Source organism: Pogoniulus pusillus, chromosome 5 (assembly GCF_015220805.1).
Source record: "Pogoniulus pusillus isolate bPogPus1 chromosome 5, bPogPus1.pri, whole genome shotgun sequence".
Lineage (NCBI taxonomy): Eukaryota > Metazoa > Chordata > Aves > Piciformes > Lybiidae > Pogoniulus > Pogoniulus pusillus.
In genome coordinates, this window is record NC_087268.1 from 9,783,035 (window position 1) to 10,071,392 (window position 288,358).

Sequence of the window (288,358 nt, forward strand, 5' to 3'; positions counted from 1 at the left end):
CTGCAAAATAAGGGGGCATTTAGGCTTTGCCTTTGATTGTGCACCAATAACAACAAACAGTAGCCTCTCCCATCCCTCTTGACTAGGTTGCTTAGAAACACAGGGCTGGAGCAGACTTTGAGAAATCAGTCAGGCAGCCGTACCACAAACACAGACAGTCACCCTCTACTCAGCACTGGTGAGACCACACCTCACCAGTGTGCTCAGTTTTGGCCCATGCACTGCAAGAAGTACATTGAGGTGCTGGAGCATGTCCAGAGAAGAGCAACCAAGCTGGTGAAGCTTGAACGAAAGTCTTATGAGGGGTGACTGAAGGAACTGAGTTTAAGTCTTCAGGAGAAGTGAGACCTCATTACTCACTATAACTACCTCAAAGGAGCTTAGAGTAAGGCAAGGGTCATTCCCTTCTCACATGCAACAAGTGACATGGAAAGAGAAATTGGCCTCAAGTTGTGCCAGGAGAGGTTCAGCTTGGATATTGGGAAAAAATTCTTCACAGAAAGGGTTGTCAGGCATTGGAACAGGTTGCCCAGGCAGGTGGTGGTGCCACCATGCCTGGAGGTATTTCAAAGACATGTGGATATGATGCTTAAGCACATGATTTAGTGGTAGTGGCTTAGTAATAATGGTGGAATTATGTGCTCTGGGCAGGCAGTTGGACTTCATTATCTCAAAGGTCTTTTCCAACCTCAACAGCTCTATGGTTCTATAAATGTACTAAGATCAATTTAAGAATCCAGTAGATGTCTTGACTTTACTGTTTCTTTTGGAAGGCTTGCTCCATGGTCCCCATTACTACATCATGTTAGTGCATTACATAGAATCATAGAATCAACCAGGTTGGAAGAGACCTCCAAGATCATCCAGTCCAACCTAGCACCCTGCCCTATCCAGTCAACTAGACCATGGCACTAAGTGCCTCATCCAGGCTTTTCTTGAAGACCCCCAGGGACGGTGCCTCCACCACCTCCCTGGGCAGCCCATACCAATGTTTTCCTGCCACCACGGTGATGGCCTTTCTTCAAATGTGCTCCAGCCAGAGCTACTTTTTCAAACATTAACCAATAGTTCAAGTGTCTCTAAGTGCTATCAGAGCTTCATACAGTGGCATCAAAATGTATGATCTTCTATGGAAATCCTCCATCTCTGTTCTGGCAGACTTCAGGACTGCATTACTTTTCCATACCACATTATGAGTCACAGACATCCTCTACCCATTTTCAATCTTTGTGGCTTCTACCCAATAAGCTCCCAGTTTATAGCCAAAAATCTTTTTACTTACTCTCCAGTGCTAAGTGTCTTAAAGGCTCTGCTACTAAATTTCACTCCACTTCCCTCCCCCCCCAACTGCCAAGATCATAGAATCATAGAATCAACCAGGTTGGAAGAGACCTCCAAGATCATCCAGTCCAACCTAGCACACAGCCCTGTCCAATCAACTAGACCATGGCACTAAGTGCCTCAGCCAGGCTTTGCTTGAACACCTCCAGGGACAGCAACTCCACCACCTCCCTGGGTAGCACATTCCAATGGCAAATCATTCTCTCCATGAAGAACATAGAATCGTAGATCATTCTATGTCTTCCATATCCAAACTTCATTGACTTTAATGGCCTGCCCCAATATGTTTTAATCAGGAACCTAGACAAATACATTCAAATTTATCTATTTCAAGACAGATGATTCATTGAAAGGGAAATGCTTAACCTAGAGCAACCTTTAATCCTAAGCACCATGCATTTCCTTTTCATTAGTTTCTTACCATGCCATATGGTTCTTGGGGTAATCCACAGCTCTCCAAACACAGGTTTTTTTCCCAGAAATCAGGCAGTAGAAAATGCTTTTTTTCTTAATGTCCAAGAGACCAGATCTACTTCATTCTTCCTACTTATTTTCCAGACAGAAATTCACAAAATGGTTCAATTTACTAGTGAGTGAATGCAGGTTGACTTCCAACCTCTTTCCCTTACCTCCCTTCTCCCATTGAATTTTCATCCAAACACAATCTAAAAGTTTTCCAGACTGTTCTGCCCGTATTTGAGGTCACACCACAGGATGAATAGTTGCTCAGATTCCTTTTAAGCCTCTTTTTTCCCCCTGCAAAGCTATAACCTTACTCTTGTGCTGTTCTTTCAAGGTCACAGGAAAAAGTTTACCTGTGACCACCAATTGTAGGCTTTTGCCCTTTTACCCTAACATTACCCTCTTAAAAAAAAAAATGCAGCAGTGTACTTGGGGAGGAAAGGAGGAGAAAGATGTTTCAGATATTTTCTTTAAAGTCTGTTTCATCCCAATATTTTGTGCAGGATATCTGATACACCATGGGTTGTTTCTTTCTCTCATGCTTCTTTCATTTTGAAGTGCTTCCTGGTTTTCGCTGTGTGAGCTCTGCTTGAGCTCATCAATTCTCAAGGCAGTCTTGCACATCTCATTGAACAACAAGTTTTTCCATTCTTTATGGGCTTTCCACCTATCACAGATATCTCTACTGAAATGAGGATTGATTCAGCTAGAACTGGAGCTCTTCACTAATAATGGTTTACATTTCATGTATTTTTTTTAATCTTTGATTTCAAATTGCCAGCCCTTACACACTCATTTAAAGCCTTTCTATTTCAAGGGGAAATGCTGATTAGCTTTAACCACGGCCTTGGTAGTTTTTTTCATTGATTTCAAACTGCAGCAACTTGGGCTAAATCTCTTCTCCACATGCAGCTTGACCTATAGGCTGCTGCACATCTGAGCTTTTTTTTTTTTTCCCTTCAATTTATTGTACATAAGGAGAGGTAGCATCCATAGAAAAGCTCTTAGAGCATCCATAGAAAAGCTCTTGGAATTTCTATTCCAGCACATCAAGGACAACTGTTTGTTTGGTTTTTTTTTTTTGGTTTTTTTTTTTGGTATAGTTTCTTGGGCCTAACCACCAACATGACATCAAAATTGCCTTTAAAAAGAAAAAATATCTTTCTAAGATCTGACAGAAAACCGTTTATCTTCAGGAAGACTGGAAGAAAGACTGACTAGAGAAATGTGTAAGAATAATGTCATAGCTGCAGAGTTAAGCTGAGCCACAGAACAGAATCATAGGCATGTTTTGGATGTAATAAACCTTTCAGATCATCGAGCCCAACCACTATTCAGCTCTGCTAAATCTGATACCAAACCATGGCCCTCAGGAACACATCTTTGCAACTTTTAAATACCTCCAGGGATGGGGATACAACCATCTCCCATGGAAGTTTATTCCAGGGTTTGAGAACCCTTTCACAGAACAAGTTTCTTCTAATGTCAAGTCTAATTCTCTTGTAGTGCAACTTGAAGCCATTTCCTCTCATCCTATGACTTATTGCTAGGAAAGAGACTGGGGTGTTCAAGAAAAGCCTGGATGAGGCACTTAATTCCATAGTCTAGTTGACTGGATAGGACTGGGTGCCAGGTTGGACTGGATGATCTTGGAGGTCTCTTCCAACCTGGTTGAATCAATGATATTCTATTCCGTGATGCCCACCTCTCTACAAGCTCCTTTCAGGAGTGATGTCTCCTCTCAGCCTCTTCCCCTCCAGACTAAACAATCCTGGTTCTTTCAGCTACTTCTCATAAGACTTACTCTCTAGACCCTTTACCAGCTTTGTTGCCATTCTTGTTATGAAAGAACTAAAAATGTGCTCCTTGGCTGACAGAACCCAACAAATTCTCTCAGCTTTTGTTGTGTCCCTTTGCCTATTCTTAATGATCATTACTAATGCTCTTGACAAGAACAGCTTTTATGAGCCCTTTGTTGAGTTTTTCAACTCAAGAAATTTGAAGACCTGCATAACTGCCTGTACCTTTACATTTTGCATCCATTTAGTTTTTACATCATGTTTTCATTGATGTTTTCATGTGCTTTAGAAAACAAACAAACAAGACCTCAAACTTCTTCCCCTGTACTCAGCACTGGTCAGGCCACACCTTGAGTACTGTGTCCAGTTCTGGGCCCCTCAATTCAAGAAAGATGTTGAGGTGCTGGAACATGTCCAGAGAAGGGCAACGAAGCTGGTGAGGGGCCTGGAGCACAAATCCTATGAGGAGAGGTTGAGGGAGCTGGGCCTGTTTAGCCTGGAGAAGAGGAGGCTCAGGGGTGATCTTATTACTGTCTACAACTACCTGAAAGGGCATTGTAGCCAGGTGGGGGATGGCCTCTTCTCCCAGGTAACCAGCAACAGAACAAGGGGACACAGTCTCAAGTTGTGCCAGGGTAGGTATAGGCTGGATATTAGGAAGAAGTTCTTCACAGAGAGAGTGACTGGCATTGGAATGGGCTGCCCAGGGAGGTGGTGGAGGCACCGTCCCTGGGGGTCTTCAAGAAAAGCCTGGCTGAGGCACTTAGTGCCATGGTCTAGTTGATTGGATAGGGCTGAGTGCTAGGTTGGACTGGATAATCTTGGAGGTCTCTTCCAACCTGGATGATTCTATGATTCTATGATTCTAAAAAGCTATAGTAAGTTATAATAAGAAACAACACTATTCACATTTTTTTAAGATACACAATAAATTTCTGCCATTTTCATGTCTTGAGAAGTATACTCTAAAGTACGAAGACTATCCTTTGATATCTAAGAGAATGGATAAAAGAAACAGCAATGAGAACAGAATTTCCCAAATCTCAATTTTTTTAAGCAATAGGAAATTTTAAAATCTATAAAATAAAATTATACCAATCACCACAGAATCATAGAATGGCTTCAGTTGGAAGGGACTTTAAAGACCACCTAGTTCAAATAATCCATATAAATAGGTCAACAAGTAGCATCTGAACAAAGTACAAAGTGGCTGCTTCTGCTGACTTCTGGCATCTATTGACAACTGAGCCAAAAGTATTCCCACCACCAAATAACCCCATTGCTGGTTTGAGGTTTGATTTAAAGCATTCAACAGGGACTGACACAAACTTTTGAGGGAAGTCTAATCGCTTTCTTAACTCTCCATTATAGCTGGGAGATATAATAAGCTTTCTAATACATTATAAAGTTGAAAAGTGCAAGCAAAACCAAATTATAGGTGTTTGGCTCCAAACACTGAATTAATTAGCTCTGCAATAAATCAAAATGTACCATGGTCATGCAATCTCTGTCATTGTCTTAACATCTTTCAGCAAATACTTTTCAAACACAGACATTTCACATACTTCAGGTAAATAGTACAGGCATTTAAACATATTGCTGAACTCCAAAAGGATGGATAATGGGTGAAGCAAATAGTAGAGACATGTAAAAACATTACCAAACTCCCAAAAGTTCAAAGATAGGAGATAAAGCCACGTGCATATTGTGTTATACACATCAGAAACTGATAGACACACATGTTCAGTTAACAAAAAGAAATGCAAATTCACCTCTGAAATATGCCTCCATCATATTACCTTTCAAAAAGAGGAGGACTGGAAATAAGCATCTAAGATGTTCCTTTCGGTCTTGCTACCTACAATTTTATGGCCTGATTCTTTGGCTATTGGATAAACATTGCATGTTAACACCAGAAAATGTGGAAGTCTGGAAAGGATATAAAACCCTCAGGTGTCACAGCATAAACAACTTCTTAACTAGTGCAGGAGGGAACTCTTCTTACCAGCAAGCAATTTCATAAACACCTAGATCTTGCCTCTCATAGGGAAACATCTGGTACTAAGGAAAAGGATAATTCCATTTTCCTCTAGTTAAAGCTCACTCACCTGGGGGGATAAGCAAGCACTTAACACAGATGGTACCTGACTTGTCTCAATTGGAAAGTGTGAAGTTGTGAGAATTCAACAATTAACACCACACAATCATAAAATCACAGCATGCTTAGGGTTGGAAGGCACTCTGAAAGGTCATCTTATCCAATCACCATGCAGTGAGCAGGATCACCTCTAACTACACCACGCTGCTAAGGGCCCCATCAAGTTTAATCTTCAATGTTTCCTGGAAAAGGACCTCCACCACATCTTTGGGCAATCTGTAAAGAACTTCCTCCTGGTGTTGAGACAATCTTGACTTGAAATTGTAAATCACCTGGTAATGTGATGATTATATTAACAACTGAGAAGTGTCTCAACAAAGATAAGCTCATTTTGAGCTACCTGCCCACTGAGACAGTAACCGCCCAGGGGGTGGCTGCACAGTGGATGGCAAGGAGGAGCAGAGGCTATTCAGTGCCAACCCTTGCAGACATACAGAAGACACCCCTGGAAATCCACTTAAGCATTGTTGATGTGAGCCGGATGGAGCTACGGTGAATGAATCAGGAACATAATAAAAGCCCTAGGCTATACCAGCATATGAGAGAGAACATCACTGGGGACACCTCAGGCTGGAAGAAGCAACTCTGGGATGTCTCTCCTTCCCTCACACCAAATAAGGCAGTGACTACCTCTCCTACTCTCTCTTTCTCCACTCCCTCCTTCCCTTCCTTCCTTTCCTTCTTTCTTCCTCTACTCTCTACCTTTCTTCCTTCCTCCTCTACTCCCTTCCTTCCTTCCTTTCTTTCTTCCTTCCTTCCTTTCTTCCTTCCTTTCTTTCTCCACTCTCTCCCTTTCTTTCCTTCTTCTCTGTTTTGTTTTCTTCATTCTCTCTCTCTTTAATAAATAGTCTCATCTTCTTTGTGTCTTAATTTCACTCATGGGAATGTTCAAAAAAGAACTGCATCTCCTTCCTAACCTTTAGATCAAGACAGGTATCCAAACTAAATCTACCATGCTCAGTTTAAAACCATTGTCCTTATCCTACCACTCTTCTAAACATCTGTGTCCTGGGCTGCATCAAGAGAAGCATGGCCAGCAGGACAAGGGAGAGGATTCTCCCCTTTTACTCTGCTCTCATCAGACCCCACCTGGAGCACTGTGTGCAGTTCTGGAGCCCTCAACACAAGAGGGACATGGAACTGTTCGTGCAAGTTCAGAGGAGGGCCACAAAGATGCTCAGAGGGCTGCAGCACCTCTGCTGTGAGGACAGGCTACAAGAGTTGGGGCTCTTCAGCCTGGAGAAGAGAAGGCTTTGAGAAGACCTTATAGTGGCCTTCCAGTATCTGAAGGGGGACCACAGGAAGGCTGGGGAGGGACTATTTACAAGCTCTTGTAATGACAGGACGAGGAGTAATGGGTTTAAACTGGCAGAGGGGAGATTCAAACTAGATGTTAGGAAAGGGTTCTTTCCAGTGAGGGTGGTGAGACACTGGCACAGGTTGCCCAGGGAGGTTGTGGATGCTCCTTCCCTGGAGGGGAGTTCAAGGCCAGGCTGGATGAGGCCTTGAGCAACCTGTTCTAGTGGGAGGTGTCCCTGCCTATGACAGGGGGCTGGAGCTGGATGATCTTTGAAGTCCTTTCCAACCTAAATCATTCTATGATTCTATGATAATAATCTTTTATCCTTAAGGTGGTTGGAGGCCTTTCCCAATGACCCAGGACTGCTTTCCCCAGGTTGGTGACAAAGGTCTGCAGAGCACTGGATATGAGGAAAATCATCCTATTTAATCATTCTAAAGCTTGTCTGTCTTTTTCTTTTAACCTCTGACCTTGGCAGTTTCTCCTTCTGCCCAGGTACCAGCTATACCCATTTGCTATTATTAACAGTATGTTAATAATAACCCATCAGTTTTTTCAACAGATTGAAATACATATGTGTAGGAGAAAGAGATCTGTGGGGGTTAAAGAAGGGGGCACAAATTGTTTACATTTGCAGCTGAATTCTTGAGCTCATTTCTTTTGTCATTAAAGGAAGAAAATTATCACCAAAAAAATATTATAAATTCAAGTGCTTCTTCCACTTCTTTTCCACATGACCTGAATATGACCCAAACTTGCAAAGCAATGTTTTTTTCATTCCAAGACTACTTTTTAAATATAGGCTTCAATTCAGTAATCTCAATAGAAAACAAAATAAATCTTAATTCTTATCTGTAACTACCTGACTCCCACGTAGAATTTTTGCTAGTCTTATCCTGCTGTGACAGAAAAATAGTATTTACCAATATTCAGCAATTCTGCCCATTGAGCTATGAATCCTTATTTCTTTTCCATGTGTACATCTCCACAAAAAAGCACCATATAAAAACACCTCTAAGAAACATACTTTCCATCTTAAGAATAGTGGCTTTGCATTTCACCTTCCTGGACTACTTATCCATTCTTATTACTATTTACTCCCTTTATTTACTCCCTTTAGTAATTCATTTAGGGCACAGATTGAAAGCAGAAATCAGACCATTTTCCAGGAGGATCATGACTTCCACTGAGCCCAGATATCACACATACAGCAAAGCACTTGCAGGTTCTCTGATGGAGAGGAACTGCTATAATCAGTGGGGTTCATTTAGGATGCAATGGTTTATCCACACAGAAAAATATGTATCCATTCTCATTTGATTTTTTAGATTCCCTTACTCTAGATTCTCCTTCTGCCCTAAAAAAAAATTTACTGGCTTGCATGAGGAAGAAAAAGAGCATTTCTTTCTCATGATAAGTGTTATATTTGCCCTTTAATATTTCCTCTCTATACTCCCTTTCCATACAGTGTATTATTCGGTTTGTGGCAGAAAAGACTGCCCTTAGCTCTTATTGCACTAGAAAAGATTAGATATGAGTTCTCCAAACTTATTTCAGGATAATTAATAAAAGGAGGCAGAGAGAAACAAAGAAATGTGGTGCACAAAGTGCTAAGGCATTGAAGAAACAAGGTGCCGAACAGTAGGTCCATCCAGCAAAACACAGAATCACAGAGGTGCCTGGTCAAAAGAGACCTTAAGATGATCAACTCCAACCATAACCTCGATGTCTTTCTGTACACAACTCTTATACCAGGTCTCTAAACTCCTCATCCAAATCTTTTTTAAACACCTCCAGCAATGGTGACTCCACCACCTCCCAGGACAGTCTGTTTCAGTCTCCAGTGTCCCTTTTTGGGACACTTCTGTTCACATCAGCCTCCAGAAGATGGAGTCAAAACGGGAATGCAGTTCCTCTGCCTGTATGGCTAGCTGCCATGCAGGGTAGATTTAGACTAGACATTAGGAAATTCTTTACTACGAGGGTGGTGAGACACTGGAACAAGCTGCCCAAGAGAAGGTGTGGATGCCCCCTCCCTGGAGGTGTTCAAGGCCACACTGGACAAGGCCTTGATCAACCAGGTTGTGCTAGTTTGAAGCAAGCTGGGATGTTTTGGTAAAAGAATTAGATAATGAGCAGTGAAATGAAAAACAATTGTGTCTCTTCGCTCACAGTCATGCTGAGAACTCTGGGAAGAAGAAGTAAACTTTCTCCATTTTGTCTTTCATTCTGCCTTTGCCTTCAGACCTGGTCACATCTCATTAACCTTGCTCCCACTAACCCTGCTCCCTAACCTCTTGGCTGCATCTCTCTTCTTTCTGAGACCTGAGGTAAGGTTGAGAGGGCAAGGGGAGGTGTTGGGGTGGTTTGAGAGCCCCTCCTGGGGACTCAGGTTTCTGGGAGGGGAGTTGTGCTTCTGTACTGTTTATCCTTTGTATATTTCTGTATATAACTGTATATATTGTAAATAGCTGCTTGTATATCTGCTGCTTGTAAATAAATAGCTTCATTTATATTCCCAGAGGCCGTCTGAGTTAGCTGGGGCAAATACAAAGTGGGGGGGGGCGGGTAAGAGCCCAACCCATCACATTTTTAATTGGCGCCCAACGTGGGGCACAAACCCACGACCCTGGGATTAAGAGTCCCATGCTCTACCGACTGAGCTAGCTGGGCAAATTCAAAAGTGGGGGGGGGGGGGGGGGGGGGGCGGGTTAATGCCCAAACCATCACACAGGTCTAGTGGAAGATGTCCCTGCCCATGGCAGGGGGGTTGGAATGAGATGATCTTTGAGGTCCTTTTCTGCTCAGACCATTCTACGATTCTCTACAGCTATGAACAAATACATTTTACAAGGCCTAAATTGATACAGCACAAGATCTTCCCAAGAGTTTGTTGCAGAATGCATGCAGTGCTTTAGTACACACAACAGCAATACTTTGGAAGTATGGCTAACCTGGAAAAAAAACATCAGTTCCCAGGTTTGTAAATGATCAGAACTGCCTATTAAAATATAGTCTATGATTAGAAAGAACTTGAGAATCTCCAGCCAGGAAGACAGAAACACAGCATGAAACCTGTTGTTTCACAGAATGTTAGAGGTTGAAAGGGACCTCTGAAGATCATTGAGTCCAATGCTGCTGCCAGAGAGGAGTCACCTAGGGCAGATCACACATGAACGTGCATCTTGGCAGGCCTTGAAAGCCTCCAGAGAAGGAGAGTCCACAACCTCTCTGGACAGCCTGTTCCAGTGCTCTGCCATCCTTAGAGTAAAGTTCTGTCTTTTGTTTAGATGGAACTTCTTAAGTTCATGTCTATGCCCATTATCTCTTGTCTTCTCACAGAGGACCACTGAGAAGAATCTGGCCCCATTTTCCTGACACCCACCCCTTAAATATTTGTAAGCATTAATAAGATGCCCACTCAACCTCTTCTCCAAGCTGAACAGCCCCAGGTCTCTCAGCCTTTCCTCATATCATTGGTGGTTTTCTGACACTGCTGTCTTTTACCCAAAATTTTCTCCACATCACACAGACTTTCAGCAACAAGGCCAATATTATTTTTAATTCAGCTGCTATTTCTTGAATTATTCTTTTTTCATGGCAACAGAAATCTCCATACAGTGACTAAAACTACCAATCATATTAACTTAAACACATCACATAAAAATTCAGATGGCAGAAAGAGTAATAAAAATGAAGAGAAGATGAAGCAGGAGAAAATAAACAGCCAGGAGGTAAGGAGGAAGAGGAATCACTAAGGGGAGGATTCTCAGCAAAATCCTGCAAGTTATCCCAGTATCCTCACAGTCAGCACCAGTGATTAGTGCTACATAGAGAACCAGATTAAAACGATTTAGGTGGGTCTAGTGCATACTCCTTGCAGTTTTCTGTGAAAGCAATCAGATGTGTAAGCCAGAAGAACTCTGCTACATGTGGGTTTAGAGTGAATAATGTGAGATATGGGGGTTAATGGTTACTCCAGGGACTGGATTTATACATAGGCTCTGTCTGCTCATGCAGAGCATTTCTAATCCTGCCAAAAAAGGGCACAACGCTCCAACAAAAAGGATTCTGGAAGATTCAACACTTTGACAATAATTTAGACTCAAATTGTGCTGTAATTCCATGCTTAAGCTTCGCTCTCTCTCTCTCTCTCAATACATTTTGCTCTCTCCCACTGTGTATATATATATATCAATGTAAAATCCAATTGATTTTACACCAGGAGTATTTCCCAAAGGTGACTACCATGTCCTATACATTAGAAAAAGATTTCTGTCCATCCAGGATAAATAAAAGGATATTGTCAGCACAAAATAATAGTTTAACCTCACGCAGTCCTGATTTCACACATAACAGTTTATGATTAGCCCTCATTTGCATGCTTCAGTGCACGTTTCTCCTCGGGATGCGTGGAAGATGTATACCCATCATTTTCCGCAAGACTTCTGTGACTTTCTGTGCCAGTTCTCCTATAACAGAGGTGGCTGAGCTGCAGATATTTGCAGCTTAACCAAGCTGAAAATTCTGCCTGGAAGAGATGACATTTCCAGCTTCTTTCAACCATGCTAAATGTCCTGGAGGAGACAAGTTACCAGAATTCAAAACTCCCCTTAAATGCAAGGAAGATGCTAATTCTTTTCTCTCTATTGCCACACTGAGAACCCTAAAAAATAATGACTTATCAATGCCATGACAGCAAGCACAAAATGCAACATAATAATGGGGAGTGTAAGGTGTCTACATTTCCTTAGTGATTTTTCTTTTTTGGTTTTTGTTTTGTTTCTTTCCTAACCTCAAACAACCTGAAACATTAAATTTAAAAAGAGAGTGGGGACAGAAACTGGTAAGGTACTCAGGATGGCAAGGAGGCTGGGTAATATATTCATTCTAATTGTATTAACCTCCCCCCATAATGAGAGGGGGAAAGCCTACCATCTGTTTAAGTCATTAGTCAGTTCCATAATTAAAGGATTAAGATTAGCTCTAACAAGTTCATTACTTTAGCAATGAAACTGAACATCTAAATACTTAAAACTAGTTGAAGGGGACTATTGATTAGTTTTCTCTCTCTCTCTCTCATACTTTGGGAGATTGCCATCACCTCAGATTTACTCCAATTGATTTTACACCAGGAATATTTCCCAAAGTTGACTACCATGGCCTATATAATAGGAAATGGGTTTTGCCCATCCAATATAAATAAAAGTATAAAGTCAGCATAAAAGAACAGTTTAACCTCACACATTCTGGTTTCACAAATTATAGCTTATGTTTAGCCCTAAGTTGTATCTCCAACGCTTCAAGGACAATGTGAAATAGAAGAAGGGAAAGGGGATGCCCTATTCTCTTGCATGGCTTTTAAGGATTAATCAATTCTCCTCCTTTTTAATCAGAGTGATTATGGACTATGCAAAGCAACAAAGTCTAGGTGGAGAAACGATCACATAACCCAAATCTACATAAAAGGAACAACTCACCCTAAGTTTGTCAAATGCTTTTTCTGTATCAAGACAGAACTGTAGTAAGGATTTAGTCGAGTATTGACAGATACTCATTAAGCCATTTAGTAATCTTGTACTATCAATTCCTGATCATTATTTATTAAATCCACCTAATTAGGATGGTAGACATAATCTATTCTTTTATTTGATCATGTGCCTATCATTTCAATGGGATATTTAGAATCATAAAGTTGTTTTGGTTGGAAAAGACCTCTAAAATCATTGAGTCCAAACAAAACCTAAGACCACCATGGATGTTAAAACATGCCCTAAAATGCCATATCCACATGTTTCTTAAACACCTTCAGGGATGATGACTGCACCATCTCCCTGGGCAGCCTGTTCTAAAGCCTGACCACTTTTTCAGGACAGAATATTTTCCTAATATCCAACATGTACCTCCCCTGGCACAGTTTCAGACCATTTCTTCTTGTTATATCACCTGATAATAGGGAGAACAGACCAACTCCTGCCTCACCCCAATCTCTTCTAAGATCTCCCTTCAGCCTCCTCCCCTCTAGACTAAGCAATTCTGGTTGCTTCAGCTGCTCCTCAGAAGAATTACTCTCCAAATCATTCACCAGCTTTATTGCCCTTCTCTGGACATGCTCCAGCAACTCAATGTCTTTCTGATAGTGAGGGGCTCATTAGGCAGAAACTAGGTTGGCAGAACCTGAAGTGTTCTTGCAGATCTTTGCCTAATTTAAGTGTAACTAAGTAAGAGCCTCAAGAGAATGGTCAGCTTCAAGACATGCAGTTGCTTACATGATCCAAAGGTCTAGAGGTTAAACACTGATATGGAAAGCACTGCCAAGGCTCTGGCATTGCCGTTAATGGTATTTTATCTTTCATTGTGTTTGCTATATCTCTTAATAAAGCAGCTGAGGAATTCTGAGGCTACCCACCACCAAGTGCCCACACCATCTTTACGGTAGGTGCTGTGCTCACTCAACACATCCAGAAAGAATTTGGAAAACAAAAAATGTAAGGAAGCTGATATTTGCCAGCAAAACTCAGTAATTTTTGGCAACAAAACATAAAACTACCAATGAAGAGTTACAGAGTTTCTAACAGCACTGCAAGTAGCTTGAAAAGTAAACTGGTGTGTGAAGCTCAGGATTTTTAAAAGCAAAGGAATGCACAGAAGAAAACATGATCCCTCAAACCTATGTAGATAATGAATGGGTTTGCACTGGGCTACTAGCAAAATGAAAGTCATTGTGGGTACTATTCAGAAGACATCAGCAGAGTGGTATGGAGGGTCATGAGAAAAACAGAATGTCAACACTCTTTGTAAAAGGACATGAAAGGAGAAAGCATTTTGCCAAGGCCCTAAGTCACAACTGGTTCATCTTAAACACAGCATGTATGTAAAACCAGCGTCAAACAGAAGACAAATGGGAAGAACTCAAAATTGCAGAAAGGATGACAGAGATGGTCTGAGATGTGAAGGGAGTTCAGCTGGAAAGGAGCACACAAAGATTAAACATCAGCATGGAGAAGGTATCCTTGAAAGAGGAAATACAACAGAAGTTGAGGAAAAAACATCATAGAATTATAGAATGGCTTAAGTTGGACGGTACCTTGAAGATGATCTAGTTCCAAACCTCCTGCCATGGGCAGATACACCTCCCACTAGACCAGTTTGCTCAAAGCCTCATCCAGCCTGGGCTTCAACACTTCCAGGGATGAGGCATCCACAGCTTCTCTGGACAACTTTTTCCAGTATCTCACTGTCTTCTTATTAATAAACTTCCTCCTAATGTCCACTCTAAATCTACCCTGATCTAGTTTCAAACTATTGCCCCTTGTCCTACCAGCACAAGCCCTTATAAAACACAATCAAACAAACAAACCCCACACCAAACCAAAAACAAAAAACCAAACACCTCCAGCTTTCCTGTAGGCCCTCCTCAGGTACTGAAAGGCCACTATAAGGTCTTTCCAGAGCCTTCTCTTCTCCAGGCTGGACAGAACCAAGTCCACAGCCTATCCCCACAGGAAAGTTGCTCTGGTCCTCTAAATACCTTTGTGGCCCTTTTCTGAACCCTCTCCAACAGATCCATGTCTTCCATATGTTGAGGGCTCAAGAGATTGATGCAATACTCCAGGTGGGGTCTCACCAGAGCAGAGTAGGAGAGAATCACCTCTCTTGACCAGCTGGCCAAGCTTCTTTTGATGCAGCCCAGGACATGGTTGTTTTTTTGGGCTATCAGCGCATATTGCTGGATTATGTAAAGTATCTCATCAACCAGCACCCCCAAATCTTTCTCTGCAGGGCTGCTCTCAATCCATTGATGTGAGAGGTTTAGGTTGGACATTAGGAAGAAATTCCTGACCCAAAGGATTTTCAAAGACTGGAACAGGCTGCCCTTGATGGATTTAAAAGCCCTCTAAATATGGTGCTCAAGGATACGGTGTAGTAGTGGCTATGGCAGAGGTAGATAATGGTTGGACTTGCTGATCTTAGAGGTGTGGTGGAGGGGCAGTAGCCCCAAAACAGAGGCTTCCCTATGCCTCTACATGCCCAGACATGTTCTTCTGCCAGGACCCATGAGGCAGTAAACAGGTCGTGTAACACACACACGCCCAGTCCATGTGCCCCTGAGGTCTGGGCAGGGAATCCCCTATTGAGAGGTCCAGGCATGTCTCTATTGCCTATTGGGGTAAGGTTTGGCTTACGGCCAACCTGATTGGTCACTTTAGGTGTCCAGATGAGCCACAAATCTCGTCCCAGAGCTTATAAAGAGAGGTGCATAGCAGCACCATGTGGTCAGATGGTCCAGACCGTTCAAACCGTTCAGAAGCTTAGAGCATTTAGACTCAGCTCTGATTCACAGCAGCACCCTGCTGCCCTGACCTGCTTGCATGGCCTAGACACAGGATCAGGCCTTACTCACTTGCAAGCATTACAGAGACTCAGACCTCATGCATTGATCTCAAGGCGCAGTCAAGCTATCTGCGAGCCCTTTGCGAAGCAGAGCGCAGGCATGCCTGCACTTCATACACATATGTGGAGCCGAGAGCCTCCTGCTGAAGCTGTCTTACATTTATCTACGGAGCTCGTCTCCCTGCAGCTCAGCATAGACCCTGCTTGCCCGACATATGCTGCTTATCTGTAAGTCTGGAAAGATCCAGGCCCAGCAGACCCTCAGACTGTCTGCAAACCTGCATACACAGCCTGCTAGCTGTGAGACCGTGTCAGAAGCTACACGGACAAATCCTTCTCCTGCACCGGGGAATCCTGCCGGCTGATCATCCCTGGACACAGCATCCAGAAGAAGCAACAGCTCCAAGGCAGAGACTACCTTGCACCAGGAGAGAAGGTTAGAGAAAACTCTATTTAACCCAGAGACTGGAAACCTTATCATTCCCTGCAAGCCAGGACAGACTCCGGCTGCCAAGACCCCAAACACTGGGCACACACTGAGACAGAATCCCGAGAGGGTGATTAATGATTAATACCTCAGAACAACACACCTAAGTAAGCTTTAATTCCTGTGTAATATAAGTTACCTCTATCTAAAGAGCACACACAGTTTCAGCCCCTACTGGGCAGACACTAGAGTTGTTAAGAGGCATTAAGCCTAAGGGAATTTCTCTCTGTCTATAGTTGTTAATAATTTGATATTTTCATTTAATAATCAATCCCTGTAAATATATCCCAAAGCTATTTTCATAAACTTGCAATATGAACCAGGATTTCATAGTGGTTGAGGGTGGTACAAATTTGTAAATATTCATTTTAATAAATAATTTCATAAAAAATCAAAACTGCCTCAAATTAATTTCTCACCTCCCCCTAACAGAGGAGGAATAGAGAAATCCCCTCCACGACAAGAGGTCACTTCCAACCGTGGTGATTCTGTGAATGCTACCTTCAGTCATGTTTATGTTACCTTCAGTCATGTTTATGCTATTCAGAACAGGCAAGGAAATTCCTTCCCAGGTCTAAGATAAATATTACATCTGTAAAGCAGCATGCACTAACACACACGGGTGCACAAAGTAGATCAGTTCCTGCAGATGAGAGTTATTTCTCCTCCTGCTTCACCACGAAATGAAAACATAACTCAATTCAGTTCCAACATTCGTTTACTATAAATACCTAGTCTTTAAGCTAATGGTGAAATAATGCTCCTCTCATTAGTTTAATGATTACGTCGCACTTAATATAAGCTTCCTCCTCCTTTTCTCCCCTCTTTCATTAACTCAGTCTAATAGTTGCAGACAATTTGCTTCCACTAGGAAGCTGTCAGTCTTTTTCTTGTATGTAACATGTCAATCTGTTACAGCACAGAAAAAATGCAATGCATTTGTCAGACCTCTTTTCATTTACTGGCTCCATTATTTAGAGCTGCCCATGATAAAACATGTTAATGGAGCACAGCACAAGAATCACAGAACGGTTTGGATTTGGAAGACACATTAAAGATCATCTAGTTTCAACCTACCCTGACATGGGCAGCAACACCTCGCACTAAACCGGGTTGCTCAAGGCCCCAGCTAACCTAGCCTTGAACACTTCTAGGGAGAGGGCATCCACAACCTCCCTAGGCAACCTGTTCCACTGTTTCACCACCCTCACTGTAAAGAATTTCTTCCTAATATCCAGTTTAAATCTCCCCTCTTCCACCTTCAATCCACTGTTCCTCATCCTACCACTACAACGCCTTGCAAAAAGTCTTTCTCCATCTCTCCTGCAGCCCACTTCAGGTACTGTAAGGCACCTATAAGATCTCCCTGGAGCCTGTCCAAAAGGATCATGCATGGAGTATTTTGCAGACTTGTTTATGCTTCCACTTTGGGGAAATGACACTTTTCCTCAAGTCTCCAAGTTACTCAAACATAAGAGGACGAGAAAATGCTGAAATCATAGAATTACAGACTTGTTTAGACTGTAATAGACTGTTAAGATCATCAAATCCAATCATTAACCTAACACCACCAAGTCAGCTGCTAAACCATGTCCCTAGCATCACATATACATGTCTTTTATATAGACCTTCCTCTTAATATTTCAGTAGACATTCCATGCATTTTCAAAGCTGCTGCACTCCAGGAACTGTGATGAAAGGCAGTTTGTTTCATGCTCAGCCTTTAATACCTGAGTAACATTAATTCATAGTAGAATAAATCAATATCAATCCAGGAGCAAATCTTTCTGAATGGCTTCAGCATCTCCCCTCTGAAGAGAATCCTTCTGAAAATATAGATATCTAACTCAGAGTCCGTTCAGTGCTTGTCAGACTTTGGGTGCTTTGGGAACAGGCACTGTGAGTTTGAAAGCTGTTGAGATACATGGGCCTTCTTTCCTGATTTTCTGCTGGCTCTTCATATCAGTGTCATATAATCACTTTAGTTGAAAAAGACCTTTAAGGTCACCAGATCCAAACATTATCTAATTCTAGTAAGTCTGATGCTAAACCATGTTCCTTAGCACCACATCTCTGCCTCCTTTAAGTGCCTCCAAGAAGGAGATTCAACCACTTCCCTGAGGAGCCTATTCCAGTGTTTGAGAACCAAGCACAGTATTCAGCATCCATTTACTGTCCATCTCAGTCTGAAAGACATATAGACAACAGCACAACTTCATCCAGCTGTATGCTGTTTTTCGTTGCACTGAATTGTTTGGAAAGAAGGAGAAACAATCAGCCATGACAATGGCATTGACATGTGTTCACTTGCTAAAGTAAATATAGAGAGAGAGTTATTAGAGGAAGATCAAAGGTGATGTTCTCCAGGAAGAGACAGACACGTGGCTGAATCACAGTGTAAAAGGCAGGCTGGAAAAAGAAACTGAGAGATGTGTGTGATAAGAAATAAAGTGGTATTTTCAAATCTGTAACCCTGGAATTGGTGTTCTTCACCTCTGAATGCCAATGCCTGGAGCAGTGTGAATTGCATCAGGTGCCTGAAAAAGCAGTTTTGTCTGGTTTTGAGTATCGTGGTAGGAACCATGCAAGAGCCCTTTCATTTGCAACCGTGTGCCTGAAATGTCCTCAGATTTAATCAAATATTTCTCTCCTAGTTACTGGCTGCACACATGAAATAAGCTGAAAGGGTTTGCTATAGAATAAATAAGGTTGAAAGACATTTGAGAGCATCAGGTCTGACCATTAACCCAACACCATCACAGCCACTAAACCATGTCCCAGAGTGCCACATCTATATTTTGAACGGCTCCAGGGATTGCAACTCCACCAGAGCTTTACAAAGAACTATGCCCCTTTACTATTGCATGCCATTTCCTCAACCACCTGGTCTCTTTGATTGTATTCATTGTGTCAAATGAATTGAATTTATTTAAATTACCTTTTTTCTTTTTTTTAAGGAAAAAAAAACCCAGCTTTAAAATATTAGACATTGATTGAATTCCACAGGCCAATGACTACAGCTATGAGAATTATTAGCAGTTTACTAACTTACCTTGTTCTGTTCCTCTTCATAATTCATTACAAAGACCTAGGATTTTTAATAATCTCCTTATTATCCAACACTCCTCAGCAAAAAATTCATGCAAACATATTCCAGCATATGGATTCTGTCTGTGGGCTACTCACCTCAGCTACCTCGAAATCCTGTTTGCTATGGCCTGCAGATGCTCAATTAAACAATGTCACCATCACATACCCCACATCTTGCCAATGTTTGCTCCAAACCATTGAGACTTTTATAGAATCATAGGGTGGTTTGGCCATAAATCACAGATAGTTCCATCCCCCTGCCATGGGCAGGGCATCTTCCACTAGAGCAGGTTGCTCGAGGCCTCATCCTACATGGCCTTGAACACCTCCAGAGAGGAGACATCCACAAACTCCCTGAGCAACCTGTTACCAGTGTCTCACCATCCTTGCTGTAGATCATTTCTTTCTAATATCCAGTCTAAATCTCACACAGACATTCCATTCAGCTTTGTTCAACACATCTCACTGAATCACCTTCAGGTCTGACGTATCAATTGCAGGAGTAGTAGAAAGTCAAGGCGACTGGTATTGCCCTCTTCATGACTTGAGAACAATCCAATTCCCTGCCTTACCTGTGTTCACAGATCAGAATTATTTCCTGCAGCTGCCCAAACTGCCTATTCCATGATTTCCAAGTCAACAATACATATTATGGGTAAAGGAAGACCTGGTTATGCAGTGGTTTGTTTCTTCTTACTCTAATGCTGCTCCTTTTGTGGTGTGCCTCATCTTGTTTAGAGCTACTTGCATACATCAATGATGCAGATACAGATACAGTTCATTAAAAAAAAGAAAAGAGAAAAAAGTAGGTGGGATGCTTTGTTGATTTATAACAGAACAGGGGATTAATTTCACACCCAAGTGAAATTAATCCACCAGAGACACTTTCCCAAGTGCAAATTATTGAGATGGTTTCTCAGTACATGTCTTCTGCAACCTCTCCATTCTTTGCTCAGAAATGCCTGGGCACTGCTCCTTCACATTCTAGCAGTGTCTTTAGTCCAGATAGGGCTTCATGTCCAAACATATGTCCCATCCTAAAGTTATGACTTCTAAGAGGTTTTGAAGCAAGGCAACACTTATCAGAGAATCACAGAAAGGTTTGGGTTGGAAGGAACCTTAAAGATCATCTAGTTCCTACCCCTACCCCTGCCACAGGCAGGGACATCTTCCACTGACAAGGTTGCTCAAGGTCTTGTCCATGCTGGCCTTGAACACCTCCAGGGAGCAGACATCCACAATCTCCCCAGACAACCTGTTCCAGTGTCTCACCACTCTCACTGTGATTTCTTTCTAATATCCATTTGAAGTTCTAACTCTTTCTAATATCCAGTTACACAAACCAGTTTCTATGGAGCCTTTACTTTATATTTTTCCAAATTAGAAAAGCAGGCAAGGCAGCTAAAGGACTTTTGTATCTTTTTACAGAGCAGCAATTAAAGCAAATAAAATCATAATAGCTGTCCACTTTTCATTTTAAATGCTCTTGTTTGGCTTTAGGAAAGAGAGAACTTGTTCTATGTTATTTTGATCAGCACAGTCTCAACTCGCACGGCAGTGACACACAGACAAATTTCAACCAAGGTGGCACCAACAATGTTTTCAGGGCTGAGAGAATCAAAGGATAAGGAACTAAACCAAGTGATTCACTGAAGAACAGAGCTGGTTGATCCATGTTGCTAATCTATGGCTGCAAAATCTTTCACAGAAAAGCCTGATAGTAAAAAAAAAAAACAAAAGGAAGCCACAAATGAGAAAAGAAAAAGAAAAAAAGTTTCCTCAACACAATTGGCTCTGCTCAGTATGAAAGAAAGAGAGAGAGTGTTATGTGTTTATCTAGTGGATTGTTGAGCTGTAGCTCTTCTTCCAGACTCAATCAATAAATTTTCTCCTTAAATTCCCCTGTCCACTGTACAGAAGTCAGCTATGTTTGTTTGCCAGGAGATAACCATCTTAATTAGACTGCTGGATTGAAGCCCTGCTCTCAGGAGCACAGAAAGAGTTCTGTTTCCTCTGGCATTGTTTTCCTTGGAGGTGTCCCTTGCTAAAGGGAAGCTTTCTTCTGTTTAAAAAAATAGAGTAATGTAAATGCCACTCTGTAATCTTTGTGCTCCTGTCACTCCCACTCAAGAGAAACTAGACAGGACTCAGTTAATTAGTACAAGCCATTAAGACAAAAAGAAAAGGAAAAAAAATCATTAGCAGCCAGTTTATTTATTTCTAAGCATCTCATTTCCACACCATTGAGAACAATTCAAATCAAGTAAAATGGCATCCAATTTTTCATGTTTTGAGCACGAAGCCTGTGCACATTGCAGAAGCTTAACTAGAGAGGCAAGTCCTGATTTATCAAGTAAACTTTTCCAAGACCACCTTCAGAGTACAGACCCTTGTGCCATGTGCTGCTATTTGAGGGCTAGATCACCAAGCCACAAAAGATACTGCAGCATCGTAGCTAGCTTAGGGCATTTCCCAGCATCAATCATGTGGAATCCAATAGAGCTTTCCCTGTATTAAAAGACAAAGCCTAATCCTATACTGTTGCATCCTACTGGAGAACTATTCCTTCTCCTATACACACTCCTTTTTTTTCTCATCATAGAGTAGTCTGTGTTGGAGGGGACCCTAAAGACAATCTAATTCCAACCCTCCTGCCATGGCAAGGACACCTCACTAGTACAGGTTGCTCAAGACCCCATCCAGCCTGGCCTTGCACACTTCTAGAGAGGGACATTCCACTACTTCTGTGAGAAACCTGTTCCAGTGTCTCACCACCCTCATTGTAAAGAATTTTTTTTCCTAATATCCAGTCTAAATCTACACCATTCCAGCTTTAAGCCGTTGGCCCTCATCCTATCACTGCAAGCTCCTGTAAGAAGTCCCTCCCTAACTTTTCTGTAGCCCACTTCAGGTACTGGAAGCTCTCCTCTAAGTCTTTCCTTCTCCATGCTGAGCGGACCCAATTTGTGCAGTGCTCCAGCACTGTGATCATCTTTGCAGCCCTCATCTGGATCTGCTCCAAAAAATACTCAACATGTACTGTAGAGCAGTCATGGAATGTGTACTATACTTTGCTTACAGTTAAAAGAATACCTTACACAAACTTTCAGCAAGGCAAGAAGATGAGAAAGTACTTTTGAAGCTACGGGAAACTTGCTTCTCCTGGGACAAGTCTTCCATGGTCATAGGGCCAGCACCTTTCTACTCTTTTCTTCTTTCTTCTCAAGAGTACTAGGTTTTCAGGAAAGAAAACTAGATATCTGTTTCACCCCCTTTTTGGATTCCTGATTCCAAAGAGTGCAGGGTCACATTCCTTCTCCAATGTGTTTCATGTGCATTTTAAAGTCAGGAGGGTCTTTTTTTTTTTTTTTTCAGGAAGGAGCCCAAACATAATGAACTCAGTGTGCCAGCTCTTCATGCCAAAGAGCAAGAAGAGGCAGCACCAAAGGAAGAATCATGCTGAGACCCACCAAAAGAAAAATACTCTTCTCAAAGTGAGTGACTGGGACAAGCAGTCAAGAGAGCAGTTGACAGTGTAAATCGTAGGACTGTGCCCAAGCCATGCCTTCTAAATCTGGCCGTTTCTCTGTGGAACAAGGAGTCACAAAACCATGAAATGCACTAGGTTGGGAGGGATCTCTAGTGGTCAACTAGTCCAACCCCCCCACACCCCAGTAAGTACTTTCCCAGCTAGGTAGCTCAGAGCCCCACCAAACCTGATCTTGAATATCTCCAGGTCTGGGACCCCTGCCACCTTCCCTGAGCAACCTATTCCAGTGTTCAATCACCCTCATAGTAATGAACTTCCTCCTAATGTCCAAAATCTAGCAGAACATTTCTGTTACAAGCATGCTTTGATGGCTGCCATTTTTTTCCTCAATATTGTGCTCATGCCACCTACAATACTGTAAGTTTTCAGAGCAAGTTAAGAAGATTGGCAGAAGTTCTTACTCTGTCACTAGCATCTCTTGAAAATTGACTCCAGCAAACTGATAGCTTTTTTTGCTGTCAGAACCTAAAAATAATGTGAGGAAGATTAAGGAAGACAACAACTCTGCAAAGCCACAGACAAGAATCCAGCTGAAGCAGCTCTTACAGTGTACACTTCTCCATCACCCCAGCAGAGATACAAATATTAAGGTGTGTAATACTTTTCCACACAGTATTAGAGTCAAACAAAGCAAGTGGTAATGCCAGAAAAGCAGAGGTCTCAGAGTAGGCATGTTTCAACGTAGCTGAACATTGCTTCCAAATCAGGTTTTTCACTCCTCCACAAACTTCTTGTACCACACACAGCATTCAGGGCAGGAACCTAGTCTCCCCTCAGTCAAAAGCCTTCCTTACCCACTTTGTACTGATGTCAATTGAAATGTGGTTACTTGTGCAGGGCCACTGGGTATGGATGTTGGAAAATGGAGAATAGAACCGTAGAGCCACTGAGATTGGAAAAGACCTTTGGGATTGAGCTCGAACACTCCCCTAGAGCTCACAATCCCACCACAGCCTGTTTGGGCAGTCTGCTCCAGGACCCCCAGAGCAAAGATTTTTTTTTTCTCAGGTTGAGGTGGAACTTCACATCTGTAGCACAGTCCCACTGAAGAGCTGACATGGCTCCAAGTGGCTGAGAACCTCATTTGAAAAGCAGATAACAGCTTCCCTAACCCAGGCAAAATTTTAAGAACAGACACTACACGTGGCCTTTTGCTGCTGCACAAAAGGTGAACAAGACCAAGGAAACAACTGGGCAGGCAGAGTTAGATTTTCCTTCCATTCTTCCTATCCTTCAGCTTCATAGACTCATAGAAATGTTGAGGTTAAAAAGAGCCTTTGAGATCATCAAGTTCAGCCATTCATTTAGGGCTCACAATCCACCACTACTGCTGAGCTACTGCCACTAAACCATGTCTCTCAGCACCACATCCATGTGTCTTTCAATTACCTCCAGGGATGGAGACTCCACCAACTCTCTGGCAATCTGTTCCAATGCCTAATAACTCTATCTGTGAAGGTATCTTTCCTAATATACAAACTGAATCTCCTCTGGCACAACTTGAGCCCATTTCCTCTTGCATGTGAGAAGGAACCAAACCCCACCTTACTCCAACCTCCTTTAAGATAGTTGAGAAGTCAATGAGGTCACCCCTCAGCCTCCTCTTCTGAAAACTAAACAACCCCAAGGAGCACAATTCAGTGGACAGAAGTGTCCCACTCAGATACTCATGTTACAGCATCTGGCTTTTGTAGGTTTATTTTGAGTCTAATCCAGCAGCTCTATTATTGTATCTATTAAGGCTATTGTGTACTAAATAGCAGGAAGAATAATAAATGCATCTTTGCTTAAAAAAAAAACCAAACCAACAACAAAACTTGGATTCAATTTTTCTCAGCAGCCTTGAGGCTCTGCAATGAATGTTTACCAATTCAAACACAACGTTTATTCATCTGTCCTTCACTGAAGGCAACTCTGGTCATAGAAATCATTGGATATTCATCAGCTGCTCCCCATTCCAATTTGCTTTTTAATTAGTACTGACCAGAGAAAATTAAGTGGCTAGATTTTTCAGTGCTGCATACTTTAAGATATGGTGGCATCATCGACAAATGTCTCTTTCTGTCCCTAGAATATTGTATCCACAGCTGTCCTGCTTGTTTTCAGAGAACCATAGAATCAACCAGGTTGGAAGAGACCTCCAAGATCATCCAGTCCAACCTAGCACCCAGACCTAGCCAGTCAACTAGACCATGGCACTAAGTGCCTCAGCCAGGCTTTGCTTGAACACCTCCAGGAACAGTGACTCCACCACCTCCCTGGGCAGCCCATTCCAATGCCAATCACTCTCTCTGGCAACAATTTCCTCCTAACATCCAGCCTATACTTCCCCCAGCACAACTTGAGACTGTGTCCCCTTGTTCTGTTGCTGGTTGCCTGGGAGAAGAGGCCACCCCCCACCTGGCTACAACCTCCCTTCAGGTAGTTGTAGACAGCAATGAGGTCACCCCTGAACCTCCTCTTCTCCAAGCTAAACAACCCCAGCTCCCTCAGCCTCTCCTCACAGGGTTTGTGCTCCAGACCTTTCACCAGCTTTGTCACCCTTCTCTGGACATGTTCCAGCACCTCAACATCTCTCTTGAATAGAGGAGCCCAGAACTGGACACAGCACTCAAGGTGTGGCCTGACCAGTGCTGAGTACAAGGGAAGAATAACCTCCCTTGTCCTACTGGCCACACTGTTCTTGATACAGGCCAGGATGCCATTGGCTCTCCTGGCCACCTGGGCACACTGCTGGCTCATGTACAGCTACTATCTAGCAGTACCCCCAGGTCCCTTTCTTCCTGGCTGCTCTCCAGCCACTCTGTGCCCAGCCTGTAGTGCTGCTTGGGGTTGTTGTGGCATCTCTCCCTGCACCAAGTTGCTCAAAGCCTCATCCAGCCTGGTCTTAAACACTTCCAGAGATGAGGTGTCCACAGTATTTGGATGTAGACTGGGTAGTCTTTAAATATGTATTGAAACATTATTAATGTCACTGACCTGTCTGATCACAAATGCAGCTGTTGCCTCCAACCATCTCAGAATTGTTTCTTCTAAGAGCAGGTTCCTGATGCCCTTCAAAATCTTCCTTTATCTGTAGAGAGTTGGGGGGGGGAATTATTTACTATCAGATGCTCAGGCATATTTACTGGCTTTAATAAAAAAAGACAACAGTAACAGAATACTTGATTTCCATTTAATGGCTCCCAAAGGTTTATCATTGAAGACCTTGGGCACCAGAACCAAGGGGAAGTTTGCATTGCTGTTGTTCAGCTGTGCTTTGCCTCAGGTCAGCTTGTACTTCATCTTTCGCTGCAGCTAATCTCCTGTTTTACCACGAGCACAAAATGCTTGGTTTCCCTGGGGAAAACAAAAATACAAAAAACCTACAAAAAACCCCCAAGCACCAAAAAAAAGGGAAAAAAGCTCTGTGTAGCCAGAGATGGCAAAGGTTGCTTGCAACCGCTACAAGTTAAGGGGCAGGGGGGGAATAATTCTATCTCACCTGCTGAGTGGATTTCACAGAAATGAGAGCAGGAGGAGAAATGACTTGCTGAAAGGAAGTTTTGGAAAGTGTTATTAGGGTCCAAATGTTGATTTACATGGCATCTGTGAAGCACTCTGATGGCTTTGGCTTATACAGATAATGGAAAGGAAACCTAAGTAGATATGACTTCCTCGTCAACACACATTCAGTCATGATGCCACTGTTACAGTTTTACTCCTTACAGTCATAACTTCTCCCCACATTAAAGTTTAAGTGTACAGTGCAATGGCTAGGAAATGATTTCTGTAAATGATTTCTGGGGGGAAGACCTGGACATATTTATTCACAAGTTTCTGCCATCTGTGTTGTTTCTCTTTAGTATTTGTATCTTTAATCTGGGTGAGAGAATTGAGTGCACCCTCAGTAAGCTTGCAGAGGAAGCTAAACTGTGTGGGAGTGTTGATTTGCTTGAGGGTAGGAAGGCTCTACAATGGGATCTGATCAGGCTGGACTGATGGGCTGAGGCAAACCATATACAATTCAACAAGGCCAAGTGCTGAGTCCTGCACTTTGATCACAACAACCCCATGCAACTGTCCAGACCTGGGAGAGAGTCTTTAGAAAGCTGCCTAGCAGAAAATAGTGTGGGGGGCTGGCTGACAGCCATCTGGACATGAGCCAACAGTGTGCTCAGGTCACCAAGAAGGCCAACAGCATCCTGGCCTGGATCAGAAATAGTGGCCAGAAGCACAAGGAAAGTGGTCATGCCACTGTACTTGGCACTGGTGAGGCCATACCTTGAGTGATGAGTTCAGTTCTGGGCCACTCACTACAAGGACATTGAGGTGTTGAGGTGATTGAAATCTCCCATGAGGACCAAGTCCTGTGGATGTCTTATACCTGATTATGTGTGGCCCCATCTGCTTGGTTCTGCTGGTCAGGTGGCCTAACAGACCCTTACTGTAACACTACCTTCCCCTGCCTTCCCTTTAATCTTAACCCATATGCTCTCAACCAATATATGCTCTCAACCAATCCTTCCCCAGGTGGACCTCCACTGATTCCAGCTGGTCACTGATGTAGAGAGCAACACCACCTGCCATGTCTGTCCTTCCTAAAGAGCTTGTACCAGTTGTCCCTACATTCTCATCATGGGAATCATCCCACCAACTTTCAGTATTATCTACTATGTCATGGCTTTACAGCAGCACAACTGCTCTAAATTCATCCTATTTGTTGCCCAAGATGTGTGCATTCATGAAGATGCACTTCAGCTAGGCTGACTGTGTCACCCTCTTAGGCAAATCCACCTTTATTTGCATGGGGTGTCCTGGTGCACTGTCTCTGCCTTGCCTCAGGGCAACAAAATACTAGCTTTACTGGCACTCCATCCTCCTACCCCTGTTGTGGTGGCCCCCTGTGTGTCACAGGCAGGCATGAGATTAACCCCTTCCCCTTCAAATCTAGTTTAAAGCCACAGCAATGAGTCCTGCCAACTCTTGCCCCAGATTCCTTATCCTCCTCTGGGTTCCTCTGTCCAGTGCAGGGCAAACCACCTCTTCCTTTGAGAGATGATTCCAGTGTCTCACGGTGAAAAAATTTCTTCTGGACTCCAATCAGAATCTCCCCAAGAGTAAGTTGTATGTGCATCACTCCTGGTGTGCTTCATGTGACTCCTTGTAAAATCAGAGTCTCCATTGTCCTAGTAGTTACACTTGATATACTGCTACATGCTAATAATAATTGACACAGTCTCAAGTTGCTCCAGGGAAAGTATAGGCTGGATGTTAGGAGGAAGTTGTTGCCAGAGAGAGTGATTGGCATTGGAATGGGCTGCCCAGGGAGGTGGTGGAGTCACTGTCCCTGGAGGTGTTCAAGCAAATCCTGGCTGAGGCACTTAGTGCCATGGTCTAGTTGACTGGATAGAGTTGGGTGCTAGGTTGGACTGGATGATCTTGGAGGTCTCTTCCAACGGGGTTGATTCTATGATTCTAAGGTCTCCCCTAAGCCAGAATTCTCTTCTCATGACTGAACAAACCCAGTTCTCACACCTTTTCCTTATGTAGCAGGTAAATGTGCATATACACCCACAGGCATACAGCCTGTGGCACAAAGGAGTAATTTCACCTCCAAGTATCCCCAACATTGTTAAGCAGAACAACCTTTGCACACAGATGAGCCCTAAATAAGGAACATCTCTTCAAGAAGATGGCAGGCTACAATACTGTCATGCAATTAAGGAAGTTGGTAATCCTGCTCATCTAACTGGGCAATTAGGATAATGTCACTTTCTATTTCTACTTTGTAAAATGCTTTTGAGATCCTCAGCTGAAAGCTTTGGACCAGCGCGAAGGGTTTATATCTACATCAACGAAGCAGATGGCATGTGGTACGCTTGTTTGTGTGCGAACCCTGGAGTCATCGCCTTTATAATTAGTTAAGAGTCATCTCCTGCTCTGCTGCAAGCTCTGCTGTTTGACAGCATTTGGCATTTCCACAGGAGCAGCCATATCTTGACAGCAATTAGGTTCGAAGAATTCTGTGCAAATATGGTTGAAACACAATGCAACAAAAGCGTTTGAGAGTTCACTGAGAGTGAGTCTTGGAATGGGCTGCCCAGGGAGGTGGTGGAGTCACCAGCCCTGGGGGTGTTCAAGAAAAGATGGGATGAGGTACTTGGTGACTGGATAGGGCTGGGGGATAGGTTGGACTGGATGATCTTGGAGGTCTCTTCCAACCTGGTTGATTCTATGATTCTGTGATTATGAGGAGTGGCTGAGAGAGCTAGGATTGCTCATCCTGGAGAAAAGGAGACAGAGGGGAGGCCTCATTACTCTGAAAGGAGCTTGTAGAGAGGTGGGGGTTGGTCTCATCTCATAAGTCACAACTGATAGGACACGAGGAAATGGCATCAAGTTACACCAGGGCAGGTTAGGAAAGACTTCTCAGCCCAAAGGGTTCTCAAAGACTGGAACAGGTTAACCAGGGAAGTGGTTGAACTGCTCTCCCTGAAAGTATTAAAAAGTCCTCTAGATGTGGTGCTCAAGAATATGGTGTAATAGCAGACCTGGTAGAGTTAGATAATGATTGAACTTGATGATCTTAAAGGTCTTTTCCAACCATAGCGATTCTGTGATCTATTACTCTGAACAGAGCAAGGTCAACTACTCACAAGCATTCCCAATCAGCCTAAGTTACTTGAAAGACTTTCAGTGACAGGAGCCCGTGTCTTCCTCAGGGAGTGATATTTTGTACTAAATACAACCTTTTTTCCCTTTTTCTAATGTCCAATCTCAGTTTCCCTTGGTGAAATATCTGCCTGTTCTTTCTAGTCATCTCTCAGAGAAGTTTTTTTTCCATTCAAGGTCCTTTCCATTTGCAGCTACCTTTGTATACTTGGAAATTACTGTATTGGGTATGTTGTATCCTTTTTCATTTCACCAAGAAATAGAAAAGTGCTACATACCTCTCAGGTCCTTCCATCTTTCTGCTGCAAGGCTGTGGCTGAACAAAAGGAACACTGGAAGAAAAAAACAATATTTTTTTTTGGTTAATCAAAAATTAAAAGAAATCAGGCATAGGGGCTTTCTTTCAAAGTAATTGCTGTTCAGCAGAGCAAGGCTGGGAAACAAGCAGAAATGTGCTCTAATTATATCAGCCCCAGAGTTGCATTCTGGGTTTATTCACATGAATGGAAATCACAGAGCTTCTGCCTTTGCCAACAGGAACAAAGCACCTTGAAACAGGCATGGATCTACCTAGCTCTATAAAAGTAAATATATTACTGAGAGTGATCGTGTGGTAGTCCACAAATCAGCATAAAAACAGAACCTGAAACATGGGATCATAAAGGTCTCTTCCAACTCAATGGCTCCATGATTCTAAATTAAGAGTAACTCATGTAAACATCATCATGGGCAAGACAAAGAAGAAGGTCAGCTGAACGCCCCTCACAGCACACGTGCTCCTTCTGCATCTTAGGCCACCCATAAATTGACAATTAATTAGTTCTTAGATGATGGGGCATTTACTCACAGAGAGTGCCTGGAGGCTGCAAGGGTGATGAAGGTATTTGAGTGTCTGTCTAATGAGGAAAAGCTGAGACACCTGGAACTCTTTAGCCCAGAGAAGAGAAGGCTCCGAGGGGATCTGAACAATGTTTACAATACCTGGAGGGTGAGTGTCAAGAAGAAGGGGTCACTCTCTTTTCAGTCGTGTACTGTGGCAGGACAACAGACACAAACTGGAACACAGAAAATTAATGTCTCCACATGAGGAAAAACTTTTCCTGTGAGTGTGGCAGATCACTGGAAGAGGATTCACAAAGAGTTTGTGGAGTGTCCTTCTCTAGAGACTTTGAAGACTTACCTGGATGTGTTCATATCTGGCCTGCCTTAGGTGAACCTCTTTGATAGGGGTGTTGGACTGAGTCTCTGGAGGTCCCTACCAACCCCTAACATTCTGTAATCCTGTGATAATACAGCACACTTTAAAAACACTTGAATTTGGGAGTATTTAAAAAACCTCACAACAAAAAAAAAAAATCCACAAAACCTCAAAATGCAACCAACCCAACAAAACAAACCAACCAACCAAAGACAAAACAAGAACTCTGACGTTCTTTAGAAGAATGCAATTACATTGTACTATTACAGTGTTCATTTTACAACATATTCCAAATAGAAGTGAGACACCATCAAACACCTGATGAAGCCTTAACTGTGTCAAAACTCCTTAAATATTGATGGGAATTTGTGCTAGTTTGAAGCTAGCTAGAATGTTTTGGTGAAAAGAACTAGATTACAGGCTGTGGAAGGAAAACAATGGTGATGTCTACTTCACTCATAGGCTTGCTGAGATGTATAAGAATAAGAAATAAAAACATTGATGAAGTAGTCTCACTTCTGCTGGGGAACTGGCTGAGCTGCATCTTACTCTCTAATCTCACCCTTCAATTCTTTTCTAATCCACTTTGCTTCCTAACCCCTGGCCAAACATCCATTCTTCCTTGGGACTGGGATAAGGTTGAGAGGGGTAGAGGGAAGGTGAAGGGGCAGTTGATTGCCCCTCCTGAGAACTCAGGTTTCTGGGAGAGGAGTTGTGTTTCTGTATTACCTTTTACCTTGTATATTTCTGCATATACTGTAAATATCTGCTCATATATTGTGCTAGCTGTAAAAATAAGCTTCACTCATATTTCCAGAGTTGGCTGAGTCTAGTCTGGGTGATTTCTGAAGTGGGGGGGAACACCCAAACCATCACAGAATTGAATGAGTTGTTTTCTGGTTTTGGTTTCAAAGTATTTTACCTTTCTTGAGACTACTCAAATATGGAAAGGGGAGCAAGAAGGTTATACTGCCAGACAGAGCATTCTGAAGGATAAATTGAAATCTAAATCCCATACACAAATTATTATTAACACTAATTTCTGCACATTACGAAGTAGCTTCTTTGAATGTCTGACATTGCCTTTTGCACCCAAACATGACTTTTAATTAAGGTCTAACTGATTCATGACTACAATTCAGATCTAAATGCTAGTCTAGTCAAATGAGTGTAATTAATCCCAAAGGGCATATCCAAGAGAACTAGGTTTTCCCTTTTTCAGCTCTACATCTAGGCAAACACAGGAGATGCTGGAAGATCAGTCTGAGAACCTGGAAATGTAAAGAGAGCTTCACAGAGCTGGTAGGAAAATTCTAAACAAAAATGTTTAAAAGGCCTTTAATAAAGGCTCACTTAGTTTAATTTATTCTTTCAGGCTATGTAACAAGAGTGAAACAATGCAGTTGATTAGCCAATGTAAAGCTGATAAACAAAGAAATCATTATGAAAAGTTTATTAAGAAATAGAGCCATACATGTTTGTTTAGCCCTTCCACACGTTACATTAAAATTAACAAGATGGATATTTACTTTTATTCCTGTCCTGCAGAGACTACAAATAAACCAACCTCCTGAGCAAGTTGACACTGACATAACCAAGTCAGAAGAAAGTCCTACCAATATTTATCAAGCATTTGTTGCCCTGGTGTCCTAATCCACAGTATACTCTGTCCAGAAGGCAAAATAATGAATCTTAGAAATCACTGAAGTTGGAAAAGACCTTCAAGATCATCAAATCCAACCATGAAGACAAATTATTTCATTCTTTTATCACATAACCCAACCCCTTACAGATGTTTGGTTTTCACTCAACTCCTTACAGAGTTATAGAATTCTTTTGCTTGGAAAAGACCTCTAACATCATTGAGTACAACCATCAACCTCACACCACCATGGCCATTAAACCATATCCCAAAGTGCCATGCCCACACATTTCTTGAACACTTGCAGGGACAGTGATCCCACCACCTCCCTGGCAACCTACTCCAATGCTTCCTCTCCACCCTCCTTTCAGCACCTTTTTCCTTTATCCACAAGGCACTAATTTTACCCTCCCCTGCCCAACCCACCCAATCTCTCTGTCCTGAAGGGAAGTTAATGGAAGTTGGTTTTGCAGCAGCAGCAGCAGCAGCAGCAGCAGCAGCTACCTCATTTCCCAGCTGTTCCATTCTCAAAACAGATTCTAAGGCTGATTGCAAGGAATTGTTGCTCAGGCCCAGATTAAAAGTTAGTACTCTCTGCCTCTATGTTTTGTGATCACCAGTTCAGACAGCACTTCCATTGTTGTACTGTTAAACTGTCCTCTGGATTGGTCCTCGGTTACATCTGAACTGTAGAGTGAACCATGAGCTTCTACACACTGAGCTCTGATGCCTGCTGCTTTTCTAACTCTGGTAACTGACTTTTAACCCACATGGGTGCATTCCTGTGTGGCCTGCCCTAGGTGATCCTGCTTTGCCAGGAGGGCTAGACTCGATGATGTCCAGAGATCACTTCCAACATCTACCATTCTATGTAAGTGGAAACGCAGCAAGGTACTTGAGGTCTCCATACTATTCTTGTAAACAGCCAAACTCAAGAGAGCTTCAGCTGGAAAATATCATCACATGCTTACCCTAATTCATCCTCTGGTCAAGCCAGAGGATTGAGAGCTAAGGTCCTGAATATTTTGCTGGTCTTACCACAGATAAAGCAGCTTCTTAATACAAGCACCACCATGTGCAGTGAGCCAAATTTAGTCTTCATAGTAATGTGTCCTGAACATCACTGTAGATTATGTTCAAGAAACTTGTGGATGTGGCACTTCAGGACATAGCAGTGTGAGGTTGATGTTTGCACTCGATGATCTTAGAGGATTTTTCCAAGTGAAATAATTCTATGACTCTGAGTTGATTAAAGCAATTGTTCTTCTTTTTTATATTCAGCACAGAAGAAACTTTGTGTTTCCCAAGAATAAATCCACCAACACAGTTCACAAAGTTCAATGACAGATAAGCTTTGCTTTTTGGAAAATAGGATCATGTTCTTAATACTCATTTGAAGAAAATAGGGCTTGGTATATGCTTAGTTTCAAGTATATGACAAATACTTCCTTAAACTAAGATCTTTCTTAGTATCTCTAAGTGAGACTTGGTTTGAAATTCATAGAATTAACCAGGTTGGAAGAGACCTCCAAGATCATCCAGTCCAACCTGTCACCCTAGCCAGTCAACTAGACCATGGCACTAAGTGCCTCAGCCAGGCTTTTCATGAACACCTCCAGGGACAGCAACTTATTATTATTCCAACAGAGAAGGAAGAGAAGGAAAAACAAAACAACAAGGACAAAATATGAAAGAGAAAAGTTGAACTGACAGAGTAAGGATGGAAGCTAGCATATGAGGCTCAGCTGAGGTGGTGCTTTTCTGAGAGGCATTATTAAACATGTGATGCAAACATGAGGCTTCTGTCAAAAGTTAGAGGTTCTTTGTAAAACTGCATTTCAGGATACACACATAAGAAAGAAAATGGGAGAAAAATAATAAAGGACTGTTTAGACATGGTTTAGAAGTGAACTTCTGAGCAGATGATAAAAATCTGGGTTTAATTCTGCTGTCAGTGTACTTTTCCCCCTGTGTTCTTCCACCATTTTCACTAATTTTCACCTTTTTATGTAAAAAGACAAACTCAAGAGAGTAAATGCCTTTGTTTGCCAAGGTCTGTGTTAAGAATAAGCATGACAGGCATTCAGTCAGTCGTGAACACAAGAAAGTTATTTTGATCTCAATCCAAGCCCAGAGAAGAGCATTCAAAGTTTAACAGGGACATGTAAGGCTTGCTCAGTTTTGAGGATTTCTGATTTTTTACATCCCACACAACCCTACCAAGAAAAGACAGTGACAGTTTATAAGGAGATAACTGGGTTGTGCTTACCAAATTGTTTTTGACTAAGGTTTTAAGGTGATACACTGCCTCAAATGACAGAAGTAGGGTTTTTTCCTAAGTATACTGAATAAAACCTACATGAAGTTCTTCACAGTGATTGAACTTACACAGTGCTAAAGATGTGGTAAATGGAGTTAAATCCAGCTGGAGGACAGTTACAAGTGGTGTTCCCCAGGGTTCAGTACTGGCCAGGTCTCTTTAATATCTTATCAATCATCTGCATGAGGGGATCAAGGCACTTTCAGTAAGTTTCCAGACCACACCAGCTTGGTGAGGACATGTATCTGCTGGAGGGCAGGAAGGCTCTGCAGACTGGAAAGATGGGCTGAGGCTAACTGTATGCAATTCAACAAAGTCAAGGGTCAAGTAGCTGTACTTGGGCCACAACAACCATGTGTAACTTTACAGGCTTGGAGCAGAGTGGCTGGAGAGCTCTGGGATAGAAGAACCTGGGGCTACTGTTTGATGTTCAGTTCACCCAACTGAACATGAGCCAGCAGTGTGCCCAGGTGACCAAGAAGGCCAATGGCATTCTTGTTTTGCCTTGGGAGTACTGTGGCTAGCAGGCCTAGGGATCTGATTGTCCCTCCCTACTCGGCACTGCTGAATAATGGATTGGTGTCTGGGGCCCTCACTGCAGGAAAGACATTGACATGCTGGAGCACGTCCAGAGAAGAGCAACTGAGCTAGTGAAGGGTCTTTAACACAAGACTTCTGAGGAATGACTGAGGGAGCTGGGGTTGTTTAGTCTTTATCAGAGAAGACTGAGGGAGGACCTGAAAGGAGGTTGAAGAAAGGTGGGAACTGGTCTCTTCTCATGTGCAACAAGTGATAGGATGAGAGGCTATGGCCTCAAGTTGTGCCAGGAGAGGTTCAGGTTGTATATTAGGAAAAATGTCTTCACTGAAAAGGTTATCAGGCTGGAACAGGCTGCCTAGGGAAATTAGTAGAGTCACCATTCCTGAAGGTATTTAAAAGTCATGGATGTGGTGCTGAAGGACATGGTTTAGTGGTAGTGGTTTAGCAGTAGTGCAGGGATTGTAAGTACTAGGAGAGTAGCTGGACTTGATGATCTCAGATATTTCTTCTAGCTTCAACAGTTCTAAGACTGTAAGAAAAGTTACTTCTGAAACAGGACTAAGAGACTGAAGGATAAAAATACCTTTTACATAGCCACTTACAATAAGTTCAAGATGAAACTGCAATCCAGTATCCCTTCTTAGGGGCTGCACAACAGACTTAATGCTGGGCAGATGCTTGTGTACACAGCAGTAGTAGTGTGCTTTTTGATATGCAAATGAACAGCTTGTGCCTGCTGAATAATGAAGGACAAAATAGAGTTTAAAAAAATCAAGAATAAAGCCCTATTAGGTTATCTATTTCACCCCCTTAGCACTAAGATTTCACTCTATAATAATTTCATATCGTTTATTCTCATCCAGTTTAAAAATGCCTCAGGGTGAAGAAGCTTCCCCAGGGACATTATTCACAGCTTGTGAGATCTCAGTATGGGGAAGAATGTCCTAATACACAACATTCCTTCTTCCCTTTGAAATTCCACCCCATTACCCCTGGGCACTCACCCTAAATCAATATTTCTTTTCCTTTCATTGTTTGTCACCTTCGAGTCTGTGCAACTCATTCCTCCTGCCCCCATTCAACAGTCCCCTAACATGAGACACAGAATGCATGGTGTTACAAGGGACCATAGAAGCTCATCTTGTTCAAATCCCCCTACAGTGAACAGGGTCATCTCCAAATAGATTATGCTGCTCTGGACCCTGTGAAGTTTGACCTTGAATGTCTCAAGGGATGAAGCTGCCACAACATCTATGGGCAACCAGTTCTAGTGAACCACCACCCTCATAGTAAGGAACTTCCTCCTAATATCCAACCTAAATCTACCCTGCTCTAATTTAAAACCATTACCCCTGGTTCTATCATTGCAAGTCCTTTTAAGCAGTCCCTCCCCAGCTTTCCTGTAGGTCCCTCTTCAGATATTGAAATGTTACTGTAACATGCAGCAGTTTTAATCTTTTCTAATAGCATAAATGGATTCCCTTCAACACGTCCACTATCCGTGCCTTTCCCCCTAAACTACTCATGATCCTGAGCCGAGTGCAGGGCAAGGAGCTGCTCGGGGGCCCCCAGCTCCCTGCTGAAGCCCATTCCTGCTTCACAGGCATGGCCACCTTCTGTGGGGGTCAGGGCTCTTCACCTTGCAAATGTATTCTGCTGCTTTGCATAATGGGCGGTGGAGTGGCATAAATACAAATGGAAATCCTTGAGTGCAGATTTATTGTTAAAAATTGATATATATATACAGGTCGCATGGTGGTTCAGGGGGTTATAGAACAGTACAATTTAGGATGAATTCCACTTCTTATTCAGATGTGTTTTGCTTAAAGGCTGGCAGGTGGCAGTGCATCCTTAGGAATGTGCCATGAAACGTGACCACTGCACTCCCTATTTATCATTTGTTGGAACGGAGCTGAAGGGTGTCTCTTCTTCTTTTCTCCCTCTTCTTTCATAGAACCATAGGACTGTTGAAGTTGGAATAGACCTTCGAGACTACCAAGCCCAACTGCTTGTCTTGAGCCCACCAGAGAGGAGTTGGGCAAGATGACTTCTGAGGGTCCCTTCCAACTCAATGCAATTTGTGAATCCCACCATTACTCCTAAGGTACTATCACTGAATATTTCACATTTCTTCAATTTTACTTGTTTTGTTTTTGTTTGTTTTTTCCTCTTCCTAATCATAAAGCTGTTTTGTTTGAAAAAGACTTGGAAAATCATCAAGTCCAGCTGTCAATCCCACACCACCATGGCTATCAAACCACATCCCAAAGTGTTGTTTGTCAAAAGCATGAGGGAGGTGTTCCTTTTTCATTTCACCTTCCTCTTTCACTTTGCATTTCTTTTTGTATTTTTATTTCCTTCCCAATCACAGAACCACAGCATTGTTTCCACTGGAAAAGACCCCTAACATCATTGAGTCCAACTATTCACCTAACACCACCATGGCCATTAAACCACATCCTGGATCAAACACAGAATCATAGAAAGACTTCAGCTGCAAGAAACCTCCAAAGATCATCTCATTCCACTCCCACACACACCATGGGCAGTGGGATACCTCCCACTAGATCAGGTTGTTCAAAGACTCATCCAACCTGGTCTTAAACAGCTCTAGGCTGTACTTCCTCAAAGATTTTGTTTTTCACAATTATTCATTTATGGAAAAGAATAAAAAAGTAATAAGAAAGGTGTCTCAGATCCTGACTGCAGATGCTCAGACATAATCTCACCCAAACTATTGTATGGTAATGACATTTTCTGTTTATCCTCAAGGATGCTCTCTCCTCATAGACAGCTGACAAAATTATCCTACAAGGTCAGAAAGAAAGACATCAAAATGAATTAAACTTTTCTGGACAAAAGGTGACCCAGAAGGAAATCTGAATTAACAATCTTGTTGATGCAAAGGATATCCACCAGCTAGCTCAGTCTGCCATGGAAATATGCATTGCTGGGCTTTGATAAAAGAGTACAAACTTACCTGGTTTCCACAGAAGAGAAATAAAACAAGGCTGGTACCATTTCTGTGTTGTCTCAGCTCAGGCTGAGAAGGGAGGAACAATTGGAATGAAACTTAGGGCTAAACACCAAGGAAAGAGCAGAGGATAGCTGGAATGAAATTTAGAGCTAAACATCAGGGAAAGAGCAGAGGATAACTGAAATGAAATTTAGGGCTAAAACACCAAGAAAAAGAAGATTCCCAGCCAGGCAGTTGCTTAGCTTCTGGAATATACCCTCCAACAGAAACCAATGCCAAAGCTATCCATTGCTGTATTTCATTGCAGATTGAGCAAAGCACCAATAAATACTCTACTGAGAGCAGTTCTACACCAACAAGGCTGTGGATGCCCTTACAAATACTTTTTTTCAGCTCTACACTTTGTGTTTTTTTGGGGAGACTAAACAGAAAAACTGCAGCCCTTCTTTCCTCTGAGACAAAAGCCAAGAGAAGCCACGCCAAATGACTACACCATATATGCAAATATCTGCCTGCAAATTATGTTGTTATCCTTGTCTATACTCCCAAGGAGCCATAGCATCTTTGAAGCTCTTTCTTCTTCACATACAGTGGATGCAGCAGCCTGTGACAAATCTGTTTTCTTTCCTGAGAAGTACTACACTGTATTCCTCAGTGGAGAGGAAGTGAATGGAGTTGTCATTTACAGAAATTTAAATGTTTACACCCAGAGGGCAATTAAGTTAGTTTTGTATGATAATATTATAAATGAAATGCTAATAAGTACTGTAAATGGCCATGTAATCACATCCCATCATTTGCCAATTATCATAGAGGGGGTGGGGAGAGCCAAAAGCCAGCTGTAGAGCCGGAGTTGACGTCCTACTTTGAATGAGCAAATGCAGGTAGTGTGCAATACACAGCCCTGACAGTGGCAGTTTATAGCAGGAATCCAATTTTCTAAGCAATGTCTGGTTTCACCTTCTATTATCATGTCAGCAGTAATAATAATAATTTGCTCTGACACAGGCACTTTCTTCCAATGATCATCAAGGGATTTCTCAAGCCAGAAGTTCGGATTGCAAAGGAACTGGAAGGCGTGCCACTTCAGCAGCTGCACAGTGCACAAGGGTTGGCTTTGGGATTTGCTTTGCAGTGCCATGCTCTGGAAACTCTTTAGCTACTTTGCTCTGCAGTTGTCTCAAGAGGGACAGGGAACTACTGGAGAGAGTCCAACAGAGGCTATGAGGATGATTAATGGACTGGAACATCTGTCTGATGAGGAAAGCCTGAGAGACCTGGGGCTGTTTAGGCTGGAGAAGAAAAGGCTGAGAGGGGATCTGATCAATGCTTACAAATACTTCAAGGGTGAGTGTCAGGAAGATGGGGTCAGTCTCTTTTCAGTGATGCCTTGAGACAGAAAGAGGGGCAACAGATAAAAACCGGAGCACAAGAAGTTCCAGATTAACATGAGGAAAAACTACTTTGCTGTGAGAACACTGGACCAGGCTGCACAAAGAGGTTATGGACTTTCAAGACCTACCTCGATGCATTCCTGTGTGGCCTGCTCCAGGTGACCCTGCTTTGGCATGGAGGCTGGAGTCAGTGATCTCTGGAGGTCTCTTCCAACCACTACCATTCTGTGATTCATAGGTGAAGACCATGAGTGAACAGGGAGACTCACATGCAGAGCTGCACCATAAGAGAGTGAATGAAGTAAGAATTACAACACCATTCCAAAAACTATTCCAGCTTTATATACTTACACTATTTCACAAATTAAAAGCCTTCAGACACTCAAGACAGTTTTGTATCTGAGAACCTAGGATAGGATAACAAAACTGGAAATGCCACCATATTGTATGTCTTGGGTTGAACTAAACTATAGTACTTTTAACTGGGCTTTGCTGTTCAGACTCTGAATTTTCTCCTTCCTTCTTTTATGGGTATTGATCATGAGCACTGCTCAGAAGGCTGCAAAAAAGACAAAAAACCACATGATGAACAAACAAGTATTGTATAGGAGAAAATGACTTGGCAATGATGGCCATTAGCAGGCAATTTTCATGCTTATACCTGGGTTGGATTAAAACCATGAAACTTTTTTGGGGGGTTCCCATTGTGATAGATGAAGAATGACAGACAAAGACAGCAAAAAGCTTCACCTCTGACTCAGTGTCAAGAGAAAAAAGTTCTACAATTCCCTGTGCAAAGCACATTACATTTTATACAGCTCTGTAGCTTTGGGGGTAAGGTAGCAAAGGCTCTTGACATCTTGGATACTGTGTTCAGTTTTGGGCTCCCCACTTTAAGAGAGACAGGGTTCTGCTGGAGAGAGTCCAGTGGAGGGCTACGAGGATGATGATAGGACTGGAGGGCATGGCTTATGAGGAGACGCTGAGAGACTTCAGGCTTTTTAGTCTGGAAAAGAGAAGACTTAGAGGGGATTTGATAATTGTTTATAAGTATCTGAAGGCTGCCAGGATGTGGGGGCCAGGCTCTGCTCACTGCTCCCTGGGATAGGACAAGGAGCAATGGGTGTAAGTTGCAGCACAAGAGGTTCTGTCTCAACACAAAGGGGAACTTCTTTACTGTAAGGGTCCCAGAGCAGTGGAACAGGCTCCCCAGAGAGGTTGTGGAGTCTCCTTCTCTGGAGACTTTCAAGGCCTGTCTGGATGTGTTCCACTGTGATCTGTGCTAGATTGAGTGGTCCTGCTCTGGCAGGGGGCTTGGATCCACTGATCTCCTTGGGTCCCTCCCAACCCCTAACATCCTCTGATCCTGTGACTGCATTTCCCCTACTTTGGTTTAAAACCATCAGCTGCTGTCCTGTCATGATAGGGCCTGCTAAAGAGACTGTTCCCAGCTTTGCTCCTCAAGTACTTAAAATGTGACCTAAGTTCTTCCTGGAGTTTGTTTCTTTTTACAGACTGAACAAGCTCAACTCCAAGCTTCTCTTCATAGCAGAGCTGCTTTGTTGTTCTGACCATTTGTGAATGCCTTGTTCACCCTCAACGCTGAGCACAATAAAATGGCTCACACCACGAATTTCACAGAATCACAGAATCAGTCAGACTTGGAAGGGACCACAAGGAGCAGCCAGTTCCAAGCCCCCTGCCTTGCCCAGGGACACCCTACCCTAGAGCAGGCTGGCCACAGGCTCATCCAGCCTGGCCTTAAACACCTCCAGGGATGGGGCCTCAACCACCTCCCTGGGCAACCCATGCCAGGATCTCACCACTCTCATGCTGAACAACTTCCTCCTCATGGCCAGGCTGAACCTCCCCACCTCCAGCTTTGCTCCATTCCCCCTGGTCCTGTCAGTCCCTGACAGCCTAAAGAGTCCCTGCCCAGCTTTTTTGTAGGCACCCTTCAGATACAGGAAGGCCACAAGAAGGTCACCTGGGAGCCTCCTCTTCTCCAAACTGAACAGCCTTTCAGTCTGTCCTCATAGCAGAGCTGCTCCAGCCCTCTGAACAGCCTCATGGCCCCTCTCTGGACATGCTCTCATAATAGGGGTTTCAGAACTAAATGCAGTACTCCAGGTGGGGTGTCACCAGAGGAGAGTAGAGAGGGAGAATCACATCTCTCGACCTGCCAGCCACACTTCTGACGCAGCCCAGGGTCTGGTTTGCTCAGTATTCAATGTTAGCCAGAATCAAAAGAAATAACAGCCATAGGACTCTTGAAGGTGGAAGAGATCATGCAGTTTAACCCCTCTCCTAGAGCTCACAATCCCTCCACTACTGCTAAAGTCACTATCACTAAATCACATCCCTCAACATCACATCCACATATCTTGTAAATACCTCCATGGGTGATGACTCCACCACCTCCCTGGGCAGCCTGTTCCAATGCCTGAGAACCCTTTCTGAGAAGATGTTTTTCCTAATGTCCAAGCTTGAGGCCATTTCTTCTTGTCCTGTCACTTGCTGCATATGAGAAGAGACCAACCCCCACCGCATTCCAAACTCCTTTTGGGAAGTTGTAGAGATCTGTGAGGTGTCCCCACAGCATCCTCTTCTCCAAACTAAACACTCCAGTTCCCTCAGTTTTTCCTCACAAGATTTGTGTTCAAGGCTCTTCAGTGGCTTAGTTTCCCTTCTCTGGACATGCTGGTGAGAGGCCTGGAACACAGCCCCGTGAAGAGAGGTTGAGGGAGCTGGGGGTGTTTAGCTTGGAGATGAGGAGGCTCAGGGGTGACCTCATTGCTGTCTGCAACTACCTGAAGGGACATTGTAGCCAGGTGGGGGTTGGTCTCTTCTGCGAAGCAATCAGCAACAGAACAAGGGGACACAGTCTCAAGTTGTGCCAGGGGAGGTCTAGGCTGGATGTTAGGAGGAAGTTCTTCACAGAGAGAGTGATTGGCATTGGAATGGGCTGCCCAGGGAGGTGGTGGAGTCAACGTCCCTGGAGGTCTTCAAGCAAAGCTTGGATGAGGCACTTAGTGCCATGGTCTAGTTGATTGGATAGGGCTGGGTGCTAGGTTGGACTGGATGATCTTGGAGGTCTCTTCCAACCTGGTTAATTTTATGATTCAATGTCTTTCTTGTATTGAGAGGCCTAAAACTGAACACAAATGTCATAACACTCAGTTTTGCTCACAAAAGGAAACATGGCTCAGCCAGCCAAGGAATAGAATTATCACCCAGAAAAACCCTGTCCCTACACGTTGCCATTACTTTTCCAAATGTACATTGTTTCACGTAGCAATGCAGAACATTAAGATGTATGTAATGTGACTAAAAGAACAGATTTCTACTTTGATTGAAGAATCACTCAAAAGTGTCATAATTTCTTTTGAATGCAGTTCTAGAATAACCCCCACAATATTTCATGCTCTCAGAATGCATCCCCGGTCTTGTAACACGATCTGCTCTAGGTATGAACTGTCACAAGGAGCTACAAGGTGAACAATTATGACTGAGCTCCACAGAGCTGGTAGCCAAAGTACAAAGAAAAAAAATATGCAAGACCACAGGGGTTTAGAATGAGGGGAGAAATATATGAGGAGAGGCTGAGGGAGCTGGGATTGTTTAGCCTGGAGAAGAGGAGGCTCAGGGGTGACCTAATTGCTGTCTACAACTACCTGAGGGGTGGTTGTGGCCAGGAGGAGGTTGCTCTCTTCTCCCAGGTGGCCAGCACCAGAACAAGAGGACACAGCCTCAGGCTGTGCCAGGGGAGATTTAGGCTTGAGGTGAGGAGAAAGTTCTTCACTGAGAGAGTCATTGGACACTGGAATGGGCTGCCCGGGGAGGTGGTGGAGTCGCCGTCCCTGGGGCACTTCAAGGCAAGGTTGGACATGGCACTTGGTGCCATGGTCTAGCCTTGAGCTCTGTGGTAAAGGGTTGGACTTGATGATCTGTGAGGTCTCTTCCAACCCTGATGATACTGTGATATTGTTATTATTAAAACACATTAGAATCTCATTTGTCTAATTCCCAGTTTAATGATGCAGCCTCTTGGCAAAAAAACAGCTTTTCCGTTAGTTAACTTGATTCTGTTGAGGGTGGATTTTTTTTCTAAGCAGAAAAGCTTTAATGCCAAATTGAGTTTGATTCCCCCCCCCCCTCTATTCAAATGAACAAGCACAAACACAAAGATTTTTTTTTACTTTGTTGTTCTTGTTGGAATATTTTTATTGAAGAGAGGCATTTTGGTCTGTTCTGGTTTTGAGGGGAGAGATTTTGTCAAATGGATCATCACTAATTTAAGCTCCTTCTAATTGTAGCAGCCTATTTCCATGAAATTATTCCTGAGTGAAATGTAGTTTTTATTTCAGTGGGGAAAAAAATAACTGTTGAAATGCCTCATTTATTCCTATTGATTTGAAAAGCAGCCAAAAGATCATTGTCTTGAGCCTTTTGCAAATCTGCAACATAGCAGTAAGTTATTGACATAGCCTCAATGTTAAACTAATAGAAAGTTAACACCAGGAAGATCTATTGAGCATTATTTGACTGAGAAAGTATCAGAAAGTTGAGAAAGTCAGGATTTTGTAATCTTAAATTGCCTTTTAAAAATTCATCATAAATTATTTAATGCACAACATAGAGAATCATAGGATCAGAATTGTTTTGCTTGGAAAAGACCTCCAAGATCACAGAATCCATCCACCCACCTAAACACCACTGTGGCCATTGTACCTTGTCACAAAGTGCCACATCCACATGTTTCTTGAACACCTCCAGGGATGATGACTCCACCCTAGGCAACCTGTTCCAATGCCTGACCACTCTTCCAGAAAACAATTTTTTCTCAATATCCAATCTGAACCTTCCCTAGTGCAATTTCAGGCCATTTCTATCACCTGATACTAGAGGGAAGAGCCCAACTCCCACCTCACTCCAACCTCCATTCAGGGAGTTGTAGAGGGCAACGAAGTCTCCCCTCAGCCTCTTCTTCTACAGGCTAAAAAATCCCAGTTTCCTCAGCCACTCCTCACAAAGCTGTCGTCCAGACCCTTCACTAGCATAGCTGCCCTTCTCTGGACATGCTCCAGCACCTCCATGTCCTTCTTGCTGTGAGAGGCCCAAAACCAAACTCAGTATTCAAGGCCACACCAATGCCAAGCACAGGATCACCATCACGATCACTTCCCCACTCTTGTTGGCCACACTATATCTGATCCAGGCTCTGATGCCATTTGCCTTCTTGGCCAGCTGAGCACACTGCTGGCCCATGTTCAGACATCTGTCAGCCAGATCTCTTCTTGTTATGCAATTTTCCAGCCACTCTGCCCCTAGCCCTTGGAGTTACACGTGCTTAGTCAGAGAAAATTCTAAAACACAGTTTTCATCTCAAAATTAAGACATGATTTGAAGTTGTCACTAAAAGATACTTAGATTCATCTGCCCTCTGAGTTTGAAGCAGCTGAGAAGGTAGAAGCACAGAAACATCTGGTTAGAAAAGACCTGAAGATCAAGTCCAAACATAAGCTAACATCTCCCTGTACACAGTGCTTAAGAGAGAAGGAAAAGAAAGAAAACTAGGGAGTGGGGAGAGGAGTGTGAGGGTGGAAGGGTCAGCTGTCAGACTTGATGACCTTGGATGTCTTTTGCAAGCCAAATAATTCTATGACTCTATGAAATGCAGGGAGGAGCAGGGATGGGAGGGCAGGAGCAGCAGTGCTGACAGCTCAGAAGCTTTTCCAAAAGCAGAAGATGGAGGTAGACAAGCCCCAGACACACACCACCACTTCTACACCCTGCTCCTAATGAGAGTTAACTTGCTGTGACATTAGAGCATTTCTCAGGTTTTGACATATCAGTCAGGACCCACTTTCTGCACCATTTCACTTAGTTCAAGCGCAGTTTTGCAAACTCACTCACTGGGAAATCTTTGTATTTTCACACATTTAGTTAGCTACAGAGATGAGATTAAAATTCCCACGAAGCAAATGTTTTTGAAAGATACAGCTGTTCAGAAGCACAACCCATTGTGGAGCTTCTTATCAAGCTTTTACAAGAAGTAGGTCACTGCAGCTCCAACTATTCAAATGTCACTCCTTACTTCCAAGAATCAATCACTGCTAGGTCTTGGCTAATAAAAGGCAACTCTCCAGCAAAGGGCAGAAAAACAGAGAGAAGCAATTTCCTAAAACATCAGTGGCTCCTCATGAAAGCAGTACTGACTTTGCAGTATCTACTGGCAGATAATTGTTATAAGAAGCAGAAAGAATGTCACTGGGAAGATATCTGTCTTCAAATAACAGTTTTGAGTTTCTCATACATCATTTAATGTTCAGAGAGTTTGTTGCCTTGAGTCAGATATCCCTAAGATGCTTTCTTTTTCTTGTTTACGATACTTTCACTTTTACTCCTAAGCATGGATTAAGTTTGTGCTACCATAGTGATGCTTTTTGTTCTCCAGCCCTTCACCTCCTACCACCAAGCAAATAAACCAACATTGCTGTCTTCTCTTGTGTGGAGAGAGAGGTTGCTCCCTGATTTGCAAAGGACAACTGATGAGTGCAGGCTGGTTTGGGTCAGAAGATCATCTAGTTCCAACCATCTGCTGTGGGCAGGGACACCTCCGACTAGACCAGGGTATTAACAGGGCTCTGCACTGTACTCTTTCCTTCCTGCCATAACCACAGGACACTAAGAACATGAGAAAAATGTTAAATGCAGTAGCTCCTATATGTGTTACCCTCTACTGTCCTAGGGCAGACTAACAGAATACATGCAATCAGAAGTTATTATCAAAGTCCACGAGGCTGCCTGCTTATATTTGGAGAAGCTTGGGGTTTAGCAGCTACTCATTCTGTGTAGTCCAACGATGAGCCTAGTAAGCTTCTTTGTTACAACTGCATCTGGCATCCCGGCAGAAATTGCTGAGTTGACACTTTGTCAGGGCACATGTGGTAACACTTTACCAGCTGAAAATTCATTGTCATTCTGCTTGAAATGTCTCCTTACTCGGCAAGATGCTCCACAACACACCACAGATTGGCAGGTTGAAGGGGCCAGACACATATATTTCTTCATTTCAGGGCCAATTAGAATAAGAGGGGAGAACAAGAAGGGTGCAGGAATGTCCCCCCTGATTTTTCATGTCAACAGTACTTGACACTGAGTTGTCTCCCACTCTTTGATCAAAGGTAGCTAATGGGTGCTTTCCCTATCCTCTAACATGACTATACATAGCCCTTCCTTCACAGCCTGTCTTCAGAGGTGAAGATATACACCTATCAGGAGTGCTCCCAGCACCTGCTCCTGCTACCTTTCAGCCACCAAACCAAAATCATAATGAAAATTTGTATTTCACTAGAAAAATGGAAAATGATATTTCACTAGAAGAAAGCCTGAGCAGTCAATTCTCCTAATTACAAAAAGAAATGCAGATAAAGCATGCCCTAAAGTCTAGGAAGACAGGAGGGATTTTCACTGGCGTTCTGTGGTAGGATGAGGGGCAACAGACAAGCAGGAGCACAAGAAGTTCCAGATCAACATGAGGAATAACTTCTTTGCTGTGAAGGTGCCAGAGCACTATGATAGGCGTCCCAGAGAGGTTGTCAAGCCTCATTCTCTGAAGACTTTCCAAACCCACCTGGACATGACACGTCCTAGATGATCCTGCTTTGGCAGAGGGCTTGGACTGGATGATCTCTGGAGATCCTTTCCAGTCCCTACCATTCTAGGATTCTATGTTTCAGCCAGACTGGAAGGATACACAGGATTATATACATATTTATAATATATAAAAACATATCCAAAGGCTACTTGGCTAATCCTGAGTTTCATTTCTGCATCTTAGCAAATACTTAGTCAAGGACACCTTGCAAAAAAATCAACAGTGGAAAGACAAATCAGAATGCTGTTGATTATTTTCCTCCATAGATACCTATCCTACTGCTCTTAGCAACTTCTGAAACAGAAAACAAACAGAAACACCACTACCACAGCAGACACCAATGAATTATAGCAGCAGTTAGAGTGAAGAACTCCACTATGGCAATATTGAGAATGGTGTTGGAAGGTAAACACTTGAGAAAGAAAGAGGTTTCAGAGAGCTTTTGAGGTAAAAAAATAAAATCAAAAGGGAAATGAACCATATATGGTGCAAATCTCAGAATGTTAGGGTGTTGGAAGAGACCTCCAAAAACCATCCAGTCCAACCCCCATGCCAAGGCAGCATCACTTAGGGCAGGTTACAAAGGAACACATCCAGGTAGGATGTCAAGAGAGGAAAAGGGAACACAGAGCTCACACCATAAAATTCACCCTCCTCTCTCTCTCTTTCTCTCTAAAAGACACCCATTTCAATATTTCTTTCAGCATGTCAAAAGGAAGCTGCCTGTGAGGCAACTCTGAGAAGCTGAACTGTTTTTACCACATTGAATCAACACATACACATACCATTAACTGTTCTGGTATATATTATTGTAGAATCACAGAATGGTTTGGCTTAGAAGGGACCTTAAATATCAACTAGTTCCACACCACCATCACCATAGACAGTGACACCTTCCACTAGACCAGGTTGCTCAAAGCCTCATTGAGCCTGGCTTTGAATGCTACCATGGAGGCATCCACAACATCTCTGGGCAGCCTATTCCAGTGTCTCACAACTCTCATTGTAAAGAATTTCTTCCTAATATCCAGCCTGAATCTACCCTCTTCCAGCTTCAATACATTCCATCTAGTCCTATCGCTACAAGCCCTGATACAAAGCCCCTTCCCCAGCATTCTTGTAGGCCCTCTCAGGTACTGGAAGGCTGCTTCACTGCCTTGGAATCATAACAGAGCTTTTTGCACAGGGAGAACCTGTTTCCATTCAACCCAACTGCAGTAAAGCTCAGCTTCTTTGTCTGCAGGCAGATAAAGACAAGCGATCTCCATACCTATCTTATAGAATCATAGAATCAACCAGGTTGGAAGAGACCTCCAAGCTCATCCAGTCCAACCTAGCACCCAGCCCTATCCAATCAACTAGACCATGTCACTAAGTGCCTCAGCCAGGCTTTGCTTGAACACCTCCAGGGATGGTGACCCCACCACCTCCCTGGGCAGCCCATTCCAAGGGATTTCTGGTAGTCCCAACACACCTACATGCAAATTAAACAGTCAATCATAGGAACAGCAACAAGCAGTAGGATCTAAGTCTCTGCAGATTTCCTCCACTGCAAAAGTCATAAAGCAATGGCAACAGCAAACAGCCTCTGCAAAGCCAGAGCAAAACCTGTACAAAACGCATGAACAAACAGCTAAGGAAGCCCATCAGAGGGATTCCCTCCAAGAACAGAAGTATCTTGTTGGATTTCATTAACCACAGAGGCCTTCACATTTGTTTCACACCTGTATAAATCAGAGTGTCCCTGTGGCAGCTCCAGTCCAAACCAGGATAGACCATGAAAAGCTCCCAAAGCACATGAATTTCAGTCTTTGAGGTAAGGAAGGTTTTCCTGCTGCTTAACACTGCTTGCTTCCTCATTGCCAATCTTTCTTCTCTTCAGTATGACAGCAGCAGACCACGCTTAGAATGCTGAGCATCGAGTTTATTTGCTTAAGACTTCACAGTATCACAGTATCATCAGGGTTGGAAGAGACCTCACAGATCAAGTCCAACCCTTTACCACAGAGCTCAAGGCTAGACCATGGCACCAAGTGCCACATCCAATCCTGCCTTGAACAGCTCCAGGGACAGCGACTCCACCACCTCCCCGGGCAGCCCATTCCAGTGTCCAATGACTCTCTCAGTGAAGAACTTTCTCCTCACCTCAAGCCTAAATCTCCCCTGGCACAGCCTGAGGCTGTGTCCTCTTGTTCTGGTGCTGGCCACCTGAGAGAAGAGAGCAACCTCCTCCTGGCCACAACCACCCCTCAGGTAGCTGTAGACAGCAATAAGGTCACCCCTGAGCCTCCTCTTCTCCAGGCTAACCAATCCCAGCTCCCTCAGCCTCTCCTCGTAGGGCTGTGCTCAAGGCCTCTCACCAGCCTCGTCTCCCTGCTCTGGACACGCTCAAGCATCTCAGTGTCCCTGAGGGACAGTAAGTTAGACATTTACTAAACCAAGAAGTTATTTTCTAGGCTTAGTCACTGCACACACTCACATACCTGCAGAAAAGGACTTGGAAGCGTGGGTGAATGAGGAGCATGACATGAGCAGCTGGCAATGTGTGCTGGCAGATCAAAAAGCCAGGCCTGCCCTGTGGCCAGCAGGTCGGGGGAGATGATTCTGCCCCTCTGCTCTGCTCTTGTGAGACCCCACCTGGAGCACTGCATCTGGCTCTGCAGTCCCCAACACAAGGACACAAATCGGTGGGACAGGGTCCAGAGGAAGGCCACAAAGATGATCAGAGGCCTGGAGCACCTTTCCTACAAGGGCAGGCTGAGGGAATTGTGTCTGTTCCACCTGGAAAAGACAAAGCTTCAAAGAGAATCATAGACTCAGTCAGGGTTGGAAGGGACCACAAGGATCATCTAGTTCCAACCCCCCTGCCATGCCCAGGGACACCCTACAGCAGGCTGGCCACAGCCTCATCCAGCCTGGCCTTAAACACCTCCAGCCATGGGGCCTCAACCACCTCCCTGGGCAACCCATGCCAGGCTCTCACCACTCTCATGCTCAACAACTTCCTCCTCACAGCCAGTCCGAAACTACCCATCTCCAGCTTTGCTCCATTCCCCCCAGTCCTGTCACTGCCTGAGAGCCTGAAAAGTCCCTGCCTAGCTTTTTTGTAGGCCCCCTTCAGATACTGAAAGGCCACAATGAGGTCACGTCAGAGCCTCCTCTTCTCCAGACTGAACAGCCTCAACTCCTTCGGTCTGTAAGAGACCTTACAGAGGCCTTCCAGTACCTGAAGGGAGCCTACAGGAAAGCTGGAGAGGGACTTTTTGACAAGGGCCTGTGGTTCTGTGACAGTGGTCAGTGGTTAGAACAGGGCAGATTTAGAGTGGATGTGAGGAAGAAAGTCTTTGCTATAAGGGTGGTGAGACACTGGAGCAAGTTGCCCAGAGATGTTGGACATCCATTCCAGCAGCAGGAGGGAAGGCACTGACACTCAGAAGCAGAAACACAGCAAGGGTGGTGCTGACATGGCTCCCACATGGACACAGCTTAGGCCGAGGCTGGTCAGAAAAGCTACAGCCAAGGTAGGCTGAGGTCAGGAACAAGGTACAGCAGGCACCCATCCACCCACGCACTCTGATCGCTACCTCTAAATGGCCTTGTTCAGCCTCTCCGTCTTCATGGGACGCTGCACTGCTGGCAGGAGCACAGAGTCTCTTCAGATTCATTCTTCAGCCCAGGGAACAGGGTCAAAAATGAGCTGGAGGAAGCCTTTTTGGTTTGTGCATGGAAAACAAACAAGCTTGATAGACATACCTCAGAGACCTGAACAGAGGCAAGCCAGCTCAGGATACAAACAGATAATGCGTGTCCAGCAGATCAAGGGAGGATCTTCTCTCCCTCTCCTCTGCCCTGGTGAGACCTCATCTTGAGTATTGCACTCAGTTTTGGGCTCCCCAGTGCCCTGGAGTCCTGTATACCCCAAAATCCCTCTCCTTCTGTGGTCTGAATGGGAGAGGAAAGGCACAAAACCCTGTTCCTCCCCCTGCCCTGCAGGCGTGGAGGGGGGGAGCAAAGGGCCCTTCTGTCGGGAGGGGTGCCCTGTGCAGTGCCCATGTTGGGGATTGGCTGTGGCCTCCATGCCCAGGCAGTGGTAACTCTGCTCTTTGCCTAGGAAGGGTATAAATATTGGGGGACTTCCTGCCTTAGAGTTCTCCCCCACCCAGATAGTTCCTGCAGAAAGAGTCCCCTGGCGCTCTGAAGGACAAGCTCCTGAGGGACAGGACCCTGTTTTGGACAGCTTCCACCATAAGCCCTCCCTTTATGCAAGCTTCATGGGCCTTAACAAGCCTCAGCTGTCTTCTGAAAGAGAGCAGAGGAGCACCTGGAGTGCCCTTTCTCTCAGCCAGCCTGGCTCACCTGCGAGCAGACTTTTGGCTCAGCCTGATTAATTATGGGGAATTCCAGGTTTAGTAGCTTAGCCTTTTCCACCTCCTGACTTCTAAAATAGTCAAATTTATCTAGGGTATCCTTGTAAGATCTTCTCAATCAAACTGAATCTGCTCATTAAAACTAAATTCATTTCTGTATATAGTTTTGGGGACAGGTTTCAGGAAAATAAAATCATTCCATTTTTATGTATATTCCTGACTTGGCCACATTAATTCCCTGCCTCCACAACACCCAGTTTAAGAGGGACAAGGATCTGCTGGAGAGGGTCCAGCGAAGGGCTAGAAGGATGATTAGGGGACTGGAGCACTGCCTTATGAGAGGCTGAGGGACTTGGGGCTTTTTAGTCTGGAAAAGAGAAGACTGAGAGGGGATTTAATGGGCATCAGGAGGGAGGGGACAGGCTCTGCTCACTTGCTTCCTGTTATAGGACAAGGAGCAATGGATATAAGCTGCAGCACAAGAGGTTCCTCTCAAGACAAGGGGGAACCTCTTTACTGTAAGGGTCACAGAACACTGGAACAGGCTCCCCAGAGAGACTGTGAAGCCTCCTTCTCCAGAGACTTTCATTGTCTCTCTGGATGTGTTCCTTTGTGACCTGAGCTAGACTGTATGGTCCTTCTCTGGTGATCTCCTTGGGTCCCTTCCAACACTTGACATGCTGTGATCCTGTGATGATGCCTGCTCTGGCAGGAATATGGTATGCCTACATCTATCAATGTCTTTCAGTTCACTGAAGACTTCTGCTGTTATCAGCTCATTTGCAATCCCATGCTAAAGCATTTGAGCAATTGCTAACTGGTATTACTTGGTTACAAGGACTGGTTTAGACCCTAATTTTGAATAAAACACTTATATAGAATCATAGAATCACTGAGGCTTGACAAGACCTTTAAGATCATCAAGTCACACTTTCCACACCACACCTTCAAGTCTAGAAGTAGAGCTTATAACACTGGCATCTGAAATCTGGCTGGTCAGCAGCCTTTCTCAATTCGCCAACAGTAATTAGTTTACCCTCTTCACAAATTAAGTCATTCCAACAACTTTCCTGCCTTACATTTTCAATTTCACTGTCTCAAGGATGTGCTTCTTAGTTATACCAACATAGATTCGCTTAGGTTGGAAAAGACCTTCAGGAGCATTGATAATATTCTTTCAAAGATCAGTAAAGAGTTAATGAAGTAGTAAATAGCAGAAATGTTAAACAGCTTTTCAAAAGAGACATTTGGGTAAAGAGTCACAATACAATCCTGAAATCATCAGCTCATCAAACAGCCAGTCCAGCCTCTGATGTCTGTGCAGAGCTACTGTCTACATTTAGCTCATATCCAGGACTGAACTCAACAGTTGCTCTATTACCCAAGCCAGGAAAGGGGACAAGGAAAAAGAGAGGAGGGTAGTGGTTGGAAATGAAAACAGATTTAATGAAACAGCAAAATTAATTAAAATATTAATGCTACTAGAAAGCTATATTCAGCCCAGTGATCACAAGATAGAAAAGCAATCTGCAGTAGAAGCCTTCCTCAGCAAATCCCTCCAGGCATATAAACCCTTGAGAGGAGGAAGAACCCCTTTCTTCAGTAAACTGGAGGAAGAACCCCTGTCCTCAGTAAAGTGCCCCCTTTATAATGGGCATGGTGTTTATGGTATGGAACGTACCTGGTTAGCCAGCTCACGTCAGATGCAGCTTTTACCTCCCTCAGCCTGAGCTCCTGGCTGACTGGAAACTGGTAGCAGCCTGCATATCACAGCTGGGCCGTGATTCTATCTCAGAAAACTCAGGACAGCTGTTCTCTGCTGTTTTTTTCTACCACCATCGTGTTCCTGAAAAGTATGAGACAGCTCCAAGTGGCACAGAAATAAAACCCAGACATAACCTGGGGAGGAACCAATTTGCTCTACTTGGAATGTTGCCTAGTTTATCACAATACTCCTGCCTACGTATCCTCCAGCTGAAGAGGTGAGCTTAACAGGGTAAGGTGTGTTTGTGAAGCCTAAGAGATAAAAAGAAAGATATATTGCCTAGGGAAAGAAGTGTGAAATGTGATTTGCTTCCAGGTTCCCTTGCCAAGCCCCATGTCTCAAATACCAGCTGAATTTATCCAAAGCATTGGTGTGCACATTTCCAATTGGATATGCCATTTACTTCTTCTGAAGACAAGACCCCAGGAAATGTTGTCCCCTCTTCATAGATGCATTAAATTCTAGTGGATTTAGACCTTACCTTGAAGTCTTGCTTAGTTTCTTTGCTGCCTGGGTCACAAACCTGGGAATGTTTCAGGATGCTGTACTTACTTGCAGAACCATGACTTCTGTGCAGAAACTGCATTTCAATATATGGGCACTCCTAATAGGAGAAATTTTATTAGCAGAGACACTACTCTTCTAGTAATTCACTTAACACCTGTGAGAACTCCATTATGGATCTGGCCACGGCTCCTTCATCTAAAGGACAAAGTGTCTTCTTAATGCACTCTTCCATTTAAATCATGCTATCTCGAGTGCCAAAAATCCCTGCCCATTGCATGTAATTTATGGTTTCAATCTATTCCTCCTTCCCTCTCACCTTCAAAAAGGATAGTGTAACCTTCATGCACTCAACTTTTACCTAACCTGTTTCACCAAGCTTGTAAGGTCAAGAGTTATGACCTCTGTGTGCTCCTACATGCCTGTATACTCCTTTCAACCAAACCAAGATGCTACTGGTCAATCAATATGGGCAATCATCTCCCTGCAAGAAATACTTGGGTAGCCTAGCTCGAATTTTCACCTCCCAAGTAAAGGCCATACACAAAGCATTTCCACATCAGATCTGCAAATTAGTGAGCCTGGGTTTAGACATCATTTTCACTTGTGAATCTCCATGTTGTTTTATCAAGGAGGAGCAGGTGTTTGTCTCATTTAGAGTAATAGAAAGGCTTAAGATGGAAGTGAACTCGAAGACCATCTAGTTCCAACCTCTCTGCCATGGGCAGGGACACCTCCCACTAGACCAGATTGCTCAAAGCCTCATCCAGCCTGGTCTCCAACACTTCCACACAAGGTGTGCACAACTACACTGGGCAACCCTTTATTTCCATTCACATCTCACAACCCTCACAGTAAAGAATTTCCTCCTAATGGCAAATATAAATCTACCCTGCTCTGGTTTCAAATCATTTCCTCTTGTCCTCTCATCACAAGCCCTTATAAAACTCCACCTCCAGCACTCCTGTAGCCCCCTTTAGGTATTAGAAGACTACTATAAGGCTCCCCAGAGCCTTCTCTTCTCCAGGCTGAACAGGTCCAATTCCCTTAGCCTGTCTTCATAGGAGGGGTGCTCCAGCCCTATGATCATCTTTGTGGCCTTCCCGTGGACCCTCTCCAACAGCCCTAGTCTTTCAGTTTTACAGCTTGCAGTATCTGACCTTGATGAATGACAAAAACAAACACATTCAGTGTGTATCAACCTCAGTAATGACTCCTACAGACGAATGTAGGAACTCTATCAATTGGCTTAACTGATGTAAAATTACCCTTTGCTAACAAATGATTTCCACTCATGGAAAAGTTACTTAGAATCATAGAATCAACCAGGTTGGAAGAGACTTCCAAGATCATCCAGTCCAACCTAGCACCCAGCCCTAGCCAGTCAACTAGACCATGGCACTAAGTGCCTCAGCCAGGCTTTTCCCAAACACCTCCAGTGACAGTGACTCCACCACCTCCCTGGGCAGCCCATTCCAATGCCAATCACTCTCTCTGGCAACAACTTCCTCCTAACATCCAGCCTAGACCTACCCCGGCACAACTTGAGACTGTGTCCTCTTGTTCTCTTGCTGATTGCCTGGCAGAATAGACCAACCCTCACTTGGCTACAATCTCCCTTCAGGTAGTTGTAGAGAGCAATGAGATGACCCCTAAGCCTCCTCTTCTCCAGGCTAAACAACCCCACAAAGAACATCATCTTATCTGGTTCTTCACAAAAACAAACCACTCTAGAACCATAGAATTGTTTCAGTTGGAAAAGACCTCTAAGATCACAGAGTCAACCCAGCACCACCATGGCCATTAAACCATGTCCCAGAGTGCCACATCTACACGTTTTTTTTCAACACCTCCAAGGATGGTGACTTCACCACCTCCCTGGGCAGCCTGTTCCAATGCCTGATCACTCTTTCAGGAAATAATTTTGTCCTAATATCCAACCTAAACCTCTCCTGGTATGATTTCAGGCCATAACTTAAACTACTGCAAGAAAAACACACTGCATATTACACTAGAAGGTAATAGCTCTGATTTTTGTGATAAGGTGCCCAGGCCTCAAAAAGTTTGATCAAGGTGTCTTTAATTACTGCAACTTTCTCCCCTCTCTCTAAAAGCAATTAACTGTCTTCCCAGAAACACAGAAATTGAAATAGGACAAGTTTGATTGTGCAACACTTTCTCCCCCCTCCCTCCCCTAGTCTTAATCGAATGATGTGAGATTTGTGTTAGAAGAAGTCTTTCCCTCAGCCTGGCAGACAAAAGCACACCAGTTTCTAATAGCTGGTGAGAGAAGCTGGGCACATCCACATGAGAAATAATCGTTTTTAAAGTACTAAAGATGACAATTAACTGTTGGAACAATTTACTACGAATGGTAATGGCTATCTCCATCACTGGAAAATTTCAGCCTAAGCTGCTGGTTATGAAATAGTAATTACATTAATGGAATTTTTGTGGTAGTCTTTATGAGTAAATTAAAATAGATTATCTGAATTTATTTATTCCCCAGACTGCAATATAAATCTCCAAAGCTTATCGGTCCCCTTTAAAGGCCACTAAATCTATACTTATATTAACTTACCTTATATATTGAAAGTCCTTAACAAACTGACTTTTAAAAGCACAGAATTACAGAATGGCAGGGGTTGGAAGGGACCTCTGGAGATCACCGAGTCCAATTGCCCTGCCTGTGCAAGATCACCTAGGGCAGGCCACACAGGAACATGTCTCATCAGGTTTGGAAAGTCTCCAGAGAAGGAGACTTCAGAAGCTCTCTGGGAAACCTGTTCCAGTGCTCCAGCACTCTCACAGCAAAGAAGGTTTTCTAAATGCTGAAATGGAACTTCCTGTGCTCCATCCAAGTTGTATCCATTGCCCCTTGCACTACCACAGGGCACCAATGAAAAGAAATCAGTCCCATCCTTCTGACACCTACCATTTAAATACTGATAGGCATTGATGAGATCAGTCTGCTCCTCTCCAGGATAAAAAGACCCATTTCTCAGTCTTTCCTCTTAAAAGAGATGTTCTAATCCCCTGATTATGTTTGTAGCCCCTTTCTGTACCTTCTCCAGCAGTTCTCTGTCCTTCTTGAACTGGGAAACCCAGAACTGGACACAGTATTGCAGACGTGGCCTCACCAGGGCAGAGCAGAATGGGAGAAGAACCTCCCTAGACCTGCTTGCTACATTCTTCTTGATGCAGCCCAGGATGCCATTGGTGTTCTTGGCCAAAAGGGCATACTGCTGGCTCATAACTATACTGCTACCCACCACGACTCCTAAGTTTATCTTTGTAGAATAAGGTCGCTGAAAGCAGGTAAAAAATGGTAACCATTTGACAGGAGGAGGAAAGCAGTTCAGACAAAGCATCCACTCTGGTATGTTTCAAACAATTTTATTAAACAATCATGTTTTACATGTCATCAGACCTAACCCCTGAAGTGCAAAAATGTTTCTGAGGTATTAAGACTGGAGGAAAACAGGCACAGCATTGGTTGTTAGGGATACCACATTACAGCACGCTTTGGGAACAAGAGGCCTTTATACAGCATTTGCAGGATCAGAGAAAACTGAGCACAAGTCTGCATTTGTCTTTATTCCTCAGAGCCAAAAAAGCCCTGATGATCAGACAGTTGCATCACGTCAATGCAAACACAGATACTGTTAACAGAGGATGATGATAAATATCAATGAGGTGTTTCTAGGCCAGTATGTACAGTACATGAAAAATGAAATTTCACTGCTGTATGTGTGACCAAAAATCCCAACTGGCTATCCAGTCCAGCTTAATATACATTGTGTCTATGGTAGCCTCTCTATTACCACTCGCCCCCACTCATGGCCTGTTATCCTTCTAGTTGCCCTCTTCCCCTCATCCATAGAGTGAAGAAATCTAATCGATGCCTCATATCTGCTAAAGAAACAAGTATTGATCTGCAGCTCTTTATGTAGGGGAAGTGATCGTGCTCCTGTACAAGGCACTGGTGAGGCTGCACCTCGAGTACTGGGTTCACTTTTGGGTCCCTCACTACAGGAAGGACATTGAGGTGCTGGAGTGTGTCCAGAGAAGGGCAACAAAGCTGGTGAAAGGTCTGGAGAACAGGTCTGGTAAGGAGCAGCTGAAGGAACTGGGATTGTTTAGTCTGAAGAAGAAGAGGCTGAAGAGAGACCTCTATAGTAACTCCCTGAAAGGAGGTTGTAGTGATGAGGACTTCTCCCTAGTATCAGGTGATAGAATGAGAAGAAATTGTCTGAAATTGTACCAGGGAAGGTTTAGGTTGGATATTAGGAAAAATTTCTTTCCTGCAAGAGTGGTCAGTCACCAGAATTGGTTGACTAGGTGTGAAGTCACCATCACTGGAGGTGCTCAAGAAATGCATAGACATGGCACTCTGGGGCATGGTTTAATGGCCATGGTGGTGTTAGGTTGATGGTTGGACTTGATCATCTTAGAGGTCTTTTCTAACTGAAACAATTCTACGATGCTACATAGAAAGGGAAGCCTTATCAGAGAACTGCAAAACTCACGTGGCAAAAGTAGTTTCTTATAAATTAGGATATTAAAGACAGTTTGACTCAACTGCCAAATCATGCTACAAATACAATTCTGTGAGGAAAATTCAGGCACTACTTCTTTGTAGTAGCTTACCTCTTCAAGGAGTCAAGGAGGAATGGAATACTTTTCCCCTTGGAGCATTTCCCAGGGTCAGGATTTGACTGAAGAATTTGCAGATGTGGCAGTTGTGTGCAGAATTAACTTCCTGCTGAACATTAGTTAGATTGAAAACTCTCACTGATTCTCAATTATTTTGCTGGATTTCCTTTTTCCACCTGAAGAACTACAGCATTGTTCCCTGGGACCAACTGCAGTTTGTTCTAAGCTCTGACTCAGGGACAACTTGGCAAATGATGTCCTCCACATGATGTCATTAATTAGGTGGAAGATACAGCCAAGGAAACATTTAGAAGGAAATAAGCAAATGTTCTGTATTCTAAGTCCCTCTGGGGTCATTTTTAGCCAAGATAGAGAAAACAAAGTTCCTCTTGAGACATTTGTTTTCCTCAAATTTCTAAAAGGTACCATGACAAAACAGAACTGATAATTATCTTAGCAGGTGTTTATGAACTTCTGAATGTTTCTTAATGTGCCAGATTTTGTGTAAGAATGGCCTGCTTGGAAAGGTTCTTACCTTCAGCATCTTCAGCTTTGAGACCTTATTGGAAAGCTGGAGACACAAGCTCTGTTGTCAGCACACTCATGGGCTTAATGTTGTAGAGTCTGATCACAAACACAATTGAGATTCCTGTCATCTTCTAGGATTGTTACCAATATCACTGCTCTTTACCTACACAACAACATCTAGCAAGTCTACAAATATAGGATAGCTGGAACAGAAACTGGAAACAGGTGGAGCACTACCTTGTTTTTTTTTAGTGGAACCATATTTCATGGACAAGAAAGGCAACTCCAAAGAAAAAGTGCAAGTTAATTATCACTTTTAGTTGAAGACTGGGTTTCGGATGCCACTCAAGCCTGAGCTGCTGGGCCACTTCCTGTGCAGAAGAGTCAGAGACCACACAAAAAAGAAAATGCTTGTGATTCCTAGAACAACAATGCCTGAAATGAGTGCACTGGTGACTGCATTCAGCTGGAAAGGAGGTCCACTGGGATGAGCTGCAAGGAGAACAGAAATGCACAGTTAAGATCCGGCTCAAATTCCTCAGCAGCTTCAAGTATTTCTGTCATTCCATCACAGCACCCTGGATACAGAATAATTGCAATGAAGAAACTAAAACTGTACTTCAGAATGAGCACTTCTCTCCTTGCATAAAGCTCATCTAAGTATACTTTGAAAAGAGTTATTAGTTCTTTCAATATTCATCATGCTGGGGCATAAAGACAACAAATATACTTCTAAGGCATAATCTCTCATGTGCTTCTCACCAACCTTGACAAGACTATCACTGTCCAAGAACCATTAAGGCAGAGGTATAAGGATTTGTGACCTAATTGAGTTATTTTAAGGCTTTATTCCTTGATGCAATTGGTCACATCTCAATTCAAAGTGTAGATAAATCCTTAGTAGGTATCAGGGACCAGATGTCTGAGCTACCCCAAGCTTGCTTTCACACCTTCACTGAACATTTAACTTGTTTTTCAGTTCTTGGGTAGAAGTAACGTATGTACTGTCTAACATAGCTCAACAGGATGTTCATGGATCAATTCCTGAACACTGGCACACATATCCAGCCTGGAGCATTTTTTCCAGAAGGAGGTAAAAAAACCTCTTGGAGTGGTAGGTGCTACTTAAAGCACCAGTGTGTCTTTGCCTAAGAGGTGTGTTTGCCACTACCAGGGCTGAGAGTGAGGTGAAAAAACAGCACAGCTTCTATGTGGGTAACCAGACTGCTCTTCCTAGAAGCAACCACCTACTCTCAACATCATCAACCTCTCCATGCAAAGCCTGAATAAAGCTTTGTTGATGAGGTTGCTCTCTACTATTCAATGCTGGGCTGTCTCTGACCTTGCCATCTCTCCACAGCAGCAGCAATTCCATCTTGCTCTACTACCACTACACTCTCCACTGGGATGACAACCAGCACAGGAAAGTCTGTTGCTCTGAGATGGAAAGAGAGGGCTGATGATTTTGTTGGATGAGAGGTACAGGTGACAGTTTAACACAGCAATCTAGTTAGGAACACACCAAGGAGAAATTTCTTACAGAGAACAAAGGTAGTTGCTTTCATGTGGTCTGAATTGAGAAAAGGACTCAACTTAGTCTACAACTGAGCGAACAAAGTCCACAACTAAGTGTCCATAGCAATAGAGTCCAGGGAACAGGAGGGGTTGCTTCTGCACCCAGTCCCGTCATGAACAAGTAAGAGGTAGAACGGTCCAAGGGACAACTTTGTTGCCTTGACCATCATTTTTCTTAGTCATTTGCTACTCCTTGTTACCAGCAGAGAACAGTAACAGATAGGGTGAAACAAATCCTCCAAGCGCCCAAAGGAGAAGCATCCTACAGTGCAGAAACCTGATCTCTCCTACAGCCTATTGCCTTCATTGCCCTAGCAGACCACAACTTCTATCCAAGCTTCTCATAGCTTTTTTACATGGTTAAAATTCAGGAAAAAGGAGCTGAAGCAAATTCACAGTATCACAGTATCATCAGGGTTGGAAGAGACCTCACAGATCACCAAGTCCAACCCTTTACCACAGAGCTCAAGGCTAGACCATGGCACCAAGTGCCACGTCCAATCCTGCCTTGAAGTGCCCCAGGGACGGCGACTCCACCACCTCCCCGGGCAGCCCATTCCAGTGTCCAATGACTCTCTCAGTGAAGAACTCTCTCCTCACCTCGAGCCTAAATCTCCCCTGATGCAGCTTGGGGCTGTGTCCCCTCGTTCTGGTGCTGGCCACCTGAGAGAAGAGAGCAACCTCCTCCTGGCCACAACCACCCCTCAGCTGTGAACAGAGATGGATTGCACTGTAACAACCTTTCTGCTACCCTACTTCTGCACGGCATAAGCATTTTTTACTTTTTAAGTCTGATTTTGCATCTGGTAGTTGAAATGTTCCTTCACAGCAGTACTGTCACAGCAGTAGATTTTCATTTCAATTCCATCACAGGAATTCAAAGTTGCCATGTTAGTGGGACGGGGTAGACAAATAACAAACTCATAGATTGGTAGGAGTTGGAAGGGACCTCTAGAGATCAAGCCCAATCAACCTGCCAAAGCAGGATCACCTAGGGCAGGCCAGACAGGAACATGTCCAGTCAGGTTTGGAAAGTCTCCAGAGAAGGAGACTCTACAACCTCTCTCAGCAGCCTGTTCCAGCACTCTGGCACCCTCATAGGAAAGAGGTTTTCCCTCATGCCAAGTTGTAACTTCCTGTGTTCCAGTTTGTATTCATTGCTCCTCGTTCTACCACAGGACACCACTGAAATGAAGCTGGCACCTCCTTCTTGACACCTGCCTGTCAGATATTTACAGGCACTAATAAAATTAAATTTATATTCAATTAATTAAATTTAAATTAAACTGAGCATTCCAGATTTACTAATTGCTTGCTTCCTGTCATGGCAGCACTGACTGATTTCAATGACCAAAATAAAGGGAGCAAATAAAAATAAGCAATAAAGCAACATTCCAGCTCAGTGCATAGAGCTGAAACAAAATGGTTGGCTCATCTCAGAGGCTGAGGGAGCTGGGGTTGTTTAGCCTGGAGAAGAAGGGGCTCAGGGGGGACCTCATTGCTGTCTAAAACTACCTGAAGGGAGGCTGTAGCCAGGTGGGGGTTGGTCTCTTCTGCCAGACAACCAGCAACAGAACAAGGGGACACAGTCTCAAGTTGTGCTGGGGGAAGTCTAGGCTGGATGTTAGGAGGAAGTTCTTCACAGAGAGAGTTATTAGCATTGGAATGGGCTGCCCAGGGAGGTGGTGGAGTCACTGTCCCTGGAGGTGTTCAAGCAAAGCCTGGCTGAGGCACTTAGTGCATGGTCTAGTTGACTGGCTAGGGCTGGGTGCTAGGTTGGACTGGATGATCTTGGAGGTCTCTTCCAACCTGGTTCATTCTATGATTCTCCCATAAAGCCATTTTTATGTTTCCTGGAATTCTGATGAACTTACCAAGCTGTGAGTTGTTGGTTGGAGTCTCATCTGTACAAAACAAAACAAGAGATGCATTATATTTTACAAATACCTCTGCCTACCTCCTCCCCTCCTTGCAACACAAAAACCAGCAGCCTTATTTTCAAAACAGATCACATACACTTGCAACATTGACCAGTAGCTTTTAGCATCTCTGATAAAACAAGGACACCTATTACAAATATTTAATTATATGGCTTTGCTTCATTTATACCAAACTACTTAGTATATAACCCCAAAAATCCAAAGCCCACCTTAATGCAGGAATGTCTTAATTAAAAAGGTGTCCAGCTCTGTTCTGTGCCATAAGCACACTATTTTGTACAAATCATTTCACTGTTAATCACATTACAAGGATATTTGATGTAAGGAAAAAAAAACAACCTCAGTTGTCCAAAGAAAAAAATACATCAGTGACCAGAAACGGCTACAAAAATCAAAACTGTCCTTTTCCCAGGCTCATTTTTCCCTTAAGAGTTACACAGTCGTATTCTAGTCAGGGAAACATTTGTATTTTCACAGGATCACAGGATATTAGGGGTTGGAAGGGACCCAAGGAGATCATCGAGTCCAACTCCCCTGCCAGAGCAGGACAATCCTATCTAACACAGAGCACAAAGAAATGTATCCAGACAGGCCTTGAAAGTCTCCAGAGAAGGAGACTCCACAACCTCTCTGGGGAGCCTGTTCCAGTGCTCTGGGACCCTTACAGTACAGAAGCTCCCCCTTGTGTTGAGGCAGAACCTCTTGTGCTGCAACTTACACCCATTGCTCCTTGTCCTGTCACAGGGAGCAGTGAGCAGAGCCTGTCCCCCCTCTCCTGGCAGCCTTCAGATACTTATAAACATTTATCAAATCCCCTCTGAGTCTTCTTTTCTCCAGACTAAACAGCCCCAGGTCCCTCAGCCTCTCCTCATAAGCCATGCCCTCCTGTCCCCTAATCATCCTCGTTGTCCTCCGTTGAATCCTCTCCAGCAGATCCCTGTCCCTCTTAAACTGGGGAGCCCAAAACTGAACACAGTATTCAAGATGAGGTCTCACCAGGGCAGAGTAGAAGGGAAGGAGAATCTCCTTTGATCTGCTAGACACACTCTTCTTAATACACTCAGGATCCCATTGGCCTTCTTGGCCACAAGGGCACATTACTGTGCCATGGTCAACTTGTTAGCCACCAGGACCCCCAGGTCCCTCTCCACAGGACTGCTCTCCAGCAGATCACCTCCCAGCCTGTACTGGTGCAGTTTATCCTTGTTGAACTTCATCTGGCTCCTCTGTGCCCAGCTCTCTGTCTGCCCAGGTCTCTCTGGATGGCCTCACAGCCTTCAGCCATATCAGCCAAGCCTCCTATCCTGGTGTCGTCAGCAAACTTGCTGAGCAGACACTCTGTGCCCTCATCAACATTATTGATGAAGATGTTGAACAGGACTGGCCCCAGCACTGATCCCTGGGGGACTCCACTAGTCACACCCCTCCAGCTGAACCTGGCACCATTGATCACCACCCTCTGAACTTCATCTTGCAACCAGTTGCTAATCCACCTCACTGCCTGCTCTTCCATCCCACACTTCCTCAGCTTGCTCACTTGGCAGCCTCAGTTTTCACTTGTTTACCATTGTCCATTTCAAAATTATGTTTTTCATCAATACTTTTGCTTTTGGGGGGCAACTTGTAAGCACAACTCACATATGCATTTATTTTGAGCAGCTGTCTTCTAAGCTTAAGTGAGACATCTATCAAAAGCTTCACGGTTTCACCTTCACAAGTAGATGCCTGCTTTGTTTCTAAACACAGAGACTAAAACGTTTTCTTCTGTGTATGACTCCTGCAATTGCTTATTTTGGAGTAATAAACAAGAATGAAGGTCCTTTGGAAAGAATAACATAGTAGGTTAGAGGAGACCTCTAAATGTCATCTAGTTCAACTCTCCTGCAGTAAGCAGGGACATCCCCAACTAGATCAGGTTGCTCAGAGCCACATCAAGTCTAACTTTATGAGGCCTCCACAACTTCTCTGGGCAACCTGTCCCAGTGTGTTACCACTCTCCTAGTAAACAACTTTCTCCTGAGGTCAAATCTAAATCCACTCTGCTCTAGTTTAAAAACAGAACATAAGTAAGAAAGTGTTAACAATTAGTTCAGAAGCATGCAGGAGAAGGCCCATTACTCATCTGCAGCAGTACTGTCACAGTAGCTGCATAAATAGCTCTGTGACCAGAACAAGTGTTGACTAGAGTAATGGGGAGACCTGGATAACTTGAGGCGTCTCTGCAGACATCCATGTGCACAAGACCAGCTCTGGGACACATACAGCACCAACCTCAAAAAGGGAACTGAGGGGCTGCACATCCCTATAGCAACTGCAGACCTAGTGCTGACATGCATACCGCAGTGAAGCAGACAAAGCAGGTTTGGTGGGCTCTATACAAATGTTTCTGTACTAAATCTGGACCAGAATTGCTCCCAAAAATAGTATCAGCACCTCCATGCAGCATCATACCAAAGGAAGATAGTATCGCATCTCAGCAGTTCTCATTCAAATCTGTCCAAGCTCTTTCATGACTTTCCCCTTTTTCTTTCCCTAGATATTAGGAAACACATCTTCACTGAAAGGTTTACCAAACACTGGAATGGTCTGCCCAGGGCAGTGGTGGTGGAATTGCCACTCCTGGCTTGTGGACCTGGTGCTTGGGGACATGGTTTAGTGGTGATCTAGCAGTGCTGGGCCAAAGGTTGTCCTGGATGAACTTGAAGATTTCTTCCAGCCAAAGATATACTGTGATTCTGTGACTACAATATTGATGAACCTCACATTTTTCATGTGCTTTCCTTCACAATGGGAAGGGACAGTGGGAGGAGATACTAATTTCCTCTTTCTGCTCCAGAAGAGTGAAGTACAAGTTAAATTAAGGGATTTGCCCAATGCCACTCAAGACATCTGTGGCAGAGTTTAGAACTGAATCACTTTTTCTTTTTCAGAGTACTCTTCATCAAACCATCCTTCCATTCACAGGAGCAGGATACTTCTCAAAAGCATGCTAGGCAGATGCAGAAATACCATAGAACCATCAAGGCTGGAAAAGACATCTAAGATCACCACATCCAACCATGAACCCAATAGCAGCATGCCCATCAAGCCATGTCCTGAAGTGAAGACATGGGTCTACTGTTCTATTTCTAACCTTAAAAACTTTGACCATGTACTTTGAGTGAAAAACACCTCAAAAAATGAAGTCATTTTCCTTTTCCAGCCTTATTTATGTTTTCATTTTAAAAAAGCCCAACAACAACCTCAACAGTTGGCAAAAAATTCTAAACCCATTTATCCTTTCCTGCAGGTCACTGAACACCTGTGAATAGGTCTTTTTATTTGAAATTGCACAGTATTTACAAGTAACTGATGGGTATCTTTTGGTTTGGGGGAGTTTTTAATAGTAAAACACTTTTACCATTTTTAATAGTAAAAATAACATTCACAACATTTCAATCATAAGCTGTACTGCCTAACAGAGGATGCTCACATAACAAGCTTTACCTAATTTCAATTCCTTGCCTAAGGCAGCATTTCTCTAGCACACAGGTTTAAGCAAATTTAACACTCATTTCCCCTAAGTTCCCATGTGTGCAACTTTAAAGTTAGTTCTTGCCACTTTTTCTTGGCTAATCAGATAGCAGTGACTGAAGTGGGATCATATATAATGCAAAATGCCCAAACAAACTCAACTAATTTTCATTGCAGAAATGTTGCTCTTAACAGAGGGTATTTGTTCTAAAAAATGGTCTCTTGCTAGATGGTTCCCTATTCTGAAGTGTCAGGTATCCTCTTGGTGTATGTAGGCACAACCACTTTGCACATGAAGAAGGATTTTATTCTCAGGTGTTTCAATTATTTTTTTCCTAGGTAGGATTTACTAAATCTCAGACTGCTGAGATCAGTTGCTTGACTGCACTTGAGTGTAAGTATCTGTAAACAGAATGCCTTAAACTTTTCCACCTATTTTTCTCTCTGTTATTTTGCCCACAGTAATCGCATAAAGTCTCCTCTCAGGCTGCAGGTTGCATTCAGAAGTGCACTTAAGAAAACCCTAACCAACAAGCAAACCCCAACAAAAGAAAAACCAAACCCCATCCAAACAACAAACCTCTCATGAAACAACCACTCTCCCACCAACAACCTCCCACACCCACAACCAACTCTGTAACAACAACCAACCCCCCACCAATAACCAAACCCTCCGCTCACAACCAACCCCCACCCAGCAACCAAACCCTCACCAACAAACTTCCACCAAAACCCAACACCCCCACTCACAACCAAACCCTCACCAACAAACTCCCAACAAAACCCAAACCCCCCACTCACAACCAGCCCCCACCCAACAACTAAACCCTCACCAACAAACTCCCACCAAAACCCAAACCCCCCACTCACAACCAGCCCCCACCCAACAACTAAACCCTCACCAACAAACTCCCACCAAAACCCAAACCCCCCACTCACAACCAGCCCCCACCCAGCAACTAAACCCTCACCAACAAACTCCCGTCAAAACCCAAACCCCCTACTCACAACCAACCCCCACCCAACAACTAAACCCTCACCAACAAGCTCCCACCAAAACCCAAACCCCCCACTCACAACCAACCCCCACCCAACAACTAAACCCTCACCAACAAACTCCCACCAAAACCCAAACCCCCCACTCACAACCAGCCCCCACCCAACAACTAAACCCTCACCAACAAACTCCCATCAAAACCAAACACCCCCACTCACAACCAATCCCCACCCAACAACCAAACCCTCACCAACAAGCTCCCACCAAACCCCAAACCCCCCACTCACAACCAGCCCCCACCCAACAACCAAACCCTCACCAACAAACTCCCATCAAAACCCAAACCCCCTACTCACAAGCAACCCCCCCAACCGACAACCAACCCCCAAACAACAACCACCAAGCAACCAAACTCCCAACAACAACCAAACCCCTCACCCAACAACCAAAAAATACCCCAACCAACCAAGAATAACAAAGCCACACAAGAAACCAAACCACACAACCTTGGATATCAAAATGGAAATCATGACATTTCACCCTGGATTTCAGAGAGTAGATTTTGACCCAGCTCTGGTTAGAATTTACAGTGTGTCTGCCTTATTTCCTCCTTAAAGCTAAGGGCTAAGCACTGCATGTAATCATTTTATGTAACACTTACATAAAAACCCACAGGTGAAACTGGAAGAAATGGTGAATAGAAAGTGACAGCAAATATTCATTAGCTGTCCAAATTAAATTGCAGCACTGAAATTCCATTAACTTCAGTGAAACTTGACAAAAGAGGGGAAGAAAGAGAGCAAGAAGCCAGATCACCAAGTCTGAGCTTTTATAATGGCCTTATAAACACGACAGTATCCAACAGTGATTTTGCTGGGGTAGGGACGAAGCATGTCAGAACCAAACAGGTATTAGCACAAATTTTCTATCAAACTCCAACAGCAAGGGGAAAAAAATACCCAGAAAACTCATGGAGCATCCACCCTTTCTTTAAGTCACTGCAAATTTATATTGAGCTGTAAAACATTTCCCCAGGTTTCTGAAATTCCTGAAGTCCATAGAAAAGGTTTGCTCATTCCTACCACTCCTTGTAATGATGGGGCCAGCAGAGATCACAGCATTGCCAGAGGTGCTCTGAGGGGTCCAAGTTGTCCTCCCACCAACATCTCTTCTTTCTCTGTTACTGCAAATCTGAGTGGTTATTAAAACAATCACAGTTTCAGAGTCGAATGAAATTATTACTCTTCTGTTCTTCCTGCTTTAATGTAAACTATTTTATAAGCAATGCTACAACATAGATTTTATTTCTTAGCATGCATTAAATTACTTTGCAATAAAAATAGTTGCAATATTCCCTAGAAGTATGCCTTATAAATGCCTGGCTTCTCTTGTATTTTGCCACACTTCATTTACAGAACTACACTGCTATTGTGTACAAGATCCATCTAACAGGATATTAAATTTTCAGGAGTTAATTTCCCAAAGCTTTGTTTACAGACAGTTTTCCCCAACAAATGTGTTTTGCTTGAGTTGGGATAGACAACATCACACAATCACAGAAAGTCAGGGGCTGGAAGGGACCTCAAAAGCTCATCCAGTCCAACTCCCCTGCCAGAGAAGGATCATCTATACCAGATCACACAGGAATGTACCCAGGCAGATCTTGACTATCTCCCGAGGGGGAGACTCCACAATGCCCCTGGGCAGTCTGTTCCAGTGTTCTGTCACCCTCACAGGGATACAATATTTCCTCGTGTTTCCATGGAACTTCCTAGGCCTCAACTTCCACACGTTGCCCCTTGTCCTATCATTAGGCATCACTGAGAAGATCCTGGCTCTGTCCTCATGACACTCCACATCTTCATAAACATTGATGAGGTCACCTCTCAGTCTCCTCCTCTCCAAACTACAGAGCCCCTGCTCCCTCAGACTCTCCTCATAAGGGAGATGTTCCACTCCCTTAATCCTTTTCTTGGCTCTTCACTGCACTCTCTCAAACAGTTCCCTGTCCTTGAACTGAGGGACCCAGAACTTGACACCAGATTCCAGATGCAGCCTCATCAGAGTAAATGGGGAGGTGAACCTCTCTCAACCTACTAACTACATCCCTTATAATACACTCCTGGATGGCATTTGCCTTTTTGGCCACAAGAGCACACTGCTGGCTCATGGTCAACCTCCAATCTAGTAGGATACTCAGGTCCTGTTCCACTTCACTGCTCTCCAACGGGTCAGTCCCCAGCTTATACCGATACCTGGGGTTATTCTTTCCCATATGCAAGACTCAACACTTGCCCTGGTTGGATTTCATTAAGTTTCTCCCTGCCCAGCTCTTCAGCTACAACCCCTTCTCTAGCAAGCTTCATGAGTTCAAGTTCACACATTTTCTGAAGAGTTCTACATAATTATGACCCACATTCACAGAATCACAGAGTTGTTTTGGTTAGAAAAGAACTCCAAGATCACTGAATCCAAGCATCAACCTAACACCGCTGTGGCCATTAAACCATGGGCCAAAGTGCATGTCTCATGGTTTCTAAAACAGTCCCCATCACTCTTGTAAATCTGAAGATCATCTTTATCATAGATTCATAGAATGGCTTGGAAGGGACCTCAAAGATCATCTAGTTAGAACCTCCCTGCAATAGGTAGGGGTACCTTTGATTAGGTTAGATGGCTCAAAGCCTTGTCCAACCTGGTCTTGAATACCTCCAGGGAGGGGGCATCCACAACCTCCCTGGGCAGCCTGTTGCAGTTTCTCACCACACTTGCTGTAAAGAATTTCTTTCTAATATCCAGTCTAAATCTCCCCTATTCTAGCTTAAATCTATTTCCTCTCATCTTATCACTACATGCTCTTGTAAAATTCCCTCCCTAACACTCTTGTAGCCCACTTCAGGTAGTGGAAGGCCTCTATAAGGTCTCCCTAGAGCCTTCTCTAGGCTGAAGAGCCCCAACTCTCTCTCAGCCTGTCCCCACTGGGGAGGTACTCCAGCTTTCTGGTCATCTCTGTGGCTCTGCTCTGGACCTCCTACCTATGGCTCTGCTCTGGACCTGTTCAATGTCCTCCTTGTGTTGGGGTGCCCAGAACTGGATGTAGTACTTCAGGTGGGGGGGGTCTCAAGAGAGCAGGATATTCAAAGCAATTCTATTCTGAGATATTTCTATTCATCCACTGTGAGTGTGGACACCTTGTTTCTTAGCTGTTAGAAAGAATAAGAATACCCAATCTGATGCACAAAAAAAAACCCCAAACCTATTCTTACTCTACAAATCACCTTCATTCTATGCCATCCAATCTTCCACAGTATTTGTCTGCAAAGTACCTCCAGCATTGCCTATTTTAGACAAGAGATAGTTAGCAGCCTCTTCTGTCCACTGAAACTTACTGGCACAAGAAAGGGGCAGTCATCTGCTCTGCACAGCTTTGTCACACAGTGAAGGAAGACTGTAGACATCTTCTGGTTCTTGTGCTTCACAAAGCGAAACACCTCAAAGGAGAACCGGCCCATCTGGCTCTTGCCATTTTCAATGATAGTTGTCTGTGGGTCCTTGTCACAGCTATTTTTTGTAGAGAAGATTAAAAATAAGAAGCAGCTGTATTTGCATTTTGAACCCCCTGACTGAGAATAAGCAACTTCAGCAGCAAGATGAGTACTTTAGGTCCTTGGAATAAAACTCCACACCTTCATGTCATGTGGGCAGCAACAACCTGTGTGTTGGGCTGCACAGTCCTGTGCTGAAATGAAATTCATAGGGCCCTATGGGAGAAGGCTTGATTTTGACAAGAGGTCAGATATGGCCTTTACTTTTTTGTTTACCCATGTCTGTAATGGGGTCAACAACAATTTCCCATAGCTCAATGTGCAATTCAAGCTCTTTTCTATGAGGCAAATTTTCTGTAGTCAGAGCCTGGATTCATAGAATCACAGAATGGCTTGAGTTGGAAGGGACCTGAAAGATCATCTAGTTGCAACCCCTCTGCCATGGGCAGGGACACCTCCCACTAGACCAGGTTGCTCAAAGCCTCATCCAGCCTGGTCTTAAACAATTCCAGAGAGGAGGCATCTGCAAAGTCACTGGGCAACCTCTTCCAGTGTCTCACCAACCTCATAACGCAGTACTTCTTCCTAATGTCCAATCTAAATCTACCCTGCTCTAGTTTAAAAAACATTGCCCCTATAGCATAACTCTGTTTTGTTTTGCAACATAACAGCTATAACCACAGTACCATTTAATTCCAGTGCCCAAAGAAACTTGAGGCCTACAGCAAAAAGTAATCAGGGCTGTTAACTGGTATAGACAGGTAACTCCAGCAAGTGCCACAGCTAAGATTTAACCTGAGATACTGCCAAGATGCTTTTCAGAGTTCTAACTCAAATAAATGTTATTGCTGGGAGTAAAAGCAGCAGCATCTATTTATCTGTCATCATTTGCTTAACTGCTTTCCCAAACTGGAGTCTATGATGCTTTATATCACTGTCATTCATCACAAGAGCACCTTTGTTGAAATAAAGGCCACCTTTGTTATCCAGTATGCATGTTTATGGTATCTCTCCTACAAGCATTTCAAAGATATGCTTCTCTACCTTCATGATTCTTATACTTTTGCACTTGCTTCTGTGATTATGCCCACAAACAAGATAAATCCTGACATGTTATCTGTAAGCCTAACCTTTGGTCCTCCCTGCTAATACCACCATAGAATACCACCATAGTCCAACCATCAACATAAGACAACCATAGCCAGTAAAACACATCCTGAAGTGCCATGTTCACGTGTTTCTTGAACACCTCCAGGGATGGTGACTCCAACACCTCCCTGGGCAAACTATTCCAATGCCTGACCACTCTTGCAAGAAATAATTTTTTTCTTACATCCCATCTAAACTTCCCCTGCCACAACTTCAGGCCATTTCCTCTCACCCTATCACCTGATACTAGGGAAGAGAAGAGATAGATCCCCACCTCACTCCCATCTTCTATCAGGTAGTTGTAGAAAGCAATGAGGTCTCCCCTCAGACTCCTCCATACTAAACAACCCCAGTTCCCCTAGCTGCTCTTGATAGGGCTGGTTCTCTAGACCCTTCATCAGCTTAGGCATTCCAGACAGTTCAGAAGACCACTACTGTTTTTTTTTAAGGAAGGACCCACAAAATATTGGCTTTTCACAGGACCTACCTGAAAAAGAGATCGTATCGAAGTTCATCACTAGGATTACCAGATGGTGTAGTGTAACAGTAGTCCATCAAAACATTCCACCTGCACAGAGAGCAAGAGCAAAGTGACAGATGAGGGGAACTGACAATGTAATAATGAGAGTGGAGAATGAGTGAGATAAGATCAAAGGGCAGTGTAGGCAAGCATGCAAACTGGCAATGCAGGCTGCGACATTGAAGCTGAGCTACTGCATTTAACAGGGCACGTACAAGATCTGCGTTCCACATGCATCACCTGCTTCTTCCCACCACTTACACTCAGCAGCATAGCACAGCAGGAATCAAATCATTTGGTTCCACACAAGTTAACCTCCTCTCAGAAGTCACGGCCACATAGAACTAGAAATCAAAACCAGGCCACTTTGCAAAGCTCTGCAGTTTCTCACTGATCTTACAGAGGCCCTTTCTCAAATAACAGAAATACAGGATGCAAAGAATAAAACAGGAAAACTTCCCTAATGAGGACAGCAGCAAGATAGGCATTCGTCATCAAGCTGCTGATAGCCTCTAGCTTAGAGCAGTGATTATCAAACCATTATTTTGGCATACCAAAGGTTATGAAGAAAGACAGTTGCTTCTAAACCAGAGAAAAACTGCAACACCAAGAGCCAAAGAGCAAGCAAGGAAAGAGCATCCTTTAGAGTACCTGCCATCCAGGTTGGTTGCTCTTACAGCTGCATATATTTTGGTTTTCAAAGGTAAACCTGTACTTGGGATGAGGAGTTGCTGGCTGTAGGTTGAATCCTGAAAAAAACAAACAAAACATTGTCTCAATTAACCAGAAATGCCACCCATCTGCATCCACAGACTGAATGGCCATCTAATTTTTGTGACCTTTCTATGTAAGAGAGTAATTTACTTTGTCCTCCATAAGGGGAGAAGCAAAATGCAATGCTAGAACATTAGCTTACGAGTTTGTCTTTAAAGATCAGTGAAATTTGACTGGCCTTACCTGTGAAACTCTTCTGGGGATTCTGTTTTAGAGAATCATAGCATTGTCTTGGCTGGAAGAGGCCTCAAGATCCTCAAGTCCAATCATTGACCGAACACCATGGCCATTAAACCATGTCCCAGAGTGCCACGTTCACATATTTCTTGAACACCTCCTGGGATGGTGACTGCACCGCCTCACTGGGCAGCCTGTTTCAATATCTGACTACTCTTGCAGCAAAGATATTTTTCCTAATATGCAACCTAAAGCTCCCCTGGCACAATTTCAGGGCATTTCCCTTCATCCTATCACCTACATCATTCCCTGATACATCAGCAAGTCTCCTGAAACTGATAGGCAAATGTGGGAGCTACTCTGGATTTCTGAATGAGAAGGTTAAGTGGGCTCTCACAGTGTACCCTTTCCCAGGTAAGGTTGTTCAGCTTTCTTGATTTAGTGGAGATACCAATGTCAGCAGGTTTTATCTATTTGAAGCAGCAGTCTGGGAGAACAGGTACAAGGGTGGTGACACACTGGGACAGATTGTCCAGAGGAGTTGTGCATGTCTCATTCCTGAGACTGTTGAAGATCAGCCTACATAAGTCTTTGAGCAAACTGGTCTAGTGGGAGGTGCCCCTGCCCATGGCACAGGGGGTTGGAACTAGATGATTTTTAGGATCCCTTCCAAGTCCCATGACTGGAGTGTGGTTAGTGATTGCTGCAAGTTCTTCAGAAGCGACAAGAGGGGAACGGGAGGGGAAGGGAGGGCAGAGGTGTTGCCCTCTATGCTAAGAAATTGATTGAATGTGAAGAGCTGTCCCTAAAGAACAGCCATGAGCAAGTCAAAAGCATATGGGTTGGAATTAGAGATCAAGGCAAGAAGAGAAACCTTGTGGTCAGAGTCTACCATAGGCCTTCCAGTCAAGAGCAGCCTAGGGATGAAGCATTTCTAATCCAGCTACAGGAAGCATCATGTTCACAGGCCCTTGTCTTGATGAGGGACTTCAACTGCTCTGGCATTGGCTGGAAAATCAAGGCATCGAGCTGTAGGCAATCCAGGAGGCTCCTGGAGTGCCTTGGCAATAACTTCTTGAGACAGGAAATAGACAACCCTACCCAAGGAGATGTAATACTGGATCTGTTGGTCACCAATGTAGGTGAGCTCACCAGCGATGTCAAGATTGGAAGCAGCCTAGGCTGCAGTGATCATGCATTTGTGGAATTTGCAGTACTAAGGGTCACAAATCGATCAAGGAGCACAGTCAGGACCTTGAATTACACACAAACAAAATTCCAGCTCTTCAAGGAGTTAGTCAGTAGGAAATGGTCCTCAGGGACACCACAGCAGAACAGAGCTGGCAGATCCACAAGGAATGAAAGAGATCTTGATTCTTAGGTGCAAGAAATGTAGCAAGGAACTGAAGAGGCCATCCTGACAGAGTTGAGATCTGCTGGTCAAGCTACAAGGCAAGAAGGAGCTGCACCATCAGTGGAAGCAGGGCCAGGTATCCTGAGAAGGGATGCTGCCCAATTGTGTAGGGATGAGCTCAGGAAAGCCAGGGTATAGTAGGACCTGATCTTGACAAGGCATGTGAAGAATAACAAGAAGTGCTTCTACAGTTATCTTTCATCTAAGAAACGGAAGGTTAAAGTGTCTCTCCCTGAAGAGCAAGAATGGTGAGCTAGTAACAACAGATGAGGAGAAAGCTGAGGTTCTCAACAACTGTTTTTTCTCAGTGTTCACTGTAACCTTTCTCCCAACACCTCTCAAGTTTAAAAAAAAAACACAGGATGGGGATAAGGGCAGGAAAGTCCCTACACTGTTCCTGAAAACCAGGTTTGTGACCATCTGAGGAACTTGAACATGCACAGGTCTATGAGACCTGATGAGAGGCATCCCAGAGTCCTGAGAGCATTGGCTGATGTAGCCACCAGTCGCAATATCTCCATGGAGAAAGACCTCGGAATCCTGGTGGTCAGCAAGTTCTGCATGGGACAGCAATGTGCCCTTGTGGCCAAGACAGTCAACTGCATCCTGGAGTACATCATGAAAAGTGCATCCAGCAGGCCTAGAGAGGTTTTTCTCCACCTCTACTCTGCCCTAGTGAGACCACACAAGGAATACTGTGCCAAATTTTTGGCTCCCCAGGTCAGGAGAGACAGCGACCTGCTGGAAAGAGTCCAGTAGATAGCCATGAGGATGACTGGGGGACTTGAATATCTCTTCTATAAAGAGAGACTGAGAAACTTGGGGCTGTTTAGTCTGGAGAAGAGAAGACTGAGATGAGATCTTACCAATATGTACAAATATCTGGGGATGGGGCCAATCTCTTTTTGCTGGTCAGCAGCAATAAGACAAGGGGCAATGGCTACAAACTGGAGCACAGAAGGTTTTACCTCAACATGAGGAGAAACTTCTTTGCAGTGAGGGTGACAGAGCACTGGAACAGGCTGCCATGGGGAGTTGTGGAGTCTCCTTCTCTGGAGACTTTCAAAACCCACCTGGATGCGTTCCTGTGCAGACTATTCTTGGTGATCCTGCTTTGGCAGGGGAGTTGGACTCGACGATCTCTGGAGGTCACTTCTAACCTCTAGGGTTCTGTGACTCTATGATCTGATAAGTTCTGGCAGTCAAGTGAAGTCCCTGGTGACTGGAAGAAGGGGCACATTACATCCATTTTTGAAAAGGGTAGAAAGGAGGACCCTGGGAACTACCAACCTGTCAGCCTGACCTCTCTGCCTGGAAAGATCATGGAGCAGATTCTCCCAGAAGCTCTGACAAGGGATACAGAAGACAGGGAGGTGATGAAAGACAGCCAACATGTCTTCACTAAAGGCAAGTCCTGCCTGACAAATCTAGTGGCTTTCTACGATGGAGAGACTACAGCAGTGGACAAGGGATGACCTATGGAAAGGTCTTTGACACGGTTCCCCACAAAATCCTATGTGCTAAGTTGGAGAGATATGGATTTGACTGGTGAAGTCCAGATGGAGAACAGTGCCAAGTGGTGTCCTTCAGGGGTCCGTACCAGAAGCTGTACTGTTTAATATTAATTATATAGACAGTGGGCTTGAGTACAAGTCTGTAGAAAACACCAAGCTGACTGGTGCTGTTGATAAGATGGAAGGACAAGATGTCATCCAGAGGGGCCTTGATAGGCTGGAGAGGTGGGCCCAGGTGAACATTGTGAGGTTCAACAAAACCAAATGCAAGGTCCTTCACCGGGGTTGGAAAGCAGCCCTAAGGAAAAGGACTTGCTGATGCTGGTGGATGGGAAGCTGGACACGAGCAGACAGTGTGTGCTCACAGCCCAGAAGGCCAGTCACATCAAGTGCTGCATCAGAAGTGTGGCCAGCAGATGGAGAGAGGTGATTCTGCCACTTTGTTCTGTTAAGACCACAGATGCAGTACTGTACCCAGCTCTAGAGCCCTCAATTATGAATCAATATAGGTCCAGAGGATGGCCACAAAAATGATCAGGGGGCTGTAATACCTCCGCAGCAACGGTAGGCTGAGTTGTTCAGCCTGGAGAAGAGAAGATTCCAGGGAGACCTAATAGCCTTCCAGTACCTGAAGGGGACCTGCTAGAAGAGTGGAAATGGACTGTTTGCAAAAGCTCACTGTGATAAGACAAGGTGCAATGGTTTTACACTAGAGAAGAGTAGATTTAGGCTGGACATTAGGAGGGTGTTCTTCACCGTGGCAGTAGTGGAACTGGTTGCCCTGAGAGGTAGTTGTGGGCCCTGCCCTTGGAGATATTCAAGGTCAGGTTCAGTGGCTCTCTGGGCAACCTGATCTATTGGAGGAATCCCTGATCACTGCAAGGGGGTTGGGCTAGATGACTTCTGGAGGTCCCTTCCAACCCAAACCATTCTATGATTCCATGTAGTATTTGAGGAAAAAAAAGTGCTCAGTACAAGCATCAATAGCACTGATACCTGTTTGCAGAATTGGGCCCTGAAAGGCACCAAATGTGGATGTCAGTGCTTGTCCTGAAAAAAACTGAGACATTTGTCAACCCCTACCCTGCCTCATCTTTCTGCTCCCAGGTTTACATAAAAAAATGAGAGCAGGATATTCTTCATTTTAACAGATTAGAGGTTGTTACTTGGAGCTCTGCTCTGCCAAACAAACATGGAGTTGGTTTTTTTTCCCCCAAAGCATGCCATTGGAAAAAAAAAAACCATCCTGTTACAATATTTATAGCTCATTATGTTCAAAGCATAAAACACTGACTTTTAAATCAGATGCATGAATTATAGCTCTGCATCACGTTGGCACGAATCACAATGCAAAACAAAACAAAACAAGGAGAAAAAGAGGGATTCATAATTCACCAGAAAAAAAAAAAAAAAAAAGATGCCTGATGGATTGAAAATCTGATATTTAAATCAGGTATTTAAAATGTATGAATAAAAACGTTAATCAACATGAACACATCATTTCCTGGATTAATGTTAAGTAGAGGTCTGCGCGTTTTTCATGGTTTACTGTCACCAGCCATATTTAGGTAATAAAAGGTTTTACAATAATGTACATTCAACTTAAATCACTTAACATATGTGGAATAAGTGGTAGTTGAATGCTGTGGAAAATATTTAACCCTTAAAAATCTTGAAAGCCCTTAAAAAATGGGGAAACGACTACAGCAGGAACAAATTTTACACCCCTCGCTACAATTACAGTTGATCAAAAGACCCTGATGAGGCTTGAACGTAAAAATACAGCAGCAAAAGTGATAGTTTGATGCTGAGGGAACAGGTTTGGAATATTTTTACAGAACTCTGCAGAGTACTATCAGTATTACTTACCTATAGACACGTACACACACATAAACGCAGTAGCACATGCACACACGGGCAAGTACAGTAGAAGCAAACACAAGAAGGTGTTCAGAGAAGAGCAACAAAGCTGGTGAGGGGCCTGGAACACAAACCCTATGAGGAGAGGCTGAGGGAGCTGGGGTTGTGCAGCCTGGAGAAGAGGAGGCTCAGGGGTGACCTCATTGCTGTCTACAACTACCTGAAGGAAGGCTGTAGCCAGGCTGGGGTTGGTCTCTTCTGCCAGGTAACCAGCAATAGAACAAGGGGGCACAGTCTCAAGCTGTGCCAGGAGAGGTCTAGGCTGGATGTTAGGAGGAAGTTCTTCCCAGAGAGAGTGATTGGCATTGGAATGGGCTGCCCAGGGAGGTGGTGGAGTCGCCGTCCCTGGAGGCGTCCAAGCAAAGACTGGATGAGGATCTTAGTGCCATGGTCTAGTTGGCTAGATAGAGCTGGGTGCTAGGTTGGACTGGATGATTTTGGAGGTCTCTTCCAATCTGGTTGACTCTATGATTATTACTACAACTGATTTGTCACATGGCTTTGCAACAGAAAGCCAGAGCTTCATATCGAGAAACTAGATAAACACTGAACAAAGAGACTGTGTATCATGGAGTCACAGAAGCATTTGGATTGGAAAGGACCTTCAAGATCAAGTAGTTCCCATCCCACTGATGTGGGCAGGGACACCTCCCACTAGACCAGGTTGCTAAAAGCCTTATGCAACTTAGTTTTGAACAACTCCAGGGAGGAGGCATCCATCACCTCCTTGGGCAACCTGTTTTATTGTCTCACCACCTTCATTATAAAGAATTGCTTCCTAATATCCAGTCTAAATCTCCTGTCTTCAGCTTCAATTCATTCTCCCTTCTTCTATCACTACAAGTTGTTGTAAAAACTTCCTCCCCAGCTTTCCTATAGCCCCCATCAGGTACTGGAAGGCTGCTATAACATCTGCCTGGAGTCTTTTCCTCTCCAGGCTGAACAGACCTATCTCTTGAAGCCTGTCTCCTTAGGGGAAGTGCTCCAGCACTCCAAAACCAGCCATATAAATTGTGCTGGTTTGAGGCCAATTGGAATATTTTAATGAGAGAAATAGTTGGTTGTGAAAAGAAACTAATGATGATGTATATATCATTCACTGGTTTGCTGAGAGGGATAAAAAGTCAAAAAATAAACAGTGCTCTCCCTTTGTCCTGGGACATTGCCCTGTTTGTTTCTCTCTGGTCTGTGTCCTTCCATCTTATCACTTCCTTTTTTTTTTATAACCCAGATCTATTTTGATATCTAACCTCAGCAACTAACACATAAGCTTCTGCTTTGATTTGGTTGCCTGTCTGAGATAGAGGGAGGAGGGAAGAGGGAGAGTGGGGTAGCTCTGAGCCCTTCTGGGCAGTTTTCTTCATTCCAGGAGGGAGTTTGGATTTCTGTATTACTTCTAACTTGTATATAATTGCAAATACTTGTACATATATTGTGTATATATGCTTGTGAATTTTGCTATGCTCTAAATATAGTTTCATCTTACTTCCAAGCTGTCAGAGTTAGTCTGGGAAATTTCAGATAGTGGTGGGAAGAGTTCCTAATCTACCATGAAATACAAGACAACATGTAGATGAAAAGGACATGGGAATCCAGAAACAAAACTGCTCAGGTGAAAGGATCTGAGAGGTGTCTTCCAACCTCAACAGTTGTATGATTCTATGAAAGGCCTGGTCAATGAGAGGAGTGGTAAAAGAATTGTATAAGTTTTAACAGAGAATTGTATGAGATTAAACATGAAATTGTATGAGGTTTAACAAAGCCAAGTGCTCAGTGATGCGTCTGGGTTGCAACAACCTCATGGAACACTACAGACTTGGGGCAGAGGGGCTGGAAAGCTGCCCAACAGAAAAGGCCCTGGGGATGCTGGTTGACAGCCAGCTGAATATGAGCCAGACGTGTGCTCAGGTGGCCAAGGAGGCCACCAGCATCCAGGCCTGGATCAGAAATAGTGTGACCAGCAGGAGCAGGGAAGCGATTGTATCATACTTGCCGCTGGTGAGGCCACGTTTCAAACAATGGGCTCAGTTTTGGGCCCCTCACTGTGGGCAGGATATTAAGGTGCTGGACCATGCCCACATAAGGGTATCAAAGCTGGTGAAGGGTCTGGAGGACAGGTCTTATGAAGAGCAGATGAGGTTGTTTAGTCTGCAGAAGAGGAAGCTAAGAGGAGATCACACCGCTCTCTACAACTCCCTGAAAGAAGATTGGAGTGAGGTAGGGGTTGGTCTCTTCTCCATAGCATCAAGTGACAGAATGAGAAGAAACATCCTGAAATTGTGATAGGGGAGGTTTAGGTTGGACATTAGGAAAAAAGTTATTTCCCACAAGAGTGGTCAGGCATTGGAACAGGCTGCCCAGGGAGGCAGTAGAGTCACCATCACAGAAGGTGGTAATGGCACTTTGGGACATGGTTAATATCTGTGGCGGTCTGAGGTTGGACTTAACATTAGAGCTTTTTCCAACAAAAACAATTCCATAATTCTGTGATTCTAATAGCAAATAATGCAGAGGAGTTTATACCTTGCTACTCCAAAGCAGCTTGTACTCACACACTGCAGAGATTAATTTATTGCAGGTTAGACTGGTGTGTTTTATACTCACATTGTAAAGCAACAAATTCAAAGTGCTGATAAATGTACCGTTGTTCTCTCGTACAGAAATAGCAGCTGATGACCTACAAGAGAACCAGAAACCAAAAATCATCATGAAGAAAGGTATCTTATTTTTGTGTTTACATACTTCAGTGCTCTTTATCATTAAAACAATTTAAAAAGCCTCGATGAGTCATATCACATGGACTTAATTGATGCATTTGAGTTATAAACTTCTGCAAAAGGAATTTATAGCAGAAACAATGACAACCTTGACTAGGCAGAAAATAATGGATAGCATGGAAAAAAAACACAAATCAGAAAAATAATTAGCAGAGAGGCAAAGTGACCAAAAAAACCAAGCTTTACTCCTGGAAATATTTTCTCTTGCACTGTGCTCACACGCTTGCAACCTGCTTCATGAAGAACTTCCATTTTATTCCTGCTGACATATTGCCATCCCTGCACCTGATTTTTAAGGGAAGTTTTACATTATCTGAAGCTCTCTTCATAAACTATGTTATCTCATACAATGATTCCACAAAATTTCTTCTGGGTCACCTGTTTTCTTCCGTGCTTCTCCCCTTCCATGGACGATCGCAGAGCTAAGTATTACTGTGTTGAGAATACTGACACATGGGCTTGCATATGTATATATACACAAATATACATGGTCTTGCATATATATATACACACACACAGATATACATGGTCTTGCATATATATGTACACACAGACTGATATACATGGACTTGCATATATATACACATACACAGATATGAGCTTGCATATATATAAACACACACAGATATACATGGGCTTGCAGATTTATATATATACACACAGATATACATAGGTTTGCATATATATAAATACACACACAGATATACATGGGCTTGCATATGTATATACACACACACAGAGATATACATGGACTTGCATATATATACACACACACAGAGATATACATGGACTTGTATATATATACACACACAGAGATATACATGCACTTGCGTATATATATACACACACAGAGATATACATGGGCTTGCATATTTATATATATACACACAGATATACATAGGCTTGCATATATATAAATGCACACACAGATAGACATGGGCTTGCATATATATATACACACACACACAGATATACATGGGCTTGCATATATATAAATGCACACACAGATAGACATGGGCTTGCATATATATATACACACACACAGATATACATGGGCTTGCGTATATATATACACACAGATATACATGGGCTTGCATATATACATACACAGAGATATACAAGGGCTTGCATATATATATACACACAGATATACATAGACTTGCATATATATAAATACAGACACAGATAGACATGGGCTTGCATATATATATACACACAGACATACATAGACTTGCATATATATAAATACAGACACAGATATACAAGGGCTTGCATATACATATACACACAGATATACATAGACTTGCATATATATAAATACAGACACAGATAGACAAGGGCTTGCATATATATATATACACACACAGATATACATAGACTTGCATATATATAAATACAGACACAGATAGACAAGGGCTTGCATATATATATACACACAGATATACATAGACTTGCATATATATAAATACAGACACAGATAGACATGGGCTTGCATATATATATACACACAGACATACATAGACTTGCATATATATAAATACAGACACAGATATACATGGGCTTGCATATATATATACACACAGAGAGAGATATACATGGGCTTGCATATATATGTACACACACGCAGATATACATGGGCTTGCATATATATGTACACACACAGATATACATGGGCTTGCACGTATACATACACACACAGATATACATGGGCTTGCATATATATACACATCCAGATATACATGGACTTGCATATATATATACACACACAGACATACACGGGCTTGCACATATATGTACACACACACAGACATACATGGGCTTGCATATATATACACACACAGATATACATGGGTTTGCATATATATACACACACCCAGATATACATGGACTTGCACATACATACACACACAGATATACATGGGCTTGCATATATATGTACACACACACAGATATAAATGGACTTGCATATATATATACACACACACAGATATACATGGGCCTGCACATATATACACACACACAGATTTACATGGGCCTGCACATATATACACACACACAGATATACAAGGGCTTGCATATATATACACACCCACATATACATGGACTTGCATATATATACACACCCACATATACATGGACTTGCATATATATACACACACAGATATACATGGGCTTGCATATATCTGTATACACACACACAGAGATATACATGGACTTGCATATATCTGTATACACACGGACATACATGGACTTGCATATATATGTACACACACACAGATATACATGGGCTTGCACAAAAGTGAGACTAAAACATGTAGAAATAAAAGGACCACTTACGAAGCAAGCTGTGTATTGTTCACCAAGTACTCCAGTGGATAGCTACAGCTAAATTTGTACAGAAGCCCAGGCAAATAGCTGATAATTGTTGGAGGGTCTGGAGTATCAATATATCCTGAGACATTACCTATCTGCACCACTGAGGTATTTCCATAAGCATTGATACCTCGAGCTGAGGATACCTATGGGGGAAGACAGAAAAATTGCTATTATCAGAAAGTTCATTGTGAAACAAAAAAAAACACCTGAGGACATTGATGCTTTACTCCCATAATTTATCCAGAGATATCTTCAGAAATATCTTCCAAAATTAACCAAGTTTAATAACATGTTCCTAGTGTCCTGTTTTTCACCTCACCAAAATTGCAAGGGATATCCCCATTTTTAAAACACAGACTCAAGCAATAGTTGAAAGCAACTGGTGGATCCTGGAAGACTATTTTTAGGTAGCTGGTTTTTTGTTTTGAGCTTTCCCATTTAATTCTCATGACTGACTGGGAAAAACTGTTAAAAAAAAATAGCTTAAAACGAGCTTACATATGCTGCCTCCCTGGGGCCCGGGTCAGGGATGTTACCAGGAGGCTGCCTACTGTAGTGAAGCCCTCTGTTTTCTACCCCTTGTTAGTTATACAAGCAGGAAATTATGAGGTTGACTTAATGATTTCCAGAGGTCTCTTTCAACCCCCACCATTCTGTGATTCAGTCCTCAGACACATGCTATCTTGTGTTGCTCTGGATCACAGTGTACACAGCTCTCCAGAAAACAGAGGGACACTTTCCTCCAGGTAGCAGCCCTGCCCCACTCCATCTTGTGCTAGTTTGAGCCTAGCTAGAATGTTTTGGTGAGAAAGATGAGATCACAGGCTGTGAAAGAGAAAAAACAATGCTGATGTCTAATTCACTCATAGGCTTGCTGAGAGGTATAAGATCAAGAATCCAAACATAGATAAGGCACCACTTCTTCTTCTGCTGGGGAGCTCAGAGCTGCATTTTTCTCTCTCTACCCTCTCTGCCATCTCTCTGATTAATCCACTTTGCTTCCTAACCCCCTGGCTGAACCTCCATTCTTCCTTGGGACTGGGGTAAGGTGGAGAGGGGTGGGAGAAGGTGGAAGGGCAGTTGGGAGCCCCTCCTGGGGACTCAGGTTTCTGGGAGGGCTGTTGTGTTTCTGCATTACCTTTTACCTTGTCTATTTCTGTCTATAACTGTATATACAGTAAATATCTGCCTGTATATTGTGCTAGCTGCAAATATAAGCTTCATTCAAATTTCCAGAGCTGGCTGAGTCTAGTCTGGGTGACTTCCAAAGCATGGGGGGGTGGGGAAGACCCAAACCACTACACATCTAGAGCTGCTGATCTGAACACAGAGGTGGTTTGCAAACACCAGATGAGTGTCTCCCTGGGCACAGAAGGCAAATCAACATTTCAGTGGACTTGTGACACAGTGCTTCTTTGCTATAAGTGCATTGGCAAAACAGATGCTTTCAATGGCTTCAGAATACACAGTTTCTTTAAAAGACATTTAATTATGGAAGAACCATTCTGAGGTGCACGAATTGTAGTATTTTGTACTTGGTACAGCATACACAGCAGGTATTTTGATTTGTCTACAGTAAAAGTGGCTGGGAGACATGCAGCTACACGCTTTGACAACAGTATCACATCATTTACTACATGGCAAGAAAATGATGGAAATAAAAATTTCCAGGATCTATTCCTTGCCTAAAATCATAGCCTAGAACACTTGTACAGCTGTTTAGCTTCCTCACCACCCCACCTCCAAGGAATCAGAAGTTGTATCTACAGACAGGCCTGAGCTGTACCCAAGCTCTGCCTGAACTGTTGTATTTGTTTTTATTGCAAATGAGTTTGAAGGTGTTTGCTGTGAAACACAGCCAAGAAATGCATGGGATTGTACTACTCCAATGTGGTGAACATGATAAGAAATGCTCCCTTCCCCTTTACCCTCTTTCTTTGTGGCCTGACATCCATAAAGTGACAGAGGAGGAGAGGAATTTTGCTTCTATTTTTAGCTGCTGCTACTTCATCTTTGTATCCTGTGCAGCCCTAATGGGGCTTCACAGGGAATCCCAATCATTTGGAGTTACAGGACTGTGGGCCTTTTTAAACATGATTTTAGTAGTTTGATAATGAAATAGCAAGTTCAAGGAGTTTACAACATGATGGAACAGGAAGAAGTTGCCTCCTGGCAAATTATTCTATTGCTAGTCATGGAGATGCTACAGCTTGTCAGGGAAAAATAGAGAAAGAGAACCTTGAACTTGCTGAACTGGGGTTTGTTGTTGTTGATTTTTTTGAAAGAAAACTCAGTCTGAGGCAAAAAGGTCACAGAGCACACAAAATATTTCAGCCCAGTTGTGCAAAACTCTTAGCAGCAAATCAAGGGGGTTATAAAAGCTGACAGGTATCATCAAGCACAAGTATGAATTCCAGGTGGAGTACAAGCCTTCAAAAGAAAAACAAATTTAGACTTGCAAGGTATTCATAGATATTTGATACAACTGCTCACTGCTTGTACAGCGTGGTATACACACAGACTGTACCACTCTCCTCTCCCTTGCTTTACAAGGCTTGAGACTTGAATTCCTCCACTCTACCCATCCAGAGTGAGGCAGCTTAACCGAGGAAAATGAAATGATACAGATACAAAACAGAGCTGCCCAGCTCTGAGATCAGAAGTCAGCTCCTGGAAGAGATTCTGGTTCCAAAAACTTACCCACAGCTAAGTCTTAGATTTAGTCATTAACTGAACAAAGATGTGCACTAAATATTAACACTAGAAGGGAAATCTTTACAGTGAGGGCAGTGAGACAATGCAACAGGCTGCCCAGGGAGGCTGTGGATGTCCCCTCCCGGGATGTGTCTGAGGCCAGGCTGCAGGAGGCCTTGAGCTATCTGGTCATGTGGAAGGTGACCAGTGTCAGGAGGGTTGGAAGTAGATGATCTGCAAAGTCCCTTCCAACACAAACCGATCTATGAAACATAAAATGGAGACACTGAAGTCACACCAGGCAAACCAGTAAAACACCACAGCACAGCGTGGCCATGCACTATGAGATCAGAGCTGAATGCACAAATCTGAACTTCAGGCTCACATTTTGACATTTCTGTCATGAATTGAGTGTAGATTAAACAACTTTTTTTCTTTTTTTAAATGTCAATCATTCAAATTCTGCTGGAAAACTTCATTTTGTTGCCAAGTAGTTCCATACTGAGCTCAGATCTTCCAAGAAGGTGAAACCCCTCGAGGCACAGCTAGCAGAGGTGTTCACTGTGGGTTGGGCCCCCTGACCAGACTATCTCCTCTGTGATGTTCACCCTGAAGCTGCTGTTTCATTGCAAAACATGTAAGATCAGTCAGCAAGCCTCTCTCATAACACAGGGTTACAGAATGCATCAAGGGCTCTCATCAGACCCCACCTGGAGTACTGCCTACCATTCTGGAGCCCCCAACACAAGAAGGACACAGAACTGTTGGAGTGAGTCCAGAGAAGGGCCACGAAGATGCTCAGAGGGCTGCAGCACCTCTGCTATGAGGACCGCCTACGAGAGCTGAGGCCCTTCAGTCTGGAGAAGAGAAGGCTTCAAGGAGACCTTGTAGTAGCCTTCCAGTACCTGAAGGGGGGCCATAAGAAGGCTGGGGAGGGACGATTTACAAGGTCTTGTAATGACAGGATAAGTAATGGGTCTAAACTGGAAGAGGGGAGATTTAAACTAGATGTTAGGAAGAAGTTATTTCCAGTGGGGGTGGTGAAACACTGGCACAGGGTGCCCAGGGAGGTTGCAGATGCTCTCTCCCTGGAGGTGTTCAAGGTCAGGTTGGGTGAGGCCTTGAGGAACCTGTTCTAGTGGGAGGTGTCCCTGCCTATGGCAGGGGGTTGGAACTGGATGAGCTTTGAGGCTGCTTTCAACCTAAACCATTCTGTGATTCTACAATTGGGACCCTCACAGGTCATGTTGTCCAACCCTCCTGCAGTGACTAAGGGACATCTCCAATTACATTAAGCTGCTCAGGGCCCTATCAAGTTTGACATTGAATGTTTCCAGGAATAGGGACTCAGCCTGAGAGCACACAAGTAGGTACCCAGATTATAACTCTCCTCTACCTGACCCACTCTTCAAAGTATTTTGCTTTCATTTTCCTAGCAGGTATTGGAAAAGTTTCAGCAGAATTTACATCATGTTCAGAATGAGTTTTAAAAATAGCTTAGAGAAAAGCAAAATCTCAGTTTGTCACTGAAAGAAAATAGAAACTTAAATTAAATAATAACTTAAATAAACTTTAATTAAATATATACTCTCCCATCAGAGGTGTATTTTCTTATTAATAATCAAGATTATAAATTAATCAAAATTATTGATTATTAGCCTAATCAGGATCATCAAATGTCTCTGGTTTTCCTTGGATGAATGCAAAATGTTTCTAACTGGGTAAGAAAAATTAAACATTTTCTGTAGAAGATAGGAGATCTCCTAGGAATAAACAACCACACCACAATTTCACTTTGACTTTGTCTCACCACTAAAGTGTTTCCACAGGATTCCAGAGTACTCAAATTGATGATGAAAATGACCACTGCTGGAAAGGTGTTGTTATTGATGAAGCCCCTGCAGTGGGCATCCCCATGTTTCCCATTCAGCGCCAGATCCGTCTCGGAATAACCAGAGAAAAGAACTGTGCAAAAATTTATCTTCATAGTGATTGTCTGTACTCCACAGAAAACATTGATATCTCGTTCAGCTGCAAGGAGAATAAAAGGGAAAACATTGTGAGAGGCTGTACTTTAACTAATCACCATACAATTATTGCAGCAGTTTGTCTAATGTAAATCCTGATTGAATTCAGCCACAGCAAAATATTGGAATATAAAGTCTGATTTGCATTATTTCCAAGAACAGATTTGACTCCAGAGTTTAAATAAAGGGAAAACAAATCAAAACATAACATTTAATAAAGTAACATAGAATCATAACATAAAACAGAATCATAGAATAGAATCAACCAGGTTGGACCTCCAAGATCATCCAGTCCAACCTAGCACCCAGCCCTGTCCAATCAACTAGACCATGGCACTAAGTGCCTCAGCCAGGCTTTTCTTGAACACCTCCAGGGGTGGCGACTCCACCACCTCTCTGGGCAGCCCATTCCAATGCCAATCACTCTCTCTGGGAAGAACTTCCTCCTAACATCCAGCCTATACCTACCCTGGCACAACTTGAGACTGTGTCCCCTTGTTCTGTTGCTGGTTGCTTGGGAGAAGAGACCAACCCCCACCTGGCTACAATGCCCCTTCAGGTAGTTGTAGACAGTAATAAGATCACCCCTGAGCCTCCTCTTATCCAGGCTAATCACCTCCAGCTCCCTCAACCTCTCCTCATAGGATTTGTGTTCCAGGCCCCTCACCAGCTTCGTTGCCCTTCTCTGGACATGCTCCAGCACCTCAACATCTTTCTTGAATAGAGGAGCCCAGAACTGGACACAGTACTCAAGGTGTGGTCTGACCAGTGCTGAGTACAGAGGAAGAATAACCTTCCTTGACCTACTGGCCACGCTGTTCCTGATGCAGGCCAGGATGCCATTGGCTCTCTCGGCCACCTGGACACACTGCTGGCTCATCTTCAGCTACTATCTATCAGTACCCCCAGGTCCCTTTCTGCCTGGCTGCTCTCCAGCCAGTCAGTCCCCAGCCTGTAGCGCTGCTTGGGGTTGTTGTGGCCAAAGTGCAGAACCCTGCACTTGGCCTTCTTAAATCTCATCCCATTGGCCTCTGCCCACCCATCCAGCCTGCCCAGGTCCCTCTGCAGGGCTCTCCTACCTTCCAACAGATCAACACCTGCTCCTAGCTTGGTGTCCACTCTGTAGTTCAAAGTCTGCACAGCCCAAAATTGCAGTTTCATACAATCAACAGCATATCAGAGAAATATATTATTCTATCTTCAAAGTTCTGGGTTTTGGTTTTTTTTTGAGAAGCATCAACCTGAGCTTTAATGAAAAATCAGTTGGCTCTTGAAAGGCAATGATCAATACTACAAAGCATCTTGCAATCTTTCATTCCCTACATTACAACAATACAAAAGACCTAGAAAATTGCAACTGTTACAGCTGATGTTTGTTTTTTTTAAAACAGTTGTAAAACAACCAAACCAAACAACTTTTGGAATTATTTTGACCTTTTACTTGAAAGTTCTGAGGATTTTTACGTACTTGAATGGAAAAGCATCAGGTTAGGCTACAGGCACAAGCAAGTTTGGTTTTGCTTTAGAGCTACAACATAAGTTTTCTCGAAGTTATTCTCTGCTTTTGTATGATTTGGAGGCTATTTTTTCCTGCCCTAGTGGTTCACAAAAAGAGACAGTGCTTCCTATTACAGACATACTATATGCCTTTATATAACTCATTTATTACATCTGCTTAAGATTAAAAGCTGTTTAAAATGACAGAACAACTTCACTCGATACTATACTATTAAGCCTGCTGAAATCATAGAATCAACCAGGTTGGAAGAGACCTCCAAGATCATCCAGGCCAACCTAGCACCCAGCCCTAGCCAATCAACTAGACCATGGCACTAAGTGCCTCAGCCAGGCTTTTCTTCAACACATCCAGGGATGGTGACTCCACCACCTCCCTGGGCAGCCCATTCCAATGCCAATCACTCTCTCTATGAAGAACTTCCTCCTAACATCCAGCCTATACTTCCCCCAGCACAACTTGAGACTGTGTCCCCTTGTTCTATTGCTGGTTTCCTGGCAGAAGAGTCCAACCCCCACCTGGCTACAGCCTCCCTTCAGGTAGTTGTAGACAGCAATGAGGTCACCCCTGAGCCTCCTCTTCTCCAGGCTAAACACCCCCAGCTCCCTCAGCCTCTCCTCATAGGGTTTGTGTTCCAGGCCCCTCACCAGCTTTGTTGCCCTTCTCTGGACATGTTCCAGCACCTCAACATCTCTCTTGAATTGAGGAGCCCAGAACTGGACGCAGCACTCAAGGTGTGGCCTGACCAGTGCTGAGTACAGGGGCAGAATAACCTCCCTTGTCCTACTGGCCACGCTGTTCCTGATGCAGGCCAGGATGTCATTGGCTCTCTTGGCCACCTGGGCACACTGCTGCCTCATCTTCAGACTACTATTTATCCGTACCCCCAGGTCCCTTTCTGCCTGGCTGCTCTCCAGCCAGTCAGTCCCCAGCCTGTGGCACTGCTCAGGGTTGTTGTGGCCAAAGTGCAGAACCCTGCACTTGGCCTTCTTAAATCTCATCCCATTGGCCTCTGCCCACCCATCCAGCCTGCCCAGGTCCCTCTGCAGGGCTCTCCTACCTTCCAACAGATCAACACCTGCTCCTAGCTTGGTGTCATCTGCAAACTTACTGATGCTGGACTCAATCCCCTCGTCCAGGTCATCAATAAAGATATTGAACAGGACTGGGCCCAGCACTGATACTTGGGGAACACCATTAGTGACAGCTGCCAACTGGATGTGGCACCATTCACCACTACTCTCTGGGCTCTGCCATCCAGCCAGTTCTTGACCCAGCACAGAGTGAATCTGTCCAAGCCATGAGCTGCCAGCTTGGCTAGGAGCTAATTGTTTCACAACGGTTGTCTCAACAGAGAGGAAATGAAGTCTCCATTACAATGGAACCTGCTCTTCCCCCACCCTGCCCTGTGGTGGAGGAGCACAAGCAGTCTAATTTTGACATCTGTAATGGCAGCTTTAAAGCCAAAACAATCAAGTGCAGGAAATAACAGGCTGAACTCGGTTCTGAGCTAATGTACTGATAAATATAACTGACTGGGTGTAAATTTGGGTAGAAAGGTACTGGAGGCAAGACAGGATTTGAAGTGGTTTGGCATGAAATTTGTACACATACATAGTTCCAGTACTACAAGGTACAAAGACCAAGAAGCAGCATGCCTTGGTTTTCACTAAGTGGTGACTGTTACAATCCATTTAATGGTTATAACTGAGGTAGAGGGAACAGCATAAAAAAAGCAAATGGCAAAGTGTGCTTTTCCACTTCCTTGGACCAATGCACAAACAGTCAGATGGTAAGAAATTGCAGGATGCAACATAAAATGAACTGAGCTACTTTCTAACTCACTCCAAGCCTTTTAAAGAGCAGGATATGGCTTCACCTGTTAAGGTACCACAGCAGACTTTCCACTTGGCACTAGGGGAAATTCTTCCCCTCTGCTCTCGTGAGACACCATGTGGAGAACTGCATCCAGTTCTGGGGCTCCCACACAAGAAGGACATGGAAATGTCCAGAGGAGGCTGTGAAAATGATCAGAGAGCTGGAGCACCTCCCTGCTGGGGACAAGCTGGATGAGTCAGCAATGTGCAGCTGCAGCCCAGAAAGCCAATGGCATCCAGGGCTGCATTAGAAGAAGAGTGGCCAGAAGGTCAAGAGAGGCGATTCTGCCATTCTACTCTGCTCTGGTGTCACCTCAGCTGGGGTACTGTGTTCAGCTCCAGAGTCCTCAGTACAAGAAGGACGCAGACCTGATGAAGCAGGTCCAGATGAGGGACACAAAGATGATCAGAGGGCTGGAGCACATTTCCTATAAAAACAAGCTGAGAAAGTTCCAGGAAGACCTTAGAGCATTTCAATGTCTTAAGGGAAACCGGGGAAGGACAGGTTAGAAAGGTCTGTAGTGATGGGATGAGGTACAATGGTTTGAAACAGAAGTAGGATAGATTTAAGTTGGACAAATGGAGCAGTTCTTTATAATAAGAGTAATGAAATACTGGAACAGGTAGCCCAGAGATGTGGCTGAGGCCCCATCCCTGGAGACATTCAAGGTCAAATGTGATGGGGCTCTGAGCAACTGAGCTAGTTCAAGATGTCCCTGCTCACTGCACGGGGGCTGAATGAGATGACCTTGGAGGGTAAGGTCCCTTCCAACCTGAAGCATTCTGTGATTCTCAGTCAAATCACAGAGGGATCAGACACATAACAGAGTACAAATCAAGAGGAGATCACCCTGAATCAAGGACAGGCTCATGACAATATGAACCAAATGCTGACAATTCCACCACTGCTCATTTCTGCTCTCGCACCCTTGCACATATTGCCAAGTCTTACTGCAGCGCAGGTAGTGAAAAACTGCAGAGAGTAAGAGTTTGTCAGAGAAGACAGGTGATAGAACATGAGGAAATGACCTGAAATTGTGCCAGGGGAGGTTTAGGTTGGTTATGAGTAAAAATTTATTTCCTGCAAGAGTGGTCAGGCATTGGAACAGGCTGCCCAGGGACGTGATGGAGTCACCATCCCTGGAGGTGTTCAAGAAATGTGTGGACATGGAACTTCGTGACACGGTTTAATGTCCATGGTGGTGTTAGTTTGATGGTTGGACTCAATCTTGGAGGTCGTTTCCAACCAAAACAATTCTATGATTCCATGAAGCCACTGGCAGATCATAGAGGTCTGAATCAATTCTGTGACAAAAGTCATTCTACCAGAACAGGCATGCAAAGATACTTATAGTTCAAAACCAGATCCTCTTGCACAAGCTCCCTCTTTGAGAGGGAATTAAAAGGGGCAGCATATGTGAACAAGCACTGTGTGTTTCCCATCTGAAGACAGATGGGCTGCTACAGCTTCATTGTCCAAAAAGCCTTCTAAAAGCCCAGATCTCCTATAACGCAGAACTAAAGCTTTTTTTTTCCCTGCTGCTTCTCTCCTCTCTGAAGGATGGCAGGACCTTGGTACCTCCTCTCTAGAAAATATCTGGCTTTTGGTATACAAAACAGCAGAATTTTCAGCCTACTAAATATGTTTTTTTTCCTTCATCCTTGCTGACTATTGCATACCTACACTCTAAAACAAATCTGCAAACGGCAGAAACAGCAGTCTTGCCTGGTTATTTATCATCCTGTTTATGCAGAACCATCCCTGTGCAAAAAGTCATCTAAGCAATGAATGATAAAAGCACAAACAAATGAAAAATGGATGAGCTCCAAAGTTCCTTCAGGTAGGCTTAATTTCTCATCTTTGCTGAAGACAACTCCTGTTCTACACAACATTTAAAGGGAAAAAGTAGACAACTTCCAAACCCAATTGTCTCCCTGGTATCTGCACACTAACAGCCTCAGCCAGAAAGTCCATTCTCACCCCATGTCTGGATCTTTAGCTGACAAGAATGAAGAGCCTTTGTGCAGAGCAAATAAGGAATGGGAAGTGTATACCAGTTTCCATGAACAGTACCTAAGCCCAGAGAGATGTTTCTTTTAAAATGGTCTCCTCTTTCATCTATCTCACCACGCCATTTACACTTGAACTCTGGAAGCAGTGAGACCAGCACCCTCAAAGCAAACAGCATGAGCCAGGCACTGGGAAAGCAAACACAGGAATGGGGAGTCTCTTATGCCTGCAGATGCTCTCTCGATGACTTTCTGGGGTTCTTGAACCCAGAGAACAGAGCTCCAGCAGCCTCACTCAGCTCCACTAGCCCCAGCCCATCAAAAAGCAGTTCCTCGTGCTTTCTAAAAATGGTACCTGACAAATTTGGGGATATAATCATAGAAAGCATCAGGTTGGAAGGGACCCTCAAAGGTCATCTACTCCAGTACCCCTGCAATGAACAGGGCAGGGTATATCTCCAAATAAATCAGGTTTCTCAGGGTCCCATCAAGTTTGACCTTCAGTTTCTCCAGGAATGGAGCCACAACCACTTCCTCAGGTAACCTGTTCCAGTATTTCACCACTCACATTGTGTGACTGTTTGGGTGTTACCCACCTCCTCCCTCCTTTGAAATCACCCGGACTAGACTCAGCCAGCTGGAAGTTAAGGAATGAAGCTTTGTATGTACAGCTTAGCACAATATGCAAGCAGATATTTACAGTATATACAGCTATATACAAGGTAAAGGTAACACAGAAACACAACAGCCCTCCCAGAAACCAGAGTCTTCAGGAGGGGCTCCCAACCACCCTTCCACCTCCTTTCCACCCCTCCACCTTACCCCAGACTTTGCCTTATGTGCAAGGTGAGTTTGGAGGATTGGCCAGGGGGGTTAAAAAGCAGAAGGATTAGTTACACAGAAAGCAGGTTAGGGAGAAAAGTACAGGCACCAGCTGTAACAGAGAGCCACTGCCTTATCTGTGTTTTGTGTTCTTGTTTTTATACATCTCAGCAAGCCTGTGAGTGCAGTAGACATCACCATCATTTCCTTTTCACAGCCTATAATCTAATTCTTCTCACCAAAATATTCCAGCTAGGCTCAAACTAGCACACATTGTAAAAAACTTCCTCTGTCTGCCCAACTTAAATCTACCCTACTCCAGTTTCAAACCTTTCCCCCTCATCCTATCACTATAAGCCCTTCTAAACAGTCCTTCCCCAGCCTTCCTGTAGGTGCCCTTCAGGTGCTTGAAGGCCACTATAAGATCTCCACAGAGCCTTCTCTTGTCCAGGCTGAACAGATGTAATTCTTTCAGCCTGTCCTCATAGGAGAAGTGAACAAAGATAGGACAAAATGTTTTTTTTCTGTTTTTTACCTCTATCTCAAGTCCATAACCAACTGTGCTAGTTTGAAGCAGGCTAGAATGTTTTGGTGAGAGAAAGTAGATAATTTAGCTGTGAAAAGGAAAACAATTGCGATGTCAACTTCTCTCACAGTCTCGCTGAGAACTATGGGAACAAGAAGGGTAAACATTAGATAACATTTGCCATTTTCTCACCCTGCTTCTGGGCTTCAGACTGAGCCACATCTCCTTAACCTCGCTGCCACTAACCTTGCTTCTTAACCTCTTGGCTGCACCTCTTTTCTTCCTAGGATTTGGGGTAAGGTTGAGAGGGGTAGGGGGAGGTGCAGGGGTGGTTGAGAGCCCCTCCTGGGGACTCAGGTTTCTGGGAGGGGAGTTGTGTTTCTGTATTACTTTTTTTTACCTTGTCTATAACTGTATATACTGTAAATATCTGCTTGTATATTGTGCTAGCTGTAAATAAATAGCTTCATTTATATTCCCAGAGCCTGTCTGAGTCAGCTGGGGCATTTTCTAAAGTGGGGGGGGGGGGAGGATAGAAGCCAAACCACCACACCAACAAGTAGCATTACTTTTCTTCCTGGCTCTCAAAAGCAGCACTAAGACTGTAGAACAAATTCCAACCTCTCAGTCTTTTACTGCCTGAGATCACAAGAAGCAAACATCAGGACTCGTCTCAGCTCCTACAGGCAGTATGAGGTGATCAGTATTTACTTAAAAAAAAACAACAGCTCTGTACTTGTGACCTAAACAGATTTTTCCCCTGAAATTTGGCAGAAATGAGATCTGATGTGTCCCTTTTTTATGAGGCAGAACTGCAAGAGGCCCCTAAATATCCACAATAAGAACTGGAGTCAATTCATGGGTATCACATTGCAAACGTAAAACCTTGGCACAGGCCTTGTGCTAAAAAAAAATAATAAAAAGACCAGAGGAAAAAAAAAGTAAAGCAGAGAAAGAAGAATCTAAATTTCCTTTAGCTCTTGCAATCATCTCAAGAAGCCTGAAACACAAAAACAATTACATGAAAAACTACAACAGGTGGATCTGAGGCAGGTGGGTACAATTCACCCACGCATTTTTTTAGGTCATCCTGTAAAACCTCTTCCCAGGAGGGGGAAATACAGAAGTAATATGCGAAATACCCACTTAAACAGTGACTTTGTCAGAGATGGAGACAATCTATTTGATCTCTGCGTGTCTTATTGCTCTGCTTTTCATATTCACATTGATGCAGTGAAAAAGAATCAAGCCCGCTGTCAACAAAGCACCTAGCAGCGTGGTGGAGACACGGGAAACAACGAACACACTGTCTGTCAGCTTTCTGCTGAATTAATAATAATTTTCCTTCAAAAAAAAAAATCACAACTATTATTATTACTTTTCAGAAAGCAACCACACTGAAATGTATTGCAGCACAATACTACACAAAGAGTTCATCACCGCACTGCTCAATTCCATCGCTACCTCGAACACAAGATGTATTTGCAGCCTTTATTATTATTCTGTTCAAGAAACAGCTGAGGCAGGAAGGATAAGCAATATAGCAGAGACTAAAAGCATTTTTTTGCTGGACAAACTCTGATACACACATCACTAAGACTGAAATTTCATTTCTATTTCTCCTTGTATTAACAGCTCCAGACATCTGATTTCCCCAAACCGTGTAAAGCTCATTTTCTCACACAGCTATGACTGTACATTGTATGTAGATACATCTCGTTGCTTCACCTAAACCAAGCACTTAATGCCAAAGTGAGGCTTTAGAATTTGCAATCAATTTAATTTTATACAAAAAAACCCACATATTTACTTATTTCACTGAAAGGACATAATTGCCCAGATAACACATGAAAGGAAACCCAGATAGAAGTGTCAGGAACTTAAATCATAGAAAGATTTGGCTTGAAAGTAACCTTAATGATTATCTAGTTCCAACTCCCCTGTCACAAGCAGGGACACCTTCCACACTTCCACATGATTGCTCAAGGCCCTGGGCAAGTCAAGATTGATCAAGGCCCTGTATAATCTGGCCTTGAACACCTCTAGGGAGGGGGCATCCACAACTTCCCTGGGTAACCTGTGTCAGCGTCTCACCACTCTCACTGTCAAGCAAGACTTTCTTTGCAATATCCATTCTAAATCTACCCTGCTCAAGCTTAAATCCATTCCCTCTCATTCTGTCACCAGAAGTCCTTGTAAGAAGTCCCTCTGTAGCTTTTCTCTAGCCCCCATTAGTTACTGCAAGGCCACTATATGGTGTCCCTGGAGTTTTCTCCATGCTGAACAACCTCTGCTCTTGCAGAGGTGATGTGCTTCAGTTCTGAAGAGAACACTTACAACAACCTGACCTCTGGTGAATTTCTTAGACAAGACAGAACCCAATCAGAAGCAGGTCAAACCACACTAATGTGAGGGAAGTTGTATTTTTTGCTACCAGACTGAACTTGACCCATTGGGCAATTAAGGAGAAAGTAAAGCACAACAGTGGAGGAGTTTCATTGTCACTGAGACAGTTGATACTCACTTAATGTGGAGTTCTAACCCCCAGGCTTCAGACAGATTTAAAGCTCTGTATTTAAGAGCAAGTCCTGCTTTCAACCAAGACAATAAAGAAGTCATTAGGGGAAAAAAAAAAGGGGGGGAAAGGAAAAAAAGAAAAAAGAAATCTATTAAACACTTACCAGGAAACCTGCTATGGAGGTTAGCATCACAGTTGTATCCATTGAACTGAGCAGTCACTGCGAACACTTTAATCGTCAGCAGGAGCAGTAACCATACCTGTTCCATTGCAAAACCTAGCAAAACATTAGGTGGTTATTACAAACATCTGTTCACTGCATTAAAGATGCTTACTGCAGACATTTAACCACTCAGGAGGTGATGATCTCCAGCAAAAGAATCAGGGCTAAAGCTCACAAGCTTATGAGAAAGAGGCCACAGGCAGCAGAGCCCATTTCTCTACTTCTGAGTAATGTGTGATTTCTATTAACTGCTACAGCTTGTCATCATAACTTGTGGCAAAGAAAAGATACTCAAGGAAAACACAAGAGGAGAAAAAAACCCCTAAAATATGACAGATTAAGATTGCTTAACTAGTTACACTCCAACAAACTTGTTTGACAATTCAGTGTAAAAACATCTTAGAATTTCATTTTAGCCAAGTCCTTGAAAACTACACAGATTTTGGTAAACAGTTCTCAGGCTCGAAGTTCTAGGATAAAAATCCATTCACATCTTTTGGCCAAAACTCTGTTATTTGAAGCATGCATTCCATTGCCTTCAGCTTATGTGCAGAATTGGCAGAGATCCTTACATCTACGTGAAATGTATCTGGCAACCAGATCAGAAGCACACAAATTTCTACAGTATTAAGTAATTATTCCTCTTGAGAGGAAAACTCCAAGGTATAATACTTGTGGTCTTTCATAGAATTATAGAATCAACCAGCTTGGAAGTGACCTCCAAGGTCATCCAGTCCAACCTATCACCAAGCTCTGTCCAATCAACTAGACCATGGCACTCAGTGCCTCATCCAGGTTTTGTTTGAACACCTCCAGGAATGGTGACTCCATCACCTCCCTGGGCAGCCCACTCCAATGCCAATCACTCTCTCTAGGAAGAACTTCTTCCCAACATCCAGCCTATACCTCCCCCAACAGAATTTGAGACTGTGTCCCCTTATTCTGTTGCTGGTTGCCTGGGAGAAGAGATCAACCCCCACCTGACTACAGAACATCTGATTTATGTTTTGTAAATAGTATCCCAAACTACTGAGATGTCATACTCCTAGAAAATATCTCTGATGATAAGGATCTCAAATCATAGAATTATAGAAACATTTTTTGTTGGAAAAGACCTTTAAGATCATTGAGCCCAACCTAACTCGACCAAAGTCTGGTGCTAAACCATGCACCTCAGCAGAACATCCCTGAATCTTTTAAACACCTCTAGGGACGAAGATTCAACCACCTCCTTAAGGCAGCCTGTTTCAGGTTTGAGAACTCTTTCAGTGAAGGAGTTTCTTATAATGCCCAAGAACTTGCAGTCTGTAAGTTATAAACAGAGGAAACATATTTATTTGGAATCACAGAATGATTTGGGTCAAAGAGACCTTTTACAGTTGCCTAGTCCACCTCCCTGCAGTCAGCAGGGACATCTTCAGCTAGAGCCCCCAACAACCTGACCTGGAATGGTTACAGGGATGCAGTGATGATCTCTACATGCCTAGAGAGGAATTGATCAATTCTAGACTTACAAGGTCTATAGCTATAGAGATGCTGACCACCTTTCTCCAAGTGGACATCAAGAACATTTGTTAGTTCTATAAATGCTACACACCTATATGCACCCATATCTGGGAATGGCAAGTGACTGTCATGTACTGCTGAGAAGAGCTGGCAACAGCACATGGAGAGAATGTTTAAGACAAATTCTCACTCTTAACTGGATTCCTTGTGTCTACATGGCAGTTTAAGCTGATCTCTGCCCAAATTCATAGTTTGGGTTGGAAGGGCACTTAAAGATATCTAGTACCAAGGCTTCTGCCATAGGCAGGGACAACTTCCACTAGACCAGATTCCCCAAGGCCTCTTCCAACCTGGCCTTGAACACCTCAAGAGAGAGGCATTCACAACCAGTTTTCAAACCAGGGTCATGGAGTAGATAAACCTGGAATTTAAAGCCTTGTATTGAAAGACAGACACATAAAGGACACTCCCAGGTGCTCTTGGTCAACAAACAAACCACCTACAACAAAATACTGAGCCAAACTCTACTCAAAAGTTAAAGGCATGGCCAAATGTCTGGCCATTCATTCCTGTGTAATTCTGCTTGGAAGAACATGCTATAAAAGTGAAGAATTGGAAATGCCAGCTGAGCATGCAGGTTTTCTAAGGCAGGGATAACTTTTTTGCCATCAGTTCCAAAAGCAGTTTTGCTAGCAAGTTCTCCACAGCTTCCTCAAAGTGTAACCTATAGCAACAGTGCAATCCCCTTTAATTTCAGGTGGATACAAAACTAAATGAAAGCACTCTTTGACCCTCTACTCCTTTTCCATTAAACTCCTGTTGAGGTTGACAGCACTTGCAGCAAATGCTGATGAAAAATTGTGAGAACCTAAGAAAGAAAATAAAATCTCTAACCAGGTTGCTATGAAGCCTCTGTGTTTTCACACTTTCTCCATTATTCTCAAAGGGAGAAGCAAGGTGGTGATTTGCTTGTTTAGAATGAAAAGTCATACCTTCTTTTGAAAGAATGGTGGGTTGTTTTTTTTCCTTGAGAAATCTGGCATTTCTCCACTGTACTGGGGCTTTACCTCTGCTTGTGCAACGGTTACATCAATAAAGTGGTCGTTACTGGTGTGCTGTACACGAGCTTGTTTCTGGTCTCCATTGCAGTGGTCTAAATCAAGGGCAGTTTACCAGCATTCAAATCTGACTTAAATTCTCTAACCACTTTTTTGCTATCAACGACAACCAAAAGAAAAGTTGTGAAAATAATTTAATGACAGAGGACACTGACAAAGTTGTAGCTATCAGAGTAAAAGCAGAGTTTAGAATAAATGCTAAAATGTTAGTTATTCAACTTAACTTCTGCTGCTGCGTTTCAGAGGAAGGTGAGGTGATTAAGAAACAAAGCTGAATTAAGGCATTAAGTATTTATAACACTAGTTCTCTATCTATATTCAGAACAAAGCAGATCTTAAGACAACCAATAATGTTCCACTTGCTTTCTGGCTATTGACTCATCTGCATATACATCAGCATGCAGATCCACATCTCCAGCTGAGCTGACTACTGCTGATTTCAGTTAATTAGGCATAGGCATTATTTTTCATTTCTCAACAGAACTGAAGGTCTGGAAAGCTCCCTGAGAGCCAACATAGCCTAGCAAGAATCAAAGCAGCCATTCCTGGTGTAGAAAAAGAGAAGGCACTGTGAAATTGCCATCCTGTGCAATCAGAACTGTTCTAGGTGAAACTGCTCTGGCAGAGGGGTGGGACCAGGTGATCTCTAGAAGCATAGAACTATTGAGGTTGGAACAGACCTGTTTGATTATTAAGTCAAACTGTTTGCCTCAAGCTCACAATCCCACCACTACTGCTAAGCCACTACCACTAAACCATGTCCCTCAGCACCACATCCACATGTCTTCTAAATACCTTCAGGGATGGTGATTGCACCACCTCCCTGGGCAGCCTGTTTCAATGCCTGATAACCCTTTCTGTGAAGACATTTTTCCTAATATCCAACCCCCACCATTCTGTAGTTTTGTGATACGTAATCCAAGACTCAATACATTCAAGAGGGAGGCATTTCTCTTTTTTCTTCAGCATTTTTCTTTTTTTGAGGACTAAAGTGTTTGGTGCTTTCCCAACAAAGTGCTTCTTTGGTCGAGCAGAAAATCTATTGAACAGTTAGACATAAGAATAATCTTCCAAGGGAAGCAGTGGATTCCCTTACACTGAACAGTTTGAAGACTCAGCTTGACAGGATGCTAAGCCATCACGTTTCAAATCCACGTTACCTAGAAAGGTTGGACTAGATGATTCTTGGGGTCCCATCCAACCTGGCTTTCTGAAATTCTGTGACATTTGGCTGTTAGGAAGATTTTCAAGATGCCAACATACTCTGCAAGGGAAATGTGATTCTTTCTATGAAACTCTCAACTGACAAACCAATACCAGGATTCACTGATGCAGAATTCTCTCCTGTATTCTTCAGACCCCATCTCTACTTTTTCCTGCTGAGCATCTTTAAGGACTGTTATGTTTACATTATTTACCATGTTATGTTTCTGGCAGGCACAGTGTAGTGCTTAGCCTCACTGGAATACTGAAATCACCTCAAAATATCCCATTAGACACTTAGGTAATTTTACTTCCAAATGTTTCTGCCTAGAGCCATCCATCTAAGGATCTCTTCCAAACAAGGTCCAGTACTTCATATTTAGCAAGGGAACTATTCTTTCTCTTGACTTGATGAGGGTGGAGTTAAAAACCCACATGCAGGATTTCTGGTAATATGAAGTTTGCATGAAAACCATCTCAAACATTACTAGAACAGAAGACCTTCAAAGGCCAGGTGTAGATCAGTCTGGGATTTAAAAGCCTCTCAAGCACAATTAATTTCAGAGACTGCTTCATGTAGATTTCTAAAGCAATTAATTCCAATTAAAAAAAACCAGCCCAACCTATCCATGTTCCAGTGTAATAAAATTAAACTTCCAGAATGATGAAATAAAAATAGTCAGGGTATGGATCTTTGTTGCACCAGAGTTGTCTACATGTTCATCATCAAGAGCCAGCTTCAGGTTTGATTCTTCTGTGCTGCATATCACTGAAAACCACAGAGGTTAAGAATTGCAGCACGCAGGCCCCAATTTAATTGTTACCAGTTTACAAAGCCCTTACATGTCACTATTGTGGTGATAGGCCTGATAGGCCAAACATGGGTTTATCCATGCCCTGGCTTGCCCAGACATGTTTCCCTGCTCGCCCTCCTTCTGCGCTGGGGGAAGCAACTGTGGGAGGGGAGGGCAAAAGCCCTGGCTTCACCTAATATGGTGAGGCTTGGCCAAGTGCCATTCTGATTGCCTAACCTATGTCCAATGCCCCGTTAGTCTCAGGCCAGATATTGATAAAAGGGATAAGCAGGTAGCACGGGGGCTGCTGCTGCCTCATTTTGCATCCTGAATTTGCCTGCAGCGCTTAGCAGGCACAGGCTCTAAATGCCTGCACACGATCAGCCTGCGTAGCCAGCATGACATTGTGCAGAGACGGCGCAGCACTGCATCCTGTCTGCCCCTCTGCAAGTCTGCTGACAAGATGGGGAATCCTGGAGATACACAGACTGTCCAGAGGGCCAGGTCAGAGACTATGCTATCAACTCCCAGCTTCCTGAGAAAACAACCTGGGAAACTCCGGCAGCAACCCCTTCACCTGCTTTGGGTACTGTCCCATTTATATTGTGTGAGTAAATACTTAAAAGCCTCTTCCAGTATAATATTTGCATTTGCCACTTTAAGAAGTAAGTGCTCTCGTTTTGCCTGTTCCCTACAGGTATAAATTCCCAAACTGTGCATTTCTGAACCTCCTGAATCAGTTTTGTGGGGAGTTTTACTGTTGCTAAAGAGTTTTCATAGTTACTAACAATCATCGCCTGGATAGCGAAACTAATAGAGAAACTAATAGAGATTATTAATTTTGTCACAACCATGTCAGAAAACCCACACCAAATTTCAAAGTAAAGATGTTATGATTAAACAAAAGCCATTTTGCAGTCAACTTGGGAATTTAGCTTCTTGGAGATGCAGTGGTTTGACCTATCTAGAGTCATAGAATCAAGCAGGTTGGAAGAGACCTCCAAGATCATCCAGTCCAACCTAGCACCCAGCCCTATCCAATCAACTAGACCATGGCACTAAGTGCCTCATCCAGGCTTTTCTTGAAGACCCCCAGGGATGGTGACTCCACCACCTCCCTGGGCAGCCCATTCCAATGGGAAATCACTCTCTCTGGGAAGAACTTCGTCCTAACATCCAGCCTATACCTACCCTGGCACAGCTTGAGACTGTGTCCCCTTGTTCTATTGCTGGTTACCTGGGAGAAGAGGCCACCCCCCACCTGGCTACAATGTCCTTTCAGGTAGTTGTAGACAGTAATAAGACCACCCCTGAGCCTCCTCTTCTCCAGGCTAAACAACCCCAGCTCCCTCAACCTCTCCTCATAGGATTTGTGCTCCAGGCCCCTCACCAGCTTCATTGCCCTTCTCTGGACATGTTCCAGCACCTCAACATCCTTCTTGAATTGAGGGGCCCAGAACTGGACACAGTACTCAAGGTGTGGCCTGACCAGTGCTGAGTACAGAGTCCCTCTTCTTTCCCCTCTTGCCGCACAGCTTTCATTTATCTTCTCTACCCATTCTCTCCAGAAAGATATTCACAAAACAGCATTCACTGATTCACTCCTAGATTTGGAGTGAAATTCATTTGTAAGCCAGGTCTATGCTTTTGAGGACATTACTTATTTTGAATATTCTTTCTGCATTTTCAGGGAACATCCTCTAACCTCCTACTCGTTCTCCCTTTTTCCTTCACAAGGTGTGGCAGCTCTGCAAAATATCTTGATGTCTTCTGACTGCCTAAAGTCTTTCAAAAGATAAAAAACTGTTAATAGCAATAATGAAAACATCTGGAAGATAATTATAGATGTGATAAGCATGTGAAAAAAAACAGTTGGTGTAACATATTTAAATGTTTCCATACGTATCTAGTAAATGTCTAGAGGTTCTCTAGCACTGCATATTGGTTTTCTACAAGTAGGGGAACAGAAAAATTACTACTTGTACCCCAAAAAATATTTTCAGATTATCATTACATAGTCGAGTGAGTACTTATCAGTATGTGGCATCAAGCTGTGTGGTCCAGCTGACACGCTGGAGGGAAGGGATGCCATCCAGAAGGACTTGGACAGGCTTGAGAGTTGGGTTCATGCCAACCCTCTGAAGTTCAATAAGGTCAAATGCAAGGTTCTCCACCTGGGTTGGGGCTATCCCAAGCACAAATACAGGCTGGGAGACAAGTGGCTTGAGAGCAGTCTCAAGAAGAAGGACTTGGGGGTGTCAGCTGATGAAGAACTCAACATGAGCTGGTAATGTGCACTTGCAGCCCAGAAGACGACTATGTCCCTGGGCTGCATCAAAAGAAGGGTGACCAGCAGAGTGCGGGAGGTGATGCTTCCCCTCTACTCTGCTCCCATGAGATCACAGCTGGAGTGCTGCATCTAGTTCTGGGGCCCCATAATAGGAGGGACATGGAAATGCTGGATCAGAGGGCAGGAGCACACCCCCTGTAGGGACAGGCTGTGAGAGTTGGAGCTGTTCAGCCTGGAAAAGAGAAGGTGCTGGGTAGGTCTAATAGCAGCCTTCCAGTACCTGAAGGGGGCTACAGGAAAGTTGGAGAGTGGCCTTTAACAAAGACTTTTAGTGACAGAATGAGGGGGAATGGATTTAAGCTTGAGGAGGTGGAGATTTAGATTGGATATTTGGAAGAAATTCTTTACATTAAAGGTGGTGAGACACTGGTTGCCCAGGCTGGTCATAGCTGCCCTCTCCCCAGAGAGAATCAAGGCCAGGATAGACGAGGCCTGAAATAATCTAGTCTAGTGGAAGGTCATAGAATCAGTCAGGGTTGGAAGGGATCACAAGGATCATCTAGTTCCAACACCCCTGCCATGGGCAGGGACACCCTACCCTAGAGCAGGCTGGCCAGAGCCTCATCCAGCCTGGCCTTAAACATCTCCAGGGGTTGGGCCTCAACCACCTCCCTGGGCAACCCAATCCAGGCTCTCACCACTCTCATGGGGAAGAACTGTCCCCTCATGTCCATTCTGAACCTACCCACCTCCAGCTTTGCTCCATGGCGTGGGGCTTGGAACTAGATAATCTTCAAGGTCCTTTCCAACCCAAACCATTCTATGAATCCGTGTGTCTCATGGCAAAACAGGTCGTTGCCTTTTTGGTTTACATTCATCTCACTGCCACACTTGTTTCTGCATTGCCACTCAAGTTGGGAATAACTGTGAAGCACATGAACTGCATCCTCTCTACTTCAGGTCCTTCAATGGAACTTTCTCTTTTAACTCATACATTCCATTGAAATGAATGTCACATTTTCACTGCTGCCTTCCACTTCATCTTCACCCTGACTCTTCTGATGCAGTTAAAACAGGGCTCAGCTCTTTAGTGTCTGTTTTGAAGACAAGCCTACCAAACAGCCATAACTGCTATTTTTTTTCCAAAGGCATTATTACAGAAAAACACTACCTAAGATGTGAAGAGCTTTAAGACACTTTTCAACTATAAAATTTCCATCTGCTTGTGGATAATTCTTAGTGCTGAGACTTTGAAACACAGCATTTATTTCCTTACAGCTTTCTCTAATGTCAGGCTCTGTGCTGCCATTTCATTCCTGAAACCAAGCAAAATCTGGAAGTTGAAAAAAAGTTATATATGTGCAGATACACAGACCTATATGCATGCACAACAAATTCATACACAAAGAGATACACATATATCCTGAAGGGCAGCAGTATCTTAAAAGAGAGGACTAAAGCTGATGACAGCTCAGCCTGTGAGCAGACTGCATACTCCCAAAACTACAGTAGTTGAGGGCACACAGGACAGAAATACAATAGAAGTTATCATTTAATATATATGAGGAAAAATTAAAACTAAGAATATCAGAGATCAGTGCACCCTAACATGTACCAAAATAGCAGATTATTCCCCACCCCAAAATGGGAAAAGAGTTGTTTTAAATGTGCAAACTACTCTCTCTCTCTTAGTAGAATATAACAGAATTGCCTGGTTGGAAAAGACCTTAATATCATTGAGTCCAGCCATAACCCAATATACAAGGTCAAACATTATGGAGCCCTGAGCAGCCTGATGTAGTTGGAGACATCCCTGCACATGGCAGGGCAGATGGACAAGATGAGGTTTGAGGGTTCCTTCCAATCTGGTGTATTCTGTGATTCTATGATCTCCTGGTACACAACTGCTAGACCTCATCCAAACATAAACACCTCCATGGCTGGCAACTCCATCACCTCACTGGGCAGTTTGTTCCAGTGTCCAATGACTCTTTTGGTGAAGTAATTTTTAACTATTAGCCAACTTTAATCTCCCCTGGTGGAACTTGAGGCCAATCTTGTAGCTACTCAAAATAAAAGAGTGGTTGCAGTCCATGACCACACATTGAACACATAGATGTGGTCATGCCCAAAGTTGGCTTCAGCATCCATTATTTGCTCCTAGAATTACCTGAATTTATTTGCAAGTCAGATTTCCACAGAATTCTTGAGATTTTGAAAGAAGAGTCCTGGATGTGCACCATACAATGTCCTCTTTGTAATTAAATGTTGGGTCAAAGCTTGGAGCCCCTCCTTAATCACACTGTCTCCAGAATCAAACAAGAGCTTTACCTGATGAAGACTAAATGCAAAGATCATAGAGTCATAAAATCAATCAGGTTGGAAGAGACTACCAAGGTCATTCAGTCCAACCTATGCCCCAGCCCTATCCAATCAACTAGACCATGGCACTAAGTGCCTTAGCCAGGCTTTTCTTGAACACATCCAGAGACAGTGACTCCACCACCTCCCTTGGCAGCCCATTCCAATGCCAATCACTCTCTCTGCCAACAACTTCCTCCTAACATCCAGCCTAAACCTCCCCTGGTACAACTTGAGACTGTGTCCCCTTGTTCTGTTGCTGGTTTCTGGGAGAAGAGACCAACCCCCACCTGCTACAACCTCCCTTCAGGTAGTTGTAGACAGCAATGAGGTCCCCCCTGAGCCTCCTCTTCTGCAGGCTAAACAACCCCAGCTCCCTCAGCCTCTCCTCATAGGGTTTGTGTTTGTGAATCAAGGAGCTGTCTACAGAATCCAAGGGAAATGAGTCTGGGGAATAAGTTTTGCAGTTTAAAAAAAGCTTTTGCATCAATTCTACAAGTTTTTAAAAAATATGGTTTGTTTTCCAGTCCTTTTACAATCGTCTCACAGAATAAAAAATTAAAGTTAAAAAACAAAAGGAGATTAAGAAATAGTCATTTTGCATAAAACTAGGCTATACCCAAATCACAGTCTCAAAATCTGACCAGCAAGCTCCGTGGATAACTGAAATTCAAGACTGCAAATAAATAAACAGATAAATGTGTGTGTGTCTACATATATTTAAGTTCTTTATATATATTCCTATGTAAGCTCTTTATATATATTTCAAGCTTTGCTGAACACCAAAAGGCTGAAAACCTACATCTGATTCCCAAACACGCAGCTGTGTTTTTTTCAGTGGTGGAGTCTTTTGTTTTGTTCTGCTGTTGGGGGGGGGGGGGGGGGGGGGGGAGTTGTGCATCTTACTCTGGCAGGGAGAACTAAATGTATATGTTGCCTAAATAAAAGAAGCCTTTTAGCCATGCAGTGCTCTTCAGCCTATAAAACCAGCTTTAAAAAGGTGTGCTTAAAGAAGCACTCACTAGCACAGGTCCATCTGGAGCTTAATCTTTAATAGGCAAAATTCCAGCTGAGACTGCTTTTTTTCCTTCTTAAAGACTAGGGAAATTTCATCTGTGTACTATATTGCCAACAAGATTTGAGGGGGGAAAATGAACTAGAAATATCCAAGGTTTAAAACTCCAAAACATGTATATATTACATCAAAAGAATTATATGTTAAAGAAAAATCATTTATGTATTAAATTGATGTAATAATCTTTTAAGCATTGTGCTTTAGCATACATGTTTGTCTGTGTTGTTACAACACAACCCTGGATACAGTGGAATTTTTGAAGCCCAGTCTGAAAAGAAACTGAGGTAACTGCATATTTGCAAGGGAAGAAGAGAAATAGTGATCAAATGAACGTGATTAATGAAACATTTCCAAGAGAGTTATAAAAAGTAGCATAATACCTTCTTCCAAGAAGGCAGACTATTAGGGGAATGGTTACTAAAGAGTAAAAAAATTGGACAATTACTTGTTGAACAAGCCAGAGATATTGACTTATTAGATCTATTAACAGTTATTCACTTAAGACAGTTGAAGTCATGGAGAAAACTCTTTACCTGCTAGTCTCTGCTACACAGAGGAATTACTCTAGCTTTTCCTGCATCCACTGGTGGTTTGGACTGGAAGGGACCTTAAAGATGATCTTGTTAAATACTGAAATGGTTAAATACTGATATTCTTCATATACACCATCTTCCTACACCCAAAACTGATATGGTTAAATACTGATATTCCTCATATACACTGTTTTCTTTCAGCCAATATTGAAATGGTTAAATACTGATATTCTTCATATACACTACCTTCCTTCACCCAATACTGACATGGTTAAATACTGATATTCTTCATATACACTATTTTCTTTCAGCCAATACTGAAATGGTTAAATACTGATATTCTTCATATACACCATCTTCCTTCACCCAAAATTGACATAGTTAAATACTCATATTCTTCATATACACTATTTTCTTTCAGCCAATACTGAAATGGTTAAATACTGATATTCTTCATATACACCATCTTCCTACACCCAAAACTGAAATGGTTAAATACTGATATTCTTCATATACACCATCTTCCTACACCCAAAACTGAAATGGTTAAATACTGATATTCTTCATATACACCATCTTCCTTCACCCAATACTGACATGGTTAAATACTGATATTCTTCATATACACCACCTTCCTTCACCCAATACTGACATGGTTAAATACTGATATTCTTCATATGCACCATCTTCCTTCACCCCATTCCATATCAATTGTTTGTACTGCGGCTGTGTTTACTCATGGAACACTTGGATTTTACTTTAAGTATTGCCAAAACACTTGCTCTGCTGTTCCACAAAGGTGACCTCAGTAGGCTACATAGATCTTTCTGTGCTTTCACAGCAAATATGGCCAAACCTCTTCCAGAGATTAAGTTTATCAAGCTAAGGAGATGCTGATGTTTTCCAAATTACACCTATCCTACAGTGCAGTGAAAGTACCCAAATATGTACCTGCTCAGCTAAAATTGTGTAGTTTCTATTTGAAATCATGTTTCTGACTTATAACTTAATAAAAACACAAATGAGCTTAAAGTTGAACTATGTCCCCTGAGCCCCATGGGGCAGAAGGATTTCTATTCTGTTCTTCCAACCTTCATGAATTAACCACTGTTTCCCACGGGACATTTGTGCAGATATAGAGTGCAGAATGTTGTCAGCGAGAGCAGATCTGAGGGGGAAACAGGCCCAAGTTTATTGATTTATAGTCAAAACTTTGTGTCTGAATGAAAGAATTTGGGACAAATTCTCCTCTCACTTTCATATTTTCATATTGTCCACTTCATCAAACAAACAAAAAAGAGATCTGATAAAAGAGAGAGGCAATTCAGTATTGCAGTGATCTGAAAGATCACTTTAGCTTAAATGTGAAGGTTCCTGGCAAAAAGCAAAGACCTCTTTTTAGTCATTAAAATCCATACAATTTGAGTTTCGCACTTAGTTTAGCACACCTTTAATCCCATGTGTTAGAAGTTGGATTCTTTAGTGCAACTTGGTGTATTCAACAGGAAATGCCAAGAACATAAACCTACTGAAAACAGGTAATGTTTTTTCTTACAGTCACTGCACATCTCACTGACATTATGAAACTAATGTGAGTTAGTTTTATAAGTAATAATTCTGGATTTATAAATAAAGATAACTTAGGATTTTCCACTTCTCACTTCAGGTACAAACTGTTGTAACTAAAGATGAGGAGAAGGAGGATTATTTGCTTATTTAAGAGTTGAAACAGTCTTACTAAAGAAGACCATCAGGTAACTACCAGCCTATAGATTAGTTAGGTCCCTCCCAACCCAAACCATTCTATACTTCTACAGTCACTAATGAACACTACAACGGTGGCTTTAAAACACTGAGCAAAGAATGTACTCATCTTGCTCTCTTGCAACTGGTTTACATTGTGCTTCTCTTTTAGTGGCCATATTGCAGTTTGAAGATCAATGACACTAAAGGAAGCCCAGGACTGCCTTGTACTGAGACACAAAAACAACAGTTGTGTCCAGTCCCCTGTACAGGGGAATGTAAAAAGAGTCCAGTTTCAGTCCCTAAATCCTGGAATGAAGAGGTTGCTCCAAGGCTGAAATAACATTCTCAACACACTTCCACTCAGTCTACAGATTTCTTTTGCAGACCACTGATCATTATGGAGATTCCATCAGCTAGCAAATTTACAGGAACTATCAAATCACTTCATATAGGCCACTGAAGAGTCATCACATCCTAATGGCCTTCAGTAGCCTCTAACCATGTTCTGGATTCAAGCACGCTGATCCGGTAGTGAGATGCTCTTAAAACTACTGCCTGCCTCCAGAGGCCTGCAGTCACATGGGCAGATAAAGATCTAAACGAGTATCATTCTACTTAATTACTCCTTTTATGCTTTTGAAGAGAGCAATATAAATATAAATCTTCAGTAAATAATGTTTGATGTCACTAGCAAGGAGATTATACTGCAGCCATCTGTTTGCAGCTTGAAACATTACTAGCGAAATAAGACTTCTCTGACAAAAAGCAGCGACAGCTTATGCCATCATAATGACTTCAATTTCCTTACTTTTAGGAACAGAAATTAAGCAGTAAAGTTGTAGAATAATGCTGCAGTACAGTTCTGCCTGATAGAATCCTTCAGAGTTAAATAAGCTGGCAGTAAATAATGCTGCTAATATCTTGGTCTAAAAAAAAAAAGGATGCAATACCACAGATATCATAAACGCTGTGAAATCATAGGGCATTTGCACTGTTCTTAGATTCATATTCAAAGAAGAAAAAGGGGGTGAGGGAATCTACTGTGAAATAGAAAATATTCACTTGTGATATTTTCTTAAGTAACGGCCATTATGGATTTAAAACAAGGTCCCAAGTAATTTTCAAACCCATCTCTAAAGCAAGCTTGAAGGGCACTGCTCGAGACCTATCTGAAAGAAAACAGAATGTCATGCTCTGGTAGAAAATGTTTGCTCGAGTCTCCTGCAAGCGGGGCCAACACGACAAAGCTTTCCCTCACAGCGCACAAAGCAGTCAGAGTAACTATGTCAATTTGGACCGTATCAGTTTATCAGCTTAACTGAAGACTTGATTTCAAATCCCCACAATTTTCATTCAAGAATATATTTCTATTCTTACTACTTTAAAAATAAACAAAGGTGGGGCAATTACCATGTCCAGTCACCTTTGTGACCAGAGACAACGTAATTTCCAATTAGCTAGCCCATGTCATTCGATGGAAGTGGAGCCAGATAAGAAGTCTGGCTTATCAAAACTTTCTTCCATCAATGCAAGGACTGTGGGAACAGCTTGACTGACACCACAAGCTGGCTAACATTGTCTCCTCCAAGTAATTGCATGTTTCCCTCCTGAAAGCAACGTGAGCGCGTTGGACATATGTTGATAGCCTCAGCATTGCAAGGGTTTTGTAACCTTCCTGTCCTCACAGGAGTCTGGCCTGGGTACCTTTAGGTTAAAGCTAAGTTGTGGAAAACCAGAAAACTTAAAATCACCTCTTTTCACAGTTGGATCTTCGTGTTTTCATCACCCATTCCTTGCAAAGTTCTTCCCCGACAGACTCCCACTGAGACTTCCCAGTGAAGTTAAATTTGTCCAACAGGTGGAAAAGTAAGCATTTTGTATTAAAAAGACAGAAAGAATTTGCCATTTACCAGTATTTTAGTAAGCTCTAGTTGGCTGGCACGGTGGGCACTTACCCAAATCCCCTGTAGCTGTTGAGTCAGCTGTACTCCATCTATCCTGTGCTCCTGCATGTGATCAAGTGTTTGACTGCTCTGCCCTGCAGAACTTTTTCAGAAAACACTCTGAGCCTGTGGATGGGGGGAAAAGAGATACTCATTATGAAAAATTCTTTTTAAAATAGGTCTAGATTTGTGATGGGAAAATGTGACAGGTCTCAGAATACTTTACAAGTCTGTTCATCATCAGACTGAAACCTGAGAATGATCTTTATGGTGCCTTTTTTCAGCTCTCTGCCTCTCCTTTCCCCCCCCCCCCCCCCCCCCCCCCCCCCTTCTGCAGCCTTTTGATCTGCTTCTCTCCACTTGTATGAAGATCTCCAGAGAACCATGTGGGGCAAAACAATCAACCTGGAGAAATTACTCTGTCATCAGCTCGTTGAGGGAAAAACCTCGTCTGCTTAAAAAGAGGGGCAGGAGGAAGGAGAGAAATGGAAGCACTGAGATAGGATCAGTAACTAAACTGCAGGGTTATCAATGTCCCGTTGTGCGTTGTGAGAAGTGTCTGGTAGTTTTTCAGTCCTGGGCTAAATCCATCGTGCTAAACAACACAAAGGCAAAAAGAGCAACGTTTCACGCTGCGATGAAAATGTGATCCAGGGGGTGTCATCGTGAATACAGGTGTCAACAGAATGATAATTACCAACAGGACATCAATGCACACAAAGCCAAGTGCACACAAAGGCAAAGATCAAGCTGCTAGAAACCAAACCTGCTTCATAATATCTGCTCCCCCAGCACTGGGATTTGGAGAGAGGAGTGGGAGGAGGTGTTTAACTCCCTTTTGTTGCGTTGGTTTTTCCTCTTCCTCCTTTCACTCCCTCTTTTCAGTTTCTATTGGAACCATCTCTGCCTGGAAGCTTTTGTTACACCTTTGCCCAGGGAAAAGGGTTCTTTAGAATCCTTGGCAGCATAGAAATAGTTTTGAGATGCCTGGACTTCTTGGGGTTTAGAGCAGTTTTTAGGACAGGAAAGCTCTGCTTCTGCCATGACTTCACTTGGGTCAGCTTCTCTTCAACAGCAGAATTGTTATGGGGAGATCCTGCTAATGTTTACGTACATATAAGGAGTGGGTGTCAGGAAGATGGGGCCAAATTCTTCTCAGTGGTGCCCAGCAACAGGGCAAGAGGTAATGGGCATAACATTCAACATAGGAAATCCTCCTCATTTAAACATGAGGAGTAGAGAGGGAGAAGAACCTCTCTAGATCTGATAGACACATTTTCTTGATGCATCCCAGAATGTCGTTGACCTTCTTGGCCACAAGGACACATTGCTGTCCCATGCAGAACCTGCCATCCACTAGGACTCCAAACTCCATGGAGTTGCTCTCCAACAGGGCAACCCCTAACCTGTACTGATGCCTGACGTTATTCCTCCCCAGGTGCAGGACTCTGCACTCATCCTTATTGAATTTCATGAGCTTTGCCTTCACCCAGCCCTCCAGCTTGTCCAGAGCCTAACCATCTCCCTGGGCAGCCTGTTCCAATGGCTGACCACTCTTGCAGGAAATAAACTATGCCTAATCCCCCAGCTAAACCTCCCCTGGCACAATTTCAGACCATCTCCTCATGTTCTATCACCTGTCTTCTCTGACAAACTCTTACTCTCTGCAGGTTTTTCAGTACCTGCTCTGGAGTAAGGCTTGGCAATATGTGCAAGGGTGCCAGAGCAGAAGCGAGCAGTTATGGAGCTGTCAGCATGTGGCTTGTATTACCATGAGCCAGTCCTTGATTCAGGATGGGCTCTGTTGCTTTCATCTTGGTCTGTATTCTGTTTGGTGTGTGACTCCTCTGTGATTTGACTGAGAATCACAGAATGCTTTCGGTTGGAAGGGACCCTACTGTTTCCTCTCATTCTATCACCCAATACTAGGGAGAACACACTGACCCCCACCTCACTCCGACCTCCTTTCAGGGAGTTAGAGAGCAATAAGGTCTCCCCTCAACCTCCTCTTCTTCAGAGTAAACCACTCCAGTTCCCTCAGCTCTTCCTTACAAGACCTGTTCTCTAGCCCCAGCCCCTTCACTCACTACCTTTGGTGCCCTTCATGTACCCTGTGAAAATGAATGCTGACATACCCCTCACTCAACACTTGCTTCTCAGGCAAAGAGCTAAATGTTCTCAACCCCAGCTCTCATGACCTGAGAGAACAGCACTTCTCTCCTTAATCTATTAAAATTCCCTGGGCGGGGGGGGGAAACAGCCCAAATATATTCTACCTGTAACTGACAACTCTTAACTTGTTGAGGAATATCAATCAAAAAGTCTCTGCACTTAGCAGAAACAGGAACTTCATTGTTATCTGTTGGTCCCTTCTCACCCAAACCATTCCATGAATGTATGCATTGCACTGGACATATGAGTGATCTGAAGGACATGCCACACACCCAAGGTTGACTCAAATTCTCTCTAAATAACAGAGAATTCAGCAATTCCACTCAAGTAGGATGTGTGATTTATCTACTCTTTATATTTCAAATAAAAAGAAATCTCTGGTTTCATCAACATGGAAAAATAAACCTAAGTATTTCACCATCAACTCTCAAAGGAACATGCCCCCAGTTATTGATTCTCTAACCTCACACAACTTATTCACAACTAAATTATTTTCCCTCTGTATAACACTCAGTAGTTTTGTAAGCTTTCAGTATGACTTCAAACAGTTCTTCCAGCCAGGACAAATGTAAAACTGCACTGCTATGAATAGATCACATAAAGAGCTTTCCAAATGCACCTCATTATTACTGAAAGTCCATCCTGCTCATTTCCAAATCCAAAACACATGTTTCCATCCCACAGATCCTACTCTGCCTGTCTCACTGTTTTCTGTATTATTTGAGATCAGGCAAGTTGATTCTGCCAAAACACTCATTTTAGAGGAGTTTTGGACACAGCCTGGTGACAACTTTTGGCAATTAGCATGTAAGGAGCTTTCTCTCTTACAGAAAAACATGATGCATAAGGCCAGACTATTTCTCCTCCAGGATTTGGAAAGCCTCCCTTCAGCCACAACTTGCTGCCAACATCTAAATACCTGTAAGGAGGCAGAGTAACTCCGAGAGAATAGAAAATCTCAGCAGAAGAGGATGAATTTCAAATAAAAGGGCAAGCCCAAAGTTTATTAACTAATCCATATACCAGCCAATTTCTACTGCGGATTTGCCCATGATATAATTACCAAAGTTGCCAGATTTGCATTGATCTAAGGGAAAAAAAAACCAAACAAACACACCAACAAACAAAACTCCCCCTCCAAAAAAATAGAAAAAACAGAATGTAGGAAAAAAAAGTTAATAAGAGGTCATAATTTATTACTAACCAGGAAAAAAAAATCTATATATGTGTGTGTATATATATACACACACATATAAAATCGTTCCATTTGCATTACTATTGTCATCTTGTACAGAACTTTGGAGATATCCTCATGTTTCTTTCACCAAATTGAAGTCAATGCTGGAACTTTAACATCAATTTGAAATTCCATAAAGCTCAGCTAGATTGCTAGCTGTGGTTTGGGTTTTTTTCTTTAAAGCATTGAGAAAAAATAAGGCTATTTCAAAACAAAATAGTCTTCAACTTTATAAGTCATATAAAATTCCCATGCTTAGATCAGAAGTGAAACACTTTACTCCCTGCCTTTTTGGGAATGAGTTCTGAAAGTGCATGGTGATTGCACCAGGGTCTGAGAAATGAATTCTGCAGCTAAACGTTCTTCTAAGGGAACAATTCAACTAAAAGAACATTTTCATTCTTTAGGGACAGAGGAAGTTTTACAGATGATTAGGTAAGTAGTTTATATCTGGTCTTATGCCTTGTCTAGAATGTACCTCAACACCAAATGATTCCAAAAAGTTCAGGACTGAAGAATAGTTAGATGCAAAATCCCAGATGAGAAAGCACAAACAAGCAAACCCTTCCCATAAACTGGGAACTTGGATTACATTTGGGTCATATACAGGCTTATATTTTGGAAGACACCTCATAGATTCCCTCTCTAGACATGATCATTATGTATGTACATTAATTATACCTAACTCTTTTCTAGCCAAGCCAGTACTAGTACTGTCTGCTTTTACAACAACATTTTGGAAGCCTCCAAATGCTCACTACCCCTCCAGATGCATCCTGCCCCATCTCCATTTGCTTTGTTTCTCATACTTACATTTGTCTGCATTTTAAACCCCACTCTTTTGCTTTTCTCAGTATTTAGCCCACATTAAGGTCCTCAGGATATGCAATTGAATGCTACTACCCAGGTTACTTCTCTGAAAGACTGGATTTAATTCAGATTAACAACTCCTATCATTCTTACTACATCTACTCAATGTCTGCTGTAACCACACACACACAAAAAATCAATATGGCATGAAAAATTGCTCCCTACTTATAATCAAATAGACTCACAGAAACACATGGCTTAAAAATTGTCATGGCTATTTACATCATTGACATCCAGAGAGAGCGTGCCCCAGTTTTAAATAACTGAGCAGTATTCAGCCTCAGACCCCAGCGGTTCACTTTCTATCTTGCCAAAGCAACTGTTATTTTAGATCTCTCTAATGCAAACTGTTAGCATAACAGGGAGCACAAGTGAGAGAAAATGATCATGAAATTATACTTGCACTGAAAACATCACATAGAACCCAGAATCCAGTTTTACCAAAGGCAAAAAGCATGACCTGAACAGATTGTAAATAACCTTAGCATCGGTTTCATCTGGGTACAGACCAGAGGAGTGGGATATATAAATCCCTGTTATTCATACTAGCAACACAACAAAATACATCAAAGGGCCAACATGCTTCCATATTAGTAGAGGTAAACTTGAATAAGAAATGGCTGTGGCAACAAATTGTGAACTGAATTTTAAAGCACTGAACAACCAAACAAACCTACACAGAAGACCTCTTTAGCTTCTCTGGCTACACGGAAACTCGCCTGCTTCGTGGCAACAAATTTCTTCTCTCTGTGCATTTAAACAGCATTAAACCCAGCTCATCTCTTGCTTTAAGATTCCTCCTGGTCTCAAAAGTTATGGCAACAAAAAATTGATTCTTTTTCATTTTAGATGTTTAGGCCCCTGCTGACAGAACCTCCATTTAGTATCATATATGAGCTTCGCCCATAAGTGTTTTGAAAGAGTTTTTGTATTGCCTGTAACAGATCTGCTGTGAAAATAAAACTGGAATTAAACTTCCTTTTGTATTACAAAAAAAAATTTGGTTTCACCTGTATGTACAGAAAGCAAAAATGCTATCACTTGCTGTCTTTAGGCATAGAAAGTTACGCTGTTCAAATCAAAGAGGTGAAGTTACTTTTTAAGACCATCATTTCTAAACACACGTGCATTTTGGGTGAATTTTATGAATCTAATACTTCATCCTATTAGATAAACCCTCCACACTCCTGTGTGAACCCATTCTCACCTCCTAACCAAACCCACAGTCCCCTTTCCTTTCCTTTAACAGCTAGATTATATTTAATCTTTCCGTACCACAAGCAATTCTTTTATACTGAGATCTGAAGATTTTTAGATGAGAAAAAGAGGAGGGTTTTGACCTGAAAGGAACATTAATCTGGTCCTCTGGTGTTACAGCATAGCCTTTCCTCGTCTCCCTCTGCCATTAGCTTCTTCAGCTAAATGCAGATGTCACCAGCCTTTCTTTAGCAGAGGGAAATAAGTGTCCCATTAAGTACTTAGAGGGGGGACAGATTCTCCCATTCAGCTAGTTCCCTACACACTTGCTGGTGCTGAACAGCATATCTTCTATTTCTGAGAAAGGGCCATCACAGAGAGGTTATTTTCCTCTAAGTGGTTTCCTTATTTCACCTGTTCTCAAGTTTAGTGTTAAGTTGCTGAAAGATTACCTCATTCAGAAGATCAGGAGCCTGTTAGGCTCTAGACTGTAGGATGAGTGAGGCAATAGTTATTTGTTTGAAAAATACAGGTAAGTTTAGCTTGCATTGCAAAGAAATATGCCTGAATTTGCCATTATTCCAGGGAAGTCTGAATTATTTCAGAGGCTCAAGAGGCCCTGCTCACAATGGTGAAAAAAATCACATGCAGAGACTTCCAGCTGCTAGTCTCATTCCATAAGAGCCTGAAGAGAACTGAAGCAAAGGGCTGACTGCCTGAGCAAGCACTGCTGCAGACACCTTGGGGCTTCTCCAAGGAGGAAAGTCAGCTCTGCCTAAGGTAGGATGAAGTTTAACATGTTTTAATACACCAGTGAAGCTCCCCAACTGGGGAGCCCAACTGGGCTCTCCCCACTACTTCCTTTAGTGTAAAGAGGATATTTTTTCTTCACATTTTGGTTTTACGTTGCCCTTGCAGTTTCCTTTGGGGGTCTCTGAGGGAGGGGATGGGGGGGGGGGGGGAGGGTCTAGAGGCAGTTTTCTTTAAGGGAAAAAAAAAAGTAAGGACCATTAAAATGACTGCAATAAGAGCAGAGCTTCCCATGTTTACTCAGGTCACAGACTGAGTTCTAAGACTGCTTTCCACAAGCTCTTTCTGAGTGACCAGGACAATTTTCTATATTTTAATGTGAAATTAAAACTTCAAACCAGCAAGACTTGAGGTGTCAGAAAACATTAATCAAGGGGAGAGAAAAAGTGACAGATATCATAAAGATTTTTCCCACAGAAGAGCTTTGACATGTTCCTCCTAGGTTGTGCCTGATATTTGGAATATAAAATCAGCAAACTGCCCCTAGGAAGAAAAAAAACTAGACAACACGACCTCTATAACTAGATTTCAGATGCCTGTTCATTATTTTGCAGAAGAAATGTTCAGCAGGATCAATATGCCATCAGGATAAAAGAAGAGTATAAATTGTCCCAAGAGTTGGTCAGAATTTTCTTTACTGTCAACCAGGGAATTAAAAACCAAGCAGGAGGCATATTAAAGCTGTGCTTTTATAAGCTTAATCAGTAGGCTGGAAAATGAGTTTCAAACAGAGATAATGAGCTCCCAAATCATAATTTGCCAAGGGTGCATCGATTTTCACTGGTCTTCAGGTCTTTTATGAGCATCCAGCATCAGATCACCTTCCTGCCCCAGGCCCCATCACTAAGGAGAGGTATGTGGCAGATCAGGCTTCACTTGTGTACTTACAGTTCCTGGAGGTAAACTTGTGTGGCTTCACTTGTGTACTCACAGTTCCTGGAGGTAAACTTGTGTGGCTTCACTTGTGTACTCACAGTTCCTGGAGGTAAACTTGTGTGGCTTCACTTGTGTACTCACAGTTCCTGGAGGTAAACTTGTGTGGCTTCACTTGTGTACTCACAGTTCCTGGAGGTAAACTTGTGTGGCTTCACTTGTGTACTCACAGTTCCTGGAGGTAAACTTGTGTGGCATGCCCTGGTGATCCTGCAAGCGGATTGGACTCAATGATCTCCAGAAGTCCCTTCCAATCCCTACCATTTTATGACTCTGCGATGCTGGGTGAGAGGAAGGGAAACTCAGCCTGATTCACTGTAGTAAGAACATAGACATGGCACTTCAGGACACGGTTTAATGGTCATGGTGATGTTAGAGTGATTTTAGTGATCTTTCCCAACTGAAACAATCCTTAGTCCATGCAAGGAGGACTTAGCAGCCTAATGGTTGCAGGAGGTAAAAAGGGCACAAATTTGGATCTGCTTGAGATGGATACTCCACACTCATTGAAGGAAAGCATTTTCACGTTCCACTGAATAAACATTCTTCTTCCCCTCTTTGACATCTTCCCAGAGACAGCAAAGGGCTAATCGTAACAGTAGCGAAATTGCTACCACCACTGTGGATTTACCAACCCCGTAGTCACTGTCCTCATTACCCTCCACCCCCAGCAATTAGAGCATTTATCCAGTACATAAGGAAGCACACTGAAGGTCTCTCCTCTGCTCACAGGAGCACATCTCCTGTTGCAGATCTCACGATTAAGTCAAAGGATGAAAGCTACGACTGGACAACCATTTCTGTCCCCACCAACTCATACTGAACTGTTCACACAAAGACTCTCAAATATCAGTTACAGCAACTGAGAAAAAAAATCAGTGTAGCATGTTGAGATCAGGGCCTAAAGCCCTGAGAAACAGGATAAGCTTAAAGAAAGCCTTTAGGCTAGAGGAACATTAAACCTGAGTCTTCTACATCTAAGTCAAGCAGCTGGATCAATTAACAAAGGATCTACAAAAGAAGCAGGCTTCAGTCACAGCATCCCAAATTTGTTATACATTATATCACAAGAGTACTTTTAAATAAATACATTTTAAAAACATGATTCAGGTTCATAGTTGATTTCTGCTTTTATGACTGCAGAGGAAAGCCACAAAAGGATCTACGCTCTTGCTACAGTGAATCAGGCCTGGTTTCCCTTCCTCTCACCCAACATCACAGATCATAGAATGATAGTGATTGTGAAGGGACCTCTGGAGATCATCAATTCCAATCCACTTGCATGCCACACAGGAACATGTCCAGGTCGATTTAGAAACTCTCCAGAAAAGGAGATTTCATAACCTCCCTAGGCAGCCTGGTCCAGGGCTCTGGCACATTCACAGCAATGAAGTTTCTCCTCATGTTGAGGTGGAAATTTGTGTGCTTCCAGTTTGTGTCCATTGTTCCTCATCCTATCACAGGGCAACACTGAAAATGGACTTGCTCCTTCTTCTTCAGGGTTCTGCACTTTGGCCACAACAACCCCAAGCAGCACTACAGGCTGGGGACAGAGTGGCTGGAGAGCAGCCAGGAAGAAAGGGACCTGGGGGTACTGATAGATAGTAGCTGAAGATGAGGCAGCAGTGTGCCCAGGTGGCCAAGAGAGCCAATGGCATCCTGGCCTGCATCAGGAACAGTGTGGCCAGTAGGACAAGGGAGGTTATTCTGCCCCTGTACTCAGCACTGGTCAAGTCACACCTTGAGTACTGTGTCCAGTTCTGGGCTCCTCAATTCAAGAGAGATGTTGAGGTGCTGGAACGTGTCCAGAGAAGGGCAACAAAGCTGGTGAGGGGCCTGGAGCACAAACCCTATGAGGAGAGGCTGAGGGAGCTGGGGGTGTTTAGCCTGGAGAAGAGGAGGCTCAGGGGTGACCTCATTGCTGTCTACAACTACCTGAAGGGAGGTTGTAGCCAGGTGGGGTTGGGCTCTTCTCCCAGGCAACCACCAACAGAACAAGGGGACACAGTCTCAAGTTGTGCCAGGGGAAGTATAGGCTGGATGTTAGGAGGAAGTTGTTGCCAGAGAGAGTGATTGGCATTGGAATGGGCTGCTCAGGGAGGTGGTGGAGTCACCATCCCTGGAGGTGTTCAAGAAAAGACTGGATAAGGTATTCAGTGCCATGGTCTAGATGATTGGCTAGGGCTGGGTGCTAGGTTGGAGTGGATGATCTTGGAGGTCTCTTCCAATCTGGTCGATTCTATGATTCCACGTAAAAGCATGTTGTGGCTGTAGAATTTGTAGAAGTCAGAGCTTTTGAGTGTAGAATAGTAGCAGCCATTCATTAACAGCTGTAGGAGGATAAGAATTCCTCCCAAACCAAGGATATTTAGGTAAACTCTTGGATTTTTTGAGTAGCATTAGATTTCTTCTAAAGCCTATCCAAATTAAATTGTACATGTTATCAAGAAGTGTACATGAATACTAAACACTCACCTCAGAAGTAGTGTGTAATAGTCTTGACAGGCTGGAAACACAGTCGATGACAGGCTATTATTTACTCTATCCTGACAAAACATATCATGAAGGTCGAAATCGTTCTGAAGTATATTTGGCTGAAAGAAATATTGCCCTGTTAAGTGCTTTTGTTTGTTATTCAGGGCTAGTTTAAAAGTTAAAAAATCAAATTAAAAAAGGTAACTTTCAATCAAACACTTCTGTTTGTAAAGCTACGTTCAACAGCAGCTTGCTTGCTTTCTCCCTCTGTACGCTCTCAATCTTTCTCACATCGTGGCTGAAAAGTTGTCTGTAGTTTGTGTCTGAAGCTACCCAATTCTCTTCTCTAAACTTTTTTTTCCAGCAGTGAAAACAAAATCAAATTAAAAAGGAATCAAAGCATTAACATCTTGAGAGCTGAGAATATCCTAAATAAAATATTAAATGGATGATTAAAAGGTCATTACAGTCTGTTTGTTTGTGGATTGTGGGGGTTTTTTGGCTCAATACATCAAACTGATTTTTCAGAACCTGAATTCCATAGACAATTTTGAACCCTTTTTTTTTTTTAATCCAGATGCTGGAGAAATAAGGAAATAATTTTCCTAGAATAAGCATTGGGAGGTGTTTGGGGTTTTTTTTCCCCTCTCCCATGAAATGAAGAAATCTGTTTTGCAGCCAGCTGGTTCCGTTGCATCTCTCTCTAAAATCAAGCCACTACAGATAGAAAAACTTGTAATGGAAAAAGGAATACATTGAAGGCTCCAGCTAAATTGGAATGCAGGCAGATTTAAAATTAGAACAAAGAAAAGAATGGCAGCAGGTCACACAGAACAGAAGCAGCAAGAACTTTAGCAACGTTCTTCCTAAAAAAAAAGTACAAATGACAGCTTCAAGAGTGTCCTTGTAACAAAGGAGAGCTGCAGACCTACAATGAACTTAAATACTGGAGACAGCTACAAAGCTCCTTGCAGAGCTACAGAAACTGAAGATAAGATGGTTTGGAAATGCATCAGACATACATAGAACCTCTCTGAAATAAAACTTGAGCCTCACATAATAAATCCTTTTATATGTAAAAATATATTACTCTGTCCTCAACAGCACCTGTGTACAGCCTCAGAGGCAGTCACACAAGAGAGAAAGAATCACTCTTCTGAGGTCAAAATAGAGGTAACCTCAGGCAAACAACATTATCAATAGTGCAGGGAGGGGTGGGGGAAGGAGGAAAAAATAATCCAAAAGCAGATGAAAACTGTTGAAGTAAATCTGTAATCACTAATGATAAAAGTAGTCTCTGAAGGAATGCATCAAGATGTGATCTTGTGCCTGCTTTAAAGCAGTATGTCCACAAGACTACAACCACACTTGTAGTTTAAAGCCAGTTAAGGGAAGTGTTTTTGACACTTCACACAAGAAAACACACTTTTACCATATAGTCCAGACAATTCTTAGCTTTACCTCCAAGCAAAAGTAATTATTATTGTTGTCTTTTCATTATTACGTGCAAAAATCTTCTCTTTCTTGATGAAAGCATGCTATATGCAATATAAACATGTTTGGGAAAACAACTGGGCTTTGGAGAATTTACTACCTAGTTTAATACCAAACACTCTAAGCAGGGATAAAAATAATATATGGCAGGAATATGCAACATTATGCATAAGTTAAACACACACACACACACAAAACCCAACTCTTTAATTGATTTTTCTTCCTTCAATTAATATCAAGCTTTCAAATTCTTTCAGCTTTGTATTTCTATTTTCTTCCAGCTGAAGCTCCAGTTAAAAAGCTTTATGTAATTGAAGCTGTCTTTATAAAATCCATGCATTATTACACAGTATTTCAATTGTAATAATGCTACATTTATGGCAGAGACTGTATAAACACTGAGAGGGTAGCACCTATTCTCCAACTTACATAGATTCAGAAAATGGTTTGGGTTGAAAGGGATCTCAAAGATCATCTACAAATCTCCCCCCCTCGCAGGCAGGGACACTTTCCACTAGACCATGTTGCCCAAAGCCTCATCCAATCTGGCCTTACAGAATCATAGAATCAGCCAGGCTGAAAGAGACCTCCAAGATCATCCAGTCCAACTTAGCACCCAGCCCTGTCAAATCAACTAGACCATAGCACTAAGTGCCTCATCCAGACATTTTAGGGCCAATTCCCTGGGCAACCTGTTCCAGTGTCTCATCATCCTCACTGTAAAGAATTTCTTTCTAATATCTATAAACCTTGCTAGTTATATTTGCAGTACACAAGAACATGTGAGTACAGATAGACAAGGAAAACGAAAATAAAGATATCCTACTAGGCAGCTTGAGTTGTTGTGGTCTTTGTGGTTCCTTGGGCTTCTCTCCTGGGGAAATAGACAAACTCCATCCCTTTAACAGCCCTAATCCAGGTCTCAGACTTCCCATCCTATTCCTGTCATGCTCGGGCATCTGGTCTGAGAATAGAAGGTAAATGCCTCAGATCATGAGCAGTTCAGTCAAGATTGGGAAGGGAAGACAAGATAGCCTAAGACAAAGAGTTAACAGGAAGAGTAACAGGGAAATAACTTTAGAGCCATTTGCTAGCAGGGTTGGACTCTATTTCCAAAGATCCCTTCCAATGCCTACTATTCTGTGATTCTGTGAAATGAAAAGGAAGAAGATTTTTTTTACAGACTTAACCAGGATACATCACTGGTTGCAGGGAGAAGACACCACTCTCACTACTGAGAGTGTGAAAAATGAAAAAAATACAAAAGCTAAAGTTGTGAAGGGCTTTGGCAAAGAGCACAGATGGAAATCAGTGCAAAAGAAAGCAGCAGCAAGTCAAAGAAATGAGGAACACTGTATCCCCAGTCTGCCACTGCCAGCTAAAACCATGCTTTTAGTATCCTAGAGGAATACAAGCACACCTTGAATGCACTCTGCAAGCCTACAGAAAATTATGCAGCTCCCATATCTAGATTTAAGATACTGAGGATAAGGACAAGAACAGTCTCATAGTTCATCTCATGGCTGTGTCCAGCTAATGGACCCAATACAAGAGAGACACAGACTTGCTGGAATGAGTCCAGAGGAGGGCCAGAAAAGTGATCAGAGGGCTGAAGCACCTCTCATATGAAGACAGGCTGAAAGAATTGGGGCTATTCAGCCTGGAGAAGAGAAGCTTCCAAAGAAACCTTATAGCAGCATTTCAATGTCTGGAGTGGACTTTAGGAAGTGTGGGGAAGGACTGCTTAGAAGGTCTGTTTTAGAGGGGCAATGGAACAGGATAGATTTAGGCTAGATGTTAGCAGGAAGTTCTTTACAATGAGAATGGTATAACAGGCTACCTGGGGATGTGGTTGAGACAGTCAAGATGAAACCTGATGTGGCCCTGTGAATCCTGATCTAGCTGGAGGTTCCCCACTGACTGCAGAAGAGTTGGACAGGATGATCATTGAGAGGCCCTTCCAACTTGATGCAAGCTGTGAACCATCTGCTCACACAGGTAGGAAAAGTGTAACAGATTCCACAGAGGGATCTACAGCACTTACTGCCTGGAAGCAGCCACATGAACTCAGTTGAATACACTTAGGTATGTAGAGAAGTGTTTGGAAGCAGTTACTCCCAGAATTCACCCATTTCTATACATCACTACTATACACACAATCAATCTAAGCATTTACTACTGTATTTCAAAAACCTACATTGGTACCAGACAAGGCCTCTCAGCTAGTTAATACCTCAACTGCTCATACAGGGCTTAGGCAAGGTTCCATAATAGTGTTATTCTACAAAAAAATATGCACAGAGAGCAAAAAGACTTGACTATCAGCCTTTGGTTTATAAACTGTAAGCTTACAAACAGTAATCCTGGGGTGCATTAAGAGTGTAGCCAACAGTTAAAGGGAATTTCTCCTCCTCCTCCCCTACTCTGCCCTGGTGAGACCACATCTGTAGTATTGTGTCCAGTTCTGGGCTCCCCAGTTCAAGCAGGACAGGAAACTACTGAACAGAGTCCTACACAGGGCTGCAATGATGATGAAGGGACTGGAACACGTCTGAGGAGGTTGTGGAGTCTCCTTTTCTAGAGACTTTCAAGACCCACCTGGATGTGTTCAGGCGTGGCCTGCCCTAGATGATCCTGCTTTGGTAGGGGAGTTGAACTCAATGACTTCTAGAGATCCCTTTCAACTCCTACCATTCAATGATTGTATGACAGCTGACTTTGCAGGCAGAATTTTTTACAGTGAAGTTGTTTGCTCCAAGGATATCACAGTATCACAGTATCATCAGGGTTGGAAGAGACCTCACAGATCATCAAGTCCAACCCTTTACCACAGAGCTCAAGGCTAGACCATGGCACCAAGTGCCACGTCCAACCTTGCCTTGAACAGCTCCAGGAACGGCGACTCCACCACCTCCCCGGGCAGCCCATTCCAGTGTCCAATGACTCTCTCAGTGAAGAACTTTCTCCTCACCTCGAGACTAAATCTCCCCTGGCGCAGCCTGGGGCTGTGTCCTCTTGTTCTGGCACTGGCCACCTGAGAGAAGAGAGCAACCTCCTCCTGGCCACAACCACCCCTCAGGTAGTTGTAGACAGCAACTGAAACACCATGCAACTACTGCTGCAGGCAGACTTAGCTTTCAGTAACAGTTTCATGTGAGCACATTTATCAATTTAAGTTAGCATGAGAAATCCACTAAGAACCATTAGAGCTAAAATACACCTACAGGAGTACCCAACTGTTAACATGCCCTAAACAAGGGGTGGGGAACCTACAAGTTAACACAGATTTTGTGGCTGAATATTTGTGGCAAGGAAAATGTAGGCACATATTTAGATGAGACTTCTATTTCCCCACATGTATGTATGTGAGGAGTTTTGGGTCCCTCACTAGAAGAAAGTCACCGAGCTGTGGGAGCATGTCCAGAGAAGGGTGACCAAGTTGCTGAAGTGTCTGGAGAACAGGTCTTATGAGGAGAAGCTGAGGGAGCTGGGGTTCTTTGGTCTGGAGAAGAGGAGGCTGAGAAGAGGCCTCATTTCTCTCCATAAGCTCTTGAAAGGTGGTTGGAGCAAACTGGGTGTTGGTCTCTTCTCCCTAGTATCAAATAAGGTGATAGGAGAAGAAACAGTCCAAAATTGTACCAGGGGAGGTTAAGACTGGATATAAAGAAAACATTTATTTAATGAGAGAGTGGTCAGGCATTGGAACAGGCTGCCCAGAGCACTGGTGGAGTCACCATCCCTGGAGATGTTTAAGAAACATGTGGACATGGCACTCTGGGACATAGTTTAATGGCCGTGGTGGTCTTAGGTTGATGACTGTATTCAATTCCCTTAGAGGTCTTTTTCAACCAAAACTATTCTATGATTCTGTTACCATCTGTGAGCAGCTTGATCAAGCAGACTTAATAACTCTACTAGATGAGAGTGCCTTACACTTTTATGGCATTTTTATCTGGGAGAAAAATCAATCTTAGATCTAGTCTAAGGCCTTTTAAGTGCCAAGTAGGAATACCACAGATATGCTTTTATGCCAGTCTTGGATCAGGACAGAAAGAGAGTGTTTGGGAGAAAGCATAGGAGAGACAAAAAGCAAACTGCACCTATAAGCAACCCTGGTACAGAGAAGCTGGCAACATAATCCAGTACACTGACAAAGTGAGGAAGATCAAAGGGCATGGGGTGTAGGCAGTTAAATAACATCATGACTACTCTCCTCCAAGCTCACTTTTCTTAGCACTTTCCATAATTTCTGTGTTTTGAACCCTAAAACTCTCCTTCAGAAGAACAGATTTTACAGACACCTTGAAAGCATCTTGGAAAACCCAAGGTAACAAATGGGAGTCAGAACACAGATCCTGCCAACATATCCCTGGTTTTCATTTACATGAGAAGGGAAGATACACATGGTTGCCTCTCTGTTACAGAGATTCAGAATCCTTCTACACTCATAATGTTGCAACCTGCTGCACGTCTTCTACTTCTACTTCTCTTTGAGGTGATCATCCTCTACTACAGTCACTCAGCTGGATTTCCATAACTTTCACTAACTTTCCCATCATCAGTTTGACTTAAATATGTAAATGAAGGTATAACATCTTCCTTTGATTGTCATGCACCTCCTAGCACAAGTTGCCCTGCTTCCCTAAGCAAAGCAGGGCCAGCCCAAGTCATTACTTCTTTGCTCTGTATCCCCAGAAACTTCATTTTTAAATCTGCTGCTCACACTCCTTTCTCCTGAACATTGCACCTCTCCAACCCTCTGCTTTTCAGGGTCAAATCTGTACCACACAGAGATCTTCTCACTGGGTAAATCCATAGGTAAGACCTCAGAGAATTCAGAGCAGAGAAGCAAAAAACCACCACTATTAGTTTTAAAAAGTGCCAGAAACAAAGTTCTGCTATCTCTGTACCATGCTCCACAGTATAAATTCAATTACTGGCATCTCCACTACAATTAGAAACATTGGCACATTTCCTCTCCAGGCTGTGATTCAGCCCCAGAACACCACAAACCTGATGTTCAACTTCAATATTAAAGGCCAGAGGAACTTGTTCTAGCCTGACCTTTCATGTGAGACAGACCAGAACTCAACTACTGCTATATCAGGCTCTGACTCCTGCTTGAGCAGTTGTTGGTTTGGGGTTTGGTTGCTGGTTGGTTGATCAGTTTTTTTTTGGGGGGTGTGTGTTGGGGGGGGAGGGGGTTGGTGGGTTTTGTAGGGTTGGGTTTGTTTGTTTGGGGTGGGGGGAGTTGAGGATTCTTTTATTTGGTTTTGGGGTTTTTTTGTAGGAATTATAGATAGTTTTGGTTGGAAAGTACCTTGAAGATCATCTAGTTCCAAACTCCCTACCATTGGCAAGGACACCTCCCACTAGACCAGGCTGCTCCAAGCCTCATCCAGCCTGGCCCTGAACACCTCCAAGGAGGCAGCATCCACAACCTCCCTGGGCAGGAAGTTCCACTGTCTCACCACCTTCAATATGAATAATTTCTTCCTAATATCCAGTCTAAATCTACCCTCTTCCAGTTTAAGATCATATCTGGTCTTAATTTGGCTGTTTCTAATCCAGATCAAGCAGGTGTGAAGAGACTTGTCAGTAACACAGGAATAAATATTGCCCACACTAGGTAGTAAAAGCAAAAATGTAGACAAAAGTGTACTCTGGCTAGAAGAAACAGTGTGTTTAAAAAGCAGGTTGAATCAGGGAGGAAAAAGAAATCCTTAGGCTGTTTACAAACAGTAATCTTAGTAGTGGTGGAAAACAAATAAACAAATCAGTAATCAAAGTCCTGGGTCAATGACCCAAAGTGGCTTTGATCTATGCACTTCCTATGGCATTTGGGAATTCATTCACATTAGATATATGGCATGTGTGCAGAACAAACGTTCATACAATCTGCTTTGAGAACTACAGTCTCCTGAAAAAGCTATCCCAATCAGTACAATGTTCATCTAAAGGCTCCAGTGATCACTATAGAATTTGTGATTAGATGAACAGGGACAAACACACAGTGCTTAGTCATCTGTTATTGGCAGCACAAAGCACAGAAGCCTTAGTCATACTTTGTTAGTGGGTAAGTACATCTCTCTTACAAGTACCAAAACAGCATAGAAGCTGAGCATGACAAGATGCTGAAGTTTTAGAACACGTGGGTTAGGGCAACCGCAAGCCCAAATACAGGCTAGGGGAGGAGTAGATCAAGAGCAGTCTCGAGGAGAAGGACCTAGGGGTGTCAGTCAATGAATGACTCAGCATGAGACAGCAATGTGCACTTACAGCCCAGAAGGCAGCCGTGTCCTTGGCTGCATCAAAAGATGTGCACCCATCAGGATGAGGGAGGTGATTTGGCCTCTCTGTTCTGTTCTTGTGTGACCCCACCTGGAATACTGTGTAGTTCTGGTGCCCCCAGCACAAGAACATAGAACTGTTGAGTGGGTCCAGCGAAGGCCATGAAGAGGATCAAAGGCCCCTGAAACCTCCTTCAAGAAAGCTTGACACAGTCTGTAATGACAGGAGGATGGGGAAGGGGCTGAAGTTTGAGGAGAGTAGAATTCAGACTGGATATTAGGGGGAAATTCTTCACAGTGAGGGTGGCAGGATACTGGAACAGGTTGCCCACAGATGTTGTAGATGCTCCCTCCCTGGAGTTTATCAAGGCCAGACTGGATGAGACTGGTCAAGTGGGAGGTGTCCACACCAACAGTAGGGAGGTTGGAACTAGATGATCTTTAAGGTCTCTTCCAATCCAAATCATTCTACATATCTATGAACACATTTGATCACAGGAAAACTTTCTATTTTGGAAGGACTGAACATGACACTGGCCAAACAACTAAAATCAGTTGACATGAATTAAGAGGGAGACACAGGCATATAAAGTAGAGCAGTGGGAGACATTTTCATCATCTGAAAGCAAAAGTTAGTGCAAAAAGGCTCAGACTTTAGTAATAAGTACAACTCCAACAACATCGTGAGCCATTTGAAGCAGCCTTCCTTTGAGAAAGGAAAAAGCTTAAACAAGTCATGCCTCCTCACAGGTTTTGGCTTTGCTTCTTGAATCTGAGATTTAACTCAGTAGCATTATAGAAGCATTTAAATTCACTGTGCAAACCACAGCATCAGATTTTACACAGTTGAAGAACTGGATACAAAACTGATTGATCTTTACAGTAATAAAACGGGGATTAAACATTATCTGCTGGAAGTCGCTGCACCTACTCAATCCAAATTTTTTTTCAGGTAGCAGTTATTAGACACTTGCAGGTCCATGGAATAGATAAGAGTTCAGACAGCATAAAAAAAAAGGAAATAAATTGTGCAATAAATTGTGTGTAGAGTGCTTAGAGATCAAACAGACAAGGTAAAGACATCTGAAATTTATGGGTTTTTTTAGTAAAACACCTTAGTACTTCTTAATTAAATACCAAAACATTTGAGGACTTGAGCCTCTCTCCTACAAAGACAGACCGAGAAACCTGGGGCTGTTTAGTCTGGAGAGAGGAGATCTTATCAATCTATACAAATGTCTGAGAGGTGGGTGTCAAGTGGATGGGGCCAATCTCTTTTCGCTGGTCAGCAGCACTACGACAAGGAGCAACAGCTACAAACTGGAACACAGAAGATCTCACCTCAACATGAGAAGAAACTTCTTTACAGGGAGGGTGATGGAGCACTGGAGCAGGCTGCCCAGAGAGGTTGTGGTGTCTCCTTTTCTGGAGACTTTCAAAACCCACCTGGATGAGTCTCTGTGTGAGCTACCCTAGGGGATCCTGCCTTGGCAAGGAAGTTGGGCTCTAGAATCTCTGGAAGTCCCTTCCAACCTCTGAAGTTCTGTGATTCTGTAAATGTATTGTGCACAAACATTCCAAATTTGGATAAACTTCCTTTATCTAGGGGAAAGATTGGAAAAACAACCAAGAAAATTCTTCTCTATTTGTGCCTGTTTAACCTCCATTAACTTCTACAAAGAGTTGTGCTCTCAACCAGGCAGAGCAGGTGAAAAAGACACATTTACAAAGCCCTTCCAGGCCTCAAAATTAATTCTGCAAACCCAAAAGCAGCTGTAGAAACATGGCTAATTTACAACACTACAGCATCTGTCCATTTGTAAAACTACATTTGCAAGACCTCCATGCAAAAGAAATACAGCAGTAACCTCACAAAAGAACACAGCTATTAAACCTAGTATTGTAAAGCAGGATCCTTCAAATACCATTAGAGCTGCACTCACACTGAAACACACCCATGAAACCCACAGAGAATTCTAACAGCTGCACTAACTAGAAAGGTACTAGGCAAAGGATCAGTTTCAGATTAGATATAAGGAAGAAATTCTTTACAGCAAGGGAGATGAGACACTGAAACACGGTGCCCAGAAAGGGGATGGATGCCTCCCTCCCTGGAAGTGTTCAAAGCCAGATTGATTGAGTCTCAAGTTGTGCCAGGGGAAGCACAGGCTGGATGTTAGGAGGAAGTTCTTCCCAGAGAGAGTGATTTGCATTGGAATGGGCTGCCCAGGGAGTGGTGAAGTCAACATCCGTGGGGGTGTTCAAGAAAAGACTGGATGAGGCACTTAGTGCCATGGTCTAGATGACTGGATAGGGCTGGGTGATAGGTTGCACTGGATGATCTTGGAGGTCTCTTCCAGCCTGGTTGATTCTATGATTCTTGATCAAGCTGGTCTAGTAGGAGTTGTACCTGCCCACAGCATGGGAATTGGAACTAGATGGTCTTTAAGGTCCTTTCCAACCCAAACCATGCTCCTAATCCATTAAGTTCAAATTCCTTAGACAATAATCACCACATTTTCAAGCAGCTGATATATTTTGATGGCTAAAGCCTGCATAGGTAAGTTTACTGCAAAACATATTTCATTGAAAAAGAATGAAAAATTGTGGCAAGTAAGGAGTGTTCATTTATTAGATTACAATGATGTAGTTGTAAATATGGACATACAACCACATATTGAACATGAGACAGCAATACTCACTCTCAGCCCAAAATAACAACCCTATGTGAGGCTGCATCTAAAGAATTACAGTTTATGTTTACAATGAAAGTGGAAAAATACTGGGAAATACTGCCCAGGGATGTGGTTGAGGCCCCATCTCTGGAGACACTCAATATCAGGCTCAATGTGACAGCCTGATATAATTGGAAGTGCTCCTGCTCACTGCAAGGGGGTTGGATGAGATCACCTTTGAGGGCTGCTTCCAACCCAACGCAATCTGTGAAGGGAGGATCTGTCTGAGGAGGAGAGGCTGAGAGACCTGGGGCTGTTTAGCCTGGAAAAGAGAAGGCTGAGATGGAATCTGATCAATGTTTACAAATACCTGAAGAGCAGGTGTTAAGAAGGGGCCAGTCTCTTTTCAGTGATGCCCAGCGATAGGATGAGGGGCCACAGACACAAACCAGAGCACAGGAAGTTCAACCTCAGAATGAGGTCAAACCCTCACTGTGTTGGAGCTCTTGACCAGGCTGCCCAAAGAGGTTGTGGAGTCTCCTTCTCTGGAAAGTTTCCAAACCTACCTGGATGGATTCCTGTCTGACCCGCCCTAGGTGATCCTGCTTTGGCAAGGGGGGTTGGATTGGATGTCCAGAGGTCCTTTTCAACCCCTACCATTCTGTGATTCTCTGAACAAGTAGGACAATCCTCACTGAATTCAGAGCCCTGAGGCTCAGGCCTGCTATGCCACAGCTGCTACCTTTGCACTACTCCGAACATATCCGTTCACTGCCATTGTGAATGCCAAACTAGTTCCAATTCGGTTTAGCTTTAGATTTATGGCAGATGAGTCTCCTGGGCAGAGAAATGCCAGATGCTCAACTTCACACTGAGAGATACCCACATGAATGTGAAACATAGGCCAGGCTACACTTGCATATAGCAAGCTCAGAGAATCTATTTATTTATTGTGGGTGAGGATTTGAAAACTAGGCTCAGATGCTCCGACAGAGTCCTGGCTTATTTGCAGCATTTTGCTCCTGGAAAGCTATAGGCTAGCATCCTAAGTTTTTCACCTCCTGGGAACAGCAGCTCCCATCTGAAATTTGGAAAGACTGGGCTTTATTTAGCCTTTTTAGAAAGCTACAAATTGAATTCCTCTGTTCCTATGAAATTTTACTGGCAGAGCTGTGCTGATGCAGTGTTGTAATGTCTCCACCAATAGAATTTTCTTCATATAGATACAGGCCTTAACTACCTCTTTCTAATTCTAATCATTCCTTGTTTAAAAGCTACTCTTTTTCCTGTAAATTATCTGAATCTAAAATTCCCCTCCATGTAGGCAATATAATGATGTACTTAATTATATATTGTACTGACATACAGATTTTGTCCCCTGGACTTCAGAAATTGACTGAGTCTATCTCTGTCTTGTCCTCCTGCCTGTATTCCTTCCCTGCATTTCCACACTAGAAGAGATGCCAAAAATTGAAATTTCTTCTTCAAGGAATAAGATCAGAATAATTCAAATAACCTTTTTTCTTTAAGCATTAGCATGGGTCATTAAAGAGCATCATAGAGAAGATCCACTCTAAACTGCATTATCAGTTTATGTCTCTGATTAGCATCACACAATGATTCTGAAGCATTAGCAGCAAGAGCAACTAATGTACTGCAAAGGGGACACAAGTGTTACATATCTTGTGCAGTTCCTCCAGTACATACTGGTCTGTGCCTCCAGCTTTTCTCTGGCATTGCTATTCTTAATGCTACCTAGGGATCACAAGCACAGGAAGAAGAATGTCTGGGAAGTCAATCACCAGTCCAACATGGGATGTGGTTATGGATTACGCTGTTGGTTTTGACAGCATTGACAACACTGAAGTCTTGAGCAGAGCTCCTGTAGGTTGAAACTAATGTAGACTTGCCTACGTGAGTACAGGTAATGTAAACAATTGTGGTGGGGATTCTCTTCCTCCTCTTTGCCTTTGATTTCTTCTCATACTAATTATAGTTATACATCTCAAGTGAAGCCTAGATCCTAGAGCAAAGCAGGAATACAGGAGGATGGGACCAGACTTTTTTCAGTGGTGCCCAGCAATAGGACAAGCAGTAAAGGACATAAGCTTGAACATAGCTCCTTCTAAACACAAGAAGGAACTTCTCGTTGAGGGTGGTGGAGCACTGGAACAGGCTGCCCAGAGAGGTGGTGGGGTCATTCAAAGCCCATCTGGACATGTTCCTGTGTGACTTGATCTTGGTGAACCTGTTCTGGTGAACCTGTTCTCTCAGTAACTTTCACAGAGGCATAACTATGTGCACAAAGGCAGAACTTAACTCTTAATTAGCTTGCTCTGTTTTTTTTTCCAGCTCTTTACCCAGCAACACAAGCTGAGAGCAAATGAAGCCTCTAGAATTCCAAAGCACTGCTCTCAGTACCCAAAACTGGTCAAAACTATGAGCATCAATATTTAGCTTGCCAGGGAGCCTGATAATTGTCTGCAGACAGAATGTAATCAGTGATTAATGTATTTTTTTTGTGTGGAGAGATTGGGACTGGCTGAACATATGGAGGTTAATCACAGGAGCTGTTCAGATCTGGGCTAGACAAAGAATAATGCAGCCTCAGCAAGCTTCCTGATGGGAGGATTGGCTGATAGACCAGAAGGCTGCACGGCCATTCAGCAAGACCTGGACAGACTGGGGAGCTGCACAAAGAGGAACTCAACAAAGTTCAACAAGGATAAGTGTAAAGTCCTGCTCCTGGTGAGGAATAACCTCCCGCACCAGCACAGAGTATGGATTGACCTGATGGAAAGCAGCTCCATGGAGACAGAGCTTGGAGTTCTGGTGGACAGTAAGTTGTCCAACAGAGTAATGTGCCCTGTGGGCAAGAAGGCCAATGGTATTCTGGGCTGTAGGATAGGAAGATTGTGGCAGGAGGTTAGGTCAAGGGAGCTTCTCCTCCTCCATTCTGCCCTGGTGAGACCACATCTAGAGTGTTCAAGAGGGAAAGGGATATATTAGAGCATGTCCAGTGGAGGACTAAGAGAAGGGACTGGAACATCTGACTTACGAGGAAAGCCTGAGATACCTGGGGCTGCTTAGTCTGGAAAAGAGAAGACAGAGAGGATCTTTCTAGTGTTTATAAACATCTGATGGGTGGTTGTCAAGAAGAGATGCCAGTCTGTTGTCAGTCCTGCCTCATGATAGGACAAGAGGAAATGGATACAAACTGGAATACTGGAAGTTCCACCTCAGCACGAGGAAAATCTTCACTGTGAGGGTGCTGGAGCACTGGAACAGGCTACCCAGAGGAGCTGTGGAGTCTCCTCTGGAGACTTTCAAGTGCCATATGGATACATTCTTTGCTGATCCTGCTTTGGCAGGTGGGCTGGGCTCGATCTTCAGAGTTGTCTTTCTAGCATTCTAAGACTGTATGACCATCTGCACTGGTTCAGGAAATAGAGGACATAATCACGTGATGATTCTTTCCATTTCTAAACCATTACTAAAATTAACATATGAGTTCCACTTTAGATTTTATGAAGCAATACTTTCAATAATAAGAAATATACAGCAGAGAGGATACATAACACTTGAATTTGTCCAGTTTTGCTTTGAAACATTACTTGTGCAAGTCCCTCTTGGTAGGCATGTTTTTTACAAACATTTGCTGAAATCAGTCCACTTGAGGAACATGCTTCAGGCTGGTGCCTGACATCACATCCCAGCCAAGTGCCAAACACAGCTATGACTTGAAAATCAGCAGCAGAGTGAAAACATAGTGGTGGTGGAGGAGTTGCCTGCAGGATCCCTCCTACCTTAATCTTGGGAGATAGAATATTGCTTCGTTTTTTTGCTCTTGGTACCTGTAAGAGCTTGCACCAGAGCCCATCTTGCCAGCTTACTTCTTGACAGGAGTTTTGCAGAAGGCTGTTGTGGATTGAAGATCTGCATCTGACCTGGGGTAAGTCAATGGTAAACTAGACACTGGTGTGGGGCTCACTCAAACTTGACAGTTCAGGGGCTGAGTCTCTCTCTGAGAGTTAGCTTCCCAGTTCTGATACAGAGCTGGGATCTACCCAGAAAAGCAAAACATTGTCTGCATCTACTCTGGCTTGCTCTCAGCCTGCACTGAATTGCATTGAAAGCAGCAGGGAGAGTGGGATAGCTACCAAAACCTATGTATGGTGGAGCTCTGTGAGGGAAATACTGTCCTCTTTTTGCCAGCATCTTTTGCAGAAAACAAGGTTTAAAGCCCTTGGGAAAGGCCTTGTAAGAGTCAGCTTTGTCTTCTGTGTTTTGGAGCAGAAAAAAAGGAGAGGAAGGAAGCTGTTGTATGCTCTGAGTATTTTAGGGGAAATTCAGGTTATAAATAATGAAGCAGAGCACACAAGTTGAGGTGTTGCATCAATGTCTTTTGCTGCCTATCTTGCAGGCAACCAGCATTGTGTGGGTTTGTTTTTACTTCTAAGGCAGAAAGGTCCGGGGAAAGACCCTTACCAGTGCAAATACAATCAGAGAGCCTTCACACCTTGCAGCAAGGAGTTATGGCTGTGAGCATTTTAGATTACAAAAAGGCTGTGTCATTGGTGGTTGGCACAGCTATCATTTCCCTGCATGGACAGGGCTGTCACATCGCTCTGGGTGCCTCTGCTGCTTGTTCAGGCTGGGAGAAGGGTACTTTAATAATAACAATCATAATAGCAATCATAATAAAAGGGCTGTTAGAGGAGGATGACAGAGCCTCCCATTGAGAATGCATTATTGACATATGGAAATGCACTTCAGGCCATTTAGTGCTTTGTTTCCCTGAATGCATTTTGATGACAGAGGGTAGCAATTTTTGTGTGTGTGGAGCAGGCAGTTGCTTCATGTTTTGTTCCATAGCTGTATGCTGTTAATTATGAAGTGGGAATGGAATTTGGAGTTGTCTCTCGCCTGGTAGATGAATCTTCTGCTCAGTGCAGCCGAGTGCACATGTCTGGTTTTTTCACAGCACCACCAAATAACTACATTAAGAAAAAAAAAATGTAAAGGCCTTAAAGCTGTGAAATAAGTGTGGAGAGGCAGAGATGAGGAGTAGATCTTCAGCTTGGCGATGTGGGGCTCAGAGGAGTATTAGATTACTGAACCACATTCTTCTGCTATGGAGCAGAAGTTTGAAATTTGGGACTATATTTTGGTGCTTATTTCACTGTTTCAATGGTATTTTCTCCGTTACATGAAGTCCTGTAGCAGTTGATGCTGGCAGGTGCTGGTACTTCTCAATTACTGTGCCCAGTTTTGAGCCCCTCACTGCCAGAAAGACATTGAGGTGCAGGACTGCATACAGAGAAGAGCAACAAAGATGGCAAAGGGTCTAGAAATGGCAACTTCATAAGAAATGACTCAGTGTATAAATTATATGCAACTTATCAGCTTCTGTAATGAGCTATTTCATGGAACCATAGAATGCATTGGGTTGGGAGGGACCCTCAAACGTCATTTTGTCCAAACCCCTGCAACGAGCAGGGACATCAACTAGACCAGATTGCTCAGGGCCTCATCAAGTTTGACCTTCAATGTTTCCAGTGATGGGGCCTCCATCACCTCCTGGGCAACCTGCTTCAGTATTTCACTGCACTCATTGTAAAGCACTTCCTCCTAAGGTCCAATCTAAATCTATCCTGCTTTAGTTTAAAACCATTCTCCCTGATCCTGTCACTACATGCCTATTTAAATAGTCCTTCCCCTCCTTCCAGTAGGACCCCTTCAGATATTGAAATGTAGCTACAAAAACCTTCTCTTCTCAAGGCTGAACAGCCCAAATTCTCTCAGCCTGTCCTTCATAGGACAGGTGCTCCAGCCCTCTAATCATCTTTGTAGCCCTTCTCTGGACCTGCTCCAGCAGGTCCATGACTTTTCTGTTGTGGGCCCCAGACTTGGACACTACTACAGGCAAGGTCTCACCAGAGCAGAGCAGAGCAGAGCAGCAGAATCACCCCTCTTGATCTGCTGGCTGTGTTTCTTTTGATGCAACCCCGGATGCCTTTTGTGCTGCAAGTGTCCATAGTTGGTTCTTATCAAACTTCTTCTTCACCAGTACCCCCAAGTCCTTTTCTGTAGCGATTCTCTCAATTTCATCATCCACCAGCCTGCACTGATATTGAGGGCTGTCCTGGCCTAGGGGCAGGACCTTGCTCTTTGTCTGACTGAACACAAGATTCTCCTCAGTCCACTTCTTGATCCTGTCTAGGTTCCTCTGGATGGCATCCCATCTTTCAGTCTTCCAGCTTCCATCCATTCCCTCTCTCCTATAACTACAAACCCTTGTGAAAAAAAAAACAACCCTTCCCAGCTTTCTTATAGGCCCCTTTCATGTACCAGAGTCAAGCATCTCCAGGTACTTTGAGAAAGGAGATGTTCAGGATGCTAGCAGAGAAAAGAGACTCTGCTTTCAAGTAGGCAGATGGCCAAATGACATGGAGCACAAGATAGGGAAAAAGCTCACCTTTCCCTCTGTCCATGCACAAGTCAACCTAACTGTACACTCAGTATAAAATTACCCCCCCTGAAGCATCAAGAGACAATATGAGGTGCAGAAAATAAAAACTGAATGTCAACGTACAATAATCACTTTGTTTAACTTACTTGGTTAAAGAAACACATACTTGGTATTTTTGATCTCAAAAGAAACCAAAATAGCAAGACACATCCCCATCAGTGCATTTTTCCCAAACAAACAGCCTTTGTTCCCTCAGCCAGTGGCTAATTGCCAATTTGTTTGCTGAACAAAACCCAACACAGAAAACAGAATCCAGCTATTAAGTATAAAGGGTTACAAAAGAATGCAGGTAGTGTTAAGCTTAAGGCAGAACTGCTCTGCCAGCGAGCATCAATGTGCTAAGCACAACCCCCACCTTCTCTATCTCCCAATCTGAATCTAATTTTTTTTGCAGTAGATTATCTCCCTCAAGGGCAAATGTATTTCAAACACTTAAGGGCTCTTACAAAAGGCCAGCACTGATCTCTGTGCTTGTGTAATATCCCAAATGGACCCTCATTGGTAACACGATAACAAAATCAGTGTTTCAGTCAAAAGACAAGAGTCTTTTTGCTCCTCTGTTCTTTTCCTTTTTGTGCATTGATATAAAGATCAGAGTCATCTGCATGAATAAGATTTAGAATTCTGATGAAAACAATAAGAGATACTAAACACTTTCTGGCCCTCCCAAATTTGTATTCAAACCTCCTCCTTTGTTAAAGCTGTAATCACACTCCCTACAGTATTCAAGGGATTTATGCAAAACAAGGTCTCTTCTGTCAAAAATCATAGCAATTTAATGCAGTCACAGGCTGTTTGGTTGTGTAGATTACTGGCACCAAAGAAGCGGCAATTTAGTATTCTGATGCTTGTCAGCTCTCTATAATATAGATCAGATGGTCTTAGCCATCTCATTTCAGACTTTCTGGCATAAGATACTGTATCTGTACACAAGTGAACCAGAAAAATAAGGGAACATGCCAGAAGAAGGGTGACTTGAAGGTGCAGTCATAAGGAAATTTTTTTAATTAAGCTAAAATTCAGCCTGATGTTTAATTGTACATACAGGATTAGCTGAGCACCTTGTAAGTTTTCTCTTCATGGAACATCACCTACTTGCATAAGGATGGACTTGAATAAAAGAGAGAGTGATTGGCATTGGAATGGGCTGCCCAGAGAGGTGGTTGAGGCACCATCCCTGGAGGTGTTCAAGAAAAGCCTGGATGAGGCATTTAGTGCCAGGGTCTAGTTGACTGTCTAGGGCTGGGTGCTAGGTTGGACTGGATGATCTTGGAGGTCTCTTCCAACCTGATTGATTCTATGATTCCATCTTCACCTCTCTGTGAGTGCTAGGTACTGCTGGTGCACCTTACACACCCAACACACAAAGGATTAGAAAAGGCCATAACACAGCTCCCAGATACAAGGCTTGACTCATATCTAGCTGTAAAGACCAACACTTACAGCTCTAGCAACTCACTGGCTGATGTTCTTGTGTAAAATACCACAACTCCTCCATTACTCAAGGTCATATCCTGCCTCCTTGGACCAAGCTTTGCAGTTTGGTTCAATAGGCAAACTCCAATCATTTGATGGGATAAGAGCAACATCTGCCACAACCTACCCCCCTCACTTTATTGAGTATTTATAGACAAATCTGTCTGTGCTAGAGAAATTCTATCTGTACCTGCATAGGACATAATATCTGTGCTCACTGCCACTCTCTCAAGAACGACAAATGAGTCTGTTTTGCTGGCTTAACATGTCTTTCCAAAGCCAGTTTGATGATGTGAGGAAAAGAAGAGAAACAAAGGTGATTAAAAGCCATGATGAAATGAATGCAATAGAGAAGAGTACGTGCAGTGCTGTCACCTGCACCTACTTTCTCTCCGTGCAACCAATGCAACTTTACAAGAAAGCCATTACTTTTTCAAGGCAGTGTCTAACTGGCTACATTCCTGTTATTATTTCTGACTGAAAATATAAGATTTAGATAAAAATGTGTCATTCTAAAAGTATGCTTTAATTGGGGCAGCATAGTATCAAGCACTTTGCAGACCTGCAGTAACTTCTGCGACTCTTTTGAGTAAAAGAGTAGAGATCTGACTGAATACTTCTTTTTTAAATATTAATATTAGATAGATAGATATATACACATGCACACACACATCTTTTGGGCCCCCCACTACAAGAAGGACATTGAAGTGCTGAAGCATGTCCAGAGAAGGGTAAAAAAGCTGATTAAATGACTAGAAAACAAGTCTTATGAGGAGAAGCTGAGGGAACCACAGTTCTTTAGTCTGGAAAAAGAAAGGTTGAAAGGAGACCTCATTGCACTCTACAGCTTTCTGAAAGGAGGTTGGTGTGAGGTGGGGGGTTCACAGGATCACAGGATGTCAGGGGTTGGAAGGGACCCAAAGACATCATCGAGTCCAACCCCCCTGCCAGAACAGGGCCATACAATCTAGCTCAGGTCACACAGGAACACATCCAGACAGGCCTTGAGAGTCTCCAGAGAAGGAGACTCCACAATCTCTCTGGGGAGCCTGTTCCAGTGCTCTGGGACCCTTACAGCAGAGAAGTTCCCCCTTGTGTTGAGCTGTCTCTTCTCTCTAGTATCAGGTGACAGAATGCATGGAAGTGGACTGAAATTGTGCCAGGGGAGGTTTAGGTTGGATATTAGAGAAAATTCTTTCCTGCAAGAGTGGTCAGGCATTGGAACAGAGAGGTAGAGTCACCAATGCTAGAGGTGTCCAAGAAATGTGTAGATATGGCACTTTAGGGACATGATTTAATGGCCATAGTGGTCTTCAGCCAAAAGTTGGACTCTATCATCTTAGAAGTCTTTTGCAACTGAAACAGTTTTATCATCTTGAGGCCTGAAAACATACAGAAGACTTGATGTGACCACATGGACCTCTTTTACACTTACTTTCCAGTGTGTTTACCTCATCGAAAGAAACCCACAAGGAGAAATGCTCAAAACAAAGAATTTAAGGTGCTTGTTAAAAAAAATTGTGTTACATGTGAAGAGTTTTTAGTCCCAAGACAGCCACACAAAAATTATCTAAGCTTCACATTAATCCATCCACATAAAGAAAATAGGGCCACATCACTTACCCCATAGAGCATCTTCCCAACTCAAACAGCACATAAATTCCATCAGAACTGGGTTTATGTCCAGTCTATTAATTAAAACAAACAAAAAAACACGTGTAACCACTACAAGAAATCAAGAGGTGCTCATGAAGTTTCCACAAGCATAAAAATAAGAACTTGTTTGCAGGATAAATCATTCATTGTGCATTATTTACTCTGCTCTAGTACTGTGACAGTTGGCTGCAAATAAGTACATGGAGGTATATAAAGCAGAGTTCCTTAGTATAAAGAAGTCATTTTGCCAGGTGAATTGCAGCCAATTACTTAACTTAAGGAAGTATCATTCAAACCTAATGGGACCAGAAGTAAATCAGGTTCTGTTCCTTACTTTGTTTCAGCCCTTATCTCTTTTCCCCATACACACAACATGCATAATCCAAATACTAGGGCATTCTGCAAAAATGAACCTCATCAGGTATAAAAAGAGACACAGGAGAGAAATCTGAAGAAGTGGATAAAAAGGTGACACTCATCCTGTTGGGTTTGGGTTTTTTTTTCAGGTTGGCTTACAGCTCCTTAGAGCAATGATCACATCTGAGTTCTATATCCACAGTTCCCATACTGGCTGCTCTATGCACTGATGTCATCTAAATAAATCAGCTAGTAAAACACATCATGTAATGGTGGAGAGCACTGAACATCTCAAGTTCTGCTAGTCTCTATCAAGAGAAGATAAGCCTAGCAATACAGACATACCTACTTTAAAGGGAAATTAAAAATAGGGCTGAGTTTGTCCTATTTAAGTGCCTCTTATGTAGGATTATAAAACATGGAATCACATCCTGCAGTTTGCATTCTCTTTACGAGAGTGAAGGTGTAAGACAGAGCTCCCTAGTGCCCTCATCACACTATCTCTATTTGCTTCATAGGAGCCTGACACCTCAATATTCATCTACTTGACCTCAGTTTAGCTGCAGAACTAGCTGCTTTCAACCTTCAGTCTTAATTAGGGAGACAAAAGAAGTTTCCTTAGATGTTTAAGTTGGCTTCAGTGGTGAATAATATGTTGAAGGGTAGGTGATGGACTCTCTAAAACAGCTTCTTCTCTGATCTTCCTCGCTCTACTGGCACTCCTTTTAAGTTCTTCACTGGCCTGCCCCACTATTAACCTCCCTTTACACTGAGAATTAGATATTTATTATCAGCCTTTGTTCCCTCTCTCAAAGGGCTCCACCTCTCACTCTTCACCCAAGAATCCTCAGAGGTCTTTTATGAATTTCTATAACAAAATCCTTTTGAAAGTTGAAATAAATTATTACCACCAGCTGGAGTATAATGAAGCTCCTATTTTGTCCACACTCTGGAAGTCTTGATGCTGATACAAGACTGCCTACTGCAGTCATAGGAATTCACAGTGGTATTTGAAGCATATCCAAGTGAGTTACAGAGCCCCAAACCTATCTCTAATAAAAAGTTCTTACAATGTTCTACCACAAGAACAACACAGACCTAGATCTCAATTCCAATCTTTAGCTTAACAGATGTCACTCTATCTTTTAACTGAGAATTGGGTTCTGTTTCTCCTGTCCTATGATCTCTGTCAGAGAGACAGACATCTCACTGCTCTCTACAATTACCTAAAAAGAGGTTGGGGGGAGACGTAGGGGTCAATGTCTTCTCCCTAGTATCAGATAACAGAATGAGAGGAAAAGGCACGAATTTGTGGCAGAGGTGGTTTAGATTTGGTATTAGGAAAAAACTCTTTGCTGCAAGAGTGGTTAAGCATTGCAACAGGCTGCTCATGGAGATGGTGGAATCACCCTCCCCAGAGTTCAGAAACAGGTGGACATGGCATTTTGGGTGATGGTTTAATGGACATGATGGTTTTAGGTTGAAGCTTGGACTTCACAATCTTAGAGGTCTCTTTCAACTAACACAATTCTATGATTCTCATCTATGCCAGGGGAAGAAAAAGTCATTCAAAATCCACTTATTATTATACTTCCTTAGAGTTATGTGAAAATGTGATGCCAGGGAACTCAGTTTACCAAAGCCTCTCCAAACTGAAACTACCTAATTGTGCACAACTCCTACAAAGTAACCAAGTGCAACACAACCATTGTTAAAATCAGCAACCTCCACCATTATTATGAAGGAAACCACAAGCTGCCTAAACTGCAGTCCTTTCCATCCCCACAGGGTGTTACCTGTGAACAATAAACCTAACAAGAAGCATGAGGCTTTGGTGTTCAGTAAACCATGACCCAACTTTTTTTGGGTACAAAACAAATCTAATAGTTAACTAATTCATTGCCTAAGGACGAAAACCTCATTCCAACTCCTGCATGTCACAAAATGTCACAGCATTTGGCTGCCTCCTATCAAGCAAGAGCAAAATACCATGACTTCTCTCAGGGCAGTATTAAAGGACAGTGTCAGTGGTTTGTCAGAAAACTGGTAAATGTCTTCTCTTGCTTTGCTCAAAGTCACCCTGCCAAAAGAGTAGAATGGTAAGAAACGATGTAAAAATGGGCATAGTGGAAGGAAGAAGCATAGCCCACCTGCCTGACAGTGTCTGATAAAAACTGATCTCCTTTTATTTCCCTTAATCATTGTGATTTTCTAACCAAAAGATATATGCACTATGGCAAAGCTCTTTGCTGTCTGGATGCTTCATTAGAAAATATTTCACTCATCATTAAAATGCAGCCACAGGATGTGATTATATTTAGTGAGAACTTCAGCTAAAAACCAAAATGAACTGAAACCACAGAATCTATTTTAAATACTCAATATTTGGCCTGAGACTCAGTAGTACATCACATCTCAAAGTGGAACCTCCATCAAACTTTAACATACTTAGGACTACCGCAGAGAATTCTGTTCACTTTGGACTAGGTGGGAAACGAAAGGTTTGAGTCACCTTCCTCCTACCAACCATAAATCTTGTCCAGAGGTCTTCCACTCAGGCACTGACTGAGCACAGCCTGTCAGATTGGATGAGGCAGGAAGCCACCAAAGTACTGCTCGCTCAGATCTAGGGTAATCAGACTTCCTACAGCATGACACAGCGTTACGGTAAAGCAGTGCTGTGGAACATTGCATTCAGGCTGGGTAATCAAATCAAGCTGTCGTTCAGGATTTACTGTTCTCCTGTGCACAGTTATCCATTATCTGCAACAAAGCCTGAACTTATTAAATTACTTCCTATTTTCAGAATTATGCTGTTGTTTATTACATAGCCATATGAAGGAATGCAGAAAGAGTCATTTTCTGCTAACACTGAACACGGAATATTATTAGATTAAGAAGAGAACATTACCCTTGAAGCATTTCAGCTTTGGGCCACTGCAGAACATCTAGTTATATACTTCTCCCTGATGCATCCTGCCACAGATTCAAAAAAAAAAATCAAACCAAGGCAAATCACTCCCATCACTCCACTGACATGGTGGGAGAGGCACAGAGAGGGAAAACCTGTTAATTTTGGTAGCAGCCCAGAAAACTACATTGGTGTCATATTCCTTCCAACTGCAGAGAACAAAAGGCCAGTTGGTTCCCACCACTCATCTATAAGATTAGACAGGAAGAAATGTCCTGGGATAAAAGGGTGTTTGGGGGGGGAAAAAAAAAAAGAAGAAAGAGATGAAAATTGATACATATGTAATAGCAGTACCTGGGTAACAGAGAGGAGAGAAAACATGTTGCAGACAAGGCCCCAGAACACCCACCTAAGTATTTCAGAGACAATATATAAGCATGGGACATCGAGATGCTTGAGCGTGTCCAGAGAAGGGCGACGAGGCTGGGGAGAGGCCTTTAGCACAGCCCTACGAGGAGAGGCTGAGGGAGCTGGGATTGGTTAGCCTGGAGAAGAGGAGGCTCAGGGGTGACCTTATTGCTGTCTACAACTACCTGAGGGGTGGTTGTGGCCAGGAGGAGGTTGCTCTCTTCTCTCAGGTGGCCAGCACCAGAACCAGAAGACACAGCTTCAAGCTGCGCCAGGGGAGATTTAGTCTGGAGGTGAGGAGAAAGTTCTTCACTGAGAGAGTCATTGGACACTGGAATGGGCTGCCCGGGGAGGTGGTGGAGTCGCTGTCCCTGGGGCTGTTCAAGGCAGGATTGGACGTGACACTTGGTGCCATGGTCTAGCCTTGAGCTCTGTGGTAAAGGGTTGGACTTGATGATCTGTGAGGTCTCTTCCAACCCTGATAATACTGTGATACTGTGAAAAGGCACAGGAGTCTGTTGTCTCTGCCCTTTACCCCTCTCTCTGGTGTGAGAAGAAGCCTCAGGGGTTTATTTTCCAGCACCTGCCCATGAGTTACCCATGATATTCTTTGATGGGAGGGTGGTGAGATGCTGGAATAGCTTGTCCAGAGAAGTTGCAGATGAGACATACCTGGAAGTGTTTAATACCAGGCTGGATGAGGCTTTGAGCAACCTGACCTGGTAGGACATGTACCTGCCCGTGGTAGAGGGGTTGGAATTAAATGATCTTCAAAGCCTCTTTCAACAGAACCATTCTATGATACTCTTCTAGTTGTTCATCAGTCTCTCACTAGTTTAGCTGCTTGCAAGAGTGCAGAAGCACAAAGAGCATGGACAGCACTGCACAGACAATGCAGAAGCAGCTTTGCAGGAAGCCTCTTCCTTTTCCCTCCTACAGTCACACCAACAGAGCTATGAGTCATGATCCCTCAGTATTCTGGTCTCCTCAGCTTAACACACTGAAGCAAAGGAGAGTAAAGTAGAAGAGGGGCAGATTTGCCCAATCAGATCTACTTTCCAAGTGAGCATCTGTAAGGTCATCCTGGGCCATGTCAAACCACTCTCTTCTGTGCATAGCTCTATAACGAGCACCCAGCTCTGCACACGTTTCCATTTAACCCCATCATAAGGCAATGCTCATTTCCACATGAGGCAGTGGAAATTTTCATTCAGTGTTTCCATGTGTTACTGGCTCATTATTCAGAAGCATTAGAAGTTACATCATCTGCCAAAAGTATTTGGAGCACTATTCACCTATGGGAAAAAGCCCTGATACAATGTAGAATCCAAATATTACAGACTAAAGGATTACTTCTCAATCCTAACTAAGCTTTTTCTGACTTCTGGCCACTTAATTTTGTTAACAACGAGGAAGTTCTGCAACGAAAAACTTCTCCAACCCCAAAGTCCTAACGAGGGTTTCTCAAGTCTTTTTCCAAGAATTTGGATCAGGAGCATAAAGGGGTAGCCAGGTGAATGCTGTCCCAGGACACACACAGACTTGTGCTGGTTTTCTCCATGTCCACAGCAGAAAGTAACAGGATAACAGGAAAAAGTCCCAAAAACAGCACAACAAAAGCAAAAGCCCAATCAGCCTGTGACAAGGATAACCTAAAACCAAAACAAAACTCCAAATGCACTCCCCCCCAAAGAAAAACACCAAAAAAGCCCAAAAATAAGCCCCCCCCAAAAAAAAAAAAAAACAACCCACCCTAACTTAAAAAAAATAAGCCAAACAAAACACACATAACAGCCAAACAGTAAATCCACCACTACCAACAAACTTTGGGTAACATTTTAGCTCCAGGATGCAGCTTTTGGAGGCAGGACACTTAATATGGCCAAGGGATTTAGCCCTATATTTAATCATAGAACAGTATGGGTTGAAAGAGACCTCTGGAGATCGAGTTCAACTCCCTTGCAAAGCAGCATTATCTAGGGTAGGCTGCACAGGAACACATCCAGGTGGGTTTTGAAAGTCTCCAGAGGAGACTCCACAACCTCTCTGGGCAGCCTGCTCCAGGGCTCACAGGAAAGAAGTTTTTTCTCATGCTGAGGTGGAACTTCCCATGTTCCAGTTTATGTCTGTCACCACTTGTGCTGTCACAGGACACTACTGAAAAGAGACTGGCATCTTTGTCTTGACATCCACCCCTCAGACACTTATACACATTAATAAAATCCCCTCTCAGCCTTCTCAAGATTAAACAGCCCCAGATCTCTCAGTCTTTCTTCATAGGAGAGATGTTCCAGTCCCTTAATCATTCTCACAATACAAACACAGCCTACCATGTGGCAGTGTTTTACCAACTTTGATACCAACTTCTGTCACCAAAGCACAACCCACCTGAATGCACACAATAAGGTTCTTAAGAGACAGACAATATCTTCAGCCTGCCCCTGAAGCAAATTCAGCAGTGAGGAACACCCATCCTTCTAAGCAACCTTCACAGAAGGAAGCTATTTCTGGCTTTCATGCAAGAAAACAAGACAACCTCACATTGTTTCAAAAGTTAAAACAAGGGACAGGAGACAGGCATGGAGATATCTGCAGCTTCTGAATTAGTGTCCCCAACCATGGCATGGGAGCTGGAACTACATGAGCTTTAAGGTCCCTTCCAATCCAAAGCATTCTGTGATTTTATGATTCTAGTGTCATGAAGAACATGGGAAGGTGAACACTGAAAGGAACAGAATCTCTGACAAACGGAAGCAAAATGAACATGTCCAGAGAAGGGCAACAAAGCTGGTGAGGGGCCTGGAGCACAAATCCTATGAGGAGAGGTTGAGGGAGCTGGGCCTGTTTAGCCTGGAGAAGAGGAGGCTCAGGGGTGATCTTATTACTGTCTACAGCTACCTGAAAGGGCATTGTAGCCAGGTGGGGGGTGGCCTCTTCTCCCAAGTAACCAGCAATAGAACAAGGGGACACAGTCTCAAGTTGTGCCAGGGTAGGTATAGGCTGGATATTAGGAAGAAGTTCTTCACAGAGAAGTGATTTCCCATTGGAATGGGCTGCCCAGGGAGGTGGTGCAGGCACCATCCCTGGGGGTCTTCAAGAAAAGCCTGGATGAGGCACTTAGTGCCATGGTCTAGTTGATTGGATAGGGCAGGGTGATAGGTTGGCCTGGATGATCTTGGAGGTCTCTTCCAACCTGGTTGATTCTATGATTCTATGACATACTAACTACTATAGACTACTCACTATATACTGTGCAAGAAGAGATGGGGTACTCCAAAGTGACAGAAATGGGAAGAGTTGCTGTATGCTGCAAACCCAAATAAAATATGGGCAATGTCTACTCTACTATCTTCTGGACATTTCTGATTATACCATATGTTTGAAATGCACATCTGCTCTTTACACAGAATGGATAGTAGGTACTTTAAAAGCAAATGTGAGAAATCCACAGGGTAGAAGCTGATTAACATTGAGCTCAGCACACATATTTGTTAGTCTTGTGCCGCATGTCTGACTCACACTGTCATATGGGTGCAACGTTCTTCAGCTCCATTGCTGTGAGCCTGGAAATTGAACATCCATTTAGTGTTAACAGCAACAACATTTCCAGCAAGAAGCTCCTGGGACAGATGAACAGTTTGCACTGAAATACTGAGCTCTTGGAAAAAGCACTTCTTCCCTTTTACCAGGTGACTCGCAGCTCCGTCTCATTGGTATTTAAGAAAGAGGAAGAAACTTGGGTTGTGCAACAATCTTTCAAACCAAACTGTGCCACCATGCCACAGCAAGAGCTAAATGACTAAATCTGTAATGGGCTGCTGATCAATTTTTGACAAACCAGTCATCTGATGACAGATGAACAGGGCACACATTTCACGATTTACAGCACTGGAAGACACATGCAAATGCAGACAGAGCAATAAACACTTGCAGCAGAGTTTCCTGCCTAGGAAGCTTTTGCACAAAAGCCTTTTTGAGTATTTTTCTTGCCACTAATATGTCTACCTCCTTAGTGTAGGATTGATCTAAAACCGAATGTTTCGGCAAATCACTATTATGCTTAAGCTTTTCTTGCCTAAAATAGAAGTAATTTTAACTCCAGAAAGATCACTTGCCTCAACCCCATAAAAATTCTGTAACAGATTCTATTGTTATTACTGTTAAACAAGCACAGCAGACAGTAGAAACCCTATCATGACAGCAGTAATTGTGGATACCCATATCTTTGGCATTCTGAGATAGAACCCCACTGTAACTATATCATAGAATCAACCAGGTTGGAAGAGACCTCCAAGATCATCCACTCCAACCTAGCACCCAGCCCTATCCAGTCAACTAGACCATGGCACTAAGTGCCTCATGCAGGCTTTGCTTGAACACCTCCAGGGATGGTGACTCTACCATCTCCCTGGGCAGCCCATTCCAATGCCAATCACTCTCTCTGGGAACAACTTCCTCCTAACATCCAGCCTAGACTTCCCCTGGCACAACTTGAGACTGTGTCCCCTTGTTCTATTGCTTGTTGCCTGGGAGAAGAGGCCAACCCCCACCTGGCTACATTGTCCCTTCAGGTAGTTGTAGACAGCAATGAGGTCACCCCTGAGCCTCCTCTTCTCCACACTAAACACCAAATAAGATTCAAACTTGAAGCTAATTTGACCTTCCAGTGCATTTCTTTCTAGGATATTATGGCTACTCAGTCTATTTGAAGATGAACTACAACGACAATTAACAGTAGAAAAGAAATTATTATCAACTGGCACTTTAAGAAAACAATGTATTTTATACAACAATCTAAACATTTGGTGCTGCAGGCATTGATGTTCTGAATAGCAAGACTTGCAAAAACATGATCATAATTTCTAACAATCAATAGCCAGACCATTTCAGGGTTATACTCCTGCTTTATGAGTGGAATGAAAAATCTTTATGCAGACAGCAATCACAGAGTGTGCATGTATGTAGAGTGATGGGTAGATAAGTAGATATTACCAACTCTAAAAAGGGAGTTTTATGTATATCTAAACATGTGTGAATTTTTAAAGCTGCACATTATCCTACTGGCTTGGGATCAATCTGGAGGAGAAGCACTTGGAGGTGTTTGTTGGTGAATTCACCATGAGCTGGAACTGGCTGCTTGCAGCCTCGAAGGCAACCGTGTCCTGTGCTGTATCAAAAGAAACTTGGCCAGCAGAACAAGGGATGTGATTTGGCTCCTCTACTCTGCTCTCATAAAACATCACCTGCAGTACTGCATCCAGTTCTGGAGCCCCCAACAGAAAAATGACACAGAACTGTTGGAGCAGGTCCAGAGAAAGCCACAAAGATGATCAGAGACCTTGAGCACCTCCCCTGTGGGGACAAGCTGCAAGAGTTTGGGCTGCTCAGCTTGGAGAAGACACAGTGCTGGGGAGATCTTATAGCTGCCTTCAAATACCTGAAGCTAGTCGACTGAAAGCTAGGGAGGATGTTTTACAAGGGCTTGTTGGCACAAAGCAAGGGGCAATGGCAGTAAGCTGGAAGAGGTGTGATTTATACTAATTATTAGTAACAATTTCTCTACAGTGAGGGTGGCGAGAGACTGGAACAGGTTGCTCAGGGAGGCTGTGGATGTCCCTGTCCTGGAGGTGCTGAAGGCCAGGTTTGGTAAGTTCTTGAGCAACTGTGTTCAGTTCTGGGCCCCCCAGTTTAGAAAGGACGTTGAGATGCTTGAGTGTGTCCAGAGAAGAGCGACGAGGCTGGGGAGAGGCCTTGAGCACAGCCCTACGAGGAGAGGCTGAGGGAGCTGGGATTGGTTAGCCTGGAGAAGAGGAGGCTCAGGGGTGACCTTATTGCTGTCTACAACTACCTGAGGGGTGCTTGTGGCCAGGAGGAGGTTGCTCTCTTCTCTCAGGTGGCCAGCACCAGAACAAGAGGACACAGCCTCAGGCTGCACCAGGGGAAATTTAGGCTTGAGGCGAGGAGAAAGTTCTTCACTGAGAGAGTCATTGGACACTGGAATGGGCTGCCCGGGGAGGTGGTGGAGTCGCTGTCCCTGGGGCAGTTCAAGGCAAGGTTGGACGTGGCACTTGGTGCCATGGTCTAGCCTTGAGCTCTGTGGTAAAGGGTTGGACTTGATGATCTGTGAGGTCTCTTCCAACCCTGATGATACTGTGAACCTGGCCTATTGGAAGGTGGTCCTTCCCGTGGTGTGGAAGGGTTGGAACTAGATGACCTTTAAGGTCCCTTCCAACCCAAACCATTCTGAGATTCCATGATTCTGAGGGAGCACAAGAGTCTGCCCAATTACATTTGATGTGAATAAATGATCTGCTGATTTCAAGTTTGCTTTTTGTGAGTTATTCACAAACCAAACCCATTCTTTGCCAATGTATTTGCCGTTTGCAAATTATTCACTGAATAATTTATATAAAAGGAAATTCACCCTGAGGGTTTGCCTGCAAGCTTGTTTGCTTTTACTGTTCCCTACCTATTATCCAATGTGTTTGAGCAGGTTCTCAAATCACACAAAACTGTTTCTATTCCTGAAGTGAAGGAGTGAAACTTTAAGCTGCCATATGCAGACAAGAGGAATAACAAATAATGACTCGGGAGCAGTCAATTCTATTTCTTAGTGAAAAGCAGTCATTGCCTAGGTATTGGGAGATGACATAGGGAGCATCCCTGTCCAAGGCAGGGGGGGCTGGAAATAGATGATCTTTAAGGTCCCTTCCAACCCAAACAGTTCTGTGATTTTGTGATACTCCTTCAGCACATCAGGGAATGTGACCAAACTCACTGACCACAACAGTGCACTTCAACAAAACGAAAAATCCCATTTCAGACACAAACAGCTTCTGAGACTCTCAAAATGGCTTTTACTTCATTTCTGAAGTCCAGAAGCAGCTTCCAGACTAACAACCTCTCTACAGCAATGACAAGACTACATACTTCATCTATATTCATTAAGCAGCTATTTGGCATCACCGTGACCCCACAGTTCTTTGTGTTATGTTACTGTTGTACCATACAAATCATGAATCAGAGGAGACCATACAAAAAAGAAATGCATCACAAACAGCACTGCACATAGAACTATGGAATATTTATCAAGTAAGCCAGCTTCTACTGTCTCTACCCAAGCTGAGATAGGGAGTGATCAGAGTAGAAGAAGGGTTCTCAAAGAGTGGAACAGGCTACATCCCAATCACCATTCCTGGATGTATTTAAAAGCCATTTAGACATGGTGCCAAGGATATGGTGTAGTGGTGGCCCTGGTAGAGTTGGACCTGATGATCTTGAAAGTCTTTTTCAAGTATGGGGATTCTGTGATTCTGTCAACTGAGTAGATGCCTCAGGAGAGACAACCAGGGAGCAAGGGGACACAAGGAAGATGCACTGTTCACAAGTGAGATTCAGTTAAGATTCTGTAACTGTCTGTGAAGACTTATCAGGAGATGCTGCACAGACCAGTTCACTAGTTATATTTAAGACAAGATCCTGCCTTATTGTTTGAACTGTTTCCCCTGAGCCTGCAAAGCAGCAAGTACTTAGTTCATAGACTTGTGGAATTATTTTGGCTAGAAAAGACTAAAAGACAATTAAATCTGTCAACCTAACATCACTAAACCATGCCCCAAAGTGACACGTCTATATATTTTTTATCACCTCCAGGGACAGTGACTTCACCACCTCCCTGGGCACAACCTGTTTCAATGCCTGACCACTCTTGCTGTAAAGAAAGCTTTCCTAACATCCAACTTAAACCTCCCCTGATGCAACTTCAGGCCATTTCCTTGCATTCCATCACCTGATACTAGGGAGAAGAAACCAACCCCTACCTCACTCCAACCTCCTTTCACAGAACTGTAGAGAGCAATGAGGTCTCTCTTCTGCTCCTCTTCTCCAGACTGAACAATCCCAGTTCCCTTAATTACTCCTCATAAGACTTGTTCTGCAGCAGATTCAACTCTTGTGGTCAGCAGAAGTTTAGCACTTTGCAGGGTTAGGTCCACCAGGTTAGGTGGAGGAACAGTACTCAAGAAATACTAGTTCCCTCTCACCCAGCCCTACAACCTTCATTTACTTTTGCTCCAAAACCAGAGTGCACTATGAGAGAACATCACCTTCAGAATATTATATTAAAACAATCAAATTTTATGATATGAACATTACACACAAGGCCCAGCAAAATACCCAGATTACATTTCTGCTAGCTTTTTTTTTTCCTCTCCCTTTTCCTTTGTGTGTGCATACAATAGACAGTTTTACTCTGGAATCATGTAATAATACAAGTATTGACTTCCTTTGCAGTCCACAGAAGATTAACAGTCCCCTGAGGGTCATATTGACCCTGGGTTTGCTCTCACCAATATTTACCTCTTGGGTCAATGAATCTTGATGCTGAATACAACAGTAGTCAATACTTGCTTATTACTGTTCGAATAAGAATGACTGAGGAGAGTTACAAACACTAGGCTGGTGCCTGCCAATGCTACCCAAGACTGAGAGTCTTTCAAGATTTCCATCATGTCTGTCTCTTTTCTAGTAAAGCTATGCCTAAATAAGACCACAAAGGTAAGCTATTTGAAGTGTGCTAATCAAGACTGTTCTTAAAGAATGAGTTCTGACAAGCATACTTAACAATTCAAGACACATGCAAGCACTCAGAAGTATGTAAATTCAAGCACATCAACACAGACATCAGGTTTGGGGTTGGTTTTTTTTCCTTTGTTTAGGGGAGTACAGAATTGTGGGGGTTTTAGTTACTGCAACTTCTAAGATTTAACTGAAGCTTCCCAGCATTTAATGCCAAGAGCTGGTCACCAAGGCAGGAAGGACATTTAGCTTTCAGTTGTTCACAAGTTTTCAATTAGAAAGCCCAGGAGAATCAGAGAATGGTAGGAGCTGGAAGGCACCTCTGGAAATCAAGTCTAACCCCCCTCTGCCAAGGAAGGTTCACATAGAGAAGGTCACAAAGGAACATATCTAGGTGGGTTCTGAATGTCTCTAGAGATAGACTAGTAAGATAACATCTTTACAACCCTAAGAGCAGCAAGAGCATCCACAAAACCCATCCATGCAAGTTCTGAGGTAGGAGGAAACAAATTTTTAAGAGTCTATTGTGGAGGGAAAGCATCATGGAAAGAGTAAAACACAGTAACCCTTAAGAGCAATGATGTGATGAGGACGCAGCTTTGACCAAGTTTGTGGCAAACAAGCAGATATTCTCAGTGACACAGATCTGGACTGTCCACCCTTGCTGCTCCTGCCAGACAAAAAATCTATCCTTCTTATCCATATAAAGCTCACTGACAAATTTGTATTTGTTCATGCTTTATTCTCCTAGCCAGATACCAAAAGTGCCTCAAAGCCATAGACAACAGCTAGAACTGTTAGACACCAAATTGAATCACAGAATCATAGAACTGTTTTGGTTGCAAAAGGTGTCTAAGATCATCAGCTATTAAACCACATCCCAAAGTGTCATGTTCACACATTTCTCAAACACCTGCAGTGATTATGACTCTACCAGTTTCCTGGGCAGACTGTTCCAATGCCTGACCAATCTTGCAGGAAAAAAAAATCCTAATATCCAACCTAAACCTTCCCTGGCACAATTTCCTCTTGTTCTATCACCCAGTACTAAGAAGAAACTGATGGCCAGCTCACTTCAATCTCCTTTCAGGGAGCAAGAGTGAGCAACGAGGTCTCTCATCAGCCTCCTCTTCTTCAGACTAAACAATCCTAGCTCTCTCAGCCACTCCTTGTAAGACTTGTTCTCTATACCATTCACCAGCTTCATTGCCCTTTTCTGGACCCACTACAGCACCTCAATGTCCTTGGAGCGAGGGGCACAAAACTGAACACAGTATTCAAGGTGTGGTGTCAGCAGTGCCAAGTACAGGGTCACAATCACTTCCCTACTCCCACTGTCCATACTTTTCCTGATCCAGGCCAGAAAATAGTCTACTTCCACACATTGGTTGAATGCAATTCAGACAAGCTCTATCAAAATACTTATGAACCTCCAACCTTGCCTGTCCCCCAGGCATATCCACTTTCAGTGCATTCAGTAACAGCAACAGAACAAGGGGACACAGTGTCTCAAGTTGTGCTGGGGGAAGTACAGGCTGGATGTTAGGAGGAAGTTCTCCTTCACAGAGAGAGTGAATGGCATTGGAATGGGCTGCCCAGGGAGGTGGTGGAGTCACCATCCCTGGAGGTTTTGAAGAAAAGCCTGGATGAGGCACTTGGTGCCAAGATCTAGTTGACTGGATAGGGCTGGGTGATAGGTTGGGCTGGATGATCTTGGAGGTCTCTTCCAACTTAGTTGATTCTATGATTCAAACTTGCTCTCCATCCACAGTATGTGTTAATGGTGCTCAGTCAAATGGCAGAGAAATACTCTGCTTCACAGTTGAACTTTCATGAGCATTAAGATGCTTAAGGCTTTGACACTCTGGGCAGAATCACCAGGATAGCTTCAGAAGAAACATTTTGGATATTTTCCCATTGCCCACTTTCTGTCTAACTGCCTCCAAAATTTGAAAATCTATAAAGGAGGGTTACATCTACTCAGTCTTACAGTCTTCTGATAGGTACGGACAATATGTGTAGTTCTCACAAGGTTCAATACCCTTCCAGAGGTTGTAATGTTTCCCCAAGGACTGGTCTTGGCCTTTTTTGGTTAATAACATACCCAAGTCTTCAATCTTTTTAGCGGAGGCAGAAAAGAGTGCTTTCAAACTGTTTGTTATAGTTCAGCATAAAAATTCAGACTAGATTTTTCTAGTCAGTTAACCATATTCTTGAGGGAAAACATAAGGCAGCATAATTATTAAAGAGCACTCTCAGTAATACTCACATCTTTATTACGTCAAACTCCTGCCAACAAAAAAAAAAAATAGAAGAGAAAGGAAAAAGATATATGGTAAAAGCCACTTACATTTCTTCTTTGCAGAACCAAGCCATCTGCCTCAAATTTACCATCAGCCCCTGCTAGATGAATTCACACATAATTTAAAAGCCCCAGAGTAACCATTAGAATGGAAATTGGACACTGCTTGTCATTTGCAAAGCTTTCTCAACTGAAGAGGCTCCCCATTTGTTCAATTAAATGTTTGTATCTGTAATACACTTTATGAAATTTATCCCAAAACAGTGAGCACTGAAATAATACTGGAGGCAGATGGCACAGCTGGTCCATTTAGAGAGCTATCCTCAGCAATACATGAACTGATGGACGGGATAGGGAAGTGGGAGTGAAAACTTGGTACTATGGTGAACATCATTCATGATATTAGCAGTAAACAAACCATTCAGCTCAGGTCTTCTCTCCCTTACTGTACACAGAGCTGCTTGAGTCCCTTGGCTTTATCCAATTAGAACATATTGATTTGATTTGAGGAAGTCAACCACAGAAGCCATGCAAGGTTTGCCCCTAAAAGAATCCATCCCTCTGCCTTAAAAGCTAAGGGAGTCAGAAAAATTTGTCTGTCATGTGGAGACAAAGAGGTAGATATTTGTATGGGCTGAGGAGGCAGCGAGCATGCAGCAGTGACACAGGTACCATTAGGAACAGAGAGCAAGTTCAGGCTGCTGCTCATCTGCATGCCTCACACAGAACAGAAATCATTGCATCGTGCTCCAGATGCTGCAAACCTCAAGACACACATCCAGGGCTCATAATTAAAACTGGCAAACATTTTTACTGAGTAGAGGGAATACAAAACTCAGAGCCAGCCCAGCCAGTTTGCTTCTGTTTTGGTATTTGGGATGCTGGCCCACTCCATCATTTCAGTATCAGGACGTTCACCTTATAAACAAAAAAAGAGTCAAAAAACCCAAAACCAACCACATTTCAAAAGCTATGTAGCTACTTCTTGCTGTCAACCAGTGACATATTTAGAAGATGTTAAGTGATAGGTTGAACTTGATGATCTCAAAGGTCTTTTCCAACCTAGTTAATCCTATATGGACAAACTGGAGAGCTGTGCAAAGTGGAACCTAATGAAATTCAAGGAGGATAAGTGTAGAGTCCTGCACCTAGGGAGGAACCAACATCATGCACCACTACGCCATCAGGTTAGTGGATGACCTGCTGGGAAGCAGCTCAACAGAGAAGGACCTTGGAATTCCAGTGGACTGTAAGTTACCCATGGGACAGCAATGTGCCCTTGTGGCCAAGACAGCAAATGGTACCCTGGGGTGCATTAACAGCATGGTCAGCAGGTCCAGGGAGGTTCTCCTGTCCTTTTTTGCTTTGGAGACACCTCATGTGGAGTACTGTATTCAGTTCTGTGCTTCCCAGTTCAAGAGAGACAGGGAACTACTGGAGAGAGTCCAATGGAGGGCTACGAGGATGGTGAAGGGACTGGAACATGTCTGATGAGGAAAGGCTGAGAGACCTGGGGCTGTTTAGCCTGGAGAAGAGAAGGCTGAAAGGGGATCTGATCAAGATTTATGAAAACTTTAAGGGTGGCTGTCAGGAGGAGCCAGGCTCTTTTCAGTGGTGCCCTGTGATAGGACAAGAGGTAATGAACACAGACTAGAACACAGAAGTTCCACTTGAACATGAGACATTTATTTGCTGTGAGCATGCTGGCACTGAACCAGGCTGCCCAGAGAGGCTGTGGAGTCTCCTCCTCTGAAGGTTTTCAAAACCCCACTGGACAAATTCCTGTGTGGTCAGTCCTAGATAATCCTGCTTTAGCAGGGGAGTTGGGCTCAATATCTGAAGGTCTCTCCCAAACCCTAGCATTCTATGAGTCTGTAAAAGAGCATGCAAATCCACTTTCTCACAGACTGAAGACCTGAAAGAACATGATGAGAGCCCACCTCTTTCCACATGGCACCTAGACCAGGGCTGTGGATTTAGCAAACTAAATGAGCAAAGCAATCACACATTCCTCCAAAAATAATTTCCAGCCCTCATGAAAGACAGTTACAGAGAAAACACTGACACAGTCTTAAATCCAAAGAGAGTGCCAGGAAAGGCTTTCATCTTGGAAAGCACTGCTCTGCTGGAAAACAAGCAATGAAGCTCAAACTGTCCATCACAAGCCAGCACAAAGCTCTTAGAAGGTTTCACTGAGAGACTTAAGAGAAAACATTTGGGGACAGAAAGCAGATTCTCATCCCCATCATCAGGCAAAGACATTAGCTCTGTAGGCCCACACTCACCTCTTGATTTAACAGTTAAAAATAGTTATGAGATCAAACTCAGAATCACAGAATGGTAGGGGCTGGAAGTGCCTTCTGGAAATCACAGAATCCAGCTCATACCACAGGCACCTAAGGAAGGGCACAGAGGAACACATCCAGGTCGGTTTTGAATGCATCCAAAGATGGGGACTCCACCAGCTCAATTGAGAAAGACTCAGACTGAGTTAAGAAAGCCACAGAGACCCCAGAATAGGTCCCACCATGTTCTTCCTTCTATCCTCCCCTCAGTCTATTGCTTCCCTACTTCCTTTCACAGCTGGAGTGATGCTGGAAGCTCACTTTGAGGCAGCTAATAACCGAGAGAATGGAAAGTCTAGTTTATATGGACTGTCAGTGAGATGAAGAAAATTCTCTGTAGGAGCCACATAACAATAAACTGCTAGGGGAGAAAATGCTGAAACACCAAAAAGTACACCCCAATTCTCCAGAACATCCATAAATAGCTACCATGTTTGAATAGGTTCCACTGGAGAGCCTATTATGCCTAATGCCTTAGGAATTGTTGGGAGGGGAGGGGAACCAAAACAAACTACTGTGAATGCACAAATAAGGCAGGCAAGAGGGCAGGTGTAGAAACCCTTGGCTGGGTAGAGTGCCAGCGAGAAATCCTTCACTAGGAAGAGTGCCATGCATTTTCTGTGACAGTCAAGGGGCACTTGGTCACACATTCAGCAGACTGTTACTTAAATATATATATATACACACACATACATACACACACTCTCCAACCTTGCTGTTTCAGTATAAATGGTTCTCTCCCCAATCACCTCTTCCTGCCATTAATACCATAATAGCCATGCCTCAAGGAACAAGTTTCTAATATGTTCTGATCTTGCTTTTCAAGCACATATGATTGCAGTAGCAATTTTAAAACCCAAGAAGTAAATTCATAGTTGTCAACCTCTTCTTTATTTGCAGAGAACTTTGGCTCTGCTGGAATTACTGCAAACTGTATCACCACAGAGAAGTATCATTGGTTTCTAACTCTGTCACACACTGCTTGAAACAGTGGCAAGGAAACGCCAGAGAAGTGTCCTTCTTTGTTGCTTTTATATCTTGGCTTCATTTCAGCTATCTCTTAAAAGGTCAATATCTGCATAAGATGTCCAATAACTCTAAATAATGATAATTAGTTATTTTCCACTAAAGATGTGGATATGCAAGTCATCACCAGGGCATAAATACAGAGCTAATCCAGGAGGAGTCCAGCTGCTGCAGAATACATCCACACAACATCATTTGGAGAAGCCTTAAGAAAACCTGTAAAGCCAGAAGGAATCTGTGTCCTTTCTGAACAGCCTGTCCTCTTTGGAGCACCACTCCCATCAGAGCAATTCTTTAACTCTTCCCTGCCATCTCTGCAGCCTCCTCATTCTCAAGGGGCAAGATGTCTTAACTGACTATGTTGACAAACAGCACTGCAATAACAGCAACTGCCCACTTTCAAGTGCTTGTCTCACTCTACCCTGACAAGATGCCTCTCCAGAGGGCTTCTCAGAAGCTTCAGCACCATAGAATGGCTTGCGTTGGAAGGCATCTTAAAGGTCACCTATTTCCAAATCCCCTGCAATGGGCAGGGACACTTCCCACTAGTCCAGCTTACTCAAAGCCTCAGCTACCCTGGTCTTCAACACTTCCGAGGGTGAGCCATCCATAGATTCTCTGGGCAACTATTTCAGAGCCTCACCACCCTCACAGTAGAGAGCTTTTTTCCTGAAGTCCAATCTAAATTTACTCTGCTCTAGTTTAAAACCATTGTTCCTTGTCTTACCACCGTAAGTCCTTACAAGAAGCCTATCCCCAGCTTTCCTACAGGGTCCAGTCAGGTACTGGAAGGTTGCTGTAAGCCTTTCCTTCTCTGAGTTGAAAAGACCAAAATCCCTCAGCCTGTTCTCACAGGAGAGCTGCTCCAGCCCTTTGATTGTCTTTGTCTCTCTGTGTAGTATCTACCCACTTTTGGATAAGGAGAAGGAGAATTCAGCTCACGTCTGACCAACTGCCACCCAGTAACATTCAAGAGTTCTCTCCTTCTGAACAGCCAGAGCAGAAATGCAGCACTCACAGTGGACATTAGTCAGACAGACAGGGAACCAAAGGAGATTCAGAGAAGATTTCCACTATAAGGATTTGAAGTAATGTAGAATATGGGCAGCAGTCTCAGACACATCTGGGAAATGTGTGATGGAGCACTGACTTTTGTTCACCTCCTCTATACCCTGTCCAGGAGACTTCTCACTTTGTATTACAGAAATCGAGGGATTGCAAATAGTTGGAAGAAGCTCTGCAGGATACTATTTTCCTCTCCACCCCGGTTTACTTCCAACATATTCCCAGTTACCACAGTGGCAAAATTAATTTCATCCTGGCCAGTAGGACCAGGGACATGATTTTACTCCTGTACTTGCATTGATGAGGCCACACAGAATAATAGAATCACCTGAGTTCAAAGGTCATCAAGTCTAACCCCCCCCTGTAGTGAGCTGGGACACTCTCAACTAGATCAGGTCACTGAGAGTCCCCATGTCAAATACTGTGTTCAGTTTTGTGCCACTCCCTGCAAGAAGGACATTGAGGCACTGGAGTGTGTCCAGAGAAGGGCAACAAAGCTGGTAAAGGGTCTGCAGAACAGGTCTTAAGTGAAGCAGCTGAAAGAACTGGGGGTACTTAGTTTGGAGGGGAGAAGGCTGAGGGGGAGACCTCACTACTCTCTGAAAAGAGGTTGGAGTGAGGTGAGGGTTGGTCTCCTCTTGCAAATATTAAGTGATTAGGACAAGAGAAAAAGGCATCGAGCTGCACCAAGGGAAGTTTAGGTTGGATATTAGGAAGAGTTTCTTTACTGAAAGGGTTATCAGGCAATAGAATGGCTTGCCCAGGGTAGTGGTGGAGTCTCCATACCTGGAGGTATTTAAGAGTTTATCATGCCTACTATGTAGATACAGTGCTTAGAGATATGGTTTAGCTGAGGATTTGCCACTGTTGGGCTATTAATTTGACTTGATAATCTTAAAGTCTTGGGGTTTTTTTCCCCCAATCTAGGCAACTCTGATTCTGTGATTTCCATTGTGGGGGTTTTGGTTGTGGCAGGATTTTTTTGGTTTGTTGGGGTTTTTTATTGTCATTTAGAGCAAAGGTTCAGCTCCTTCAAACAGAACTACCACAGGAACTGCAAATACTGGAGGGGTGTGGGGGGGTGGGAATTAGAAAGCTGACAGCAGTTCCATTTTTTCACTCCTCCAGTGGTTCCTGAACCATGATGAAGCTGATTATATGCCCCTATCCTCCCTTCAAGCTACAAGGTGAAGTCTCAGTATGCTGGGGAATGCATGTCCTGTTTCTGAAAGTGACCAAAGAAACCTCAGAGAAGATCCAGTTTCCAGAAGCTTTCCTGAGCTCTTCAGCAGCACAAGACCGTGTTTGTACAATAAACAGTTTCCACAGAATGGTAGGGACCTCTGAAGATCATCCCATCCAACCACTTGCCAAGGTAGGGTCACCTAGAGAAGGTCACACAGGAACATGTCCGGATGGGTTTTCAGTCTCCAGAGATAGAAGATGCCATCACATCTCTCTGGGCAGCCTGGTGTGGTGCTCCAGCACCCTAAAGAAGCTCCTCCTTACATTTAGATGGAAGGTCTTATATTCAAATTTGTGCCCAACACCCCTTGTCCTGTCACTGGGTGCCACTGAAAAAAGACTGGTCCCATCCTCCTGACACACACCCTTTAAGTATTGATCAGCACTGATGGGCTATCCCCCCTCAGTCTTCTCTTTTCCAAGCAAAAAACACCCAACTCTCAGTTTTTACTGCTAAGGGAAATGTTCCAGTCCCCTCATCTTTGCAGCTCTTTTCTGTACCCTCTCCTGTCTTTCTTGACATGGAAGCCCAGACTTGAGCACAGTACTCCAGACATGGCCTCACAAGGGCAGAGGAGGATACCCCTAAGACAGCATTAAAAAGGAGATATCCAAAATGGCTCTTTAATTCCCTGATATTCTGTTACCAGAAGAGTCGCTGGCAGCATATGGATGCTGTAATTATGCAGATCAAACAAGTACCAAGTTGGTCAAAAGCTAAGGTCTAACGATGTATATGCTGATCATAAAGGCTGAAGTCTGTATTTGTCCACAGGAATCATCAAGGAACGAAGATATTCCTCACTTCTACTCAAAGAACACAGTTAAACTGCTTGCCATGAGACCCTCTTCACCGACTGGGAAACCTTCATCTCTGGCCTTATGTTTTTTTCATTACTGCCTTTCTGATAAGGCTTCTTTTCAGGTTATATTGCTGTTGATCCAGCAGCTGAGTGATACCTTAGGCACTATTTTTAAGTTTAGAAATTATTTTACTCAAAGCACAAGATAAAGTTTCTTCTAAGTTCTGATATCTAATCCCAAATAAACCTCAAGAGAGTCCCTACAGCAGACCCCAGCATGCAAACACTACCACTGCTGCACAATACCAAAGTCCTCTTGAAACACGATTTAAGATTTTGATTTAAGCAGAGAGGTATCTTTAAGATGGATCACATCTGCTCAGGCTTTCCAAACCATTACAGTCCTGCAGCAGCAGTAGAAAGGCACATCAAAGAGGGATAAACTTGCACAAATGGTGTTCCACACCTGCAGTGTGAAACAAAACCTTCTTATTGCTCAAATCAGAAACACGCAAGCTTCACATTTACTAGCATTTACCCTTGACTGTGTCACAGAAAGGTCTCAAGCTGTGACCACTGCAATTTGCCAGAGGTTGAAACAACTTCTAAGTCCAGGACTTCTCAGAAATGATTCTCTCCTTCCTTGAGCACTGAAGCTGCATGAATTTTGCATGTTTCCTCAAGCACTCTACTTTAGTCCAAGAATAACAGTTCCATTTCAAGCCACATTAGTTAGAACCCACTTTTATCACCCACACCAAATGGCTGCCAGAAGATTAGACAGGCAACAAGAAGGAATAAAACAGGCATAAAAACAATACTTCAATCACCAGCCATAAGGAAATCCCACATAAGTTTTAAGGAATATATACATCCTCTTATGACAAAACACAAAGAATGGATTCTCTACACTAAATTGAAACCCTTGCCCCCAATTTCAGGTGGCTGAAATTTTCCCATAAAGTTAGGAGGACACTAAGAACGTATTTAAACCTTTTAGCTAAGTGAAAGAATTTAGCGCTGTCACCTACACAAAGTTTGTGCTTAAAAATGAGTAGCTCAGTGCACCAAAGCATTAGAAGCCTTGTTCTAACCAGAAGAATCTAAGAAAGTGTGCCCAGGTGGCCAAGAGAGCCAGTGGCATCCTGGCCTGCATCAGGAATGGTGTGGCCAGCAGGAGCAGGGAGGTCATTCTGCCCCTGTACTCTGCACTGGTTAGACCACACCTTGAGTACTGTGTTCAGTTCTGGGTCCCTCAGTTTAGGAGGGACATTGAGATGCTTGAGTGTGTCCAGAGAAGGGCGACGAGGCTGGGGAGAGGCCTTGAGCACAGTCCTACGAGGAGAGGCTGAGGGAGCTGGGATTGGTTAGCCTGGAGAAGAGGAGGCTCAGGGGTGACCTTATTGCTGTCTACAACTACCTGAGGGGTGGTTGTAGCCAGGAGGAGGTTGCTCTCTTCTCTCAGGTGGCCAGCATCAGAACGAGAGGACACAGCCTCAGGCTGCGCCAGGGGAAATTTAGGGTCGAGGTGAGGAGAAAGTTCTTCACTGAGAGAGTCATTGGACACTGGAATGGGCTGCCCGGGGAGGTGGTGGAGTCGCCATCCCTGGAGCTGTTCAAGGCAGGATTGGACGTGGCACTTGGTGCCATGGTCTGGCCTTGAGCTCTGTGGTAAAGGGTTGGACTTGATGATCTATGAGGTCTCTTCCAACCTTGGTGATACTGTGAAATTAAAAACCAAACCCAAACCCACCTTTATTCTGAACAGCACAAAAAAAAGAGTCAAGAGTAAAACTGACAGTGTCTGACCCATAGTGGTTTGCATCTGACCCTCATTCTTCACCTTTTCTCTCACTAATCCTGATTTTAATTATCTACAAATTTGTACTTACTCAAGGCTAGCGTTTAATTTATCTACGGAAATTCAAATCATCCCATGTTAAAATAAAGCTTCTAAAAAGGACAGGCTTGTCAACCCTTAATGAGACTGTTATTATTCATATTAAGTGTAGTTGAAAATGCACTGATAGTAGAATGTTTCCTTTCCAGGGAACGAGAAGCAAGACGCTGTTCGCAGATTAGTTTGCAGTTTGGGACCAGCTTGCAAGCAAATCAAAAGGTCTTTCAGCCCTGCAGAATCCTGCTCTGAGAGACATGCAGCACATTCCAAATATCCTTCCTAAGAGGAAGCAACCTAAGCAAAACAATGTAAATCTTCAAGATTTGTTGCCAGCCTCTGAGATGGTGACAGTAGCTGGAAGGGCTCATACGAGGGAAGATGACATCTTCTCTTATTGAACCATAGTTAACTATGTCACATTGCATTTGAGACTGTCACATGCTAAGCTACTCAAAGGCTCAGAATTCAGTATTTGGAGCAGAGCTGGCAGGTAAACAGGAGAGATTTGCTCTGTTGATGAACAAGTTTTCAAATTCATCTAAGGGATGCTCAAAATTTCATTCCATTGCAACCAGCGCTGTTCAACATCTTCATCAATGATATACAGTCAGATTGAGTGCACTCTCAGCAAGTTTGCAGACAACACCAAGCTGAGTGTGCAGTTAATAAAACAGAAGGATGGGATGCCATCCAGAGGGACCTGGATAGATGGAAGAGGTGGGATGAAAAGAATCTCATGAGGTCAAATAAAGCAAACTGCAGCATTCTGCACCTAGGTTGGGGCAGACCTTGATATCAGTACAGGCTGGGGGATGATGAAATTGAGAGTAGTGCTGCAGATAAGGACTTAGTGCTGGTGAAGAAGCTGGACATGAACCAGCAATGGGCATTTGCATGCTGGTCAATTGCATCCTGGGCTGAATCAAAAACAGCATGTCCAGCAGATGAAGAGAGGTGATTCTGCCCCTCTGCTCTTGTGAGACCATACCTGGAGTACTGTGTCCAGCTCTAGGTCCATTACAAGAGAGACACAGATCTGATGGAGCAGGCCCAGAGGAGGGCCATAAAGATGACCAGAGGGCAGGGTAGAAGCACCTCTCTTATGAAGACAGGCTGAAAGAATTGGGAACGCTCACCCTGGTGAAGAAAGGCTCCATGGTGGCCTTGTAACAGTATTTCAATATCTGAAGGGGACCTACAGGAACACTGGAGAGACACTGTTTTAGATGAGCTTATAGAGATAGGATGAGGGGCAATGGTTTTAAGCCAGAGCAAGGTAGATTTAGGCTGGACATTAGAAGGCAGTGCTTTACAATGAGTAATAATATACTGGAACAGGTTGCCCAGGGATGTGGTTGAGACCCCATCCCTGAAGACATTCAAAGTCAGATCTGATGTGGCCCTTAGCAGCCTGACCTAGTTGGAGGAGGCCCTGTTCATGATAGAGGTGTTGGACAAAATGACCTTTGAGGGCCCCTTCCAACCTAACACAATCTGTGAATCTGTAAAAGTGTTTCAAACCTAAAGGCATGGAGCCTTAAGCACCCAGAGCGAGCAGCTATCACATAGCTCCTCAGAGCTCAGATAACTGATTATAAAAATGAGGCTGCCATTCATAAGGAATTTTGGGTGCTCAAGAACCGGAGAAGGGAAAAAACACAATCTGGAAGGCACCAGCCGCAGGAGGTCATTTAATACACCCCCGCTCCAAGGTCTGGCAAGTGAGCAGCAACTGCCCATGCCCAGAGAAGCCAGCAAATCTTCTCTTACTAACCACTCCCGCCAGCACGGTGCCCGCACCCCCTGCCTCAGGGAGCTCCTTCCAGTACCTCGCTATTCGCAGGCACCAAAAATGGTTTTCCCACACGACCCACACACCCTCTGCTGCAGCTTCAGTAACTGCTCCTTGCCCAACCACTACAAATACAGATAGATAATTCCACCTTTTCTGTGACGCTTCAGGACATGGCTTAACGGCTAAAGCGGTGTTAGGTTGTCCAGACTCGTTCATACTCATCTTCCCAACCAAAACGGTTCCATCCTCCTCAGGAGACCTCTCAGGAGCTCATCTTCCCCACACCACGGGGTTCTCTAAACTGACCGGGCCTGGCTGGCTCCTGCAAAGCACCTTAACACCGACCAGCAAGCCAAAAGCACGGCTAGCCCGCGACAGCTGAGGAGCAGCGCACGGCCGTGCCCAGGCTGGAGGCGGCCCCAAGCGCGGCCCCGTGCTCCGCCGCCTGCCAGCTCGCTCCCCGGCGACGCCTCAGCGCCGAGGGGAAGCAACTCTGGCAGATCAGGAGCGGCGGGAGGGACACTATTCCAGCGCCCATGCCGCTCCCTCAAGTACCCGACCTCTCACTCAGCAGGAGCAGCGGCGGAGCCGCGCCTGTCACCGTCCTCCTCCTTAACCACACATACACTTAGTCTCCCCCCGCACCCCACTCCCATCTATGTTCCTATGCACCTTAACCCCACATACACTTAGTCTCTCCCCGCACCCGGCTCCCATCGATGTTCCTATGCACCTTAACCCCACATACACTTAGTCTCCCCCCGCACCCCACTCCCATCGATGTCCCTATGCAGCTTAACCCCACATACACTTAGTCTCCCCCCGCACCCGGCTCCCATCGATGTTCCTATGCACCTTAACCCCACATACACTTAGTCTCCCCCCGCACCCCACTCCCATCTATGTTCCTATGCACCTTAACCCCACATACACTTAGTCTCCCCCCGCACCCCGCTTCCATCGATGTTCCCGTGTGGGCAGCGGCCCCTGGCGGTCGGGAGTGGGAGCAGGCACCAAACGCAGGGCAGCTCCCCGGGTCTGCCCCGCACGCATCGGTCTGCGGCGAGATCTGGGCACCTCCTCGATCCGGGCCTGCCCTCTGCGGTCCTGCTTTGCAGGGAGGTTGGACTCGGTGATCGCTTCCAACCCCCAGCACTCTACGATTGCATGATTCTGAATAAGGTTTAGGGGGTAAGGGGAGTGAGGGAAAGGCAACCCTGGCTTCGTGGGGTGCATTAAGATGAGTGTGACCAGCAGGTTCAAGGAATTTCTGCTTCTTCCACCTACTCTGCCCTGGTGAAGCTTCATCACAGAACGTCAGGAGTTGGCGCGGACCTCTGGAGATCCAGTCCAATCATTCTGCCAGAGCAGGATCCCCTAGGACAGGCCACACAGGATTACACCCAGGCAGACTGGAAAAGTCTCCAGAGAAAGAGACTCTACAGTCTCTCTAGACAGCCTGGCCCAGGGCTCTAGCACTCTTACAGCAAAAAAATGTTTCCTCTCGTGTTGAGGTGAAACTTGTCCATGTTCCCTCTCACACCCACTGTTCCTTGCCCTCTCAGCAGGCATCACTGAAAAGAGACTGCCACCTTCATCCTAACACCCACCCATAAGCTATTTTTAAACACTGATCAGATCCTCTCTCAGCCTTCCCTTTTCCAGGCTAAACAGACCCCCAGGTCTCTCAGCCTTTCCTCACCAGACAGATGTTCTTATCTCTTCATTATCTGCATAGCCTCCATTGGGCTCTCTCCAGCAGCTCCCTGTCCCTCTTGAACTGGGGAGCCCAGAACTGGACACAATATTCCAGGTGTTTTCTCAGCAGGACAGAGCAGAGGGGCAGGAGAACCTCTCTTGACCTGCTGGCTACACTCTTCTTAACGCCAGAATAACATTTGCCTTCTTGGAAACAAGGGCACATTGCTGTGTCACAGACAACTTTCTGTCCACCAAGACTCCAAGGTCTGTCTCCATGCAGTTGCTGATCCGGAAGCTTTTCATATCTGCCTCAACACATTCCTGAGTGATTTACTTAGTGATCTTCAGAAGTCCCTTCCAACCCCTACCACGCTGCAATTCCAAGGGATAGAGCAGTTACTGCCACCCTAGCAGATGGCTTATAGGCTAAGGAGATGAAGTAATCCAGCGAGCAGCAATAGGCAGCGGTGGGGGGGGAACTCTGGCAGGCAGGGATGCATTATACTGGGATGGTGAACTTGCAAATGGAGGGAGAAAATCCCACAAGACTTAAAAACTAGGAAAGATGGAGAGAGCACTCAAACAGAAAATGGAAGCAGTCCACAGGAACACTCTTAACAGAGGATCAGAGGGTTCTGGTGTCACTCTTGACAGGTGTTTAGTCTATTCCTAAAGACCTTCAATTACAAGGAGTGCCATTGCTCAGACTGCACAGAGAGCTTCTCTTCCCATCCTTTCCATTTTAATCGCTGCAGATTTCTCCTAATGCCTTACCTAAATCTCCACTGCAGCAATTCAGGTCCATCAGGTCTCATTTTACCCACCACAGAGACAGAGAACAGATCATTTCCCTCCTCTCTACAATAGCCTCTTGCACATTTAAAGATGTGCTCTGACTCTACAGAGGAATGATTTTTCCTGTGCTAAACACCATCAGTTCTCCCCATTCTGTCACAGGTTGTGTTTGCCAGATGTCTGAACCTTCCTTGGTGCTCTCTGATGGGCTCTCCCCAGGAGATCACATCTTTCCTGGAACACTGTGCAGAAGAGCACTTAGCACTTCAGCACTACTGGGAGAGAGCAATGCTAAGGAGACGTACTGCTTCATGTGTCTGATGGACTCTAATCCTTTCTACTGTGTACTCTGGTAACATATTTGCCTCTTTTCCTAGTGGCAATGCACTGACTAGGATGCTGCTTGTGATACATTACCTTCCCCTACATGCTCTTCAGTAGAAAGGACTAGATTTATTCCAGCCCCTGAGTTACACCCACTGACTTACTACCCAATCCTGCTTCTGTGCGATTCACTGTTCCTGCTCAAGTGAAGTACCACATACTTGTTCTGCTAGGTTGAATTTTTCTTCTTTCTTTCCATCCTATGAGATTTCTTTCTATTACATACACGATTTTCCCAATTTCTCAAGCTATTTCTCATTTCTAACCTATGCCTGGCTGTTCTGAGAGGAAGAAATTTAACATCCAATAGCAGCAGATTTAACCCCCATCTTTTCTAGCTTTTTAACAGCATAGACTCCAGAACATACCTTCAGAAGTCCTCCCATTCTGTTAGTAAGCCACTGACAAATAGTCTGAATTAATTCCCACTGGTAACTGCACCTATTGTATCTCTGTCTTCATCTAAGAAGCTTCTGTCTGTTCTTCTGGAAACTGACTACTCAAGGAAGTCTTACTGCCTTAAAATCTTTAATAATGGCAGTAGCACAAATGCTCCTTCTCTGGATGAGAAGTAGCTTGAGTCAAGGTAATACAGCACATGAGCAACACAGGCACACAGCTGACCGCATGGGCAGAACCCAAGCAGCCTTCATGAGTACCAGGTCCCCAGAGTGACAACTAGCTACATTTCTCACAGTGTTCACAGAATGCATTTCAGTACTAAAAGAAGGTGTGATGGTTTGGGTGCTACCCACCGCCCCCACCACCACTTTAGACATCACCCAGACTAGACTCAGCTGGCTCTGGAAATATGAATGAAGCTTATATTTGCAGCTAACACAATATGCAAGCAGATATTTACAGTATATACAGAAATAGACAAGGTTAAAAGGTAATACAGAAACACAACTCCCCTTCCAGAAACCTGAGTCCCCAGGAAGGGCTTTCATCTGCCCCTTCACCTTCCCCCTACCCCTCTCAACCTTACCCCAGTCCCAAGGAAGAATAGAGGTTTGGCCTGGGGGTTAGGAAGCAAAGTGGATTGGTCCAAACTGGAGGGTGAGGTTAGAGAGTAAGATGCAGCTCAGCCAGCAGCCCCAGTGAGAGTGGTTATCTATGTTTTTATGTCTTGTTCCTATACATCTCAGCAAGCCTGTGAGAGAAGTAGACATCCCCACTGTTTTCCTTTCACAGCCTGTAATCTAGTTCTTCTCACCAAAACATTCTAGCTGCTTCAAACTAGCAAGGAAGGGGAAATTAAATGGGAATATATTTTTTCTGAATTTCTGAAAACAATCTCTCAAAGCTCAATCACTTGAAACCCAAAGCTCCATTCAACCTATAGCAAGTCACTTGCTCCTCACTTCTCCCTCTATCACTTTTAATGGAAGCAAAGGTCTGAGCTCAAAGGATTAAAATCTTGACGTTTTTGTGACTAAGCAACAGTGTTGTAGATCATTGAATGGTTTCAACTGGAAAGGGCTTTGAAGCTCATCTAGTTCCAGCTCCACTGCCATGGGCAGGGTCACCTGCCACTAGACCAGGCTGCTCAAGGCCCTTCCCAGCCTGGCCTTGAATACTTCCAGGGAGGAAGCAGTTTTAGTGTTGTTCTACCTGCATAGCCCAGGATGGCCTAGTGCTTGTGACAATCACTGGATGCTAAACACAACTAAACTTGCTCTGCAGAAAGATTCTCATGACTGGATCATCTTCCATTAGAAGTGCTCAGTTGCCAGCATGCACATTTGCTAAGTGGGATCTGCCTTCTGTCTTTTCTGATAACCTCTTTCCTTAGGTACAAAATTTTGGAGTCCTTCATCAGAAGCAAGATTCAAACAAAGATATTCCTTGTGCTGAGAAGTGTTATCACTGCTGAAAATCGTCATCCTCTCAAATTCCAAAGTATTCTAAGTAAAACAGATCAAGACCAACCACACAAATCAGCAGGTGACAACTTGTAATACCCGTTAACCAACAGGTACTCTTCTGAGACAAGTCCTTATGTCAAACTTAGATATTTATAATCTACATGTTTCATATCACAGCTGGAGTCTTGGGCTGTGCTACCTTCCTTTACTCCTACACCCCAGTACTGTGACAACCTTCTCTATTAAACCAACTAGGTTCAAGAAATTGATAACATGAGATGTTAACAATGAGATTCTTCATTTGGCTAAAAGTACTTGACTGTTTTGACAAGACAGTGCTGCAAAATATTAGCTGCCATGTGAAGTTTTTTGTTAGTTCAAGCAACTAAAAATGGGGAGGACAGACAGACATCCCACTGCCCCCCACCCAACTGTCTGGGGTTCTCAAGATCAACAGAGAGGTTGATAACATCTATAAATCATGGAATGGCTCAAGTTGGAAGGGACCTTAAAGATCACCTAATTCAAATCCCCCCACCATGGGCAGGAACAGCTTTCACTAGGCCAGGCTGCTGAAGGCCCTGTCTAACCTGGCCTCCAATACATCCAGGGAGGGGGCAACCACAAATTCTCTGGACGTTCCAGTGTCTCACCACCCTCACTGTCAAGGATTTACTCCTAATATCTGGTCTGAAACTACCCTCGTACAGATTCAATGCTTTGCCACTCATTCTATCACTACAAGCCCTTGTAAAACATCCCTCCCTGGCTTACTTGTAGGCCCCCTTCAGGTACTGGAAGGCTGCTGTAAGGTCTCCCTCTGAAGCCTTTTCTTCTCCGGGCTGAACAGACCCAACTCTAGCAGTTGGTCCCCACAGGGCAGGTGCTCCAGCCCTCTGATCATCTTTGTGGCCCTCCTGTGGAACTGCTGCAACAGATCCATGCCCTTCTTGTGTTGGAGGCACCAGAACTGGACACAGTACTCCAGGCTGGGTCTCAGCAGAGCAGTGGGGCAAAATCACCTCTATTAATCTGCTGGATATGCATAGACTTATAAATTCATTAATATTGGAAAAAGCCTTTAAACCAGCAAGTCCAACCATAACCCAACTACTATGACCACTAAACTATATCCTGAAGCTCCACATGGGAACACAAACCCTATGAGGAGAGGCTGAGGGAGCTGGGCCTGTTTACCCTGGAGAAGAGGAGGCTCAGGGGTGACCTCATTGCTGTCTACAACTACCTGAAGGGAGGCTGTAGCCAGGTGGGGGTTGGTCTCTTCTCCCAGGCAACCAGCAATAGAACAAGGGGACACAGTCTCAAGTTGTGCCGGGGGAAGTATAGGCTGGATGTTAGGAGGAAGTTGTTGCCAGAGAGAGTGATTGGCATTGGAATGGGCTGCCCAGGGAGGTCGTGGAGGCACTGTCCCTGGAGATGTTCAAGAAAAGCCTGGCTGAGGCACTCAGTGCCATGGTCTAGTTGACTGGATAGGGCTGGGTGCTAGGTTGGGCTGGATGATCTTGGAGGTCTCTTCCAACCTGGTTGATTCTATGATCTTTTGGTGTAGGCCAGGATATAATTTGCCTCCAGAGCACTCATCCTTCTGACCCTTATGTTAAAAGCAATCTCGATTTTGAACTTCTTTTCAAGGCAGCAAGTACTGCAGCCATGACTTGGAGATATTTGGCCATGCACAGGTTCATTGATCTGTGCATTAGTGCTCAAGGTGCCTAATAAGCCACATTATTCAGAACGCTGCCTTTGGTTTAATTTTTACAGTGATACTGGGAAACCACTGGCAGGAACATCTTCTCTGCAGCTATAAAATTGGTATACTGGCGTGATTGCTGCAAAGAGTGCAAGCACACTGTTTTAATTGCACATCTTCCAGAGGTTATGTACTACCACCTGCATGGGTATTAAAAATACATAATAAAAATGCTGCTGAAGTGAAGCTGTTTTGCATGGGCGATAGCCTTTTCCCATTGCAGTCTTATTTTGATTGATAACAAAACACCCAATCCCGTTGCTGTGGGTGCTTTTGCTAACAGTAAAACATACCAACAAATAAAGCCAGCAGTTATTATATACATTAAACGGCCTCTTCAGCCTGCTATAATGATTACATTCACCCACAATAATAAATAATCATAAGAGACACCCAGAGCGAGGTTCTGGCACGTAAGCTAACCATGCAAAACAGGCTCATAACTAGCTTCAGCAGCTGGCTGAAGATTTTACCAGAATAAAACAAGGATGCGATGGAAATTCAGAGCTGATGCCTGCCTCTCACCTTCTAACACATGCGGGAGGACAGCGGTCAGGACAAGGTGCACTGAGAGCTCTTACAATTCATCTTTTCACAGTATCATCAGGGTTGGAAGAGACCTCACAGATCATCAGGTCCAACCCTTTACCACAGAGCTCAAGGCTAGACCATGGCACCAAGTGCCATGTCCAACCTTGCCTTGAACTGCCCCAGGGACGGCGACTCCACCACCTCCCCGGGCAGCCCATTCCAGTGTCCAATGACTCTCTCAGTGAAGAACTTTCTCCTCACCTCAAGCCTAAATCTCCCCTGGCGCAGCCTGAGGCTGTGTCCTCTTTTAGCCCCAGCAGCAACAATCCCCCAGTACTCAACAGTCAAAGGACCACTTGTGATGGTAATTCAACTCTTTTCTCTCTGAAGGCTTCCAGACTCGCATCTCAAGGGAGAAATTGCTAACTATGAGGTTAGAGCTACTTTGGTAGTAGATTTCTCCCAGTCTGTACCACTGAGCTTGCTTTGCTTTTCAGAAACATCTCTCCTCTCAGGTAGAGAACAAGAATATTCATCATAACCACAGTTAAGACTTCAAAACACTCCAGCTGGAGTTCTTTCAACAGTATTTACAAAGAAGGACAATAACAGGGCATGGTCTCCAGGGAAGGCTTAGATTAGATATTAGGAAAAAATTCTTCACTGAAAGGGTCATCAGGCACTAGGAAAGGGTGCCCCTGGAGGTGGAATCACCATCCCTGGAGGTGGAATCACCATCCCTGGAGGTGTTTAAAAGACACCTGCTTGAGGAGCTTAGGTCTAACCAGTCGTGTATGGGGAGAGGTTAGGTTATAGCTGGAGTCGATGATCTGAAGGTCTTTTCCAACCAGATAATTCTATGATTCTATGACATCACCTTATAATGTGCTATTAATATTCACTCTGTGTTCAATGCAGGCTTGGGCTTTTTTTTCCTCTTTCCCCTCTTTATGGTTTACTTTTCCACAAAGCATTTTTCCCCATGCCTCAATGCAGAGTACTGAACTCCACCACAGGATCTTCACACCCGGTTTGAATATCTGAATTCACTTTCCTCACCCTTTAGAGTCGCAGAGGCATTGGCAGTAGAAAGCGTCCCAAGTTCGCCAGCTGAGGCAGAGCTGGGGGCGGATGCTGCGGCTGCACTGGGAGAACACAGCTCTGCCTTCGGCGTTGTTCTGCTGCCATCTGCCGGGATTTTGCTTATTCTCCTGTCACCCAGCAGAGCCAGCCCAGAGCAAACTCGAACTTGAGGCACACGCCAAAATATGCCGACAGGCAAGCGAAGTGCTCCTGACGCGCCTTGAGAACGGGAATGCTTCGGCGCATTACCCCTTACCCTGTCACTGGACATGACTGGGAACAATCTGGCTCTGGTATCCTGACATTAACCCTTCAGGTATTTCTAAGCGTTATTGAGATCCCCGCCTCGGTCTCCACTTTCCCAGGCGTTATCCACAGCCCCATCTCCCTCAGCCTTTCCTCGTACCCGATCCGGCTGCTTGCAGAGCATTCCGGTTTACATCACATCGGGCGGGAACACAAAGATTTGCTGCGGGTACTTCATCTCACAACTACAGCGAAAACAAACCGGGGGGCAAGGAACAAGTATAGAATCACAGCATCACAGACCAGTTAGGGTTGGAATAGACCTCTAGAGATCATCGAGTCCAACCCCCCTGCCAAAGCAGGATCACCTAGGGCAGGCCACACAAACACACCCAGGTGAGTCTTGAAAGTCTTCAGAGAAGGAGACTCCACAACTGTGGGAAGCTTTCTCCTGCAGCGAGGTATGGAATGTAAACATCAGGCCCTGTGATGGGAAGTGTCCTTGGAGTCTTACTGATTCCCAGAGGCCTGGGCTGAGAACAGTGAGCAACCCACGCACAGCTGTCAGGGGGTGGAATCTGCCGGCCCCCGGGGCGGACACAGCCCCAGGGGGCTGACCCTGGCCAGCCCCCCTGGGTGGTACTCACAGGTTGTTTACCACAGGTAACCCATCTCTGCCTTACACATAAGGGCCAATCTGTACTGTCCACTTCGGCCAGCCCCAGGCTGGTTGTGCACACCCCTCTGGGGGCTATATAAGCCATTGCATTGCCTTAATAAACCGTACTGACGCACAGATGCCTAAAAGCTGCTGTCTCGAGTCGTCAGTACCCCGATCTCGCCTCTCGCCAGCCTCCATACCCCGACACACAACCTCTATGAGCAGCCTGTCCCAGCACTCTCACAACAAAGAAGTTTTTCCTCGTGTTGAGGTGGAGCTTTCCGAGTTCCAGCTGGCATCCATTGCCCACTGCTGTATAGTTAGGCACCAGTAAAAAGAGACTGGCCCCTTTTTCTGGACACTCACCCTTCAAGTATTTGTAAACATCGTTCAGATCCCCTCTCAGTCCTCCTCTGCTCCAGGCTGAACAGCCCCAGGCCTCTCAGCCAACTGCACAGAACCAGCCTGCAGGACTCCCTACCTCTGAAAGTCAGGGAACTGTTACCTAGGAAAGACTGAATCATTTTATTTACCCTAATACTGATTTCAGCTCCCCGAGCCTACGCTGAAGTTTGGAATAAGATAATAATCAAATTTCATGCTTCGCTGCACAGGCAGATCACACTTGCAGACAAGGAAGCGTTTCTCATGCACAGCTCTCCACACTTCATACAGATGTACAACATTTTAGGGTATTCATCTCGTTTCTTTGCCTTTCCCCAAAGCCTCAACTAATACAGAAATCAGAATACCAGATGAGAAAAAAAAAAAATCTGAGCTAACAGAGGCAAATGTAACAAATCTTTGTTCAGTTAAGGACTTCAAAGGGTACTAGCTTCTTCCTGTGAAATAAATTGGATATTGAGCTTATGCCTGTAAAGAAGAACAGATATGATAGACAACAAGGCTCATACAAGGGTCTCCTTCCATATCTTGCATCCTGTTTCCATATCCCTTGCACAGATCCTTTTCCTATCCGCAGCCTGATAGGTGTTACCGTGCACATTCACCAGCAAAGCTGACTCCATCCTGCCTCTCCTGAGCATCCATCTGCACACAAAAGGCAGTGAGAACACATTGTCTATTCAACCAGGAAAAACAGCTCCATCAAGAAGCCCAGACAGGGAAGCAGCTTTCACTGTTTATCAGTTACTGTCACTTCTCAGCCTGCCATTTCAATACTCTGTTCCAAAAGCTGACTTTTTTTCTACATGTGAAAGCAGCCTGCTTCTTGCCAGGCCACCCCTTAAGCTCTCTAGGAATCAGACAGGGAATATTTTTGTGGCTAAAATGCAATTTATTCTTTCACCCAAGCTAACTTTTGCCAGTCACAGCTTTGGAGGGGTATCTGAGATATCAGCACTTCCCAATTTCAAACAAAACAAACAAACAAAAAATATCCCAAACACAAAACTGACCTGAACTTTAAAATAGTTTCTCCTGCACTAGACAGGCAAACCCCAAGAAGTTCTCCTTTTTTTTCAGCACTCATCCCAGTACAGTTTTAAAAATGAGGGATTCATTCCAGCCTGGAGAGCAAACAGCTGTCGAAGTCTTTCTTGTGCCTTTATTAAACAAGGAAGAACAAAAGAACAGGTATGCTTTTTCATCTTCCTGAGCATCCCAGAGCACTGGAGCAGGCTGCACAGAGTGTCTCCTTCTTGGAGACTTTCAAATCTCATCTGGACTTGTTCCTGTGTACCCTGCCTTAGGTGATCCTGCTTTGGCAAGGTGCTTGGACTTGATCTGTAGACATTCTTTCCAACCTCTACCATTCTGTGACTAACAGCATTCTCACATCACCTTTCTCTGAGGGTGATGAACATCATCACAGAAAGTATTTATTTCCATCTCAGACAGGAACACAAAAAAAGATTCAAGCATTTGTTTTCTGAAGAAAGAAGCCATTTGGCCTGGGAAAAAGCTTTGGGAGACAGATACTGAAGGGTAATTTTTGGAAGCACCAGGTGTTGAGTGTGCTTTATGCACTTCTGAATACCTGAACATGCCTTAATTGGGCCTCACAAAGCTCTTTCAGGCATATGTTGTTGAGCACAATCATGTCAGAGAAACCACTGCAAGCAGAAAACCAGGGGTTCTGCTCATGCTCAAGGCTGTCGCCGTGAGATACACTGAGCAGAGGCAAAAGAGGAATTAAGTTCTGGTTTATTTGCCAAGTTTTTCCTCTTCCAGAGTATGGAAGGCTCTCTCTAGCTGCTGAAATGACACAGGGCTCTAGCTGGAGAAAGAAAAACTTGAGGTCTTATTCCAAATTACCGGAGACTTTTCTAGGCCAGATGCACGCATGACTCGGATGTTCACAAAGGAGCTGCTTAGCTGCAGCACTGGAGTACATTATCAGTGCCAGCTTAAATTTTCCTCAGAGTGCTAGGCTGCTGTCATGGTGTTTAGTGCCACAAACAGGTGAGTCACAGCTGAAGCAGGGCCAGATCCCTTGGAGGGAAGTAATCTGTGAATCAGGGACAGGATGGGTGGCCATGGAAGGTATGCTCTGAACCACTGCAATTTTACAGCTTACTCAGCACCACGGTTCAGAAGTACACAATTGTGGAAGCTTCTTATTGCAAAGAATATAAATAGGCCACTAGAGGCCACACTCAGCTTACACTGGCTCCTTTGCATCAAAAAAATCGAGACCCTTCCCACTAGAGGCAAAACTTGGGTAGTCCAAGATATAAAGCAGACACAAGTCTGGATTTTGCAAGATGTCACTGACCCCCACCTGGATCAGGTGACTGAAAGCTCAGCTGAGCAAAGAGGAAAATGTTTGCTCACTCTCACTGCTGTCATCCCATCCCAGGTCCTAGCCTACTCTGCCATCCCAGTATCACCTCACTTTTCCCAGCTCAGCAAATCCCACAGGTATCCCATCTCTCTGCCCCCAGCCACCCACTGCCCTGAGCACAGGTTTTGGGAGATCCTTAACCTGAATCCTGTGGGCAAGACACTGATTAAAGGACTGCAACATTTGTCCTAGCAGGCAGAGCTGAGAGACCTGTGGCTGTTTAGCCTGGAGAAGAGAAGGCTGAGAGAGGATCTGATTAAGGTTTACAAATACCTTAAGGGTAGGTGTCAAGAAAGTGGTGGTGGCCTCTTTTCACTGGTGCCCAGCGATAGGATGAGGGGTGATAGACACAAACTGGAACACAGGCAGTTTCACTTCAACATGAGGAGAGACTTCTTTGCTGTGGGGGTACTGGAGCCCTGGCCCAAGCTGCTCAGAGGAATTGTGGAGTCTCTTTCTCTGGACTCATTCAAAACCCACCTGGGCACATTCCTGTGTGGCCTGCCCTAGGTGATCCTGCTTTGGCCAGGAATTTGGACTCAATCTCCAGAGGTCTGTTCCAACCCCTACCATTTTATGATTCCTTTAAGAAAGGAGCCGTTCACCAACAAAAGAGAAGGTAACAGGTCCCAAGCAAATATCTTCTGATCTCTGAAGCAAGACCAAAATTATTACTCATCCTCTTCCCTTGTTTTTTTGTAGTCATGCTCAAGCCCAGCATATTGCTGGGGTTTCTAGAAGGGTGCCAGCTCTGTACTACAACAATCCCATAGAAAATGCTATGAACTTAAAAGAGAGGGACAAATCTCTCATCAGATGCAGAGAAACTACTTCTATTTAACTCATCCTGTAACCAGGGCTAAGGTGGTGAGGACATGACTGAAGACAGCAGGGGTGAAGCTTTGCAGAGTTGAAGATGTTGTGCTGATAGAAGAGACCATTGGGCAAAAAACTCCTGGGGGCCCCAGTGCACACCAGTTACAAATGTAGCTTTCTGGCAGCATGATGGCCTGGTTTGAGGCTAACTGGAATATTTTAACAAGATAAATTAGATCATCAGTCGTAAGAAGAAAATAATTAGGGAGTCTGTATTATTCATTGGTTTGCTGAGAGGAATAAAGCCCCAAAATGTCAACAGCTTGTCCCACTCTAGTGTGAGATGATGGATTCATTCACTTCCTCCTCTAATATCTTTTCTACTAATCTTGCCTAACAGAAAACAACATAAGCTTTGCTGGTTGTTCTGTTTGCCTGTCTGGGAAAGCAGAGGGAGAAAGAGAGGGTAGCTCCTTCTAGGCAGCTTTGTTTGTCCAGGAGAGAGTTTGGATATCTCTGTTATTACTTGTTGGTATATAACTGTAAACATTTGTACACATATTGTGTATATACACTTGAAGCTATATTTACAGCAAAGGAAAATCTACATCTTACTTTCAAGCCATCTCAGATAGTCTGGTAAATCTCAGCAATGGAGGGAGAAGTTCCTAACCCATGTCACATGAAGGTCCACAGAGTGAACAAAGTCACAGCAGCGTGTCTAGAAGATAAGGAATGAATCCTGCCCTTCCAGTATCTGTCACTGCTGAAAGACTAGATGGATCTTTAGTCACAATTTAGATGTCCTCCTCTACCCACTTTGAACCGGACCCAGAGTAAAAACCAGGAAGGGCATGGGTCTGTTGGAGAAGGTCCAGAGGAAGGCCACAAAGATGAGGGTTGGAGCACCTCTCCTACGAGGACAGGCTGAGGGAATTGCGACTGTTCAGCCTGGAGAAGATTCCAGTATATGAAGGTGGCTACAGGAAAGCTGGACAGGAACTTTTGGTAAGGGCTTGTCAGGAGAGGACAAGGAGCAATGATTTAAAACTAGAGCAAGGTCGATTTAGATTAGACATTAATTAGGAAGAAGTTCTTTATTGTGAGGGTGGTGACACTGGAATGAGTTGCCCAGAGAATCTATGCATGCCTCACCCCTGGAAGCACTGAAGACTAGGCAGGATGAGGCTTTGAGCAAGCTGGTCTAGTGGGAGATGTCTGCCCATGCCAGAGGAATTGGAACTAGGTAATCTTTATGGGCCTTTCCAACTCAAGCCATTCTATGATCTACAATCCTCATAAGGAAAGGCCAGTGCTGAAGTTAATGAAAGACTTGGAAAGTCTTGGAAAAGGCTTTTAGCATCAGCTATTTCAGCTTGCAACAAGGAATGACACTGTTTAATTAAGAAGGCACTTATTAATCTAATAATAAATTTCAACTTAGATTAGAGATAAATGGACTTCGTTGTCCACATCTCACATCACATCACTGCATTTTTGCTCCCACCATCTAACAGAAACTGCTGAACATACATTGCAAAGTTAATTAAGTGCCAAGTACACAGTTTCCCATTCTGTTATTTTCTGTAACATTTCAATTAAAGACCATCTTGGGCATTTTAAAACCACTGTGTGGAGAATTCTGTGCTTGAGTTTGATTAATAATATAATTTGTTTTCATGGATTATCTTCCAGTAGTCAGCCCTTCTGGTAATTTTCCACAATACCCAAGAGTATTCCACAATATTAGATTAAAATCTTGCAGCATGTTTTTATTAGCTGGGTAAGGTACACTGTAGTGAAGCTATTGCTAGAGATTATGGGTAGCTTTCTCATTAAAAAATGTTGGAAGGACTGAATTAATTATAGATCACAGAGAACTCAAGCACACCAAGAAAAATGGTAGAGATGCAAAGATGATGCTTCTACTTGACCAATCCTGTATCCACCCCTGCCTCACTTCCCATAGTCAAGCACCAGCCAGTGCTAAGGCATTGAGGACAAGACCAAAGACAGCAGTGTGAGGGCAGATCTGAGGCTTTGTGGCATTGAAGCTGCTGGGCTAGTAGAAGAGTCAGAATGGTTTGGGTTGGAAGGGACCTTAAAGATCATCTAGTTCAAATCAACCTGCCATGAGCAGAGACATCTCCCACTAGCCCAGGTTGCTCAAAGCCTCCACCAACCTGGCATGAACATGTCCAGGGAGGGAGGAAGCAGCCACAACAAGAAGACAGGACATCTGCTAGCCAAGGAAAAAAAAAAGGAGCCTACAAGAAAGCTGAGAAGGGACTTTTCACAAGGTCTTCTCATGATAGGACAAAGGAGAATTCTTGACAGGGAGGGTGGTGAGACACTGGAACAGGTTCCTCAGGGAAGCGGAGATGCCCCCTCCCTGGAGGCATTCAAAGCCAAGTTGGACAAAGCCTTGAGCAGCCTGGTCTAGCAGGAGGGGTCCTTGCACGTGGTAGGGGGGTGGAATTAGATAGTATTTAAGGTTCTTTCCAACCCAAACCATTCTATGGATCTATGCAAAAATCCCAGCTTTCTCTTGGAGAGGCTGAAAGGGTTCCATGTCTCATGCCTTTGCTCAATACAATGACACACTCCACCTTACATGTTTAAAAAGCTCATGTCGGGTTTGATATATGCCATGATAAATATGGGGGAAGGGAGCAACAGCAGAAAATGGAAATGCACTTTCACAGGCCACACTGCAGCAGCTGCCCATAGCTGCAATCTGTAAGACACCTGTTACTCTTGGTGGTGTTACCTGTTTTCACTTGCTCCAAAGCCTTACTGCTAAGGCATAGTTCCCACACTTTTTCCCCTCAGGTGGGAACATGGTTTACATTTTACAAAGCAGACCTGCAAGCTTTGCCTTCAGTCCTACTTCCAGAGACCAGATCTACCAAGTTAGGACAGAGTTGTGGCTATCCTAGAACTGTTGAGGTTGGAAGAGACCTTTGATGTCACTGAGTCCAACCACTCTCCTAGAGCTCACAATCTCACCACTATTACTAATCCACTGCTACTAAACCATGTCTCTCAGCACCACATCCACGTGTCTCTGAAATACCTTCAAGGATGGTGGCTCCACCACCTCCCTGGGCAGCCTGTTCCAATGCTTGATAATTGTTTCTGGGAAGACATTTTTCCTAATATCCAACCTTAAGCTCCCTTGTCACAACTTGAGGTGATTTGCTGTGGCAAGACAGCCAGATGGACTGATGAGAAAGCATCTGACCCAAGCACCAATATCTACTAACTCTTCCTCTGTACCGCCAATAGACAGACAGGAACCATTGCTCTGCCAGCCTCTAGCTTCATGGAATCACAGAATTGTTTTGCTTGGAAAACACTCCCAAGACTGAGTCCAACCACCAACCTAACATCACCATGGACATTACACCACATCATGAAGTGCCACATCTGCATGTTTCTTAAACACCTCCAGGGATGGTGACTCCACCACCTCCCTGGGCAGCCTGCTCCAAAGCCTGACCACTCTTTCAGGGAACACATTTTTTCCTAATATCCAACCTAAACCTCCCCTAGCACAATTCCAGACCATTTCCTCTTATTCTATCACCTGATACTAGGGAGAAGAGACCAAGCCACCTCACTCCAACCTTCTTTCATGGAGTTGTAGAGAGCAACGTGGTCTCCCCTCAGCTTCCTTCTTTCCAGACTAAACAGCCTCCATTCCATCAGCTGCTCCTCATAAGACTTGTTCTCTGTACCCTTCACCAGATTCATTGCCCTTCTCTGTCTTCTTAAGATCACACAGTTCCCTCAATGCTCCTTTCCTCTCTACACTCAAGAGCTGTCTCCTCCTCAGAAGATCCTGTTGCCAGCATGGTGATTTTCCTTCCTGTTGATCCTCATGTGTATGGGATCAGAGCTATATTTTCATTGTACTTAAGTAAGCAGTCCACTCCCCCCTACCTCTTGCAGAATTAGGTGGTAGCTGGTACCCCCCAGAAAGTTGGGATATCCCACTTGAATTTATTATCTATAAAGTTATCTTTAAAGAGCATTTTGATATTCTCCAGTCACAAAGCAAACCCCACCAATTCCTGCAGGAATACCACCAGACCAGTCCTGATTTCTTTGGCGATACTCCTGCCACTCTCAGGCTGCTGACCTCTTTAAAAGATTAAGGAAAAACTGGTTTAGTTAACTAGCTTAGTTACAGTGCAGTTGGATTGTCCATGGGGCATGTCTTAGCTGGTTACTGTCTGTACTCTGCTTCCATTTCTCATCTACAAAGCTGGATTGAAACCTCCCTATATAAGTTCTATCCCCCAAGACACTTTGAGACACAGTTTAGCCATAGGATCATGGAATTATTTGGGAGGGACTTTGAAAGTACAAGAAAGCTGGGAAGGGACTTTTTACAAGCTCTGGTACTGAGAGGGAATGGACTGAAGCTTGAGGAGGGCAGAATTAGACTGGATATTAGGAAGAAATTATTTACAGTAAGGGTGGTAGGACACTCAGACAGATTGCCTAGACAGGTTGTGGATGCCCCCTCTCTGGGGCTGTTCAAAGGCAGGTTGGATGTGATCTTGGACAACCTGGTCTAGTGGAGGGTGTCCTTGTCCATGACAGGGGCTTGGAAATGGATGACCTTTGGAGGTCCTTTCCAAATTAAACTGTTCTATGAATCAATTAGTTTCAACCTCCTTGCCCAAAGGCAGGGACACTTTCACTAGACCAAGGTTTCTCAAGGCCCCATCCAGCCTGGCTTTGAACGCCTCCAAGGAGGGGACATCCACAGTTTCCCTGGGCAACCCTTCCCTATGTCTCATCACTCTCACTGTCAAGAATTTCTTCCTAATATCCAGACTAAATCTACCCTCTTCCATCTTAAATCTAATCCCCCTCATCCTGTCACTAGAAGCCCTTGTAAAATGTCCTTCCCCAGCTTTCTTGTAGCCCTCTTCAGGTACTGGAAGAGAGCCTACAAAATCTTTTAATCCATATTGAACCAGGTGAGAAAGCAAGAGCTGAACTACCTAACTATATAATTTAAAAGCTATTTAATGTAAAATCATAAAATTATAGAATGGTTTGGGTTGGAAGAGACCTCCAAAGGTCATCTAGTCCAACCCCTCTCAGTAAGCAAGGACACTAGATCAGGTTGTCCAGAGCCTTGTCAAGCCTGACCTTGAACATCTGCAGGGATGGGGCCTCAACCATCTTCCTTGGCAACCTGTTCTAGTGTTCCATTACCCTCACGGTGAAGAACTTGTCCCTAACATCCAATCTAAATAGACTCTTCTCTAGTGTAAAATCATTTCCTCTCCTCCTATCACTGCAGACCTTTATAAACAGTCCCTTTGCAGCCTTCTTGTAGGCCTCCTTCAGGTACTGGAAGACAGCTATAAGGTCTTTCCAGGGTTTCTCTTCTCCAGGCTAAGCAACCCCAGCTCCCTCACCTTGTCCACACAGAAGAGGTGCTCCAGTCACCTGATCATTTTCATGGCCCTCCTCTGGACCTGCTGCAGCAAGTCCATGTCCTTCCTGTGTGGAAGGCTCCAGAGCTGCATGCAGTACCCCAGCTGAGGTGACAGCAGAGCAGAACAGAATGGCAGAATCTCCTCCCGATCTGCTGGCCACACTTGATGCAGCCTAGGATGCCAATGGGCTTCAGGGCTTCAAACACACACTACTGTCTCATGTCCAGCTTCTCACCCACCAGCACCCCCAAGTCCTTTTCTGCAGAGCTGCTCTCAATTTTATCATCCCCCAGACTGTACTGATATCTAGGATTGCTCCAACCTAGGTGCAGTACCTTGCACTAGGCTTTATTGAACCTCATGAGATTCTGCTCAGCCCACCTCTCCACCCTGTCCAGGTCCCTCTGGATGGCATCTCATCCTTCAGTCATGTCAACCACACTACTAAGCATCTCCCAATATGTTGAGGGTACACTGATCTTGCTGTCTATACCATTGATTAAGATATTCAAGAACATTGGTCCCAACACAGACCCTTGAGGGACACTGCTTGTTACCCATAGAATCATAGCATCATAGTATCAACCAGGTTGGAAGAGACCTCCAAGATCATCCAGTCCAACCTAGCACCCAGCCCTATCCAGTCAACTAGACCATGGCACTAAGTGCCTCATCCAGTCTTTCTCCATCTAGATATCAGAGCCATGTTTTCTTCTTACTCTGCAAACAGATTTAGGTAAGAGGAGGACCTTACCCAGAGGCTCACCTTTTCTCTAGCACCTCAGTTACACAGAAGAACCTCTTCTCTTTCTCTCCTCAGTCATATCATCCACCTTCTCATTTTCCAGCCCTTTGACCCATTTCAAAACACTCAGGAAAGCAAATACTTAAAATCTTTCACCACATCCCCCTCAAAGAGTGAGCTCTCTAGGCAATAGTGTGTTCAACACACATCCAACCCAACAACTTTTAACAATGCAGGTAGTCTTCTAAAATGACATTGAGAGAACACATAAAATAGCACCCACACCTTTGCTTCCTTTTAATCAACACATGGCTAAGATCAAGTGCTGGAAAAGTAGTTGTTATGAACAAATGGTCTAGCAAACCTCACAGAGTAGGTGTGTGCATTTAATACCTTTATTTCTTTAGCTACATCTGATTAAATATAAAGTCTCCTCCCTTTTGGACAGAAGCTGTAGGAAAGACTCTACCACAGAAAGGCAAAGGACCTGCATTCATGTACCTGCCATACAAACTTCAATCAATCTGATTTTGGTCTACTCTTGGGATGAAAAGCTTCCCCAGGAATCTGCACATGGAAGTGACAATGGAGACGGAATTTAGTGATCTGCTTTGCATTTTCACCTAGAAGCAAAAACATTTAACTCTGTACCTTGATTATCATTCATTATGGAACTTGGTGCCTTAGCCCTTGCCAAAGCTTTGACACTGAATTACAGAACCCCTGTAGTTGGAAAATGCCTTTAAGATCATCAAGTCCAACCAAAAGATTAACTAAGATTGACCAATCTGAACAAGACACCGAATCACATAAAAGGGTCTCTGTCACCTAAACATAATAAAAGCTATAAAATCAGAGCCATAATTATCACTATTAACTTAAACACATGCCTGCATTCATACAGCTAGCACTGCATACTTGAGAACAAGACACGTGTCTCCTACTTATTACCTTCAAACTTGCTGCTGTTGGGTGTTCAGAGACCTGAGACCTTTTTGGCTTGACCAGGTGTGAAGATGATTTACAAAATGTAGGATAAATGATCAGAATGTTACTTTCACAGCTTTTGCATCCATATAGGATTTAAAACTGTAGCCAGTCACACAGGATGGTATGAGCTGGAAGAGATCTCTGGAGATCATCCAGAGCAGGCTCATGTAGAGCAGGCTGCATAGGATGGTGTCAAGGCATGCTTTGTATAACTCCAGAGAGGAACATTCTGCCACCTATCTCGGCACCCTGGTTCCAGTGCTCCACCATCCTCAACATGTAAGTGGTCATTCTCAGGTTTAAACAGAACCTTCTGTGTTCAAGTCAGTGCTGGTTCCCTCTTGTCCTCGGAGAAAGACATGTTTGTGCCCACAAACATGTAGGTTTGTAGGTACAAGAAAGGACAGAAGCAAGCACAGCTTCTCTGTGTATGAACATCCAATTATAGAATGGCTTGAATTGAAAGAGGCCTTAAAGATCTAGTTCCAGCACCCCTGCCATGGGCAGGGACACCTGTTACTAAACCAGGTTGCTCAAAGCCTTATCCAGCCTGGTTGTCAGCTCTTCCACAGATGAGGCATCCACAGCATCTCTGGATAACCATTCCAGTGGCTCACCACCCTCATAGCAAAGAGCAACTTCCTCATGTCCAAACTATACCTACCTTGCTCTAGTTTAAAACCATTGTCCCTTGTCCTGTCACCACAGGCTCTTATCAGGAATCCCTCTCAGGCTTTCCTGTGTGTTCCTTCAAGTACTGGAGGACCTCTAGAAGGTCTCCCTAGACCATAATATTTAAGACTGCTGTATCATCTCTTTCACAATCTGAAACATAGCTGGGAGAAATAACTTCCTGTTTTCTTTGAGTTGGGTTTTTTTTTTCCCCACTGTTTTATGCTTTGTGCAAAGTTTTCCACTTAATCTGGACATACTGAACTTCAAAGAGGAGGTTCCCTAAAGAGGTTCTGTTCTTGGAAACTTCTTTCAGATGAAGATTAGTAAGCTATTAGTATCACTGATTAAAGCTAAACTGCCTAGGGCTTTATTTACTTGAGCTTCAGGGGCACTTCTGCAAAATCCTTTAAACGTGGCCTGTGTAACAGCATCCCACTCCCATTGATCAATACTATCTCTATACAGGTTTCTATCCTTCCAAAATACCAACAGTATTGCTGCAAAAACACCTTCATTTTTTGTAGCCTGGTTTATTAAGGTTATCAACTGAACACTGAATGATCACAGAATCAGGGATGGGAGGGGTTGGAAGGGACCTCACAAAGTCTACCCACCTGACAAAGCAGGATCACTTAGGGCAGGCCATGTCCAGGAAGCTTTATTCTTGTAAATAATTTTTTCCTAATATCCAACCTGAGCCTCCCCTGGCACAACTTGAGGCCATTTCCTCTTATCCTGCCACTTCTTGCATGCAAGAAGAGACCATCCCCCACATTGCTCAAGTCTCATTTCAGGGAGTTGTAGAGGGCAATGAGGTCTCCCCTCAGCCTCACCCCCTTTTGTTTGCTTTGACTTCACATACAGCTTTTGCTGTTAAACTGCCTTTATCATGACTCATGCAGTGTTTTACAATCTTATTTTCCTACCTCCTCATTCTGCCAAGGAGAGCAATGATAGAGTGGCATGATGGGTACCTGGCACCAAACTATAGTCAATCCACCACACTTCCTTTTCTCCGATTGCAAACCTGCTGCCCTCCAGTATTTCTCCTCCTGACAAACATGTCCCCACAGTGTGAAAATGCTCCCACTACAGCCTGCCATGCACTTGGCCATTTCCTCTGTTCTTTTAGATTCAAACTCAAAGCACAGCTGAAAACCTGTGTGTGTTTGTAAGTCTTTCTCAACTCTCTGGCCAGTCTAACAACCTACTCAGACTACTTATTTCTTCTCCAAAGTGGAGACAGTGTTCTGAGATATCCATGCAGGTGAAGCAATTGAGCTGAGCAGTGCTGGTGAGCTTTTTTGTAGGATTCTAATCAGAGACATGCTGAGCAAAGACTTTTCCAGAAATAATTTATTATAAGGCAAGCTAAATAAAATGGCCACATGATGCCAGCATTGTCTGGGAAATGCAAGAAGATTCCAATCACTATGGTTGTGTGGATTAGTTTCTTTTTCATTCTGGCTAGGGTTGGGTTTTTCTATTTTCAGTCTTCACCCACCCATTGCCCCACTTCTCAATTTGCTGTGGCCTTTATGTAAAGCTTTTTTACAGCCTGCTTAGTCCATTCCATGAAGAGCATGAAGCCCCACTTTTTACTCTACAAGTAGTACAAAGTCTCAGAAGTGCATGCTCAGCCACACTGCAGCTACCAGTTACTCCGCACACAGCTTGTTTCTCCTCTCTGCTTTGCATAAGCAGTATCAACTCAAACCTTTTGCTTTCACAGCCAAAGAAATCCCACTGAATTGTGCTTTGCTAGCCTCTTGCTTGAGTATGCTTTTAGAGCAAGTCTGATAGAGTATTTACTACATTACTGCAGGCCATTACCAATTTTGATCTGTATTTCACCAAGAGGGGAAAAAAAGAAGGAACAAAAAAAATGAATGTTTTTTCCCCCAAATTATAGACTCCATCCCCACCATTGTGTTTCTCACACCAGAAGAAACACAGTTTTGTTTTGCTTTTGACTTTTGTTCTTTGCAAGAAGATTTAGTATATGTTACTGCATGCTTGTTTGAGAACTTACTTTTCTCTGCAACTTGTACATGTGCAACATTACAGAATGGTGGGAGTTGCAAAGGATTTCTGGAGATCACTTAGTTCAATCCTCCTGCCAAAGTAGGATCACCCAGAGCAGGCTGCACAGGTACTCATCCAAGCAGATTTTTAATTACTGTAGAGAATTAAGAGTTAAGCTCACCATGACATTGATGGAGATACTTGCCCAGAAGTGTTTCTAATCATGACCTTCATGTGAACTCTACAAATCCAGCTTGCTGTTATAGTTTTAAGCAGGACAGATTGCTCTAATGGCCTTCACAGAATCATAGAATCAACCAGGTTGAAAGACACCTCCAAGATCACCCAGCCCCGTCCAATCAACTAAACCATGGCACTAAGTGCCTTATCCAGTATTTTCTTGAAGACCTCCAGGAATACCCCACTCTTGGGGCAAAAGACAGCCACTTGACAGACAGGATGGGAGTATTGGAAAGTTTAAATGGAAAACCTATTCAACAAGCTACAATACAACAATATTACAATGCATAGTAGTGAGCATATCAAAGCATATAAAATACAAAGGATTGCATGCTCTGGGTTTAACACAGAAGCTTATTAAGCTAAAAGCTTCACACACAAACCTCCACCCAATCAACCCAAAACCCAGTACTCCTTTCCTCCCCTCCTGTGGTTTAACATATGCCCCAGGACTCACTCTCTGCCCCAGGACTCACTCTCTGCCCCAGGACTCACTCTCTGCCCCAGGACTCACTCTCTGCCCCAGGACTCACTCTCTGCCTCTATTTCTAGGTTGGTTTCAGGGTGGCCAGGCCCAAAAACTGCCTCTCCTTAGTACCTGACACTAGGCCCAACCAGGCACAGCAAAAATTAGTTTGTCCTTGAAGGCCACAGATAAGAGTGAAATCATCCTTCCCCATGCCAGATAAGGCAGCTCACTGCATCCAGGGATGTGCAGAAGAAAAGGCAAACAGCCTGCCTTGCAGCCAACTTATAAAGAGATAGCAGGATTATGGGACTGGATAACAAAAAATTACCATTCCCTGGGTCTACCTCCTGGACCTTTCTTGGTCCTCCTGGAGGACTCAACTTCGCAGCTTTCTTAAGGGACAACCAGCCTCAAACTGCCACACTTGTATACCATGCACGGACAGGACAGGTTTAAACAGATCATCCAATCACAGAATGGTAGAGGTTGGAGGGGACCTCTAGAGGTCATCTAGTCCAACCATCTGTCAAAGCAGCATCACTTAGAGCAGGTCACACAGAAGCAGACTCCAGAACCTCTCTGAGCAGCCCATTACAGTGCTCTGGTAGTGTTACAGCAAACAAGTTTTTCCCCATGCCACTACTTGGGGGTCGGGCAAGATGATCTTCAAGGGTTCCTTCCAGCCTACTGTGATTAGGTTAGGAGTAGCATAAAGAGACCCCCAAGCCAAGATAGGCACCAGGCATCCACATGGCTCATTCCTGGCTGGGATCTGAAAGCCATCCAGCCTTGTGTGTGTAGACTCACACCCCAGCGGTGCCCTGCTGATGCAACAACCATGCCTCTAGGGCCTCTGCTGACTCACACAAAGCTAGCCTAGACATCTCTGCACATTTGGCCCCCTCATTCTTGTAACTAAGCAAGCCTTATCCTGTATTAGCTGTATGATGCAGTATTCAAGTATATGGCCATGGACAAGCCTACAGCATGTAACCATGAAGAGAGCCTCCAAACTGTCATTGGTAAACATTTTCTTCAACAACTTAATTGGTGCCTGTTGGAACAGCAAACTCACAAAACCACCCCCTACTAAGTAGTCAGAAGGCAAGAAGCTACACAGCAGACCACCAGGTGAGTGAAAAACTCAACATGACTGCACCATATGCTTGCAGCCCAGAAAGCCAGTCACATGCTGGGCTGCACCAAGAGCATTGTGGCCAGCAGGACAAGGGAGGCGATTCCCATGCTCTGCTTGGATCTTGTAACACTCTCCCTGGAGGTAGTGTTCACCTCTGGGCCCCCCAACACAAGGCAGACATGGACTTGATCAAGTCCAGAAGAGTACCACAAAGATGATTGAGGGGCTGGAACACATCCGTTAAGACAGACTGTGAGAGTTGGGGCTGCTCAGCTCGGAAAAGAAAAGGCTCTGGGGAGGCCTTATAGCAGCCTGACAGTGTATAAAGTGGGACCCAAAGGAAAGAAGGGAGGAACTCTATCAGGGGGTATAGTGACAATGAGGAATGACAGGTTTAAAGGCAAGAGGGTATGTTCAGCAGATACTGGGAAGAAATCCCTTACTGGGAGGGTGGTGAGACACCAGAACAGGTTGCACAGAGAAGCTGTGGATGCCCTCTCCATGGAGGTGTTCAAGGCCAGGTTGGAGAGGGGTTTGAGCAACCTGGTCTAGTGGTAAGTGTTCCTGCCCATGGCAGGGGACTTGGAACTAGGTGACCTTTAACTTTCCTTCTAAACTGTGCTGTTGTTCTATGACATTGGAAGAGGAGCCTGCTCCTCATGGAGCAGCAAACAAAGGAGCAGAAGTGCTCACTTGATCAGGAGAAGAAAACAAGATGTTGGTCATTACTCTGTCAAGGCTGGAATTTTTTATTTTTCCATTATAATGGAAACAAAGCACACTGTGTGCATCAGCCACATCATTCACCCATGTGTAGTGAGCCAAAAAGGCTTCAAGAAACCTTCTACATCTGCTCCTATCACATAGGTAAAAATATGCATTCTCTAATCCAATATATACACTACCTTCCATGCATGACAGTTTTACATCATTGAATATTTTTGGGGGTTACTTGGAAAGAAAACAAGAGGTCTTTCACAGAACATAGAACTTCAGTGGGGCAGTCACATGATCATAGAATTAACCAGGTTGGAAGAGAGCTCCAAGATCATCCAGTCCATCCTATCACCAAGCCCTGTCCAATCAACTAGACCATGTCACTAAGTGCCTCATCCAGGCTTTGCTTGAACACCTCTAGGGACAGTGACTCCACCACCTCCCTGGGCAACCCATTCCAATGCCAATCACTCTCTCTGGGAAGAACTTCCTCCTAACATCCAGTCTATACTTCCCCCAGCACAGCTTGAGACTGTGTCCCCTTGTTCTATTGCTGGTTGCCTGAAGAAGAGACCAACCCCCACCTGACTACAACCTCCCTTCAGGTAGTTGTAGACAGCAATGAGGTCCCCCCTGAGCCTCTTCTTCCCCAGGCTAAACACCCCCAGCTGCCTCAGCCTCTCCTCACAGGGCTGTGTTCCAGGACTCTCACCAGCTTTGTCACCCTTCTCTGGACACATATCTGGTATCCTACTAGAACAGCTGCTCCAGTTAACATCTTCTTAACTCAGAACCAAATTACCACAAGTAACAGTTCAGAAGTTTGCTCTGCCAGTGAGTGGAGCTGTTTCTATACAGCTAAAATCAAAGTAAGCTCCAGCTGGGGTTTGAACCAAGAGTGTAATTCATTCCTTTTTTGTGCCAAGTGTGTATTTGACCCCTCCTCCTTTGATAGTTCTTAGAAGAAATAATGGAACTTTTCATTACAGAATAATTTTTGTGCCTTAAAGAATGAAATACTTCAAGAACAGCACACTATTCCTGCTGATTTTACTGGTGTAGTTCTGTTGACATTGGTCTCCAAAAATAAAGACAGGTGCTACTGTCCCCAAATGCTACACAGCATCCATAGAAGGCTGGATTCTGGGCATGCTTGCACACTTTCACACCAAGGAGAAACGGATGATGTGCATATCTACGCATGCAGCCTGTACCAAGGTGAAATGGATGTTTAAAACCACAGTGTCATGTCAGGGACATTTCCCACAAGGTGAAGTGCTGCATGAAATAGAACATTTAAGCAAAACAAAGCTACTTTACCCAGCTGTCAACAATATGAATAGCTAAAACAAAGGCCCAGGTGAATGACACTGACACAGTAGATCGTGTCTTTCCCAGTAGAGAAAGCAGCTCTGAGAGCCTCCTCAAGCACTTCCACCTCTGTCCTCTTTTTCCTCTCAATCCAGTTCTGGATTTGTGCAGAGGTTCATGCCCAAGCAAAGCACAGAGCAAGTACACTTCACAGCAAGCCTGTGGAAGTGGCCACAAAAGCTGAGAAAATGAATTTCCTAAAGCCAAGTGACAGGAAACTCCATCTCCATGCAGGGAAAAACTTACTTGCTATGAGGGTGCTGCAGGCTGCCCAGAGAGGTTGAAGAACCTCCTTCTTTTAGAGACTTTCAAAACCCACCTGATACATTTGTGTGGTCTGCCCTAGGTGATGTTACTTTGGCAAAGGGATTGGACTCCATCTCTGGAGGTCCCCTCCAATCCAGCAAACAAAGATGCACAAAGATCACACTGAATGTTCAAAATCCTGAAGGAATCCCAGTCAGAGAAACAATCACTGCAACTCTATCACAAATAAACCCACCACAAATCACAAACTATATGATCATTCCAAAATTGTCTATAAGCAAGCTTTTATCAAAAGTCTTCCCATAATACTTTGGCAGACATCTTTTAAGGAACATCAAGACCAAATGTCCAGTGCTGCATGTACATGCAGTGTGGCTTGGTGGAGAGTGATTGAAAAGCTGCCCAGCAGAGAAGGTCCTGGAGGGTGTTGGTTGACAGACATCTGAACATGAACCATCAGTGTGCTCAGGTGGCCAAGAAGTTTAATAGCATTCTAGCCTTTATCAGGACTAGTGTGGCCAGCAGGAGTAGGGAAGTCTGTCCCACTCTACTTGGCACTGGCAATACCAGATCTTGAGTACTGGATTCAGCTTTGTGTCCCTCACTACAAAAAGGACATGGAGGTGTTGAAGTGTCCAGAGAAGAACAACTAAGATGTTGAAAGGCCTTAAACAAGTCTTATGAGGCAACCACCTGGAAATGAGATTGCCATGCAGCCTCCTCACGGTCTTCTACAACTACTTCAAAAGGAGCTTGGAGCAAGGCAAGGGTCAGTCTCTTGCAAGAGAAAAATGTCTTGAGAGAGAAGGTTAAAGTATTGGAACAGGCTGCCCAGGGAGGTGGCATCACCATCCCTGGGTATTTCAAAGACATGTGGCTGTGGTGCTGAAGGTCATGGTTCAGCAGCAGTAACTCAGCAGTAGCAGTGGGATTGTCAGGTCCAGGTGAGCAGTTCAACTTGAGGATCTCAAAGGTCCCTTCCAACCTCAACTACAGTCTATAAGTCTATGCTTAATGAGGACAGATGTTTTTTGTTCTTAAAATACTCTGTTGAGGAAAGAGTTCGTTCAGGCTACAGCTCCCATGCCCACACCATGGGGGAAAAATATAGAATCAGTGTTACTATACCTGCACAGCACCTTAGGTCAAAGGAGAGTTAATTAACATGATTAACTAGGTCATAGTCTGTTTAATGAGAAACTGGAGCAGGAAAACATTTGGATTCCAGTCAACAAGTAGGGTCAAGACAGCATTATGTTTTGCTCAAGGAAGGACTAGTACTCTTTCTGAGAGGTGCATAGAAGTTAGAGCTTTGTCACCCAGTTGCAGAAGGCTGACACACATAAGGCAGATCTTGACTGCTGTGATTCTGGATAACCAGCACTTCTCTCTCATGCCATCATTCAAGCTGAGATTCTCTATCTGTATACAAAAGAGTATGGGAATAGGTTGCCCAGGGTGGTGTTGGAGTCATTATCCCTAGAGCTGTTCAAGAAAGGTATGCACATGGCACAATGGCCATGGTCGTGTCAGTATGACAGTTGGACCTGATGATCTTTGAGGTCTTTTCCAACCAAAACAATTCTATGATTCTATTACCTGTTGTTAGCAGCTTTCCAGGCCAGCAACTCCTTTTGAACAAGGTGAATACAGCCATAACACACTTGGCATAAGGCAATACTGGCTCTGAAAAAAAATACGGCATTCTTGAGAACCTAACAGGGCTTTTTTTTGGTAGAAGTCTTCAATATGTTCATCAAGGTGTTACTCTGAGCAACCATCTTCAGAGCACTAAGCTTTGAACTGCTTCTCTGACATGGTGACAGGGAGGAGGCATGGGTAAATTAATGAACTCTAACTATGCAAGAGATCACCAGTGAAGAAATGAGATCTTGGGATTTGCTTCATTGTTCAGTTAAAGAGATAGGCTGAGGTGAGAAGGATTTAATGAAGCAAGATTAGAGTTGTATCCATTTTTTAATCTGTTGCTGAAAATCAAAGAAAGTTTCTGATCCTGTGGATATTTTTAAAAAAATGTTGTGTTCAGCCTCTTCAGGTTGCTTTAGGGAACTGAAGTTGGTGACACAAGTCCTGTGATGAGCAGGTAAGGGAACTGGGGAGACTGAGGGGAGAGACCATCACTCCCTACAACTACCTGAAAGGAGGTTGTAATGAGGTGGGGGGTGGCCTCTTGACTCAGCTAAGAAGTGGCAGGACAAGAGGTAGTGGCCTGAAGGGGCACTAGAGGAGGTCAGATTGGATATTGGGAAAAGTTTCTTCACCGAGGGGGTCACCAGGCATTGGAACAGGCTGCCCAAGGGAGGTGGGGTCACCATCCCTGGAGGTGTTTAAAAGACATTTGGAGGAGGTGCTTAGGGACACAGTCCAACAGGCTGTAGACAGGGAAATATCGGGTTATGGTAGGACTCAGTCTTATATTAATATAGATGAACACCTGGACATATTCCTGTGTGGCCTGCCCTGGATGATCCTGCCTTGACAGTGGGGTTGGACTCAGTGATCTCCAGAAGTTCCTTCCAACCTCTGCTATTCTGTGATCTTAAGGTCTTTTGCAAGTGGGCAATTATTCTGTGATTCCAACCAGTAAAGAGAATTTGCTCAGGGTCTGAAAAAAGAATTATGTAACTCCTCTGCTGTAGTGCATCTCTGCTGGGTTTGGAGTAAAAGAGGATGTTGACCAAAAAAAACTGAAGAGGTAAACAATTCACTGTACATGACAGGAACCAGGTGGAGCTTCCCAGGGATCATCAGCATCCTGCCCTTGGGCAGCCTCGATGGCAGCTCCCTTGAAGCCCTCCAGAACTTCCCTGGAACACTGTATCTTGTTTTGGGCTCCCCAGCTCAAGAGACAGGGATCTGCTGGAGAAAGCCCAATGAAGAGCTATGAGGATTGCAGGACTGGAACATATCTCCCATGAAGAGAGATTGAGAGACTTGGGGCTGTTCAATCTCAAGATGAGAATGCTGGGAGAGGATCTTATTCATGTGTATAAATATTTGAAGGCTGGGTGTCACGATGAAGGTGTCAGTCTCTTTTCAGTTGTGCCCAGTGATAGGACAAGGAGCAACAGGTATAAATTGGAACATAGATGGTTCCACCTCAATATTAGGAAGCATTTCTTTACAGTGAGGGTGACAGCACTGGAAGAGGCTGGCAATAGAATTTGTAGTCTCCTTCTCTAGAAGCTTTCAAAACCCACCTGGATGTGTTCCTCTGCAGCCTGCCCTAGGTGATCCTGCTTTAGCAGGGAAGTTGAATTCAACCTCAGGAGGTCCCTTCCAGCCCCTAACATCCTGTGAATCTGGGGTCCTCTTTCTCCTGCACCAGTCTTATTTATGGTTCATCACACTCCTGTAGCTCCCAGCTGCTTATTAGATAATTAAATATTATTATACTTAATTAATAAGTTCCTTCAGAGAACACACAAATAGGCAGAGGCTTTCTCCTGCAGCCTTGCAGAGGTCAGCAGATGGCTGGCTTGGACTGTTTTGACTTTCAAAACTTGCTGTCTGATAGGCTGTTCCTGGAAGGGCAGGAGTAGGCAGCAGTTATGGGAATCCATGTCAGCAAAGCCATTACTTAACTCTACACTGCTCACACCCTTGGCTGTCTGCCTTCAAGGTTCCTCCTTCCTCCTGTCCTCCAACAGCATAAAAAGAAAGGGAAAAACACCACAAACAACAACAACAACAACAACACCCCCCCACACTACCCAAAGAAACAACCACTAGGCAGTAAGCAAGGACACTAAAGAGCTGTTCACGGAGCTGTGACAAAGGAGACAGACTGGAAAGTACTTTCTAGAGTCACTGACATCTCAGGAGATAAAAAAGGGTCAGAACATGAGAGAACTGTTTCTTAATAAAGAACGTTAATATTGCTTTGAGATCTGTGTTTTTAACCCTTTCCTTCTGTCCAGGGTCACTCAACCTTAGCCAAATGGACTCTCATGCAGAGATGTCAGTGACGATTCAGAAACACTGTTTTTAAAAGTTCTTGGCTCAACTTCCTGTGTGACCTTGGGCAAGTCATTTAGTCTGTGCTCCACTTCAGCTTCTAATCCATAAGGCAAAGCCAATGCCTACAGGCAAGCTGAGGTTGTTAGTGACTGCAAATAGCCACGATGATGGGAACCAGAGAGGTGATCAAGGAGATAGGGAGATCCACCTCCTACAGGATCCTGATTACTTGCAGATTCTTCCTGAGATCTAACCTCCCATAAGGAAAGCAGCCACAGACTAAGTACTGCAGATTTCTAGTGATGCTTCAGCCTTCTCTAGTACAACTGCATTTATTACTGAAGTATGACTAAATTAGAATAAGACAGACTGTGGGTTCCTCCCCACACAAACAAGTTGTCCAGCTGCTGGGGAAAGGAATAGCCTTTGGTCTTCACCTTCCCCAAATCCATGCTTGCTTTTCATACTTGCATCTCCCTCTTCATTCCTCCCCTGCTAGAAGTAGTACAAACATCACAGAATGCATCATCTTGGAAGGAGCCCTCAAAGGCCATCCTATCCAACCACCCCACACTGAGCAGGAACATCTCTAACCAGATCAGGTTGCTGAGGACCCCATCAACTCTGAACATCTCCAGGGATGGGGAATATAGAGAGTGGTTCAACATTGGCTAGTAGGGAATCAGACACTCTCCAAGCCATTTTCAGATTTAATCTTCTGTTCAAATTACACAACAGTGTTTAGAAGCAGCTCAGAGAAATGTCCCTCATTGCAAGTCTCCTGGAGGCTTCCCATGAGGGTCTTCACCTTGGCCAACTCTCCAAAGTATTTCATAGAGAGCACAGCTATGACACTGCAGCCCTCACTCAAACCTGGAGCTCCATCAGAGGGGGCACCACTTCTCAAAGAGAAAAAAGAAGAGTGCTTAAGAATGTCTTTCTCAGCACCTGGTGAGGTTTTGGAGATGTTATCCTGTTCTTGACTCAATTTTGATTTATTTTTACCACAGCCAGGTGTGGGATAACTTGGTGACCTTCACAACATAGGAAAGGTGTCCAGAGGTAGCATCACCTTTCTGTCTGACACCTCATTGTGAATACAACTGGATTTTGCTAGTTCCCTAATACTTCAGAGGTCTGGAACAACTCTATGAAGAAAGGCTGAAAGAATTGAGGCTCTTCAGCCTGGTGAAGAGAAGGCTCCAGGGACACCTTATGGCTCCAGTGACACCTTATAGCTGCATTGCAATACCTGAAGGGGGCTTACAGGGAGAGACTGTTTAGAAGGACTTGTAGCGACAGGATGAGGGGCAGTGGTTTGGAGCTGGAGCAGGGGAGATTTAGGCTGAACATTAGGAGGAAGTTCCTCACAATGAGGGTAGTGAAAAACGGGAACAAGTTTGCCAGAGATGTGGTTGAGACCCCATCCCTGGAGACATTGAGAGTCAAACTTGATGGGGTTCCTGAGCAGTCTGATGTAGCTGGAGATGTCCCTTCTCAGGGGTTAGACAAAATGATATCTGAAGGTCCCCTCCAACCTGAAGCATTCTGTGTGATATAGCCGATTTCTGACCCCACCAAAGCTGCATCCAGCTCCTGCTCCCAGAATGGGCAGCACACTGTCACAGAGAAGGCTTCTTCTAGATGGAAGGACTGAAAAGTCTTCCTTTCAACAAAATGTTTCTCTAAATAACTTCTCTGACCTGCTCCAGTCAGGAACAGGCTCTACTAATTGGCATCTGCTGCTCTCAGCCTTTTTTTCCAAACCTTATAGGATTACTCAGTGGCTCCATTTATAACCAGCAAGGATGTTTTACCGAAAGAGTTATGATACATGAAGTCATACATTGGGAAGAGTCCAGTAACTAGTTGTTAATTAATAACTTTGCTCAATTGCAAGTTTTTGACCTTCAACCCCCTTGAGCTGGAACCCTAAAAGTAATGTTTGCTTTGCAATGTGTTAGTTTTAGAAAAACATCCCAACTTGGGCAGTTTATCTTTAACATGTAAGAAGAATGAAAGTGGTGGTGAGACATTGGTTGCCCAGGGAGGCAGTGGATGCCTGCTCCCTGAGGGTGCTCAAGGCCAGGTTCGATGAGGCCTTGAGTAACCTGGTCTAGTGGGAGGTGTCCCTGCCCATGGTGTGGGGGTTGGAACTAGATGCTCTTTAAGGTCCCTTCCAACCCAAGCCATTTTATGACTCTGTGAAAGTGAATGAAAAGATTCTAGCCCTGCAATTTACAACAACCTTCTGTGCTGACACAGCTTCCCATTTGGGAACAAAACCTGCTGCAGATTACAGGATCATGACTAATTTAACATCATTACTTCAATGATGGTGTTGACTGAAGCAAGAGAACATTACAGCCAAGTTATAGAGAACATAGTTAAAAGGAATGCCTCAAGTCATCCCCAAGCGCAAAAACCCTTTTCAGGTTTTGAAATCCCAGCCTTCAATTGCCTTTAAATCACCAAGCAGCCAACTGTAAGGCAGAAAAAAACCCATACAGTAGCGTTTCACGTCACCATTTTGAATGCTTAGTAACAAATCAGGCTAACACTGGAATAATTTTGGAAGACATTACCAGAAAGATGAGCACAGTGTGAGAATTGCACTTGTTTTTCCAAGAGAGCTTCCAGTAACACATGTTGGGTTTATTGCTGTTTTGTCTACCAGATCTCACCAAGAACCATAATATATTTGCCTCTTCAGTTTTCAAAGACTCATAGATTTGTTCCAGTTGGAAAAGAGTGCTAAGATCAAGTCCAACCTTCAACCTAACACCACCATGGCCATTAAGCCATATCCTAAACTGCCACGTCCACACATTTTTCAACAGCTCCAGGGACAGTGACTCCACCACTTTCCTGGGCAGCCTGTTCTAGTGTCTGACCACTTTTACAGGAAAGAAGTTCTTCATAAATTTCTCCTAGGTTTAGACCTCCCCCCAGCACAATTTGAGGCCATTTCCTCTCATTCTGCCACCTGATACTAGGGAGAAGAAATTGACCTCCACTTCAATCCAACTTCCTTTCATGTAGCTACAGAGAGCAAAAAAGTCTTCTCTTCTCCAGACTAAAGAACAGTTCCCTCAGCTGCTCCTCATCAGTCTTATTTGCTAGACTTTTGTATCCTCTTGGGCAGCATATCTTAAAATTCTTAGGCCAAGCTTTTAATGTTTTTTCTGCCCTCCTGAATATGTCTTAAGGCAGAAGTTATAGGAGCTGTCTACCTACTCTCTGAGGAGGAGCTTACTCTAAGTGGACTCTCAGGCATGGGCCTTATTTTGGAGCCCAGAATCTTGTGTGTCTCCTTTTAGTGACAAGAAAAGTGAAAATTTAAATTAAACAGAAACCCTGAGACCTTGGCTTGGCACATTCCTACAGCATTTGTCAGGGAGGAGGGGAGGAGTGCAAGAACTGAAACCACTGCGGTGCAGCAGATGTTGCAACAGAAGCACTCATTTCAATGCCTCCGGCTGGACCTCGCTCCCAAACAGATCCTGTACACATCACAGCAACTCTTTCACAAGTAGCAGTCAGTGGTGGCGCAACCAACTTCCATTCTGGGTTCCATGAAGAGGTGAGGAGTGAGGAACAGTGAAAATAAAAGCTTGTGAAGGGGCTTCCAGAGGAACATAGCCACTGTGCTCATGCTGGAACCACTGTTAGGAGTCTGTCACTGGAGAAACCTCCTTTCTAGTGTTGGCATAAAACCACTATGGTGGGAAAAGACCTTCAAGACCATCAAGTCCAACCATTAAAGCATCCTGTCCCCACTGCTGGGCAGCAGCATACACAGGTATCCAGATCCCTCTGCTAGTACAGTTACTCCTGAGAGGAGCTTTTAGAGAAGAATTGTGTTTAGTAACAGTTGTCTTCTTCTCTTTCAGGGCTCTTCCTGGCAGGTCACTGCCTGAGACAGCCAGAGATCTGCACTGGTACCTGCTATCCCAGGTCAGGAAAGTGAGACACTTCTTCCTGCCCCCATCTCCAGCTCACAGACAGGTAAAATGAGCCAAGTATGCGTCTGCAATAAGTGGAGGTGATTAGGAGCAGTATAGCACAGAGGAATCCTTCAAAGACAGGGGAACACCTCAGGAATTTAAATAGGATGCTAAACAGAAGAGTAGTGAGTCCTCCAGAAACAGAACACAAGTAAAAACCCCAACCCAACAAACACACAAACCCAAAAAACCCAAACCACCAAATAAAACCCCAAAACAACAAACAAACCAACCAAATAGTTCTACCACTTGCTGTTGTGTTTACATCTTGGTTTGGATTTTAAACTGAGATCAAATTCATAGGATAATGTAGAAAGCCTCAGGCAAGGTAACAGTAGCAGGAGAGTTTACATTGGAGAAGGGAGGGAAAGCAGCTGGGAGAAGGGAAGAAATAGTCACCTTTGCAAGCACAGGCACCAAAAGTTGTTCTCTTAAGCTATGGCAAGTCTTATGTACCCAGGTTACACACAATTAATGAGAAACAGGGCAATAGAAAGCCAAATCAATCCTCTTCTGCTCACAAGAAAGGCACAGAGCTTCCTCATAGCTGCAGCCAAGCAACAGTCAAACAGGTTTATCTCACGAATATTCACTGCCTAGACCTGAAGGATTTCTTTGCAGGCCCATGGACCTAGCAAGTCTACAGAACAAACAGATTTTGGAGATCACTCCCATTCATCCTCCCCTCTATAGATTAATAGAATCATAGAATCAAGCAGGTTGGAAGAGACCTCCAAGATCATCCAGTCCAACCTAGCACCCAGCCCTAGACAGTCAACTAGACCATGGCACTAAGTGCCTCAGCCAGGCTTTGCTTGAACACCTCCAGGGATGGTGACTCCACCACCTCCCTGGGCAGCCCATTCCAATGCCAATCACTCTCTCTGGGAAGAACTTCCTCCTAACATTCAGCCTATACTTCTCCCAGCACAACTTGAGACTGTGTCCCCTTGTTCTGTTGCTGGTTGCCTGGCAGAAGAGACCAACCCCCACCTGGCTACAACCTCCCTTCAGGTAGTTGTAGACAGCAATGAGCTCTGCCCTGAGCCTCTTCTGCAGGCCAAACAACCCCAGCTCCCTCAGCCTCTCCTCATAGCTCACAAGTCAGTGTCTTAAACTTCAACAGAAAAAATGCTTTCTGCCCTAAGCTCCAAATATTAACTACGTTATAGTAAGGATATTAATTTTTAATATCAACAAAACCAAGACTCAGGCTCCAAGCATCTACTAAAGCAGGACTTTATGTCCAAAGGAAATAAAGCCATAATTGTCTAGCAACAGCAATTATCTCTGTTCATAGCTACCACTGGTTAAATAGGTGCAGGAAAACAGGAGAAGTGCCTCAAATCAATTTGCAAAGATTACTTTAGAAGCCACACTGATATGAACTCATTTGCCTCTTCACAGATGGCTTAAAATACCAAGGGCATTAAAGAAACTGCAGTTAAGTTGACCAAATGATTCACAAAACCTCAGGAAAATGTAAACAAAAAGCTGACTGATAATTACACCCATCAGTAAGCACAGCACCAGCACAAGAAAAAGACACTTGCTGCCTGGAGAACACTTGTAAAAACCAGGAAGAACCAGACCTTGGGATTTTATTGCCATCTGCTCTCATACCCAACAAGGAAATCTACATACAAACCTCTTCTTGGCCACAACCATAAGGGACAGATCACAGCACAGCTTTGTTTTTGTTGTATCACTCAAGAAGATAAATCAGGCCATTTGCAAAGCTTTTATACCAAAAGAAGGCATCTCAGAACCCAGTTAACAATCCTTCATAGGTGTGCTAGTTTGAAGCTAGCTAGAATGTTTTGGTGAGAAGGATTAGATCACAGGCTGTGAAAGAGAACTTGCTGAGATGTATAAGAACAAGAATCCCAACATAGATAAGAGAGTCACACTTCTGCTTGGGAGCTCTGAGCTGCATTTTTCTCTCTCTAGCCTCTCTGCTGTGTCTCTGATTAATCCACTTTGCTTCCTAACCCCCTGGCCGAACCTCCGTTCTTCCTTGGGATGGGGGTAAGGTTGAGAGGGGTAGCAGAAGATGGAAGGGTGGTTGGGAGCCCCTCCTGGGGACTCAGGTTTCTGGGAGGGGAGTTGTGTTTCTGTGTTACCTTTTACCTTGTCTATTTCTGTATATAACTATATATACTGTAAATATCTGCTTGTCTATTGTGCTAGCTGTAAATATAAGCTTCATTCAAATTTCCAGATCTGGCTGAGTCTAGCCTGGGTGATTTCCAAGCTGTGTGGGGGGGCAGGGAACACTCAAATCACTACAACAGATGATCCTCCCTTCTACACTACATTCATGCAACTCCCCTCAGCATCTTTCAACTTCCTCAGCCCCACTGCTGCCTCCCCCTCCTGATGAATCCTGGCTGCTCCACTTGGCATAGTTATTTCAAAGAAGCAGCAAAGTTTACTGGTAACTTAATGGGAATAACAGTGTAAAAACAGGAATGAGATCCTGGAAATGCTCAGTCCTCCAGATACATCTCATGCCATTAAAGATGGTGCCATTTTGACCCACCTTTTGATAAGCTTCCATGACCTATATCCACTATCATAAGTCAACAAAACCAAGCCAATTTTACTCCAGTGGGCACATAATCCAGCCCCAGGGGAGTATAACCCCCAAATTAGACTGTTTCTTGACACAGTCTATTCTAATCCAAACAGAGCAAGCTCTCCAGATCACGATTAACTGTCATTTCTGTCTTCTCCCATCCCTGGGGTCTTGCATCAATGCTTATATTAGAATCATAGAATTGTTTCCACTGGAAAAGACTTCCCAGATCATCAAGTCCAACTGTCAACATAACACCTCCATGGCCATTAAACCCTGTCCACACATTTCTTCAACATCGTCAGGGAGGTGCCACCTCCTGGGGTGGCCTGTTTCAATGCCTGACCACTCTTAACAGAAAAGAAGTTTCTCCCAACATCCAACCTAAACCTCCCCTGATAATTTCAGACCATTTCCTCTTGTTCTATCACCTGATACCAGGCAGAAGAGACCAACCCCCCCTTCACTACAACTTCCTTTTAGGTAGTTCTAGAAAGCAATGAGGTCTCCCCTCAGCTTCCTCTTCCCCAGTCTCAACAATCCCAGTTTGCTCAGCAGCTCCTCTTCAAGCTTGTTCTCCAGATCCTTCACCAGCTTTGTTGCTCTTCTCCTTAGCGTAGCTTGGTGGTATGTACCCACAAACACATGTGCTCATGGGGACACATTGAATGAGCTGACAGGGCTTGGCATGAGAATGATAAATTAACCAAACAAAGCAGGTTTTCATATCTTCCTTAAAAAATAAGCAGAGCTTTCAGGCACCATGTGTCATATCAGATGGAGAACACAAAGGTACGCGTGACTAAAGCTCATGTCCACTAACTGGAGAGCATTACTAGCCAGCCACACCTGAGAACTGGGCTGAGTAATAGGACACACAAAAATGACCCACATCTGGCAAGTAGGAAAGGTCTCATGATTTTTACTATTTTTCTTCATGCTGCCAAGTATCATGCAATTAAGCCAATTTGGACTGTCACTAAAATGAAATTAAATTCCTGGAACTCAGAAGTGTTTCAAAGCAGGCATCTTTTAAGAATTAAAAGGTAAGGGAAACCTGAGTGTGTAATAACTTACACATTCAAATCTATTCCAAAGGTTTAGAAGCTCAGCTGAAAATTTGCTTCAGTTCTGGAGCCCTCAACACATGAAGAACATGGATCTATTGGAGAGGGTCCAGAGAAGGGCCACAAAGATGATCATAGGACTGGAGCACTTCTCCTGCTAGGACAGGCTGAGGGAGTTGGTTCTGTTCAGCCTGGAGAAGAGAAAGATCTGGAGAGACCTTATAGCAGCTTTCCAGTATCAGATGAGGGCCTACAAGAAAGCTGGAGAAGAACTTCTTATAAGAGCCTGTGGTGATAAAACAAGGGGCAAAGGTTTTAAACTGGAGCAGGGTAGATTTGAATTGGACATTAGGAAGAAGTTCTTTACTTTGAGACACTGGAATGGGTTACCCAGAGAAGTTATGACTGTGTCATGCCTGAAAGTGTTTAAGACAAGGCTGGATGAGAGTTTGAGCAACCCAGTCAAGTGGGAGGTAGCCCTTCATGTGCAAGGGATGTTGGAACTACATGATATTTAATATACCTTCCAACTTAAGTCATTCTATGATATAACCCTGTCAAACACCAAGGCCTAAAATCATTAAGAACATTTAATGAGTTAGGAAAAGAACTCTTTAGAGTTGCCCCAAGCATAGTACTGTGAGGCCAGATGTGTTCCAACACTACTGCTTGGACATTCCAGGTGTGGGTAGAGGAATAGCAGAAAAAAAATAACCAAGCTCATAAAGTACTGGTTTCTTAGGAGCTGTGAGTCAGTCAGCATGAATACTGATAGTGATCAGTACATGTGTAGAGAAGCACAAGCCCTAGCACAGAACAATTAAATCCACTCTTTCATCTTAGATTTGGTGCTACTAAGTCTTCATGCTTGCTTCAATATTAAAGAACTCTGGTATTAATTGGAACAAGCCATCATGTGCAGACATTTTTCAGTACTCCTTGAGGGCTGTGACCAACATCAGAGTCCAGTTGGAGACTTGTAGCTAGTGGTGTTCCCCAGTGATCCGTATTGGATCCAATTTTGCTCAGCATCTCCATTAATGGATTGGATGAAGGGATAGAGTGTACCCTGAGCCAGTTTGCTGACAAGAAACTGGGAGGATTGCTGGATGCACCAGAACACTGTGCAGCCAGACAGGGAAACGTGGACAGACTGGAGAGTGGGACAAAAGAGAACCTAATGAAGTTCAGTGAGGTTAAATGTGGAGTCCTGCACCTGGGGAGGAATAGTATCATGTACCAGTGCAAATTAGAGGTTGGTCTGCAGGAAAGCAGCTCCACAGAGAGAGAGAACACTAAGCTACCCATAGGACAGTGATGTAGCCTTGTGGCTCAGAAGGCCAAGGGTGTCCTGGGCTGCACTAAGAAGAGTGTGGTCAGCAGGTCAAGGAAGGTGCTGCTGCCTCTCTACTCTGCCCTAGTAAGATCACTGTGTCTAGTTCTGGGCTCCCCAGTTCAAGAGGGAAAGGGAAACACCAGATTTCTTAGCCTTTCCTCAAGCAGATGTTCTAGTCCCTTCATCACCCTCCATTAGACACTCTCTAGTAGTTCCCCGTGGAACTGGGGAGCCCAAAAGTGGACACAGCACTCTAAGGCCAAAGGCAGAGCTTCAGCCTCATGTCACATACAGTCCTACACTTGAGAGTCTGAAGGAGAGATAAGGCATGCAGGAGTTGCAGCACCTATAGGTAGCACTAAGTGGGGCATGAAGAGGACCCCAGCCAGCCTTGGTAGGGGGTTGAAGCAGATGTGCCACTGGCAACGGCAGAGAGAGCTTAATCCCACCCCATCAGCTGACATGAGCTCAGACAGGAAGGTGGCAGCAGCCCTTCCCTGCACCCACTGCTGGCCGGGCAGCTCCCCGGGAGCGGGGTTAACCCGCCGCAGCTCCCCGGGAGCGGGGCTCGCCCGCCGCAGCTGCCGGCCGTGCCCGGAGGATGCAGTGACAAAGCAGCCCGGTCTGCCACCCGCACAGCCCTGTTTGTCTTGGACCCAGCTGCAGAGTTTGTTTTCTCGGAGAGCTGCTGAGAAGTCCCAGCGCAGGGCCAAGCCACACCGGAACAGGAGGATGTGTTCCAAGCCGCTAGCGCCGTCTCCTCCGGAGCAGTGACGTACTTGGCGAGGCAGCAGCACGGAGCCTTCCTCCCGGCCGAACGCAGGGCAGGAGCGGCGGCCAGCACCACCCTCTCCCCGCCACGGCCGAGCCCCCAGCCCCCGCCCGCCGTGCGCCGCGCCTGAAGCGGCAGTGCGGCACAGGAGCCAGAGAAGGCTTGAGCTTCGAAGAGGTCCTTGGACCGTCAAGTCCAACCACTCACCTAAAGCTCACAATGTCTGCACTGCTGCTAAGCTGCTACCGCTAAACCAAGGCCCCCAGCACCACATGCATGCCTCTTTAAAATGCCCCTGGGGATGCTGACTCCACCGCCTCCCCGGGCCGCCTGTCCGGTGCCTGAAAGCCCTTTCTGGGAAGAACTTTTTCCTCATGTCCCACCCACCTTGCACATCTTGTGCAACCAAGGACGGGTGGCACCTGCAGCCCCCCGCGGGCACTGCCAAGTCGGCACTGCTGTGTTGGTCAGAGATGGATTTTGGATGACACTTGTCAAGGGTGCTTGGTTGTTTACTCTGGAGAAGAGGATGCTGAAGAGAGACCTCATTCCCCTCTACAAGTCTCTGAAATGAGGTTGGGGTGAGGTAAGGGTTGGTCTCCTCTCTCTAGCATCAAGTGATAGAATGAGAGGAAATGGCCTGAAACTGTGCCAGAGGAGGTTCAGGTTGGCTATTAGCAGACATGTCTTCACAGACAGGGTTATCAGTCATTGCAACAGAATGCCCAGAGAGGTGATGGAGCCACCAACCCTGGATATATTCCATAACCATGTGGATGTCATGCTGAGGGACATGGGTTAGTGGCAATGGTTTAGCAGTAGTGGTAGGATTGCAAGCTCTAGACAAGTGCTTGGACTTGATCTTAAAAGTCTCTTCCAACCTGAGCAGTTCTATGGTTCTAAGACTATTCCTAACCACAGCTTACTGGCCCAGGGACAGCACCTGCTGTGTTTTATGCAACACTAGCTACAAGCAAACTTCAGTGGTGAGCAACAGGCTTCATTACCCAGCCTAACAAATCCCACATCACAAGAGGCGTGCTATGAGAGAGGTGTGGGACAATTAATTTTGTCCAAGTGTTTCTGCCATAAAAGGCACAATGCCCAGGGAGAGGGATCATTCCACCAAGATAGGGTTTCTGAAGAAAAGTTTTATCACCTCACGCTGTGAGAAACTGGGTTCAAAATAAACATTCAAGCTGCTCTCCAGACACGAGTGAAGAATGCAGATTAGTGAGGTCACATACAGTGACAGGGACCACAGAATGCCAGGGACCTCTGGAGATCGCCAAGTCCAACTCTGCTGCCTAGGGCAGGTCACACAAACATGTCCAGGATGAAAACTCTTCTTCTGAACACACCCAAATTTTGAGAAAGCTTGGGATTTTATGACTCAGACACTGTTTTCCACCCCCTCACCTCAAATGAATAAACACCACTTGCAGCTGCTCTGTGAGACAGCGTGTTTCCTTCACACATCGTGGTTGAAATCCACATGCTGAGAGGCTGGGAAATGCACAGTTAAGGACACTGTCCTTGCTGCACTGCCATAACTTCAGACAGTTTTGGTAAGTTCAGAGAAACACTGTCCCAAGTGAAACATGCATTCATGGTAGGTTAATAAAGAGCTTCTGACATTTCAGTAAGTCCTATTCAGTGTCAGAAAACAATTACCGAGACAGAGTCATAGAATGACTTGAATTGGAGGGGATCTTAAAAGCCTTCTAGTTTCAAGCCTCCTGCCATGGGCAGGATGGCCTCTCACTAGTCCAGCTTAAAGTCTCCTTCAGCCTTCTCTTAAACACTTTCAGGCATAAGGTGTCCACAGCTCCTCTGGACAACCTGTTCCAGTTTCTCACTACCTTCATGGTAAAGAAATTCTTCTTAATATCCAATTTACATCTGCCATGCTCTAGTTTAAAACCATTAGCACTTGTCTTATCACTACACGCCCTTATCAGCACTCCCTCCCTAGCTTTGCTGCAGGTCCCCTTCAGGTACTGGAAGGCCATTATAAGGTCTCCTTGAAGCCTTATCTTCTCTAGACTGAACAACCCCAACTCCCTCAGCCCATCCTCACAGGACATGTGGCTCCAGCTATCTGATCATCTTTGTAACCCTTCTCTGGGCCCCCTCCAACAGATCCGTGGATTTCTGTGTTGGGAGCTCCAGAGCTGGACACAGTACTCCACATGGGATCACAGAGGGGCAGAATCACTTCTCTTGACTTGCTGGTCACGTTTCTTTTGATGCAGCCCTTTGATTTGGTTGGCTTTTTGTTCTGCCAGTGCACATTGCTGGCTCATAATCAAATGCCTCATCAACCAGCACCCTCAAGTCCTTCTCTGCAAGCCTGCTCTCAATCCACTCATCACCCAGCTTGGATTTGTGTCTAGGATTGCCCCAGCAACAGCTTGTTTATATATACACCTGTGCCAGTTACCAAAACGACAGAATCACAGAATGTATTTGTTTGGAAGAGACGAAGGTCATCCAGTCCAACTATTGACTCAGCACTGAAGGGTCTACACTAAACCATGTCCCTAAGCACCAGGTCCACATACCACTTGAACACACCACCTAGGGATGGTGACTCCACCACTGCCCTGAGCAGACCATCTCAATGTTTGATAATCCTTTCAAGTGAAGAAATATTCCTTAATATTCAGCCTAAACTTCTCCTGGCACAGCTTGTAACCATTTCCTCTAGTCATGTCACTTGCCATCGAGAAGAACAGGCTGCTCACTCCCATCTCCCTTCAGGTATTTGTAGAGAGCAATGAGGTCTCCCTTCAGCCTCCTCTTGTCCAGACTGAACAACCTCAGATGCTCCTTGTAGGCTATGTGCTCCAGGCCCTTCACCAGCTGCGCTGTGCTTCTCTGGACATGATCCAGCACCTCAATGCCCTTCCCGTAGTGGGGCACCCAAAACAGAACAGGATACTCAAGGTGTGGCCTCAGCTATCCTGAGTACAGAGGAATGATCACCTCCCTGTTCCTGCTGGTCATAGTACTTCTAATGCAAGCCAGGATGCCACTGGCTTTCTTGGCCACCTGGACATTTCATTATGGTCTGATCCAGCTATGCAAGAGATGACATGGATGAGAATATTCACTTTTTCTTACTGGCAGCAATAAAACACAACTGTGCAAACTCAGATATGAAATACTAGATTGTGGTAAACATGGCAAATTCACAGGAAAAACAGAAGTCTTCCTCATCCAATAACCTCAATCCCATTCCTCTTGATTTCTGAAAATATCTGCACTAAAGCCCAGGTTTTGTTTTCTCTTTTTGAGGTCAACCAATCAGCCAGACAGATATTGAGCCTCCATTCATTTCATGCTAGAGCCATTTCAACAGTGGTCCTTACTGTGGGTAAAAGAGTGACCATTTATAGAATCATAGAATTGACTCTATTGGGAAAAAAAAAATCTCTAACAGCATCAAGTCCCCCCCTGACTCAGCATCACCATGGCCATCAAACCATGTCCCAGAGGGCCATGTTCACACGATTCTTGAATGCCTCCAGGGATGGCGACTCCACCGCCTCCCTGGGCAGCCTGTTCCAGTATCTGACCACTCTTTCAATAAAGACATTTTTTGCAATAGGCAATCTAAGTCTTCACCTAATGACACAGCTGCTCTCTTCTCATTACCATTCCCACAGCTGGCAGGTTTACCAGTGAACATACCTCTAACAAAGCAGAGCTCTCTTTTTCCCCTTGCTTACTCAGCAGGGTTAGACAAGATGACTTTCAAGGATCTCTTCCAACACTATGCATTCTATAATTCTATGAAATGCACTTGAGGAGTGTAAAAGTGTCTTCTTGGATGACTAGGTACCGTCAGAGCCTACAAGATCATTCAAACACAGCTTTGATCCTGCCCCCTTCCCATCTCTTACATCATTGTATATCATGCAGCATGGTCTTCTGCAGGCTGGTTGTCAGGACTAACAGAAGGAGTAGAAGATGCTGCGCTAGCTGCAGCTGAGCCAAGAGCAGAATGTTTCCTCTACACCACCAGTTCAACACCCCACAGAGCCAGTTCCTTACCTGTTGCTACCAAAGTATTCCATACAAGTCTCCTTCTCTGGAGATATTCAAAACCACCTGGACACATTGTTATGTTCTGCTCTATGTCACCTGATCCTACTCTAGCAGGACCAAAACAATTCTGTGACAACACTCAACCATGAGCTTCCAGTTCCACCAAGTACTTCAGCTCATCAGGAGTGAACAGAAAGCAGCAGCTAAACATAGAGGAACTCAGCCTAAGTAAGGAGGCCCAGCCAGCATTTGTGGGTGATGTTAGAGTGACCATCAACTATCTATCTTGCCAAACCAGGGGGCCACCAGGCACCTTGGCCTTTATCCCACTTCCATTCACCTGGTGCACACCATGGGGACTCACCAGTGATGACAGAAGAAGAATATCTCTGTTCAGTTGGGCACAGCTTAGGACTTCTTCCTTTCCTGGTGCTTATTAGGGGAGCAGGCAGGGAGAGCAAAGTGGTCTCACCTGGGGTGGGAGGAGACTCCAACAGAAGCCAGGTGCTCTGAGTTTGGGGGAAAAAAGTGCAGGGTGAGAAAGCAGCACATATGGTGGAAAAGGGGAGGTGGTGCTGAAAGGATGGAAATGGAGAGGAAAAGGATGGAAATGAAAAGAGAAGGATGGAAATGAAAAGAGGAAGATGGGAGGAAAGGAGGGAGATGGAGAGGAAAGGAGGCAGATGGGGGGAAGGGGAGGCTGGAGAGTGAAGGAGGGACATAGGGGAGGAGGGGAATTAAATAAATAATACAAATGAAAACTGGACTGTAAAGAATGAAAAGGTGGTCCTGCTCTGGCAGGGGAGCTTGGACTACATGATCTTTTGAGGTCGCTTCCAGCTCCTAACATGCTGTGATTCTGTGAACTTCCCTTGTACTTGGCTTTGTTTTTAAAGCAGATCTTTCTGACTGACCCAGATTGCTGAGCCTATGTACCTGGCATGTCAGATAACAGAAGAAAGAGGTTGGGCTGAGTAATTCCTCACCCCATGTGTACTTTAGTCCAAAAAGTGCATTATGCAATGACTCAGCATGAAAAGAGGTGAGAAGCCTTGGCTAAAAACACAGCAAAACAAGTGTAACTTTTACCCCCTCTCCTCAATCTGTGCTGGCAACACACATAGAAAGGTCTTGTCGAGGAACTTTTGATAAGAGCCTGTGATGATGAGACAAGTGCCAGTGGCTTTAAACTAGAGCAAGGTAGATTTAAGAAGTAGTTCTTTGCTAAGAGGGTGGAAAGATGTGGGCACTGGGGAGACCTTATAGCAGCTTTTCAGTACCTAAAGGGGACCTAGGAAAGCTGGAGAAAGACTTGATAAGGGCCTGTGATGACAGGACAAGGGGCAATAATTTGAAACTAGAGCAGGTTAGATTTAGATAGGACATGATGAAGAAGTTGTTTACTATGAGGATGGTGACAAACTGGAATTGGTTGCTTGAAGAATCTGTGTCTCACTCATCCTTGGGAGTGTTGCAGACCAGGCTGGATAAGGCTTTGATCAAGCTGGTCTAGTGGGAGGTGTGCCTGCCAATGGCCAGGTGGCTGTGACTAGATGATCTTTAAGGTCCCCTCCAACTCAAGCCATTCTGTGGTTCTCTGAAGAAAGCCTGTGAAATCAGTTATAAATAGGACCTTGGTTCACCGGTTAATGGTGGGAAACAATGAGGAAGGCTGCAATTTCTGCAGGAATTGTAATTAACTGAAATTAGGAGTCAGAGTTTCACAACCTTGTCAGATCAGCCCCACCAGAATAGTGCCATGTCTCCTTTTGCAAGCAGCAAAAGGTGACTGCTCACTCACTTGCCCTCTCAAGATCACCGTCTCCAGGGCTTCCAACTGCTAGCACAAAGGCAGCCTCACCCTGTGTGGGCACATGGGTGTGCTGCCTGATTGAAGCCTGTGCAGGGCTTACATGTGAGGTCATATTGGGGTCCCATCTCCTGCAGCAGCCCCTTGACTGAACTTCATGAGCAGCTATGAGTGAGGCACACCTGCAGTCATGTTTCCTGTACCCACTCTGCTAGTGCAGGGTGACTAACAGTCCCAAAATGTGCCAAGATGGGAGCAGCTTTTCTATCTTCGTGTCCTTTTGAACCAGCAGAACAGGAGCTAATAAGGCATGAGGTGACAGTGGCAATTCTAGACCGTATTTGACTGAGCTTCACAGTGCTCACAATGTATCTCATTGTTTTCCATGTGCAGCTCTGTTGCTTAAACCACAGAAAGCTTCACCAAGGTGGCTTCTAAAAGCCTTCTCTTTTCTGCTCCCAGACTTAGAAGCTCCAGAAGTGTTAGTTCCCACACACCCAGGTTATTACACAATGACTGCATTGTTTCAAAAGCAATCAAAACAATGAACTTGATTTGATGAGATTATCAGTGGAAGTTGGAAGATTAGATGATCTTGTGACAAACAGCAGAGATAGGTCTGTGTCACACTGAATTTCCATCATGTTATTATAACCTCCACTGCAACATTCACTTGTGCAATTTGGCATCTAGATGAGAGTGTAAAACTCCAGTAAGGGCATAAACCAACTTAGTCCTCATAAGAGTTCTGAGGATACCACGGTAGAGGGCAGGCTGCCTTAGGAGAGAGGCCACACAGATCCAGATAACAGAAAGAATAACTTCATGGAATCATAGAATGGTTCTAGTTGGAAGGGACTTTGAGGATGATCTGGTTCCAAGCCCTCTGCCATGGGCAGGGACACATCTCACTTTGAGCTTGCTCAAAGCATCATCCAACCTGGTCTTCAACGCTTCCAGGGATAGAGCAGCCGCAACCCAGTCAAGTGTCTCACCACTCTCAAGGTAAAGAGCTTCTTCCTAATCTCCAATCTAAATCTACCCTGCTCTAGTTTAAAACCTTTGCCCCTTGTCCTGTGACCATAGGGCCTTACAATAAGTTCCCCCTCCTGCTTTCCTGTAGGCTTCATTCAGGTAGTGGAAGGCCACTATGAGATCTCCCCAGAGCTTTCTCTTCTCCAGGCTGAACAGACCCAACTTGCTCAGCCTGTCCTCATATGACAGGTGCTCCACCCCTCTGATCACCTTTGTGGCCCTCCTCCAGACCCTTTCAAACAGATCCATTTTCTTCTTGTGTTGAGGGGTCTAGAGCTGGACACAGTACTCCAGTGGGCTCTCACCAGAGCATAATAGAGGAACAGAGTTTCCTCCCTTGACTTGCTGGCCACACATCTTTTGATACAGCTGAAGATTTGTGGTTGGCTTTTTGGGTTGCCAGCACACACTGCTAGGGAATGTTGATCTTCTCATCCACCAAGTGCTGCTGTCAATGCTCTCATCACACAGCCTGGATTTGTGGTGGGGAAGACAAAGATGTTTTCATAAATAATTTCCACCTCAGTTCAAGGGATGGTGCAGTCGTGCCGGTGTCGCATAACTGATGGTGTGTTCTGAGCAGCCTACTTTTTTGGAAGCAAAGTGTAAACATTTCCAGCACATGTTCTTCAAGAAATATGCTTGCAAAGCAAGACTGCTTCCTATGAGAAAAGAAATCAACACAAAACATCACTCTTCTTTTTAAATGGGTAAAGAAAATACATTTCCTCTTCCCACACCACAGCAAAGACTTTACACATGCATGTCACGTACACACAAACAAACACTGACATGTGAAAGAACCACCACAATCTGAAAAGGGAAGTGCTGGAAAAGAACTCTCTAGTCATTGGGCATCATATGATGTAAATGAAGGTATCTCAAGAAAGCTGCAAGCCTTGTTGTCTTATTTTGCAATGCCAACCACACACACACAAGCTACTTTCATGTTGACTCAGTTCTCCTTCCATAAAGGGTAGTGGTAAAGCCCTGCCTGACCTCCATCAAAGTCAGGAGGGGATTGATGAGGTTAGAGCTGATGAAAGTTTTGAATAGCCAAAGAAAGTGATTATTTGAAGAACCTCATTTCTTCTCTCTTAAACAGATGCTTCTTTCCCATCAGAACAGCTCCTCTTGAGAGAGGAAAAAAAATAAACAAAACACAACAAAACAAATCAACAAAAACCACCTTTCTTCTTGCCATACCTTGTCCCTCAGAGCAAAAGTGTTCTTCTGGTAGGTAACTATCTATCTAGACTCATCATGGATGACAATATGGGGTAGGCAGGTCTGGGGCAGTGTTTGTCTCATCCTAAAGTAAATGTCTAAAATAGGCCAGATGAGTTACACCCTAGAAATCCATCTTTCTCTTTACAGCTGGAGGAAGAAGGCTACCACTATGAGATCCCACAAAGACCTTGGAAGTAGACCACAGGGGTTGGTCTCTTCATACATGCAACAAGCGATGGGACAAGAGGAAATGGCCTCAAGTTGTATCAGAGGAGATTTGGGTTGGGTTTTACAAAACCTGTCCTTCCCAGAAGGGGTTTAAACATTGGAACAGACTGACCAAGGAGGTGGTGGAGTCACCATCCCTGGAGGTGCTTAAAAGACATGAGGATGTGGTGCTAAGGGACATGGTTTAGTGGAAGTGCTGGCACCGTGAGCACTAGACAAAAGGTTAGACTTAATGATCTTAAACCTCTCTTCCAACCTCAACAGTTCTATGATAAGTGCAGTCAGAAGCACAACACAAAAGCAGCAGCACAACACAGAAAAATGGCTGAAGAACAAAAGTTTCCCAGTCACAGAATCATAGAACCACTTGCAGCCAACCAAACTGCTGAAGGATCTTCCTCTTCCCAGCAGATGATGTTTCAATGTGTTTTGAGTTAATTTCATAGAAGTAGTTTATAGCAAAATGTAATTTCTTAAGATGCAAACCAAAACCCAAACCATGACAATTTATTCCGTCTAAACAAAACTGAAGTTTAATTTTCCCTCTCAGCAGGAAAGGTTGCATCCATCCAGAGGGGCCTTGGCAGGCTGGAGAGGTGAGCCTAAGCCAACCTTATGAAGCTCAACAAGATCAAGTGCAAGGTCTTACATCAGGATCAAGGCAGTCCTAAGCACCAATATAGGCTGGGCAGTGACTGGCTGGAGAGCAGCCCTAAGGAGAGGGACTTGGGGGTGCTGGTGAACGAGAAGCTCAACATGAGCCAGCAGTGTGCACTTGCAGCCCAGAAGGACAACCAGAGCCTGGACTGCATCAAGTGTGGCCAGCAGGTCAAGGGAAGTAATCCTCCCCCCCCCCCCCCTTACCTCTAGTCCCTACCTGGAGTACTGCATCTAGTTCTGGAGCCACTATTACAAGAAGGACCATGAGGATGATCAGAGGGCTGGAGCACCTCAACTATGAGGAGAGACTGAGAGAGTTGAGGCTGTTCAGTCTGGAGAAGAGAAGGCTCCGAGGTGACCTTATTGTGGCCTTTCGGTATTTGAAGGGGGCCTACAAAAAAGCTGGAGAGGGACTTTTTAGGATGTCAGGTAGTGATAGGACTGGGGGGAATGGAACAAAGCTAGAAGTGTGTAGATTCACACTGGATGTGAGGAGGAAGTTCTTCACCGTGAGAGTGGTGAGAGCCTGGAATGAGTTGCCCAGGGAGGTGGTTGAAGCCCCATCTGTGGAGGTTTTTAAGGCCAGGCTGGATGAGGCTCTAGACAGGCTGATAATGTGAGGTGTCCCTGCTCATGGCAGGGGGGTTGGAACTAGATGATTCCACCATCTCCCTGGGCAGCCTGTTCCAAAGCCTTACAACTCTTGCAGGACAGAAATGTTTCCTAATAGTCAACCTAAACCTCCCCTGGTGAAATTTGAGGCCATTTCCTCTCATCCCTGGGAGGAGACCAGTCCCCTCCTCACTCCAACCTCCTTTCAGGAAGTTGTAGAGAGCCATGAGGTCTCCCCTTACCCTCTCATCTCCAGAATAAACATCCTCAGTTGCTCCTCATAAGACTTGCTCTCCAGACCCTTCACCAGCTTTGGAGCCCTTGTCTGGACTTGCTCCATGGAGCATCTCAATGTCCTTCTTGTAGTGAAGGGCCCTAAATTGAACAATAAACCTAAAACTGATCACTAAACATAAGCTGTACGTAGAGAAGTGTCACTGCTGAGCCTTAATTGCAAAGCAGAGACAAAGAGAGACTGAAAAGTTGGACACTGGAGCCAGTGCCCATGTTAGTTGCTGAAAGTAATGCTGCAAGATCCTGGGCTCCAGGAACACATCTGCCTCTACCAGCTCTACACTACTCTCCCTCCCTACTTCCCAGTCTGGTCTTACCTCCCCACCCCCAAAAAGACAAAAAAAAGACATTGCAGCAACTGAGTTGATTGCCTTCTACCTGCTCCCCACGTGGATGCCACAGAGATGAATGAGCCAGCAGCAAGCCTTCCAGCCATGCCATGTCATCTATCCCTGCCAAGAAGACAGATTCCACACCTGGAGGAGACATGACCTCATGCCACCTCCCATCACACCTTCCCAGAGATTTCACCAGGAAAAAAGATGAAGCTTGCATGTGTTGGGGTAAACTAAACAAAGACGGTTAAAAGAGAAACTTTTTCCCCCCTTGCTTCCTTGCACACTTCTGTGATTCAGCCCCAAAGAGCCTTGTTTATTTTTTGCATCGAGAGGACTTTCTCTCCTCTATGATGAATCAGGAAAACACAGAGCATGGCTCAGCCTTTCCATGCTGGAAGCATTGTGACATCTGCCACCGGAGCAGTGAACCTCTTGGCCTCAGCCCCGAGCAGAAATTCTATTGGGCCGCTGAAGATGACTCTACGGTTACGAGGTGCAAAGCCAGTTGTCCTCTTGGGACTCTTATTTAGCCTGAGAACAAAAAGTATTTTGGGTTTATAGCCTGGTTTCTCATGAGGAGAAAGGGAAACAGGGTCCTAGAGGCCTTTCCAACTGCTTTCCCCAAAACCATGTGGTTTGGGTTGGTCTCCTCTCCCTAGTATCAGGAAGTAGAACAAGAGGGAATGAACTGAAGTGCCACCAGAGGAGGTTTAGGTTGGATATTATGAAAAATTTCTTTGTTGCAAGAGTGGTCAGGCGTTGGAACAGGCTGCCCAGGAAAATGGTGGTGTCACTGTCCCTGGAGGTGTCCAAGAAGTGTATGGACATGGCACTCTGGGATGACGTGGTTTAATGGCCATGATGGTTGTAGGTTGACAGATCTTAAGGGTCTTTTCCAAGCCAAACAATTCTGTGATTCTGTTACTTTATTTCTCTCCATGGAAAGTGTTTGTGGGTTTCATGCTGAGAAGTATGTTGGCCAGTTCTCCTCAATACAACTCACAGAAGTGGGAAGGAGAGTTGCTGGGATTTCTTTAAAGAGAAACAGAAGTACCAAAAAAAAAAGGAAGTATTTCATTCCAGTTGTATCTGCAGGAGTTTTTTCAGTGTTACTCATGTTGCTGTGTAATGCCCAAATATGTTTTTCTTGCTCTGCTCCATCCAATATCCACTTAAGCTTTTACTCAAGGAAAATAAAATAGCTGTGAATTATGCAAATCTGGAAAGAACCCACAATCAAATTGCAGAATCACCTAGATTGGCAAAGATCTTCAAGATCATCAAGTCCAAACGTTAGCCCAACACTGACAACTGCTTCACTAAACCGTGGCCCTAAGCACTGCATCTACACAGCTCTCAAATACCTCCAGGGATGGGAACTCTACTGTCTCCCTGGGTAATCACTACACAAGCTTTGTGGTGCATACAGGCAATCTCATCCTAAATGATCTAACCTCTGCCATTATCCTCTGTTAAAAGGTAACATGATGGGGGAAAGGAACCACAGTGAGATGATTCATAGAGCGAGTGTCTCACAGGAGATTAGATTAGCCCACAACACAGAAGTCATCAGTGTGAATTAATAGGATTATTGTTCCACTGAAGAAAGACCTCCATGTCTGATCCTTAGGTAGGTGAGCACTGCTTCAAGTGCACCAGAGGAATCCTATCCCATAGGTAGCACAAATGATCCCAGATCCCACCATTTTTCCTTTATTTATGAATAAAACAAGAACATTTAGAGCAAGCTACTCACTTTGTTCCAGCCTGCTCTGATCCACTCTGTGCCAGCTCTGATTCCATTAATTAAGGCAGGGAGAGCTGGGCACGGTGGCATTTGTTACCCAACTCAACAACCTGGACAATCACCTTGTAGAATCATAGAGTGGCTTGGGTTAGTAGGAACTTTAAAGGTCATCTCATTCCAACATCCCTGCCATGGGCAGAGACACTTTCCACTAGAGCAGGTGGCTCAAGGCCACATCCAGCCTGGCTTTCAACACTTGCAGGGCTGGAGTCTCTACATCTTTTTTGGGCAACCTGTTGCAAGGCTGTTCAGCTCACAGCTGTTGTATAAAGTAGAACACTAGAGACTTTGAAATGAATTATTGCAAAGAATGAAATGAAATCCATTTCAAATGTTTATGCTGTCTGTAGTTCATTTGTGAGACAGTCCTGATTCCCAGGAAAGTGTTATTCATTCAGTTTATTCTACCACAGGACTACCAAAGCAGTTTTTTAGCCCTATAGTTATTTGCAAAGAGGTGTGTTCAGCTATTTATAATTCATTAACATCATTTTGTCTAGCACTAGCATGATTTCTGCTTTTATGATCTCTGGTTGAGGCATTCTGAGAAAATATGAGTAGTGGTCAATAAATAATAGCACACTGAGATTGTAAATCGATGCTTGCAACCATGCAGAGACTCAGCCATTCAGAGAATCACAGTGACACGGTTGGAAAGGATCTTAAGATCATCGAGGCCAGCTATATCCCTACATCTCCCTCTACACAACTGTTAGACTATGTCTCTGAGCTCCTCACACAAGCATTTTTTTTAACACCTCCAGGAATGATCTCTAAACCACCTCCCTGGGTAGACTCTTCCAATACCAGACCACCCTTTTGGTGAGGGAAGTTTTCCTAATACCCAAACTAAAACTCCCCTGCTGCAGCTTGAAGCCATTTCCTCCCATTCTGCCACTTGTTACCTAGGAGAAGAGGCAAACCTCCATCTCTCTGCAACCTCCTTTCAGGTAGTTGTAGATAGCAATGAGTCCAGGTGAAACCTTCAGTGTTCTGGTTTGTACCCATTGCCCCTTTTCCTGCCACTGGCCACCACAGAAAAGAGCTCAGCCCCATCCTTTGGTCCTCCATCCTTTAGATATTGATCAGCACTGACCTTCTTCAGGTTAAACAGCCCCAGGTGTCTCAGCCTCAACTCATAGCAGTGGTCCCTCCAATCTTTTAGTCATCCTTGTGACCTTCTTTTGAATTCTTTCCAGTCCCTGTCCATCTTGAACTGTGTAACCCAGAACTGAACACCATATCAGGTGGTGCCAGATCATTTTAGCAAGAAGATGACACAGGAATGGGGGCAAGGAGGAAGAGTACTTCCCAAGAAGAAGCATAGCAAAAGGTAAGAAGTGCTTAGCAGTCATTAAATAACCTCTTCCAGTCTGCTGCTCTGCAGGCTTGCCAGGCGTAAGACACAGTCCAGGGAAGGGCAGGCCAGGGTGAGAGCTCCTTCAAAGAGCCAGTTGTTGCACAGAGACAAAACACCTTCAAAAGAGGTTATGGAGGGGGCTCAGTGATTGCCAGACACAGCACCATGCTGCAAAACAAACCAGTTACTGGTTAGACCTCCTAGAAGGTCATCCCACCTGATGCCTGTAGCACAATGATCAGAATGTTCTTCTCTGTTTCAGCTGATGCATGCTTTCCATTGCTGTCTGAAAGGTTTGGGTTTCCATTTTCAAAGGCTGTGGATTTCCATCTCTTACTCTAGCAACTGTTTTGGTGGTTTATTATTTTTTCCAGCTCCTCCTGATTTGCTCAGAAAGTACAGACACAAGAAGTTCCATCTCAACATGAGAAGAAACTTCTTTACTGTGAGGATGCTGGGCCACTGAAGCCAGCTGTCCAGGGAGCTTGTGGACTCTCCTTCTCTGATGCCTTTCAAAACCCACTTGGACATACTCCTGTGTGGCTTGCCCTAGGTGATCCTGCTTTGGCAGGGGGGTTTGGACTCGATGATCTCCAGAGATCCCTTCCAACTCCTACCACTGTGTGATTCTATGATGCTAAGATTCTAATAGAAATTATCTGTCAGGACCAAGCAGATACAAAACTTCAACCAAAAAGGCTCCATCAAAAAGGTTTGTCTAAATGGACCAATGTTGCACTTTTTTCCACCTTTTTTGCAACTGTTTGCACCAATGCAAAATGATCAGAAGGATTTTTTTTTTACATACAGAACACTTTAAATAACTTTTTTTGGGGGGAGAGAGGGAAGAGTGTTGGTTGTTTTTTTAACAGCCACACAGAAAAGCATCTCTGCAGTTTGGGTGGGAAGAGTAGTCAGGAAATGTTACAGTGGTTTTGATCAAGTTTTAACCCCATAAGGCTCAACCACCCAAAGGAAAGTTTAAGACTCACCCAAAACTGCCAAGCACCACATTTTCCACCACAAGATTGAGCTGAGGTACCTGTAGGAAACTCAGAGAGTTCTGGTTAAAGAAAAATTAAAATGATCTGTTCTGCTGACCCACTTAAATTGAAGCCAGCAAATGGGCTGATCCTCAACAGAAATTCCTCCACCAAAAATCACCTTGGTGACTTTCAAGGTGCTGCCAGCCTGGCCATAGCAAAGAGCAATGACTGTGGCATTACTAATGACAATCAGGCACATCTACACAGAGTCACACAGTGAACTGGTTGGAAAGGACCCTCGAAGGTCATCTTGTCCAACCTTCTGAAGTGAGCAGAAGCATCTCCAAGTAGATCAGGTTCCTTAGGGCCCCATCAAGTTTGACTTTGAATGTCTCCAGGGATGGGACCTCAACCACACTTCTGGACATCCTTTTCCAAAAAAAAACCCAAAAATCCTCCTAGTTTTTGCTACTTGTCATGTTTTGGTCAGAACAGTTCATTGGGACGTCAGTGCTTCACCAAACTTGCAAGAGGCAACATATCCTTGATGAACAGAGGTTGTGGAGTCACTGTTCTTGAAGATGTTTAAAAGATGTTTTGAGGAGGCGCTTAGGAATGTGGCCTCGTGGTTTTGTACAGGGAGGTATTAGGTTATGGTGGACTCAATGATGTTAAGGTCTTTTCCAATCAGGCAATTCTGTGGTTCTATATTTACAAATGAAAATAGCAGCCAGGATTAATGGTCTGCTTCTGCAGAGGAAGCTTTGAACAATAAATAACTCCATCCTCACCCAAGACATTCTCTCTATGCTTTCTTTTTTAAATGGTTCTTGACACAAAACATTTTCAGGATAAGAACTGAACATAAAAACAAGAGTGAAAAGTGGTGCAGTCACCACCCTGGAGGTATTTAAAAGATGCATGGCTGAAAGACAGGGTTTAGTGGTAGTGGCTTAGCAGTGCTGGTAAGATTGTGAGCTCTGGGCAAGCAGTTGGACTTGATGAGCTCAGAAGTCTCTTCCAACCTCAACAGTTCTGTGATTCTATGTGCTATGACTGGAGGATATTCTTAAGGAAGCTTGTTCTTTCTCATATGTCTACCAGAAATAAGCACAACCCTCTGTGTACTCTCCATCCATGATGAGTCTGTAGATCTTTTAGAAATAAAAGCTAAGCAATTGCTGAAAGACACTGGGCAGTAGTTTAGTTCACACAATATGAAAGGCTGATGGATTCTTGTAACCTCTGTTCTAGTTTCACAGAGCACAGAATCACAGCATGCAGCATTTCACTTGCCTTAGTGTAAAGAACTTCCTCCTAATGTCCAATCCAAATCTACCCTGCACCAGTTTAAAACCACTGCCCCTCACCCTGTCATCACAAGCCCTTCTAAATAGTCCTTCTCCATCCTTTCAATGCGGGGGTGGGGGGGGGGTGGGGGGTGCTGCTGTAACATCTCTGCAAAGGCTTCTCTTCTCCTGGCTGAGCAACTCCAACTCTCCTATATTGTCTTCATAGGAGAGGTACTCCAGCTCTCTGGTCATCTCTGTGACCCTCCTCTGGACCTGTTCCAGCAAGTCCATAGCTATACCCCAGGTGAGGTGTCTCCAGAGTAGAAAGGCAGATTCACCTCTCTCCATCTGCTGGCCATGTTTCTTTTGGTGGAGCCTGGGATGCAGTTTGTCTTCTGGGCTGCAAGTGCACATTTCTGGCTCATGGCCAGCTTATTGTTTGCCAGTATTAGCCCTAAGTCCTCTTCTGCAGGCCTGCTCTCAATCTCATCATCTCCCAATCTGTACTAGTACTGGAGATTGCCCCAACCTAGGTGCAGGACCTTGCACTTAGCCTTCCTGAACCTTAAGATGTGCTCAATCTCACTGTCTGTATTGTTGATGGAAATATTGAACATCACTGGTCCCTGAGAAGCATCCCTTGTCACTCATCTCCCTCTGGACATTGAGTCACTGACACTACCTTATTTGCTAGGGAACTATCTAAACGTCATTGTTCAAGTGATGATAGCTCAAAGAAAGGTCTGCTGAATTAACTAACTGCTCAGCCCAGGAAAAATGGCCTGAAAGTCATGTGGAGAGATTGAGGGGATTAAAAAAATAACCTTCTAAGTAAGGAGCTTACCTGGGAATGTCTGGGTTCAGTTTCCAGATTGATTTTCCCTACCACCCTGGGAAAGTCATTTAGTCTTTGTGTCCAGTTTAGGAGCTCTGAAGCAGCAATTCCCAGCAATAGCATAGTGTGGAGAAGGCCTGGTAGTGGAAGTCAGAAACAAAGCCTCTAGTGCAGAAGTTGATGGAGGAAGACTTACAGGCTCTCCAAAGAGTATGTGCAGTCTACTTCTCTGGAGACTTTCCAAACCTGTTTGGATGTGTTCCTGTGTGACCTGCGCTAGGTAATCCTGTTGTGACAGTGGAAGCTGGACTTGATGATCTCCAGGGATCCCTTCCAACCACTAGCATTCTGTGATTCTATGAAGGAGAACACAAAAACAAGCTAGTTACCAAGCGTTAGCAAGCTCACAGGAAAATTATAAAGGAGATAAGGTGGCTGTGTTTTTTACCACAAAATAACTAATGAGGGCAACTTGCTCTGCTCCACCCATTACTAATCTCACCACCTTCTTCACTCTACACATGGTATTTGCAGTGAGTAAAGCATTTGTAAACAGCAGATAGCACATCCCTAATAGGCTGCTGCAATGTGCATGCTCTTTAAATCAATTACATTAATCTTTTAATTAACATAAAAAGTCTTAACTGATGGTTTTGAAAGCTTCGTTTAAAAAGGCTTCATTTTCCTAGGCGTGGATTGATTTGCTTCTCCCATAGACACAGCCATACCAAATCAGAGCCAGCCTTTGGAATGACTTTGTTTCCACACACATGCTTTCTTAAAAAAGCCCCTCACTCCAAGAAAGACATTGGGGTGCTGGAACATGTCCAGAGAAGGGCAATGAAGCTGGTGAAGGGTCTAGAGAGCATACACAGGCAGATGGTAGTATGTGACCTTTGGGCATCATGTTGCATTTCAGATGCTCCTGACTAAAGAGAGTGGAAAAACTACTATGAAGCCATGTCTGTGAGCAACCATGTTCAGCTCTTGGCTTTCAGAGAATCTTAGAATTATTTTGTTGGAAGAGACCTCTAAGATCACTGAGTCCAACCTTCAACCTAAGACCACCATGGACATGTACACATGTTTCCTGAACACCTCCAGGGATGGCAAATCCACCACCACCCTGGGCAGCCTGTTCCAATGCCTGACCACTCTTGCAGCAAAGAAATTTTTGGTAATATTCAACTTAAACCTCCCCTGGTGTGATCTGAGGCCATCTCCTCTTGTTTTACCACTTGATACTGGGGACCAGAGACCAACCCCTACATCACTCCAAGCTTCCTTCAGGGAGTTGTCTCCCTGAAAGGTCTCCCTTCAACCTCCTCCACACTAAACAACCCCAGCTCCCTCAGCTGTTCCTCAAAGACTTGCTCTCTAGACCTCTCACCAGCTTTGTTGCTGTTTGCATAGAATAGCAGAAACTGTGTCTGTTTCTGTCAGACTCCCTGCTACCGTGAGAGCCATTATTTACAAAAGGTTGCATGGAGCCTGTGTTGCTCCTTCTCCCACCAGCTGCCCTGCCTGTACCTGAGTCATTTAGAACCTCCTCCTCTTCTCTTCTCCCATTCCCAGCCCCAGCTAAGGTCCACACAGTCTGATGGACCTTAGCAAAGTGTAAGAAGAGGGACAGCAGCGATCCGTAAGTGCCTTGGTGCATCCACTTGGTTGTCAGCAACATGTCCTAGGGCTGTTGGAGTTGGTGACCAAGCCATGCAGGGGACTCAGCAGATGATCATTGGGCATTTGCAGGCCTCTTACAGGGAGTCAGTGCATGGTAGAGAAAAACAGAGGTGACACTGGATACTTGCACCCAGAGCTGTGCCAAGACTTCTCTGCTGCAACTGGGCTGGAGTACTGCTTGGCCATGCTGAGTGAAACACACTGCAGTTTTCCTGGAAGTGACTAAGTGACTAACCATGGCAAGAAAGCCTGTGCCAGCACAGCCTGGGAAAGGAAAAGGAGTTGTTTTTCACTGCTCAGGTCACACAGAAATGGGGGGGCTACCAAATGTACTGCCTTCCCTGTTGGAAGAGTATAAACATCCATGCATTACCAGTATCCCTATTTAATACCTAGCATACATAAACTGGAAACTCTGTCTCATTGCAGCTCCTAGCTGTGGAACAGTAGCTACCACTTCTCCAATGAAGAGAAAAACAGAGTGGTTTATTAAGTACAGTTGTGGGAACAAAGTTTCAGTCTTCAGTGGGTTCATGTGAATCTTTTTTCCATTCCAGTTCATGTAAGTTCACGCCCTTTGGGTTTCACACAAAGCCGTAGGGTCTGAGCGACTCAAAATCTCAACATCTAAATGTCAAGTTGAAACGAAACCATAAAAGGTATTTGGATTTGCATGAAAACGGGCCCAGATTTGCTTCAGGAGCTCCTGAAGCCTGCTAAAGCTTTTGAAGAGCCTAATCTGAGTTTTGTGGTTTCTGTGCAGACTGAAACCAGCGAGAGGGAGCAGATGGGCTCCTTTCAGGAAGCCAAGGCAGAGGAGAACAAGTTAGAAGCTATGAGAACAAGAACCTCAGAGGTGGGGGGGAATTTTTATTTTTTTAATCTCCAAAACCAGATTTTCAAGTGCTGGAGACTGACTGTTAGGAACTAAGAGGGCACAGGTCACAATTAGGCATTACAAGACAGCAGATCTGTCTGAGGATCACACCCTCCCATCTAGAGGAAAGTCCAGCCATAACAGCGCTATGTAGCCTTCTGCCTGGACAGAATCCCAGAATTGCTATAGTTGGAAAAGACCTTCAAGATCATCAAGTCCAACCATTGTCTAACTCTGCCAGGGCCACTACTGCACCATATCCTTGAGTACAGTATCTAGAGAGCTTTGAAATACACCCAGAAATGGTGATTCCACCACTTCCCTGGGCAGCCGGTTCTAGTCTTTGATTTGACTTGTTCCAGCATAAAGGATGGGGGTCCCTTCCAACCTGCTATTCTATGATTATTTGATCCCAAAACATCTACCCTGAGAAGCACAAACCCTCCAAAACCATTGTTATCAAGGGGGTCTTCTCACCTTACAAGCAATCTCATTCCCACAGCACTCTAAGCACACATGGGGTAGGAAAATGAAAGCAAAAACCAATCTACTGGGTTTATGCTGATCTGGTTAACACCTATAAACCTGCCCCAACATCAAATAAATTAATTTTTGGCTTTGATCTACTTTTTTTTTTTTTTTAAATAAGTTCTTTTCTTCTCATGTGCTCTACATTTATTCTTGCTGCATTGTTGGGTTTTTTTTCATGACACACAAAAATAAACACTTCAGAGTGACAAGTCAGTTTAGTAGCTCACCCAAAAAGATGCAAATATTAGAATAAATTTAACTGAGAAATGAATTTTTCTTTAACAGTCTTATTGGCATCTCATTCTCTCTTTATGTTCACATCATTTACATTGACAGAATGCAGAGGAGGAGACAGACACATCCTGACAAGGCACTCATTGATTACTTGAGATTCATCCTTTTGGCTGAGCAACTCAGCATCTCCAAAATAACATTGCATCATGCCTGACAACGTGTGAACCTCATGAGGTTCAACAAGAGCAAGTGCAGGGTTCTGCACCTGAGCTGGAACAATCCTCGCTATCAATACAGCTTGGGGGATGGGGTGATAGAAATAGCCCTGTTGAAAAGGACTTGGGGGTGCTGATGGATGAGAAGCTGGACATGAGCAGACAGTGTGAGCTTGCAGCACAGAAGGCGAATCACATCCTGGACTGCATCAAAAGGTGTGTTGCCAGCAGATCCAGAGAGCTGATTGTGCCACTTCGCTCAGGTGAGACCTCACCTGGAGTATTGCAGCCAGGTCTGGAGCCCTCAATATAAGAAGGACATGGACCTGATGGAGCGGGTCCAGAGGAGCGCCACAAAAATGATCAGGGGATTGGAGCACCTCTACTACAAAGACAGACTGAGGGAGCTGGAGTTGTTCAGCTTGGAGAAGAGGAGGCTCCAGGGAGACCTAGTAGCAGGCTTCCAGTACCTGAAGGGGTCTTACAAGAAGGATGGAGAGAGACTGTTTACAAAGGCCTGCAGTGATAGGACAAGGGTCAGTGGCTTCAAACTAGAGAAGAGCAGATTTAGATTGGGTGTTGGGAACAAGTTCTTTACTATGAGAGTGTTGGAACACTGGAACAGGTTGCCTGGGGAGGTGGTCAGGGGCCCGTCCCTGGAGGCATTCAAGGTGAGGCTCGACAGGACTCTAGGCAACCTGATCTAATTGAGAATGGCCTTGCTGACTGCAGCAGAGGTTGGACTAGCTGACCTTTGGAGATCCCCTCCAGCCCAGACCATTCTATGATTCTGTGTGCATACAAAATGTTACAAATAATGGAAGAAAAATATGAGACATTGACAGATACTTTGCTTTAAGAGCAATTTGATTCCTACCTATGCAAAAGATGAACATCTAATCTTCAAATTAAACTGTCAGTCCCTTTTTTATGCCTTTTCCATTTAAAAAAACCCAACAACAAACAACAAAAAAAGACTAACAGAGAAAAATATAAAATGTGGCTGAAACACTGAGATATTTTTGTTTTCCCCATCAGTGGGATATTTAGTTTCACAAGACAAGCTCAACAACTCATCTTGGAATCATAGAATTGCCTGGCTGGAAAAAAGACCTTAAGATCAAGTCCAATCATAGCATAACATATCCCTGTATACAGCTCTAAGATCATGTGCCTAAGCTTCTTGTCCAAACATCCTTTAAATACCTCCAGGGAAAATAAACCTGTTTCCCATAGCTGCAGCATTCCCTTGAATTCACATGATCTTGTTGTACACCGTGGAGAGGTCCTCACTGAGATTGTCATGCAATGCTGCTGCAGATCAGCCAGCAAGATTTGCAGCATCTCCACATTTTGTACCCATGATTTGCATAATAGGATAAATCAGTATTTTAGCACCCAGATTTCACCTTACAGCAGCATTTTGCACTTTTGCAGGTTTCTTGCTGGACAGGAGCTAGCAATGTGCATGTGCAGCTCAAAAAGCAAACTGTGTCCTGGGCTGCATCAAGGAAGTGTGGTCAGCAGGTTGAGAGGTGATTCTGCCCCTCTGTTCTGCTCTGGTGAGACCTCACCTGGAGTATGATCTTGAGCTCTGGAGTCCTCAAAACAGGAAGGACATGGACCTGCTGGAGAACATCCAGAGGAGGGCCACGGCGATGATCAGAGTGCTGGAGCTTGTCTTCTACCAAGACAGGCTGAGAGAGTTGGGGTTATTCAGCTTAGAGAAGAAAAGGCTTAAGGGAGACCTTGTAGTGGAGCTACAGGAAGGCTGCAGAGGGACTGTTTAGAAGGGCTTGCAGTGATAGAACAAGGGGCGATGGTTTGAAACTGGAGCAAGTAGATTTAGGTTGGATGTAAGGAGGAAATTCTTTACTATGAGAGTGACAAAATATCAGAACAGGTTGCCCAAGAAGGTTGTTGGAGGCTCCGTTCCTGGAGACTTTCAAGGTCAGACTTACTGGGGCCCTGAGCAGCCTGATCTAGTTGGAGCTGTCTCTGTTCACTGCAAGGGGGTTGAACAGGTTAACCTTTGAGGATCCCTTCCAACTCAACGCATTCTATGAACTTCTTTTTCTGAAGGACATTAAGTTCATTTGACCTGTCAAGCCATTCACTCTGCTCTCTTTCTGCAGCATCTTTAACAATTTAAATGACCTTCCAGTGTTTTGGCTGTAGTACAAACTCTTACAGTAGCCATGACTTCTATTTGAGAGTCCATGACAAGTGCTATCTCATACTGCAGCCATGCCTTGGATTACAGAATCCTTCATCAGAGGGCATGATTATTTCCTTGCACCCTCAAAAGCTTTCAGCATCCTGGTAGCTAAAATTATGCCCTGGCATTCAAAGCATGCTTAGTCACATGGCTTCCATTGAATCGGGGGGGTGAAGTGCTTAAGCATCTTACAGGCTGGGCCAAACAGCCTCTGTGCCCCATCTGTGAGATATGAAGACAAATACTTCATCCCACACTCCTGCAGTGCAAAGGTAACTACCAGCTTTGTTTGGAAAGTTGTAGTGGGGCTGCATTACCATCTCACAACTCAGCCTCTGTTTCGCCTATAAGACCTCATCACCTTCTACAGCTACCTAAAAGGAGGTTGGGGGGGGGGGTCACTCTCCTTTCACTTGCAGGAAGTAACAGATCAAGAGGAAATGGCCTCAGGTGGTACCACAGAAGGTTCATGGGTAGTGACTCCCATCGCTCCCTGGGCAGCCTGCTCCAATGCCTTATAGCCCTTTCTGTGAAGATTTTTTTCCTAACGTGCAACCTGAACCTCCCTTGGCACAAATCGAAGCTGTTTCCTCGTCTTGTCACTTGTTGCATGTGAGAAGAGACTGACTCCCACCTCACTTCAACCTCCTTTCAGGCAGTTGTAGACAGCAATAAAGTCTCTCCTCAGCCTCCTCTTCAGAAGATTCATCTGAAGAACCACAGTTCCCTGAGCCATTCCTCATCAGACTTGTGTTCAAGGCCCTCTACCAGCATTGCCACTCTTCTTTGGACACAGTCCAGCACCTCAGCATCCTTCTTAGAGAGAGAGAAAAGCAAAGAAGGTATCTTGCATTATCTATCCAACGAGAACATCTAAAAAGCATGGCAAGAGAGAAGAGGGAGATACAGGGAATAAAGAAGTTGTACAGGGAAAGGAATGACACAGCAGGCCAAAGACAGGACCCAAAAGGTAGCTGATCCCCACCGCATGGCTGCGTGCATGAAGCAGAGTCTTGCTTGCTGGTGGTAGGCATGGGCAGCACTGCAGGCAACCTGCACTCGACTTACATTGCTTGCTCTGAAATCTACCTCCACCACTGTTCTTTGTCCATGGTCTAAAGCAAAACCCAAAGCCAAACCAAACCACCCAAAAAGAATAAAATAGAAAAGCACTGAAAATGTTACATCTCAATGTTATGCAGAAAGAGAAACTCAGTTGGAATAATTTTGAGAAGATCTGGGGCTTGTCCTGTGAGAGTTTCATCTCTGTGGGTGTTTTTGGTATTGATGCAGCAAGGAAAGTGTAGAGCTGTGTTTCCCTTGCTAAAAATAAACCTGTGGTGCTAAGCAGAAATCTCTCACTACATGAGGGAGAGGATTCTGCCTGAGCTCACCCCACTGCAGGAGCAGCAACAGCCCCCACAGGTGCCACACCGGTCCCCAGGAGAGCCACATGTCACTGCATAGTCCTAGAGCAGATGCATAGGGACATCTCACTTCACTTCTGCTCTCTGAAACTGGCAAGGCACCAACTGGGGAAAAGTGCAAGAACAGTGCAAACATAAGGTGATGTCTTCTATGAATCCCTTTCCACCTTCCAACAATTTATGAACCAAGAACTTCCAGAGTCAGAATTAATTTCTGCCTATTTAGAACCCTCATTGGATTTTTTTGCTCCACAGATGAAGAGAGTATTGTGAAAAGATCTACCATTTTCTGTTGATTTCAAATATGCCACTGATGATGTCTGGCTCTTCCTGGGCTTTGTCTGTGCAGAAATGGCCTCTTCTTCTCTTGGAAGAGCCCCAGAGATCTGCAAAAGCCACCAAAGGCCAAGGACCGGCACTTTGACTCTCCAAGAATGAGGCCATGAAAGGTAACATGCTGGCAGCATGCAGATCTCACCCAAAGCTGGAGCACAGAATCATAGTATGATGGAATGGCTGAAGTTGAAAGGCATCTCTAGAGGTCATCCTGTCCAACTGCTTGCAGTGAGCACAGACATCCCCAACTAGATCAGGCTGCTTAGGGCCCCATCAAGTCTGACCTTGAATATCTCCAGGGACAGAGTCTCCACCACACCTCTGGGCAACCTCTTCCAATATTTCACTACCTTCATTGTAAATAACTTCCTCCTAATGTCCAACCTATTTCTACCCTGCTCTAGCTTCAAACCATTTCCCCTCATCCTATCACTACAAGTTCCTCTCAACACTCCTTTCCCAGCCTTCCTGTAGGTCCTCTTCAGATATTGAAATGCAGCTACAAGGTCTCCCCAGAGCCTTCTCTTCTGCAAGCTGAACAGTCCCAAAGTCCCTCTCAGCCTGTCCTCAGACAGGAGGTGCTTCAGCCCTCTGATCATACTTGTAGCCCTTCTCTGGACCCTCTCCTGCAGGTCTATGTCCTTCTTAGGTTGAGGTCCCCATAGCTGGACATGGTAATCCATGTGAGGTCTCACCAGAGCAGAGCAGAGAGGCAGAATCACCTCTCTCCTTCTGCCAGCCACACTTTTGATGCAACCCAGGATGTGATTTGCCTTTTGGGCTGCAAGTGTACATTGTACAAAAGGTTACAGCACAGAGCGAGGGCAACTGACTTCAAGCTCAAGCAGAAAACATGAGCCATGATACCAAAAAAAAATGCAGCTGCTGCAGCAAGGTTACCAAAAGTTCTTGGGAGCACAATGCTCCATCAGACATCTAAACACAGGGCGAGTTTTTCCCACATCTCAGCACATCAGACACCATGCTCCTTGGAAAACCTGACTCATGATGTTACAAGCAACATCAGCAGCTCCAACCCTGTTATTTATCTGTAGGACAACAACATCTAGAACCCTAAGGCATGGCATAGCCTTGCTCTGTCTAGGTGCTGAGCAATCATGTTGGCTGCCAGCCATAGCTCCAGGAGAGCTGACCTGGCACTGGCAAACACCATCAGCTTCTCTGGAGCAGACTTGGCTTCCTGCCAGCCATAAGCCATCCCATCGGTCCTTTCTGATTGACTACGCCACTGCAGAGGTGATGTGGATTTTAAACCACAGTGCAGCATCTCTTGCTGTTGGGGAGGCATCCCAACCACATATCCTAGCTGCTTCCCTTGTAAAAGACCTCCAAAGATCATTGAGCTCAGTCATCAACTTACCACTACCATGGCCATTAAACCATGTCCCCAGGTGTCATGTCTGTACATTTGTTTTAATGTCTCCAAGGATGATGACTCCACCACCTGCCTGGGCAACCTGTTCCAGTGCCTTTCCACTTAATTCCACCCCATGCAGACTTAACCCCATTGGGTATGCATCACAGATGAGACACACACAAGCAATCAGCATCTTTTCCTGTGGGTCATGGACTCCATGCACTCCTACTCCTCCATCAACCATCAGGGAAGAAGCTGCCACTCCTTCCCTGTGCTCCTGTTTTGCTTCAACCCATCAAGAATTGCTCCTGACATGCACTGCGGAGAGACAGTGTCAGATTTCATCCCTTTTGCTCTTCAAGATCTCCTGAAAAGAACCAGCTGTGACTTTTCCCGTGTACAGACATTCAGGTGATTCAGCAAAGCAAAACCCATGCCAGTGGAGAACCATCTGGTGTTCAGCTGGCATCAGTTCCACCACAAAAAGGATGTGGAATGAACCTGGGAGACTTTTCAACATGCTGGCCAGCAGAAGAAGAGAAGAGGGAGATGATGGGCAGCCTCATTCATCAGGGGACAGACACAGTGACCTGCACCAGCGATCCCACAGTTTCAGAAGACACATGCCAAAGGAAATGCTTTCTGCCAGCTGCAAGGAATCATAGAGCTATTTTGGTTGGAAAAGACCTCCAAACCCATCAACTCCAACCATCAACTCAAGACCACTATGGCTATTAAACCACATCCCAAAGTGCCGTGTCCATGCATATCTCGAACGCTTCCAAGGATAGTGACTCCACCACATATCTGGACAGCCTGTTCCAATGCCTGACTACTCTTGGAAGGAAAACCTTCCTAATACCTAATCTAAACCTCCCCTAAATACAAAGGAAGACAGGGCTTCCTCAAACAGAGAAGAGAGAGCAGGAATGTGGGTCTGGCTAATGGGGAACCAGTGCAGCACATCAAGATCTAGACTCACTTCTTTTTTTGCCCAGCCTTCTCTGTGACATTAGGCAACTTGGCCTAATCTTTATGTGCTTCAACAACATATCTGAAGAAACTGGCCTGCAATGTAACTTAAGGCAGAGAATGAGCAATAGGATAGGTCTTTGTTTCAAACCTAAGTCTCTAAGGCCTTGAAGATTTATCACCAAGCATGAAGCTACTCGCTCAAGCTAAACAATAGAATCAGGGAAGGAATTTGAAGAACCATTTGTTATGTGAATTTTCGAGTTTCAGAGCACACAGCTGAGAGCAGACACATCTCTGAGGGCTTCAGCACATGGGGAGAAATAGCCATTGTTAGGTGTGTGCTGTGTGCCACCTGCTCGCATTTGCTTTGTGCCCTTCCCAGCTGTACATGAACAGAAGCATGAAAACAAGCCTTAAGTGTTGGGTGAAGGTTTTTGACTTGTGTCTGGGGGCAGTGTGGTTGCCCAACCAACTTCATCTCACTGCAACAGGCATTTGAGCCAGCAGTGTACCTGGGTGGCCAAGAAGGCCAATGGCATACTGACCTGCATCAGGAATAGCTTGGCAAGCAGGAGTAGAGTCCCACTGTACTCAGCACTGGTAAGGCCACACCTTGAGTACTGAGTTCAGGTTTGGGTGTCACAGTATCAGAGACATCAAGGTGCTGCAACATGTCCAGAGAAGGGCAACAAAGCCGGTGATGGGTCTAAAGAAGTCTCTTGAGGAGCAGCTGAGTGAACTGGGGTTGCTTAGTCTGAAGAGAAGGAGGATGAGGGGAGATGATCTCACTCTCTTCAACTATCCAAAAGGAGGTTGTAGGGAGGTGGGCATTGGTCTCTTCTCACAAGTCACAGCTCACAGGACAAGAGGAAATGGCATCTAGTTACACCAGAGGAGGTTTAGATTGGACATTAGGAAAAACTTCTATACCCAAAGGCTTCTCAAAAATTGGAACAGGCTGCCCAGGGAAGTGTTTGAATCACCATCGCTGGAGGTGTTTAAAAGCTATCTAGATATGGTGCTTAAGGATATGGTGTGGTAGTGGCCCTGGTAGAGTTAGAGAATGGTTGGACTTGATGATCTTAGAGGTCTTTACCAGCCGTAGTGATTCTGTGATCTTGCTTTTGGACCTCAAACAGAAACAGCTCCAAGCTGATTCATGCTAAAAGCAACAGGGGATTTTCAGTATGATCACAACACAAGACTTCATCTTCCTCTGCTGGCAAGGATGCTGCTTGAAAATGACTGACCTGACTTCATGGAAACATCAGCCTCTGTGTGTGGTCTGTTGCTCCTCTGTGGTCATGCTCCTTGTGGCTTACTCTGCCTGCTGCAGACTGTACACCAAAATACAAGTTGGGAAACAAAAGAGATGGGAGAGTATTCATGCATGCATAGATAAAAGACTTCACAATGAACAACAGAGAAATGCCTGGGTGGATCCATATCCAAGTGAGGTCAGCTAAGATTTTTGGCTGAATGGGTACAAAAGAAGCAAATTAAGAGGGAAATCAGCATTTCCTTTTCTTCAGGACTGGCAGCAACATGGGAAGTACACAAGCACTCATGTTTAGATTTTCAAATCCATGTTCAGAAGACATCAGATCAAATAAGAGATGGGAAAAGCCCAGGAAAGGGTTTGGGTTTTTTTCAGTTTTTAGAATTTCCTTTATATAAAGGATTTGCCTCATTTCTACATTTATGGTTTCACTGAAACCATTTCAGTGGTCTCTGAAGCTTGGAGTATGTCATTACAAACTGCTCAGCATCTGGTCTGGAAAAAATATTTGCATGTCTTAAAACCACAGCTTCCTTCATATTAAAGTCTGTTATCTCCTTACAAAGACTTCACTAAAAGTGACAGGAGCCAGAGCCTTTCTCCAGTAAAAGCATCCAAATCATTTCCATTTTTTATTTCCTTACATAATCCAGACCCTCCACGTGGATCACTTTCTAAAGTACCAGACCTAGTAGTGCATATCAAAGGTCCTTCACCGCTTTCAAGAGAATTGAACAGGCTTGGTGCAAGCAAAGGCAATCACAAAGTGGTAGGTATCGGAAGGCATCTCTGGAGATCATTGACCTGAACCCACCTGCCAAAGCAAGTTCACCTAAAGAAGGTGAAGGTTCATGTAGGAACATGTCCAGGAAGGTTTTGAATGTCCCCAGAGATCGAGACTCCACCACCTCTCAATCAGTTTCACCACCCTTAAAGAAGTTCCTCCTCGTGTTTAGATGGAACTTCTGACGTTCAGGTTTGTGTCCATTACCCCTTGTCCTGTCATTGGGCACCACTGAATAAAGACTGGACCCATCCTCCTGACACCCACCCTTTAAAGCACTGATGACATTCTCCCTTCGGTCTTCTCTTCTCAAGACTAAAAAGACCAAATTCTCTCAGTCTCTCCTCGTGAGTGAGAGGCTCCAATTCCCTAATTGTCTTTGTATCTCTTCTGTGCCCTCTCCAGGCAAGCTTTTCTTGAACCAGGGAGCCCAGAAGTGGACACAGTATTCCAGATGTGGCCTCACCAAAGCAAAGTACAGAACCTCTGTCAACCACAGATGAGTGTGTTTGCCACACTTCTTGATGCATCCCAGGATACCACTGGCCTTCTTGGCCACAAGGACACATTACTGGCTCATGGTTATCCTGTTGTCCACCAAGACTCCCAGGTCGCTTTCCACACAGCAGCTCTCCAACAGACCTTGCCCCAGCCTGTACTGATCCCTGGGGTTGTTCTTCCCCAGATGCAGAAGTTTACACTTGCCCATAGTGTGCTTCATTCAGTTTGTCCTTGTCTGTCTCTCTAGCCTGCCTAGGTCACACTGGATGGCAGCACAGCTCATCTCCAATTCAAGGGCAGATTGCATTTTACTCCACTTTAATGTATTCCCAAGTATTATTTTTACTCTGCTCCTTTAAAGGGCACCTTACAGAATCCACTGACCCCTTTCTACTTCACTGATTGGCTGAGGGAGTAAGCAGAGCCCTCTGGCTGAGAGAAGGATCCAGCTCTGGAGACTACAGGCAGCGAATGAAAGGTGGATTCATTCTAATCATTTCACACCAAGCAGCAGCTACTGGAAAGCTTCTGTACTGTGAACATTCTTGGAGATGCTCAAAGTCCACCAGCTCATAGAGCTAATACTGAGAAATCCCATTTTGGCACCAACAGGCACAATACAAACACCTGGTGGATTGCTAAGGTTACTACCAGAAATGAGATGATCTGAATTCTTTCACTCTTTTCAACCTCAGTCTGACAGCCAGCAGGCACTAAATGCTCATGCTGACAACCACCTGGAAGGATAGGTACAAAAATGGTGGTGCAGATCACCATAGAATCATGGAATTGCCTGGTTGGAAAAGACCTTAGGTCTTTGAATCCAACCATAACCCAACATCTCCTTGTACACAACTCTTAGACCACGTCACTAAGCACCTCATCCAGATGTCCCTTAAACACCTCCAGGGATGACAGCTCCACCACCTCGCTGGGCAGCCTGTTCCAGTGCCCTGTGACCCTTTCAGTGAAGAAACTTTTCCTAATATCCAATCTAAACCTCCCCTGGTGCAACTTGAGGACATTTCCTTTCATCCTATCACTTTCTACCTGGGAGAAGAGGCTGGGCCCCACCTTTCTGTAATCTCTTTTTGTACAGTTTTAGAGAATGAATAGGTCTTCTGCAGGCTGAACTACCCCAACTCCCTCAGCTGCTCCTCTTAATACTTGTGTTCAAGATACCTCACCTGCCTCACTGACCTTTTCTGGACACAGTCCAGCAAGTCCACCAGCATGATAAAGTCCTGCAAGTCTGATCTTGCACACAGAGGTCTAGCACTGCACAAGAGGCAGCAGCATTTTCAAGTAAATATCCAGCAGCATCGTCCTCTCTATCTGTTCTTCTCTCCCGTGCACCAGGTTAGGGACCAATCTGTGAAAAACAGCTTTAAAGGACTCATACCCCAAACTATCCTCTACCCTGAAAGCTCAAACCAAGCTTTGCCCACATTCACTTTTGGAAGAACAGAAGAAGAGATGGCTCAAGGGCTGTGACCTACAAGTCCCACAGGCTTGTTCCTGGAGAGTCCTTCTCCCTGCCAGGCTGGAGTGGTGCCTGTGCTGACTGCAGCCTGCCCACACACAATGTGATTTCTCTACCAGAGGGTTCTTCACTGCTTTTGCTCCACAGCCAATGCTGAAGCACTATCAGCTTCTTTGCATCCATCAGATGGCAGAGATATTGCTACTTAAAAGTAGTAAGCACCACCTCTGTGCAAGATTACAGCCATGGCAGTTCAATCTGGCTCAGCTGGAGCAAGGTCTGAGCAAAGCAAGCAGCTTTTCAGCAGCAGCCCTAAGAATCAGAATATCACACAGTATCACCAAGGTTGGAAGAGACCTCATAGATCATCAAGTCCAACCCTTTACCACAGAGCTCAAGGCTAGACCATGGCACCAAGTGCCACGTCCAACCTTGCCTTGAACAGCTCCAGGGACAGAGACTCCACCACCTCCCTGGGCAGCCCATTCCTAGTGACCTCTAGAGAAATCCTGATTCATACACCAGCTTTTTTCAAATCACGAGGCAGCTTCATTTTGCTTTTAGGAAGCAGCCAAAACGTGCACATTCCAACCTGTTTCAGGAATTACTTGTTGACTAATTCTTCCTCAAATTAGTTTGCAGCAAGATGGTTCAGTAGAGCTTCCTACACCATGTGATAGTATGTGGTGAGGTCCTTTGTCAAACAGCACTTTCTGGTTTTAGAGGGAGAGGGAGAACTAACAAGATCCCTCTCATTTTTCTAAGATGCAACTATTGTAAGTGTTCTCAGCAGTGCAACAAGCTCCTTCAGAAAGGCCAGTTGGATGATTCAGCTAAGCCAACTGTATTGGTATTCAGTGGTTTCCCCTTGCTCTGGTCACCTCCTTTTTTGGTGGCATTTATTCATTTTAAAGGTGTGGTGTAAGGCTTACTTCAAAAGGTAAAAAGCACACAGGGCTTGTTTGCCTATTTTTTTTTTCCATTCCCTTTCTTTAAACCAAAAGAGCTCCCAATTAGTACTGGAGTTGGAGAAATCAGCTGGAGCAGGGGCAATAGATGCATCTTCAGGTAACCTGAAGGTTCTGAAGCAAGAGGTCCAACATGTCTGCATGCATAGTGCTTCTCCAACTCACTGGAGAGAAATACAAGAGTAGGAGTGAGAAGAAAAGGCAGTGTGGGCTGGAAGGGACCTCTGTAAATCATCAAGTCCAACCACCTACCAAAGCACGACCACCTAATGCAGGCCACACAGGAACACATCAAGGCATGTTCGGATAACTTCCAGAGAAGGAGACTCCACAACCTGTCTGGGCAGCCTGCTCCAGGACTCTGGCACCCTCACAGCAAAGAAGCCTTTCCTCCTGTTGAGGTGGAGCTTCCTGTGCTCCAGTTTGTGTCTGCTGCCCCTCATCCTATCATAGAGCAGTGAAAAAAGACTGTCCCCTTCTTGACAACCACCCTTCAGATACTTATAAACATTGATAAGATTCCTTCTCAGACTTCTCTTTTGCTGACTAAGCACCCCAAAAGACAACACTAAACAAATCTCTGTAAACCAGCCTGCTTCAGGATTTTGTGCATCCAAAGCAGGGCAGCTGGTGAATGGGTAAGAGGCTGAAGGGCTTGAGCCCTGTCCTCATGCATGAGCTTGACTGAGCCCTTTAATACCTTGCAATACTCATGCTGGCACCTTATGCTCAGCCTGTTTCTTCTCCTCCCTTCACCTGCCTGTGTGTCATGCAAGTCTCCTGCCCTTGAGCAGAGGTTTACCAGCAACCAAGCTCTGCAAAAGCTCTCTGACTCAAGAGAGCTGCAGGAACTGCTCTGTACACCCACACAAGAAGGCAGCTAAATCCCATCCCTCACTGCCCTCAGCTCAGCACCTCACTTACCGCATGGCACGAATAAGGGAGTGCCTCTCGTGAATCAGCAGCCATCAGCTCCAGTGCAGCAACACAAGCTGTGAGGCAGTACTTGGCACCACTGATCAAGGCTGCAAGCTTTTGACTGCTGCTCACTATGGGGTGGTTTTGCTACTCTGCTCTGGGGAGACCTCACCCAGAGTACTGTGATCAGCTCTCAAGTCCTCAACGCAGGAAGGACACAGACCTAATGGAACAGGTCCAGAGGAGGGACACAAAGATGATCAGAGAGCTGGAGTGCTTCTGCTGTGAGAACAGGCTGAAAGAGCTGGAGCTGTTCAGCCTAGAGGATCTGTAGAGACCTTACAGTGGCATTTCAGTATCTGATAAGGGCCTACAGGAGGGCTGGGGAAGGACTGTTTATAAGGATCTATGGTGACAGGACAAGGGGCAATAGTTTTAAACTAGAGCAGAGTAGATTGTACATTGGGCATTAGGAGGAAGTTCTTCACTGTATGAGTGGCAAGACACTGGAACAGGGCATAACTCCCTGGTGACACAGTCCTCATCCTGCTGGAAGCTGCTGCTGTGTCTGCTGCTCCATGTTTCTCTTCCCATTCCAGTTACAAAACTGACAAAGCTCTTGTTAGAGTATGGAAAAAGTTATTGCCTGCAGCACTACACAGCTCTATCAGATGCAATGATTCAATACTTTGCAAGTCCTGATCCATTTTCTGTGCAAATCTGGTTTAGATGAGAGCAGTTTTCACCACCTCTGGAGGTCAGCAAAATAATTATGAAAACAATTCTTCAAGTGAGAGTGAACTCTTCTCTCTCCATGTGATATGTGTGTGCTAGGAAGAAAAGTTTCAGAAATTCAAGACAGAAATTCTTCAGGCCAGTGGTGAGCTAGTTATTAAGAGAGCAATCTGCTCTGGCCAGCTCATCCTCTCCCTCAGATGCAGTCAGGCGTGTAGAGCTTTGATTTGAATTCAATTAGCAAGCAGGATATTTTTCTGCATTGATAATGACTGTCTCTGTTCAAAGCATGCTTCAGAAGTTTGCATATCATGCAGCTGCAGAAAGGGAAGCCCCTGGATGCATGACTTAAGGAGAAGACAGGAAACCCCTTCAGCAGAAGAAAACAGACTCCAACCTGTGACAATGTCTTCTGCTAGTTAGAAAGAACTCCAAGAGCCTCCCATCTAGAGGTAAATTGTAGGCATACAAGACCACTGGTTCCTGATCAGTTGCTTTCAGTATCTGAAGGGGGCCTAGAGGAAGGCTGGGGAGGGACTGTTTAGGAGAGCATGTAGAAATAGGATGAGGAACAATGGTTTGAAACTAGAGCAGGGTAGATTTAGATTGGATGTCAGGAGAATGTTCTTCACAAAGAAGGTAGTGAAATACTGTATCAGGCTGCCCGGAGACCTGGTTGAGTCCCCACACTTGGAGACATTCAAGGTCAAACCTGTTTGGTCCCTGTACACCTGGCCTAGTTGGAGATGTCCCTGCTCACTGCAGGGGGGTTGGACAGGATGACCTTTGGCAGTCTCTTCCAACCTGATGCATTCTATGATTCAACAAAATCCCAGCACTTCCTCCTGCTAAAAACTAACCATGAAAGCCTCACTTTGAATATTGGGGAGAAAAATGTTGTAGCTCACAAGTGCTTTAGAGTCAGACAGGTTCAGTGATCAACCCCAGAAATTATATCTCTGATTAGGAGAAACTACACATTTTCCTCTCTCCAGCAACAGAATCACTGCATTCATCATGTACGAGATAAGCAGCTCTCTGAGGTGTGAAATGTCTTGTTTGACTGCGAAACAAGGAGTCATCCTAATGGAAATATCATGGGCAAGAGGTGAAATGGCTTTGGTTGGCATTGCCCATAGCCTTTTCATACAGCCCATGGAAGCAGAATCATAGAATGGTTTAAGTTGAAAGGGACTTTAAAGCTCATTTGATGCCAACCACCTCTGCCATTGGCAGGGACACCTCCCACTAGACCAGATTGCTCAAGGCCCCATTGAACACTACCAGGGAAGGGGCATCCACAACTTCCCTGGGCAGCAGGGATATCCAAACATTGTTGCTTGGATGAAACATCATTCTGCAACTTACAGTATCTAAGAGCTCAGTCAACTTTAAGTCAACTTTACAACAGGCCCTTGAAGGTTTACTGCCCTGTCCCTCCCCCACCACTCAGAAATACCATCAGACACATCCCTATTTCTAGAGGCACAACCAATCTCTCATGCTTCCAGCCCAGAAGTGCTTGGGGATCATCACTGCTGCACTCTGCAGTCCACTCTAACAATGAAGTCAGAGGTGGACAATAGTTTTACATCTTGCTGTGTCAGCTCAACAGCTTAACATCCCAACATGTCCATAACCTGCTTTCCTCTGTAACGTACTACAGGCACAGTACGCTCAATCAAAGAGTTCATGGGGCTCATGAGACTCCTTTCATCTCCTGTGGGTTAGAGATAACAAGTGGTTTTGCTGGCATATCAGGTCAGGGATTCACATTGTCTTCCAGCCCCGTAACTTGCCCTGTGCATTTGTGCTGAGGGCAAACCCACAAACCACCAGAGCCAGCTGCTTGCTCTAGGCAGGGTGACTGAGCCTGGGAAATGCTCCCAGGGATCCTGCCACCAGAGAGGTCTACCTGTTGCTCTTGCAGGTGTCTCCCTCTGGCACAGAAGCAGTAACCAGCAGACAGGCAAAGGTAACCTCTTCCTTGAGCACAACTGGTTTAGGGTGAATTTGTCTTAATTTATAGAACCACAGCATTGTTGAGGTTGGAAGAGACCTTTGAGATCATCAAGTCCAACTGCATGCCTCGAGCTCAGAGTCCCACCACTACTGCTAAGCCACTACCACTGAATCACATCCCTAAGCACCACATCCATGTGTCTTTTAAATCCCTTCAGGGATGGTGACTCCACCACCCCCCTGGACAGCCTGTTCCAATGCCTGATAACCCTTTCTGGGAAGGTATTTTTCTCAATACCCAGCCTGAACCTTCCCTGACACAGCTTGAGGCCAATTCCTCTTGCTCTATCACTCGTTGCGTACCAGAATAGACTGACCTCCCTAGCTGGCTCAAACCTCCTTTGAAATAGTTGTTAGGGGACAATGAGATCTCCCCTCAGCTTCCTCTTCTCCAGACTCAATAATTCCAGTTCCCTCAGCCATTCCTCAGATGACCTGTTCTCTAGACCCTTCACCAGCTTTGTTGCCCTTCTCTGGGCATGCTACAGCACCTCAATGTCCTTCTTTGTAGTGAGTGGTCTCACCAGCACCAAGTAAGCACCCCCAGACCTGCTGGCCACAGTATTCCTGATCCAGGCCAGGATGCTGATGGCCTTCTTGGCCACCTGAGCACACTGCTGACTCAAGTTCAGCCAGCTGTCAACCATCAGCCCCAGGTCCTTCTCTACCAAGCAGCCCTCCAGACACTCTTCCCCAAGCCTTACTCCCAGCCTTACAGGAGTGCCTTTATGGGAGGAGGTGAGACTGAGCTATACCTTTAGCCAGTCACCAGTTTCAACTCCTCCTGAGGATGCATCCCAGTTTAGGAGAGGCATATCAGACGCTGGACTGCAGCCAGAAAAGCATGATGGAGAACCTTGTTTTCAGGAATAAAAATTCTTCTTTCTAGACCATGAGTTGGATTTACAGCCACTCACTTACAATTAAGATATCATTATCAATGCCCAAACTACTTACTGGCATGTGAAATGTTCTTTTTCATCTCTGCTGTGTACACACAATTACAGCAAGTACCTACCACTCCCAGCAACTGCAAGCGTCGTTTACAGGCAGCAGTCATGAGTGAAGTCACTACAGGAAGGATATTGAGTTGCTGGAGCCTGTCCAGAGAAGTGCAACAAAGCTGCTGAAGTGTTTGGAGAACAAGTCTTATGAGGACCTGATAAGGGAACTGTGATTGTTTAGTCTGGAGAAGACGAGGCTGAGGGGAGACCTCATTGTGCCCTACAACTACCTGAAAGGAGGTTGGAGTGAGGTGGGAGTTGGTCTTCCCCAGTATCTGGTGATAGAATGAGAGGAAATGGCCTGAAATTGTCCCAGGGAGGTTTAGGTTGGATATTAGAAAAAATTCCTTCCAGGGAGGTGGTCACCACTATCTCTGGGGGTATGTCAATGAATGTGTGAACATGCACTATGGGATGTGGTTCAATGCCCATGGTGGTGTTAGGCTGTCAGCTGGACACGATGATCTTAGAGGTCTTTTCCAAGCAAAACACTTCTATGATTCTGTAAGTAATGCTTGTGACACCCACAAGCTGATCAGTGACCACCACTGTCAGGTGTGGCAGGCAAAGGTGCAATGGTCTTTGTCCCTTGATGAGTCACAGGCCATACTTCACTACAACCTACATACAGGCCATTTCAGACTTGTCCAGGCACATGGTCAACTGGCCACCTCCTGAGCCAGGCACAGCACCCACTGTTAGTTGGCCACAAGAGACTGTGTGAATCTGCAGTTTGAAAGAGGAACAGAAGGATGCTTAAACGGTCTGACCCAGAGGCTTGGCACTGTAAGGCAAGAAAGACCTTCCTGCCATTGCAAAGCTGGTTAGTGTGTGGAGGGCAACCAGAATCACAGGATAGTGAGAGTTGGAAGGGACCTCTGGAGATGATGCATCAAATCCAACCCCCCCTGCCAAAGCAGGATCACCATGTCCATGAAGGTCTGGAAAGTCTTCAGAAAAGGTGACTCCACAGCCTCTCTGGGCAGCCAGTTCCAGTGCTCTGGCACCCTCAAGATGGAAAGGTTTCTCATAAAGTTCAGCTGAAACCTCCAGAGTTCCAGTTTGTGCCCATGGACCCTTGTCCTATTGCTGGCCACAACTGAAAAAAGCCCTGCCCAATCCTCTTCACCACTGCCCTTTAAATAATGATATGCATTGATCACATCACCTCTCAGCCTTCTCTTCTCCAGCCTAAACAGCCCCAGGTCTCTCAGCCTTTCCTCATCAGACATGTTCATGTCCCTTAATCATCCTTGTAGCCTCCACTGGATTCTCTCTAGTAGTTCCCTGTCTCTCTTGAACTGGGGAGCCCAGAAATGAACATAACATTTCAGACGAGGCCTTGCTTCAGGACCCTCTGTTAGAAGAGATGCAGTGTTTGACACCTCCAGAGCGATCCCTAGTGTCTCTGACACTGGAGGCAAAATGTTATCCCAAATATCTTGGACCATCTAAATACTACATGAATGCACAGACCTGCCTGGCCTCTCCCATGGTGTTGGACAGGAAACTGTGGAGGAGAGGTGCACTGATTGGCAGCAAGTCAGCTTTATTCCCCAACCAGCTGGTTGGAGAGTGAGAGCTTCCCTGCAGCACACATTGAACCTGCAAGCATTTACTAAACAAAAGCCATTGGTGTTGCCCCTGTCATTTGGGACCATGTTCCTGCTGCTGCTGTAAAACAAAAGGCATAGGGAGGAACCAGTGGAGATCTGCTGTTTCATACCAGCTGGAAGAGCACACTTGAGTCATTACAGCAGAGTTTTTCTCACATGACTACACTGTCTGATATAACTTCTAGTTAGCCAAAGAGTAAATGCAATGGGAAGACTCTTCTGCTAATTATTGATATACCTTTAGGTAACAGGATGGAATCAATATGCATCAAGATACCACCCTGGCAACTTGTGCTGTTGGTAAATTCACAGCATGGCAGCAGATGGGAAGGTCTCTGCATCTCCAGGTGCTGGTGAAACTGGGCTTCCTTCCAACACAGCCTCACAGCTCCCTGCAATGCAGTCGCCAGCCTCCTCCATCACAGCTGCTCTAGGAGACCTACTCAAATCCCCCCCTTGTATTGAAAAGTGTACACAAGCAATTGCCTGCTTGAACTCTACTGGAACAGTCAAAAGGAGAGAAAACTGGCTTAGCAGCCACGCAGCCGTGTAGGAGTAATATCATCTGTCATTTGGAATCATAGAACTGTCCAGATTGGAAGAGACCTTTGAGATTATGAAGTTAATCACTCACCTAGAACCTGCAATCCCACAACTATGGCTAAGCCACTACCACCAAACCACATCCCTCAGCACCACATCCATGTGTCTCCAGGGATGGTGGCTCCACCACTGCCCTGGGCATTGGCTTGGTAACCCTTTCTGGGAAGAAATTTTTCCTCGTATCCTACCTGCATCTCCCCTAGCACAACTCGAGGCTGTTTCCTTTTGTCCTGCCACAGGCTGCATGTAAAAAGAGGCTGACCCCCACCTCACTCCAACCTCCTTTGAGATAGTTGTAGAGGGTGATGAGGTCTCCCCACAGCCTCCTCTTCTAAAGACTAAACAATCTTTGAGTTCCCTCCACCATTCCAAGAAGGAATGGACTTAAAATTGAGGAGGGGAGATTTAGACTGGATATTAGAATGAATTTATTTACAGTTAGGGTGAGGAGACACTGGAATAGGTTGCCCAGAGAGGTTGTCCCTCACTGGAGTTATTCAAAGCAACCTGTTTCCCTGCCCGTGTCAGAGGGCTGGAAGTAGATGATCTCTAAGGTCTCTTCCAACCCAAACCATTCTCTGATTTCTCATAAGACTTCATTCAGTTCAAGAGCCTTCCCCAGCTTAGTTGCTCACAGAGCAGTAAGTTTTTTGAGTCAGTTACACTTGTATAAAATCAGGACTTATCATGGTGGAATTATCACAGTATCACAGTATCACAGTATCACCAAGGTTGGAAGAGACCTCACAGATCATCAAGTCCAACCCTTTACCACAGTGCCCGTGATTTTTCATTAACACTACCTTCTCCCATACCCAAGGAAAGACCAGATCTAAGGATTTTAACCCGAGGGATCTATCATTTTGGGCCTTCTGCTTTGCTGTGCCCACTTTCTTCTTCCCATAGAGAATCTGCGTTTCCAAAAGCCACAGAAAGTTTGGTTAATGTTGGGCACCCAAAACCTGATCCAACTTAAGAGCTGTGCAGGTCTGCAAGCCTTAGAACATTAACTTTGTTTGTCAGCCATGGAGTTAGTTTCATTGATCTGGAGGCCAGATAACGACTCACAAAACAAAACCACAACCACTCGTTAGCTCCAAGTGTCTTCATATTCGCTGCATTAATTCCTACAGGAGTTAGACCCATTAGACATGGAAATGCAGCCAAAGCACTCTCTGCTGGAAGACGATCAGCCTTCCCTTCCAGACTCCTCGATTCAAGTCCCATCCTGCTGCGTTCCCATGCCAAGCTGGCAAGGGCCCTCGCCCTGCCAGGAGATAAAGGCGGCTGCGGCGCGAGAAGGTGCATGCAGAAGGCATGTCTGGCGAGTAGGCTCTCATGACTAACAGCTCATCGCTGCGATAACATGCTCGGCCACCTACACAACTAGCCCTCGGAATAAATACCTGGCTGCATGGGTTCCCATGAGCTGCAGACTGATGGGAGAGAAAGATAAGCCTTTGCTGTCACTTTCACAAGGGTTGGTGAGATCTTGGACTATCTTCCAGAGCTCACACATAGCCTTTGAGATCTTGGACTACCTTCCAGAGTTCACACACAGCCCTTTGTAGCTCCATTTTCTGTCAGTCTTTTCAGTCAGGTTCACTGCTCCACTACTAAGTTGCTTTTCTTCATACTCATGTATCACTGAGCTCTGCAGCCTGTGAGCACAGGCTGCTATATATGGTGCTCAAAGATATGGTGTAGTGACGACCCTGGTGGAGTTAGATCATGGTTGGGCTTGGTGATCTTAGAGATCTTTTCCAACCATAGTGATTCTGTGACCTTTTCCCATTAGACCACAAGTTTCATAGATCATAGAATCAACCAGGTTGGAAGAGACCTCCAAGATCATCCAGTCCAACCTATCTCCCAGCCCTAGCCAGTCAACTAGACGGTGGAATGGTTTCATTTGGAAGGGATCTTAAAGATCATTTACTTCCAAGCCCCTGCAGTGGGCACAGACACCTTCCACTAGAGCAGGTTGCTCAAGACATCATCCAACCTGACCTTGAACATCGTCAAGGAGGGGGCATCTTCAGCCTTCCTGGGCAACCTGTCTCAGTATCTCACCACCCTCACTGTAAAGTAAGGTTCATATCTTTTCAGCCCCAGTACTCAGCAGGCACCTCCTGCCTTCCTTCCACTTTTTCTTTCCCTCCCACAATGTCCCAGACCTGTGTACTTATAAAGCCAAGTCTAATGGATTCATGCTGTCACCACGCAGCAGCAAAAGTATTTGCAGCTTCCAGACCTTCAATAACAGAAGTTTCCTGACTTTCAAATTTAAGATCATAGACTTGTTCACAAGAGTGAGTGCACATCAGAGCAGATCATCAGCATAATTACATTAACTGACACAAAGTAGGCCACATACAACAGTTGGCTTATCTATCAGCACCAGTCATCACTTCCATTTCCTCCACATTATGCTACCAGTACCCTCTACTTCTTGCTCCCAGCTCCTGAGCACTGTAGGGTCGTTTCCATAGCACATGACCTCATGTCTACAACTACCTGAAGGGAGGCTGTAGCCAGGTGGGGGTTGGTCTCTTCTCCCAGGCAAACAGCAACAGAACAAGGGGACACAGTCTCAAGTTGTGCCGGAGGAGGTCTAGGCTGGACATTAGGAGGAAGTTCTTCCCAGAGAGAGTGATTGGCATTGGAATGGGCTGCCCAGGGAGGTGGTGGAGTTGCTGTCCCTGGAGGTGTTCAAGAAAAAAATGGATGAGGCACTTAGTGCCATGGTCTAGTTGATTGGACAGGGCTGAGTGCTAGGTTGGACTGGATGATCTTGGAGGTCTCTTCCAACCTGCTTGATTCTATGATTCTATGACAGGCCAACTAGAACATCCTGTAAAAGTCATTGCACCCTACACCAGAGGGTCACACCTCTGCAAAAGGGGAATTGGACAATCTGCTGTCATCAGACACTGGGGAAAGAAAAAGCAGGGTAGCCTTGCAGAGAGATCAGACAGGGCAGGGACACATGGACAATCCCTATGTAAAAGGAGTCATCCTGCTGTCACCGGTATGGAAGGATACCACTCTGTATCCTGAACTGCTTCAAAAGATGCATGGCCAGCAGGTCAGAGGTGGTTCTGCACCTCTTTTCTGCTCTCTTGAGACCCTACCTAGAGTAAGGTGTCCAGTTCTGGAGTCCCCAGTACAAGAAAGACATGATTTTATTGTAGAGAGTCCAGAAGAGGGCCACAAAGATGATCCTAGGGCTGGAGCACCTCTCCTGTGAGAACAGGCTGAGGGAGTTGGGTCTGGGGAAGAGAAGGATCCTGGGGACCTTATAGCAGCCTTTCAGTACCTGATTGGAGCCTACAGTGGAGCTGGAAAGGAACTTTGTGCAAGAGCCTGTGGTAACATATCAAGGAACAATGGTTTTAAGCTAGAGCAAGCTAGATTTAGATTGGATATTAGGAAGAAGTTCTTTACTATGAGAGTGGTGAGGCACTGGAGTGCCACAGAGAAGTTGTGGATGCCTCATCCCTGGAACTGTTCTAAAACTAGGCTGGATGAGGCTTTCAGCAAGTTGGTCTAGTGGGAGGTGTCCCTGCCCACAGAAGGGCTGTTGGAAGTAGATGATCTTTAATGTCCCTTCCAACTCCAGCCGTTTTATGACAATATATCATTCATTTGGGGACAGTAGTATCCCTGAATGAGCTGGACAGGAAGGCAGATTACCTAGGCAGGGATCTACAAGGTTGCAGACAGGGTACACCCAGAGGGATCAGCCATGGAAAGCGGGTTGACAGGAACAGCTTTTAAGGTGGCATTCTGCATGGCTAGGCAAAGAGGGGTTGGTCTGGAGCAGAGGAGGCAAGAGGGATGTGTCCACACCAGTAAGCATCCAAGCTACCAACATTCACTGAGCCTGGGCTCTGTGCAGGAACAGTGTTGGACCACCATAGCAATCACAGGCAGCTTTATTCCTCATGTCTCTTTAAACTGAAGCTATCTCAACTCTTCTTTTCTTTGCTGCTTCTTTTTTTTTTTTGTTGGCTTTTTTGGTTTGTTTTGCTTGGTTGGTTTTTGTTTGAGAAGCCTCCTTCCCCTGCTATCTTTAATTAAGAGGATTGTGATTGTTTTTCTTTTACTGTGTGGTAGTTTTTATCTAAGAGGTATATGTAAAAAGAGTGCCTGGGGAAAATCATATTCATGGGAACAAACTTAGCAAAGCCACTTTAACCCAGCTGCTTTTTTAAGAAGCACCTCAGGGCAATCCCTTGAAGATATTTATGCTCCTCTGGTGAGTTAGAGGCTGCTGAAAACTCCTACTAATCTTGCTTCCCTTTATTCCTCTGGATAGTACCAGTGGGAAGCAGCACTGTCCCTCTGCTCTCAGTCTACAGCGTTTATGAGGAGCCCCTTTTCAAGCAAGGTGATGTGCTCCACCCCACAAACTGCTGAGTTCCTCAGCAACTTTTACAGCACCCAGGGAGCATTCCAGGGGCTTGAGCTGCAATTGTGAAACTCACACAAATCTGAACATCTGCATAAACCACTGCTGACAAGATGCCTCATGGCTACATCACAAAGGCCAGGTAAACATCACAACGTTTTGGGTTTCTTTTTTTTTTTCCTTTGGTTTTTTTGTTTGCAGAGAAGTTGTCAGTCTGGAGTTGTAATGAGCAGCCTGGTCTAGCTGCAGATCACTGCAGGGGGGTTGGACAAGATGACCTTTGAGAGTCCCCTCCAACCCAGTGCATTCTGTGATTCTGTGACAGTGTCATGGAATTGTTTTGGTTGGAAAAGACCTCTAAGATTGTGTCCAACCATCAGCCTAAAACCACCGTGGCCATTAAGCCCTGACCTCAAGCACTGTGCCCACACCGTGTCTGAATGATGTAACTTGTGCTGACAAAATGTTGCACATCTGGTACCAGAGTGAAACTCCAAAAGGAAGAGAGGTTTTAGATTAGGGCTTCGAATTAGGGAAATGCAGGGTACTTTGGCAATATTTTTTTGTTCCTTTGGATAGTATCAAACTGCAATATTGTTTGTTTCCAGATTAGAATCACAGAATGGCTTAAATTAGAAGGCACCTTCAAGGTAATCTGGTTCCAACACTCCTGCCATGGACAGGAACACGTTCCACTAGACCAGGTTGCTCAGAGCCTCGTCCAGACTGGTCTTGAACACTTCCAGGCATGAGGCATCCTCAGCTTCCCTGAGCACCCCATTCCTGTGTCTCACCACCCTCAGAGTAAAGAACTTAATTGTCTGTTAAAAATCTGTACAAGCTACCTTAACAACTCAATCCAGATCCTCTTGAAATCCACATCAAAAGGGTTTTCTGGAGGGATTAGCATCTTCCCAAGAAGTTCAAGAGCTCAGGCCCATGCTTTTGTGGAGGAGACTCTCGCAGCAGAAAGAGGGAGAGATGCAATCACAGCAAATAACACAGCTCTGTTGCCAATTTCGCTAGCTTTAGCTAGTCAGAAATCAGAGGCCAGCCCCTTCCCTCTACCTGCATAGACCTTTCCCATGCCAGCTGTGGAAAAAGGACCAAAAACCAACCAAACAAAAAAACCCACCCAGCCTAGCTTCTAAATTCAAGACTTAAAAACAATTATTTATTTTCAATTCTGGGTGGTTTCTTCCCTTCAGGTGCTGAAGCGAGGGGAGTTTTCCAGCCACAACCCCAAATGTTTTCCCTGCAACCCTGGGGGCCAATGCCACTCCTTTTGGACAAGCACAGCAGGGCAGTCAGCTGGGGAGGCAGAAGAGGCTTCTCAGCAGCTGACACCCTGAGCTGCAGGATGCAAGGCAACAAAGACAAGCAAAACGAGCCTGCTGGTGCTGCTGTGAGCATTGACCCAATTTGTGGAAGGAGACATAACCATGCAGGATTCACTGGTTTTGCCATCTGCACAGGAAGACCTGTGGGGAGAGGGAGGGACAAGGGACCCATTGGACATAGAGTCATAGAATAGTGGGGGCTGGCAGGGACCTCTAGAGGTAATCAAGTCCAACCTCCCTGCAAAGCAGGCAGACCGCACAGGAACATGTCCTGATGGGTTTGAAGAGCCTCCAGAGAAGGAGACTCCACAACCTCTCTGGGCAGTCCAGTCCAGTGCTCTGTCACCCTCACACAAATAAGTTTTTCTTCATGTCGAGATGGAACTTTCTGTGTTCCAGTTTGAGTCCATTGCCCCTTGCCCTGTCACAGGGCACCAGAGAAAACAGACTGGCCCCTTCTTCTCGACACTCACCCTCCCAATGTTTTTGAGCATTGATCAGATTCCCTCTCAGCCTTCTTTTCTCCAGACTTAAACAGCCCCAGGTCCCTCAGCCTTTCCTCACAAGACAGATGTCCCAGTCCCTTAATCATCCAGAAGTGGGTTTCTCTACTGACAAAGAGGTTTCAGACTCTCCTGGTTGCCACGGCGTGTGGAGATGGGTACCCACTGAGCACACAGACACTTGATTTGTCTCTGCAGAACCAACAAAACTAGACAGATCCCAGTGCACAGGCTGCTTGTGGGAAAGCAAAGAGAGGAGAGAGTGCATGACAAAATAAAGTCCATTGAGCATTCATGAAGGTTTCTTGGGTCTCATCTACACTGCAAACATGAATGGCCAGGACCCATCTCTTTCACTGTTATTGAGCCAGGGAACAAAAAGGGGAGGCCTGGAGGCCAAGTGTCACAGCATGGCTTGGTCTCCTGCAAGTTCCTGTACAGGAGATTTGAGACCCATCTATACTGACATGGGGGACTCTCATAGAATCATCATAGAATGTCTTCAGTTGGAAGAGACCTTAAAGATCACCTAGTTCCAACCCCCCTGCCATGGGCAGGGATGCCTCCAACTGGACCAGATTGCTTAGAGCCTCATCCAGCCTCATCTTCAAAACTTCCAGGGATGAGGCTTCTACAGGTTCTCCAGGCAATGTGCTCCAGTGCCTCACCATGCTCATAATAAAGAATTTCTCCCTTATGTCCAACTAAATCTACCCTGCTCTAGTCTCAAACCATCTCCCCTTATCCTTTCACCACACACCCTTATAAATCATCCAGCTTCCTGTAGCCCACTTCATGTACTGGAAATACAGACACCAAGGAAGAGTTGTCCTGGCCTGCCCTGTGGGCTGGGACTGTGCTCACTGAGGCACCACACTGGCAGCATGGTTGCCCAAGGGCCATGCTCCTGAGACCACTGTGGCCCTGTTCCAGTGGTTCCAGTGCAGATGGAACTATTCTCTCTGCACTTGTCTTGGACATTTTACATAGCATCCTTTGGGGACTACCTGTGGAGTTTTTGCAGCCCAAATTCCTGTCTGACAGCTCTGACTCTTACCTTTAGAATGATACACTGTACACAGAGTCCCTGGCATTGCTAATACCAAAGGCAACCTCCTGGCAACACAAACAGGCTTCACAAGAGGTCTGGAGTATCTGCTGATGTCATTCTACTGCCACTCCTCTGATATGTATTGGTGGGTAGTCTGTTGAGGTTTCCAAACTAGGAAACTATAATACAAGTATCTCCATACTGGCCAAGCTGAAGGCTTTGCCACAGGAGGTGAAACAGCTTGAGCAACCAAGACATCACTGCTTACTGCAAGGGGGCTGGACAAGAGCTTGTAGTGAGGTGAGGGTTGGTCTCTTCTCCCTAGTATCAGATGATAGAGCAAGAAAAAATGGCCTGAAATTGTGCCAGGGGAGGGCTAAGTTGGAGATGAGGAAAAATGTCTTTCCTGCAAGAGATGTCAAGCATTGGAACAGGCTGCCCAGGGAGGTAGTAGAGTCACCAGCCCTGGAGGTGTTCATAAACATATGGACACGGCACTCTGGGACTTGGTTTGGTGGCCATGGTGGTATTAGGTTGATGATTGGCCTCAAGGTCTTTTCCCACTAAAACAATTCTATGATTCTGTGAATAGAAGTAATTTTTATTTTCTTTTATTACCATTATCACTGCTATTATTAGTAGTACTTTTCGGTTACCTGTTTCCAGGAGGATTCAGGAGTTCCGCTCTTTCTTTGGACTCCATACATAATAAAAGGATGTTCCTGAGCTGCTCAGCTCACCCCAGACAGGTAAGCAGCAGCCCAAGATAGCACAGATAAAATCACAGCTGCCTACCTTTATGTTCTGTCGCCATCCTGGGCTGTCAGGAATGAGAATTGCTGGGCTGAGTCTCCTAAAAACAGGCACTGGAGCCTTGCCTGAGCCCTGCTCTTACCTGGAAAGTGAGAGATCATGGTCTAAATCACCCATCATAGAATCACAGAATTGATTCAGTTGAAAAATACCTCAAAAATCATCGAGTCCAATCTTCAACCTAAGACCACCATGGCCGTTATGCTGTGTCCTGAAGTCCCACGCCCACACATTTCTTGAACACCTCCAGGGATGGTGACACCACCACCTCCCTGGGCAGCCTGTTCCAATGCCTGACCACTCTTGCAGGAAATAAAATTTTGCTGATATCCAAACTAAACCTCTCCCAGCACAACTTCAGGCCCTTTCCCCTCATTCTGTCAGCTGGTGCTAGGGAAAAGAGATTGAACCCCACCTCGCTATCTTGGCATTTTACACTGTGAAACACCTCCAGCCCAGTGTCACATGTTTAAATGGCAATCTGCTTCATGCTTTCATATCACAAAGCAAATGCTGGTGGGAAAGAAGCAGAGAAGTGCTGCAGAAAGGTAAATAAAGGGAAAAGCCTTAAGAGGCTCACAGCTGCCCTGGTATAAAAGAATCATCTTTCAAGCTGATAGAACTTTTACAGGCTCTGATAAGAATAATCTTCTACGCTCTGATAAGAATACAATGAGAACAAACCCTTTACAGTACAGCATTAGTGAACCACAACCCCATCCTGCCCAGAAATACCCTTTCTAGGTGCCGCTTCCTTTTGTTCTCCAACAGCACAAGCACTAAAAAAGAGGCACTTCAGCTTTCCTCCCTATCTAACAAACTTGAGCTGCACAGCCAGGAAAGGACTTGATGGGCTCCACCCTATTGAATATGGAGTAATTCAATCCAAAGCAACTAAAGCATGCAAATAATTGCATTGAACTTCAAATGAAATTATTCCTGTGTTTAAGTGCTCTACTGAATCAGGGCCAGAATGCTCAGCACTCTGGAGTATCAAGTCTTAAATGTTTTGGAAGGATTTAAATGAGAGGGAATGGTTTGGGAAATAGGGGGGAGGAAATTGGGTGGGAAAGGAGTTCTCCCACTGAAAATAGGTCAGTTCCTTCTGAAGTTTGTGATAGGTGCCAACAGAGAGAAGAATGGTGGAAGGTCTGAGTGTGTTTGGGCATTTATGTTAAACATGACTTATCAGCTGATATCTACACTGACCCAGGTACCAGACTGGCTATATGATTAGGAAGTTAAATCAAGAGATATACTCAGCAGCAGCCTATGCACAACTTGCTTGTTTTCTTTCTCTATTTCCATCACGACAGAATGCATTCAGCCAAGCTGCTCTTCAAGAGGACATGGGGTGACTTCCATGGCACAAAGCATGGATGGTGTTCTGCATGTCTCAAGTTGAAGAAGTTAGATACTTTTGAAGTGGAGCTCAAAGCTGTGAAGCCAGACAAGCATAAATACCTACCCATGCACATGAGGGGACAGCTGTAATGCAGGAGGACAGCTCAATACCTGATGCCAGGCACGGAGCTGTTTTGCAAGGCAGGTCACATTCGCAGTGGTGGAGAAGCAGGGAGTAATACTACTACAAGTCTTTAACTACCTCAAAGGAGGTTGGAATGAGGTGGGAGTGGGTCCCTTCTCACATGCAGTTGGTGACAGGACAATAAACAGCCTCAGCTTTTTCCAGGGGAGGTTCAGGATGGATATTAGAAATAATTTCTTCACAGAAAGGGCTATCAAGCATTGGAACAGGATGCCAAGGGAGGTAGTGGAGTCACTTGAAAAGCACATGGATGTGGTGCTTAGGGACGTGGGTTTAGTGGTAGTGGCTTAGCAGTAGTTGTGGGATTGAGAGCTCTAGGCAAGCAGTTGGGCTTGATGACCTCAGAGGTCTCTTCCAACCTCAACAATTCTGTGTTTCTATGCCAACACAAAACCTCACAGAAATGACCCACTGAACTGGGCCATGGCTGAGTACAATATGAGCACTTCTCTGCAGCCACCCAGGGGAGCCTGTGGGTGAGATGAAGGAAAAAGCCAAGTGAGAATGGAAAGCAACAACTGAAAGTTGGGGAACATCCTTTGCCACATTCTCCTCTGGAAATATCTCATCCCAAGGACCTGGACATATCAACCAGTTAATTCCCAACCTCTCCCAACACTGCACTGGATTCTTCCTGCCTTAACAGAAGAATTTTGCACTTCTCATGTCTGATCTCAGTTTATTCCAAAAACAACAGATGAAAGCCAGTGAGCATTAAAGTAAGTGGGATTTTGCTCTCAACCACATTTGGACTAGAATTTGACCCAGAATTAACAGGACAGCAGGTTTCTGATGCCGTTCCAGTAGCTCCAGGAGGCACACCTGCTCTTGGATCTGCATGGCAATTTCTGTGGTTTGGCCACTGAGGATGGGTTTCTATTATTTTTGAATGCTGCCATTAAAAACAAGGCATGTTTTTTTCTCTCTTTTCCCTCTACTTCACTTGGTTTTCAAAAAACTGAATAACCATACAGGTGACAAAGCCATGCAGAAAATATTCCCAGGGTTATGCATAGGAGTTTTCTACTGCAATTGTTGAGGATACTTCACTCCACCTCAGCTTCTGACCCAAGATCCCTTTACCCACCCACTCGTCTTCTACTTTGTGAGGCTGAACCCATGCAAGCTGGCTGCAGCAGTAGTTGCACCACTGGTACCTGTGCTGTGTTCCCAGCGGACCTCAGCAGCCTTTGCTCTGTGTTTCTGCCTTGCTTCTTTTCCATTCATCCCATCTTACACAGGGAAACTGAGGCACAGCTGCTGACTTGCTCTGCATCACTGAGTCAGTGGCTCAGTAGGAAGCCAAGGCTGTGGGCTAGTGCTTCCTACCACTAATCCCCAGGATAAGTCTTATGCTTTGGCCATTGCGTAAATGCCATCAGATGACTTTGGCTATAAATGACCAAATCAGAAGTGTAAACATGCATGAAACATGTATAACTGCCTCAAGTGCCAAAGAGCACAAATACCTGAAGGGTGAGTGGGAGAAGAGATGACCAATCTTGTTTCAGGATTGCCCTGCAATAAGATGACAGGCAGTGGACACAAGCTGGAACGCAAAAAGTTCCACCTCAACATGAGGAGAAACATCTTTACTGTGAGGGTGATGGAGCCCTGAACCAGGCTGCCCAAAGAGGCTGTGGAGTCTTCTTCTATGTAGGTTTTCCAAACCCACCTGGAAATGTTCCTGTATGACCTGCCCTAGGTGATCCTGCTTTGGTAGGGGGTTTGGACTTGATCTCCAGAGGGCTCTTGCAACTTCAACCATTCTATTATTCCCTGAGCAGCTGTTACAGCAGGTTTCCACAAATACTGCCAGTAGTGCAGAGGATGATACCAGTTCAGTGAAGGAGTGGACAAGTCATGGTGAAACAAGCTTGTATGGTGTACTTGCAAGAGGAAAGTTAGGTCAGATGCTTGGATGAAAAGGAGAGTTTTTAAGCCATTGGATATGAGGAACTATTTATAACAAGGGTCAATAGTTTTAAACTGGAGCAGGGTAGATTTAGATTGGACACTACGAAGAAGTTCTTCATTATGAGGGTGGTGAGATACTGGAATGAGTTTCCCAGAGATGTTGTGGACACCTCATCTCTGGAGGCATTGAAGATCAGGCTAGAGGAGACAGAGGGTTGAAACTAAGTGATCTTTAATGTCCCTTCCAACTCAAGGCATTCTATGCTTCTATGCTTAACAGTTTTGGATAATAACAAAAGAGTGTAGCATGAGGGAGCTGGCATTGTTTAACCAAGAGAAGAAGAGGCTCAAATGTGACCTCATTGCTGTCTACAACTACCTGAAGGGAGGCTGTAGCCAGGTGGGAGTTGGTTTCTTCTCCCAGGAAACCAGCAACAGAACAAGGGGACACAGCCTCAAGTTGTGATGGGGGAGATCTAGGCTGGATGTTAGGAGAAAGTTCTTCATAGAGAGAGTGATTGGCATTGGAATGGGCTGCCCAGGGAGGTGGTGGAGTCACCGTCCCTGGAGGTGTTCAAGCAAAGCCTGGATGAGGCACTTAGTGCCATGGTCTAGTTGATTGGATAGGGCTGGGTGCTAGGTTGGACTGGATGATCTTGGGGGTCTCTTCCAACCTGGTTGATTCTATGATTCTATGAGCATATATGACAAAATGCTCAGACAGGCACCGGGGACAGTTTCTATGTGTAATAGGAATGCTGGGCAGAGTGAGGCAGGGGGAGGGGAAGCAGTTTTATATCAGAGCAAAGGCCACAGGAAAGAGCATTTCACTCCAAAGGAAGTGAAATGCTCCTTTCAATATAGTCTGCCTCCAGCAGGACCACAGCAGCACCTGGGGAATTTGCAGGCTTGCCTGCCACCAGGATATGAAGAGCAATCACAGTTGAGCAGGTCACTCCTGCCCTGGAGCCAGAAGCAGGGTTGAAATTGGACCCTGGCATTTGCGTCATCACCAAACAATTAGTAACAGCTTCAGGTAACTGGGGCCACCAGCCAGTGCCTTTGAAAACATCTGTGGCTGGATAACGGCTGTCACCCTCCTCGTGTCAACACTGAACTCTGCGTGGTCACGTAAAAGCAGACAGGCAGCTGGAAAAAAAACTCCTCCCAAGGTAAAGAGCTGCTCGTAGTAAAGGCAGGATGGATTTAGGTCTGCGTGGAAAGAGACACTGGGCCAACCTGCTCTCCACCAGCATGCAATGGTCGGGTTACAAAGGGGATTTCCATGGGCACAGGCTTGGAAAGATGGCTTACCACACTCACAGGTGAAACATCCACAGCTTTGCTGGTGCTCAGGTTGGCCAGCAGAAAGCCTAACACAAGAGGCACTCCTTTAAACAGCTTAGTTTTTAGCACTGTGCTAAACAAATGTTCCAAAAAGCCATTTCTTGAAGTGTTGAAAGCAGTTAGTAGCAGAATTTGGGCAGCTAATTGAAAAATGTTTTGACATTTTCTATTAATGAGACATCTTTGTGACTTATTCTAGATACAAAAGGGAAGACTTCCAAAATGCCTTGCAAGTTGGACAGCCCAAATGGTGTCTCTCTCTCTCTCTGGATCAACAACTCTGTTATTCTTTACTCCATCATCAGGCAGACATATTGACAATCAGAAAGTGCTCTCGCCCTCCATAAGAAACCTCCAGACCTCAGTTTTAGCCCTACCAAAGAGGCAAGTACCTTTAAATCACATCCCTGGGCAAACTTTTGTCCAATTTAAACAAAGAAGGAAATGATACTACTTACCACCAGATCTACTTTAGGAGACAGGTGGACAGACCCAAATCAGAATTCACCTTCTCCATAGGGAGAGGTGTAAGGGAGACATTCAGGGGATTTTAGCCTTTTAGTGTGGCAGCAAGTTTCCACAGCAGATGCAGAGGAATCACTGTGCATCAAGAACTCAGCAGCAGATGCAGAGGAATCACTGTGCATCAAGGCCACAGGTTGAACTCAGCAGAATGGACAAAACCAGAGGTTTCCCCCTCACAACAAAACATCAAAAGTTGGCTAGGACACCTACTGCAGTTTGTCTCAAACTTCTTTCACTCTGAATCTAGTTTCCCATTAAATAGAATAGAATCACAGATTGCATTGGGTTGGAAGGGACCCCTCAAAGGTCATCTTATCCAGCACACCTGCAGTGAGCAGGGACACCTTTAACTACATCAGTTTGCTCCAGGACCCCACCAATATGGACCAACACTTCTGTTTTCCATCAAGACACATAATTTTTTACCCAGTTCAAGAAAATTATCAAGGGAATGAATGATCTTCATGCACTCCCAGTGCTTTCATGTACTTTCTCTGCTTGCTCTGAGCCTAAAGATAAGGTCATTCCAAGGAAACATTTTTCCATCTGAAAAAGATTTTTTCCAGTCTGGGTTTAGAAGCCATTAGCAAACCATGTCTAACATGGGAATTAAGCCCTGCCACAAAAGAAACAATGCTGGGAAAAGGAAGTTTCTAATCACATCTCTTAAAATAAAAATAAACCAAGGGGGAATGTAAAGCAACTGAATAAGTTCAAATAACCAGAGTACCAGTGAGCATTTGGTGCCTTCTCCTCCACTAGCATTACCTACTGACCAAAAGAAACAGCCCATTAAAAATTGCTTCTTATCAATTTCATTTCCATAGTTTCTGGCCTTGAGGAGGCCATGGGAGTGAAAGACAGCATCAGGAGTTTAGACATACCCACAATCCATCAGGTCTCATTTGATTTCCCCATGTTGGAGTGGGGATGGGTAGATGGAGGCTGCTAGAGAACCCCACCATGCACACGCAGCCTCCTCACCAGGTAATGAGCACTAGGGAGCTCCCTCAGCAAGAATCATAACATCACAGGATAGAAGGAATTGGAAAGGACCTATGGAGATCATCTCAGACAACTTCCCTCCCAAGGCAGGATCACCTAGGGCAGGCCACCCAGGAATGCATCCAGGTGGGTTTTGAAAGTCTCTGGAAATGGAGACCCCACCACCTCTCTAGGCAGTGCGATCCAGTGCTCCACCACCCTTGGATTAATGAAGTTCCTCCTCGTGTTTAGATGGAACTTCTTACATTCCAGTTTGTGCCTGTTATCTCTTGCCCTGTCACTGAGTGCCACTGAAAAAAAGACTGGTCTCATCCTGCTGACATCTGCCCTTGAAGAAACAGAGAGCATCATGTTGCCCAGAAGCAGAATTGGGAGCCCATCCAGCACTTCTTTGGGAGGATATGATATGCACCCCAGCTGCCCAAACTCTCCCTGTGTGCAGCCATGACCCCCAATCTGAGCTCTGGCAAAAGGTGGGCTCCTTATGGCCAGGCTACATGTTGGAGGGCAGCTGAAGCCACCCTCTGCCTCCTAAAGCAGGGGTGCACATCACCTTTTCTCTACCAACATTGCCTGACTTGGTCGTGGTATTGAAATTGTGCATGAGGAACTGAGCTGCTGAAGGGTCAAGTCTTAGGATGAACAGCTGAGCGAGATGGGATTGTTTAGTCTTCAGAAGAGGAGGGGAGACCATGAAAGGAGGTTGGACTGAAGTGAGTGCTGGTCTCTCCTCCCTAGTATCAAACTATAGAACAAAGGGAAATAGCCTGAAATGCCAGAGGAGGTTTAGTTTGGATAGTAGGAAAAAATCCCTTCCTGCAAGAGTGGTCAGGCATTGGAATAGGCTGCCCAGGGAGGTGGTGGAGTCATCATCCCTGAAGATATTTAAAAGACACGTGAATGTGGTGCTTAGGGACATGGTTTAGTAGTAGTGCCTTAGCAGTCATGGTGAGATTGTAAGCTCTAGGCAAGCAGCTGGACCTGATGATCTCAAAGATCTCTTCCAACCTCATCAGTTCTATGGCTCTATGTTCTATTTCCCAGCCCTCCATACTTCCCAAGGAAAGCAGAAACATGCCTATACCAGAATTTGATATGCTGGTATGAAAAAAAGACAACACATCAATCCCAGTAACAATAGGAAGAAGGAGAAGGAGGTGGAGAAGGAGAAGAAGGAGGTGGAGAAGGAGAAGAAGAAGGAGCAGAAGAAGAAGGAGAAGAAGGAGGAGCAGAAGAGGAAGAAGAAGAAGAAGGAGAAGAGGAAGAGGAAGAGGAAGAGGAAGAGGAAGAGGAAGAGGAAGAGGAAGAAGAGGAGGAAGAGGAGGAAGAGGAAGAAGAGGAAGAAGAGGAGGAAGAGGAGGAAGAGGAGGAAGAGGAGGAAGAGGAAGAAGAGGAGGAAGAGGAGGAAGAGGAGGAAGAGGAGGAAGAGGAGGAGGAGGAGGAGGAGGAGGAGGAGGAGGAGGAGGAGGAGGAGGAGGAGGAGGAGGAGGAAGAAGAGGAGGAAGAGGAAGAAGAGGAAGAAGAGGAAGAAGAGGAAGAGGAAGAGGAAGAAGAAGAAGAAGAAGAAGAAGAAGAAGAAGAAGAAGAAGAAGAAGAAGAAGAAGAAGAAGAAGAAGAAGAAGAAGAAGAAGAAGAAGAAGAAGAAGAAGAAGAAGAAGAAGAAGAAGAAGAAGAAGAGGAGGAAGAAGAGGAAGAAGAGGAAGAAGAGGAAGAAGAGGAAGAAGAGAAGAAGAAGAAGAAGAAGAAGAAGAAGAAGAAGAAGAAGAAGAAGAAGAAGAAGAAGAAGAAGAAGAAGAAGAAGAAGAAGAAGAAGAAGAAGAAGAGGAGGTAAGTTTAAATCACTATACTAATATTCTGCAAATTAAAGAGTAGTCTCTTCCACTACAGTCCAAAATGTTTATCAAGCAGCATGTCGCACAAAATAGCAGCTGCACCACAAGAATTAGCTATATAAATACACAGAGATGAGGGTGTAAGTGCATATGAACACTCATATTCGACCAAGATATGTGTGTAGCTCAGATTTTTGTATTGTAATTTACATTAAACAATCCTAGAATTGTTTCAGTCGGAAAAGGCCTCCAAGATTACTGAGTCCAGCTGTCAACCTAAGAATATCGTGTCCATCTAACTATGTCCCAAAGTGCCATGTCCACACATTTCATGAGCACCTCCAGGGACAGTGTCTCCACCACCTCCCCAGGCAGCCTGTTCCAATGCCTGACCACTCTTGCAGGAAAGACATTTTTTCCTAATATTCAACCTAAACCCCATATACACAACTTGTATCAAGCAAGAGGATGAGAGGAAATGGTTTCTAGGGAGAAAAGATCAACAGCCACCTCACTCCAACCTCCTTCCAGAGAGTTATAGAGAGCAATGAGGTCTTTCCTCAGCCTCCTCTTCTCCAGACTAAACAAACCCATCTCCCTCAGCTGTTCCTCACATTACTTGTTCTCTAGGCCCTTTGCCAGCTTTTTTGCCCTTACCTTTATTACCTCCTGTCAGTTTCTGTGCTATTCCAGCTATCACACAGAATCCAAATATTTCAGCTAAGGAGCTGATGGAATTATCCACCACAGAGCACAGACAGAGTTTATTCATAAGGTTTAAAAGAGGAAAATAAAGTCAGATCTTCTGTTCTCTCATATCTGTATGATCATCCAGCAGGACCGATTTTGACAGCATGGAAAGAACCTGGGACAAGATAACATCTGAGTCACTCAAAACACGAGCTTGCCCTGCAAGATGTGGCTGGAGCTTGCACAGCTCCTGCAGCCTGTGATTCACCGCAGCCATGCAGAATTCCGTCTCCATCCAAATTAACCCAGTACACTAAGCACAGCTGTGATGTGCAGCCGGTGGCAGAGGCAGGACTGCAACACCACAAAACAGCCTGTCATCACACTGGCCAGACAGCTGCGATTTCACAGACTAGCTTGAGGAACATCTAGTTCCAACCTCCATGGCCAAGACACCTTCCACTAGACTAACTAGCTCAAAGCCTCATCCAGCCTTCAGGGATGAGGTATCCACAACTCTGGGCAACCCATTCCAGTGTCTCACCACCCTCATAGAAAAGAACTTTTTACTAATTGTCCAACCTAAATCAACCCTGCTCTAGTTTAAAATCATTTCCCCTTGTTATTCTATCACCACAGGCCCTTATAAAAAGTCCCTCTCCAGCTTTACTGTAGGCTCCCATCAGGTACTGGAAGGTTGTTATAAAGGTCTTCCCAGAGTTTTCCTTCTCCAGGACAAACAACCCCAACTCCCTCAGGCTGTTCTCACAAGAGAGGTGCTCCAATTATCTGATCATATTTGTGGCCCTCCTCTGGACCCTCTGCTACAGATCCATGTCCTTCTTCTGTTGGGAGCCTCTGAGCTGGACACAGTTCTCCAGGTGAGGTCTCACCAGAGCAAAGTAGAGGGGCAGAATCCTCTCCTTTGACCTGCTGGCCACAAATCTTTCGATGTAGCCAAGGACATGGTTGGCTTTTTGGGCTACTAGCACACATTGCTGTCTCATGGCGAGCTCCTCATCAATCAGCACTCTCAAGTGCTTTACTGCAGGACTGCTTTCAATCCACTCATTACTCAGCTTGGATTTGTGCCTGGGAATGGCCAAGCTGATGCATTACTGATGCCTATTTCTGAAGCCTTCAGCTGACCTGTACATAGCAGCTTTGATGAGCTTTTCCTGAAAAAGCAGAGAAGAGGAATGCATCCTGACTAAGCAGAAACTCTGCACCTAAGAGCCATGTCAGAACTAGAGCAGGCAATCCCTGAAAGTTTGGAAAGCCAAATCAGATAGAACAGTCAGCACACTGCCACACTGATCCCTGTCATTTACCCCAGCCTGTGATGATACAGCTGGAGACATCAAAACATTCTGTCTCTATGTGCCAGGAGCCTGCAGAAAGAGAAGCCATGAGAAAAATGTGTTTCACACAGTGTCACACAGCTTGATGCTACCTTTCACGAGGGCTTGCAGTGATAGATTGAGGATAATGGCTTAGAGATGGAAGAGGGGAGATTTAGGTTGGATATTGGCAAGAAATTCTTTACAGTGAGGATGGTGAGACAGTAGAATAGGTTGCCCAGGGAGGTTGTGAATGTCACCTCCCTGGAATTGATCAAGGCCAGGTTAGATTAGGTTTTGAGAAACCCATTGTAGTGGGAAGTGTCCCTGCCAATAGTAGGGGGGGTGAAGTAGATGATCTTTCAGGTCCCTTTCAACAAAAACATTCTATGATTCTGTGACTGAAGTCAGGGAAATACCCAGTCTAAAAAGAGGAACATCATCCACCTACCTAAAGAAGAATGAATCATCAACTGCCCGAAACCTTGATTTATTTGACAAGCAAGCTGAGCAATTTCACGTGAATACCCTCAAGATCATTTGCAACATGAAGAAGTGCTGCCACAGAGCTCCTGAGCTCATTGGCAGGAAGAACCCGGTGTGGTTTCACTCCAAAGGATGACTGCCTCAACAAGTTCCCTCTGCAGGCTGTCTGTGTAGTGAGTCAGAATGTAATAGGTGCCTTTGGTGACCAAGATAAGTTTGTACAGCCAGACACAAGCAAGATGCTGGGCACACTCTGCATTCTGTGCTCAGAGCCCAGTCACAGCCCAGGGGCAAGACCACCCACCCTTGGGATGGGCTCACACCTGATGATCTGGGTGGCACAGCAAAAGCTACACCTCATCTCAGAAGCCTTTCATTTTCAACTGCTTTGAATTTCAAGCGTCTCCTTCTATTGCCTCTAAATGCTCTTTACCTTGCAATATTAAACACAAAAGTAGTCACAAAAACCCTACCATTATGAGGAGGGAGACCAAATTTCTGCTTTGCACAACACTAGGAAATTATAATAATGTGTCACCACCATTTCTTAAGAAACTGGCTTTCCAGTCCTTCAAAGGAGAGCTGCAGCAGGTGTGGAAACAAGCTCTCCCATTTTCTTCCCTCTGCATGTGCCACATCACACAACTGGGTTACCATGGACTACAGAACTTTCTCTGATGGGTCAGGGGTTTGTCTCCTCTGGCCCCACATGCATGGGCAGTGGCCCAAAACAACAGACAGCTATCACAAAATCATGTCACATTAGAAGTCACCTGGAAGAGGAGGAAAAATGCAGGTTCCATCTTTGCTGCTTCTGTGACTTCCTAGGAAAGGTGTTAGGATGTCCCAGCTGGCTTTTGCTGTTGAGCGCCACTCTTGTCTTCCACACTTTTTCCTGAAGGCAACAGAGCCAATACAGAATAGAAACCCTGTGTGACAAAGGAAAAAATGCCTGTTGGAGACCTCATTTTACCACATAGCTCAAATATCTGAAAATAGAATACCAGGTCGGAAGGGTCCTCAAGGATCATCTGGTCCAGCCTTTCTTGGCAAAACCATGGTCTGGACAAGATGCCATAGGACTTTGTCCAACCACATCTTAGAAATGTCTGATGTTGGGGACTCCACCATTAGAGATTATTCCAATGACTGATTGTTCTTGTGAAAAATTTTCCTCTTGTGTCCAACTGGATTATCCCCAGGAGTAACTTCTATCCATTATCCATCTTCTCCATGTGACTCCTGGTAACATGAGAATCTCCATCTTTGTCACTACCTTTTAAATACTGGAACATGGTGACTAGTTCTACTCTAAGCCTTCCAGGCTGAACAAACCCAAATCTCTTAGCCTTTCCTTATATGTCCAGCTTCCAAGTCCTTTCATCATCTTTGTGGCCCTTCTCTGGACACTGGCCAGTCTGTCCACATGTTTTTTTTATAGCAGGGACCAAAACTGAACACACTATTCCAGGTATGGAGTGAAAAGCATCAAGTTAAGTAAGATAACAACTCCCTATTTCTGTTGTTGATGCAACTGAACATGCTGTTGGCTTTCTTGGGCATAGCAGCACAGTGTTCACTCATATTGAGGTTGTCGTCCATCAGGATTGCCAGGTCCCTTTCCCCAGAGCTGCTCTATCAGAGCTTCTTTTTCAGAGGTCACTTCCCCAGAGCTCCTCTATCAGAAGTCACTTCCAACCCCTCCCACTCTGTGATTCTATCAAAACCTAAAATCCCTGACTTAATACTAACCTTCAGCATGCTCAGCAGGATCCCAAACTCCACAATATTGTAGTCACTACAACTCAGGCTATCAGTAAGTGAGATACTCCAGAGCAGGTTCTCTTGGTTTGTAACTGGCAAGTCCAGCAGTGCCTCATTCCTGGTAGGCATATCTACCATGTGTATGAGGAAGCAGTCTCCTGTGCATTTCAGGAACTTGATGGACGACCTGAGCTCTTGCACTGTTTTCCCAACAAATATGTGAGTAGTTGAAATGACCCACAAACCCAGGTTCCATGAAAAAAACAGGTTACTTAAGCAACCCAAGTATTACTTCAGTGGCCTTATTGTCTTGGTTTGGAGTTCAGTAGCAGATGCATACTGTAAGATCCCTCTAGGAAATTACTCCTCTGCTCTTTGCCCAGAGGCATTTAATAGAGCTTCCACAACTGCCATGGCTGATTTCTACACATTCAGAGCTTTCCTTAACGTAGACCATGACTCCTCTGCCTCTTCTTCCCTGCCCATCTTCATGGAACAGCCTAATAGCCATCCATTGTGATCCTCCAGTCACCTGGTTTGCCCTACCATGTTTCCATTATTTGCATGATACCATAACTTCCTGGCCTGGATCAGGAACAGTGTGGCCAGTAGGACAAGAGAGGTTATTCTTCCCCTGGACTCAGCACTGGTCAGGCCACACCTTGAGTGCTGTGTCCAGTTCTGGGCTCCTCAATTCAAGAGAGATGTTGAGGTGCTGGAATTTGTCTAGAGAAGGGCAACAAATCATAGTATCAACCAGGTTGGAAGAGACCTCCAAGATCATCCAGTCCAACCTAGCACCCAGCCCTAGCCAGTCAACTAGACCATGGCACTAAGTGCCTCATCCAGTCTTTGCTTGAGAACCCCCAGGGACGGTGCCTCCACCACCTCCCTGGGCAGCCCATTCCAATGCCAATCACTCTCTCTGGGAAGAACTTCCTCCTAATATCCAGCCTATACATTCCCCGGCACAACTTGAGACTGTGTGAGGAGCCTGGAACACAAACCCTATGAGGAGAGGCTGAGGGAGCTGGGGTTGTTTAGCCTGGAGAAGAGGAGGCTCAGGGGTGACCTCATTGCTGTCTACAACTACCTGAAGGGAGGCTGTAGCCAGGTGGGAGTTGGTTTCTTCTCCCAGGCAACCAGCAACAGAACAAGGGGACACAGTCTCAAGTTGTGCCAGGGAAGGTCTAGGCTGGGTGTTAGGAGGAAGTTCTTCCCAGAGAGAGTGATTGGCATTGGAATGGGCTGCCCAGGGAGGTGGTGGAGTCACCATCCCTGGAGGTGTTCAAGCAAAGCCTGGCTGAGGCACTTAGTGCCATGGTCTAGTTGACTGGCTAGGGCTGGGTGCTAGGTTGGGCTGGATGATCTTGGAGGTCTCTTCCAACCTGCTTGATTCTATGATTCTATGACTGGGCACAGAGCTCCAGTTTCTCCTGTTTGTTCCCCAGGCTGTGTCCATTGGTATATACACACTTGAGGTGGTTGATGTTCTGGTTCATATCTTGGGAGGCAGCTAAGAAAGATTTGTCACTGCTTTGGTTGCAATACTTGGAAAACCAACATTCATTAAAAGAAAAACTTGCAGATTATCCATCAAGACTCAGGAAAAATCAGTCAATTAAACTCACGAGCATTTCCAAGGAAATCTATAGACATAAGATTGGGGGAGGGGTTATGTAGCCAAGTTATGATAATAGGAATCTCTTTCTGAAGGCAGAAACTTCCCTAATTAGACTACAGCTTGAGAATATCTCCTTTTACATTTAATTACAAAATCCTAAAGTCTCTTCCCTATAGAGTTTCTGAAAGAGGAAAAAAAAATTGTAGGTGGGACATGAGAACACTCTAAAAACAGAGAAAAAACCCTCACTGCTTCACATTTCCTTCAGGCCATCCTCCTAAGCCCAAGTTCAAGGTAACCTTTTGTTCATACTCAGTTGGCAGTATTAGCAGTCTCTGTGAAACCAGACAGTCTCCAATTAGATATCAGGGTGAGGAAAAACAAATGGGAATGAAACACAAGCCCATGTATGAGATCAGATCTGACAGAAGAAACATCTGATTTTTTCTCATCTGACACCTTACCTTTTTCTTCTTGGGTGTTGCTTTGGAGAACACATATATGGTTATGTTATCAACACTTACGGCCCGCAATAGGGGCTTGCAAAAGTCATAGAATGGTTTGAATTGGAAGAGACCTTAAACATCATCTAGTTTCAACTCTCCCATCATGTACAGGGACACTTTTCATTAGACAAGATTGGTCAAGGTAGAAGAGAAGACTGAGAGGAATCGTAGAATCATAGAATCAACCAGGTTGGAAGAGACCTCCAAGATCATCCAGTCCAACCTAGCACCCAGCCCTGTCCAATTAACTAGACCATGGCACTACAGTGTTTATAGATATCTGAAGGGCAGGTGTCAAGAAGATGGTGCCAGTCTCTTTTCAATGGTATCCTGTCATAGAACAAGGGACAACAGACATGAACTGGAACATAGGAAGTTCCACTTCAACATGAGGAAAAACTTCTTTGCCATGAGAGCACTGGAGCAGGCTGCCCAGAGAGGTCGTGGAGTCTCCTTCTCTGGAGACTTTTAAGACCTGTCTGGACACGTTGGTGTGTGGCCTGCCCTAGGTGATCCTGCTTTGGCAGGGGGGTTGGTCTCGATGATCTCCAGAGATCCCTTTCAACCCCTAACAGTCTATGATTCCAAGGCCCTAAGCTCTATGGAATTTACAGGAGTAGAGGAAAGCTGAAGCCCACACAGGACAGCTTTGCCAAGCTGAGATTCCACAGCAGGCTTGGTGGCAGAGCCAGACTTAGCTGCTGAAACACAGATTTCGTGGTTGGGGAAATATTCCTGCTGGAGGGATAGCAAGGGCTTCAGCTGGAGTTTGCACACTGTGCTCCAAAGAAACCCCATGAGTTATATTGAGTATTTTCCCAAGGACTTCTCAGGAGATTTACAAATTTAATCCTAGTTTACTCAAGCATGGCCCCTAGCAGAGCTGCAGGCACATCCCCCTTCTCCTGCTCCACCCTCACATCCCCTAGGCAGTTGTCCCAGCTCCTGGCTATCTCTTGTCCCAGTACACCCATGCCCCCGGGCTCCAACTCAAAGCTTGTATCCACCTCCACTGTCTGGAACCCAGCCCCATCGCTCACCTTTGAGAGCTGGGAGCTGCCTACACACCCACTTCACCACCACCTGTGACCCATCTCCATGCTCTCTGAGTAGGGCTTTAACTGGAAAGGCAAAATAAAATGTATGCTACTTTTGCATATGGTGGAAGTCTTGGTGTTGGGTCCACCAGATAATACACCAATGGAACTCTTTGAGGCACCTGTGGTGCTTCAACAGGCTTTAGCCTGCTGTTAACATGGTCTAGTGGGTGATGTCTCTGCCCATGGCAGGGGGTTGGAAATAGATGATCTTTAAGGTCCCTTCCAATTCAAGCCATTCTACAACAACCTTGCTGCTACCTTCTCCTCAGCAAGCCAGCCTGCCCAGAGCTCCTTAACTCTTATGAGATAACTCAGTGCTGTGCAAAACTGAAGACAGAATAAAATATGAGTTCAGGTCCACAGGTTTACATGAAGAAAGGCTGATGACAGTGGGGTGACCTGCACAACAGATGCAGTCTCATCTGGGAGAGGCAAGAATCATAGAATTGTTTTGGTTGGAAAAGACATCTAAGATCATTGAGTCCAACTGTCAACCTAACACCACCATAGCCATTAAACCATGCCCCAAAGTGTCATGTTTCTTGAACACCTCCAGGGACGGTGACTCCACCACATCCCTGGGCAGCCTGGACCCTCTTTCCACAAAGAATTTTTTCCTAATATCTAACCTAAACCTTCCCTGGTACAATTTCATGCCATTTCCTTTCATCCTATCACCTGATACTAGGGAGAAGGGAAGAAACACAAACCAACACCAGCACGTCTACAGGAGAGGGAAGGATGATACTGAGATTAAATGCCTTACAGCTTCAGCCACAAACTGGCCTCCACTGGCAGATTTCCAGGTACTGAGGAAGTCCTGGTACAAAACATGCTGGTCAGAAAGAAGCCACACCAAGAATTTGGGGGAAGAATACAAATACTGTTTCTCTGAAATCCCCATAAATATGATTGATAGGGAAAAAAGTGCCATAATTGAACAGTTTGCTCAGCCCTCCAGGTTGCTGCAGACCACTTTGGGTTGTTGGGCTTTTTTCTTTCTTTTTTTGGTTGGTTTCTTTTGGGTTTATTTTGGGGTGTTTGGTTTTTTTTTTCCTGGGTGTTTTTGGGTTGGTTTTGTTTGATTGGTTAGTTTAATTTTTGGTTTGTTTTTTTTTCCCCAGCAGAATTAGTCATGCTGTAAATTGTTTCACTTGAAATGAGAACCACAATCACCAGATTATCATCCATCTCATTAAAGCAAACCTAACTATTTCACACCATATATACACAGCACCACGTTCGTGTGCCAAACAGCAAGATAGAGAGTTGCTTTGGAGCTTACATTGACGTCATCTTTTTGCTTCAATCAACATTTACCTTTTAGCTCAATACATTTCTATGTTTGCCATAACAGAAGCTAGAATCAACATGCTTGCTTCTGCCTTAATTATTTCATTTAACTCCTTCAGTGCCTGATGTAACACTTGGAAGGAAAAGGCAAAATTAAATACAGTGGCTTTAATCCAGGAAAAAAATTGTTATTGTAGGGCTGTTATCTTGAAGAATCCCCTTGTTCTTTGCCAGTGCTGGAACAGAACTTATGACAGCATTGCCAGTAATATTAAATACCACTAATAGCCCACCTGGATAGCCGGGAGACAAACCTTCAGTTATTAAAAGCCATGGCACAGAACTGCCTCATTAAGTCCAGTAGCTCACTGTTTACAGTGGGTTAGTGCCAGAAGAAGAACATGGTTTTACAGCTTTTATTGCTATTGTCTCAGCACATTGAAAAAGCTGTCTGTTTTCAGATAACCTACACAAAAAGCCTCGATTTTAATCAATGGGAGGGACTTGAACTCCATGGCCATCGTTTGATTCAGCCCTGCTGAGATAAGTAGGAGAACAAGTGTTCATCTGTTTGATTTATACAAGAAGTAAACTGTTTGCTTTCACTTACCATGCTCCACTTGCCAGCCTTACCCACAGCAGTTCCAGTGCTGGCAGAGAAAACAACACCTGCCTGGAGATGGACGATTTGTGCTGTGTGTGTCACAAAGGTTGGTCATGGGTAAATCATGACCACGGGTACCTATGGCTTCCTTGAAATCACCATCACCAGGCACAGCTTGAGAAGGGTAGATTCAGAATGGTTATTAGAAAGAAATTCTTTACAGTAAGGGGGATCATAGAATCATAGAATCAAGCAGGTTGGAAGATACCTCCAAGATCATCCAGTCCAACCTAGCACCCAACCCTGTCCAGTCAACTAGACCATGGCACTAAGTGCCTCAGCCAGGCTTTTCTTCATCACCTCCAGGGACAATGACTCCGTCACCTCCCTGGGCAGCCCATTCCAGTGGCAAATCACTCTCTCTGGCAAGAACTTCCTCTTTACATCCAGCCTATGCTTCCCCTGGCACAACTTGAGACCGTGTCCCCTTGTTCTATTGCTGGTTGCCTTGGAGAAGAGACCAACCCCCACTTGGCACCACCCTTTCAGGGTGGTGAGACACTGGAATAGGTTGCCCAGATGGGTTGCGGATGCCCCCTCCCTGGGTATGTTCAAAGCCATGTTGGAATTAGATAACCTTTAAAGTCCCTTCCAAGGCGAACCATTCTACGATTCTATGATCCCAGAAAACAGGTTTTTGTCTCCAGACATTCAAGCTTACAACGGGCTCAGGATGACAAGCATACATAGAAATGGTACAAAATGTGCAAGCACAAAGTCACTCACATGTGCCGTGCCAAATCAGATGGTAGGTTTGTTGGCAGACTCTTTCCCTTACTTTCTCTCTCATATGTATATATGCATATATATGTGTATATATATACATATATATATGTGTGTATACATATATATGTATGTGTATATATTTTTCTGCACTACAAGTCTTCCCTGCAAGCCTAGAATTGCTAAAAAACCTTTTTGCACTGGCCTTGCTCCAAATGGTTGGCAATACCAACAGCTGTTCTTCTCCAACAGTAATAAGGAAAGGGGAAACAGCAAGTGTATGTACAGGGAGAAAGGAGAGAAGGGGAAAACTATGGAAGAGGTTTCTGTCTTCTCAGGTAAAGCACACCAGCATGGAGGTGCAGTACCCTCTGAAGTATAGACATGGGAGTTTCTAGGCATCTCTCTAACACAGTCTGTTTCCATTCCCAGGATGGGAACACTATCCCCAGCTTCTCTGTGGCATGGTTGGACTTGATGATCTCCAGAGGTGCCTTCCAACCACTATCATCCTGTGATTCTGTGGGCATGGAGTGTTTCAGTGGCAAAGTGCTGATGTCAATACTGGGGCAGCACCAGTTCTGCACCTCCCTACACTCATCTCCATCCCAATTAGAGCTCCTGGAAGCAATCTGAAAATAAAGATTAAAAAAGAAAAAAGCATCAAGCAAAATTGGCTGGTAGCTCATAAAAGACCAACTCTTTCCAGTAACTCACTACCTTAATGACAGAAGATAGACAATTAATAGTGTGGCTTCCGTATGAAGTCACATTGGGGTCTATGGCTTCAACCCACTTTAAAGAAACTAGGGCAATCATTTTATGAGGCGTGGGAATTGTTCAATTGGGCTATCCCTTCTGCCTCATACAATTTCATGAGGCCTGATAGTGTGGAGAGTTTTGGGGTTTTCTTAATGAAGGCCCTTACATGGCTCTAGGTCAGGACATTTGCATTTGTGAGGATTGGGCTGAACGCACAAGAAGCAAAAGAGCATGAACAAACAGCAGTGTTTTCATCTTTAAAATAAGGAAAATAAATAAGAGAAAAATAAATACCGATACACAGCACAGATTCTGGCCGTGGGAATATGGTATGAGTGGCTGGGAAACAATGGGTTCTATTTCCAGCTCTGCTGTCAACTCACAGGAGTCTGACCTTAAGCGAATCGTTTTACTCTGGAAGCTCATGTATCTGCCTCGGGTGTGTAAAGGCTCATTAGTACACTTACTAATGAGCTTCATATAATCATATGCAAAGCACAGCATTTTAGTAGCTTTTGGAAGGCTGAGATTTGTAAAGCCCTTTGAAATTCAAGATGATGTAGATATGTAAAGATCTCCCTCTTGCTCATTCTCTCTCACATACAAACTCTCTGCAGGTGATAAAGACAAATTCAATTAAAAAAATAATTAATTCCCAAGCACAAACAGCATGAACTCAAAGTCCAGTTTTTGGAGCTTTATTACTTCTTTGAACCAACAGTGCTAATACCAACATTCAAAAGAAACCCAAACAGCAGCAAGGCACTGGGAGCAGTTGGAGCTGAGCAAGCACTAAGAGCCTAAACAAAGCTGAACTTTGGATTACATGCCACTTTGAGTTACCAACTTTGACAGGTTAATTTGTTCACTTCTTTGACCTGATTTGTACACTCACTGTATACTTGCAAAACTCCTTCTGCTTAGCTGCTACTCTTACACTCCTTGCCCTGTTACAGCCTCTGTAATATAAAGGCTGCACCTTCTCACCTTCTAGGAGCGCACAATTCCAAGCCTGTATCTTTTAATGCACTAACTGGTGCAGGTGGAAAAAGAGAATAAAAACTAGGTTCCACGCCTACAGCCCCACAGCAAACAATTACTCTTTATTGTTCCTAAGAGAGTTAATCTTTTACAGCTATAGCTGTTGGTCTAACAAAATATTTTAGCTTTACCTACAAATCTTGTCATAGAATCACAGAATGGTTTGGGTTGGAAGGGATGTTAAAGGTGATACAGTTCCCACCTCTCCTGCCATGAGCAGGGGCACCTCACACTAGACCAGCTTTCTGAAAGCCTTATGTAACCTGGCTTTGAGCCTCTCCAAGGAGGAGGCATCCACAAGTTCTCTGTACAACCCATTCTAGTGTCCCACCACCTCCATAGTAAAGAACTTTCTGATATCTGATCTAAGCCTACCCTGCTCTAGTCTAAAGCTTTTGCCCCCTTGCCAATTTTCCTGTAGCCCACTTCAAATACTGAAAAGCAGCTATGAGATTTCCCCAGAGCCTTCTTTTCTCCAAACTGAACAGACCCACAACCCACTGGACTCCAAACTCCACCTTCCACTACACCAGGTTGCTTAAGGCACTGCCCAACTTGGCCTTCGACACCTCCAGGGAGGGGGCATCCCTGACCTACCTGGGCAAACAGTTCCACTATCTCACCGTCCTCAATGTAAAGAATGTCTTCCTAATATCCAGTCTAAATCTCCCCTCTTCCAGTCTGAACCCGATCCCTACCATCCTGTTGCTACAAGCCCTTGTAAGAAGCCCCACAATGTCCACACAATGCCCTTTGAGCAATGCACTTGTAGCAAAATACCACACTAAAGCTGCAATGCTCTCCTGAGGCAGAAAGGAAGGATTTGTTGTGAGAAAAGAGGCCAGAGGAGCCCTGTGTGATGTCTTGGGGTTCCACTGAGCCACAGCCTCCCTGTGAGGATATCCCAGTTATTTGAGAGCAAGGAGTAGGGTTGGAGGATAATTACAGTGGTGGGAAATTTGTCCTGGGTTGTTTGGTAGGCATACTAAGTGTTTGCTTGGCTGGAGATTTGGGGCATTAAAATTAAGGGGAAATGTTATTTTGGAATGACAGATGAGGCAGAGGCTGCCCTGGCAATTGAGGTTGTGCAAGGGTGAGGAAGCAGCAGAAAGACCACCATTTGACAAGAGATGGAATCAAATTCTTATCTCTGATCAGTTTTTTACCATTTGTTTGTTCATGGAATCTAATTGCATTACTTTGCATTTATCCTTGGGTAAGGAAAAGGGAAGTGGGTTCAATTTAAGAGATGTTGTAAGGCAAGGAGGTTAGAAGGTTTTAATTAGAGCCTTCTCTCACCAGCTGACTAGCTTTACTCACCCTTTACACTTGACTTAACCCCTCAGAAACACACCTTTCTACAGCCAGTCCAAAACCTCACCTCTCTGCATACCCTAGAGGAGCCACAAGGGTCTCTCAGGATGCCACCACACCAGGAACAGATTTCAGCCCAGGCTGTTGCAGGGCTCCTTGAGCTGGCATCATTTTGGTCACACAGAGAATCATACCAAACGAAAGGAGTTGGAAGTGACCTCTGGAGATTACCTAGTCCAATTTGCCAGCAAGAGCAGGCTCACCTAGAGCAAGTTGCACAGGACAGTGCCCAGGAGGGCTTTGAATGACTCCAGAGACAGAGACTCCACCACCTCTCTGGGCAGCCTGTTCCAGTGCTTCACCACTCTCAGCATAAATAAATTCCTCCTCAAGTTTGTATCCATTACCTTTTGTCCTGTCTCTGAGCACCACTGAAAAAAGACTGATCCCATCCTCTTGACACCCACCCTTTAAGTATTTATAAGCATTGTTAAGATTCCCCCTCAGTTTCCTCCATGATAAAAAGCTCCAGGACCCCAGTACAACCCTCTCACCATGCTGCCTGGAGAGAAGACACATGCGGTGTAGCAGTCAGCTTTCTTCTCTCATTGCCTTCTTCCTCATGCTGCTGCTAATCTACCCATGTGCTGCAGGGACTGCCTCTCTGAATGGCAGGAGCTGTCCATGGGACCAGAGCAGACAATGAAGGGATCCAAGTTAAAAATAAATCCCTGAAGAAAATTAAAGCGTTTGGAAAGAGTTGCTGAGGCTGCACAGTATCTAGCAGGGACAAGAAGGTGGCATGAGAAAGGATGGGGCAAAATCCCAGTTCTCAACCCCTATTTTTCTGGAGGAGTCAGAACTGGGGTCTATTCCCAGCACTTCCTGAGATCCCCTGTCCAGCAAAATCAGACACTGGTTCTTGAAGCCCCGGATGGGTCAGTGTCAAGCCCTCCTTGATGGAGACAGGTCTCTTCCTAAGGGCAGGGTGCACTGCTCAGAGAAAATCTGTCAGGGAAAGAAGACTTTTCCCAGCCAGGGACTGATATTTTGCCACAGTATTCTTACCCAAAACCAGCCCTTTTTACTATCACTGTACCAGCACTCACAATTAGCTTTGTATGCCTGATGCAGGGATGGTGCTGGAGGAGTCACTGGGACTGCTTCCAAGGGAAGCAGACAAGCCCAAGGGCCCAGTGCCCCAGGGTGAGGCTGCTGGTGGCACCAAGCACCTCAGCAGCCTTTCCCACAAAGGAAGATGGAAGCTGGAAGAACCCCCATGCCCCCCAGTCCAGCTTATACTGGGCTATCCCTGGTGCAGATGATTTTTCCTCAGAGAGGACTTCTTTATGATATAGAATCATAGAAGTTGGAAAAGACTTCTAAGATCAATGAGTCAAACCATCAACATAACACCACTGTGTCCGTCAAACCATGTCCTAAAGCACCATGTCTACATGTTTTTTTAACACCTCCAGGAGTGGTGACTCCATCACCTCCCTGGGCAGCCTCCCTCAGCACTGGTCAGGCCACACCTTGAGTCCTGTGTCCAGTTCAGGGCTCCTCAATTCAAGAGATATGTTGAGGTGCTGGAACATGTCCAGAGAAGGGCAACAAAGCTGGTGAAGGGCCTGGAACACAAACCCTATGAGGAGAGGCTGAGGGAGCTGGGGGTGTGCAGCCTGGAGAAGAGGAGGCTCAGGGGGGACCTCATTGCTGTCTACAACTACCTGAAGGGAGGTTGTAGCTAGGTGGGGATTGGTCTCTTCTCCCAGGCAACCAGCAACAGAACAAGGGGACACAGTCTCAAGTTGTGCTGGTGGAGTCACTGTCCCTGGAGGTGTTCAAGAAAAGCCTGTCTGAGGCACTTAGTGCCATGGTCTGGTTGACTGGCTAGGGCTGGGTGCTAGGTTGGACTGGATGATCTTGGAGGTCTCTCTCTCAGCTGCTCTTCATCCCACTTGTTTTATATGGCCAACATACTAAGAGATGTCAAGAATACATTTAAGACATCCCATCAACCCCAGCCAACAGTGCCAGTGCCAACCCTCACACTGTAAATTTAACATAGACCAAAATGGAAAGAAGATCACAGTTCCCCATCTTCCACTACAGAACAATTGTGTTTTCCTTCCAGACAGAGATGAAGCAGTGTGAGGCAGGGCTCTCAAAAGTCCCTGCACAGTTTGCAATTACCAACACATTTCTGTTGCCTACATCTGGAGCCAGCACTGACACTGGGGTGTTTCCTACTTCTCAGGCCCAGACAACTAACAGGCCCACCCACTCCTACCTCAAGGGAAGGCTTGTTCCCTGCTGGGTGCATGAGCTGGCTCTGCATGCATTTGCATGTCTTCTGATAGCACCCAGAGAGTCGCTCTTCCAAACTCCTTGCACAAGAGACACTGGAAGTCTACTGTAATGTTATGACAGTTAATACCAAACTCAGCCCCCACCATTTCAAGTGATAGAACCAGATCAAATGGCCTGAAACTGTTCCAGACAAGGTTTAGGTTGGGTAGCAGGAAAATTTTCTTTCCTGAATCAGGTCAGGCATTGGAACAGAATGCCCATGGAGGAGGTGATGTTACCATCACTGGAGGTGTGCAAGAAATGTGTGGACGTGGAACTCTGGGATATGGTTTACCATGGTGGTGTCAGGTTGATGCTTGGGCATCATTTTGCTGTCATGCAGATCTCCACCCATAGGAATGCCTCACACGGCTCCAGGATGGGCTGTGAGTGACAATAACTCTTCCCCTTACAGGACAAAGAGCATGTATTTGCTGTCCCTGTTCACTCACACACACATTTGCATGGACAGCTTTGGCAGTGGGGTCACCAGAGAAGACCTTGGAGTCTGAGAGCATCGTTCTGGTGCCGGTATCCCTGGTAAGCTTCTGCATGGCTCAGGGACACAGCAGATGCTTTGCTGCTCCGCTGAGAGAGGAAGAGAAGCTTTGAAGAACAGTCTTCTGCTCTCCACACTGCTGAGGATCTCTTTCACTTGCCCCAATGTCCCACCCCTTCCAAAAGAAGGTATAGATCATCAGGAAGCAAAGAAAAGCAAGCTGGAGAATGAGAAATGGGAGTGAAGCAGCAGGGAGAGCCAGGGCCACAGCCTGGCAGGGCAGAGGAGAGCAAGCTGAGCCATGCCTCCAAGAGCTCCCAGGCTCACTTCACCTCCCACTCACTTCTGCCAGCACAGGCAGGGGCCACGCTGCTCACAGTGCCACAATGCCAAGGCTTATCCCCCACGCATGCCCCTCCTGCTCCTCACCCATCCCAGCAGAGAGCATGCCAAGGATGACAGGCACTGGGCTGCAGCCAGGCACAGATTTTTTTCATGTAATTCATCCATTTTCTGCTCAGCAGCCTGGTCTCCACATTTACAAATTAACTTCAGCATCACAGCACACCCCCACCCCACCCAGCCACAGGACAGGAAAGGTCTGCAGCAAAGAGCACCCTGCACCAATGCTCCAGGGTTTTTTTTCAGGGATGTTGTGTATCATACAGATAAAAACGTCAGGGATTTCCAAAACTGGTTAATGAGGTCTTCATTTTGGGTTGGCATGTCTTGTGGAGGAAAAAGCAGAAGGTAGTTTTTAACCCTACTGGAGAACAGAGCACTGCATTTGCAACCTCTGCAAAAGCAGAGTGGAAATTCATAGAAATTGTGTCACAGAAACATAGAAAATTTGAGGCTGAGAGAGACCTTTCAGATGACCACCATCCAACTGCTTGCTTAAGGCTTGCAATCCCACCGCTATTACTAAGCCACTGCCACTAAATCATGTCCTAAGCACCAAATCCACACGTCTTTTAGATGCCTTAAAGGATCATCCAGGCTCCAGCACTTCCCTGGACAGTCTGTTCCAATACCTGATAATCCTTTCTGAGAAGACATTTTTCCTAATATCCAACCTGAACCTCCCCTGGCACAACTTGAAGCCGTTTCCTCTTGTCTTGTCACTAATTGTATATAAGAAGAGACTGACTCCCACCCGGATTCAATCTTATTTCAGAGGTGTAGAGGGTGATGAGCTCTTTCCTCAGCCTCCTCTCCTGCAGACTAAACAACCCCAGGTCCCTCAGTTGCTCCTCATAAAAACTGTATGCAAAGCCATTGGCTCTTTTAATTCTTTCACCACCACCACCATGGTTACTGCCAAGATGTTCATAGAATCATAAAATGGTAGGGACTGGAAGGGATCTCTTAAGAACATCGAGTCCAACCCTCCACCAAAGCAGGATCACCTAAGGCAGGCCACACAGGAACACATCTAAGCAGGTTTGGAAAGTCTCCAGAGAAGGAGATTCCACAACCTCTCTGGGCAGCCTGTTGCAGTCCTCCAGCACCCTCATAGCAAAGAAGTTTCTCCTCATGTTGAGTTGGAACTTCTTGTGCTCCAGTTTGTATCTATTGTCCCTCATGCTATCACTGGGCACCAGTGTAAAGAAACTGGTCCCATCTTCTTGAAACCCACTCTTCAGATATTTGTAAACATTTATCATATCCCCTCACAGCCTTCTCTTCTCCAGGCTAAACAGTTATCAAGTCACACACCAAAAGAGGCTGGTGCCATTTGAAACTGGATACAAGAGCTGCAATGTTTCTGTGTTGCCTTCCCCGCAAGGCATCTCCACTTGGAAAGATGTTTCCAGCCAAGCTGACAGACTTGGAAGCTGAATTTCTGTTTAGCAAGAGAATAGGCCTAACATAGATTTCCCCATGGCTTTCTGATAAGGACATGACAGTCAGCAACCACACCTAGGGAGGCTCTTTCCGGGCTTGTGGCAGTTTGCAAGGTCTCTGCCAGCCCTGGCTGAGAACGGTGCCCATCAGGATGCCTCTAGGCAGCAGCAGCCTCCCAACTGCTGGAGTACAACTAGGGCAGGACATGGAGAGCCAGGCACCAAGCTTGCTCTCAGGAGCCTTTTTTCACAAAGGCAGTGATTTCCACACAGGCATTTTGAGAGTTGGCTGAGGTTTATCACTCAGACAACAACTCACGCAAGAGCCCTTGTGAGGTGGAGCAGGAGCTGGCAGCTGTGGTGGCACTACAAAGGGAGAGACAGGAAGCTCTGTGCCCTGCTCCAAGATATTGCAGTGGCTTTACACTTCACATCATGCATTCGATTTAGAGCTCAGGGAGCAGGGGTTGTCTAGCCTGAAAAAAGGAAGGTGAGAGGAGACCTCATTCCCTCTACAACTCCCTGAAATGAGGTTGGAGTAAGGTGGGGGGGTTGGTCTTTTCTCCCTAGTATCAATTGATAGAATGAGAGGAAATGGCCACCAAAGAAGATATAGGCAGGATATTAGGAAAAAAATCTACAAGAGTGACCAGGCACTAAAACAGGCTGCCCAGGGAGGTGATGGAGTCACTGTCCCTGGAGGTGTTCAAAAAACATGCAAACAGGGAACTTCAGGACATGGTTTAGTGGGCATGGTGGTGTTAGGTTATCAGTTGGACAATACTGGAGACCTTTTCCATTCATAATAATTCTGTGATGTGTTTCAAGCCATTGAGCTGCATCTTGGTGACCCAAGTTGCTGGCACTTCATTAAGAGGGAGACTAAACACAGGCAAATAAGACATGCAGGGAATACATTGCTTGAAAAGAAAAGAATAAGAGAGAGAGAGAATGTAACTTTCTGTGGGAGACAGTCTCCCACAGGAAGAAGAAGACTTTTGTTTCAAGTGGGTTTCATCTTTTTAAACATTACAAGCATTTTGTTTTGGAGGAATGGTGTTTCACCTGCAAAACCAGAGTTCATTTTATCTCCACCCACTCCTCATTAATCAACCTCAAAGTGCATTTTTACAATAAAGAGATACAATATTAGTTAAACTAATGACTTACCTAGGCAGAATCATTCCTGCAATCTTGACAAATGCTTGGAGCAAGCAGACAGGTCCTGAGAACTGACAGTGTTGGCCAGGAGATAAACAGTTTCTTGAACAAGGCTTGCATGATGGAGGATTCCCCAGAGCCAGCAGAAGTCCCCAGCCTCACTGGCCTCCATCAACAGCATCCATCAACCAGGCACATGACCTACATCACAAAGAAGGGGAACAGCAATAAGTGGTAGACAATAAGAGTAGATAATGTTATCCAGGGAACAGCAATGTGCCTTGGGGCCAAGAGGGGCCAATGGTATCCTGTGTGCATTAAGGAACATGTGGCCAGCAGGTCCAGGGAGGTTCTCCTGCACCTCGACTCTGCACTAGTGAGGTCTCATCCAAAATATTGCATCCAGTTCCAGGCTCCCCCATTCAGAAGAGACAGGAAACTACTGGAGAGAGTCCAATGGAGGGCTGTGAGGATAACTAAGGGACTTAATCTATCTTCTAAGGAAAGGATGAAGGACCTGGGGCTATTTAGCCTGGACAAGAGAAGGCTGAGAGGGGACCTGTTCACCATTCAGAAAAGTCTGAAGGGTGAGTCACAAGAAGAAAGGGCCAGTCTCTTTCCTCTGGTGCAGTGATAAAACAAGGGGCAATGGATACCAAACAGAACGCAGGAAGTTCCACCTCAACATGAGGGAAAAATTGTTTGCTGTGAGGGTGACAAAGGACTGAACCAGGTTTCCCAGACAGGCTGTGGACTCTCCTTCTCTAGAGACTTTCAAAAGCCCCCTGGATAGTTCCTGTCCAAGGTGATCCTGCCTTAGCTGGGGGTTTGGACTCATGTTCCCTAGAGGTCCCTTCCAACCCCCGTGATTCTATGGAAGAAACACTTGTGGGTACACACAGAGAGCAGCTGGAAATTTCCATGGCCAAGTTTTGGGAAAGGAATGGTAACACCAAGCAATTGCTGCCCTCTGTGTTGAAAGGCAGAATGTAAATCAAGTCAAAATGGCGATTCTAGATAAAGTCCCACATGCAAGATGGGCAAGAAGGTAAGTTGATGGCTATGGCCAGCCTACCAACATGGATGAACAAAAGGGCACGAGGGCTGTGGGACTGCATGAGCACAAGGACATGGGGGAGAGAAGCAGGCACTCAATGGTTCAGCAATTCTATAACCATAGAATCAACTGCTGAGGTTCAAAGAGACCTTTGAGATCATTGAGTCTACCTATACACCTAGAGCTCACAATATCACTGCTGTTGCTAAGCCATTACCATTAAACCATATCTCTCAGCACCACATCCATGTGTCTTTGAAGCACCTTCAGGGATGATGATTCTACCATGGTGACTCCACTGCTTCCCTGGACAGCCTGTTCCAAAACCTGACAACCCTTTCTATGAAGAAATTTTCCTAATATCCAATCTGAAACTCCCTTAGCACAACTTGAGGCCATTTTCCTCTTCTCCTGTCACTTGTTGCCTGTGAGAACAGACCAAGCCCACCTCACTCCAACATCCTTTGACATAGTTGTAAAGGCTGATGAGGTCTCCCCTCAGCCTCCTAACCTGAAGATTAAACAGCCCCCGGGGTTGATGTGACTAGTAGAATTTGAAATGGAAGCTAAGATGAAAGAATAGTTTAATTTCAGACATATCAGCAATGTTTTGGCTGTTTCCAGCTTTGACCACTTTCCCTTCTTCCAAGTTTCAGTTAGCCTTCTCCACAGCCCACACTTTTGTAGTAGCAAGCACACATCACTGGTGCTTGAGAGACAAGTCTAAGCTGGTAGGATTTTCAAAAGTGGGTAACAGTCTGAGGAGAGGATGGCTGCAGTGGCAAGGCTGGAACAGCAACACAGAGCAAAACAGGGCAGGTGGTGATGGAAATGAAATGCTGTCATAAAGCAGGAATCCTGAGCTCCACAGAGGTGGAGTGCTCAAATGCACCCGGAGAAGCAGGATCTGACTGCCTGAGCACAGGCACAATGCTCCAAGGGGCAGACTGTGCAAGAGATGGGTAAAAGCAAGTACAAGAACGAGACGTGCTGGATTAAATACTAATAAATACAATAAAGTAGAGACTCTTAGGAGCTCATCAAGGAAAAGAGGCACCAAAGAGTTGGCAGCAGCCGTCTTGAGCAGAAAAGCAGGTCTCAAAATCAATTTGGCAGCAAAAGAGAGGAGAAAGTTTGCAAAGGGTATCCCAACAAACTAATTGGGACAGCAGTGGAACAAAACCCAAACCACTAGCAAGGCAAGGAATAAGACAGATGGGGGAAACTGGAGAGGCAGAGGACAACAGGGCATGCATAAAAGCAGAAGAAGAGAAGACAAAGCAAAAGAATTCCACCAACATTCACTAGCTCTGCAAAGGCAAGTGTGATCCAGGTTGTAGAGGAACGAGGCAGCAGAATGCTGGTGGCCCAGGAAGAGCCAAGAGAGTTGTAGTAAAACCATGAGGGCTCACGTGGGGAAGGTGTTCCATAGCATCCAACAAAAGAGATGGGGAAGGAGGGGCAGGGAGAGATGAGAGAAAGGCCAAAGTAGGCCAAAAGCAAAACTAATAGATTTAACAAAGGCATGAAGGAGTTGCTACCAGAATGGCAACGCTAATTGAGAGGATGTGGCACTAAGATATGATGGCAGCAAATAATTAAAGGTTGGTAAGAGGCAGTAATTTACCAGAAGCCAACTAGAGTAAAGAGTCCAGGAGCAATAAATTCAACAATGCAGTGAAAATGAACAGGCAGGGTAAGAAGCAGAGCCACCAGCATGACAAGGACAACATTGCAGTAGCATGTGAGCTTTGCACACAAATGGAGATGAGCTGATGAAGGCCCAGAAGAAGCTGCCATACATTCTCCCTCTCTCCTTCTTCAAATCTTCCCCAAATACCCATCTGCCCAAGGAGACTTTGGAAAGACATCAAGCCCTTGACCAAGGAAGGCACATTTTGTTGAAATACTGCCTTTATTGCATTTGTCCCTGCATGTAGCATCTAGACCAAAAGCTCTTTGGGGCAGAGAGCACCAGAAGATCCTGAGGGCACATGGGTGGGTACAGAAACAAGGTTGGCAGGGGGACATTTCTAGGGTCTAAGAGCTGCCAATAGATCCCTGATGGGAGATCATGGACTCATAGGATAGTTTAATTTGGAATGAACCTTAAAGACTGTCTAGCTCCAACCCTCCTGCCATGAGTAGGGACACTTCCCACTAGAATAGCTTGCTGAAAGCCTCCTCCAGCCTGGTCTTAAACACTTCCAAGGATAAAGCAGCCACAACTTCTCTGGGCAACCCATTCCTCTGTCTCATCACTCTCATAGTAAAGAACTTCTTCCTAATGTCTAATCTGTCCTTGGGCTCAGCCCCAGTCACCGCAGCCCAGCCTGCGCTGCCAGCTGGGGACGCAAGGTGTGGAACAAAAAGGCTGCCATGAAATCAAGAGAAACACCTTGAGACACTGATGCTGAGAGCGTGGGAAAGAAGCTAATGACATTTATGTTCATCAGGAGACAGATGAAACCACCACCATAATAAAATTTCATTATGACAGCAAAGGAAGAAGAAACAACAATTCTTTGTTTACTGTGCTTGTAATGAAGTACAAAGGCACTTGTCTTTGCACTACTGGTTGCACAGGCAGGTTTCAGCCCTGGGTGGGGGCTACAAGTTGCTTACTTACTGTACACCATTTTCCCGGTGACAGATCAGCTCTTTGCAGTCTCAATTCAGCCCTCTGTGCCACAAGGTGCACGCAAAACACCTTTCCTGGAGTCCTCCTCCTTGATGGGAGTAGAGAGGAGACTGCAAGATTCACAAGAACTAGAGACTTCTGAGTTTACAGAAAAAGAAATGGAGAGGACATGAGAGTCATCACTGACAGCTGAGGGCTGTGCTTTGTTCCTAGAATCACAGAATCCTAGAACTGTTGAGGCTGGAAGACACCTTTGAGATCACCAAGTCCAACCACTCACCTAGAGCTCACAATCCCACCACCACCACCGCTAAGGCACCACCAGTCAATCATGTCCCTCAGCATCACATGCATGCTTCTTTTACATAACTCCACCACCTCCCTGGGCAGCCTGTTCCCATGCTTGATAACCCTTTCTGGGAAGAAATTTCTCCTAACATCCAAACTGAACATCTTGTGGCACAACTTGAGGAATGGGAGAGTCTATGTTGGCATTCATTTTCATGCCAGATAACCATATAAAAGCTGATTTTTTTTCATTCCTCATAGAGTTTTGGGGTTTTGCTACAGCTTTGCACTAAGCACATTCAATTTGCAGAGCCAAAGGAATAATTTGGGGAAAAGCTTCTATTTTTAACAAAAGACAGAAGTGAAAACTTCTGAAGCAATGAGCCACTCTTGGACTAAATAAATAAATCAGTCTTCTTGAAAGAGTTTTGCTGCCTTATGTACTCCCACACAATACATTTTACATACTGACACTTTGCATGCATATATACATACATGCATACAATTCTCCTACAGAGTACAAAAATAAATTGATCCATATTACAGACTCACTCTGCATATGCATGGTTTTTATTCACAGACATGTGTGAGAAAGTTTGAGAACGTGAAAATCCATACCAGCCTGCGACAAGGGCCAGGGGCAAGGATGGGGTTGGATGAAAGCTCTGTGTTCCAGGCAGTGATGCACCTTCTCCTATCTGCCCACTTTTAAAGATATTCTATTTTTTTCCCCAAAATCATTATTGTTGTTAAGAGAAGTCTATTTATCCTGAGCACTGCAGCAGCTGACTTGATAGCATAGTTAACTCCTGGTGAGTCACCTATGCCCTAGGTTGAATCTTCCCACCTCTATCCCAAAAAGATTTTCTGTTCTCTTCTATAACTTTCTATTCTTCCATATAACTCCCTCAAAGCATTCATGGCAACCATTGTAGATACAGTACACAACCCTATGTAGTGTGTTAGGTTACGCTGAATGATAGGACAAGGATTCCCCCTTGTCCTATGGATTTAAGGTGGAAGAAGATAGATTTAGACTGGATATTAAGATGAAATTCTTTATTGTGGAGGTGGTAAGACACTGGAAGAGGTTGCCCTAGGAAGCTGTGAACACCCTCTGCCTGGAGATGTTCAAGACCAAGCTGAGCAAGACCTTGAGCAACCTGATCTAGTGGCAGGTATCCTTGTCCACAGCCAGAGAGTTGGAACTAGATGATCTTTAAGGTCCCTTCCAACCCAAACCATTCTGATTCTATGTCTTAATCATGATTAAAAGCTTTTACCAGTAAGACAAATGTTTATGTCTCAGTTTGAATCATCTCCCTTGTTTTCTTGTTTTTAAAGACATTTGGTAATGACTAAGCATGTTTCATGACTAGCTTTTTCTCATATCTTCATAAAATTTCACTTCAGAAAAGCCCGTTACAATTTTGCCTCAAAACTTCCCCTTCTCTGTGTCCAGAGAAGGGCAACAAGGTTGGTGAGGGATCTTGAGCACAAGTCCTTTGAGGAGCAGCTGAGGAGCTGGGCTTCTTCAGCCTGGAGAAAAGGAAGCTCAGGGGAGACCTATCACTCTCTACATCTCCCTGGAAGGAGGTTGTAGTGAGGTGGGGGTCAGTCTCTCCTCCCAGCTAACAAGTGAGAAAATGGCTTCAAGTTGCACTCGATTGAATATAAGGAGAAAATGTCTTCACCAACACGGTCACTGGGCAGCATTTAAAAGACCTATGAAGGAGGAGCTCAGGGACACAGACTAACACCTGTGTACAGGCAGATGTCAGGTTGTGGTTGGACTCAATGATCTTAAGGCCTTTTACAAACAAATGATTCTGTAACACTCACAACACACCATGAGATCAGAGACACATATCTACTGCTGCTTCCCCTACAGTCACTGCATACACAGTCTCCTCTATTTTTCCCTTGCCTGGCACTGCCTTTTCTCCTCCTGTTCCTGCAGTCACAGCTAAGAAAGATTTCGTTTTTCAGGGGAAAGAGTTTGCAGCTCATTTTTTGATGTTTTGTCCAACGACTGACCTGAACACTCTGGCAATCATAGAATGCGTTGGGTTGGAAGGACTCTCAAAGATAATCTTCCTCAACCCTCCTGCAGAGAGCAGGGACATCTTTAACTAGGTCACATTGCTCAGGGCATCATCAAGTTTGACCTCGAATGTCTCCAGAGATGAGGCCTCCACCACATCTCTGGGAAACCTGTTCCAGTATCTCCCTACCCTCATTGTAAAGAACTTCCTCCTGATGCACAACCTGCGGTTCTCCAAGTAGCTTCAGAGCAGCTTCTTTCCTTCTTTCTGCCTCTTGTTCTTTATCTAGCTGATGGGAATGGAGATTATTACTGCCTTCTGAAGCCACCTGGAAACCCTACTGATGAAGAGTGATAATAGCATGCTACTATCCTACTGCTTTTCCTTAAACTGTTCCTAAAACACCTCAAAATGTACAGGAGCTGCCACTGGTGAGCCAGATTTTACTCCTACCCCCTGTGCTAAACTGCAGCACACTACAAAAGACAAAGCTGTAGGGAACACCATCCAGCATCTCTCATGGCTGTGGATAGAACTGTTAAACATCTACACCTGGTGAGGGGCCTGGAGCACAAATCCTATGAGGAGAGGTTGAGGGAGCTGGGGGTGTTTAGCCTGGAGAAGAGGAGGCTCAGGGGTGATATTATTACTGTCTACAACTACCTGAAGGGGCATTGTAGCCAGGTGGGGGGTGGCCTCTTCTCCCAGGCAACCAGCAATAGAACAAGGGGACATAGTCTCAAGTTGTGCCAGGGTAGGTATAGGCTGGATATTAGGAAGAAGTTCTTCACAGAGAGAGTGATTGGCATTGGAATGGGCTGCCCAGGGAGGTGGTGGAGGCACCGTCCCTGGGGGTCTTCAAGAAAAGACTGGATGAGGCACTTAGTGCCATGGTCTAGTTGATTGGATAGGGCTGGGTGCTAGGTTGGACTGGATGATCTTGGAGGTCTCTTCCAACCTGGTTGATTCTATGATTCTATGACCCAACAGACTGGACTTCTTGCTTCTCAGCTATTCCAACATGACACTTCAAACTGGACCTCCGCTGACATACCAGGATAGTTTAGTTTGTCCATCCAGGGGATCACTTAAAGTACTTATGAATTAAAAGCCTATTCTGCAGTAGCTGTGCTGATTGATTTTCTTCCCCTGACCCTGCCCCAGCACATAAGGCCAGACGTGGTGCTAAGGGACATGGTTCAGCACCAGACTTGGTAGTTAGATAATGGTTGGACTTTAATGATCTTAAAGGTCTTCTCCAACCAAAATAATTCTGTAATTCTACCAAGGTCTTTCGTTCCTGGGACCCTGAATTCCCCATTCTTCTTACAGGAGCCCCAAACATATAAGCATCACTTACTGGGCTGGTTGCAGCGGAGTGGAAGTCTTTGGGCGAGGACCTGCAGCCTGCCTGAGGACAACAACCAGAGGTAGCTGCTCAGCTCTGCAGGCTTCGTTGGCTGACTGCCATCGGCAGCGTTTGGGTAGGCCTCTGTTACGGCAAGCAACAGTATGCAGCTTACAGGCCAGCTCCAGGCCTTCCCAGAAAGGCTGGAGAGCCACAGCAGCAACGGCTGAAGGCTGCCCCGAAGAACCCTGCACTGAAACGATACAACTTCTACCTTGCTCCCAGGCCAAGTGAACGGAAAGAGCTCAGCACTGCTGAAGAGATCTTTACTTTGGGGCCTACAAACCAGCCGCGGGCAGGCGGTAGGCAGCATTCGGT

At 44.5% G+C, this 288,358-nt stretch overlaps 1 protein-coding gene and 1 non-coding gene across 6 annotated transcripts; both read right to left on the bottom strand.

Moving 5' to 3' along the window:
* Window positions 1-9,660: 9,660 nt before the first annotated feature.
* TRNAK-CUU (transfer RNA lysine (anticodon CUU)) lies at window positions 9,661-9,733 on the bottom strand. The gene has a single exon. It is a non-coding gene; the product is annotated as a tRNA-Lys (tRNA).
* A 49,300-nt stretch (window positions 9,734-59,033) lies between these two features.
* On the bottom strand, window positions 59,034-211,346 carry ZPLD1 (zona pellucida like domain containing 1). Of its 5 annotated transcripts, XM_064143171.1 has the most exons (16): window positions 211,230-211,346; window positions 194,671-194,757; window positions 144,845-144,909; window positions 141,544-141,608; window positions 121,454-121,572; window positions 111,772-111,885; window positions 97,131-97,244; window positions 87,482-87,702; window positions 82,939-83,120; window positions 80,429-80,501; window positions 72,677-72,774; window positions 71,993-72,073; window positions 70,201-70,372; window positions 67,894-68,002; window positions 62,236-62,265; window positions 59,034-59,278 (listed from the first exon to the last, which is right to left on the bottom strand). In XM_064143171.1, the coding sequence occupies exons 7-16, from the start codon at window positions 97,234-97,236 to the stop codon at window positions 59,103-59,105; spliced, it is 1,248 nt and encodes a 415-aa protein (XP_063999241.1). In that variant the 5' UTR covers window positions 97,237-97,244; window positions 111,772-111,885; window positions 121,454-121,572; window positions 141,544-141,608; window positions 144,845-144,909; window positions 194,671-194,757; window positions 211,230-211,346; the 3' UTR covers window positions 59,034-59,102. The 5 variants fall into 5 exon arrangements, with proteins under 5 accessions (XP_063999241.1, XP_063999242.1, XP_063999243.1 ...); XM_064143172.1 differs by lacking the exon at window positions 194,671-194,757; XM_064143173.1 differs by lacking the exon at window positions 144,845-144,909.
* Window positions 211,347-288,358: the final 77,012 nt, after the last annotated feature.

Bases quoted from the DNA above. Each gene is read 5' to 3' on its own strand.
- ZPLD1 (XM_064143174.1), bottom strand. From the start codon at position 97,236: ATGGAACAGGTATGGTTACTGCTCCTGCTGACGATTAAAGTGTTCGCA. The intron at 70,373-71,992 runs GTAGGTCCTGTG...TACAAAAAATAG, and splicing joins CGATACGATCTCTTTTTCAG to CTGTGACAAGGACCCACAGA. The intron at 62,266-67,893 runs GTAGGAATGAGC...TGTTTTGTACAG, and splicing joins CCCCATCATTACAAGGAGTG to ATGAGACTCCAACCAACAAC.